Source organism: Crinia signifera, chromosome 3 (assembly GCF_055691185.1).
Source record: "Crinia signifera chromosome 3, ASM5569118v1, whole genome shotgun sequence".
NCBI lineage: Eukaryota > Metazoa > Chordata > Amphibia > Anura > Myobatrachidae > Crinia > Crinia signifera.
Genome location: NC_139219.1, coordinates 293,368,541 through 293,656,898, shown reverse-complemented (window position 1 = coordinate 293,656,898; position 288,358 = coordinate 293,368,541). Strand labels below are relative to the sequence as shown.

The 288,358-nt window shown below is 44.1% G+C and overlaps 3 protein-coding genes across 5 annotated transcripts; 2 read left to right on the top strand and 1 right to left on the bottom strand.

The window, feature by feature from the left end:
* Window positions 1–63,236: 63,236 nt before the first annotated feature.
* ALKAL2 (ALK and LTK ligand 2) lies at window positions 63,237–107,684 on the top strand. Its single transcript, XM_083174796.1, has 6 exons — window positions 63,237–64,122; window positions 64,391–64,695; window positions 83,524–83,577; window positions 84,389–84,472; window positions 91,950–92,023; window positions 106,784–107,684. Exons 2-5 carry the CDS (start codon window positions 64,443–64,445, stop codon window positions 92,012–92,014), a joined length of 456 nt encoding a protein of 151 aa, XP_083030922.1. The 5' UTR covers window positions 63,237–64,122; window positions 64,391–64,442; the 3' UTR covers window positions 92,015–92,023; window positions 106,784–107,684.
* Window positions 107,685–119,471: 11,787 nt separating this feature from the next.
* On the bottom strand, window positions 119,472–156,701 carry ACP1 (acid phosphatase 1). Of its 2 annotated transcripts, none has more exons than XM_083178465.1 (6): window positions 156,430–156,701; window positions 138,209–138,282; window positions 135,049–135,162; window positions 129,326–129,387; window positions 125,403–125,508; window positions 119,472–119,786 (listed from the first exon to the last, which is right to left on the bottom strand). In XM_083178465.1, the coding sequence occupies exons 1-6, from the start codon at window positions 156,470–156,472 to the stop codon at window positions 119,709–119,711; spliced, it is 477 nt and encodes a 158-aa protein (XP_083034591.1). In that variant the 5' UTR covers window positions 156,473–156,701; the 3' UTR covers window positions 119,472–119,708. The 2 variants fall into 2 exon arrangements, with proteins under 2 accessions (XP_083034591.1, XP_083034590.1); XM_083178464.1 differs by lacking the exon at window positions 135,049–135,162 and adding an exon at window positions 134,877–134,990.
* SH3YL1 (SH3 and SYLF domain containing 1) lies at window positions 156,521–232,730 on the top strand. 2 transcript variants are annotated; one of them, XM_083178463.1, is made up of 10 exons: window positions 156,521–156,795; window positions 171,633–171,743; window positions 173,601–173,714; window positions 174,966–175,030; window positions 191,692–191,769; window positions 194,161–194,291; window positions 201,238–201,403; window positions 204,086–204,149; window positions 206,572–206,628; window positions 232,177–232,730. In XM_083178463.1, coding segments are annotated over exons 1-10 (981 nt in total). In that variant the 5' UTR covers window positions 156,521–156,794; the 3' UTR covers window positions 232,371–232,730. The 2 variants fall into 2 exon arrangements, with proteins under 2 accessions (XP_083034589.1, XP_083034588.1); XM_083178462.1 differs by having other exon boundaries at window positions 156,529–156,795; window positions 191,692–191,804; window positions 194,163–194,291; window positions 232,177–232,707.
* Window positions 232,731–288,358: the final 55,628 nt, after the last annotated feature.

Sequence of the window (288,358 nt, the reverse complement as noted above, 5' to 3'; positions counted from 1 at the left end):
AGCCTTCGCTGCTGCTGCAGGGAGAGATGGATAGCGGTGCAGCTGCTTCTATGGAGAGAGGAGCAGAGCGCAGCGCAGAGCATGCTCCCACTCCCCTCCTGGTGTCCCCTCTAGCCGAGAGGACATTTGAAATATTGTGCGCGCTGTTGTTGTGCATGACGTTGGGGGAGCACACCGGGGGCCAGCACCACATGATTAAAGGGGTGGCGGGCTGAGGTGAAAGTGGGGAGTAGAATTGGAGCGGAAGCTGCAGGGGTGACAGTCATTGACAGCTGGACAGAGCAGAGGGCTGCCCGGCTGTAGTCAGAGCACTGCAGGTCACGGCTGTTTGAAATAATACACCTTTCACAACAGAAAATGTAGGGATTTACCCAGGAATATGGTCCCAGGATCATGCAGGGACATTCCCAGGCTGACCCCTTATACACCAGCCTAGTCCCTGCATTTTCTAGTGTGAGTAGGAGAGGCAACCACTCCCCCTTTAACCAACCAGCTATATCTTCGGAACCAACTGACCCATTTACATGAGACCAGTATCATATTGAAGAACTTTTGATTTGGTTTCGAATGATTTTGGTCCTGTGAAACTGGGCTGTTTGGTTCCAGAGAAATCTGCCCTCAAAGAACATAAACAGTCATGAAATTACATTTAAGAAATGGAAAAAAAAAAAAAAAACGGTTTAACCTCAATATCCCTGGAACCAATTAACCCATATGGATCCAGCCTGTATCAGATTGAAGGCCCAGCGATTTTGGTTCGACTGAGATCCACCCCGAGCTTCAGTGATGCCGAAGGGGGATCTGGCAGCCGTTGAACTGGGTGGGGGTCGGAATTAGTGGGTCCCATGTTATCCTATAGGGAAAACTTTCCAGCTTTGCCTGGCAGTATCTCCGGTTCCCAGGGGGATAGAGACACAGGGCTGGGCTCGTTGGAAAGCCCCATCCCTCAGCTACCAGTGCACCCCTGGACCACCCCCTAGATTCGCCTATGGAGGGGGGTCACGGGGGTGTGCCGCGAATCGCGGGAGGGGGGTCACAGTGTGGGGTGCCGAGAATCGCGGGAGGGGGGGTCGCGGGGGGGTGTGTGTGCCGTGAATCGCGGGAGGGGGGTTGCGGGGGTGGGGGTGTGACACGAATCGCCACAAGAAAAAATCAACACAGAAAGGTCAACACATGTAAATGTTGACATAAGTTGAATATGAAAACATTCAAAAAATGAAAAATAAATCTTCAAAAACTCATGTCAACCTTTTTCATTGTCGACAAAAGCCATGTCAGTGTTTGCATGTGCCATTTAATCCTGGGGCTGCCGCGAATCGTGGGGGGGGTGCCGCGAATTGCGTGAGGGGGGGGTCGCGGGGGGTGGGTGCCGCGAATCGCGGGAGGGCGGGGTTCACGGGGGTTCCGGTGGGGGGTTGGCGCGAATTGTGGGAGGGGGGGTCGCGGGGCGGTGCCGGGAGGGGGGGTTGCATGGGGGTGTGACGCGAATCGCCACAGGAAAAAATCAACACAGAAAGGTCAACACATGTAAATGTTGACATAAGTGTGGCACTTCATTGGTGTCCATGTCGACACATGACAATGAATATGAAAACATTAAAAAAATGAAAAATAAATGGTACTTGTGTAGTTTCACGGTGCCAGCATGGCGCCGTGCTACTTCCGGTTTGTACGCTCGCAAACTATCTAAAATAAACTAACTTAATTCAATGCCAACATGGATAGTTCATACTCCCACTATCCATGTTGGCATGGAGTTGATTTTAGATAGCGTGGCGAGAGTAGCGAGCCACCGAGCCTGCAGCGTGGGCGAGCGAAGCGAGCCCCGCAAGGGGACTCAGACGCACGGTGCCATGCTGGCGCCGTGAAACCACACAAGTACCAAATAAATCTTCAAAAACTCATGTCAACCTTTTTCATTGTCGACCATAGCCATGTCAGTGTTTTGCATGTGCCATGTAATCCTGGGGCTGCTGTGAAGTGCGGGGGGTGCCGCGATTCGCGGGATGGGGGGTCGCGGGGGGTGCCACGAATCTCGCAAGGGGGGGGTTGCGGGAGGGTTCTTTTTGCCGCGAACCGCGGGGGGGGGGGGGCGGGGGGGGGGTTGTTTGCCGCGAATCGCGGAAGGGGGGTCACGGGGTTCTTTTTGCCGCGATTCGCGGGAGGGGGGTCTTGGGGGTGTTTTTGCCGCAAATCGTAGGAGGGGGGGGCACGGGGGGGGGGTTTTGCCGTGAATCACAGGAGGGGGGGTCGCGGGGGGGCGACGGGGGGCGCTCACCTGGTGGCTGTGGAGTAGCAGTGCTGGGCAACATGGGGAGGCAGAGGGTGTCTGGCACTGTCTGTGGGCTCACTGGGCTGGTTCTCTGTCATGTGAGTCAGTCATGTGAGTCAGAGGCTCCACCCAGCGTTATACACACACTCACACACTTTGAGTGACAGATGTAGCCAAATATATAAGAGATGAGGTTTCTTGTGGCCACTTATATGGAACCACATGTAAAGCACAATACATGAACAAGCCCTGACGTGTATCAACAAGTACAGTAAGTCTTGCTAACTTAGGGTTGCCTACTTTTAACCCTTCAGTGGTGTTTTTTTTTTTTTAGAGAGCGCTCCCCACTGTGCAAGTTTTTTCTGGGGAGCGCTCCCTAAAAAAAACACTGCTGTGTCCCCGGGTCTGGGCAGCGCTGCTGAACTGTGTATCAGCCGCTGCCCGGACCTGTGCCCCGACGCCCTGTCCATTAATGCGGCAGCCCGGCTTGTCATAAACCGGCGCCACAGGCTGTAATACAACAGCCGGGAGGGGGGGGGGGGGGGGGGCGGGGAGAGGAGGAGGTGCGGCGGAGAAGAGGGAGCCAGGCAGCGCTGAAGCCATCTGAGTTCAGCGATGAACTCAGCAGCGCTGCCCAGCGCTAATCACTGGCAATCCCGAGAGTTTTCCGGGCTTGCCAGTCTGGGCATTAAGGCACATTCTTGGGATTACCAGCGAAGGGGTTAAAGTCTCCTCTCCGGGATAAGCCCAGTGAGGAGACTGTCAGCAGCAATTGGGGGCGAGGCCTGACTCCATCAAGCCCCGCCCCCCCTAGTTGCAGGTCTTCAGGGCTAAATGATGCACTTTGCACCTTTAGCCCCACTCCCCGAAAAGACGCGAATGGCGGTAATTTACCGCTACGGCCAGGGAGATTCAAGGCAGGTAGGCAACCCTGTACTACTAACTGCTTTGGGGCTCATCTACATTTGGATGTAAGTCATTTTATAACACGCCTCTCACATGTGGTGTACACAGCTGCACTTCTAGGGGTCCCCTTCACAATCTCCCTGACATGCTTTTTCAAATGTTTTCCTTTCCATCTATACACTGAGAATGTCATTGTCAGGTGCATACAAATATCTACAAGTCTGATCACGTGCTGTACTGACCACAGGAAGGAAAAGAATGATATAAGATGTTATTTTGCAGAAATAAATACATTTTTTAGAGCTGGTTCAATAATGCTAAATTCTTGCCCTTTATTTAAACCTTGAATACTTTAGTATGTCATATGCCTGAGATAAAGAGAACAGAAATGTGCTTTTCTCTCACTTAGCTTCTTTGTGGTTTTGTCACATACCTGCCTGCTGAACACCAGAAACACAGAAAGTAAATATCTAAACACCACTAATCTCTGCTGCCTCTATGCTAAGCACACGAGGAGAAAGCTGGAGAAAGCAAACATACCACACTGGGCACTCACCTCTCTACTGTCAAATGTGCTCCGTCCTATTCTGCAAAGAGCAAACAAATCTAAACTAGTTTTATATTACGTGTCTTGGAATGGGCAACAGATTGGGTTTAGGTAATCTGCAGGTAATGCTCTCATTAGACTTATATTCATACTTGTATACCCTTCTGGAAAGGTAAGGAGGCTCCCGAAAATCATGTCCCCCACTTACCCCCCCCACCCCCAGAAGGCTAGGCAAGCGTCCCGCATGCCCCTGGACACACACACACAAACACCCCCCCCCCCCCCCCCCCCCCCCGGTATCCTTCTGTCCTGGCGGCTAAATACCTTTTTTGCGGGTGTACACGGAGGGGGCGAGGCCTAAAATATGCAAATCACATCATTTTAGCCCCCCCACGTACACCCACAAATCGCAGCATTTCTAATGGTGGGGGCAGGGCTTGATGATGTCAGGCACTGGCCCCGCCCCCGAGAAGCATTGTTGAAAGCGAAAAAAAAGTCTGGCAAGTATACTTATGTTACCTTATCCTAACCTTTACACCCAGCTGGTTATGGTTTTCAATGATGCCCAGGTCCACAGTCAATAGTTTGGAAACTATTAGTTGACAGGCAAAAGGTAGTCGACATAGTCGAAATTGCCAAATGATCGACACCAGCAATATGTCGGTCGACACACAAAAAGGTTGACTTAATTATTGATGATTTTATTCGGTACTCTTTACCTAGAACGGCGGTCATCGCATAGGGAACAATGTTAAATGGCCCAATTGACCCGATTTTACTTAGGGAACAATGTTAAGTGTGAAATGGCCCCCCCAATTGTTAACGCCACCCCACGATCAACGTCAACCCGAAGCGTGGCGAGCGCAGGAGTATGTGTCCTACGACCTTTTCATACCCCCACTATCCACGTCGGCGTGAAGTTGAGAATAGAAAGTGTGGCGAGCGCAGCGAGCCACCGAGCCCGAAGCGTGGCGAGCGGACGCGGATACCTGTGAAGCCTGCGAGGGGACGCGGATACATGTGAAGGTATCCGCATCCCCTCGCGGGGCTCGCTACGCTCGCCACGCTTCGGACTTGGTGGCTCGCTGCGCTCGCCACACTTTCTATTCTCAACTCCACGCCGACGTGGATAGTGGGGGTATGAAAAGGTCGTAGGACGTGTACCGCTGCCCCTCGCGGGCTCGCTGCGCTTGCCACGCTTCGGGTTGACGTTGATCATGGGGTTGCGTTAACAATTGGGGGGGCCATTTCACACTTCAGGGTGGCTATTTGGGGTCTGTGGGCCATTTAACATTGTTCCCTATGTAAAATCGCGGTAATCGCGCCGGTCTCATCTCATGCGATTTTTTGGCCGCATGCGATGCGACCGACGCGATTTTTTACCTTGCGATGCCTAAGATCAAAATCGTGGGCGCCGTTCTAGGTAAAGAGTACCTTTTATTCTTTGAGTTGACTACAACTGACAACGTAAAGTGTGCCGAGCAAAGCAGAGTGAGTCACCATGACCTTGTTCCTGTGTCGAGTTTTTCACTGTCTACCAATACTGGTCAACCCAATGGCTGTCAGATGTTGTCATCTCCAAGCACCTGGCTTGGAACCGTGTTCCAAATATCGGTCGGATCTAGGATTTTGGTGTAAAAGGGGTATAAGGGAATGTTAAAAAGCAGCTCTTTCCTATCTTTCCTGCACACCCGTTAGGCTACAGATAAGTGCCTAGAAATTGAAGTTGCAGTGGTCTTTTCCATTGATGTTTGTACACAGAGCCTGATTAAGGGGGTGCTCGTGGGCAGAGATTTCCTGGCCTCTGTGACTTGTTTTTTTGGGCATCACCATATGATCTGCAAGCTGCCCAATGGTGAGTTGGGTGATCCAATTGCACCATCCTATGCAGGTTGGATCACTATGGCAGCATTAAGCTGGCAATAGACGCTTCCTGCTGCACTACTGTACAGAGCTTCCAAGGAAGCAGCATCATAGAAACTCCAACCACACCTGAATGGACCCTTACTGTATACCTCAAAGCAGCTAAGGGTAAGTCCTGTTTCTCTTTAGCATTGAAGGAGGGCAAATAAATTAAACTTTTACCAACAAGTGCCCACCAACAACTGTCATTGGCTGTGTGAAGCTTGATGCTCTCCTTATGCTGGGGTGCAAACATGTCATTAATTATTTGCAATAATTCCACTGAAAAATATTAGTTTCCATCCAACTACTGGACATCCAAAATGAAATACCTGTAAGAAGAAGCATACGGAGGCAGGTGCCAATCGTATCATCATACTGTATTAGAAGAACAAGTGATTTGAAGAGGCAGTTGATAAAATCAATGAATACACAGGGATACATCGGATGAGTGAAACTCTGTAGTACCAGCAAACACTGCTCTGTCATCACTGACTTGCACAATTACTCACGTAGACCTGATACCTCTTTCACTATGTTTTCTGAAGCACAACACACAAGAATTGTCAGACTTTGTTCGTGGGAAATTCCTACCAGAAGTAGCGTGTACTTTACAGTTGATTAAATTATCTGAAGGAGCAGCTTCCCAAATGCTTGAGTTGTTTTATAAGCCTCATGCAGCCAATGTCTCTATTGCACCTACCATTAATTAAAATATTAAGTGAAAACAATAAACGGTACTTGTGTACTAGCACGGTGCCCATCGCATCGCAGGCCAATAAGGCATACGATGGTATGCGATGCGATGTTGCGCGATGGCAGGCGATGTTATACAATTTTAAATTGTATGGCATTGTATGCCATTGTATCGCATAAACAATGGTATGCGATTAAAAATTGTATAAGCACCCTAATGGGTTTTTCAATGTTAAAAGTGCCCCATATAAGATAATTAAACGTCATGGGTGCTAACTATGTTGAAAGCACCCCCAACGGCACCCCCACTATCAATGAAAACCCGAAGCGTGGAGAGCGAAGCGAGCCCGCGAGGGGCAGCGGTACGCGTCCTCTGACCTTTTCATTCCCCCACTATCCACGTCGGCGTGGAGTATATTCTATATAGTGGGGCGAGCACAGCGAGCCACCGAGCCCAAAGCGTGGCGAGCGGATGTGGAATTCATGTAAAGTAATACGCGTCCCCTCGCGGGGCTCACTGCGCTCGCCACACTATATAAAATCAACTCCACGCCGACGTGGATAGTGGGGGTTAGAAAAGGTCGGAGGACGCGTACAGCCGCCCCTTGCCACGCTTTGGGTTGCCGTTCATAGTGGGGGTGGCGTGGGGGTGCATTTAACATTATAAGCCCCCATTATTTATTATTTATTAACAGTTTCTTATATAGCGCATACATATTCCGCAGCGCTTTACAGAGAATAGTTATTAGCAAAAACACATAACGAATTACAGCACAAGACAGTTTAGGACAAGTACATGGTTAATATGGATAGTTGCATCAGTGGACAGGACACTGAAGCAGTTATCAGGGTGGCAGAGGTTTATATATTCTAAGAAAGGCACATGAGGAGAGAGGGCCCTACTCGTGAGAGCTTACATTCTAAAAAGGGAGGGTTAGACAGACAGGGGTGACACAGAAGGGAAAGAGGTGAGCATAAACAGGTTAGGATGAGAGATGGTTGGGTTTTATGCAGGAGGGTGGGACGATGACAGCTTAGTCCTTGATATTTTAAGTATTAGTGTGCTTATACAATTAAAAATCGTATAGGGGCTTATACAATTTAAAATCGCATAGCTGTGCATCGGGTGTATGGCATGCGATGCGATGTGATCATAAGTTGAACGACTTAATATCGTGGGCGCCGTGATAATACACAAGTACCTAATAAACTTAGGGGTTATACAGATAAAGCGTACTTCAGCTAGCCTTCTCTGGATAGCCATGATGAGCCATGGTTAATCAAGGCCTATTGTTCTCAGCTGCAATACAATACATAGAACAATACAGATTAAGTCCGACAGCTCTGGCTCACTTAATTTTATTAAAGGGCTGGATGAGGATGGCTCTATCTGTATATCAATTAAAGGGTTTTGGACCAGATGATTGTAATTTCTTATCACCGTTGACCACAGCAATAAAAAAAATTTATAATACAACTGCTGTGCAGGTGTCGTTTGCTGTTGGATACTGGGGAGGGATCCTATGGAACCCTTTTCAGGTAAATTGTAGCCCAGAGGCTAATTAAACTGGAAAGGTGGGCGGAAAGGTGGAAAATGCAGTTCAACGTTGATAAATGTAAAGTAATTTATTATGAGAACAAAAATGAACAAGCTAATTATAGGCTTAATGGAGCTATTATAGGGAACTCTGCTGTAGAGAAGGACTTGGAGGTCATCATAGATGATAAATTGGGTAATAGTGCACACTGTTCAAGTGCAGCAGCAAAAGCAAACCGGACACTGGAATGCATTAAAAGGGGAATGGATTCAAGGGATGACAATTTGATCGTGCCTATTTACAATTTCTATCAGAGAAGGGAGAGGGGGGACATGATAGAAACTTTCAAATATACCAAGGGGTTTAACACATAGTTGCCTACCCTCCTGCATTATGCAGGAGACTCCCTGAAATAACAGCAATCTCCCTCTCTCCCTCATTAGTCTAGCAATCTCCCTCATTTCACCTAGCCCACAATACACTGTTACATTTTTGGGGAAAAAAGGAATGAGAGATATATATATATATACATTTACATTGAATCATCAGCGCCATTTCCCAGCACTTTACCAAGTAGAGTATCTCTTACTAACTGCTCTGGGGCTCATCTACATTTGGATTTAAGTAATATCCAAATATGTAGCAGAACACACCCATGCTTCTAGGTGCCACGTTCACAATCACTTGTGAACGTGGACACGCCCTTGGGTGGAGCATGACACCCCCCCCCCCCCAATGGGGCACTTTGCAAAGTTCAATTACTAACTATAATCTCCCTCAAACTAGTTTTCAAAAGTAGACAAGTATGGTTTAACAAGGTACAGGTGGGAGACATTGTTCATAGGAAGAGGAGCAACAGAACACGAGGACATGCACTGACACTAGAGGGAGGAAGATTCAGGGGAAATGTGAGGAAGAATTTCTTCACAGAAAGGGTAGTAGATAAGTCGAATAGCCTACCATCAGAGGTGGTAGAGGCAAATACAGTAGAGCAATTTTAACTTGCTTGGGATAAGCATATTGATATCCTTACGGAGAAATAAGGATCAAATATGATTTGAGGTAACATGTTTAAAAAAGGGGCAGACTAGATGGGCCAAGTGGTTCTTATCTGCCGTCACATTCTAGGTTTCTATATTTACAGGGCATTGGTGAGACCACACTTGGAATACTGTGTTCAGTACAGGGCACCACACCTTAAAAAGGACATAAATGAATTGGAACAGATACAGAGAAGGGGTGACTAAGCCAGTAAAAGGTCTTGAATCACTAGAAAACAAAGATAAGTTAACCAGGCTGAGGGGGAGATTCTCCAAGAATCTGGGCCCCCCTTCGCCGCCCATCGCAATTATAATTATCGCATATGTTCTAACATATGCGATAATTATAGCAAAGGACAGCTCTTGCGTTAACCCCTTCCCGACATTTGACGTACATTTACGTCATGGCCGGGATGTACTTCCCGACACATGGCATAAATGTACGTCATGACTTTAAACTGTCACTGCGTCTCGAGACGCAGTGACAGAGGGACAATGTCTGCTGTCCCTGACAGCAGACATGTCCCTGCATGCCCAGGGGGGGCTGCGATGTCGCCCCCCCGTCGGCGATCTCTGTGATTGGCTGTTCAGTGTGAACAGCCAATTACAGCGTTTTCCTGTGTTACCAGCGAATCAGACGCTCGGTAACACAGGTGTCAATCACCGCCGGGCGTCAGGGGGCATGAGGGGGTCATCGGTGACGATGACACCTCACCCCACCCTCACCCCACCTGCCCCCAAGGCTGTGATTGGTCCGTGGGACCCACGGACCAATCACAGCCAAGGCGCGACATTTAAACTAACGGTGACTGCGCTGGAGACGCCATTCCGGTCTGGAATAGCGTGCAGAACGGTCACCGTGCCTGTCTGCCGTGAATACCGACCTGATCCTTGCTAATACTTACCTGATCCTTGCAAATACCTTACCTGATCACTTGATCACTGCTTGTAGCGTGCTGGACGCTTCCTGGATCTGACTTCCTGAGACTTCCTGCTGCTGCTGCAGTGTGATAGAGAGATAGAGAGATAGAGAGAGAGAGATAGAGAGAGATAGAGAGATAGTGACAGAGAGAGCTATATTTTGTGTCTGCTACCCCCCCTTTTTGGGGGTGCAGGGGTTTTTTATATATAAATAACTGTCGCTGCTGCTGCAGTGTCATAGTGATAGATAGTGATAGATAGTGAGAGATAGTGATAGATAGTGAGAGATAGAGAGATTTGTGTCTGCTACCCCCCCTTTTTGGGGGTGCAGGTTTTTTTTTTATATATATAACTGTCAGTGCTGCTGCTGCAGTGTCATAGTGATAGATAGTGATAGATAGTGAGAGATAGAGAGATAGAGAGAGATAGTGACAGAGAGTGATAGAGAGTGTATATTTTGTGTCTGCTACCCCCCCTTTTTGGGGGTGCAGGTTTTTTTTTATACATATAACTGTCAGTGCTGCTGCTGCAGTGTGATAGATAGTGATAGATAGTGATAGATAGTGAGAGATAGAGAGAGATAGTGACAGAGAGTGATAGAGAGTGTATATTTTGTGTCTGCTACCCCCGCCTTTTGTGCTGATCACCATATCTGAGGTGATCAGCAACTTTTTGGGGGCGCAGAGGTTTTTTTTTTTATATATACCTGTCAGTTGCTGCCAGTTGCACCAAAGGTTGTGCACCTGCTGCCCCTCACTGGTAATCAGTGTCGCATCACTGATCACCTTTTTTTTTTTTTTGTGGGTGCTGTGTGGTCTTTTTTTAATTTTTTTTTTACACACACTGTGATTTTGTGGGTGTCCTGTGGCCACTGTGCGCTGATCAGTGACGTACATCACTGATCAGCTTTTTCGGCACAGGGTTGATCTATTTTTTTTTTTTTTTTGATCAAATTCCTGTTGCCTTTGAGCGCTGTTCAGTGACAGACGTTACTGACCAACATCTGTGCTCAATTTTTGGCGCAGGACCTTTTTTTTTTTTAACCCCTTCAATTTTTTTTTTTAACCCCTTCAATTTTTTTTTTTTTAACCCCTTCAATTTTTTTTTTTGGTATAAAGTATTTTTTTTTTCTGCACTACATACACATTACACACTACATTCCCCCCAGGTTGAAATAAAGTTTGTACCCCCCCCTACACTATACACGTGTTGAAACATTTCACTACCAGTAACACAAAAATAAAAATGGCATCCCAAATGTCCTCCCAAATGTCCTCCCAAATGTCCTCCCAGTCATCCAGGAGAATGTATTCAGTGGAGGAGGCATATGCCATGCTTGCCTCTGACTCTGACACAGCCAGTGATGCAAGCGGGGAATTTGAAGGATTCGTCTTAAGCTCCTCTTCCTCCTCTGGTGATGAGGGACCCCCTCAAAGACGCCCCCGTAGAGCAGCTGAGACCCCCCCCCAACAATTGATCTCGTATGGACCCCACCACCAGACAATTTTGAGCCCCAGGTTCCTGAGTTTTTGGCCATGCCAGGAATCCAATTTGATTCCACAGGTCTCAGAGAAATTGACTTTTTCAAATTATTTTTCTCTGATGATTTTATAAATTTAATGGTGGACCAAACTAATTTATATGCCCAGCAGTTTATTGCTCAAAACCCCACGTCATCATTTGCTAGGTGGACCCCTGTAGATGCAGTAGAGATGATGACGTTTTGGGGTCTGGTGTTTCATATGGGCATAGTAAAAAAGCCAGAAATTAGGCAATATTGGAGTACAGATGTTCTGTACAGTACTCCATTTTACCGTATGGCCATGACCCTGACTCGATTTGAGACAATTCTTAAATTTATACATTACACCGATAATGCACAGTGCCCACCCAGAGATGATCCCACCTTTGACCGGCTATTCAAAGTCAGGCCGGTCATTGATCATTTCAGTGCCAAATTTGAAGAGGTGTACATCCCTGAAAAATTTATTTGTATCGACGAGTCCCTTATACATTTTAAAGGAAGGGTTAAATTCCGCCAGTACCTTCCCAGTAAGAGGGCAAGGTATGGCATAAAAATGTATAAACTGTGTGAAAGCACCTCAGGGTACACCCACAGGTTTAGGGTTTATGAAGGGAAGGATTCAAGAATTGAACCGCCAGAATGCCCCCCCTCCCTCGTAGGTGTTAGTGGGAAAATTGTCTGGGATTTAGTGCACCCCTTCCTGGATAAAGGTTATCACCTCTATGTGGATAACTTTTACACTAGCATCCCCCTGTTTAAGGCCCTTGGTTCAAGAGGTACAGCAGCTTGCGGTACTGTGCGCAAGAACCAAAGAGGCCTCCCAAAAACGCACATTGCCCAAGTAATGAGAAGGGGTGAAAGCAGGGGAATATGCAACGAAAATATGTTGTTGGTCAAATATAAGGACAAGAGGGATGTCCTTATACTGACAACAATTCACGGAGACAGTACCACCTCCGTCCCTGTACGAGGTACCAGTACCCACACCTCAAAACCTAATTGTATCCTGGATTACAATAGGTACATGGGCGGAGTGGATCTTTCAGATCAGGTACTGAAGCCGTACAGTGCCCTGCGGAAAACAAAAATCTGGTACAAGAAGGTGGCCGTGTATATCATCCAGATGGCACTGTATAACGCTTACGTGCTATTCCGTTCTACCGGCCAGAGGGGGACATTTATGCACTTTCAAGAGGAAGTCATAAAGGGCCTAATATTTGGGAACCAGCAGGCAGAGGGCCCCAGTACTTCTAGTACTGGCCCCCGTATTGTACCAGGGCAGCATTTTCCTGATGAAATCCCCTCCACTGGAAAAAAGGGCAGGACACAAAAAAGGTGCAAAGTTTGCTATAAAAAGGGAATAAGAAAGCAAACTATTTTCCAGTGTGACACTTGCCCCGACAAACCCGGCCTATGTATAAAGGAGTGTTTTAAAATATACCACACATCTATGGAATATTAGGTTCATAATTTCACCGTGCTTCGGGGGTCTTGCTAATGCCACATAGCACCCACCATTCATTCCACCAGAATCTGAGCCGCAAAATCCAAAAATCACTCCTTACCTTCTGAGTCCTGCCATGCACCCAACTGGTATTTTTTGGTCACATGTGAGGCATTGCCGTACTTGGGAGATATTGGGGCACAGATTTTGGGGTGCTTTTTCTCCTTCATTCCTTGTGAAAATGAAAAATTTTGAGCCAGAACTGCATTTTTGTGTAAAAAAATGTAATTTTTCATGTTCACTGCCCAGTTTTATCAAAATTGGTGAAACCCCTGGGGGTTTGAAATGTACACTATACCCCTAGATGAATTCCCTGAGGGGTGTAGTTTGCAAAATGGGGTCACTTGTGGGGGGGTTCCACTGTATTGGTGCTTTGGGGGTCTTGCTAATGCGACATAGCACCCACCATCATTCCACCAGAATTTGTGCTGCAAACTCCAAATATCACTCCTTCCCTTCTGAGTCCTGCCACTTTTTGGTCACACATGAGGCATTGCCGTACTCGGGAGAAATTGGGGCACAGATTTTGGGGTGCTTTGTCTCCTTCATTCCTTCTGAAAATGAAAAATTTTGAGCCAGAACTGCATTTTTGTGTAAAAAAATGTAATTTTTCATTTTCACTGCCCACTTGTATCAAAATTGGTGAAACCCCTGGGGGTTTGAAATGTACACTATACCCCTAGATGAATTCCCTGAGGGGTGTACTTCGCAAAATGGGGTGACTTGTGGGGGGGTTCCACTGTATTGGTGCAACATAGCACCCACCATTCATTCCACCAAAATCTGTGCTGCAAAATCCAAAAATCACTCCTTCCCTTCTGAGTCCTGCCATGCACCCAACTGGTATTTTTTGTTCACATGTGAGGCATTGCCGTACTCTGTAGAAATTGGGGCACAGATTTTGGGGTGCTTTTTCTCCTTCATACCTTCTGAAAATGAAAAATTTTGAGCCAGAACTGCATTTTTGTGTAAAAAAATGTAATTTTTCATGTTCACTGCCCACTTGTATCAAAATTGGTGAAACCCCTGGGGGTTTGAAATGTACACTATACCCCTAGATGAATTCCCTGAGGGGTGTAGTTTGCAAAATGGGGTCACTTGTGGGGGGGTTCCACTGTATTGGTGCAACATAGCACCCACCATTCATTCCACCAAAATCTGTGCTGCAAAATCCAAAAATCACTCCTTCCCTTCTGAGTCCTGCCATGCACCCAACTGGTATTTTTTGTTCACATGTGAGGCATTGCCGTACTCGGGAGAAATTGGGGCACAGATTTTGGGGTGCTTTTTCTCCTTCATACCTTCTGAAAATGAAAAATTTTGAGCCAGAACTGCATTTTTGTGTAAAAAAATTTAATTTTTCATGTTCACTGCCCACTTGTATCAAAATTGGTGAAACCCCTGGGGGTTTGAAATGTACACTATACCCCTAGATGAATTCCCTGAGGGGTGTAGTTTGCAAAATGGGGTCACTTGTGGGGGGGTTCCACTGTATTGGTGCTTTGGGGGTCTTGCTAATGCGACATAGCACCCACCAAAATTCCACCAGAATCTGAGCTGCAAAATCCAAAAATCACTCCTTCCCTTCTGAGTCCTGCCATGCACCCAACTGGTATTTTTTGGTCACATGTGAGGCATTGCCGTACTCGGGAGAAATTGGGGCACAGATTTTGGGGTGCTTTTTCTCCTTCATACCTTCTGAAAATGAAAAATTTTGAGCCAGAACTGCATTTTTGTGTAAAAAAATGTAATTTTTCATGTTCACTGCCCACTTGTATCAAAATTGGTGAAACCCCTGGGGGTTTGAAATGTACACTATACCCCTAGATGAATTCCCTGAGGGGTGTAGTTTGCAAAATGGGGTCACTTGTGGGGGGGTTCCACTGTATTGGTGCTTTGGGGGTCTTGCTAATGCGACATAGCACCCACCAAAATTCCACCAGAATCTGAGCTGCAAAATCCAAAAATCACTCCTTCCCTTCTGAGTCCTGCCATGCACCCAACTGGTATTTTTTGGTCACATGTGAGGCATTGCCGTACTCGGGAGAAATTGGGGCACAGATTTTGGGGTGCTTTTTCTCCTTCATACCTTCTGAAAATGAAAAATTTTGAGCCAGAACTGCATTTTTGTGTAAAAAAATGTAATTTTTCATGTTCACTGCCCACTTGTATCAAAATTGGTGAAACCCCTGGGGGTTTGAAATGTACACTATACCCCTAGATGAATTCCCTGAGGGGTGTAGTTTGCAAAATGGGGTCACTTGTGGGGGGGTTCCACTGTATTGGTGCTTTGGGGGTCTTGCTAATGCGACATAGCACCCACCAAAATTCCACCAGAATCTGAGCTGCAAAATCCAAAAATCACTCCTTCCCTTCTGAGTCCTGCCATGCACCCAACTGGTATTTTTTGGTCACATGTGAGGCATTGCCGTACTCGGGAGAAATTGGGGCACAGATTTTGGGGTGCTTTTTCTCCTTCATACCTTCTGAAAATGAAAAATTTTGAGCCAGAACTGCATTTTTGTGTAAAAAAATGTAATTTTTCATTTTCACTGCCCACTTGTATCAAAATTGGTGAAACCCCTGGGGGTTTGAAATGTACACTATACCCCTAGATGAATTCCCTGAGGGGTGTACTTTGCAAAATGGGGTGACTTGTGGGGGGGTTCCACTGTATTGGTGCAACATAGCACCCACCATTCATTCCACCAGAATTTGTGCTGCAAACTCCAAATATCACTCCTTCCCTTCTGAGTCCTGCCACTTTTTGGTCACACATGAGGCATTGCCGTACTCGGGAGAAATTGGGGCACAGATTTTGGGGTGCTTTGTCTCCTTCATTCCTTCTGAAAATGAAAAATTTTGAGCCAGAACTGCATTTTTGTGTAAAAAAATGTAATTTTTCATGTTCACTGCCCACTTGTATCAAAATTGGTGAAACCCCTGGGGGTTTGAAATGTACACTATACCCCTAGATGAATTCCCTGAGGGGTGTAGTTTGCAAAATGGGGTCACTTGTGGGGGGGTTCCACTGTATTGGTGCTTTGGGGGTCTTGCTAATGCGACATAGCACCCACCAAAATTCCACCAGAATCTGAGCTGCAAAATCCAAAAATCACTCCTTCCCTTCTGAGTCCTGCCATGCACCCAACTGGTATTTTTTGGTCACATGTGAGGCATTGCCGTACTCGGGAGAAATTGGAGCACAGATTTTGGGGTGCTTTTTCTCCTTCATACCTTCTGAAAATGAAAAATTTTGAGCCAGAACTGCATTTTTGTGTAAAAAAATGTAATTTTTCATTTTCACTGCCCACTTGTATCAAAATTGGTAAAACCCCTGGGGGTTTGAAATGTACACTATACCCCTAGATGAATTCCCTGAGGGGTGTACTTTGCAAAATGGGGTGACTTGTGGGGGGGTTCCACTGTATTGGTGCAACATAGCACCCACCATTCATTCCACCAAAATCTGTGCTGCAAAATCCAAAAATCACTCCTTCCCTTCTGAGTCCTGCCATGCACCCAACTGGTATTGTTTGTTCACATGTGAGGCATTGCCGTACTCGGGAGAAATTGGGGCACAGATTTTGGGGTGCTTTTTCTCCTTCATACCTTCTGAAAATGAAAAATTTTGAGCCAGAACTGCATTTTTGTGTAAAAAAATGTAATTTTTCATTTTCACTGCCCACTTGTATCAAAATTGGTGAAACCCCTGGGGGTTTGAAATGTACACTATACCCCTAGATGAATTCCCTGAGGGGTGTAGTTTGCAAAATGGGGTCACTTGTGGGGGGGTTCCACTGTATTGGTGCTTGGGGGGTCTTGCTAATGCGACATAGCACCCACCAAAATTCCACCAGAATCTGAGCTGCAAAATCCAAAAATCACTCCTTCCCTTCTGAGTCCTGCCATGCACCCAACTGGTATTTTTTGGTCACATGTGAGGCATTGCGGTACTCGGGAGAAATTGGGGCACAGATTTTGGGGTGCTTTGTCTCCTTCATTCCTTGTGAAAATGAAAAATTTTGAGCCAGAACTGCATTTTTGTGTAAAAAAATGTAATTTTTCATGTTCACTGCCCACTTGTATCAAAATTGGTGAAACCCCTGGGGGTTTGAAATGTACACTATACCCCTAGATGAATTCCCTGAGGGGTGTACTTTGCAAAATGGGGTGACTTGTGGGGGGGTTCCACTGTATTGGTGCAACATAGCACCCACCATTCATTCCACCAAAATCTGTGCTGCAAAATCCAAAAATCACTCCTTCCCTTCTGAGTCCTGCCATGCACCCAACTGGTATTGTTTGTTCACATGTGAGGCATTGCCGTACTCGGGAGAAATTGGGGCACAGATTTTGGGGTGCTTTTTCTCCTTCATACCTTCTGAAAATGAAAAATTTTGAGCCAGAACTGCATTTTTGTGTAAAAAAATGTAATTTTTAATTTTCACTGCCCACTTGTATCAAAATTGGTGAAACCCCTGGGGGTTTGAAATGTACACTATACCCCTAGATGAATTCCCTGAGGGGTGTAGTTTGCAAAATGGGGTCACTTGTGGGGGGGTTCCACTGTATTGGTGCTTGGGGGGTCTTGCTAATGCGACATAGCACCCACCAAAATTCCACCAGAATCTGAGCTGCAAAATCCAAAAATCACTCCTTCCCTTCTGAGTCCTGCCATGCACCCAACTGGTATTTTTTGGTCACATGTGAGGCATTGCGGTACTCGGGAGAAATTGGGGCACAGATTTTGGGGTGCTTTGTCTCCTTCATTCCTTGTGAAAATGAAAAATTTTGAGCCAGAACTGCATTTTTGTGTAAAAAATGTAATTTTTCATTTTCACTGCCCAGTTGTACCACAATTGGTGAAACCCCTGGGGGTTTGAAATGTACACTATACCCCTAGATGAATTCCCTGAGGGGTGTAGTTTGCAAAATGGGGTAACTTGTGGGGGGGTTCCTAAATTTTAGCATCTTATGGTGCCTAGAAACCTACATGGTGCCTAAAAAATAATCTCATAAAAAGGAGGCTCCAAAATCAAGTAGGTGCTCCTTCTATTATGAAGCCTGTGGTTTGGTCAACGTGCACACTAGGGCCACATATAGGATATTTTTGAAAACAAAAGAATTGGGGGAATCAATTTTTAGTCACATTTCTCTAGTAAAATGTACTGTGTTCCTTAGAAAAATGTATTAAAATTGCAAATCTGCAAAAAAAATGAAATTTTGAAATTTCACCTACACTTTGTTTTAATTCCTGTGAAACACCTAAAGGGTTAACAAACTTCCAAAATGCTGTTTTGAATACTGTGAGGGGTGCAGTTTTTGAAATGGCATCATTTATGGGGGTGTCTCACATACAAGTCCCTCAAAGTCACATCAGAACTGAACTGGTCCCTAAAAAAATCAGTGTTTGAAATTTTCTTGAAAATTTGAGAATTTGCTATTCATATTGTAAGCCTCCTAGTGTCCAAAAAAATTAAAAGGAAATTGAAATAAGGTACTTGTTTCCTATCTGGGCGCCCAGGTTTTCTACGTACGGCACCGTACTGAAATCGGATCGCATCGCATCGTACACATACACGATATTGAACGATGCGATGCGATGCGATCCGATTTCCCATAGGAAACAATGTGAAATGGCTCAATTTAGCCAAATTATCATAGGAACAATAGTAAATGGGCCAAAAACACCCCTGAACATTGAAATGTCCCCCCAAAAGTAGTTGACGCCACCCCGCCATCAACGTGAACCCGAAGCGTGGCGAGCGCAGCGAGCCCGCGAGGGGCGGCGGTACGCGTCCTCCGACCTTTTCATGCCCTACTATCCACTAGGGCGTGGAGTGAGAATAGAATAGTGTGGCGAGCGCAGCGAGCCACCGAGCCCGAAGCGTGGCGAGGGGACGCGGATACCTTCACAGTTATACGCGTCCCCTCGCGGGCTTCCCAGGTGTCCATGGCGACGCGGACACCTGGGAAGCCCGCAAAGGGACGCGTTTACCTGTGAAGGTATCCGCGTCCCCTCGCGGGGCTCGCTGCGCTCGCCACGCTTCGGGCTCGGTGGCTCGCTGCGCTCGCCACACTATTCTATTCTCACTCCACGCCCTAGTGGATAGTAGGGCATGAAAAGGTCGGAGGACGCGTACCGCCGCCCCTCGCGGGCTCGCTGCGCTCGCCACGCTTCGGGTTCACGTTGATGGCGGGGTGGCGTCAACTACTTTTGGGGGGACATTTCAATGTTCAGGGGTGTTTTTGGCCCATTTACTATTGTTCCTATGATAATTTGGCTAAATTGAGCCATTTAACATTGTTTTCTATGGGAAATCGAATCGGATCGCATCGCATCGCATCGTTCAATATCGTGTATGTGTACGATGCGATGCGATCAGATTTCACTACGGAGAATAGCATGGTGCGCAATTAACTTAGTGGGCGCCCAGATAGGAAACAAGTACCTGAAATAATGATGGCAACATAAAGTAGACATATGGTCTATGTTAGTTATTAACTATTTTGAGTGGTATGATTATTTGTCTCACAAGCAGAAAATTTAACATTTTGCAAATCGCTAAATTTTCCATTTTTTCACGACATTTTGGTATTTTTCACAAAAAAACACAGACTGTATCGACCCAAATTTACCACTAATTTGAAGTACAATGTGTCACGAAAAAACAATCTCAAAATCACTGGGATAAGTAAAAGCAAAAAAAAGTTATCCCCACTTAAGTGAGACATGTCAGATTTGAAAAAAATGGCTCTGTCAGGAACGCAAAAACTAGCTCTGTCAGGAAGGGGTTAAGAGCTGTCCTTTGCGGTGAGGGTCCCGGCGGCTCCCTCCTCCCTCTCACACCTGGCGCTGCTGCTGCTGCCCCGGGCTCTCCTCCTCCCTGCACCCGGAAGAGGATCAGTGCAGGGAGGAGGTCACAGGTCCGGGCAGCACAGCTCTGTGCTGCCCGGACACAGGTGAGGGGGCGATGCGGGGTGGCTGGAGTCTGTGCGGGGCGACGGGGGGTCGTTGCGGGGCGGCGGTGGTATGCGGTAGAAGCCAATAGGCTTCTATGGGGCATCGCCAGATTTTTCTGCCGATGCCCCCGCCGTGGTAACCCGGCGGGGGATACTTACAGCATCCCAAAATGCGGTAAAAACCCAGATAACTGGGGTTTTACTGCATTTTTAGCTTAGAGAATCTCCCCCTGAATATGTTGTCACTGGAGAAACGGAGGCTGAGAGGTAATATGATTAGTATGTTCAAATCCAGGATTGGGAATCATATGGAACTGGGAGATGATTTGTTCACTAACAGGCCTATACTTAGGACACACGGGCATGTACTGAGGCTCGAGGAAAAGAAATTCCGTACTGAATTAAGAAGAGGATTCTTCACCATTAGAGAGGTAACCTTCTGGAACTCATTGCCGATGGGGGTGATTACAGCGACTACTGTTAATTAATTTAAATAAAAACTGGTCACTAAGGAAATCTTATAGATTTGACTTTACTCAATTGAGTAGTTACAAGTTAAGGACCATACATTATATTATACGATTATGCCCAGCTTGTATGGACAGCGATGTTAGTTTTCATCGCTAGGGGGAAAGCGGTTCAGTGTATACAAAGCCGTTTATCTGCTGGTATTACCAGCAGATGAACGGCTTTGCCGGCAATGATGCTGGAGAGCGCAGCAGCGCTCACCACTCATTGCTCATCGCCGGCACTAAACACTGGGCGGCTTTGAGCTGAAAGTCACCCATTGTGTATGGGCCTTAAGGTAGGTTGAACTCGATGAACTAATGTCTTTTTTCAGCCTTAATTACTGTTACTATGTATATAAATATGGAATAAGCTGTCAAACACAAGCTCTGGAATGCTTAGCATTCTGAGGTTCCATAAATCTGACAACCTCACAGACTCCAAAGAAATTTTTAATAGTATACCTGTACTGTTTACACTTTAGGAAGACTCTGGGTGGAGAATGGTATTTCAGATTTACCCACTGCTACAATAATAGCACACAAAGGGGTTTATTCTGCTTGGTATGGTGGGACCATATATGGGCGGATCGGGCTTTTTTTTCATCTGCGCATGCGTAGCTTTCCCAATGCGCATGTGTGGCGACCGCACACCACTCACGGACGGGTCGAAAAAACCTGTCCGCAAGAACACGGTCATTGTGGGCGGCATGGGGGCGTATTTAGGGGAGCGGCCGGAATAATGAGGAAAACTGGGCATAAACATGGGCGTACACGGGGGTGTGCACACAAAATGTACGGTGCTGCAACAGCTTCGATCGGCGAACGCACCCTGCATTTTGGCCCAAAAACAGGCGGACGCCAAAGATAAAACTGCCCCAAGCATTAGTTGTGCTCTTTCCTAGAAGTCTACCAGCATGTTCTGTAGTATAATTACTACTATTGGGTTTATACATGTTTGGAGTGAATCCCGGAATACACTGACAATGAAACAATGGCTGGCTAGCTGGACTAATTATCTGTAACTACCATCAACCTTTGATGTATTTATTATAAACTGCTTTTCAAATGATCTTATAGCATTGATGTAGAATAGAAAGCTCAACGCCAAGCTGCAGTATGTTTGGGATTCAGCTGCTCCCTAAATCCCCATTCGCACTAGATAATCAGCAGCACTGCCGATATCAATAACGATATTGTGTGGACAATATAGTGCGTACACACTGAACAATATTCTTAAAGATATAGGGGCCAATTCATACCTGAATTTGACCGTTACGGCGATAATGGGGGTCAGCGCACGAGCACTGCCACCAATGCGCACGTGGAGGCCTCGGCTGTGAGCACCTTCTGCAACTTTTCTCACCGCCAAGCTGCTTCCAACCTGGGTGACAGGCAGGGGTGTTCTAGGGTGGGCCCCCGGCGTTTCTTGGGCATGTCCACAAAAACGGCGGGTAAGCCCAAGCGAGCACAGCTTTCCCCTGCCAACGTCACCATGCCCATATATGCAGCCGCCAAGGAGGTCCTAGTTCACCTGCGGCTGCGAGCACTGGCCACAGGAAAATAAATTATTTTATGGTAAGTAACCATTGTATGATATTTCCTCTGTATGGCTGCGTGCGATTGGATGTGTATGTGTACACATCCGTTCGCATCCCTGCACAGGTCTTTGTGTGACTGGGGGGGGGGGGTCAGCGAATCGGGCCCATAGTACAGAGATGTCACCGGGACTCCGCTGACCATGCATGCAGGTTTGAATCTGGCCCATAGTACAGAGATGTCACGGGACCTCGCTTACTATGCCTGCTTGTTCAGATGACGAGGAAAGGGGGGCGTCAAAAACCTCATTTTTTTTAACCAGACTCTACCATGTCAGTTAGAAGCTGATTGGTTGAACCTTTATCTCTGTCCACTTTATCTATCTTCAAGGCTTAGTGCATAGACCCCCTAAAGTCTCTGAGATCATCAATACCTGAGCCTCGAGAATACTAAATGCTATTTGGATTCTGTTGCAGCATCTGCCCTTTGAGGAATAGGGAGCTGGCAGAGTATAATACCTGGACACTTGTTTAATGTGTTCGGCTCTAGAACCGTGTTCCCTTGACTAGACTTGGTAAAAAAATAACCATGTGTCCCTGAATCTAGCCACAAGCATCTCAGTTTCTGGGCCCATGGCTTCTCTTGGTGGCCCTGGTTGTAACGTGCGTTGGACTGAAGTGTCCTTACAATACATAAGTTTAGATCACATTTCAAGGGAAACCCATGTTACAATGTATGCTGGAAAAATGGACAAGATCCGTCCGTACACGGTGGCGTACGCTCTGATGTGTGCCAGGTATCGGTATCTAAGAGGGAGATCCGTCCGTGCACGGTGGCGTACACTCAAGTGTACGCCACTCCCCATTGTCAGTGTTTTGTGACCGTCCGTGTGCGGATGTTCTGTAGGAGGACTTACGCTCACCGCGAGCGTACGGGAAACGTACGGTGAAATGGACCGTACGTACTTTTCACAGACCTAACCAGAATAAGGCCCAAAAAGTAATAGTACTAGAGAGCTGCCTGTCCCGCTGTTCATCCTGGGTATTCTTTAGGATATAAATACTTTGGTCATTTAACCTGTAATTCAGGGGGTATATCAATCTGTTAAATATGTGGGACTCTAGGAATACTGTCTGAATTAAATGTTAAAAATTAGTTACAATAAAATTACGTTTTTCAAACTATCTGCCCAAGAAGATACGGGCCTTTGTTATACAAAAATGAGCAGATCCGGCCCTTATGTTAAATGTATTACCATATGTCGTGCTATAGTCATAATGTATAGTAAGATTATATACTGTATGAATAGTTTAAGCTTAGGGCCCTTTATTCTGTATTAGTGTTATGACATAATCAAGGCACTAATGGGGTGATTCAAGTTTACTCGTAAGGGGCCGAATCGTCCCCATTCCGATGGGGGCTGAGCATGCATGTACTTGGCCAAGTGCAGACCCCGTGAGCAGACGGCTTTGGCAAGATTCCCACTTACTGAGTTGTTCACTCCAGAGGGGGGCAGGCGGGGGCGGGCACCGGGCCGGAGCAGGGGAAAGCCCAGGGTTTTATGGGCATCCCCAGGAAAATGCTGGGCATTCCCGCAGGAGCGCAGATAGGTTGACGCCTGCTTGGGGCAGGCGAGTAATGTGACATGACATCAGCCTCTGCTCCCTTTTTGGCCATCTACAGCCCAGATAAAAGTCAACGGGCCCGGTCGGACCTGAGTTCATTGTGATCCTGGGTCCAATGTGAAATTGGCATAATAAATTCTAAACTGCCTTTGTGTAAACAATCTGATTGGTGTAACCTTTAATTCTCCCCTCACGCCCCACCCCCATGGAGTGACCCGGTGGCACATCACCCCCTCCCCCCAGCGGGTGAGTGGCAGTAGGGCACCCCCTCTCCGTCTGGGGCGCCGCAATGACTAGCACCGACCCTGCCTATCATCTCTTCCCCCACTGCCAGTCCCCCTGCAAGGAGGGAGGGGGGAGCGGGACCCGGGCCCGGGTAAAAATGTCCTGCCCCTTCTCCTCTCTACACCAATGTCCCTGCCACATGTATCCACATACAGGGCTGCCGAGGGGAGGGGAGCGGGTACTCATTTCCCAGGCTTGCTGGAGGGTCTTGGCGTGGGCCTGGTCTGACCCCCCCCCCTTCCCCCGCAGCAGCAGCACACACCTACAGCATGGGCATCTCACTGACAACATGAACGCTTATGGTGAACCTGCTGTCTGCACGCTATAGGTGTGTGTTGCTGCTGCTGAGGGGGATGGGACAATACCCCCTCCCCCCCCCTTGATTTTTTTTCACCCCCTCTAAACATTTTGGGGGCGTGACCTAATCGCGGGAGGTGACCACGTCTCCCGTGATTAGGCCACTCCCCTCGAAATTTTACCCAGGCCCGGCATACCTCTCGGCGGCCCTGCCCACATTTACCCACTAGGATTAATTCATGTCTGGTGCCATTTAACCTACCATTTAATTTATGGATTGTGTGAATATATGGGAGAACCCAGAGCAGAGCCACACAAGTATGGGGAAAATATACAAACATCTTCCCCAAACACTATAACCCAGTGTTTTTCAATCACGTGTGCCCCCAGATCTAGAGATGCCCAAACCAGTTTACAGCCACCACCAGTTTAACTGTTATTTACTGGTCTCTTCTTTTCATGTAAATGGCTAATCTATTTTATTTTTGTTACCTGTGGGGACCAGTGTGATTGTTTTTTTATATGGAGGCCAATATATTTGTTTGTTTTTTCAAGTGGGGGCCAATGTGTTTTGCCCTGTGGGGATCTTATGGTGTGCCTAGGCAATTTAAAATGTCATTTAGCGTCCCGCAAGGTAAAGAAAATGTTGAAAATCACTTCTATAACCAAAACAAGCTACGTACTGTAAATCCGCTTCATATGTATTACTTTATTTTTTATTGCCACTATAGTTTCCATCAAGAGTACAATTAATACGATTACTTTCCTCCATCACTCGTTTTCTTTTTTCTTGAACACAACTGGGTTTACTGTAATTACTTGGATGTCATTATGAAAGCTTCGTACTGAGAGAGCAGGAAGTTTTCAGCAGAAAGAGATATGATTGGAAATTAGTTTTCTCCTGGTAAAGGTAATTTAAAAGTTAATTATTGAATGTGCTGTCATTTGCGGGAGATTGTGCAGAGGATGCATTAGGAATGCTGTTATTATTAACTGTAAATAAAGCCTGTTACACTTTGCACACTTATATATGTATATTACTATATATTACTATGTGATCAATTATTAACCACAGAAAAACATGACCACGTTACCCAGGAAAACAATATCTTCCAGTTATACCGGCTTGGTATGCTGTTATGCTACGATGTGCCAATCTAGGTCGACCGACACCAAATTATCACACACACAAGGTTGACATTCACGAAAGTCAATCTGGAAAAAGGCCAACATAGATAGAAGGTCGACCGGAGCAAAAAGGTTGAAAAGAAAAAGGTTGGCAAAAGTCGACATGAGACCGCCAATTAGTGTAGCGCATATGCTTGCCATGCTTCGGCAGCATACGGTTGTTAGATCGACACATATAATGTCGACATGCTTTGGGTCGACCACTGAATGTCGACATGGTTTAGGTCGACACATGACGTTGGTCAACATGCCTAAAGTCAACATGGTTGGAAGGTCAACATAAGCATTGGGCTGACAATGGCTAGGTCGACAGTCAAAAAGGTCGACACGGGTGTTTACATTTTTTTCTTTTTGAGCCCGCAGTCCTTTATGTCCTACCATCCACTAGGGTGTGGAGGGAGAATAGAATAGTGTGCCGAGTATAGTGGTACACTTAGACGGTGTCCATGTTGACCATGTCGACGTTCGTGAAAACCCATGTCGACCTTTTGACTGTTGACTTCCAACCATGCCGACCTTAGGCATGTTGACCTTCATTGGTTACCCAATTCATGTCAACCTAATATTGGTCTACCCAATGATCCATACCTTTGGCATGGTGCCTTGCTCTCCTACCACTGTGATTGGCATACTTTATCATTCCCAATCATAATCCACGTGAAACGAAACGCAGGAAAAGCCCCCAAAAAAGAAAAAAAAATCAGAAAAAAACATGTTGAACTTTTCATGTGTCAATTGTTTACAAGGAATCATTTTGCTTTTGTCATCATTTTCTCTGCGGTGTTGACCTATTGACTGTTAACCTAAACAAGGTTGAGCTAACATTTTTATCTCCTGTGTGGCATAATGTGTATAAGAGACATTATTGTGTGGTTTATTGTGAATAAGGGAAACCACTATATGGTTTATTATGAGTGCTGGGCACTACTGTGTGGTGCAATTTTAATTGAGGTACTAAAAATGCACAAGAGAAGGCCACTATCAAATCTGTCATGACTTGATGTAGTGTCAGGTGACCTATCTAGGAGGATCCCCAGCACATGACCAGGAGCAGTCAACATGAAGGAGATGCTGATGACCAAGACAGCTAAAATGCAGGGGAACGTTGTGGAGGGTGGGTGCAAAGGGGACACAACTTTCTGTAACAAACTTTTCATGTTATTAGTTGGTAACAATAAAAATACAGTATCTGTGTGTAAATCTGGCTCTTATACTAGTCTTTGCCTCCCCAGCCACTCTGAAATACAAACCGCTCTGGACAGCTCCCCCCGAGCCCGCCATGAGCCGCGCTCGCGAGTTTCTGGCTTTGCTCAGAAACCTCTGCAGTGGGAGTGGTTTGTTGTTTTGTAAAGACCTACTACGTACTACTACTTGTGCAAAGTTGAGCAGGGGGTTACTTTTGCTGGGGGTTACTTTGTGCAGGGGGGTTGTGGCATGCAGGGGGGTTGTGGCATGCAGGGGGTTTGTGAAGGAGAGTTGGTTTGTGCATGGGGTTTGTGCAGAGGGTTACTTTGTGCAGGGGGTTTGTGGTGGGCAGGGGGTTTGTGCGGGGGTTTGGTTTGTGCACGTGGTTTGTGCAGGGGGTTTGTGGCGTGCAGGAAGTTTGGTAACTGTTTTGTGCATGGGATTTTGTGCAGGGGTTTGCTGCTTTGTGCAGGGAGTTTGTGCAGGCAATTTCAGTGTACTGGTCGTGTTAAGCAGGCTGTGTCAGTCAGTGCACAGAGGGAAGTGGCTGTCAGTCAGTGTAGTGAGGTACAGTACACAGGCAGGCTGTCAGTCAGCTTTTAATTTTTTCTTTACATTATGGTGTGTGTGGTGTGCTGCACTGCACCCCAATACACCATACTTATACTGTCAGAAGTTATGTGTGTGATTGCTCTGCCTCCACGCAGTCTTTAACAAGCTGCGCATAAAAAAAAATATATTTTTCTCTTCTTTATTGTTTGTGTGTACTGCACCCCAATGCACCATACTGATACTGTCAGAACTGGAAGTTACGTGTGTGATTGTTCTGACCATCTGCCTCCACGCAGTTTTGGACAAGCACTGTCCTCAAAAACAAGAAATTCTATTTTGCTCTTGTTTACATTTAATTTAAAAATGAATAACAAACAGTTTAAAGGACCAAATACTTAAGCACCAGCTGGTGCCATAATTCATGGTGACAATTTAATATCTACTAACACCCTCGCTGAGGCTCAAACTGGGCAAGGAGAGTTACCCAAAAAAGTGTTTAAAGAAAATACCAGAAATGCCAGAATGCCATTCACAACACGCAGTGGCAAGTAAAGACTCCGGCCTTGCCCTCTATTTCTGAGTCACATTTGGGACTCTGCAACTGTCAGTGAGGTATCTCATGTGTCTCCTGAGTCGGACAATAAAACACCTTGTCATTCTGCTTTCCTAAGTGAGAAAACACGCCAAACTACTAAGTCTGCAAAACGAACTGTGCGTCTAGGAACAGAAATGTCACAAAGCACAGAGGGGAGTCCAAGTGTGTCCTTGAGGGGCATTATGGAGGGCACCGGGCAAGGACAAGGGATGCTCCATCTGTATGTAGGAATGAGTAGCATTAGTATTGCTGGTAATATAGGCATTGAAGATGCTCCTGTTGAGTTACAGCAAAAGGGATGAGGGGGTGACTTGTGTAGCAGACAATGGCACTACTGAGGAATCGGATATTGAGGATGAAGATGTTGTGTGTAGAAGTGAGGCACAAGTGGAAGCATCTGTTGGGCATGGTAAGACTGCCATTGTCATTCCTGGTCATAGGACCAACAAATGCACATCTTGTGGAGTTAGTTTCATACTAATTCTGAAAACCTTTGCCAAGCCATCTGTAGCCTTTGTGGAAACAAAATAAGTCAAGGTAAGGACATTAAGCATCTCGGAACATCCACCCTATTACATCATCTGCAGCAAGCTCATGGGAAGAATAGGGAGGGTTCCAAAATTGGTGCTCAAAAATTAACATCAAGAAGCAGTCCAGCATCAAATGTGTCACTTCTCTTTAGTGGACCCCACCACTTGCGATCTCCACCACCGGCACCAACACCCTCACCCTCAACCTCAGTATCTTCAGTAATGACCAGGGATGGTTCTTCTGACACTATTGTTGTGCTAGAAGAATCCTCCCCTTTTCAGGATTCTGCAGAAGAATCCTTGACCACAAAGACTTCTGTTACTGCTGCTGCTGCTGGGGATAGTTCTTCAACCCAGAAGTGTCCCAAGAAAACCCATTATACTACTTTGAAAAAACAACTGACTTACTATTCAGCAGAACTTGGCGAGGAAAAACAAGTATATCAGTTCTCACCCAGTGGCACAGCGGATCACTGAAGCCATGACTGCCATGATAGTATTGGATGTGCGTCCATTATCTGCCATCAATTCTGTGGGTTTCACACAATGGAGGCTTCGTGTCCCCAGTACCAGATTCCATCTCAGTTCTGTTTCAGCCGAAAAGCCATTCCTGAGCTATACCACGACATCAAGTCTAAAGTAATCCATGGCCTGAAAAGTGGGATTGTAGCCAGTGTCCACAAAAATGATGTGTACCATTAAGGCTTTTGTCAGCAAGTACACATTCTGCCGTAATAAGCAATGGCTGCACTAATGCGCAAAGCACCATATTGCGCAAAAATGAATACGCACGCACCCTGCTAACAAATGCCATAATGACATTAAGGGGGAAATTTACTAAAGGAAATTTGTAAAAAAAATAGGTGTATTTGTATCCAGAAATACTGTACACTTATTTTTGACATTTACTATCCCGAAAATACGGCAATTCGTATTCGTATTGATGTGCTATCAATACGAATACGAATTGCCGTATTTTCGGGATAGTAAATGTCAAAAATAAGTGTACAGTATTTCTGGATACAAATACACCTATTTTTTACAAATTTCCTTTAGTCAATTTCCCCCTAAATACAGAGATATAATTTTAACTTTGACACCACAATCTACAGGGCTTGGTGGTTCTCTGAGCTGAGCCTGCCCTAGGTGACAGGAGGACTACCCTCACCCCTGAATAAAGTGTAGTTTAAAAATATTCCAAATTATTGTTTAATGAATTTAAAAATAGAACAGTGCATTGTATGTTTAAACTGTAGTACAGTATCAGGGGTCCAATGGAATCCTAGAAGGCAAGCTAAACTTCTTAAGGTGGCCATACACTACTGCGATGTATTGCATCTCATGCGACCCCTGTTTGCCGCCGTCGGGAGAGGGGTCCGAGTCAGAGGTCGGACCTGCATGCAAGTACAACCTCCGACTCAGGTCTGATGCACAAGGGACCGTGCATCAGATCCGATTGGACAACAAAGGCATCCGATTTGGCGAATTTTTCGTCTCGATCTGTTAGGAATGGGTGAAATCGCTGTAGTGTATGGGGGGCCTTTAGACTGAGGATGCAAAGACTGTAACAGCAAAAAAAAAGAGAGAGAAAAGCAAATCAGTTTATCATGACGCACTCCTCATTCATAGCATCCAAAAGGACTGAAATTTGTGCAGTTCCTTTAATGAGTGTAAATACTTTGTATATTTTATTTTTATTATTAATATCACTTACAGGCCATCATGCATTACAGTAATAATCTTTAATTTTCATTAATCATGCTTGACCCGATAATCTGTTTCCCTGTATCAGGGATTACAGTGGCGAAAATATTAAAATAAAGAAGATATGAGATATAGAAAGAAAGAAGTTATAATAGATTCAAAATGACTCTCTGTTAACCGTTGTTGTAGATTGTTGCTCAATTTAATTGATAGATCCCGCTTATTATGCAGGTAAGTTTAGTATATATAGTCTTAGTACAAATGTATATATTAAATGGTTTTATTCCCAATCTCAAGTCAAATGTCCACTCTTGGTGTGTGTTTTATTTTGGTTAATTGCGTAATCTCCTCTTATATGGGGAGTTTATTTTTGCTGCTATCCACATTTAGAGTGTCCCTTCGCAACAATTCAATGTATGTTGTTCCTTGCAAGATACATAGTAGTGTTACCACATAGATATCTTGCAATATTTCTGCTGTCTGTGTCGTGTGTTCAAGCACGCTGTGCACAGATCCTTGTTCAATGCCTCAGTTGTGATCCGAGAACAAGTTAATCATACAGTGTTACACTTCTGTTAAACATGATGGTGTATAAATAACATATAGGTAGTGGCCCTGCCGTATGGCCCGGTGAACTGCCTATTGGTACAATATATTGGATGTCACTTTACATACACATTAGTATTATTTATTATTATTTATTTACAGTTTCTTATATAGCGCAGCAGATTCCGTTGCGCTTTACAATAGTAGACAGTGATAAGACAAACTGGGTACAAATAGTACAAATTGGCACAATAATGTCCTGGTGTGTATGCATGTGGGTGCACTAGGTTGTTTATCGAACGTGTCGCTTAGATATGCTGAATTACAGGATTAACAACTTTAGTCGTGCTGAGTGTAACTGAATTGATTAACCTTTATGCAGATCTACATTACATAGCGTTCCCAATCTTGTATTGGCTGATGCTGTATATATTCCACTATTTGCGCTTAATAGCACTACTGTATGTGGTAAGCACCAGTCTGTCTATTAGATACATGCGCTAGTAAGTATTCATAGCGCTATTGAAGCTGGGTCCTTGGGCACAGTGCTAATACTGCGGTCTATTCCGCCCACAATGCCAGCCGTAATACAAGAACACGTCTGTCGTGCACACGCACCGGAGCGTGTGGGGAATATGTCCCGGCTCGCTGCACCCGCTGTGGGGGATCAGGTATCTACACTTGTTTCTGCGTGTCAGCGCTTAAGGTACACGCTGAGGTGCTGCACTGGGTGATCTCAGTGAGCCAGTATTACGCTATGCAACCAGGACATAACATGACATTAACATGGAGACGCATAGCTCAGCCAATCAGGGCTCAGCTATGCGTCTCCATGGAGACGCATCGCCCAATCAGGCTCTCAGCCTGTGTCGCGCTGGGACAGCGTGACAGAAGCTGTTAGCTCCATCGAAGAAAAACGGTTCAGCCTGCTGACAATGCGGGCTGACCGGCTATGCTGCAGAGAGACCAGCGCTGAATCCTGGATCGGTAAGTATGTGGGTGTAAAAGTGAGGTGTGTGGATGTGTATGTAATAAAGTTATACTTCTCTGTGTGTGTGTGTTTTCTTTTAACATTCTTTTTACAGGTGGACTATAAGTCCCAACGGGCCCATTAATGCCCCGCATGCTGGGACTTGTGGTTCTCCAAGTCCCAGCCTGCGGGGGGAGGTCTGCTGGTACTTGTAGTTCTCCTGTATAAAGCAATGTTAGGATTGAAAGATTTAACCCTATCAGGCCGGCGTCCACTGGCCAGGGATGCCGGTGACAGCCCCGGGCTTCAGCCCTGGACGGAAGCCTGGGGGGGAACCCTTTATTGTGGGGGTCCCCACTCCTCCAGGTACCCCGTCCAAGGCTGACCAGTCACGGTGCTCATGGTACGGCCGGGGGACCTTATGTAAAAAGTGTCCCCCGGCTGTGGCATGACACTGCGGGCTGTTGGAGCCCGGTGCTGGTTTCAAAATACGGGGGGACCCCCAGTTTTTTTGTCCCCCGTATTTTTGGAACCAGGACCGGTCCAAGAGTCCGGGGCTGGTTTCAGAAATACGGGGGACACCCTATGCTTTTTGTCCCCCGTATTTTTGGAACCAGGTCCGGCTCAATGAGCCCGGGGCTGGTTATGTACAGGAGGGGGGACCTCACGCCATTTTTTTTATTTTTTAAAAACTTTTACACATATTTTACCAAAGAACCATATACAGATCGCAATGATCTGTGCATGGTTCTGTCAAATTCACCAGTCAGGATCAGGTCTATTTTTTTTTGTGATGTTTAGACCTTTTTTTTGGCGATTTCCAAATTCGCATCTTTTTAAATATGCGATTTGTATATTTTTCAATGGGAAAACATCTGGATGCGAGTTCCGGAGATAAAAAAAAATTCGCACTTTCAGAAAGTGCGAGTTCGCGGCAAATACCGCATTTTTTGCCGATTTTCGCATTTTATTAATTATGCGAATTCGGGGAAAATTGCAAAAACCCAACATCGATCTCTAATAAATGTCACCCAATATCTCCTGTAACAACTACACATTGTTATGATGACTGTAAGCATGCTGTCCCAACACTGTCATTATGCTATTTTTATGCGGTTTGCTGTTTATTTTGTGTTAATGAAGTTTGCATGTATGTCTTAGTATGTGTTTAGAAGAACACACTAGCACTCGCACAAAGGGTCCGATTCAGTCCTGATTGCATAACTGCACATTTGAACAGCGGCTGATTATTGATCAACTGCACATGCGTACTGTTCATAGTACCCATGCGCAAGGTCATCCTGTGACCAAGTCCTGCAACTCTTTCTATAGGCACGCCATTTATAAGGTGATTGACAGGAAGTAGGCGTCTTCCACTCTATGGTAGTGTTGACAAAAGTGCAGTCCTGCCTAGGAGAATGCTGGGAGTCAGGGCTGCCATCAGGAATTTTGGGGCCCGGGACTCATTTCCAGTTCGCCCCCCTCCTCACTTGACTTACCGTAACCCGGCTCCGCTGAGCTGCAGCCCGGAGGTCCCAGAACACAGAGCCTGTTACAATGGGTTTTGGACATATTCGGGAATGGATGTGTAGCTGTACGGATTCATTCACACAGTGTGCAAATTGATTTGCAAGGTGGGATTTCACTCTAAAAGGGCGGTGGCTGAACTGAGCGCTGGCTGTTTGAACTTGCAGCCATGCGATTAGGAATGAATCGGCCCATACTTTACTGTACATATGTCTGCACATAGACAACCCAAGCCACACGTGCACACAAGATAATAATATAATAGTTGTTAAATTATGCAAAAAATATAGATGTTATAAACTAACTGTTATGGTGTGTACACACGGGGCGATTCAGCAGAGTGCCGGCATTGGCTGGCAGGTAGGGAGGGATGGCGCCGGGGGGGAGGGGGGGCATGCTGCATTGAGCAGAATGGCCACAGCAGAAACAGATTGTGCTGAAAAGTCTAGTTTTGCTTTTGATTCTGATGCCGCAGGGTCACGCATCAGGATTCAATTGGGATCGGATGCGGCAAGACACAATGCGATTTGCACTACCTTGCTATCAGTTTTGAATATATAGTCAAGATCGATGGCCCAAATCGCACCGTGTGTACACAGGTCTAGAATAAGCAGAATTTGAACAAATTGTGTTGGCCCCTTTACTGTACCATGGAAAGGTGACCTCTTTCAGATGAGCACTTAACTAACAATTTACTTTTAGCATCTTAATGTTTGATAGGAGACGTACCATACTTTGGGGGAATTCAAGTGGGTGGGATGTTTAGCTTCGTTAAAAAACCTTGCCCACTTCACTTCCAACTTTGGGTTACCACGGGCTTGTTCCTGATTGCTGCAGTAACCAATTTAATAAAAATGGTTGCAGGTATTATTCAGCACTGAAACCCCCACCTCGCAAGTTAGAAATAACTTACCCCTCCGGTGCACTTCCTTTCATTTTCCACTAGGGAGGGGGCTCCTTGGTGTCTTGAGGTCTGCTGGTAGACTTCAGGGGTGCTCTGAGGCACAAGGGCTACTAAGAGATGTAGTTTCCCCAGGCAGCACTGCTTCTGGGGAGGGGTGGAAAGACTACACATGTGGTGGTGGAGGAAGGGGGGTCACACACTCATGTACATAAACACACTCATGCACACTTACACACACTCATAAACACTGGCAAACACACACACACACTGCATTCTCACCGCTGCTGCGGTTCCCGATGCAGGATGTAGAAGACACTGCTTCAGAAACCAAGTGATTACAGACTAATTAATCTAAATGTAAAATTCCAATTGTTTAGTATGGACCTGATTCTGATCGCAGCTTACTGAGCACCAGAGAGGGTGCCCCCCCCCCCCCCGCCGTTTCTGCTCGCAACCATGCAAGGGGATGTGTAACAATGCCACCGCTGCAGGTGAAATCATTCTCCTGCCCGCTATCTGCCGATTTTGGGGGCAGGTGCTGACGTCATTGGATGTCAGCCGCCCACCCTGAGCAAGCATCGCCACGCTTGCGTTCCCGTGCTACCGCCCCTAGGCCCCCTTCCCAGAATAAATGGCCCGGCGAATGTGAAACTCGCCAAAGCCATTTGCTCCCAGGGTTTGCGCATAGGCAAACCCCAAATATCGGGGATGAGGGCGAGTTCAGCCCATAATGAATGGGTCTGCATCGACCTCTTAAGACAAAGAAGAAAATACGTCACCATGACCAATACACTAATAATGGTTTTAGATTTTGTGCTGCAAACAGGTTATGTTTTCTGAATTTCTCCATCCCACCTGTTTCCACAGAAAGAAATACTCAAGATATGACCTGTTGGGGAAACGTAGGAGTTGAGGTTGAGAACCACTGTAAACAGCATGTGTCAGTTTTTCTATTTGTGTTAGTTCTGCCGTTTGCTTCTTGACATATGCTTATACTTATTTTTTCCTTTACATTCCTGCGGCAATCACTTGTGTACATATATCGCACGCACAGGTCAACAGAGTTGCTTCTGATGCACACACACCTGGGTAATGAGGTTACTCCTTACTTGGACCAAAGCTGTTCTGTTTTATAGTTTAGAGTGTTCTAGACTCAACCATATAATTCTGCTAATGCAAAAACATATACAAATTGCAATTCGTTCTAATTTTGCCTTTTTTTTAGATCAGCATCTGCAATGTATCATGACTTTATGTCAGTCTACTTTCTGGAATACGTAACTCCTGGCCCCATAATAATGCTCCATAAGGCCATCTTCTAATATCCAGTGATGCACGGTTCTTCAAAATCTGAACCCACTCAGATTTTGCGTATCAGAATCAAGTCCTGGTTCAGATCTCTTGAAAGATCCAATCTAAACCAAGTCCTGGCTCTTGTTATCCTGTGGTTCAGAACTCAGATTTTAATTCTGAATTTTGGGTTTCAAAAATCCCAGGGTTTTTAGCTGTGTTTATCCATTTCAAGATATCTAAAACCCAAGATTCATATTTTAAATCCAAATTATGAACCAAAACACGAAAGTAATTTTACAAAACCAAATCCAACACATGATGATGAAATTAGACCCAACACCCAAATGAAAATACAAAACTCCATGCACATTTCTGCTAATATCTATTTATCATTACATATGTATCTGTCTTATTACTGTTGTTCGTATTATGACAAATCCTTTTAAAAAACTAGCACAACAGACAATAGGGGATATTCAATCCCTGACACTATTTTCGACGGGGGAAATAGCGGCGGGAGCATATTCAATGCTGTCTTTCCCGACAGCATTGAAGAGTCAGATCGACAGAAAAGCAGCCAGGCCCGTTTTGTCGAGAACGGACGTGGAATGTTGCGATCAAGGCCCTACAGTATCTCGACAATACACTGCCGTTTATGTGGACACACCCCCTTTTTGCAGATCGGCAGACGGGACATTGAATCCTGCCTGTCGTTATGCAGGTAGGCAAAACAAAAATGGGCCAGGGTCACGGCTGTCGGGATGTACCGACAGTCATGACCCGGGATTAAATACCCCCGGGTATGTGTAATGCGTGTAGGTAATTATTTGTCCTGCAGGATCTGGCCAACTTGCATTTGACTTGCCAACACAGGCAGTATATTGGAAAGGGCCAGTGCTGACAGCCCATCTTTCTAATTCTAAGCATATTGACCTGTATATTCTGGCCCCAAAGCTGACACACTCACTGTAACGGCTGTACAGTAGATTCACCGCCGAGTGCCAAGGTCACTAACTACACTTAAGGCCCATACACACTGGCCGATTTTGAGCTCAAAGCAGTTTTGCCGTTTGAGCTGCTTTCAGCACCAAAGCCGCTCAGTGTATACAGGGCATTTCCCGCATCATCCCCAGCCACTGCTGCTCATCTGCTGGTATTACCAGCATATGAGCGACAAGGGTGGAAAGCATACCATAGCGTCCTGCTTTGGAAAGCGGCTCACCACTGGGAAAATCGCTTAGTGGATTTTCCTCATCATTGTCTTCCATACACGCGGGACAAACCGTCCAATGTGCATGGACCTTTAGACTGTCAGTAAAATGTTCTTCATAGTTCCCTACCCTCCTGCATTCTGCAGGAGACTCCCTGAAATAAGAGCAATCTCCCTCTATCCCTCATTAGTCTAGCAATCTCCCTCATTTCACCTAGCCCACATTACACTGTTACATTTTGGTAATAAAAAAGGAATGAGAGATACATTTACATTACAGTATAGTAGCTCTTACTAACTGCTCTAGGGCTCAACTACATTTGGATATAAGTAATTTTAAAAGATTACTCTCAGATGTAGCAGTACACACCCACGCTTCTAGGTGCCACGTTCACAATCTCTTTTCACAATCTCTCCATATATGGAACTAGACACGCCCCTTGGGTGGAGCATGACACGCCCCCTCAATAGGGTGCTTTGCAAAATTCTATTACCAGCTTTAATCTCCCTGCAACTATTTTTCAAAGTAGGCAAGTATGATGTTCTTTCCAGGAAGCTTTAAGACATCTTAACCTTAGTTATAGTTAAGGTATAAAAAGAAATGTATTTATTTGCGTTTAAGTGATGTCATTGTGAAATTCCACAAACATATGGAAACGCTATAATAAATCTTTTTAGTATAATTAAGGAACCAGATTTTCAGAACAGACACGAAAAAAGTTTCAGCATAAACATACTTTCCAAAGATTGTCTCTGTGACATTTAGCAGTCTGTTTTTATTTCTCACAAAAGTTACTGTTTGTCTCAAATAAAGACCCTTGCCTGTGATCCTTTGTCTATATTCTCATCAGAATGACATTACCGCTGCTGTGTTCCCGGGACTTCTTTTAGTAAATGTCAGAGGATTGCGCTCATTCATCTAGCACACAGTTCCTTATCATATTTATAACTCCAAGTATAGCTATTTTTTATGCATTGTCCTTGAATATAGTGGTTCTTACTCTTTTGGTTATTAAAAAACACACAAAAAAATGTGGGTTACTGAATCCCTCTGAAAGAAGTGGGGACATTTAATAGAGAGATTCAGAAAGTGAGAGATTTGGTAAGAAATCTCCAGTTTTTTAAAGCGGCAATCATTTACACTGCAAAATTAAACTGGTTTTGCAGTGTAAATGATTGTCGTTTTAAAGAAACTGGAGATTTCTTACCAAATCTCTCACTTTCTGAATTTCTCATCCTATTAAATTTCCCCCATGTCCAGTGAGATGATTTGTAGACATGTTGGTTATGATGCTGCCAGTGGCGTAAGTTCATCCCAGTTGCCCAGAGGCAAAATAAATAATGGTGCCCCCCAAGAGCGTGCACACACACACACACACACACACACCACCTTAAATAAATATACGTATGCATCTATGTCTGTATGTATGTATGTATGTATGTATGTATGTATGTATGTATGTTATGGAAATAATATTTAAAATAAATAGTGTGACATCTCTGGTCCTGCTAGGAGGGGGAGTCAGCCACAGAAGCGAAATTAATGGCTTTCAATTAACTGATACAAACTTGCAGGGAGAAGAGGTGCCCCCTTGGGAGCAGGAGCCCGGTGGCAGATGACTCCATTGCCTCCCAGAGTTACGCCTCTGAATGTACACCGATCTGCATAGGAAGTATGATTCATAATTGTAAGTAAATTAAAGAATCAGCAACTGGGCTAAACCTCGTCCATGGCAGGTGGCAGTGACGTACATTGGTCCCAGTCGCCGGGAGGCAAGATAAATATTTGTGCCCCCCAAACACACACACACCACCTTGTATAAATATATGTATATATGTATGTATGTATGTATGTATTGGAAATTATGCTTAAAATAAAGAGAGTGTGACATCTCTGGTCCTGATAGGAGGGAGGAGTCAGACAAAAAAGCAATATTGATGGCTTTGAGTAGCTGATTCAATCTGGCAGGGAAGGAGAGGTGCCCCCTTGGGAGCAGGAGTCCGGCGGCAGATGACTCCATTGTCGCCCAGAGTTACGCTTCTGGCAGGTGGGGCAGATGTAAAGCCCTATACAGGGCAACGCTGCTCTGTGCTGAGTGATGTGCTTAAGCACAGATTGATCAGCGCACATCGCTGGCACACATGCGGTTCTCCAGCTATGTGTGCTGAGCGATCTGGGTGGAGCGGCGTTCTCTGGTGAGAACACTGGCGATATGACTAGATTGTGGCTACATGCAGTCAAAATCTAATTAGGCAATGGCGACAAGCGGGAGCGTGCATCACCCTCGCTATGGGGTGTAAAGACGTGGCGATGTGTGCTTACTTTCTAAGCGATCTAGTCAGATCGCTTAGAAATAGCACTGAATTTACCCCCTGTGTATGGGGCTTAACTTGTGCAGAGAGATCTAAATCATACTCGCCAAATTGTGTTTGCTCCTCTCCAAGAGAACCCCGGAGAGCAGATGCAAAGGCTGCATGTCTGGGAGGCGAGGACAAGACTGATGTCACCCCCCCCCACACACACATTTCATCCAAATGTCGCTATTAGCCTGTCCAATGATGCAAATTTGTTCCAGGAGGGTAGACAAGAATGATCTAAACAGCAGTGTGAAAATAAAACTGTCTACCATCTGTGGGATACATGCAGAAGCAGACAGTATTTACCATTCACAGAAACAATATACTGTAAATGTATTTACTTTCTTTGCATTACAACATGGTTTGTTCCAGACACAACGTTGCTTGCTTTTTTACTTTACTTACAAACATGAATCAGACTCAGTGGGGTTAATTTACTAAGAGTTCTATTTCACATTGATTGTTGCTATGGATAACCAATCAGATACTCTGGGTGAGAATTAATAGGATGAGAGAATCAGAAAATGAGAGATTTGGAAAGAAATTCCAGTTTTTTTAAAGCGGCAATCATTTACACTTTGAAATCAAACTGGTCTTGCAGTGTAAATGATTGCCGCTTTAAAAAACTGGAATTTCTTACGAAATCTCTCACTTTCTGAATCGCTCATCCTATTAAATCTCACCATATATATTATCTTTTAGAAGTTGCTAAATAAATAAGTAGTCTCTTACAGTATGTGAAATAGATCTCCCATCGTAAATTTTCCCCAGTGTCTGTAAATGTGAACCGCAGATGTATGTGTTGGTGCTGCCATTACATGCCATTAATGGTGCTACCACACATAACCCTAGTCAGTTGTCTCCAACATCAATGGTTAGGGCTTGTCTAAAGCCCAGATGGTGAAATTCACTGACATTGCCGATTATGGCTGATCCGTGCACGAACGGGTATGACCGGAATCAAAAATACAAACTGAAAATACGGCTAATTTACTAAGCTGCTGTATTCTAAGGATTCGTATTTTTCAATAGTGAAGTGATTCGTATTTGGCCGCTGAGTTTCCCTGGCAGCCAAATACGAACAAGCATGAAGCATTGATTGATGCTTCTCTGAGTAAAAATAAATAAATAATTTTACATCTAATATTACCCATACACTTATGCGATTCGATGCAACATCAAAGTGTGATGTCCATCAAACCCGATCGCATCTTACAGCACCCGATGCTGCATGCCATCTTGAGATAGCACCTCGGGTGCTGGAAGAGGGTGGCAGAGGGCGGTATTGTAATGTAGCGCAAGAAGTAGCGCTAGCGGGCGGCAGAAGTCAGCAGTGGTGGCAGAAGTGTTTAAAACACTGGGCAGCCCTCTGATTGGCTGAGCTGTCTCAGCCAATCAGAGGGCTGCCCAGTGTTTTAAACACTTCTGCCGCCACCGCTGAGTGACTCCCGCCACCCGCTAGCACTACAGTTACAATGATGCCCTCTGCCCTCCCTCTCCCACGCTGCCTGTGCTCCCTCTGGCCCCCTCTCCCCATCCCCACGCCTCTAAAAAAGCATTCCCTCTGCCCCCCACCAGCATTCTATTCGAACATTGCATGTGGTTAAAAACCACATGCGGTTGCTCCTGTAATTCGATAAATATTATGAGCATAAAACCCGACCATCTCTCATCCTAATCTGTTTATGCTCACTTCTTTCCCTTCTGTGTCACCCCAGTCTGTCTAACCCTCCCCTTTAGAATGTAAGCTCTCACGAGCAGGGCCCTCTCTCCTTATGTGCCTTTCTTAGAATATATAAACCTCTGCCACCCTGATGATTGCTTCAGTGTCCTGTCCACTGATGCATCTATCCATATTTACCATCTACTTGTCCTAAACTGTCTTGTACTGTTATTTGTTATGTGTTTTTGCTCATAACTATGCTCTGTAAAGCGCTGCGGAATATATGTGCGCTATATAAGAAACTGTTAATAAATAAATAAATGTGCAGCACATAAGACCGTGACACCCGACATTTGACCAGCATGGCCGCGCATTGCGTCAAACTGTACACATTTTGTGCATACAATTATTCGATTCTAAGAGATCCCTGTCACCTGTCCACATCAGGACCAAGTCATTGATGTATCTCATATAGAAGGCAACATACTTGAGAACAGTGAATTTGACATGATACTGTTCTCGTAATTGTACAAAAACAGGTTGGCCTATGATGGGGCCATATTAGACCCCATTGCAGGACCCAAAAGTTGCAGATAGACGGCATTATTGAGCAGGAAATATTTTTGTGGTGTCTCTGGTAAAATAGAGAAAAAATTTATGAAAACTGGTTGTAGATAAAAGTCTACAAGTTGGAAGAGGGGTTGGCTCATACGATGTATTGTATGTGATCCTGCTGCCCAGGAGCCTGGCGACTCCCTGACAGGCAGTTGGTGGGATATCACATGTGAGGGAAGGGATGTGATACCCTCACACAAATGTATAGGTGCCTGTAATCTTTAGGGATTGTTGGGGTGGAGTCACTTCCCACTCTCTCACAGCATTGGCTGTGGTAGGTGGCAAGGTTACCTGTTTTAGGGTGCATATAGATGTTTTTTGATTGGTTCCTAGTTGTTGGTGCACACTCCTTCATTCACTGTTTGTATCTGCTGGACCATCATAACAGTGGCTGCATCATCACCCAAATGAGTGGGTAGCCAAGGTAGAAGTTTCAGTGGAGAGTGATAGCTTTGTGTGTTTAGCTTGTTACGTTTATGGTTAGGATGACATTGTTAGTTTTTGTGGGTTTTGGAAGTAGTTTATCCGTTATTTCTTTGCCACCCATCTCCTAATTATTTTTCCTTTCAGCTCATTCAAATAAATAAGATAACATTTTCTGCAAAATCTAAGCTGGTATACACCTAAAGATTTATCTGTGCAACTTGTCTGGTGGGAACAAAACTCAGCTAATGTATTGGACAAAATTACAATCAATCATTAGCTGATTGCGGGCCGTAGCAAATTGGCAGCGGCACAATCAGGTCTGAATCGGGCCCACTGTGAACTAACTTTTCTTCTTCCTATTTGGACAATACTGTTTAGTGAAAATAAAAGTACATATGGCACGGCGTGTAGCCAATCATAGGTTAAGACAGAAAACCAGGAGCTATTTGTACCTGATGGAAGGGTCTGAATTTCACTAGGCTACAGGAAGGTGATATTCTCCTCCAAGAGTCTCTGGGTCTTTCCAAAAATTCTGAAGTATTCCAGACAATCCAAATAGGCAAGTATGATTAAGTAAGTAGACAGAAAAGTACATTCATTTGTTAATATGAACGATGTATGGAATGGGGATATTTATCATAATCCGCAATGGGATGTGATAAATCCTCATTGATACGCACTGTAACAACTGAATACATTCAATTGTAGTATGCAGGGACAAAGCTTGCTAAAAAGCTCTGTCCCTACAAATCCACTTACTGTCAGATACTCCTAGCAACCCCACATCCCACCCTCTCCGACTACACCTACCTGCAGACAGGACTCATGATCGGAAAGCAGACGGTCGTTGGATTCAGTTATCTGCTGTGGCCTTCAGAGCTTTAACGTGAGCTGCTCGTTTGCACAATAACTTTACTACACCAGCGGTCATGTTATGTTTTACTTATTTAATAAACAATATAAGATAATATGCTTCGGACGCAAACTGCGTCTATTAGCATAGCATTCCTTTGGTGTGGTTATGCACACCTTAATACCTTTGAAAAGGAGTGTACAATACTATTGTATTATGATCTAACGCACAAAACAGATTTACTCAGCAAAGAGAAGATATAACAGCAAATATAGATAATTACAGTAAGGTATGGATATTTACAGCAAACACATCTTAATAGAAATCTAGATGGAGTTACAGCATTGATATATCCTAACAGCCTAGAGAGCTACAGTTTAGATCTAAGATAGATGAGAACTACAATCAACATACAGATGGGGCAGGTCCCATCTTTGCAGGGGATGGCGACGCCAGCCGCCATCCCCCGCCAGCGCCATCTGTATAGCGAGAAGGGGACGCGCGCGCACGAGAGGCGCGCGCATCCCCTTCCGACGGCGCTTCCAGCGCTTCCCCTGGGTCACTGCCGGCTGCCCGCAGCCCCCCCCCCCCCCTAACCCTGTCCGTCTCCCTGAAGCGGAGACGGACAGGGATCCCGTCGCCCCGCCGATGGAGATTAAGACGCACGCGCGTCTCAGTCAGATGGTGAGCCAGGCTGCTGGCGGATCGCCAGCGGTGACGTTCTGGCGATTCGCCAGCAAAGAAGAGGCCTGCCCCATCTGTATATACATATGTACGCAAGCGCCCCTCCCCCCCCCTGGATCCAGGATTATCCGTCATCAGGCATCATGTAAGTGTTCAAATATACAGAAGAAAAAGAAGACTCATGTGTGGGGGGACATGAGTCTTCTTTTTCTTCTGTATATTTGCATGTGTTTCTGACTCTGCGGAGCACCGCCAGCCTTGTAAATAGAAATTTGAGGCTCTCTCAAATCAAAATTACTATAGGATCTGGTGACCATCTAATTATCCACTCCACTTTTCAAAATTGACATAAAATTTACAAATGTCTTAGTGGAGACGCCAGTGCGGGTTTCAACAAAAAACTTTCTGATCATGTAAGTGTTACCAGATAACTCTGGGTGCCAGATATTTATGCACTGTATACAAAGGCACACAGTATACTGATAAAGTCTCCTCTCATTGGTCTAAGAGAGACACACACCCTCCGAGTCATCAATGCCCCATAGGCTGGCTTACATGAGGATGAGGACTTTGTTTAATATGCAGCTTCAGGCTCCCGCCTTGCAACTCATCTTTATCATTACCTATCTTTGTACATACATAGCTACTTATACTTATAACTTGCGAATGCTGAAAAATACTAATTATTATGAGACCAAACATGCGAACATGTTTCTGGTTTACTCGCAGTGAAATGAAATCGTCCCCTACCCCGATGGTCGAGGTTTGCACATTGTGTGCATGTGCAATCCGAACTGTGAGTGGCCTTGGCGATTTACATTGTCGCTGGGCCATTCGCAGCGAGGAGGGAGGGGGTTGGGATGAGGGGGGAGGTGGCAATGCTGGGACATGGGAACGCCCACCGTTTCATGGGTGTTTGCCTGAAAACGGTGGGCGTTCCCATGCGAATGCAAGCGGGACAAAGTGTGTCCCAGGGGTGGGCGGCTGATATCACCTTTCGTCGGCTGACCGCCCCGTCTTTGTCCCGGTTCCCGCATATATATCAGTGGAGACTGACTTATATTTGCGAGCCCAGGAGAAATCATTTGATGGTCGGCAACCATCGAATGATTCCTCCGGCTGTGGGCACATGCGTGTTTTCATAACACATCCCCGTGCATGGTTGCGAGGGTATACGGCGGTGGGGGGGTTTCGCCGGGTAGCGTAGTGGGCACTCTGGTACTCGGTAAGCTGTGATCTTCGCTGCTTATCGAGTCTATCAGAATCAGGCCCCATGTGTGAAAGCCAAGATAATGCTATCTCAAGATAGCGTTATTATCACAGATCCCATCCAGCATTTTTTTTCTTTAATCGATTTGGGCAAACCATATTTCCCAATACAAGATTATTGCCAACTCTCTTTCACCTGTAATGTACAGTAATAATGCTATGAACATAATGCGTTTCAACTGTAATGTAATAAGGGTATGAACACACTCTTATTTTCACAATATTTTAGTAAAAATAATATTCAGAAATCTTCCCATAAATACTTTTTTTACATTCTAAATAATGAAAAACCAAGAAGCGGCCTCATATTTAACTAGTGGCTCTGACACATCGCAGCAATTTCTGGATTCCAGTCTAGGATAAGATGAAGAGATGACTCATTACACTAATGTGTTCTGTAAACCCAGCCACTCCTCCTAAAACGGTGTCAGCCGAGGTTGATTTATGCTATATTTTACACTACATATATATATTGCAATAAGATTTTCAGGAATCAGCAGACGCAATATGACATCAATCTCATACACTGTCACCGGGGATTAAAAACACAACACAGTTGATATAATCAAGAGATTATCATGCAGTCATTTATTACTGTGTTTGGTCTATATGTTCATTTAGTATATTCTGCTTTGCATGTAAATGTAAACTAACTCTCAGTAATAATTTGTATTTTCTATGTCTCCCTATTGCTTTGGATTACCAGAATATTGTGCTTATTTGGTTTGGACTCTCAAGATTGAAAAAATATGATGTCTTTTAAGATGAATTGTTTCTAGGGAGATTGAATAAATTGTTAAAGTACTTTATGTAGATATCAAGGGAATAATCCAGTTCCCTTCAAAAGATGCAAGTTGACGTTGCGGCAGTATTTACACGCCGGCAATTATACTCCATCCACCCAACCAAATGCCAGATTATGGGGCAGTGTATGGAACACTCTATGGGGCAGTGTATGGGACATTCTGTGGGGCAGTGTATAAGACACTCTATGGGCAGTGTATGGGACATTGTGTGGGGCAGTGTATGGGGCACTTTCTGGGGCAATGTATAGGACACTATATTGCAGTGTACGGGACACTATGGGGCAGTGTATTGGGCACTCTACACTCTATGGGGCAGTGTTTTGTGGACACTACATTCAATGTGGCAGTGTATAGGACACTCTATGTGGCAGTGTATGGGACACTCTATGGGGCAGTGTATGAGGCACTTTCTGGGGCAGTGTATAGGACACTCTATGGGGCAGTGTATGGGACACTCTATGGGGCAGTGTATGGGACACTCTATGGGGCAGTGTATGGGAAACTATAGGCCATTGTATTGGGCACACTACACTGTGGGGCAGTGTATAGGACACTCTATGGGGCATTGTATAGGACACTCTATGGGGCAGTGTATTGGACACTCTATTGGGCAGTGTATGGGACACTCTATGGGGCAGTGTATAGGACACTCTATGGGGCAGTGTATAAGACACTCTATGTGGCAGTGTATGGGACACTCTATGTGGCAGTGTATGGGACACTCTATGTGGCAGTGTATAGGACACTCTATGTGGCAGTGTATGGGACACTCTATGTGGCAGTGTATGGGACACTCTATGTGGCAGTGTATGGGACACTCTATGTGGCAGTGTATGGGACACTCTATGGGGCAGTGTATAGGACACTCTATGGGGCAGTGTATGGGACATTCCGTGGGGCAGTGTATAGGACACTCTATGTGGCAGTGTATGGGACACTCTATGGGGCAGTGTATAGGACACTCTATGGGGCAGTGTATGGGACACTCTATGGGGCAGTGTATAGGACACTCTATGGGGCAGTGTATAGGACACTCTATGGGGCAGTGTATAAGACACTCTATGTGGCAGTGTATGGGACACTCTATGTGGCAGTGTATGGGACACTCTATGTGGCAGTGTATAGGACACTCTATGTGGCAGTGTATGGGACACTCTATGTGGCAGTGTATGGGACACTCTATGTGGCAGTGTATGGGACACTCTATGTGGCAGTGTATGGGACACTCTATGGGGCAGTGTATAGGACACTCTATAGGGCAGTGTATGGGACATTCCGTGGGGCAGTGTATAGGACACTCTATGTGGCAGTGTATGGGACACTCTATGGGGCAGTGTATAGGACACTCTATGGGGCAGTGTATGGGACACTCTATGGGGCAGTGTATAGGACACTCTATGGGGCAGTGTATAGGACACTCTATGGGGCAGTGTATAGGACACTTTATGGGGCAGTGTATAGGACACTCTATGGGGCAGTGTATAGGACACTCTATGGAGCAGTGTATAGGACACTCTATGGGGCAGTGTATTGGACACTCTATGGGGCAGTGTATGATACAATATGGGGCAGTGTATGATACACTATGGGGCACTGTATAGGACACTATGGGGAGGCATATAGGACACTCTATGGGGTAGCGTATGGGACACTCTATTTGGGCAGCGAATGGGTCACCCTAGGGGCAGTATTTGGGGCACTCTATGGGGCATTCTATGGTGAAGTGAACAGTTTTGTGTGAGATCGGACTCCCGGCTATTGCCATGGTGATTCTGCAGGACAAAAGGGATTCACTGGAAAGTGAATTCCCCCTGAAACCATTCTTATTAAACACACAGATTGACAAAATATTAATATACTTTATTCCTCACATAAGAAATTAATGCTTTATAGAAGACCCCTGAAGCAACCTGCTCTCTCAGAAAAAAACTACCATACCTCATACAAAAAAAACAGCCCATCAACCATTGGTGTTACAATTAGGGATGGCCATCGTTGCCATGGATAGTGGATAGTAGCACGATGGATAGTGCTAAACTATGCAATGGCTGACCATCAATATTTTTACATATCGATGGTCATCCACTGTGTTTGATTGATTGGCATGTGGGCCAATCAACACACGGGGGCGGGACTTCACGGGTGTCGGGGGCGGAGCTATGCTATCGGCCATGAACCATCGATGATTTCGGTCGATGGCCACCCCTAGTTACAATCGGTGTACGGTGTGTGCAGGATGCACCCAGGTCAGGTGTCACCCGCTCAGACACTAAATTTCCAGCTCTTGCTCAGTGACAGGAGCTGGGTGCTGCACTGTAACATTGCGTGCAGCACACAGCTCCTGTCAGCGTGCAGGACCCAGCACTTGAAGCCACAGCATTTCCCGGGGGCAGCCCGCAACTCTAGGACCCCTGGACTGCCGTAACAGGGGTTGGGCTGAAAGGCCGCGCCCCCACACCCATAGAGGCAACGCTCCTCAAAGCCACACCCCTTTTCTCAGTGAGCACATTGGGCTCCCAGGAGTCTGAGACGAGGCTAGTGATACCTCTGCCACTAACTATGAGCAGTACATGCAAATTCACCATAGCCCAGATTCCACTACAAGAGAGTCACATTAGTTCTGGTTGCTGGCTAAGGTGGTTACTCTCTCATACAGTATGCACCTGCTTTATTATAAGTACTGTACATCATTTTTATATGGATTTTGGGACCCGTTTATCATTGATCATATTTGCAATGCAAGTTGGGTGCGATATTAGCGCACAGGATTACATTGCAGAATGTGATCACATCGGCAGGATGTATCGTCTGGCACTGGCAGGAATTGGGGTTATCAAAGAAGCCAATCCCTGTGATATGCAGAGTGTAGCGCTGGGGCTTTGCGCTGCCGACATATAAAAATTGCCCACTTCAGAGGAGAGTCCCAGGGAAACCTGGGTCACTTCATCCGGATGACTGCAGCAGAGACATGCGAGGAGGTGTGTCTTCACTACACATCCCCTCGCATGTTAACGTGGGGATTCAGCGGTGGGGGGGCGGGGATTCGGCTGAGCAGTGTTACAAGTGCTCGGTAAACTGCGAGCTTCGCAGATTACCTAGTAAAACAAGATCACAACCATGGTGCGATTTTGGCTACTGATGATTTTGACTATGTGATTTCCTTTAAACTCCCCAGTAGGGATGGCCATCATTGCCATTGCCATGGCAATTCTGCAACTGGCCATCGATAGTGCTTAACTATGCAAAGGATGACCATCGATATTTTTACATATTGATGGTCATCCATTGTGTTTGATTGATTGGCCTGTGGGCCAATCAAAACGCAGGGGGCAGGGCTTCGCGAGTGTTGGGGCGGAGCGATGCTCCGTGTCCCGGCACTTTGAAAAAATTAAAAAAGCAAAACATCGTTTTGCTATTCCATCGATGGAGGGAAACCATCTGGTTCTCCCCCATCGATGGCAAAAGTATTCGACATCGGCCATGAACCATCAATGATTTCGAATCATCGATGGTCGATGGCCATCTCTTCTCCCCAGAGCCTAAAAACCATACAATCTGTGACAAAGAAAACAAGAAAAAGTCTAGCGCTCTATAGCAGATAAAATTGATCAATCAAAATTTGACCAGAATTTTTATAAAAAATCTACTTCTATAACCAACTGCTGCTGTTTGTGGGAGTTGCTCAGGCTCCTCAGAGAGAAAAACAGAACATAAACAATACAATTCGAAACTACGCAGAGGTCAAAGTGATGTTTAAGCAATAAAATTTAATTTTTGTGAAAAAAATAAATAAAGATAATTTTACAAAATAAAACATAATTTCATAATTGGCCTTATTAATTAACTTTTAGGTTTGTCAACAATCTGATGGAAACATTACCGATGTTAGGCCCGATATATCCCCTAATAACAAAGTTAGTAATGCACTTGTGCAGTGTGTAACCAGGCAGTGTTAGTTCTGTGTTATGATCCACAAGCACATAATTGGTGAAAACAGTGCACTGCAAGTTTTGGTTAATGCAGAAGTTAGCGGGGTTAATAGTTCCAACAGAGAAAGATTAGTACAAGGCAGTCCTTTTATGTCTGGCCAGACATTTAATGTTTGATACCTTACTGTAGGTCAGTGGTTCCCAAACTGTGCGCCTAGGCTCCCTGGGGTGCCTCGGGACACTTGCAGGGGTGCCTCGGGTTGGTCGTCCAGGACCAATTCAAATTATTTATGATCAATTATTTCTGGACAAAACCAGTGCTGGTGGCTGCCAATCATAAACTTTGTACAATCAGAACGAAAACCTGCCCTGCACATAACTGAACCTAAGAAGCACATATACACACAATCTACTTAATTTGATATATATTTTTTGGGGCCTAGGGTGCCTTGGAAAAATTCTGAGACTCTGGGGTGCCGTGATTAGAAAAAGATTGGGAACCCTTCCTTAGGTGTTGACACGTATTGTATGGCACTCGTCTCCCACCTGCTGGTGCTGAATCACCTGGATCATGCAGCTTTATCCGGAGTTTTGAGGATGTATACCATGTCCACTTCAGGCTCTGCTGGCACTTGTAGTGATGTCCGAAAGGTAGGAGGATTCTCATATTTCATTGTTACTGACGCGTTTCCCCACCTGCTGTGCGCTCTCAGCGGATTCCTCAAGGAAATCAGATGCCAGGGACAGCCCTGGACCGGTGAAGCCTGGGGGGACCCCTTTATTGAGGAGGTCCCCACTTTCCTTGATATTAAAGATATTTCATCCTATTAAATGTCACCCAACAGTACAAATAGTGAAAAAAAAAACACAGACACACTCATACACATTACATATGGGTCCACCAATGGCCTGTCCTCTTCTTCATGTAGAATCCATTTGGGTTCCTGTGGAAAGAACTCATACTCACGCTGTCTTCTGTGCTTCTCTTGTTTCACAGGATTACTGTACATACACTGCAATCTTCTGTTTAAATCTGTGGCTCTGCCCACAGAGTGGGAGTTAGGCCTGCCCACCAGCCAATAATGATCAGAGAAATACCAATTCCTGATCATGATTGGCTGATGGGCGGGCTTAGTTCCCGGTCTGTAAACAGAAGTTTGTGGGGAGCCGGAGAAGCACAGAAGACAGCGGGTAAGTATGATTTTTTTTCCACAGGAAACCAAATGGATTCTACATGGAGAAGACGGCAGGCCATTGGTGGACCCATAGGTAATGTCAAGGTTGCTCCCAAAAATCGGGTCCCCCTCCCGGCCCCCCGGATTCTGGGGGACCACCGCTCCACTCCCTGATCACGGGGCCCTCCCCCCTGACTGCAGCGTTTAAATATCGCAATCCGCAGGTCTCCAAGGAGGGGGCAAGGCTATACTGTCATAATCATGTCATTTTAGCCCCACCCCCTCCACGGTGATCGGCAGATCAGGTTATTTTACATCCTGGGGGCAGGGCTTAATAACATCACACTCAATTCCCGACCCTAAAGTGCTGCTGAGTCTCCTCTCCAGGCTTCTCCCGGAGAGGAGACTACAAAAGTCGGCAACCCTGGGTAATGTATGAGTGGATGATTGTAGTATAGAATATAGTTTTACTGTTCCTACTATGTGTCTTTGTTTTTTTCCACTATTTGTACTGTTGTGAAACGACAAATCCCAGCGGGACCTTTAATGTCCCGCATGATGGGACTTGTGGTTCTCCAAGTCCCTGCATGCGGTGCATGCTTGCTGGGACTCATAGTTCCACAACAATACACAATAGTTTGTTCTATTTTTTTTACACAAACTTCAGCCCGGTGCCCACCACACAGGGGCACAGGGGGGACAGCCCCGGGCTTCAGCCTGGGCAGGTAAATTCTGTAGGAGGAAACCCCTTCATTGGGGGGGTCCCCACTTCCCCAGGATCCATACCAAACTGATTGGTCAGGGGGTGAATGCTTTGGGCGGGGGCACTTGTATAAAAAGCCTTGTCAACCTATTCCAGGTGTTGATTTAAGCCCTGTAGACCTTCATTGAGTCAACCCTATGACCCATACCGACTCCAATTCACGTGCCAGCCTGGGAATCTTTAAAATACTTTTGAAAACTGAATATTTGGTATCTGATAAACTGTCTTATTATCACTTCTCTAATAGAAACCGGAAAATATGTCTATCTCCATTTGGCTATCTGCGTAAAATGCTGTTATGGACATTGAAACACTGTGTAAATTCACCAAGTTCAACAATTCCATGACTGCAGACGAATGTAACATGTATAATCTACACCTCATGATTACACAGTATACAACCAGGATGTATCCTTGTGAGGGTTAGTAAAACATCTGGTGTATCTCTCAGACACTCTGATCACGGGATTAGAAGACCGTTTCCACGTTAAATTGCAATGTTGTAAATATTAGCTTTTTGTTTTCTTCATAAAACTGTGACACGTTGAGTGTTCATTTAAAAGTAATTACATCTTCATTAGTAGGTTTATATTTTTAGCATGTTAAAAAAATGACATTGTAGCAAGAGCAGGAGTTACGCGTTTAATGGAAACTAACGTGTATTTCCCCGAAGAACAATATATCAGACATTTTATCATTAATCTGTCCTGGTGGAATCTGAGGGGTGGGGTTAGGTTGAAGTTTGAAGGTCTCTGCCAGGGACCCTGTTCAGGACAACAAAGTTTATTGTGTTGTAGTTCCCAAACCGATACAGGTTTATTCCGAACAGCAGCTAACTAAGGGTTGACTACCCTCCCGGAATGGCCGGGAGTCTTCTGAAAACCGGGACCCCCTCCCGACTTCGGGGGGGGGGGGGGGGGGGGATGGGACTAATGACGCAAATTGAATTATTTTAGCCCCACCATCGCCTCAAAGACCCGCGAATTGCGGGATTTGCAGTACTGGGGTGGGGCTTTATTATGTCTATATCAGGCCCCGCCCTTCAAAATGTTACTGATGGTCTCCTCTCTGGGCTTCTCCCGGAGATGAGACTTTAAAAGTAGGCAACCCTGACCTAACTTCTGGGTGTGATATAGAAGAGATAGGCAGTCAATAGGTCTGCACAATACTGAACACAAAAAATAGAAAGATATGTCACTGTGTGGTGCACCAGGAAGAATGGATATTAAAATGTAACCTTTATTATAATTGGTTAAAACATAGCGAAATAAAAGACACAAAACATAAGAGTACAACAAGACATGGGATTTAAAAAGGGTATGGAATTACCCTTACGACGTGGGACCCCTAACTCCTAATATGACTGTCCTTATATAGGATTTTATGAACTGTCAGGCATTAAACAATTACAACAGATAATCTGTGGCGGTAATGAGTGAGTTTTTGGGAGTTATATACCAGTGTTGTACCCCTTTAATATTGCGGGTGCTGGTATAACTCCTTAATAATTTATATAAACTCACTGATAGTGCGTTAGGATAACTTTGGTATGTACAAAAATTGGTGGAACAAGGCTGGTACTAGCATGGACCCAGATTTAATCTGAGATCACTGCGGTGAATCAAAGGAATTTTCCTTATGTTACACGAATGTTAGACCGGTGTTTCCTAAGTGACCGCTTACTGCCAAGTATCCTGGAGCACGGTTAGCCTCACCGGCGTACCGTCTCACAGTACTGGACACTGGTGTAGCGTTATCGCACTGACGTCAGTGCGATAACGCTACACCAGTGTCCAGTACTGTGAGACGGTACGCCGGTGAGGCTAACCGTGCTCCAGGATACTTGGCAGTAAGCGGTCACTTAGGAAACACCGGTCTAACATTCGTGTAACATAAGGAAAATTCCTTTGATTCACCGCAGTGATCTCAGATTAAATCTGGGTCCATGCTAGTACCAGCCTTGTTCCACCAATTTTTGTACATACCAAAGTTATCCTAACGCACTATCAGTGAGTTTATATAAATTATTAAGGAGTTATACCAGCACCCGCAATATTAAAGGGGTACAACACTGGTATATAACTCCCAAAAACTCACTCATTACCGCCACAGATTATCTGTTGTAATTGTTTAATGCCTGACAGTTCATAAAATCCTATATAAGGACAGTCATATTAGGAGTTAGGGGTCCCACGTCGTAAGGGTAATTCCATACCCTTTTTAAATCCCATGTCTTGTTGTACTCTTATGTTTTGTGTCTTTTATTTCGCTATGTTTTAACCAATTATAATAAAGGTTACATTTTAATATCCATTCTTCCTGGTGCACCACACAGTGACATATCTTTCTATTTTTTGTGTTCAGTAAAAACTGATGTCCTGTGGTAGCACACCCTCATTCTGATACGTGATTCACACACAATATATACTCCTGAGGGGTCACCTACTTATTAAACCTGATTTCCTGTGCGATTGCCTCTCCCCTTTCCCCCAATTCCCCTTTTTCTAGGTCTGCACAATATGCTCAACAGTGGTTAAGGTCAACAGAGTCACAAAACATGGCCGACACATGTTTTCTTGGCCACATCTTGTATATTTCATGTTCTGTGACCACCATCAGCACATACATAGATAGTTACTATAGTTCCGGTAAGGTGGTTACTATCGTAATTAGATCTTCATCGTTTAATTAGTATCAACCAACATGGGTTTGGGAAAAACCGTTCATGCCAAACAAAATTACTAGGCTTCTATGAGGATGTCAGCAAAAATCTTGATAATGGAAATGCTGTAGATGTGGTCTCCTTAGATTTTGCTAAGGTCTTTGATACAGTGCCACACAAGAGGTTGATAAACAAAATGGAGGAACTGGGACATGGGGTAAGAATTTGTAGGTGGGTAGGGAACTGGTTGTGTAATACAGAGTGGTTGTGAATGGCGCAGTATCAAATATGATACCAGTACTAAGTGGAGTGCCACAAGGGTCGGTATTAGGGCCCATTTTGTTTAACATATTTATTAACGATATTGGGGTGGGACTACTCAGCAAAGTTTCCATCTTTGCTGAGGATGCAAAATTGAGCAGAGTAATTAGATCAACCGAGGATGTCTTCGCGCTTCAAAATGATCTTGGACAAACAAGTGGAAAATGAGGCTCAATGTAGATAAATGCCAGGTTATGCACCTTGGGAGACATAACCAATGTGCTAGTTATAATCCAAGCGGGGAGGCATTGGGTAATTCAGAACTTGAAAAGGATCTAGGAGTCCAAATAGATAACAAATTGTGGTCCTGTGCTCAATGTCATATAGCAACCAACAACACAAATAGAATACTGGCATGTATAAAAAGGGCATGGAAACTAGGGAGTCAAAAGTAATTATGCCACTGTACAAAGCATTGGTTAGACCACATTTGGCATATGGATTACAGTTCTGGGCCCCGCACTATAAAAAGGACATCATAGCAGGGCTGAAACTTGGTTTTTTAGCGCCCGGGGCAAGGCACACACTTGTGCCCCCCCCCCAAAAAATCCAATGCATGATGCATGCCACACACCATAATTCCCATGACAAATGCCACATAAGGAGTGCCACTTACCCACATGCTCATCAGGGAAATTGTCAAGTCGGATGGCCCATGCAGAAAGAGACAGGGCTGGATCATCCAGGATCCAGCAGCACTGCAGCCGCCAGCCGCAGTACAGACTCCGGGATGGCGCCACCAGGCTGCAAGCCTCAGCACCAATGTGAATGTGACAGCTGGACAGAGAGAGGTGGGCTGCCCGGCTGTATGAAATGTCATGCCGGGTCGCCAACACAAGGAGCTTGCGGCACAGGAGCAAATCGGTGGTCCGCTCCTGATTGGCTGCCGGACCGGGAGGCCTCCTATTGGCTGGCAACCCGACATGAAATTTCAAACAGCGGTGGACTCGCTCTGAAGACATTTCTGTTCTGCCGGAATGCGCCGTCTTCTCCCTCAGTCAGTGTCCCACTGTAACATTGACTGTCTCAGCTCAATATGCGCCCCCCACATGCAGCGCCCGGTGCACATGACCCCCCAGCCCCCCCCTAGTTACGGCCCTGATCATAGAACTGGAAAGAATCCAAAGAAGATCAACAAAACTAATAAATGGAATGGCGAATTTAAGCTACGAGGACAGATTGAACAAATTAGGATTGTTTACGCTGGAGAAGAGACATTTAAGGGGGAACATGCTTAACATGTACAAATATATCAGGGGACAATATAAGGAACTGTCCAGCACACTTTTTAATACAAGGAAGAACTATAGGGCATGTGGGCTCGAGTTTAGATTAGAAGAGAAAATATTTTGTTCCCTTAGAACAGTGGTTCCCAACCCTGGTCCTCAAGCACCCCCAACAGTGCATGTTTTGCAGGTCTCCACAAAGAATCACAAGTGCTATAATTAGCTCCACCTGTGGATCTTTTCAAATGTGCCTGAATAATGAGTGCACCTGCCGGGTGACCTGGAAACGTGCACTGTTGGGGGTACTTGAGGACCAGGGTTGGGAACCACTGCCTTAGAAGGAAAAAAAACTCCACGGTCAGGGCAGCAAAACTATGGAACTCTCTTCCTGGTGAGGTGGTCTCGGCAGACACAATAAATACGTTTAAAATAAGGTTGGACAAAAATGTATTGGTTAAAAACATCATGGGGTACAAATAAGAAAAACAATCTTTAAAATAAAATATCAGCATTCACTACATAAAAACAAGGGTTAAGCTAATAAACCAAGGTTGAACTAGATGGACGCAAGTCTTTTTTCAGCCTTAACTACTATGTAACTATGTAATTCAAGCAAATGTTGGGAAAAGATGTGAAAAAATTGGTGTTGACCATCTGTGTGTCGACTGTTGCCATGTCAACCTTTTGTACCCATCAACCTAATACATGTCAGCCATATGGTGTTGACCTATTAACTGTCTACCTAGACAATGTACATCCATCATCTGGATACGTTGACTCCTTATATCTGAGTATATGTACTGCACTGGTAACATGTGCATTAGACACTATTATACAGAGCTGTGCCGTGTTAACAGCAGGAGACAAGAACTCATTGAGGTAAGTTCTCCCAAACTGTGGATGTTCCTGCCATGGAGCCCCCATAATTCCATTGGATATGGAGAGGAAGAATGTTCATTAAAAAGAAAGAAACAATGTAGAGGTCTATGTCCTACCGTGTTTCCCCGATAATAAGACCTACCCCGAAAATAAGCCCTACCCTTGATTTTGGACACTGGTCCTAAATAAGCCCTACCCTGAAAATAAGCCCTAGTAAAATTTCATTATCTGGCGTTCAGACAATAGATTCTACACCTGCTAAACCCCCCTGATCCCCCACTCACCACCCCTAACCCCCCTCACCTCCGTTGTGTAGGTAAAAGCACAGGCTTCTTCTGAAGCCGCTTCTATTCCCATGGATGCATTGCGGTGCGGTACGTCACCGCGCACATAACGCGGTTGCAGAACGGAGCTGTGTCACAGCAAAGAAGAGCTGGACATTATTGAGACTTAAAGGAGTACTGGGGTATGTTTACCTTTATCACGGAGGACTGGGGACATGTTTATTACTGTAAGGAGGACTGGGGGCATGTTTACCGGTATAATGGGGGACTGGGGGCATGTTTGCCGATATAATGGAGGACTGGGGGCATGTTTATTAAGGAGGACTGGGGGCATGTTTCTTGACATTTGCTGTCAATGTTCATTAAAATAAGCCCTACCCCTAAAATAAGCCCTATGGTGTTTTTTGTTCAAGAAAAAAAAATAAGACAGTGTCTTATTATCGGGGAAACACGGTATATCCCTGTGTTGTAAACCATTATGGATAGCCATGGGAAAAATCCCCTGATAATACTGCCAGCACGGAGTTAGGCAATGGACCTGATTCAACAGGGTGTGGTATATTTCCCCGACAGTCGGGATTCCGACAGTCATTAGTCAGACGTCGGAATCTCGACTGCACAGCGTGGGGAGCGCAATGAAGCTCCTTGCGGGCTCGCCTCGCTTGCCACGCTGCGAGCATGGTGGCGAGCTGCGCTCGCCACCTATTTTATTCTCCCTCTATGGGGGTCGTGGACCCCCACGAGGGAGCAGTCTGGATTCCGACATCGGGGAGCCGTCCAGCAACCCTGTAACAAGCCCTGTAGAAGTGTGAAAAGCGGTACCAGGTGATGCAAGCACTTCACTACAAAGCAAAGTGTTCACATTTTTTGCAATATGATTCAAATCTTTGCAATCGCATCATGTGTAGGACCCAGCATGCGTGGCTGTCTTGCCCTGTGCTAGATGGCCCCCTATTGTACATGCTACCAACAGGAGTTGTAGATTTGTGCAATACTATAACTAATGCTGAATCTGACCTTTTTTACTTTCTCACTATCTCCCTGACACTATTTTCTCTTTTCCTGACATTGTCTTTGTCCCTCCATGGCACTCTCTCTCTCTATCTCCCAGACATTATCCCCCTTTTTAACACTGTCTCTCCCTGACTCTTTCTATCTTCCTCTTTCTCCCCATTACTGTCTGACTCTCCCTGATCCTGTCTCTCCCTGACAGTCTCTCTCTCTGAATTTCTCTCTCTAAATATCTCTCTCTGACAGTCGTCTCTCTCTCTTTCTCTCTCCCTTTCTCTCTCCCTGACACTGTATCTTCTTCTCTCCTCCCTGACACTGTCTCTCTCACCTTGACACTTTCTTTCCCTGACACTATATCTATGTTTGTCTCTTCTTGGCATTTTCTCTCTCCCCCCCATCTGTCCTCCCTGACACTGACACTGTCTCTCTCTCCTTGGCACTTTCTCTTTCTCCCTCCCTGACACTGTCTCTCTCTCGCTGATGAAATCATCTCTCCCTCTAGTTACACACATGAATTTAAAAAACTGTGTGATTGCCATAAATTAGTACATCTGGTGTTCACACATTTTATCCAGGAAGTTAAACAATATTTACAAAGTGATGGGACTGTAACTACATAAATAAATGGGAGTCTGAATTCTCTACTCAGTCTGTTTAAGAGAACACCTACTGTATCTTGCCAATGATTGTGTACATTGAGGATTACTCAATATATACATGGATTATTTGCTTTGTAGTTTTTGCCTAAACAATTACTAATTTCCAACCATACCTTCAAGGTATATAAACCATCCTTCAAACCACTATTATGAATTAATTAAAAATAATTGGACGCAAATTAATTGCCTCAGCTCCTCCCCTTGGATGTTTCTGCCAGCATTATAATTAAAAGACAGTCATACAATGGAACAGGTTGGGTACAAAATCCCGGTAGTTGAAATCCTGACGGGCTGCAGCACTGACTGTGTAGTGTAGAGGGGGACCACTTAGTACATATAAACATACATCTGATCATGTATGTAATATATCTGCTGGATGGTTCCCCCGTGGGATACAGCAGGTTCTATGCAGCACCCCACCCAAGAATCAGCATAATGCTTCACACAATCCTAAGCCTGCTCCTGGACCCTCATTGGCTAGTTTCACAGGAGTCATGGGCATAGAAGTGTATTCAGCACTTCTGGAGAACCACCCAGCATATATTATAGATGTATATTACAGATGGAGCCGCCCTCATCAGCGTGTAAGACGTTCACCCGTCAATGTCCTGTCCCTTGTCGCCAGATGGCCATCAAACATAAACCCGCAGATTGCGGTCTGGCGGCATCTCTGAGCCTGGCCTCGTTTGTACATACAATATAAGATGTATGTTTATATGTTCTAAGCGGTCCCCTCCTGAACTACATGGATTGGTGCTGCAACCACTGCTGGTCTTGATGCCTACAGCAGCATCCCGATGGACTAGCTCTTACCCACCCATTCCGCAGCATAACCATAACCATCCACTCCACAGCCTAACCTGCCACAGCATATCCCTCTCCCTAGTGAATACCCTAACCTCAGTACTTACCGATTGGATCAGTGGGGATTCCGATGTTGGTTTGCAGCCAAACACGGTTGGATTTACCAAGATCTGGATGATTAGTTGACAGTGTCTAAGCCAACAGTCAATAGGACAACACAATATCTAATGTACAGAAGAAACAATAGTTGCTTTCCTCTGATCTATACCCAAATAATAAAGAATTGTGTAATTGATTTGTGTTCTTGATTTTCAACATTGTCGAATACAAATCACCCATAAAAACCATCTCAATGTCTGACTTCATAGAGCTGTTTTGTATGAGAGTGCCTAACTCTGCTCACATTGTATCCTGACCTGCAACTCCCCAGTTACTTACTATTCTCCTGTCATCCACTATCTCCCCAGTCACTTACTATCTCCCCAGTCACTTACTATTCTCCTGTAATCTACTATCTCCCCATCATCTACTATCTCCCCAGTCACTTACTATCTCCCTGTCATCTATTATCTCCTCAGTCACTTACTATCTCCCCAGTCACTTACTATTCTCCTGTCATCCTCTATCTCCCTGTCATCTACTATCTCCTCAGTCACTTACTATCTCCCTGTCATCCACTACCTCCTCAGTCACTTACTATCTCCCTGTCATCTACTATCTCCTCAGTCACTTACTATCTCCCTGTCATCCACTTCCTCCTCAGTCACTTACTATCTCCCTGTCATCCACTACCTTTACTATTCTCCTGTCATCCTCTATCTCCCCAGTCACTAACTATTCTCCTGTCATCCACTATCTTCCCAGTCACTAACTATTCTCCTGTCATCCACTATCTTCCCAGTCACTTACTATCTCCCTGTCATCCACTATCTCCCCAGTAATTTACTATCTCCCTGTCATCTACTATTTCCCCAGTAACTTACTATTCTCCTGTCATCCTCTATCTCCCCAGTCACTTACTATCTACCTGTCATTCACTATCTCCCCAGTTACTTACTATCTCTCTATCATCCTCTATCTCCCCAGTCACTTACTATGGGCCAGATTCTCTAAGCTTCAAAAGTGACATGGCAGGTAGGAGCTAATTGGCTGGCTGTTTATCACTCTCCATTTTATCACTTTTGAAGCTTAGAGAATCTAGCTCTATCTCTCTATCATCCTCTATTTCCCCAGTCACTTAGTATCTACCTGTCATCCACTATCTCCCCAGTTACTTACTATCTCTCTGTCATCTGCTATCTCCCCAGTCACTTACTATCTACCTATCATCCTCTATTTCCCCAGTCACTTAGTATCTACCTGTCATCCACTATCTCCCCAGTTACTTACTATCTCTCTATCCTCCTCTATCTCCCCAGTCACTTACTATCTCCCTGTAATCCTCTATCTCCCCAGTCACTTACTATCTCCCTGTCATCTGCTATCTCCCCAGTCACTTACTATCTACCTACCTATCATCCACAGTCTCCCCAGTCACTTACTATCTCCCTGTAATCCTCTATCTCCCCAGTCACTTACTATCTCCCTGTCATCTGCTATCTCCCCAGTCACTTACTATCTACCTACCTATCATCCACAGTCTCCCCAGTCACTTACTATCTCCCTGTCATCCACTATCTCCCCAGTCACTTAATCTCTCCCGAGTCACTTACTCTCTCCCTTTGATCCACTAGATAGTAGCCGATGTTGAATACTTATACCATTTATGGGGAGAACCATATGGTTTCCCTCCATCCATGCCGCAATTTTTACAGTTTTTTTCACAAGGTGCCGGTCCCTGAGCGTAGCTCCGCCCATAACAATCCTTAAGCATCACATTCTCATTGGCCCCTATGCCAAATCCCCTCGGTACCACACCAGGGGATGTACGCAAACTCATCCCCTCTAATGCGGCCGAAGAGGAGAGAAATCATTCGATGGTCACAGAGCACCGAAAAATTTCTCACCCCTTTGGAAATAAAAGTAATTCAAACCTAACTTTTATTTCCTCTAGAGTACGCTGAACATCATGTGTTGTCAGCCGCCCGCCCCGAGCATGGAATGCCACGCCTGCGTTCCCAGGGGAACGTTCAGCATTTTCATGGGGTCACCCATAAAACTTTGGGTGTTCCCCTGACACCGCTCCCTCCATCCCCTACCCGTGCGATTGTGGGGTGCCGGACGGCTCCCCGACAATTGGGATTCCGACAGTCATTCCTCCGACGTCGGAATCCCGACTGCTCCCTTGTGGGGGTCCACGACCCCCATAGAGGGAGAGTAAAATAGGTGGCGAGCGCCCCGCAAGGGACTTCATTGCGCTCCCCATGCTGTGCAGTCGGGATTCCGATGTCTGACTAATGACTGTCGGAATCCCCACTGTCGGGCTACTATACCACACCCGCCATTGTGATGGGTCTCTGACAGATAAGCTTGTTGCCTGCAAAGTTTTTTTGCATATTAAAATAATTATTTTAAATTTAATAATCTGTGCATTTTACATTTTAAGGAGATATGTCCCCATATGGATATAAGGAACTATTCCCAGGGAAAAACCAAGGGAAAAGAATCAGGCGCTTGACAGGATGTGTTTTTCAGGGTGTTAGCTGCTGCTCAATGGGGGGATAGTCAGTCCCCACCGAAAAGAAAACACAAAAACCAGTCACGCCGAGGCGTGTGAGCAGCGCTAAGAAAGGGTGACACACACTGAAGGTACAATATAATTTTAACTCATTAAAAAATGAACATATAATATAGCACAATACAATTAGCAATATAAAAACAATAAGGGTACCATATAAACAGGTTCTTCACATCACAAGCAAGGGTGGGCGTGATGGTCCAGTTTGGACAGTGGATAAAAATGATGAAGTGGATTTGGAGAGGGGAAAAAGGCAAATAATCACAGGTAAGTGCACTTTACCAATTGATGAAGGGTCTGGATGTCCAATGATGACCACAGGTGATAGTTGGAATCCTCACCGTGGTATATAGTTGGTGAAAGGATACTGTCAGTCAGCGTTCCGCTTGAGGAGATGCCCCTTGTAAATACTGATGGTAACTGAAGGGGAGGGGGTGAATTACCCCGATGATTTCCGATGAGCGGTGTCCGCCAAACACGACTGGGACGAATTGAAGAGGTGGCATCAGTTTGTTTGACAGTGTCCTCCTTGGTTGGCAAGCTGGAATTATGCCGCTGAGTGATTTAAGAGGAACCGTGGCCACCAAACACAATGGAAAGGATGGGGTGGTGGGGAGGATGGGTGAATCGGGTTAATCCGTAGGTGATAATACACCAGCAAATGGGTCCAATCTGGATGAAGGATCCCACACTTGGAGCACTTGGAGTGAAGAACCAGAAGTCCACCTGACGCGTTTCACTGCCAACTGCAGCTTTATCAGTTTTATTGATAAAGCTGCAGTTGGCAGTGAAACGCGTCAGGTGGACTTCTGGTTCTTCACTCCAAGTGCTCCAAGTGTGGGATCCTTCATCCAGATTGGACCCATTTGCTGGTGTATTATCACCTACGGATTTACCCGATTCACCCATCCTCCCCACCACCCCATCCTTTCCATTGTGTTTGGTGGCCACGGTTCCTCCTAAATCACTCAGCGGCATAATTCCAGCTTGCCAACCAAGGAGGACACTGTCAAACAAACCGATACCACCTCTTCAATTCGTCCCAGTCGTGTTTGGCAAACACCGCTCATCGGAAATCATCGGGGTAATTCACCCCCTCCCCTTCAGTTACCATCAGTATTTACAAGGGGCATCTCCTCAAGCGGAAGCCGACTGACAGTATCCTTTCACCAACTATATACCACGGTGAGGATTCCAACTATCACCTGTGGTCATCATTGGACATCCAGACCCTTCATCAATTGGTAAAGTGCACTTACCTGTGATTATTTGCCTTTTCCCCTCTCCAAATCCACTTCATCATTTTTATCCACTGTCCAAACTGGACTCATACCATCACGCCCACCCTTGCTTGTGATGTGAAGAACCTGTTTATATGGTACCCTTATTGTTTTTATATTGCTAATTGTGTTGTGCTATATTATATGTTCATTTTTTAATGAGTAAAAATTATATTGTACCTTCAGTGTGTGTCACCCTTTCTTAGCGCTGCTCACACGCCTTGGCGTGACTGTTTTTTGTGTCCCATATGGATATAGCCTATAAGGGTCAGTGGGGTACAAAGTGCTATACTGTATATTGTCAGATATTTTTTTTAAAGAAATATGTGCAATGGTATTTTTTACTATTTTTTTCTCCTGAGTTACACCATTCATTATGGGCCCAGTAACGGTCTAAAGAAAAGAAAGCAAGTTAAGCCATCCCTTTATTTCTATTATCCCTATTGGAACCCCAGTCGCAGTCTGACACTTTATTGTATATTTTTACACACGTTTTGAAATAATTGCATGAAATTGTGGCTGTGCTTGCAATTCCGATGGTCACCACTGCGTGTCGTCAGAGTGCAATCATCAGTAACTGCAGTGCAGCCAGTGTCTCCCAGATTACATTGTACCTGACTTCTATTGATCACTTCTGAGTTCCCTATCAGTTTTACACTTATTTCTTCTCTTCTTTTTTTCAGTTCCTTTTTTATTCAGCTCCTGACAAACCGCGATCCAGCGTTATATTTACTCTTTGCTGGGAGTGGTAAACACACACACACACAGAGGTTAAAGCAAACAGGAAAGTTGAAGCAGATCAGATTTCTTCATCCACCACCTTCCATTACTACAGGGGGGTAACTGGGAGTCTCTGTGCCCCTGGCACCCTGCGATGTGGCCAGCTCCATGTGCACCCTGCTGCTGCTGCATTACATTGCACTCACTGATCCAGCAATCACAGCAGCACTAAGCTAATGCTTCTGCTACAACTGAGGATATTAGTATTATGGCTCGGGAGATGTGAGAATCAGGATGCCCCCCTGTAATGGGTTCCAGTAATAATTCTTCTTGTGATCATTAGAAAGTTGCTGCTGCTGGTAATGCTGTAAGATGATAACTCTGGGGTTGCCTGGACTTCCCTCTGCGAGAGGTGTGATGGTCGGGAATCCAGCTATGGATTTTCCTGGGGACTGCTAATGAAGACTAGTGCATGCAATGAGCCACCAGGGACACCTACGTCTGCTGCAGCAGCACATAAGAAGGGAGTGAGCTGGCTGCCCAGCTGGAGAACCCTCTCACTCTTCCACACTCACAAGTTGACTTTTAATGTTTCCTCCCACATCCAATTCGATATTATCAGATGCAGGCTCTGCATGGGCAACCTAAACTCCATATAAGAGTCATCTGGGGGACTGGCACTGTGCATACAGCCTGACAGTGTTGCTGGGTACCTGCAAACTTTCCTACCAGGAGGCTGACACATTACCTGCAGCCAGAAGCAGAAGGGATCAGCTACAAACCAGGTAACATTGCTGATAGGGTTCTGCTTTGCAGGTGCTTTCCAGGAGGTCACTTCTGCTGGGGTGGGATGTATTGCAGCATGGGTATGTTGTTTCCATGCCTGTTGAGTCTCATTGCTGTGTGTACTCTGGTTGTACCTGAGACATGCAGGAGGGTGCTGTTTGTGAGGTATGGAGATAAAGTGGCAAGAGGGTGCATCCTGGCTTGTAGAGAAGCAATGACTTTATTCTCATACTGATACATGTAACTTTTGTGCTTATTCCCCTGCAGCCAGCAATTACACAGGGACCTGGGGAGATAGACTTCAGGTGTTGGATGCAATATGAGGGATGTCATGTACTCTGCCATGCTGGCTATCCTGCTTTTATTGCTCTCATCTGGATATTGCAAAGATAGGACTGACTCCAGCAACCTCACTGACAAGAACCTGCTGAGCTTCATCATGAAGATCATAAAAAACTTTAAGAAGTATAACATGGAAGAGGAGGATGGAGTGCAGTATACCTCTAAACAAGACTATTACCCTGAGGAGAAGGGGGACATTGAGTATGGTTCTTACCAGGAACAGAGAGTAGGTAAGAGCCATCATTTAGACATTTTTATTTCCAGAGATTAAGAAGTTAGTATATTGGTTTTAATGCCACAAGTCACCTGCTTAAGGTAGTGCCCTATACAGGGCTCTGGTTTTCACTTTATTCCCTGAAACACCCAGAGAAGGAGTGTTGGTAAGTGTTTAAGGAAACTAAATTCAACATAGTAACATCATTGCCAATGTCTGGAGGAAATGTTATCCTGATTATTCTATAATATCCAATAGCAAAATGTAATTTGTATTTCAAGGGTTAATAAACTAATAGCTAAGCTAGTACTTATTAACACAATGTAAGGCAGCGTTGTGGGTTGTGATGTTGCTCAGTTACAGTTTGATAGACATGCAATACTGCTGGCTCTAGGTTTGATGGTGCAGGTAATGCAGTGACTATTGTGAAGCAAGCAGACAATCACAGGTATGTGGGGAAAGGGAGGGTTAGGAGCTGGGAGACCATAATGCTTAGGTGCATTCATAGTATTCTCTTACTGGGAACAAAAGCTTATTGTGAGGATAGATAGATAGATAGATAGATAGATAGATAGATAGATAGTGTAAATTTACTGAACCTCTCAGATAACTGTGTGTGTGCATGGTAGAGGATACGCTGATGACTAAAAACTTTTGAAACGTGGGCAACTGTCTGCATGTTTTTGGCTTTTTATTGACCCGAGTGCAGCCGATTTGGAAGTATATTTGTGAACCTCGGAAGTAGGGACTACGGAGGGCAAAATGTAACATTGCTACTACTATATGCCAGTGTCTGCCTGTGAGGACTGACACACACACACACACACACACACACACATATATATATATATATATATATATATATATACCTCCAAATCAGCCGGCACTTTGACACAAAAGGACAACTGGTTCCGGTGCCCAGAGGAAAAAAAACAATACAAACTCCAGCAATAATGGCACTCCAGAACCAAATAAAGTGAAACACAGACAAATTGTATTACATGTTGGTCAAGCTTTCGGGGTGTAACCCCCTTCGTCAGGACACAATTCCTACAGAGTGCCATTATTGCTGGAGTTTGTATACACACACACACACACATTATACCTAGTAATACGCACTACTACTCTTACAAAGGCATTGTCTAGTATTTGTGCACTGGGAATCATCCTGTGGAGTAGCCTTGGAGTGCATTACTCTGTACTGCCATCAGCGGAGGTTAGATCATTTGAGAATCACATTTATGAAAGGAATAGTGAGTTTGGATTGTTTCGTAGTAAAATGGGATAGTATACAGGAACCCTGACTCAGAACTGTATGTATACAGGAACCCTGACTCAGAACTGTATGTATACAGGAACCCTGACTCAGAACTGTATGTATACAGGAACCCTGACTCAGAACTGTATGTATACAGGAACCCTGACTCAGAACTGTATGTATACAGGAACCCTGACTCAGAACTGTATGTATACAGGAACCCTGTCTCAGGACCATATGTATACAAGGAACTCTGACTCAGAACCGTATGTATACAGGAACCCTGTCTCAGTACTGTATGTATACAGGAACCCTGACTCAGAACTGTATGAATACAGGAACCCTGACTCAGATCTGTATTTATACAGGAACCCTGACTCAGAACTGTATGTATACAGGAACCCTGTCTCAGTACTGTATACAGGAACCCTGACTCAGAACTGAATGTATATAGGAACCCTGACATAGAACTGTATGTATACAGGAACCCTGACTCAGAACTGTATGTATACAGGAACCCTGTCTCAGGACCGTATGTATACAAGGAACTCTGACTCAGAACCATATGTATACAGGAACCCTGACTCAGTACTGTATGTATACAGGAACGCTGTCTCAAACTGTATGTATACAGGAACGCTGTCTCAGAACTGTATGTATACAGGAACCCTGACTCAGTACTGTATGTATACAGGAACCCTGACTCAGTACTGTATGTCTACAGGAACCCTGACTCAAAACTGTATGTATACAGGAACCCTGTCTCAGAACCATATGTATACAAGGAACTCTGACTCAGAACCGTATGTATACAGGAACCCTGTCTCATTACTGTATGTATACAGGAACGCTGTCTCAGAACTGTATGTATACAGGAACCCTGTCTCAGAACCATATGTATACAAGGAACTCTGACTCAGAACCGTATGTATACAGGAACCCTGTTTCAGTACTGTATGTATACAGGAACCCTGTCTCAGAACCATACGTATACAAGGAACTCTGACTCAGAACCGTATGTATACAGGAACCCTGTCTCATTACTGTATGTATACAGAAACGCTGTCTCAGAACTGTATGTATACAGGAACCCTGTCTCAGAACCATATGTATACAAGGAACTCTGACTCAGAACCGTATGTATACAGGAACCCTGTTTCAGTACTGTATGTATACAGGAACCCTGTCTCAGAACCATACATATACAAGGAACTCTGACTCAGAACCGTATGTATACAGGAACCCTGTGTCAGTACTATATTTATACATGAACCCTGACTCAGAACCGTATATATAGAGGAACCCTGTCTCAGGACCATATGTATACAAGGAACTCTGACTCAGAACCGTATATATACAGGAACCCTGTCTCAATACTGTATTTATACAGGAACCTTGTCTCTGAGCTGTATGTATACAGGAACCCTGTCTCAGAACCGTATATATAGAGGAACCCTGTCTCAGAACCGTATATATATAGAGGAACCCTGTCTCAGAACCGTATGTATACAGTAACCCTGTCTCAGAACTGTATGTATACATGGACCCTGTCTTAGAACTGTATGTATACATGGACCCTGTCTTAGAACTGTATGTATACAAGGAACTCTGACTCAGAACCGTATGTATACAGGAAACCTATCGCAGTACTGTATGTATACAGAAACACTGTCTCAGAACTGTATGTATACAGGAACCCTGTCTCAGAATCGTATGTATACAGGAACCCTGTCTTAGAACTGTATGTATACAGGATCCCTGTCTCAGAACTGTGGGGTAGATTTATTAAGCTTGGTGAAGTGATAAAGTGTCTGGTTTTTATCACCGGCCAATCAGCTCCTACCTGTGAAGTTGTGGTTTGAAAAATGACAGACAGGAGCTGATTGGCTGGTGATAAAAAACAGACAATTTATCACTTCACCGAGCTTAATAAATCTACCCTCAATGTGTACAGGAACCCTGTCTCAGCTATGTAGGCTACATTAAAGTGGAACATAGATTATATTCCATATAGGTCATAGGTATTGATGCAGTTTGAAGCAGTCGGTTTGGCATTGCCCTGGTGTTGTGTAAGCGGGTGCTGGGGGCTGTATATTTCAGGATGGTGAAAGCACATGCTTCAGCTTGTATATTGTCTCTTGTGTGTGTCTTATATCTTTTATGCAGCCAGGTATGAAGCAAGCATACTGTATATGACAGAGTAGTTAGCATTGATCATTATATAACCTACAGAACAGACCTGCTTTACAATGCAACCTATACTGTGTCATGTAATAGTAAATTGTATTCAGTACTTGTTCCCAAATATTTTGTGTTAAGTTTTAACTTGTTTCAGAAAACATTCTGTAATCTAGAAAATGTTAATCAACCATCTGATTGGTTGTTTATTTATGTATTTTGTGTTTCAGATCCAGAGAAATCATTTATGTATTTTGTGCTTTAGTAATATTTAGTAATATTATTCCTAGAAACAAATCTGACCACATATTCCACTGATAAATATGATCCATGTGATGGTCTTACTTATACTGAAGCAGCTATCATAGTCTCAGTAACAAGGGGTATCCTCTGTGTATATGTCTAGTGTCCGTGAGTCTCCGAAACACTGCCATCTGTTGGCAGCAAGTGAAAATACAGTACATTTACTAGCTTTCGAAGCTTTTGCTTCAAGCGGGCTTACTAATATATCTGTGTGTTTCCCAAAACCCTGCACTGAATTAATTATAGATATGTAAATTATAATTTTGCAGATCATATCATAATCCTCACTTGCAGCAACTCCGTAAGGACCACTTGCCAGGATGTCAAAAAAAATATATATATAGATTGTGCCAGTGGGAAAGAATATAGAAAGTTTTTAAGTAATTGATATGTCATATATTTTTTCAGCGAGATGAATAGTCCAATCCCGGCATTTCGGGATTGTGCAGCCTATTGCCGGGCTGCCCAGCTGTTCCCGACCCGGGGTACGGCCGCGAGAGGTCAGGTGGCGAGTGGATTCTGGCCTCTTAGCGGGATGTACTAACATCTCTCACTCTGTCGGATGGCCTCACTGGGCAGTGAGCAGGTTCCTGTAACTTGGAGAGGTCGGACGGCAAGTGGATTTCATAGCTGGAGGTGCAGCGCTGTGGCCTGCGCAGCATGACCTATGGGTCACGTTGCGCAGGCCACAGCGCTGCACCTCCAGCGCCAGAACACGCTCACGGCGCCCGACCTCTCCTGGCCGCACATAGCAATCCCCTCTGTCCGCTACCGCCTGCCCCGCTCCACTAAAGTAAGGGGGATGGGCGGTTTTCTTTTATTGGGATCCCAGGAATCACGGGATTGTGCATTTTTCATTCCCGATTCCCGGGATTGAAAAAATGCCCCAGGATTGGCATCCCTACAACAGATGTGTCCCGCTACAACATTGCTGTGTATAGTTGGACTGCGATAGGTAGGCATCACTGCCAGGCACCCACAGGAATGAATGGCATGCTGCCGCTGAATCCCATTATAAAGTAGGCGGAGGAGGAGTGTGCGTATTCATTTATAGGTGTTACTGCTCTTTTACAACAGACTTGGGCCACCTGTGGCTCTTCCGTTGTTGTAAAAACACACGCCTCCCGCTGTAGCTTGTAGTAGCTTAAACCTTTGAGTGTTAATATGTTCATCATTTCCGCCACTCACATTTGCTATATAAATTCAAATAAAAAAATGTGTCAAAAAAATATATATTTCCTGTAGAAGGTAGACATTACGGGTCATTGTGATGAATAAAAATGTTTGCCTGGCAATTATCACCCCTATTTTGACAAATGTACTTGGCACTCAAAGGGTTAAGAACCTCAAGTTATCTTTTAATACTGGGATTTGTAGTTCAGTAACAAGCAAAGACCCACAAATAAACAACCTCTGCTTAAAAATTTGGAAGCATTGCTAGTATATATACAGTATATGCCAAGCACATTTACGATTGCATATTTGTAGATCATTTCCCCAAAACACACGTTTTCGGGGGTTAGCCACAAATATTAAGCATCCCCCGAATGTATGTTGGAGGGACCGCAGCAAGAATCATGGAAACCTGTTGCAATTCCTCCTGCTGGGCTTGCGGACGCATCCCCGATAGTTTTCTATGGAGGATGCATTGCTGCCCGACGCATCAACATCGGACAGCTTTGCATTGGGTCACGGGGCTACCGCCATTTTTGCCAACAGTACTTTGCAGTCCACAATTTTTTTTGCAATTCAGTCTGGTTTAAATGAATTGTAATTTATTTATTTTTTTATTCAAAAATGGTCTACATTGAATTTTGAAGGATGATAACTAGACGTTGGACCTCAAAGGGTTAAATAGGTTTACGCAATTTATAATAATCTACAAATCAGATTCTGTCATTGTTCAAGTGTGAGTTCACCAGACCAAACACTAGAGGGCGTGCATGGGATATCAACTTGGATCATCTGTGCTGTAGTGTACAGTATACTGGGAAACATCAAAATCTGATTGCAGGGTAATTATTTCTAGGTACAGTGCTAGGTTTTACAGATTTGACCCTGGAAATGTGTTTCTTTGTATATATACTATAATATTCTTTTTATGCATAGAAGCAATTCTTGCATTTAATCTCTGTACTTTAAATAACATTATATATTAACTCTTAGAGGATTCAGTACTTGTCACCCAACGTACAGTGTATCTGCACTTGCAGTTTAAGAAACCATGGGCCTTATTCTGGTTCATTCGCAGGGGCTTCGATGGTGGGCATATGCACATGTGCAGGGTTATTTTTGCGCATGTACATATGCCGGGTACGTGCTGCCAGGGCTGCCATTAGGAATTTTGGGGCCCGGGACTGATTTCCAGTCTGGGCCCCTCCCGGGCCCCCTCCCTCCTTTCACTTACCACTTGACTCCTCCCACAGGTCCCGAAGCACAGGCTTCTTCAATGTAGGATGCCGGCGGCCAATTAAAATGCAGCACCGGCTGGTGAGCCAATCAGAGCTTGTGTACTGGCAGCCGCTCAGATTGGCTAATGGTACACAAGCTCTGATTGGCTCAAAAGCCGGTGCAGCATTTTAATTGGCCACCGGCGTCCTGCATTGAAGAAGCAGGCAGCAAAATTAGCTGCCCGGGCCCTTCCAGATGCCGGGGCCCAGTACAGCTGTACCCACAGCACCCCCCTGTCGGCGGCACTGCGTGTGGCCACGGTGTTCACCAGGCGTACACACCCAAGTGGGCGGGGGGTGGGCCAGGCCATTTGCATATAGGGAACACACAGCATTTCATTGGCGTTCCTATGAGAACTCTTGGCCCCGATGATGCGGGTTGGGGGGCGGCGGCCAGCTGACATCACCGAATGTCAGCTGCCCGCCTGGTTCCTCCCGAGTGAGGCAGGGTTTGGTGGACTCACAAGGATGCAAATCAACCAAAATAACCCCCTATGTGTAAGTGCAGACTCACTCATGGGATGTTGCTATGGGCAACAAATCAGAATCTACTTCTAATTTATTTAGCACCTTCTAGAAAATAGTATCTGATCGGTTGTCAATAGCAACACCCCATCTTCAATAGAACTCCCATCACAGTACATTTCCCTTGCTGTATCTAAATCTCTCAATCAAGTTTGTTTTACCAAACTGTGACATATAATAATGACATCTAATTAGGAACAGAAAGTCAAAGAAAACATCAAAGCCTTTTCTATCTGGCATATTACACTGTATTTGCCCCAGGCACATGATAAATTGCTTCAATCCCTGGAATGATGATTTTATAATCAGAGTGGTCAAGATAAAGGGGTTCCTACCACCCTTCGGCATTTCTCAACAGGGTCCCGTTAATATTCACTTTAGATGTAATTGAACTTGTTGCAGTTTTGTAGCAGAAGTAATGTGATCTCAGGATGACATGATACTTTACGTACATGCCGGTGTACGCCGTTCTCTGGAGAAGTGCCGCACATGCACTAATGTTTTCCGCTCGCACATGTAATGAACAGATAAGAGTTTGCTGGGCATGTGCAATCATATCAGCTGATACATGCCCAGTATAAGATAACGGCACAGGTTTACCGGGCATGTGCTGGATCTCCGGCCGGAGTAATACGATTTTAGAATTCCGCTAACACAAATCTTTTCAATGTTAGCAATCCGCCAGAGGGACAAAACGTAGTATGGCACATGGCAAACAATTGATAAAATATTCTGTTTACTGCAAATAAAATGGACCATTTTGCAAACTCACCAATTCCTTGCGATGGCCGTCTCCAAAAATAGGCCTCAATACGTCCAGGACCAGTGGCAAAATTCAGTATCTTGAGGAGGCCAGCCTCTCTCAAGATGTTTAACAGTATTTTAGGTTAAACGTTTCTCGCCATAGTTACTTGGAATGCAGTAGTGATGTTAACAGTCAATGACTTGGAAAACAAAGCCTCCCACAGTAGGCAATTCTTTCAGACTTCACAGCTGATGCGTTTCCTCATAAAGGAGACTTCCTCAGAGGTTTATAACAGAGTGTAAAACATTACCTATGTTTAAACTGTCAAGTTCTATTGAAGTAATAGACATCCAGCTATTCAATTGCTAGCTGAACTTTTGTTATACTAAAAAATGAGATACTGTACAACAGTTTTGAAATGATACTAATAACTGGATCACATATAAAGAGAGCATCTTGGCAGTGTTAAGTCTTCTAATTACTACATATATTTAAACCTATTTCCTTGCCAGATTTAAACAAATTATTAGTAATAGCTCCAAAGTCACTCTCTTCCCATCGTGTATTGTGATCACAGTGATCTGTATATTTAGGAATAAATGTCATTTACTTATTGAAGCCAGTTCCATAGTTGCCGCATATTAATTCTGCTTGAATCATTTTGTTTATTTATCCTTGAGACTGAAATCTACTTCTAGCGCTGTTTGCGTTAGTTTATTAATTGTTGGCGTTTTATGGCCGTTTAAGCTGCATCCTCTCTATTGTCCCATTCAGATCTCTGCAAGACATCTGATTCGGTTACGGTTGACAGTCTCTAGGTTGACCACTAATGGTGAGTAAGTCGACACCAAAATATACCTTAGGTCGACACTGCCAAAAGTTCAACACAAGCTTATGGTCGACATAGGCAAGGTCGGCAGTCATGAGTCGATATGAGTTTTTCATGATTTTTTGGTGTCTGTAATCATACGTCGGCATATATGTACCGCGTCCCCTCACATGGCTTGCTTTGGGCACAATGTCTTGCTGCGCTCAGCATTATATTCCCAGTCTTTGCCCGCTTGGATAGTAAAGTATGAAAAAAACACCTTATTTTATAAAAAAAAAAGTCATGAAATACTCACACCGACCTTTTCACTGTCGACCTTTTGGCAGTGTCAACCTAAGGTGTTGACCCAGTCACTGCCGACCATTAATGCAGTCAGTCAGTGGATAGACAGTGACTGCATAGCACCTGAATCTGGGCATGCACATTGGGGATCTCTCTGTCATCAGTCACCCCACGCTCAGGTTATGTAATCTTCCTCCACGCAGACAGCTGTTTAAAAATGTTCATTACTATTTTTGAAAGGGGTGATGTTTCAAACCTTCTAAAGAGGAAAGTTATGGAAGTTGCCGGTAGCAACCAACAAATCTGACTATTGCTGTTGTTTTAGCAAATGTTCCTTTTTGGGAACCTTATCATGGTGCCGTTTCCCTGATCTCATCTCATTCCCCTGCACTCAGTGATAATGCCCATCCTCAGTGTCACTGCTTAGCCACATCGACAGAGTCACAGCGTGTTTCCGGTGCCTGCCCTCCTGGGACATAATTGGTATAAAAATACAGTTTACAAAAAGGCACAATGGGAAAAAAGTTGCTCCTTGAGTGATGTTGGGGCTATTATTATTATTATTATTATTATTATTATTATTATTTATAATATTAGAATATTTTTTAGCATTCCCTCTGGGTACCATACTCCAATAATCTGTGCAATGCATTTAATATTCCCCGTCTAACCGATACCCCAAAGATCTGTGCAATGGCTTCCTTGATGCAGTGAGGTTTGCACAGTGGAGATGGGAATGGCTACAGTATCTGCCAGAAGTCAGTGTTTTCGAGTCAGGACATGGCTATGGAAGGGTCACGTCACCTTGTAAGCACGTCACTTCCACAGTTACATCACTTATATCCCCATCTTATGTAGGACACTCCATCCACATTTCCCACCACCTCTCTCTGTGTGCTGCTGTTATAGTTTTTTTTTACACAAGGACATTTCTCTAACTCATTTTTCATCCTTCGACATCCCTACCGCCATCTTCTGTCATTTTAAAGTGACACTCTGCATCCAAAGTATCCTCTGTAGACTCCTTTTCGCTTTTTCAAGTGGAATAATTTTTTCCATTCCAGACAACACCTTGATTTTATTTTCTTCTGATGTTTGTTTGGTTTCTGATCATTTTCTCCTCCCCATTGCAATAATCGGCAAACTACTCCCAACCCCCCCCCCCCCTCTCCTTCCCCCCATTATCCTCTATAACGAGCCCTCACAGAAAACTGGACTCTTGCTTTTCATCAACTTATCACCTTTCTGCAACAAACTTCTCTTCCTAATGTCTTTTGTCCTGATCTGGCAGAACAACATCTTAGCCAAATCCCAGTTACCACCCTTGGTCGAGTCGCTCCAACTAATTCCTGCCTCTCATCTTCCAGCATAATCCTACCCATGGAACAGTAAAGAAGCAGGCTGCTCTCATGCAAAGAAAAATAATGTGGCACATTCTTACTCTGTATCAAATCAATGTGCCCATTTATCAACAAGTGTTAGCTATTTAACACTCGTTGAATATTATAAATGGCGCTCCAGCATATAAGCCACTAACTGCCATGTGTTTAAAAAATGACAGGAGCTGATTGGCTGCAGCACCATTTATCGTACACGGGTTTTAAATAGCTAAAACTCATTGATAAATGGTATCCTGCTTTCTTTCACTCCTGCCAAATAGCTTTTGCCAAATAACTCTTACCATTCATCTCCGCGCAAGCTAGTAACCCCAGATGCCTGCATAATACATTTATTCAGGAGCGACAAGATCCAACAGGAACGCCCTTTCCCAGAGCAACAACCTGCACAGTACCTTTCCTGCACCTTCTATGTATTTTATCCCACAAGTGAAGAGAAAGTACCAGTATCTTCTCCTTCTGCCGCGTCCATTTGACCTTGTGTTTCTTATATAAGTAAATTGTGGTCCCGTTTGCTAACACGAGCCTTACATAACATCTGTAATCTTTCTGAGCGAATAGTATTCCCACCAGTAAACAGAAGATACCAACTTGAAATCTTTATGAGGCAGATGTAGTAAGCATTGGAGAGTGATAAAGTGGAGAGAGAGAAACTACCACTACTCTGCCCCTAACTGTAATTTTTTTATACAGCCTGTAACCAGGCAGATAGTAGCTGACTGGCTGCTTTCTTGCTCTCCAAGGCATAGTACATCTCCCAAGGGAAAAAGATTAAGAGCAGCGCTAAAAATTAGTCTGGCAAATTGATCAAATATAGCAATTTTTAATTGGCGCAGTAGGGTGTTAAAACCAATTAAGAACATAATTAATATCAATGATAAATTGAAAGGGGATTAGACCTCATGTAATGGTATAACCTGCACTGGACCAGGTATAAGTCCCTTGTTGGAAATCCTTGGAAGAACCAATTGTTTGGAAGCCGCTGGAGGTGTTATCCTGAAGGAATTGGGGCAAGGTGTACCCAAGTCCAGAAAACTTCAACGATTTATGCGGTATAGGTCCAAAAGAGATGGTGTAAAGTCATCCAAGGTGATGGGGCTCTGATCCAGATAAATAAGCAGGTGGGTCCTAATCCACAAAGTAAAAAGGGGAGAGTCCAATGACACCAACGCATTTCACTGACCGCCTGTCAGCTTTACCAAGGCCTTGATAAAGCTGACAGGCGTTCAGCGAAACGCGTTGGTGCCATTGGATTCTCCCCTTTTTACTTTGGGGATGAAGTACTGCCATTGACCACTAGAGGCCAATAGATGGACCAAATTACTCCTTAACAGAAAGTGAAAGCAAAATTATGTCTCAAACTTATTGGATATGGAGAGAGGGAGGTGTGAAGTAGGGATGGCCATCGTTGCTATTGCCATCGATGATTGCCATTGATGGTAATAATGCAACAGACCATCGATGGTGTTACAATATGCTATGGATGACCATCGATATTTTTACCTATTGATGGTCATCCATTTTGGTTGACTGACTGGCCTGTGGGGCGGGGCTTCATGGGTGCCAGGGGGCGGAGCTATGCTGTGCCATCGATGGAGGGAAACATTGGGTTCTCCCACTCTGATGGCAAAAGTATTCGACATCAGCCATAATTGATTTCAAATCATCGATGGTCGATGGCCTAGTGTGAAGACAGAGATTGGAGGTAGGAGCATAGCTGTAATTTTGTTGGGCTTTTAACTAGTTGAAAAATAAACTTGTCTTCAAACAATTCTTTGTCCTGCACATTCATTCTTAACTGCACATACAGTATACTTGCCTACTCTCCAGGAATGGCCGTGAGGCTCTCAAAAATGTTGGTGGCCGCCCAGAAAGTGGGCAAGTCACCTCCATTGCCTGCACCCCCAACCACTACCCCTATTCCACAACCTCTGGGGGATCAACATAGCCCCGCCCCTCACTTTACAATGAAAGTAATCAGGATGGGCCACAATGAGGGATCTATGGCAGTTGCAGTTTGTGTAGCATAAAATACATAAAATTACTTATCCCCTACATGAAAACTGGATGCACCCATGCAGATTTGACTAATACTGGAGCTTTCAACCAATCAGAGAGCAATGTTTTCTATCTTCCAGCCTATTGCCAGACAGTGAAAGACTCAGCGTACTGATTGGTGGATGGCTGGAACTGTCCACCAATCAGAGTGCTGACAGTCATTCAATGTATGGAAACATGAGGAACGATGGAGTGGGACCACAGGAAAGTCTTAGATTATGAGGTAATATGTTATCTAAAAACAGAAACATTTTTTCCTGTTCTCAAAAGGGAAAATAACTAATTTAAAATATGCTGATATATGTGTATACATAATGTACATTAATATATTTTCTCTAACGTCCAATGGGATACTGAGCTTCACTACTATGGGGATTGAGACCTCCGCAGGAGAGACAGGCACATCAAAGAACTTTCAGTGTGGGTGCACTGGCTCCTCCCCTCAATCTCCCTCCACTAGTTTTGAAAAATGTGCCTCAGGAGAGGCAGTGCTTCTGGATGCTCCAGAGTTTTTCTACATTTATTTTCAAAGTTTGTTATTTTGGGGCGCTGTGGTGACCACACAGCTGTCCTGCTTCGTGGGTGTCAGGGGAAGGGTCAGTCCCCGACCTCTTCAGGTGCAGAGCTGACCCTGCTACAGGACAATTCGGTCCTGTGTGGGGCTTGTCACCGCACAGCATTGCGCTGTGGCGAGCAAGTCCCCTAGCCGCCGCACACCCCTGACAGGTCTGAAGACTTCAGTGTTGAGTACAGGCTGGGGGTCCCACAAGGGGACCCCGCAGCCATTTCTGGTGCGGCAAGACGACGGCTAGTAATGGCGGCTCTCCAGCAGGGACCGCGTGAACCCCGCGTCTGGTAACTGACATAGGGGTGCTGCCGCTGGACCACCAGGGACACCCCTCAGGTTATAGGTATATAATATTGCACCTTTATTATATATTACACCTTATTATATGTCAGTATAAATATAGGGAAGCGCCAGCTCCGTGCACAGGGGGGCGGGGCTTCACTCAGAGCGGGACCAAGCTCTGCTGGGCGCGCGCTGTCACTTCCTGCTTCTTCACACGCTGCCAGACTCCATTACAGAGGGCTCCTCACTGGCGTGGTGGATCCGGGTACTTGCAGCACGGCAGAGACAGCAGGTTTTATAGCAATTTAGCGCTGCTGCGCTATCTGGCTTATTTAGACACTGTGTTGTTTATGTCACTGTGTTTAGCGTTACCAGCTCACCCAGATCTGTGAGCTCAGGTTAAGGGTGCACTTGGTTCCCCAATTGCTCTGTTTTTCCCCCACTGATTAGTTACAGAACACACATAAAACAAGCACATAGTCTGCTTCACATCCAGAGGTGTGGTGTGTGCACGTGTGTGACTGCGTGGGGGTTGTGTTGTACTGCTGTACACTGTAGTACTGTTTCAGCATGGTGAAAAAGTTCACTTGTATGGTGTGTAGCACCAAGTTTGTGCCTAAGTCACAGTCCCAGGTTACTTGTGAGGCTTGTATGTCACCACAACCCAGTAGTGCTGACACTCAGATCAGTGGGGTGCCCCCACAGCTTGTGGGGCCGTCTCAGGCAGAAGAGCAGGAGCCTGTTTGGGCCTCCAACATAAAGACTTTGTTGGATTCTGTGGCTTCACAGCTTTCCACTAACACTCAGCAAACGCAGAGGGTTCAGAGGGAATTGTCCATGTTAGCTGCCAGGGTGGATATTCTTCATACCCTTAATGTACCTCCTCCTCCTGCAGGAGGCTGGAAGCTACCCTCAAGTCCATATATACGGCTAGTGGGGCATCCCAGCGCCCAGTTTTAGCCAGCTGCTGGATGGCTAAGGCTATTCATACCTGGTCAACCCAGATTCAGGAAGGGTTGTTGGGTGACATGACTGTGGCCCAGATAGGTGACAGCCTGCGTCACATTCAGGATACCGCTAAGATCCTGTGCGAGGCGCAAAAGGGATTGGGCGCAATAAACGCGCGCAATTCAGCCATGGCGGTTTCAGCCAGACGGGCCTTGTGGCTACGTCAGTGGTCTGCAGATGTAGATTCAAAGAAGAGTGTGGAGGGTATTCCCTTTACAGGAGAATGGCTTTTTGGGAGTGAATTAGACGGTTGGATTTCCAAAGCCACGGCAGGAAAATCTACCTTCCTTCCATCAGCTCCCACAGTTGCAAAGCGTACCTTCACAGGTGCTTCCCAGCAGTCCTTTCGTGGGAACAGGTTTCGCCCCAAAGCTAGGGGCGCCTCCAATGCCAGCAGGGGCACGAGAGGCAAGTTTAGGAAGCCTAACACCTCCAACACCCAGGACCGTCCAAATGCCGCGGCTTCCTCTAAGCCTGCAGCATGACGGGGTTTTCCCGCCACGAGACTCTCTCGCGGTGGGAGCGCGATTGTTGCATTTCAGCCATGTGTGGGACGCCTCGGGTCAGGATTCCTGGGCCAGGGGTCTCATTTCTCTAGGTTACAGGCTGGAATTCGACAAACCCCCTCCCAGAAGATACTTCAGGTCGGCACTTCCAGCATCCCAGGAGGATCAGGTTCTCCTTCAGGGGGCCATTACCAGGCTGCTTCAGTCTCAGGTAATTGTACCGGTGCCAGACACGGAGCAGGGGCAGGGATATTATTCCAACTTATTCCTGGTACCGAAGCCAGACGGCTCAGTGAGACCCATCCTGAATCTAAAGTCACTGAACCCCTTCCTGCGTGTGTTCAAGTTCAGGATGGAGTCCTTGCGCTCTGTGATCGCCAGTCTAGAGAGAGGGGAGTTCTTGGCCTCTATAGACGTCAAAGACGCCTATCTACACATCCCTATCTGGCCCCCACACCAAATCTATCTCAGGTTTGCCTTGGGGAACGACCATTACCAATTCCGGGCGTTGCCTTTCGGCCTGTCAACAGCCCCGCGGGTTTTCACAAAGGTAATGGCGGAAATGATGTCACTACTCAGGCTTCGAAGGGTGAATGTAGTGCCATACCTGGACGACCTGCTTATAAAGGCAGGGTCGGCAGAGGCTTTAAGCAGTGCTCTCAATCTGTCCATACAGGTACTAAGAGACCACGGGTGGATCCTGAACATGCCCAAATCATCGCTGGTTCCGACCCAGAGGATGGTTTTCTTGGGCATGATCCTGGATACATCGGAACAAAAAGTCTTTCTGCCGATGGAAAAGGTCACTGCAATACAACAGCTGGTCAGGGAGGTCCTACAGTCCCCTCTGGTACAGATCCATCTTTGCCTCCGGCTTCTAGGCAAGATGGTGGCTTCATTCGAAGCAATACAATTTGGCCGCTTCCATTCCAGGGTCTTTCAATTGGATATTCTGACAAAATGGTCCGGCTCCCCCCTGCAGATGCGCAGAAGGATTGGCCTTGCAACAAGAACCAGGATCTCGCTACAGTGGTGGCTAGATTCATCCAATCTGTTGGCAGGCAGACGGTTCCAGATCCAGGACTGGATTCTGGTAACCACGGACGCCAGCCTGAGGGGCTGGGGAGCTGTGACACAGGGAGTCCGCCTACAGGGTCGATGGTCTCCACTGGAGTCGGGCCTTCATATCAACAAGCTGGAGTTGAGGGCGGTCTACTACTATGCCCTGTTACAGGCAGCTCCATTGTTACAGGGCAAGGCGATCCAGGTCCAGTCGGACAATGCCACCACTGTGGCCTACATAAATCGGCAGGGTGGTACCAAGAGCATGCCTTGCTTGAGAGAAGCGTCAAAGATCCTGCTTGGGCGGAACAGAATGTCCAGGCCCTGTCTGCCATTTTTATCCCAGGGGTCGACAACTGGGAGGCGGACTTCCTGAGTCGTCACGATCTTCACCCGGGAGAGTGGGGCCTTCACACTCAAGTGTTCGATGCCATAGTGGATCTGTGGGGGCTCCCTCAGATCGACCTGATGGCTTCACGATTGAACCACAAGGTAGCAATGTACTGTGCACGGACCAGAGACCAGGGGCGATAGCGGTGGACGCTCTCACCTGGACCTGGGATTTCCAATTGGTGTACCTGTTCCCACCTCTCCCATTGTTGGCTCGGGTGCTAAAGCAGCTCCGGCATCAGGGGACGGAGGCCATACTGGTGGCACCAGATTGGCCAAGAAGGGCCTGGTACGGGGACATTCAGGCCATGCTAGTGGAAGACCCGTGGCGTCTGCCCCTAAGAAAAGACCTGCTCCTCCAGGGCCCGTTCGTCTTCCAGGACTTACAGCGGCTACGTTTAACGGCCTGGAGGTTGAGCGGCAGATCTTAGTCCACAAGGGTCTCCATCCCTCTGTCGTCACTACAATGATAAAAGCCAGGAAGCCGGTGACGGCTTCTCATTATCATGTAATATGGCGAAGATATATTGCCTGGTGCGAGAAGAATGACTTGCCTCCGGCCAGTTTTCGATTAAACAGCCTGCTACGTTTCCTTCAGGCTGGATTGGATAAGGGACTCAGATTGGGTTCCTTAAAGGTCCAAATCTCCGCACTGTCTGTGTTTTTCCAGAAAAAGATTGCGGCCTTGCTGGAAGTGCAAACCTTCTTACAGGGGGTTCTGAGGATTCAGCCCTCCTTTGTGCCTCCCACTGCACCATGGGATTTGGAAGTGGTTCTTACTTTCTTAAAATCAGCCCGGTTTGTTCCACTGGAGGAGTCTGAGCTGCGACACCTCACTTGGAAGACAGTTGTTCTGCTGGCTCTAGCTTCGGCCAGGAGGGTGTCCGAGCTTGGGGCCTTATCTTGTCGGAGCCCTTACCTTGTGTTCCACAACGATAGGGCGGAACTCAGGACTAGACCACAATTCCTTCCAAAGGTGGTGTCAGGGTTCCACCTAAACCAACCTATTGTGGTTCCTTCTAGCGCGGCACACCCGGATATAGCAGATACCTTGGATGTGGTCCTCACCCTTAAGGGGTATGTCAAGCGGACAGCTAGGATCCGTAAGATGGACAGCCTGTTTGTGCTTTATGATTCGCAGAAGAAGGGTTTACCTGCTTCAACGCGTACCATTGCCAGGTGGATAAGATGTACTATCCAACAGGCTTATGCATCAGCTGGTTTATCGCTTCCTTTTTCAGTAAAGGCTCTTTCAACCAGGTCTGTAGGTACCTCTTGGGCGGCTGCTCGAGGGGTGTCGGCTATGCAGCTTTGCAGGGCTGCAACTTGGTCAGGGCAACACACATTTGTGAAGTTCTACAAGTTTGACACCCTGGCCAGGGAGGATTCCCAGTTCGGGAATGCGGTTCTACAGCAGACTCCGCACGTTCCCACCCGTTCTGGTAGCTTTGGAACCTCCCCATAGTAGTGAAGCCCAGTATCCCATTGGACGTTAGAGAAAATAGGATTTTGGGTACCTACCGGTAAATCCTTTTCTCGTAGTCCATATGGGATACTGGGAGCCCGCCTCAGTGCGGCTTTTCTGCTGTCTGATCCTACTTCATTGTTAGGCTTATTGCCTTGTTCTCTATAGAATGGATATGTCTATAGACTTGTTTTCTAGTTACAGGTGTCCTCTGAAGTTGTTAGGATTCACCTTTTATATGTTGTTTTGTTCGTTTGGGTGTGCTGGATGAATCTCACCACAATACATTATCACATACTCCTCACATGCTCTCCTTCGGCACAGTTTTTGCATTAACTGACTAGTGGAGGGAGATTGAGGGGAGGAGCCAGTGCACCCACACTGAAAGTTCTTTGATGTGCCTGTCTCTCCTGCGGAGGTCTCAATCCCCATAGTAGTGAAGCCCAGTATCCCATATGGACTACGAGAAAAGGATTTACCGGTAGGTACCCAAAATCCTATTATTTATATGCAAAAGTATGTTCCCTGCCTATTAGGTAAAGCAGAAGAGGATTCATAAGAATATAACTGTAGCAATGTGGCAAATGTGGTCATAGTTTGGACATTTCCGGAGTAGGGACATTTCCCTTCTCATTGCTTTGCTCTGCAGAGCAGCACTAAAAAGATCAGACCTACCAGCTGACCAAGCGATGGGGCAAAGAGCCCTACGTATGGAACTGTTGCATCTAGATCAGAGGAGTCTGGAAGTAGAAGCAGATCTATAAGAAAAACACAAAAACATACAAAGTGTTTCTCCTGCTTTTAGTAAAAAGAAAATGGAGCAAATATCTCTGTATGGCAGATATTAAGGGGGAAATTTACTAAAGGAAATTTGTAAAAAATAGGTGTATTTCTATCCAGAAATACACGTATTTTTGACATTTACTATCCCTAAAATACGTCAATTTGTATTCGTATTGATATGCTATCAATTTGAATACGAATGCCGTATTTTCGGGATAGTAAATGTCAAAAATCAGTGTATTTCTGGATACAAATACACCTATTTTTTTACAAATTTCCTTTAGTAAATTTCCCCCTAAGAGTCTGTTCACCCCGTAACATTGGCAGTTTTTGGATTCTGTTATTGCACGTAGGTATACTTCATGCATTTCCCACATAGTCGGCGCAACCTTAGGTGGTTTTACTGTTTTTGGTTTTATGACCTGGTTATGTTGTTTTTATGAGGCACAGCGCCATCCCTGTTTATATCACTAGGCCTAACCCTTTCATCATGCCGATGTGCCGGGAGCAGTAATGAGAGAGTGTAGCATAGGCTTTGTGAAAGGATTGTCTTTAAATGGATCACCATAATACAGGATCAACTTACTAGCTTGAAATCCTGGATTTCCCTGTCTTATGTACCTTGGCAGATCCATCCATCCTCACTGTGATATGTCAATCAAAAGATCACGTCTTCACATGTACTGTACGTTCCAGTCTCTCATGAACAATTGTGCCTGATATATTTAATGTCTGTCTCTCTTTTCTCCATACAGAAATAGTTCCCAGGGACCTTCGGATGAAAGAGAAGTTTTTAAAACATTTAACAGGTAATGTTGCTTGGCTCTAAATGAGTGTATTGTTTGAAGGAACCAGTGGGAACACCTCATTTGCTCACAGATAAATAACTTTATAATTAAGAGATGCCATGTTTTTCGAGGCCAAATCGCCTTTGGGTGTGATTCAGAGATATATATCTCCAATGGTTACAGCTTTTTGCAAGTACAGATTAGTGTCTGCGATGACAGTCATTGTCCCATAGGTCATTTGGGGTAGGGTGGTGGCACCTATCTGTGCGGTGCTGAGGTCCAGGAGAGAGGGGGGCATAACTCCTTCAAGCCCAGAAAGGCAGGGCACGCATGCGCGGTGCATGTGTGCACGTGTGCATGTGTGCGCATGCATGTGCATGCCCGGCATGTACACGTGCGTGACAAAGGTCGCGCATGTGCACAACAAATGCCAGGATCGATTTGGCGGCCCAGTACGTCGCTGGATGCCGGGGTCTTTTAATGCTGGGGTCTACTTCTCTGGTGCGTGATTAGCTTGTACATCCTGAGTAACTCTTTGTGCATCATCTATAGCAGGCATGTACAACCTGTGGTCCTCCAGCTGTTGTGAAACTACACATCCCAGCATGCCTTGCCATAGTTTTAGCATTCCCTAATAGCAAAACTAGGGTAAGGCATGCGGATGTGTAGTTTCACAACAGCTGGAGGTCCGACGTTTGTACATGCCTGATCTAGAGTAAGACCAACTAATCGCTTCCCGCACACATAGACACACTAGCACTCACTCACTATTATTGCACTCATTTTAAGAAATCCCCTTTGTTTATAGTGAACAACTTGTCTTTTTCTTCAGGTCGACTTTCCTTCACGAGTCCAAACTGCAATAAACACTTTCGAAGGCTCTATAACAGCACAAGAGATTGCACAATTCCAGCACGTAAGTAGAGCTGGGACCAGATCATATTGAGTTAAATGCAAACAGGCCTTTTTTGAGTAGGGGACTACTGTTATCCATGCCAGAGAGAGCAAGCCCTGGCCAGTTGGGATCTGGCACTTGCACAATGCATCTGGCAGGCCCCAGGACTGTTCATGCGCACAATCGGCGGCTTGACGGTTCTGCCCTGAACCCCCAGCTTCTATGGACTGCCAATAGAAGTTGGATTGGGTTGACTATCAGGCAGGGAGTAGCTTTCTTCAGTCCCACAGGGAGGAAACACCTCCCTGTGGGACTGCTTGCGGGTGCAGATTTTACCTGGGGTGGGGGGGATCTGCAGTCCTGCTGACCATATGTTAAATCTTATTAGTGTAATGAGAGCACTAATTAGGGTTAGGGTTAAGAGAGAAAGAAGAAAGGGTAGCAGAAAAATGAAGAGGAAAAATCAATGAACATGAAAATAGGATAAGAATAAATACAAATAACAAAAATAAAGCAAAATAAAAAATAACCATTTTCTACCCTTACACAGTACATAGTTACATAGTAGTTAAGGCTGAATAAAGACTTGCGTCCATCTAGTTCAACCTTGGTTTATTAGCTTAACCCTTGTTTTATGTAGAGAATACTGATATTTTAAAGACAGATTGTTATTCTTATTTGTACCCCTGGATGTTTTTAACCAATAAATGTTTGTCCAACCTTATTTTTAACATTTTTATTGTGTCGCTGGACAGTTCCATATATTGCCCCCTGATATATTTGTACTTGTTAAGCATGTCCTCCCCTTAATCGTCTCTTATGTAGCATAAACAATCCCAATTTGTTCAATCTGTCCTCTTATCTTAAATTCTCCATTCCCTTTATTAGCTTTGTTGCTCCTCTTTGGATTCTTTCCAGTTCTATGTTGTCCTTTTTATAGTGCGGGGCCTAGAACTGGACTCCATATTCCAGATGTGGTCTAACCAATGCTTTGTACAGAGGCATAATTACTTTTGAGTCCCTAGTTTCCATGCCCCTTTTTATACATGCAAGTATTCTATTTGCCTTGTTTGTTACTATATGACATTGAGCACAGGACCACAATTTGTTATCTATTTGGACTCCTAGATCCTTTTCGAGTACTGAATTACCCAATGCCTCCCCGCTTAGATTATAACTAGCACATTGGTTTTGTCTCCCAAGGTGCATAACCTGGCATTTATCCACATTGAACCCAATTTTCCGCTTTTTTTGCCCATTCATCTAGTTTATTAAGATCGTTCTGAAGCGCAGAGACGTCCTCAGTTGATCTAATTACTCTGCTCAATTTTGTGTCTTCAGCAAAGATGGAAACTTTGCTGAGTATTCCCACCCCAATATCGTTAATTAATATGTTAAACAAAATGGGCCCCAGTACCGACCCTTGTGGCACTCCACTTAGTACTGGTATCATATTTGATACTGCGCCATTCACAACCACTCTCTGCTCTCTATTACACAGCCAGTTCCCTACCCATCTACAAATTCTTACCCCTAGTCCCAGTTCCTCCATTTTGTTTATCAAACTCTTGTGTGGCACTGTATCAAAGGCCTTAGCAAAATGCAAGAAGACCATGTCTACAGCATTTCCATTATCAAGGTTTTTGCTGACATCCTCATAGAAGATTAGTAAATTTGTTTGGCATGAACAATTTTTCACAAACCCATGGTGATTGATGCTAAGTAAACTATGAAGATCTAAATATTCCTGGATCCCATCCCTTAAAAATCCCTCAAATAATTGACCCACTATTGATGTTAGGCTCACAGGTCTGTAATTAGCTGGGTCATCCCTTTTTTGAATACCTCAGCTAATCTCCAGTCTTTTGGTGCTTTACCTGATGTACAGTAAGTGAGTTATCAAAAATGTAATACAGAGGGGTTGCTAATTCCTCCCTTAGCTCCATTAGTACCCTAGGATGAATCCCGTCTGGGCCTGGTGATTTGTTTGTTTTGATTTTGCTAAGCCGCAATTTTATCTCGTCTGTCGTGAAAGCAATATTAAGATCTGGCTTGCTCGTTTCATTTGTGGTACTTGTAAGTTCCACTGTCTGTTCTCCCCTGGTAAACACTGATGAGAAAAATTTGTTTAACAGTTCTGCTTTTCCCTTATCCTCTGTAAAGCTTTCACCATCAATTTATTTATTTATTATTTATTAACAGTTTCTTATATAGCGCAGCATATTCCGTTGCGCTTTACAAAGGAGACAGTGATACAACAAACAGGGTATTTACAGACAGTCAAAATGTAGTAGGGCCCTGCTAGCTAGCAAGCTAACAATCTATAGGGAAATAGGCATTGATACATAAGGATAGATACTGTATTCTTTATTGCATCGATTCCACCAGAATGCAAAGTTCTATGACTGGTTCTGGAATTTGATAAGCTTGCCTGAAGAGATGAGTTTTTAGGGAACGCTTATAGGTTTGGAGACTGGAGGAGAGTCTTACTGTGCTTGTGAGGGCATTCCACAGAGTGGGTGCAGCCCGAAGAAAGTCCTGCAGTCGGGAATGGGAGGGAGTAATGAGTGTGGATGAGAGAGGCAGACCTTTAGAGGAGCGTAGAGGTCTTGTTGGATGATATTTTGAGATAAGAGAAGAGATGTATGTTGGTGTAGTTTGGTTTATGGCTTTGTGTGTAAGTAAAATAAATTTGTATTGAATACGGTAGACTACAGGTAACCAGTGAAGTGACTGACAGAGTAGCTTTGCAGATAATGAACGTCTGGCTAGGAAGATTAGCCTCGCAGCTGCATTCATGATGGACTGTAGTGGTGAGAGTCTGTATTGGGGAAGGCCAATAAGGAGACTATTGCAATAATCAATGCGTGAGATGATGAGAGCATGTATTAGAGTTTTTGCAGTGTCTTGTGTAAGGTAAGGGTTAACCGATCAATATCGGTTAATGGGCCTATGTTCTCTAATTATTCGTTTACTGTTGATGTGTGTGTGTATATATCTATGAATGCCGATAATACAACTGGAGAGAATAAGAATAATAAAAAAAAAACATGGGTAAGAATAGGTTCTAAAGACTCCTACAAATTAATGAAAGAGCTGTACACAGTTGTGCCTATTTAATTTTATTTTTGTTATTTTAATTTATTTTATTTATTTATTCTTATTTTTTTTTCTGTTCATTATGTTTTCTTTTCATTTTTCCGCTACCCTTTCTTCTTGCTATCTTTCCAGTTAGCGCTCTCATTACACTAATAACATTCTATGCAATTATTTAGAGAGCAGATATTTCTGCATATATAGGAGCACGGATGACCTATCATTGTAATTCATATGTGAATCTCTGAATGTAAATCATATGCATATACTTTATAAAAAGCTATAGATCTATGTTACCGTTATCAGTAGTGTCCAACACATTACTGTATATAATACTGTACACAATTAATAGTTTCCTGTTAACGCATACGTGCTGACTTTTCAAATAGCCTCTCCGGGAGAAGCCTGGAGAGAACAGCCGGATCTCCGGGTCGAGGGGCAGGGACGGGGCTGATGACTGAAAACCCGCCCCCAATCCATGCAAACGCCACAAATCTCGGGTCCGCAAGTAGGGAGCGGGGCTAAAATGACGCGAGATTGCACCATTTGCGCCATTTTTGTCCTGCCCCTTGCCGCGGACCCGCGAAACCCCGGTAATTAGTGCAGCACGAAAGAGGGGTGCGGGAGCTGCCTGGCAATTGCGGGAGGATTGCCGACCTTCCAGGGGGCCCGAGAGGGGTACCCGATTTTCGGGAGCCTCCCGGCAATTCCGGGAAGGTAGGCACGCATGTGTTAACGTTAAAACTGGTAACATTCATTAGAATAACCACATGGGTTTTAATGTAAGTGGAACCTGAGATCTGTTTTTGGATGTTAAGTAAGCAACATCTAATGATAGGATGTTATCAATTACCATGTACACATTTAAATATCAACTATGCAGCAGAAAATTGCATCCAAGTCTATTAATAAGTGACAGATGAATACAGTATATCCGGGATCAGTTTACCTTATCCCGAATAGAGGGAATCTTTTTTTTTTTTTACTTGCCTAAAACATACCTTTGCATCAAACACAACTATGTTTGTTTTATCAAGAGACTGGAAAACTTCCAAGAGTGTTTAGGATAAACTTTATTGAAGTGTCGGAACGGATTTCATTAATACGAAGTTGAAGCTTTGTGAGTCAATACTTTGACAAACCGAAGCAAATACACTATCTGATTAAAGAGCATGCAAATGCATAGTCGTTCTAGATAAATAATATAGCACAGCCCTATAGATGTTGAAAAATTCTAAACATGTTTTGCGGTTTCTCTAATTGAGTAGAACAAAAGGCCTCTGAGCTACTATTTAGTGCGTGGGAACTGAAGGTGGCTTCAAAGAGTTGGACGTATTTATTTTTTACTTTTGCTGTTGTATCTAGTAGAATACATACTTCCTAAATGGATTACATACAGTACTGTATGTCTACTTTCTAGAAAGTGCACGTTTCCCACATCTAGTGGTGCACACAATGGGGACATTTCAAGGCCCCTTTTTTTTTAATTGAAATGAAAAAAATAATAGAAGTTAAGAAACTTCACTTCATCTACTGCTGAAGCAGGTTAATTGGCTATGGGAGAAGGGTTACTACGCCTTGGAGAGTGTTTGAGTGGAAATAAAGTACCGGCCAATCAGCTTTTAAATGCCCTGTTTTAGTTAGGAACTGATTGGGTGGCAGTTTATCTCTCTACACTTTATCACTATTTACTGCTTAGTAGATTTGCTCAAAAAAGTGAATGGCAAGTAAATGCATTTATGCTGGGGGGAAAAGGCTGTAGGGTGCCAGGACCTGGGGGACGGGGACGGGGGGACTACGCCTTTCTGGTGACACCTGAGGAATAAAATTAACGCCTAATTTATTTCATGCTTGTCAGCTATCACCAGTCCCGGTGTACTGTGGGGGGTAAAGTTCTTAAGGTGACTGCCGGATAGCTGCGCCAATGTAACTTACTGATGGAACCATTACTGTATGTACATTGTGCTACAGCGCCAGCTGGGCAGCCTAAATCCAAAGCCTCCTTCACACGACACAAGCATTAGATCCTACATGTTATATAACCTTCCTTACATGCACATGGGCAGTATGACTGCTTGGCGAGTTCCTGAGCGCCCATACATATGTGTTTAGCAGCATTACAAGAGGAGCTGCATTTGTATTCGCCCCAGGCACCCTTTAATCAGGCCCTGCTTGTACTGTAGCATCTCTGTATTAATGCCCACATTGTCTTTGATGGCCTGTTGCTTACCAATCATGACATTCAAGTTATTAAACTAACCCATAACCAACCAGACATTAGAACATTCACATTGCTTTACTACCGGTAGCCAACCAGATCAGTAGAACTGACACATTTCTAGACTAACCTATAGCCAATCAGAGCATTAGAAAATTCACACATCTTGATCAATCCACAGCCAATTGGAGAAGTAGAATGATCACATCGCTAGACTACTCATAGCCAGTTGGAGCATTAAAACACTCACATTGCTGGACTAACCCTCACTGGGAGCAATAGAATGTTCACATTACTAGTTTACCCATAAACAATCAGAATATTAGAACAATCACATTATACTAATCTGTAGCCCCATAGCCAATCAGAGCATGGCTTACATCCATGTGACTGGAACCATCCTCGCATAAAAAGCATTCATTAGTCTAGACCACCCTGAAGTGCAATCAAACCATTCAGACGTTCACAAGACAGAAGTAATCAAATGCAGTTAACTAATGTAGTAAACACAGCAGCAACAACATACACACCTCTGTATGTAATGTAATGTTTACACATCCAACTTGTTTAAACAGGAAAATGTGGCTCCCCGTGTAACCCTTTGGATGCCAAATGCAATAAGAGATAAAATACTTATATCTTCCGTACACCTGTCTTGTAAATTGCAATAGAATTGGACTTCGACTTTTGAGGAAAAAAGTTTTGGAGTTCTTGTAGACTGAAGAATGGAGGTGCGGAAATACACTTCCTACAATGATGGGAATCCTGGTGTATCCGAGCCCCCCCTGTTGGAAGAACAACATACTGTATTCCTTTCATTGAAATACATTGTAACAAGAATATTTAACATTCGCATAACTTAACTTGATACAACAAACCCTGTCAAACTAATTATTGGCTGTTTCTCTGACGGCATTAATACTCCCTAATTAATTTTAAAACATCATTAACCTGAACTTGGCCCAGGTCTCCAGGCATATACTTATCACCTCCAACACTAGGTATAAAGATTGTTTTTGGCTTAGATCTTGTGGGTTATCTCCACATCTTGCTAATAAGGGTATGATGCATTCGGTAAAACAAAGAACCCTGTTCATTGGTTTTCTACGTATGTGCGTGTCTGACCAAGGCTGTGACTCGGTAGACAAGTCCTGGCTGTTCTTCGAATTCTTGCCCTACTTTATTTATTTATTTTTAATTATTATTACATTCTTTTTTGGGAGTATGAAGGTTTACGTATTATTATTTTTATTATTGTTTATTATTATAATAACAATTATATCGGACACGGATTATTTGTGCGGTGTAAAATACATAGGTGTTGCGATATCTTTTACTATATTGCCTGGTGTGTATGGGACTTTGGGGGGTATTCATCCCGGGTCACGACAATCTGTCCCGACAGCCGTGACCCTGGCCCATTTTTGTTTTGCTCGACAGCATATCGCCAGGTGGGATTCAATGTCCTGCTTCGCGATCAGCAAAAAGGGGGCGTGTCCATGTAAATGGACGTGGATTCTTGAGATTCACCTGTGATTGCGACAATTCACGGTCATAATCGACAAAATGGGCCCGACAGCTTTCAAAGTCTGGCCCATTTTGTCGATCTGCCTCTTCAATGCTGTCAAACAAGTGGCAGGATTGAAAACCCCCCCAAACCTGAAACTTTGTTTAATAATGTGATATGTCTAGTAAGTGGTCATTGATTGCAATTACTGTATCACAACAAAAAGGGGGGTATTCAATCTCAGGTCACGAGAGTCGATATGGCCAGACAGCCGTGACCCTGGCCTGTTTTCGTTTTGTTCGACCGCAGATCGCCAGGTGCGATTCAATGTCCCACTTTTTGATTGGTTAAAAGGGGGCGCGTCTGCGTAAACGGCCGTGGATTGTCGATATTTGGCCGCGATCGCGACAATTCACGGTCGAAAACGACAAAACGGGCCCGAATAGGCGTTCACCACTATTTCCCCCGTCGTAAATAGTGGCCCAGATTGAATACCCCCAAAATGAAGATTAATAATATAGTAACAATAAATCAGCACACTTTTGCTCTAAATACAGGAACATTTGTATTCTATTGTAAAAATGCACATGTATTGTAATTTAACTGATTTACATACATCTACTGACAAAACTTTATTGTCATTAACAATTAACAGTGGCCTTTATTTTTCACAACAGATTACAAGAGATGTGCTAGACTTCTGACCAGGCTGGCAGTCAGCCCCATGTGTATGGATAAATAATCTGATTTGGTAAGTCTCTCCTATAAACTTTATTTTAGATGCGGTGCTAGCAATCAGTAGTGACCATCCATTCGGCACCCTAAGCTCCTGCCTAGGGCCAAATGGACACTCATACATTCAGAGTTACCTGTTTTTATGTGTATGTATTTTGACAAATTAAGGTGGGGCAGGCTCGTCACATGCAATCATCAATATCATTTTATGGAGTACTTTTGGAGCATTTTGTTTCTTTTTGGACTTCTTAATGCATTCTGTAGCTTAAGGTATAATTTTCTGGTTATCATCCAAACGGCTGGCATTCCGATTGTAAGTAAGTAAGACACTAAGGGCGAGATGTATCAAATGGAAAATGCGGTAAAACCCCGGTTTTACCGCATTTTCCCATGTATCAAAAATGATACCGCAGTGAAGGGTATCGCCACCTTTGGGTGGCGATACCCTATAGAAGCCTATGGGCTTCTTTTCGCCACCGACGCAAACCCGCTGCCTCGCCGACCCCCCCTCTGGCTTACCTTCCTGAAGGGTCCTCCTGGACCCTGGAAGGTAAACCTCTCCTCCCCCTATCGACGCAGCCGGACGTCCTTCCGGCTGCAGGGGGGAAGGAGGAGGCGCCGGGGACAGCTTGCTTAGCAGTCCCCGGCGTGACGCCGCGTGAGCGATGCAGGAGCTGGCTGGGAGGTGAAGGAGACCCCCCGCACACCACATTCCAGGTATCGCACGGGGCCCCCGTCACCGCACCGCAATGCCAGCCCCATATGTTAGTACAGATGCGGCGGCATCGTGGCGGAGGCGGCGCGAAGGGCGGCGATGTATTTTAATACATCCCGCTCTAAGAAGGGGGGTTAGGGTAAGCTACAGGGAGGGATACTTAGGATTTGATTGGGGGGAGAGCAGTGAGAAGGTAAGAATACTTACCAAACCCCTGCCAGGTGTCTCTCCATCAGGATGCTGCTGTTGGTCTTCTGACCGCCTGCATCCCATCCGCTACTTATCCGTGACTGTGTTTGCCATGATATTCACCTGAAACTGTCTGGAAGTCTAAATCATTTATACTGTACACAAGCCTGAAAATAAAACAAGGAGAAATGATAGAGTTAAAAAGCTTCTATTCATAGCCTGTTCCAATAATCTCCATATACCTCATTTTTCAAGCAGTTGCTGCTTTAAAAGAGGTGTCCACTCTAATAGTTAACGGCCTTGGCAAGAAGTTTATTTTGCTGTGAATGGGATAGGGAGGAGTATCTGATGGGTGCTTTACAACTTGACAGTTTTATTACCAGGAAACCCGGCAATTTTAAAACCATTATCCAATCAGTCAACATAACAGCAGTCTAGTTCTCACGCCGGTATTATTCCACGGTGCGGCATTTTGGCTTCAGGACTGCTACTGTGTGCTAGAAAGACGGAGTCTCTTTCAGTATGAGATCAACTTCCAAGTCAGGGTTGAACTCGACCACAGAAGAAACACCTCCTTGAATCTGCATACAATGTGCTGTGATGCACCAGCCGGGATACCGTCATTAGGTTGCCTTATTGTGACCACTGAAGGTCAATATGGCTTAGATTAACACATTACATAGGTCGACACAAGCATTAAGTCAGGCTGACCGATCACAGGGTTAATACTTTGGCTGGGGGAGCTAATATAAAAAATTTCCACCGGCTGTGGCGTTACCCTGCTGGCTGGTTGGGCCCCATGCTGGTTCTCAAAATATGGGGGATCCTTACTCATTTTGTTTCCCCCCTATTTTGAGAGTCAGGACCAGCCCTTGAGCCTGGTACTGGTATTAGAAATACAAGGGAACCCCAACATTTTCAGCCCCTACATTTCTAAAACCAGACTTGCTCTTTGAGCCTAGGGCTGGTGATAGCCGTTGGGGGGACCCCATACGATGGTGGGGGTTTTGCGCATGTGCATGCACGAATAAGCGCATGTGAAAACCCCCAGAGCGAATGCCTTCGGCAAGTTATACATTCGCCGGAGCTTTCGCGACATGATGGTCAGGCAGGGGACGGATGCAGAGGACCACCCAATGATTTATGGGCGTGCCCACAAAAACGTTTGGTGAATCCATAGAAATGCTCATGCATCCTCGGGGCGAGCATCTGATGTCACATGATGTCAGTGCCCACCCCTCGATTCGGCGGAAGGCGTACACATCCGCTCGAATGGTAGTACTGGGATTCGGGTGGTGGAGAGTGTGCGTTTGGCCGGGCAGCATTTACCTGAATCAGGCCCAAAGTCCTAGCATAGATAAAGAACACCTACGCTCTCTTAGCATTGCATGGCTTGTACAGCAGCACGTAGCATTATCTGATTCCCAGACCGATGGTAAATCTATACACTGTATGCTGCAGAGTGATGAGTTGTGAGCATGTCAGTAGCTGAGCTTTTGTCAATGCAGCCTTCCCATGAGGATAATGAGGTTCCACCTGTAGTGCAATTAAAGAATTGTCTATAGACACCCAGAAGAGTTATGGACTGACACGGGGAAACCCCTCTCCAGATTTCAGAGTGTTTGCAGATAAAAAGGCCTCTCTGCAGCACTTTATCTTTCTGGGCTTATGTTGTTAATTACATGAATATTCCCCACTTAGCAGAACATTGGAGTTGAAGTGTTACTTATTGGTTTTGCTCATTTTGGAACCAGCACAGAGTCTTTGCTTGGCACACACAATCTTCCCATAGGCTACCAATGAATTTTGCAAGGGTGTAGCTGGAACCACCGATTGCACATAGAAGGTGCATTTGTGTCTGATTGGTGCATTCGTCAATACTGCTCTTTCCCAAGACAAAGGAGTCTATGTACTAAGTCTTGCAGAGAGATAAAGTACCAGCATACAGTATTAGCATCTAACTGCCATGTGACAAACAGAGAAAGGACTCTTAGCGCTGGAGGTTTGATTGGAACCAGTTTAATTATATCCAGTCTTTCACGTGCTGCAGCTAAAAACAAATAAGCCTATTTGTTAAGAAAGCAAGGTGAATATAGAAAAAAATAGCCGTGCATGTGTTTGAATTGGTACTGGGTCTATCACAAGAATAAGAATGAGCAATCAGTACAGGTTGAGTATCCTTTATCCTAAATGCTCAGGACCACAAGCATTTTGGATAAGGGATTTTTCTGTTTTTTTAGGGGAAAAATTCTATACTTACCGGTCCCCTGGTGGTCCCCCAACGTCCACAGTGTCTCCTGGCATCCACGGCGGCTTTCGGGATCTTCTTCAATGCGCCCCTGGAACCGGAGATGCCTCTGAAGAGGATCCTGGAGGCCACTGTGGACATCGGGAGATGAAGTAAGTATGAAAAAAAGCGGTGGGGGGGGGGGGGGACAAATAAAAAAAACTAAAATATTCTGAAAAACCACAGTTTTTCCTGATCTGTATCTAGTAAAATCTAACTTTATTTATTCAATAATATTGCATATAAACTCATAAAAACAAAATGGACATAATATGAGTTGATATCTACAGTTACTTTAACCCAACCACTAACCATGAATGAACAAAAAGTTTGTGAGTTATCATTCATATTCTCTGACAAATGGCCAGAAAATCACAAATTCTGCTAGGGTATGTAAACTTATGAGCACAACTATAGATATGTTCTTTTTGGCAGTCTATGTGATTTTAGAGCTGTATTCCAATTACAAGTTTGACACCTATTTTCCTGCACCTGATGGTCCGGAACCTCCTTTAATTTGGACACATCAGATGACGGGGAATATTGTTAGGTTGTTAGATATAGAAGGGGCTTTGGGAGCGATTAGAAGTACCTAGGTGTAGGGATGGCCATCGACCGATGCAGAATAGTTTTACCATCGATTGGGGAACCCCCAAAAAAATTTCTCCCAAATGTTCAGGGACATGGGACAGAGCTCCGCCCCTGGCACTCATGAAGTCACACCCCCAGGTTCCAATTGGCCTATGGGCCAGTCAATCAAAGAAAATAGTTGACCATCAATAGTCAAAAACATTGATGGCCATCCATTACATGTTATGCTGCCATCGATGACTGTTTGTACTATATCCATCGATGTTAACCATATATAGCGATAGCACCGATACCCATTTCTACCTAGGAGGGCAGTGGGAGGATTTAGAGAGGCAGTGGGAGGGTGTCAGGGCATCAGGTTGCGGAGGGGGTCGCACTGCGGGGACTGAGATGCGCTGAGGGAGCTTGGATGCCCTACGAGCAGGAAACAAGCTGTGGCGGGTGGCAGAGGAGCGACTCGTGGGCACGCTGTGGGGGGGCAGGGCTCCCTGCTTTAATGGCAAAATATACTTTTTTCCAATCTCATTTGGAAATTATGTCATAAAAAAATGTTCATGCCTCCTTTTCGCTGGTTCATGAAATCACTTGCTAATAAAAACAAGTACAGCTATAATACATGCTTTTATGTGATCATTTATCTTTCTTCTTAATTAACTGGCAGGCAGCTTTCATCCTTTTCGGGTTTTTTTTTTTTTGCCGTTCACAGATGTTGTGATGTGGAAGAACCTTATTAGCTATTTAATAGAATTCCTCTGCCGTTGCCAGACAACACCACACCTTCTGCTAATCTGTACTGAACGTTGATAAAATATTCATATCAATTACTTGCGATAATAAATCTCCTTAGATGCCTTAGGGGACTGCATCACATTGTTCCCCACAACTTTCTGCTTCTTAGCTTAAATAATTTTCCAATTTAGCTAAATTATTTAATGGCGCTAAATAATTGAAATCCTAGACATTACATATGTGCATTATTATTTTTAAATAATATTGAACACATTTGTTTAATGAAACAAGTTAACGGGAAATAACTGGAGGGTATGGAGGAATGAGGGTACGACGGGGTGTCAGCTTTTTTTTTAATTGGTTTATTGAGTATATACGCTTATATCAAAGTGGGATTGTCTGCTAAAATGCCAATTTTAATAGTAAGACAATATTAAAATTCAAATAACAACAACATCCACAATTTGCGCAACAAATATACGGTAACGAGTAAGCCCACTTAAAACAAATGCTCTGAAAGCTAGTCTGCTACCTTGTGATTGCCTCTGTGTTTGTGCAGGTGTGAGAGAGAACGAGATGTATTTTCAGTGGCTGCCAGTAGGTGGCAGTGTTTCGGAGATGCACAATCAGACACTTGTTCCTATTAGCACATCTGAGCAGTAACAGTTCATCTGTTCTTCTCGACCTACCGTGTCCAAGCTGAGAACGTTCCTGCAATACCATTGATCTATACTGGATATTCAAATGATTCCTCCATCGGAGGCGGTTGACGTAATTATACTGTGCATCAACAGTGATTATATATAAATAAGAGGTGTGCTTTCTCCTCTGTCCCGGGTATGAGTCATTGGGTCAACATTATGAAGAGCGACATACACTAGGCAGACCGCTAAAGGTCAACAGAGCTTAGGTACACAAATGAAATAGATTGACTCGGCTAAGGTCAACCGAGTCGGAAGTTCCACAATGGGAAAGTCGACAGTCAAAAGGGCAACATGAGTTATTTTTTTGTCCCGGATTTTGGTGTAAGTCAACATGGACACCGTATCTGTCACATGGCTCACTGTGCTCGGCACACTATTATGTTCACCCTCCATGCACTAGCACAGTGGTTCTCAAACTTGGTCCCCACACAGGTCACGTTTTCCAGGTAACCGGACAGGTGCACTCACTGACTGACATTTTAAAAGATCCAAAGGTGGAGCTAATTATTTCACTTGTGATTCTGTGAGGAGACCTGGAAAACGCACTGTGTGGGGTCCTGAGGACCGAGTTTGTGCACTAGTGGATGGTAGGGTATAAAATACCACCTGTCAGCACAAGTTTGCTCAAAAAGAAACGCAAAAAAAACTTTTGACTGGTGACCTTCCCAATGTCGATCTAAGGATTGTGTCGACCTTCCGGCCATTTTGACCTATAAAATGATAGCTAAAAGGTTATTGGTTGCCATGGTTAACTTCTCTACCTGTCCTCCTTGGAAGGTTTGATACATCTCTTCCCAAAGTGGAAGATGACTAGGTTTTCTTCTGTATTCCATGGTTAGCCACCATTACATTTCAGTTCTCCTTAGATCCATTCTCTGATTTCCTACCACATGGTCATGTGTTGTTTTCCACCCAAATGAAGCTGCCCCTACATGTTTCATGCCATGCTAATGGTGTGGTTAAGGGGTATTGGGCTGTTAGTGACCCTGTTATTTATCAGGTATTAATTATGATTTAATGCATACTTACCTACTTTAACGTTTTCCTCACCGAAAGATTACTGGAGAGAAGTAGGTGGGACGCAATAGGGCGAGGCCAGGCTAATCACCGTAGTAAGCCCCACCCCTATGTGGGGAAAATACTGTGACTGGACAGATTTTGCATAGAGGTGGGGCTAAAATGGCGCAATTGTCATAGAATCTCGTCATTAGGCCCTGCCCCCTCCGCCAGATGGCAGACAAGCTCCTCTTCCTGCCCACTTCACAAGGAATTGGCAGAAAGTGGGAGGGGTGCCGACTCTTTTGGGAGTGCGAGGGACTACCCCAAAAATTGTGTGCCCCCTGCGGGATCCAGGAGAGAAGGTAAGTATGAGTTGATTCCTCTATAAACCCTAACCATAGAGTTTGCTTTGTGTGTGTTATGTGCTAGAGATAATGCAGACATACTGTACTGTATAGATGAGAGGTGGGTGGTGTTCAGAAGACAGTGTAAGTCAGGGTCAGACGGAGGACGTGTTGTAATGGATGCAATGTGCCAAAACTAAGGTTGGAAAATAATGATTTATGTTGAACGTTAGATAGAATCCCTTTATTCGTCTCACAATGGAGAAATTTCAGTTGCAGCTATGTAACCTCAGGATATGTCATTTCTCAACTCCACTGTGTAGTGCTGTCACCTAGGTGTTATTATTCACAGCTTAGAACATTGGCAGGTGTGCAACAGTGTTATATTATGAGATCAGATGCCGCCATAGCCGAGGCCTGCGGTTGCATTGTAATATTGGCCGTAGTAGACCGGTATGCCATGTCTGTTACGCTCTGTCCCGCTGGCTACTGGGCACTGCTTCCATGTGTAACTTCATAGAGTGGCTGGCCATTGTTGTCTGATAGTGAAACTAGACATCCCAGAATGCTTTGCCATAGTTTTAGCCTTCCCTAATAGCAAAACTGTGGCAAGGCATGATGGGACTAGACAATATTTATAATACTGGGTTTGCACTAGACCAGTGGTAGCCAACCCTAGCCCTCGAGAGCTACCAACAGTTCACATTTTCCAGACAACCTAGCTGCTGCACAGCTGCACTCATTAATCACTGACACATTTTAAAAGATCCCCAGATGGAGCTTATTAGGTCACTTGTGATTCTGGGCCTTATTCGAGTTCACTCTTTCAGACAAAATCCTTCTTAGATGGACAAAACCATGTGCACTGCAGGGGGGCAGAAGTAAAATGTGCAGAGAGAGTTAGATTTGGGTGTTTTATTGTTTCTGTGCAGGGTAAATACTGGCTGCTTTATTTTAACACTGCAATATAGATCTCACTTTGAAGTAAAACCCCACCCAAATCTAATTAGATCTGCACAAGTTACATTTGCCCCCCTGCAGTGCACATGGTTTTGTCCATCTAAGAAGGATTTTGTCAGAAAGAGTGAACTCGAATAAGGCCCTTTGTGAGGAGACCTGCAAAACATGCACTGTTGGTAGCTCTCGAGGACTAGGGTTGGCTACCCCAGCACTAGACAATATATATATATAATACTCGGTACACACTAGACAATATATATAATACTGGGTACACACTAGACAATATATATACTACTGGGTACTCACTAGACAATATATATATATATATAATATAATATAATGTAGATATATAAAATACTGGGTACAAACTAGACGATATATATAATACTGGGTACACACTAGACCAGTGGTAGCCAACTCCAGTCCTCAAGAGCTACCAACTTTCCAGACAACCTAGCTGCTGCACAGGTGCACTCATTACTCACTAACACATTTAAATGATCCACAGGTGGAGATAATTACTTCACTTTTGATTCTGTGAGGAGATCTGGAAAACATTAACTGTTGGTAGCTCTCGAGGACTGGAGTTGGCTACCTCAGTACTAGATGATATATAAAATACTGGGTACGAAGTAGACAATATATAGTATATAATACTGGGTACACACTAGACAATATATATAATACTGGGTACACACTCAGGGACCCCCAACGGTGCACATTTTCCAAGTCACCTCACAGATACACAGGTGCACTAATTACTCACTGACACATTTTAAAAGATCACAGATGGAGCAAATTATTTCACCTGTGATTCGGTGTGGAGACCTGGAAAACCTGCATTGTTGGGGGTCCCTGAGGACCGAGGTTGAGAACCACTGAATTAGACGATAAATATAAATATAATACTGGGTACGCACTAGATAAAATGGACGATATGATATGGGGGCTGTTGCTAGCGATTCCGCAGTATGTCTCATGCCCCACTTCACCCTTGTTGGATCCAGCAAGGGCAAGTGTGTAAAAAACCCACTGCATGCCAGGTACCCTTGCCAGCAATATTGGGCTTGGTACACATCATCTAATGTGCACCCAGCTTAAGCTCATGCAGATAATATTCACTGTAATTGTTAGCCTTCCCTATGTCCTGCATTATTTCAGTGCGTCCCCTCTATGTTATGCTGTTCTTTATGCAATATATAAGATATGAGGCTAAAATAAACAGTATGTCTGTAAAACCACTTTACCCACTAAGGATTATTCACTGTGTGCCGATATTTCCGACAGTCGGAATTATCAACAATCATCTATATAATATGGCCATTTCCGACCACATCGAAGGCATGTAGATTTAATTTTTTCTAAAGTCGAACCTGCATTGTCGAAAACGGGCGCTGGATTGTCAAATCTGTGGATGTTTTCAACAATCTACAGCTGTTTTAGACAATGCACGGCGGTTTCAACAATCGAACGTTTCCGACAGTTGGAAGATTGAATTCCGGCAGTTGGAGGAAGCCGCTTGGTGGTGCTGGAGACTGGGAAACGATCAGGGAAGCCTGGGACCCCCATATTGTTAACATCTGCGCTGTAGTCTGCATCTTTGTGTGTGGACCACACAATTTGGTGAGAGTCCACCTTGCTGCATCTCTTTTATGTCTATGTTTTTAAGATAAAATAAAAAACTGTATTGCACTATTCAGTTTTTTTCTTTCCACATGGGCAAAATACGGATTTGACGTATCGTGACGTGGCCGCTCCCTTCTGAAACGGGAAACGCTATTGTATACACAATAGTAGACAAATTGTTAGGGTACGGGTCATATATATTTTAAATATCACCATGTTTTAAGATATCTTGGAAGTATACATTGAAACTGTATTACGCTATTGTGCCTTTTTTTCTTTCTTTTTGGGTAACCAATTAAGAGAAAAAGGATAAGATCTCAATCAGCGCTAAGGGGATACACTGGTAAACTCTCCTTGTATGGAAGATTGAATTCTGACTGTTGAATAGAAGTCAGAAACGGACGATATTCCGACTGCTGGAAATGTTTTGACAGTCGGAATCATGATTCTATAGTAGGAGCTGCATGCGAAAACAAACTGTATATAATTCCTGGCTATATACTTTTTTGGGGACTGAGGGTTAGGCTTAAAGTGTAGGGTTAGCTTTAGTTATAGACTCACCTAGAAATTACATTGTCTCACCATGTCATCAGTCATCCATGTCAACCTGTTCACTGTCAACATCATGAACATGTCAACAATTCTATGTCAACATTTAGACATTATGAATGTTAACATCATATTAACATCATGAATGACAAACTAATAAACCATTAATGAACCCCCAGATGGGAGTTGTATTCTGTCGATGGGTCGAACAGCTCGACATGTGAGGGGACGTGGTAAACTCATTTTGGTACCATACCATGAAATCTATAAATTGATACCGAAAAAACTGAAAAACTCATGTCAAACACTGCAGGTGTCTGCTATTCCCACGTCGACGTATAGCCTGTTTCGACCTTTTGTCTATGTCGACCTAAATGATGTCGACCATTTATGACATAACCAGATGGTGTGGCTTCTGTATCTTAGAAAATGATGACCTCCTGGTATTTTCGAATACAACAGTCTCTAGGGTTTACAGAGAATGGGCAGACATTATATATATATATATATATATATATATATATATATATACACACACACAATACATATAATCTACACACACACACACTGTATATAGCATTTTGTAATTCTAAACATTTTCTGGAGGGCATGTGTACAAGGTATACAAGTCTATTAATTATTGTCATCTGTATAAGACCCAACAACTTGGTACATTAAGAAGATTCATCTGTTAAATGAAAAACATATGCCCACAACAGAAGCCGTCCCTTTATGTATGGTGCAGAATTATTTATAGTTGAAATAAATCTGAAATGAAACAAGACACACAGCCTTCTGTAACAGGCAGATAGTTTTTTTGATGATAACACATTTCAATGACGGACTGATTTTTGTTCCATACATCTTTGAGATTATCTAACACGTGAGATTCATAAAAGTCTTCACACGATTATTACAGGACAGGGGGCGAGATGTATCAAACCTTGAAGATGTCAGAGGTTGGGTTCTCAGTGGATCCAGAAGAGATGTTTCTGTTTGAGCAGAGTTCGTATTCGTAACTTGGAATAAAAGCAGGTTTTATATAGTGTTAAACTGAGAAATGGTTGGATGATCCTGTTAGACGGTTGACAGGACTCAGTCCAGGGATGCACAGTCTAACATGTTTGAAAGTATTCACCAGGAATCCCCGGAAGGAGGTATGGACTTGGCTGCACCCTGCATGCAGGTTGCAGACCCCTGCTTGGGTTGTCCAACATGACACTCAAGAAGCTGTAGACTGTAAATCGGAGCAGACTCGTTGACAACCTAAGAATGACCAGGCAAACTGGACTGGACTTGCTAGGCGATAAAGAAGAATAACCGAACCAGAGAATGACTTTACTGGACATTCTAGAAGATATGGACTTTGTAGAAGATACAGAAGAATATCAGAACCAGAGAATGACCAGATGGACTGGAATGGCTTGTTTGGAAAATTTAGAGGCGCACAGGGAACTTGCTCACAGCGTGGCTTTGAAATTTTTTAGCACTGGGCTGGCAACTTGCCAAACGGGGAACTTCAGCTTTATCCCCTGCAGATCGCTGTCGTTGGTGGTTAGGGAGAAGACTGTAACAGGGATCCCCGCTAGCGTCCTGATGATCATCAGAACAGGCAAACCTGTTTTGGTCAGCTTCTGTAATTTTTTCAACACGTCCTGCAAAGCTCCAGTTAAAGACTGATTGGTAGGTTTTTTATGTGCCTCCAGTTTATCTTGCTTCAAGGTCTAATACATCTCCCCCAGAGAAATGTAGTTTCTTCTCAGTTATCTAAAGCATGATATATTATACTGACCGGTGGCCATTACTTAGTGATAAGAGTAGGGGTTATCTATTGCCTTGTCTTAGTTTCTATAGTGCAATCGTACTTACACTAATCCTTAGCACATATTAGAGAGCACGTACAGCTAACGTGCTTCATGGCCAATCGGGTCCTGGTCTGGTAGTGGCGTGACCATGATGTGTTGTACCCGTCCCCGCTCTCGGCTTCCCTGGTTATAATATAAATTACAGTTGAGAGTTTCTGTGCTACAGTTGCGTCTAAATATTTATTTTTCTCAACCCTATAGGGATGTTTTACGGTTGCTATAGTAATTGATTGATACACATTCCCTGGCAGCAGATATGTGCTTTTATTTTGCTACATCAAAAGATTTATTCTGTACATATTGTGATGACTGTATCTGATTACCGATTTTACAAAAATGTTATTTGGAGGCCAGTAATCCAGAGGAGAAAAATGTAATTAAAGTGTCAGTGATTATTTAATTGGCACCAAGCATGTTGTCTTTGTAAAGCCTTAAAACAATATTATATGAAATAAGTTAAAAGCAGTTGGAAGTCTATTTATCAAGCAGTAATAACTCACTTTTCAGGCATTTTTGGCTGCGGAAGTGGCTATCTATGCTTCAGGCACTTACAGATTTTTCCTGCGGTCCCTATAACATTTTCCTAGTACAGTATTTCATTCGCATAGTCCCACCAGAGCCACCAAGAGCAGCCATGGGCCCAGGTACTGAGGGGTTTGTGGCCAGATTCAGGGAGACATTTTTTTATTGGGGTTACCCAGGCCTCTCCAACAATTCCAGGCCCAGATAATTAGTACCGGCCCCCTCCTCCTTTTTAATATTGCAATAAACTCTGATAATCATAGATTTTGATAAAAACATAATGCCATAGTACAAGTCTAGCCAATGGAACATGGTTCTAGAGCCGAACGAATTGAACACGACAGATCCCTATACCTCAAAGGGCCAACGATGCTGCAACAGAATCCAAATAATAGCATTCACTATTCTCGAGGCTCAGGTATTGATGATCTCAGAGACTTTAGGAGGTCTATGCACTAAGCCTTGGAGATAGATAAAGTTGACAGAGATAAAGTACCAACCAATTAGCTCCTAACTGCCATGTTAGAGCCTGGTTAAAAAAAATTAGACTGATGACCCCCCCCCCCCCTTCCCGTTATCTGGGTCCCGGTGACATCACTGTACTATGGGCCTTATTCAAACCTGCTCACTAGACTGCTTGTTTTCACTGCAGGATAATGCCCCCCCCCCCCCCAGTGGTACAAAGCCCTGTGCAGGGATGCAAACGGATGTGTACACGCACACATCCATTCGCATGAGGCCACGCAGAGCAGATACCATTCAGTGGTTACTTACCATCAAATTATTTCTTCTCCGTGACCCAGGAGTTACTCAGGTGCTGCACATATGGGCGTGATGACATCGGCGCCTGCTCGGAACACGCAGGGGAATGCTGTGCTCGCTGGGGCCTTCCCACCGTTTTTTTGTGGCCATGCCCATAAAATGCCGGGGCAATTGGCCCCTATATCTTTAACAATATTGCTCAGTGTGTATGCACTATATCGTCCACAAGATATCATTATTGATATCGGCAGTGCTGCAGGTCATCTAGTGCATACGGGGATTTAGGGAGCAGCTGAATCCCAAACATACTGCAGACGCACAGTTTGCTTTCTATTCAACATCAATGCTTTAAGATAATTTGAAAAGCAGTTTCTAATTACTACATTAAAGGTTGATGTTAGATACAGATAATTAGCCAGCCATTGTTTCATTGTCGGAGTATTCCAGGATTCACTCCAAACATGTATAAACCCAATAGTGGTAATTATACTACAGAACATGCTGGTAGACTTCTAGGAAACAGCACAACTAATGCTTGCGGCAGTTTTACGATGATGGCCCTGTGTCTCTTGGCAGTTGCCCATCCGCCACTACAAAGCGCTTCCTTCATGTACATCTGTTTGTCCAAATGTGCAGGAACTGAGATGCCCACTTTCAGCATCTGTATATGCAGTTTCTCCATCTGAGTATGGCCTCCAATATGAGCACAGCCGCTTTCAGCAACGTACCAACGGTGGCGGTCAAAACACCATGGGTTGCAAAGCATAAAAGACTATACACTTAAAGTGGTCCTGGAGAGGTGGGGGAACTCTTTTACCTCTGCCACTTATTTAAGCACCCCCCCCTCCAACAGGGCCAAGGTGGAGGTTGAACTAGTTCCACCTCAATTTTACAGGTGGTATTCCACCCCATCCCCCACACACACTTTACCCCTGACCATACTTACAGTATCATGACAATGCAACAGTTTTACATCCTACCAGGAATGCGCCAGATTACGCCCTTATGTGTTTCCTCATCCAGACTTCAACATAGAGCTGGATAACAAACCGCATATGGACATGGCCTGGCGCTGGTCAGATGGTCTGAAGAAGACCGCTGCATTGTCCATGAAATGTATGGTGTTCTATGCTGTGGAATCCACCGTTGGAACACAAGCCTTCAACTTTTCTTCATGACTACACTATGAGGCACCCCCTTGTTCTCCCAATGTTTCAGAAACACTGCTGCTTGACACGTGGATTCAGGATATTGGGTGGGGTGTACCAAGCAACTCCTGAAACACATCGCAAAGATACTTATCACATATGTACTAACATACGCAATTAGTATCGCAAAGAACAACCCTTGTAATAAGAGCTGTCCTTTTTGATGCTGCCGGTGGGGATGGGCGCTGGACCCCATGGCTCTTCCCCCATCTCCGGTGCCCGACAACCTCCTGCTTAGATGGCTGCAGGGACTGCCGGGCTCCTCCTCCTTATCCCTGCACCCGGAAGGGGGATGTTCCAGTGCTAGGGAGGACAAGGTCACTGGTTGGGGCAGCACAGCAGGAGGCTGCCCGGACATCAGGTGAGGGGGGTGGTGCGGGCAGTGCCGGGCGGCGGGGGTTGGTGTGGGGCGGCGGGGCTCACAAGAAGCCCATCAGCCCATTTGGAGTTATGCCAGCTAGAGTTGACGTAAACCTCCCACAGAGGAGCCCCGTGGGGCTTTGGTGCATCTGAAAATTTGGTAAAAACCCATTTAACAGCATTTTAACAGCATTTCCAGTTAAGTACATCTGACCCAACGTGTGGAGAATGCCAGCTCATTTTAAAGGGGCTTAATTGGGCATGTAGACCAGCTGTGGCAATGTTTACACTTGATTTTTTAAATAAAAACTGCCTGCCACTTCATTCCAACGCACGTTACAACTGTTCATTTCTTCCTCTCAACAGATAAAATAAGAAGACCTGAAAAAAGAACTAAAGAAAAAAAAAAAGTGCCTTGGAAACCAACAGGGAAAAGTTTCAAATGTTTCTAGCATATTCCATTGTGAACAAATACATTTATTTTTGCATATTGACAGAATACTGTACTTCCATTTTTAACATACATTTTCTATGTTGTCCACTCTGTAGGCAGATGGATGTTGTGTACAATTACTGTAAGTAACCGCCACTAGTACCAATGATAGACAGCACGTCAGTCGCACCTGTCATGCTCACAGCGGAGGCAGCCATTTTGTTTACTGAACCAATGCCAAAATGTCACCTAGTCAATCACAAGGAGCTAGTCACATCACTTAGGCAAGTTTTACATAGCAGGTTTACCTCACAAAATGGCTGTGTCCACTGTTTGTAGACAACAGGACAACTGTCTGCTCCTATGTGTTATGCTGCCAAAAATACTTTTTTTGTGACATTCTTTGGAAAACTAATGTTAATATTGCATAGGTTTTGTTGGTGTTCATGTGTGTATCCAAAGCCTGTAACAGTTCTGCTTTGCAACACTGGTACAACGATGTATGTAATGCTTATGCAATGGACAGCAATGTTTGGTTCAAATATAAATATTTTTTTAACCCAAAATGTACTATTTATGGTCACTAAGCGTTTAGATTTTATTTAATAATTGCATGGCAAAAGCCTTCTCCATTGTCTGTGCGAGACAGTGGATTTTTATGCAGAGACCATTATACAAAAACAGGAGCTGCATACCATTCACTTTATGTAAAATACTGTGGAGACGTTTGTGAGTAAATAAACGGGGGGATGCAGATTTGTACATACCCAGGCTGACGCCATTAGTTTTATGTACATTACATGTATAAAACATTCCAAGTGACATGTGCAATATGTAAATAGATGTAAATATTACAAACCTAATAAAGTGTTTGCTATATATATATACAGCAAGTTGTGTGTGGTATCTTCTATGATGAAGGTGTACAGCTGGTGCCGTCATGGCCAGATTAAGAATTGGGCAGATGGAGCTACAGCTCCAGGCCTCTACATAAAATAGGCCCATAATCATGGCATGGCATCATGGTGAACATTAGCCACACATAAGTCATTCATTTTTTTCTATTCTAGTTTTCTTACAAAATTATGCAACTTTTAGATGTATGTAGGGAGACAGTAGGGCTGAACACTCCCACATGGCTCTGGCCACACCCACACAGTACCGGTCACAGCTCCTCCCCTTATCAGTATAAGTCCTTGAACATTCTAAGCACATCGGGCAGTGGTTCCCTAACTGTGTGCCGTGGCACCCTGGGGTGCCTTGAGACCCTTGCAGGGGTGCCTTGGGTTGGTTGTTCATGAGCAATGCAAATTATTTATAGTCAATAGGCAAAACCAGTGCTGGTGACTGTCAATCATAAACTATGTGAACAATCATAAGTGATTTCATTCCCTCTCCACATATTTAAACCTAAGGATGATATATAAACACAATTTCTGTTTATATTATTTAAAAAAAATCATAATAAATGCTTTTTTATCCTGGAGGTGCGGTTAATTTTTTTTTGATACTCCGGGGTGCTGTGATTCAAAAAGTTTGGGAACCACTGACATAGGGGGTTATTTTGGTTCACTCCTTCTGGCAAATAACTTCTTAGATGGACAATGATGGGTAGATGTTACTTGTGCAGAGAGAATTAGAATTGGGTGAGGTTTTACTTCAAAGTGAGATCTATATTGCAGTGTAAAAATAAAGCAGTCTGTATTTTCTTTGCACAGAAACAAAATAACTCACTCAAATCTAATTCTCTCTGCACATGTTACATCTGCCCCACCTCCAGTGCACATGGTTTTGTCCATCTAAGAAGGAATTTGCCAGAAGAAATTAACCAAAATAACCCCCCTAATCTGGTCCTGGGTGTCCCCTTCATGACACGTAGCCCTTCAATACCTTATTTTACAAGATGTCTATAACATATATTAAAGGGATACTATCTATAAAGATGTTATATAATATCAGTGTTTTCCTAGCACATCGCTGTTGTGCTATTTTGCAGCAGTAGGCATATACAACTATGGGCCTGATTCAGTAGCCCCGCGGAATAGGGAAAATGACCATTTAGTGATTTATTCTATTCTGTGAATACACGCATGCCATGATGTACATGCAAGATCCCTTAAACTGCGGTAGAATTCTGGAAAATGCGAACACAGTCTGAGGGCCAGCGGGGGGGGGCAGCGACATGGTCTGGAAATGCAAAATTGGTAAATTTTGTACATTTTGCAGTCATATCACGGGGAGGGACTTAGCATGCAGGGCAGCCTTTCCCTGTACCCACATGCTAGCATCTGGAGTTTTAGTTTTGCGATTCTGTATTCTGTATACTGTATTTTACGATTTGCTGTATTCTCTTCTTCTGCCATTAATAAGGTTTATAAACAATTTACACTTGTACTTTCCCATTTTGCCATTGATTGCACACCGTTAAGGAGATGTTTTATCATTACAAAATGAGTATTAAGATACTGGGCAGGATAAGCCCAAATTTTCCGGTGCACCCCTGCAATTGCATATGCAATTATTAATGCAAAAGGATAGCTCTTCCGATAAGAAAAAAGGGCCCCTGTCACTGGACTTCTGGGTTACATGCTTGTTGCCAGGGGAATCGGGGGTGTTACATGCTTGTTCTCAGGGGGTGTTACATGCTCTTTGTCAGTGGACTGCGGGCGCACAGCGCAGCAATACTACCAAAATCTGCACTTCCGGTTGTATTAAGCGCTATGTGCTCCCCCTGACAAACGGTAAAGGTGCAGGAGGACCTCTAGCACTTGTCTCCTGTAAGGTGGCCATCTTTGAAGGACTGCAGGGTCTCAGTATGCTGACAGAGACTCTGTGCCCTGCGGCACCGCTCTCCCCCTGCTTGCAGCTCCCGACTCCTTTGACGGTCATTTTGCAATGCAGCTATTTGAGGAAGACAAGCACATTGTGTGACTTTGGGAGGAGAAGCTTCACTTTCTATTACAGGAAACTGGGACAAACCTCCACCTGGACCTAGCTAGACCCCACCAAATGCCCTGTAGTGCCCATGCAAGAGTCAAAGGGCTCCCCCACTTTCACTGCCCATATGTCAGAGGTGAATTTTCCACAAGGCAATGTAGGCACCTGTCTCGGACTCAACAGGTCCCAAGGAGCCCCATAAAGATATCCTGGCTGTCCAAAACGTTTCCAGAGCATTGCACGTCTACCATGTGCCGTTATGACATCCCATGGACCGCTCCACACTACCAAAGTCCCTTAGATGTTCTTTTATAGGAAAATAAATATTTGTAAATACAAAATGGTCTCATCCACTGTGTGTGGACAGTCAGTTTACTTGAGACACAGGTATTAAGCTGTGGGAAGGAAAAGACCAGCACTTGTCTCTCAGCAGGCTGGGGTAAATTGCCCCCAGTGTTAGCTCTGCGGACTGGCAGCACATCTGTGTACACTTAGGAGTGGTTAAAAACTAGTGTCATCAGCCATTTAGCAATAAGTCAAGGAAATTCCATCATACGGTACAATTCTAGCATGTGATGCAATGTCCTCTGCCTGTTGGGGAAATACTGTACAGATAACAGATGGGACACGCATTGTCCTACTTTGATATATACCATAATGTTGACCACATGCACTGTCATCGAGCAGCTGGGGTTGGCCGGAAGCCACGTCCCACCATGTGCGACACAAAAAGCCCAATAAGATTTATTGAACAATTAGAAGGGAATGTTAATAAATGCAGTTGGAAGAGGCATTTGTGACAGGCCACAGGGGCTGAATATTGAATACTTATTCAGTTGCTCATTGGTACAACTAAATCTTATCAACATTTGCCGACCTTATGGCTAAAATACAGCACTTGCAAACGTGGTTTTCAATAAAAACTATTGGTACTACAAAATCTTACCAAGTGAATTTACCCCCAAAAAAGACAATTGGGACTTTCACAATTTCCTGTTCCCCCAAATGTCTTCTAACACAGTGGTTCTCAATCTCGGTCCCCAAGTACCCCCAACAGCACATGTTTTCCATATCTCTTAAAATCCTTCCTAATGGGTAACCATAGGTACTGGATTTACTCATAGCCCCAACAGTCATCCAAAACAGTGTGCGAGGTCTGCAATTTATTTGTCAGGCTAAACCTCGTGCCCAATGGAATTCTCCTATTATGTTTTTATTTCCACCACCTGAATGCTGTGGAAGTGTGTGTGGAACACATTCGTGCTGTGTATTACACTGATTGTTGTTTCTGGAGTGTACAGTAGAGGACACTGCAGGAGAACCAGATTGTACAGTGTTCTTGTTGTTCACTCACTTTAATCTTATTAACCGTGAATGGATAGTTGGTGGGTGCACTATGCTTAAACAAAATTATATGTGCAAGTACAGCAAACCCCCCCCCCCCCCCCTAAAAAAAAAAAAAAAAATGCAACTGGACCAAACCATGTTGTGCTGCAGGTGGGGCAGATGTAATATGAGCAGAGAGATTAGATTCAGGTGGAGTGTGTCCAAACTGAAACCTAAATTGCCATGTAAAAAATAAAGCCATCTATCATTTGTGGGCTACATGCAAAAGCAGCCAGTATTTACCATGCACACAAATATAAATGTATTTGCTCCTCTAATATGGCAATGTGGTTTGTTCCGGACACAAAGGGGCAGATGTATTAAGCCTTAACAAGAGATAAGTTCTAGGGTGATAAAGAGAGATAAATGTCCAGCCAATCACCTCCTTAATGACTTTTTTCAAACACAGCCTGTAACATGGCAATTAGCAGGTTATTGGCTGGTTGTTTATCTCTCCTTATCACCCTTGGATTTATCTCTTGGTAAAGCTTAATACATCTGCTCCACTGTTACTTGCTTACAAACATGAACCAGGCCCATATTTCAGGATACATAATACACATCATTAGCAGCATCTGTGCCCAGTTTGCTATAAGTCATCCCTATAGGACTGCCATGCTAATTCACCCCACCAGTAAGTTTAAAGACTGAACAAAGCTTTCAAGTTGTATGTTTTAGTCCTGACCGCAGCATACAGAGTTATATCTAACAAGTGGACATACTGTCAGTAAGATTGCGAAAAATGTCCTGAGAACCACAGTGAGCGATGAAGGACTAGACAGCCTGATGATAAGTGTGACAGAGACACAGGGGAGATCATACAATCAGATGATATTATTACCACGTGGGCCCTTCTTTGAAGAAGAAAAGAAGAATTATAATTAAGTGAAGAAGAGACTTGGGACCTTATTCTGGTTGACCCGCAAGGCTGCGAATTTCGTAGTCTTGCAAGACCACCAAAGCCACCCGCATGATCGGCAAGCATGCGCAAAACATCGGTCCCTGTGTGAATGCACAGGGGACCGAATCAACTACAATAACCCCCTAGTCGTAACCTACTCCTGTGTTTTCAGTACATTTTGCTCACATTGACTTTCATTTAATAAACTTAAAACAAAACACAACTGAAATCCGTTCCGTGTACCACACAGCGCTCACTATTATAGGGACAGTTCAGAATGAGTCCAAATGATGTCTTATTGCTGTCACGGAGATGGATGGGGCTCACTTCTTCTTTCATCCACATAGGTTGTATTATTGCATGTAAAAAAGAAGAAAAATGCAGAATATAGGGTGATTCAGGTTGGCTCGCAAGGCAGCGGTCGTTCGGTGCCTAGAGAGCCCCTTAATACCACCTGCTGCCCGGCCGAGTGCCATACCGCCCCCCCCCCCCCCAAAAGAAAAACCTAACCCCCATAGTACCATATGAGGGGAATATAAGGGAACACATATAAGGGGAATATAAGGGAATACCCATGAAGCCTCCCAGCCTTACCCGTGCGAACACTTTGGCAACTTTGATAGTTGCACTGCACTGCACATGCGTATACGGGACCATACTCATGCACAGCCGCACTATTGGTCCCTGCAGCGAATTCCCTGAGTATTAGTCAATCCGGCCCATAGTGCGGTATGTCTTCATTCGAAAGAGAAACTAGTATACAGTTAGGTCTATGTAGTGGTAGCAAGATGCTCTATATAGATGGCGTACTGAACTCACACTAAAATGGAGTGCCTTGCTCATATAAGGGTATCTTTGAAGAGGTGTCAAAATATATAAGTAGTCAGTGGCGTACCGTGCTCACGCCGCTACGGAGTGATATCCTCACATAACAGTTTTCTTTCCAAAAGATGCCCGTATCCACCAATAGAACACCCAATAGTGAGAGGTTTTAAAAGAAGGGGCGGACCCAACTCACAGCTTTAATGTCTGTATAACACCAGTAGCGGTTTATTGGTGGGTTTCTAAACCCTTAAATTCTCAGATTCTTTCACAAGAACTTATAAACCAGAAGAAAGGGAGGAATAAAGGGTTGCTTAAATCATTTTTATTGCAATTGTTTCAATATTTCCTGCATTGGTAACATATGTATTTGAAGAAGATTTATGCAGCAGACACGTGCACGAATCTTCCCCAAATACATATGTTACCAATGCAGGAAATATCCAGAGATTGAAACAGTCTCTCATCAGTAAATGTGTCTACAACTGCGATAGAAACAATGTTCAGAATATAGCAGAAAGCTGTAGTCCCTCAAATACTAACTGGGAGCCTGGTGATGATCTGATTATGCCTGAAAGTAGCGACAGCTTCAAGGGTGTTGTCAGTGCGGACTCTGACCCTTGAAAAGTTAAGTGCTGTTTTTGCCATCCTTTTTTGGCATATATTGATACCTTATCTAGTATCCCTGTATATGTATATATATATATATATTACTTTTTGTATGTGTTTTTTTTTATCCCTATGTGGGATAATAAAAAATTACCTTTTAAGCAACCCTTTATTCCTCCCTTTCTTCTGGTTTATGTTCTACTGAAAGAACCGAGAATTTAAGGGTTTAGAAACTGCTACAGGAGTTATAGAGAGAGTAAAGCTGTAAGTTGGGTCCACCCCTTCTTTTAAAATCTCTCCCTATTGGGTGTTATATTGGCGGAGACGGGCATCTTTTGTAAAATAAACCGTTATGTGAGGATATCACTCCACAGATGCTTCGGGCAGGGGCCAGGAGGTGGAGCCGGGTGGGTGGGCGAGCCAGGCCAATGGAGCCCCGGGCTGGTCGCCTGGTGTGTGTGCTGCTCCGCTGGTGGGTGAGCGGACTGGTCCACTGCTGGGCGGGTAGATGGCCTGGTGTGGTCCACTGCTGGGCGGGTGTTCTGGCCGGTCACAGGACAGAGGCAGGCAGCCTGTGCGGCCTGCGGAGCGTGAACTCCGATGTCATCTCGCTGCGCAGAGCCGCACTACACGGGATGGGAGAAGCCTACTCCCGAAATCCCAGTGTTTTGGGGCCAAATCCCAGGATCCCGTCGATCCCGTCGATCCCGGGATTGGCCAGCCTAGATTTGACCAGAAATAGTCTGAAACAATTTGTGATATTCATAAATCCAATCTCTTTAGTAACTAATTCATACAAGGTAACAAGGGGCGAAGGGGCTCCCGCATCATCGCTGGGAAAGCCGTTCAACTGAAAACGGTCGGTTTTCCATAGCGCTGCGCTATGCAAAGCCATCCTCTCCCTGCTGACGGCGCCGGGCAGGGGGAAAGCGGCTCAGTGTGTATGCACGGAGCGGCTTTCCTCCAGCAATGATAGCTATCATCACTGTCCATACACGCTGGGCATAATAGCCCAGTGTGTATGGACCTTAAAGCTAACAGACAGTGAAAAAATGTTTGATTATTGGCTTAACTTAGAAAAGATCATAAACAATTGGATTATTGTGATGTGACATCCAATGTATGTCATACATCCTATGGAGAAAAGTAGTTCCTCTGTTTGGTTTTGGGGCGTGGCCTAATTGTGGGAGACGTGGCCACCTCCCGCGATTAGGCCATGCCCCAAAAACATTTAGGGGGTGAAAACACACTTTAAAGTTGAGGGGGGAGTGTTTTTGTGGTCCCCTCAGCAGCAGCACATACTTACCTCACGCGGTCAGTGAGATGCTCATGCTGGGCCTGCTGTCAGCACAGCACATGCTGCATGTGTGTGCTGCTGTTGCTGACCGGGAGAGACGGAGGGGGAAGGGGGTCGGACCAGGCCCCCACAGCAAACCTGGGCCTGGGTAATTAGTACCCACTCCCCCACCCTCTCGGCAGCCCTGATCAAATCATCAGCACCACGCTGAACCAGCAAAGCAAATTATAGAGTTGTCTGAGGAGATCAGCAAGAGAATGATAGACAAGCATGTAGAAGGTGAAGCCGATATTTACCCCTGGGAGCTACTGTAATATTATTAAAAAGTGTAAAATGCATGGGACTGTAGCCAACCTCTCTGGACCCAGCGACAAGATGAAAACCAACCCCATTATAAAATAGGAGGATCGTGAGAAAAAAGAGCCAACGAAAACTTGCAAAAAGATACAAGCTAAACTCCAAGGTCAAGATATACTAGTGTCTATTCACACCATGTGAGTGACAGTGGGCTCCATGGAAGAGGACCCAGGAGGAAGCCACTTTCAAAAAATAACATAGAAAAAAACAAACTGAAATTTTCTAAAATGCATATTGACAGAATACTTCTGGGAGAACGTTCTATGGAAACATGAGTCAGAACTGGAGCTTTTTGGCAAGTCTTGTTAGTTTTATGTTCACAGAGGAAAAAAAAATAAATGAAGCTGTAAAAGACAAGAACACCATACCTACTGTGAAACATCGAAAAAGAACAGGAAAATGACCCAGAACACACTCCAGAATGGAGAACAGACCATCGGACTGTTCTGAAGTGGCCTTGTATGAGCCCTGATCTTAATGCTATTGAACATCTATGGAAAGAGTCTGCAGTCTGGAGAAGGCACCATCACACCTGAGATAGGTGGAGCTGGTGCCAAGGAACAGTGATCGTTGTAGAAGTCTCATTGAGAGCTATGGATGGTAGCCTCCAAAGATTGACAAAGAAAAGATTAGGCTTAGGCTTCCATTATTTCTGCCAATGCAATTGAAAATATTCTGTTGAATCAAAAACCTATTGCAGTCTGATTTCTATTAAATATGGAATAAACAATGGTAGGTGGCAATTCCTTTTGTCACTTTCAAGTTATTTCAGTGAAAAAACTTTTTTTTTTTTTAATTTAAGCGTACCAACAAATTTTTCCACCCGCCATATTTGAAAACCCATGCAGTTCCTCTTCCCTCACAAAAAGCAACAAAAACCGGGCGCTGGTTAGGGTGCGTATGCGAAGTAGCTACTAAAAGGGGTGTGATCCCTTAGAAAGAAAGGATGAAAAGAAAAAGAAAAGTAGCGCTAGTACACCATTGAACATTCACAATATTTAATATCATATAAAAACATGTAAAACACTTGAAGTAGGAGGAAGCCCTGGACATTGCCCCCAGCACTTTTATTTCCCTTTGGATCCGGACCAGCCACCTCCAGCGTTATTCATCACGCACTCCATTCATCCAATACCACTGGACTTTGGTACCGTTACCCATCTTGGAGAGACACTGCTGTTATGCATTCCAAATGGAACAATTCCTCCTGGTGATTCAATTGTGGTAATTATCAAAATCTACCCACTCGTATCACACCACCAACTGGTACCTACCATGTGGGTTTGATTCTTCTTTGGACATTATACGTTAGCATTGGTGGCATACATAGGAACGGATCCTTTGTCCTACTTCAAGTGTTTTACATGTTTTTATATGATATTAAATATTGTGAATGTTCATTGGTGTACTAGCGCTACTTTTCTTTTTCTTTAGTTCCTCTTCCCTGCCTGGGGTGTCGCTGTCTGCTGTGGTGTTTCTAGCACAGGTCTGGTTTGCATATCAGTGCCGATATACAGACCACACTGTGCTAGAACCTCTACAGCAGACAGCGACACCCTAGGCAGAGAAGAGGAACTGCATGGGTTTTTAAATATAGCGGGTGCTAGAATGAACACTATATACAATACAACGTTGTATTCTGTATTTATTTCTGGGTGTAATCACCATCCTGCATGATATTGTGGTAAAATAATCAATATCAAGTGTTAGGATTACTTCTAAAGAAGAATACACACGGGGGTATAATAATCCGTCTTGTTCGCTTAAAAATTAGATCTAGTCAAATCACCAGTATTCTAACTAGAGAACACTGGTAAGCACAAATCACCCATATACACATCGCTACATGTGTATGGGCGATCTAGCCACGGGAAGCTAAAGGACGAATTCCCTGGCCTACATCGCCCGGCATGTAAGCTAGGCAAAATCGCACCAGGGTACAAGTTAGGGTCCTTGACAGGAACGTCATCAAGACCACAGTGTTCACCTGCTGTGCTAAGGGAGACATTACCATTTGCTACAATACCCACTGTAATGCCAGGTACACACTGGGGTGATGTGTAGAACCATGCATCGGTAAGTGCATACTCACAAATGCAGAGGGAATATGAGAAGGCCATGCCATTCGGCACCATGACATTTCCAGCTAGGTCTTCTGATGGACCCTACTGCAAAGTCAACCAGAAGACATCACTAATGAGAGCGGGGCACACAGATCAGATGTAAACATTAGATAATATAGTAAATAGATCATCCTTGTCCACTTCAGTTATATATTGTCTACACTTTATGTGTATGCATGTAGCAACTTCACTTTACACCTGTTCAGGGGGCTCAGGTAAGTTAGGATGATGCTTATATAAACCCATTTGTTAAATAGTGCCACAAAGTCTTCAAATAAAAACCGTCACTTGACTGCAACATTATAGAATATTCATATACTTACAATGCGTGTTTGGCATTGGTGTTTGGAACCATGCTTCAGTCTTCTATAGAAAACGTAAGCAAGTTATTCTGCAGAATTTCCCAGTGGTTAACTGTCACAACCAGCCCCACAACACATAGGGGGAAATTTACTAAAGGAAATTTGTAAAAAATAGGTGTATTTGTATCCAGAAATACCGTTATTTTTGACATTTACTATCCCGAAAATACGGCTATTCGTATTGATAGCACATCAATACGAATTGCCGTATTTTCGGGATAGTAAATGTCAAAAATAAGTGTATTTCTGGATACAAAAACACCTATTTTTTTTTTACAAATTTCCTTTAGTAAATTTCCCCCATAGTATCAATATCCTGCACTCTGGCAAGTTGAGCGCTTTTTGGATTTGCTGGACCTAACTGGATTGAACAATGTAGGAGTTTTCAAATGATTCATTTTAAGTAATTCAGGCATGGCCAAACGGTGGCCCTCCAGTGCCTTGCTATAGTTTTAGCATTCCCTAATAGCAAAACTGTGCAAGACATGATGGGACTTGTAGTTTCACAACAGCTGGAGGGCCATAGTTTGCCCAAGGCTGGAGTAATGCCTTCACTTTTGCCACGGTGTCACTGAAGAAAATAAGATATCTTCATATAGATGGTGGTCCTTTACTACATGGCAACTGAACGGCTTCACTCAGTCAATGTGACTGCTGCATTTCTCACAAGTCTCCTTGTTGTGAAAACTTTACTTGACAGTATTTGGGTGGGTTGAACAGGGCCAACTACATCATTCAAGTGCTGAGCTATTGCTTTCTACCCATTTGGATTACATAATATTCAGCTTTGTGGTGTTTTCTTCAGTCATCCTTAACATTCAAAACCTGAATATATAATCCCTCAACTACAGTGTGACGTTTCTATCCAGATATTAGTTCAGATGTACTAAACTTCAAAAGTGATAAAATGGAGCGTGATAAACAACCAGCCAATCAGCTCCTGCCTGACATTTTTCAAACAGTCGGTGACATGACAGGTAGGAGCTGATTGATAAACAGCCAGCCAATCAGCTCCTACCTGTCATGTCACAGACTGTGTTTGAAAAATGCCAGGTAGGAGCTGATTGGTTGGTTGTTTATCAATCCATTTTATCACTTTTGAAGCTTAGTACATCTGGCCCATTGTACCAGTTATTTTAAAAGATTTACAGATGGTGGCCAATTGCACGATGCGGCTGTCCTACTTTCCTAATGGCTTTTCAATAGAATAAACTTAAGGGGTCTACACACTGAGATTTTGGCAGGAGATTTGGCGTAGTCAAAATCTCCTAGATGGTTAGACAAAATCTCCCAGTTTTTCTCCTGCTTAGTCAATATTGTTTAGCAAAGATTGCTTAGCATAGATTGCCTGTGCAGGCAAGGCAATTTTGACTAGATCATAGCCTATCATTACTAGACAAAATTGCTAAGTCAAAATCGCCAGTTAATCTAGCCAAAATTGGCCATTAGCCAATATCTCACAGCGTGTATGCGGCTTAGAGCATACAAGATAAAGGGATTACATATGCAAATTTATGTTTTTTTTTTTTATTTTCACAAAATGTTTTTGAAAACATTTGACATAAAAATAAAAAAATAGCCTCTCCATGTTTAAAATATGAGAACTACATTGTATTGAAGAATGTTATTCAATAAACTTACAAAACGCATTGTTGGAAAATTCCTTGTAACAGTAGGATTTCCGTGAATGGCTGATTGACATTACATTCATTTCAGAGCAAAAACACATGGACATGGTGAAGAAAAGTTGGCACATTTAAACATGTACTAAGGATCTAACTAATAAGTACACATTAATGATCATAGAAAAAGCACACAATATACAGGCAAGCTTCAGCTAAAATTTATTGGATTTATTGTCTATTTTTAGTATTAAACTAATGCCTGATTAAAACGAGTATTGTGGATTGGACACTCTAAAAAAGGTCGTAGTATGACAGGAAATACTTTAACATCATTGTATAAATTATAGATAAGGCCTTTTTCCATGGCAATATACAAGACTAAAAGATTAATGTACTGTCATAACACAACGGATACAGCTGATGTGACTTCTGTAGGGTACTAAGAGCACTTTTCCAGAAAGGATTTACAGCATCTAATACACTGCTGGTAGACGGTCTCAAAATCTTCATCGCTGCCCTGTAATTCAAATAAAAAGTCATATTACAACTTATTTACTAAAAAAACAAAGCTAAACACGTGTATTGGAGTTATTTGAGGAAGTAACCCTCAGTTTTGAGTGTTCAGTCAATAGATAGTAACTGGCAGCACCAGTTTATTGAGTAGTAGAAAAAAATAAATAAAAAAAAAAGATTGTGGAAAGGCGATTTGGAATGAGTGTGCTTAGGCTAAAGATCAGTAAATAAAAAGATGATGTCAGGCCAGCCAAGTCACGTTGTCAGGGTAACCAGCCGTCCCTGGCAGGCAGTCATACGGAGAAACATACACAAATATACACTAAAAAAAACAAACCCAAAGTGAATAAAGGAGGTATTGTCAACAATAAATGAAATAACAGTTCAACACTGAAAGTGGCAAATTAGATTTGTAAGGAAGGTAGTATAAAAATCTGTCAAGGGAATATGCCCATAACTCCAGCTATATCAGGAACCACAAATATTTGGGAGCAAAAAAGTCTGTGGAGGAAAAATTAGATTTACTAAAATATGCGGTTAAGGTCACAGGACCGGAGTCGCGAACTGTATAAAAGTATGATCAATCGTTGTGTTTAACAAAAAATACAATTAAACATCCAGGGAGTCATCCACATGATATTAAAATGTACTCTGGATGAGACCTAAGTTGTCAATTATAAGAGACATTCTAGTATGCAAGCAGATACTGTATGTCTCGCGCAAGTATAGGGAGTGAAGGTATTTAAGGTATTCCTTTAGGGAAATACAATAGTGTCTATATGAGGAATCTAATTCAAACCAGGATTCCATGGGAATAAAAAAATAAAAAAACGTGCAACTGAAATAGAAGCCAAGTTATCTGCTCACTAATAAACAATTACTTTCATAATATGATGTAAGATAAAAAAAAACATTCCATGTGATTTCCTCATTTAAGCCCGCCAGGCTCACGGTGCTAAGAATGGAATCCCGTTCGATATTTGAATTTAACAGTCCAGTGTCCCCGTCACCTCCTCTGAAATCTGCTGGTAAGTGATCAGTGATGGTAGGCCACAAATTTTTTAATTCATGTTTTTTTTCTCTGCAAAATGTCTGGCTACTGGTTGATCAAATGTTCCTTTCAAAATTGCTGACCTGTGAAGCACCATCCTAGAATGACCTTATGGTTTTTCCTACGCAGTCAAACTGCAGGGACGTATAATAATTTAATGATATAATAAATGTTGACGTACACGTAAGAACATGTTTAATTCTGTATGTTTTATTGTTACGAAGGTTGTTGAACCTCTTATGTGGTTACAGGTCAAGCAATGTAGACATTTATAGCAGCCCAGGGGTCTTAATAGAAAGGTGTGCTTGCTACTTTCATGGTTGTATGGTTTGTCAAAACCTGTGATGTCCGTGTGGACAACTAGGTCTTCCATGTTTTTCCATCTTGAGTAACTAACCATTTCTTTTTTTCCCATCTTGAGTAACTAACCATTTCTTTTTTTCCATGTTAAAGCTATTGGCCATAACACCCTAGCAGCTCAAGGTAATATTGGGCTTGCTGTAGAAAATGGATTGGTCCATGGAATGACGTTCTGTTTGTGATCTTTAGGGGAAAGTAGTGCTTGTCTGTCCATAATCAACTCCTAATTTTTAAATTTGTGCAAACTGGACATCACTTTATCTAGTTCTTCTTCAACCGCATCCCTTTCATTGGTGATCCTTGCTACACAGATCATCTTTTGGAAAAAAATATTTTTTACCGCTATCGGGTGATGACTATTGGCTTTCAGTAAAGTGTCCATGTAGTGGTTTGTCCTTTTATTTCTTTTAGTGGTAACCCATACAAAATGTTCAGTCATCAGCTGATTAAAACTGTGGCTACCACCTGTGGACCACAGGATGAAGAGGTTGACTGTAGATCTGGCATATGCCAGAATGTGTAGGATGCTTGAATGGCATATCCTGTTCATCCTGAAACATGGAAATATTTGCAAAGGGGAGACGTTGCTCCTCATTGTACACCCATATTTTTGATGATAAAAACAGCCATGATTTCTTGTTAATGTCCTCTCCAATAGATTAGGGAATAACTATGTCCACTGAAATTAATTGTTAATTAGAAACGTCTTCATGGCCTCCAATCTCTGCTGATGGGCAATGCTGGTGTATAAAATAGCAAATATCAACAGTACAAAGTAACGTCCCATTCAGTATATAATCAATTTTTTGAATTAAACGTACAGATAGAGCCATCCTCATGCAGCCCTTTAATAGGATTCAGTGAGCCAGAGCGGTCAGACTTAATCCTATGCTAACCCCCTCCTGTATTGTTCTATGTATTGTATTGCAGCTGAGAACAATAGGCCTTGGTGAGCCATGGCTCACCATGAATATCCAGAAGAGAAGGCTTTGTTATAACTACTTACATCTTACATCATGGCTTAAATTATTTTTTTTTGTAGAAATAAACAAAATGATTGGTCACCGCATTGTGTAGAGTTGTATCCAATTCTTGCTTAGTGCTCATAGGTATTGGTATCAGCTAATTGTTTGAGAACTTTGTCCCTATAATTTGTTAGATTCAAGAATATAATTTGTCCATAGGGCGGATAATTATAGTTTTGTATTTCCCAAATGCGTTGAGTGCTAGTCTCCTTCGCACGACATATTATGATGTTTAAAATCGGGCTTGCGCCAGTGTATTTAAGTACAGATTCATCCATTAATCTGATAAAGGTTTTGATGGAAGCATTGATTGACAACCATGAAAGTAGCAAGGACACATTTCTATCAAGTCCCCTGGGCTGCTAAAAAAGGTCTACATTGCTTGACATGTAAGCACATGATAACAGGCAGCACGTTCAACAACCCTCATAACAATAAAATATACAGAATTAAACATGTTCTTACGTGTACGTTAACATTTATTATCTACCCGATTATATGTCCCTACGGGTTGACTTGCGTAGGAGAAACCATAAGGTCACTCAGAACCAGGATGGTGCTTCACAGGTCAGCAATTTTGAAAGGAACATTAAATCAACCGGTAGCCAGACATTTTGCCAAGAATTTTTTTTTAAAGACTTGAGGCATATAATCATTGATCAATTACCAGCAAATGGAGGCGACAGGGACATTGACCTGTTAAGAATGGAATCCCGTTGGAAATTTGAAACCGATGGGCTTCAATGAATATCAAGTAATATTTATCAAAAAAAAGCTATCATCTGTCATATTTTGACAGTAATTCTTTATTACTGAGCAGATAACTTTGCTTTAATTTGCGTTATATGTTTTTTTCCTTTTAGGTCTTAAAAACCCTGGTTTGGATTAGTTCCCTCATGTAGACATTATTGTATTTCCCTTAAGGAAATACCTTCACAAGACATATCTGCTTACATACTAGAATGTCTCTTATAATTTACAACACACTGTAGGTGTCATCCAGAGTACATTTTAATATCACCGTGGATAATACAACAATTTAATACAACAAATATCATATTTTAAACAGTTTCGGACAGTTCTGCGCCTGTAACCTCCACATAGTACCTCATAGTATCTCAGTACATCTAATTTTTCCTTCTCAGCCTATCAGTTTGACCCTAAATATTTGCGGATTCCCGATATAGCTAGGGTTATGTGCATATTCGCCATACAGATTTTTTTTACTACCTTCCTTACAAATCTAAATTTGACGCTTTATATGTTGAAACTGTTATTGATTTATTGTTGCCAATAGTTCCTTATTCACTTTGGGTGATTTTACGAGTGTATATTTATATATTTTTCTCCGTAGATGGGACTGCCGGGGTCGTGTTGCGGCTGGCCTGACGTCATTAGAATTGGCTGGGACCACGACCTCTGCCTGCCTTTCATGCCGAACAAACAAGGTGATGGGAGTTCTTTATCTTGTATTCACCATAAATAGGTAAAATTTATTTTGCTCTTAACAATACTCACCTTGAAACTTTGATGTATTGATGTTTTATTATACATACAATTCTTTCAAAACCTCTGAGTGCTACTGGTAACTACGTAGGATTTTACAAGAATTCCAAAGGGCGTCTGAGGCAGCGGCATTATTTGTGGGCGATCCGTGGGATACCGAATCCAGTTGACTGTACTTCAAAACGTTGACCATTTTTGGCTGCATGTTAACGGTTTATTTGAAATCCCACCTCGTCGTGGATGGTTTGTTGGGTTCCTTGCCATATAGTGTTGTTTCAATTTAGATAGTGTGTGTGTGTGTGTGTGTGTGGTGGTGGCAGCATTTCTTTATAGAACAGATTTTTTTTTCCATGTAATAAGCAAAAAGGGCCACAAAGTTGGGAAAACATTTCCAACTTTAAGGGGTGTCTTCAATGCTGCTGGTGAGCTGTGACAGCGAGCAGCACTGCCTGTTAACAGTCACAGCTCGCAGGGTCAGTATTCAACTGACCCCCCTAATACGCCAATTCCCCATCGGTCCGTTTTTGGAGCGAGGGGGAAATCGGTGTAGACTCGCAGCTAAATGTAGCCGTGATCCTCGCTGTCCTCTGACAACGAGGATTTCCCTGCCATGTTGAATAAGGTGAGCGGCCGGCGCGGGGTTAAACAACGAGGATTACTTGTTTACTGCCATACCCACCATTTAACCCCCTTGCTGGCTGGAAAGAATATGGGCCTAAGTGTTTGACCTCATGCTTTATTTATGGTCACAGAAAACCAAACTTATCGGGAACTGGACTTGTTTAAAATTAAATGGTAAATTTGAGGGAATCGTCTGGATTCTGATTATTAAAACAGTTTCTCCAGTTTCACAGCCAGTAAGAATATTACGGTTTACCAGACACTGGTACGTGTGGCTGTGGTATGCTGCCTCCTCCTGGGTGTATAACAGTGAGGATCTGTGTGCAGGTGTGCTATTGTGTGCGTGGGGCATCTGGTTCTCTGTGTGGTGCCCATAATGCTCTCACTGTTGCCCCTGTGCAACGGGCGATCGGTAGAGCACTCGCTGCTCTGGTCATCACTGCGGCTTTGTGTTTGTTGCCTCTTGCTGTCATGGCCGCCGAGAGGCGGGACGGGTACTAATTACTAGGGCCCAGAACTGATCCTGACCTGCCGCACCAGCTCCCTCTACCCCCACAGGCAGCTGCATCCGAGATTCTTGACTCCCCCTGCTCCAAAACGGTTTTAACCTCCCGTTATTAGACCACACACCTAAATGTTACCAGGGCCCAGCCAGCCTCTCAGCAGCACTGCTTGTTGTGTAAATGGATGCAGCCCAGCTGTGATGTTCCCAGTCAGGCAATTTGCATAGAGCATGCTGATTGGTTGATTACGATAAACTGATTTCGCCCGGCTCCCATACAGCATAGGGAGATGATGAATATATGCAAACCTTCTGGGAGAACTGCATATCTAATAGTGAAACCGCACCAGAATTTGTAGAGCGGTTATTGAGATTTTGGTGTTCAGATAGACAGACGTGCTTCGGGGACTTTGGTTTTGCGTATGTATAAATTTATATATAATCACCTTATATAGTATAAAGCAAACACATACAGCTTTATATTGTGAGTTAAGTAAAATAAGCGATTGCTCCAGCCCTAAGTACTGCCAGTTAGCACAGGACACCACAACTTACATAATACGGGTCTTCGATGATAAGCCGCTTCTGAGGATCATAGCTTCCGAGAAGTTCGATCTTAGCTTTGCAGTTCTGCACTTGGTTACATTTATGTTTTAAATCTCTGCAAGACATAACGTGGTCAGGTACAACTTTATTTCCCCGGTTATTGTAAAATTGTGGTCATATAACCTATAAACAAAGGGAAAATGAAAGGAATTCGCCAACAGCATACGCCAGTGGTTCCCAAACTGTGCGCTTAGGCTCCCTGGGGTGCCTCGGAGCACTTGCAGGGGTGCCTCGGTTTGGTGGTCCAGAACAGATTCAAATTATTTATGGTCAATGTAATAGGCAAAACCAGAGCTTGTGGCTTCCAGTTTTAAAATATGTGGATAAACAGAAGTCCCTCATCACATAACTGGACCTACGGATGAAATATAAGCACAACGTCTTTCATTTAATATTGTTTTCTGAAATTCTTGGTAGCAAACTTTGCAACTAGGGGTGCCGTGACAAATATTCTGATAATCTAGGGTGCCGTGATGCAAAAAAAGTTTGGGAACCACTGGCATACGCCCTTCTTCTAGTAAGGGGGAAAAGTACCAACTACTTAACAGAACGGTTGGGGGAGAGGACATCATTGTGTTTGGCCAGTTAGAACCGATACACTCCAGGAAATGTAAACATTCCAATAAAGGTTTTCGGACTTCCCTAAAAGCAATCAAAACATTAGCGGCAGTTTCAATGGTCCCATCGGACCTATTTCCATGGGTACTTGCAACAAATAAATGCAGCACTAAAACGCCCTTTCTTGATCTATGCTAACAACAGGTTGTCAAGTAGAACAAATAACCTGTAAAGTGAATTCCTTAAAAAATAGTGTACACAAAAACATGAAAGTGACTTTCTAGTCGCGTATACAATGGCATAGAGAAAATACAGAGGGTGCAGCGTTACTACATGTGGCATTGCACTATTCTGTTCAAAGCTAAAAACACATTTCACAGGAAACCTATAAATAACAAATACTTGTCAGTGGACATTTCAAAGCCTACTTTATAAACTCAGCATAGTTCTCATTCACAATCTACAGGGGCCCCTATGTACACACAAAGAAAATAAGGTCCCAGCCACGCCACATGCTTCCATACAGTGAATGGCTGTCAGAACTCGGATTGGTGGATAGCTCCACCAATCAGCTTGTTGACAGCCATTCACTGTTTGGCTGTAGGCAGGTACCTATTTCTGACTCGCCACTCTGTGTGATGACCACCACCCACCCCTGCTCAAAAGGCCCTAGAATTGTGGGGCCCAGGGCTGTGCCTATGCTTTAAGATGACTCTGGTTACTGTGCTCAATCTAGTTCAGAAGATAAATGGTGGTTAAACGTGAAAAGTGAAGACGGGTCCTTGCTGAAAATGGTGAGAACAAGAACAAGGAACCTTTCGGTAACCTCTGCTCTTATATTATAGAACTGGGTTCTACATCCTAGGATTTCCAGCCAGTGCTAGTGGCTCAAAGTATTTACTTGATTAATTCTGTAAAGGAATATTCTGTAGCACCATATAAATACTTATTAAAGGTGTAGCTATACGTTGAATATAAACATGACCTGTCCATGTTTTGTGTTGCAGTAGAAATATCAATTCATAAAAGTAAACATACAGCAACAAATCCCTATACACAAACAATGCTCCAGGACGAGACTTGTTACTTCCTGTTTTTTTTATAAAAAAAAAAAAAAGGTAAATAATTTTGAAACCAATGTGGCAAAGCCTTCCTTATATTACTGCACCATATAGGGGTATATTCAACTGATGTTGAAACTGCCGTCTTGCCAAAAAGATGGCAGTTTGACATGAATAGGTCGGAAGGGGTAAGACTTTTTGAATCATGGCACCCTAAAGTATCAGAATATTTTTCACGGCACCCCTAGGCCAAAAGTTGGTTACTAATTTCAGGAAAAATATTAAATTAGATGTGATTTTAATGTTTTCCATAGGTCCACTTATGTGGTGAGAAACATGATTCACTTCTGTTTACCCACATATTCTTAATTGGAAGCCACAAGCACTGATTGTGCCTATTTCATTGCCCATAAATAACTTGAATTGGTTCTGGACCACCAACCTGAGGCACCCCTGCAAGTGCTCCAAGGCACCCCAGGGAGCCTAGGCGCACAGTTTGTGAACCACTGGGTTAAGATCTTTTCAATGCTAGCTGTTTTTTTGGGCAGATTGGAATGTTAGAATGTTCCAACCTGCCGAAATCCAAGTGGATTGATGGAATAGCCACTAATCCACCTGCTTTTGATGGAAAAACAGCCATAAATTGAAAGGTTTTGGCTATGTTTCCGGCAATCTCAATCAGACATGAAAAGATGTCGGATTGAGGCAGGGAGGACGGCGCCGGGTGAGCAGCAGCAGCTTGCACTACACCGCCCGGGTGAGCATCAATGAGCGGCCAAATCCAACATCCGGATTTGGCTGCTGCATTGAATAATGGATGACTGATCCATTCCATCAAAATAATTTTTGAATGGATCCAGCATCCATTAAATATACCCCATAGTCTGCACAGTCCATATGGCGAGTCCCTCAAGAATAAATTAGGGAAAGTGTTTGCAGAGTGAGAACGCTCCTGCATGTTGTACTTTGATGTCGCCATGATGATCACTGTTCTTACTGAAGACCTCAAATAAAAATAAAAATGAGTTGCACTGGGTCCTCAGGAGACAATGTCACCAAGAGGTTGTATAAAGAAAGGTTTCCAAAAGTAGACAAATATTAAAATTACAAATGTTTAATTCTAAGAATCAGTGCAATTTATAGAGAAGTTTCATGCTTTTCACATTTTCAAGCCAGATTTTTTTTATTTTGCTATGATTGCTGTTGCAGGGTCAGAGCAGCCACCATTTGTGGGAACTTTGCCTAGGACCAAGCGTTCACTTTCTAGCAATGAAAGTAAGACAGTGCCACCTAGTGGACAGCATTAGCATACATGGACAATTGCTGCTTGAAAAGATTTCCCTCCAAAGCTTTTTAGCGGCCCCAGACTCCCTCAGAGGGTTTCAAAGGTGCCACTATTACACTGTAACATTGTACTATTGTAATATGCTGTAGCACCTCTACGCTGAGGTTCCCGGAAGGAGGTTGCTTGTGCTCACTCACATACGATAAACCCAAGTATCCACGGAGGTTCACCAGGCACCTCCTTGAAGGGTTACACAATCTAGTACAGTAATTTTTTATTATTACACTAAAAAGAACCAGTATTTCCGATGAACCAGAAGTTGGCAAAGAGTATATGTCACAATTGACTGACTAGTAGAACCTACGGTATCCGGCTAATCGTTCTGCACTAGTTAGACAGCCAGTAGGGCAACACCATAGGGTTGACACTTATTTGGGATTTACTACACACCTGGGCAAGTCATGGGAATATGGCGAGCACAGTAGAAGCTGAGCGAGCCACCTTGCCCAAAGCGTGGTTAGGTCCGATTGGGAACTGCATTCTGCTTGAAATCACATAAACATCCTGGAAATAATGCGTGCCTCTAATTCCAACTGTCAGATATAAAGGGCCGTTTTCGGACGCATTTTCCCCCAGAGGTTCGACTGTTAAAAGTCAAATCTGTATTGTCGAAAGGGGCCGGTAAATTGTGGAATCTGTGACAGGGATTTAACATAAAACTCGTGCATCTACGAGTTTTTCGCTGATCTACAGATTTCCCGACTGTTGGAACATTTCTGACAGTCAGAGATTCAATAGGTCTTGTAAAAATTTACTGATGTTTCCGTCTGTCAGAAATAACTGCACACACTGAATAAACCCACTAAATGTATCTCGGTGTGACCTAAAGCCAGCTGTTGTCTATGCTTACTATGGCATCAATAAAACACACTGCATAAAGATAGACCACAAAAAAACTAAGTACCCACCTTAGATTACTTTCATCCATGCACAGAATATAGTCATAGTTGAGGAAATCCTCTTTTGTGATCTGCATGTAAAACAATACTAGATTAGTGTTGTGCTTGTAGTAGTACGTTTATTTATAAGGCGCCGCAAAGTGTCCGCAGCGCCGTACATAGCAAACAAAAAACAAATTACAAGGTAACGTACAGGGTGTGTTGAAAAATACAGTATGAATAGGGGTATAGCTGGTAGAACTAAAATCAGCATCAGTTCAGAAGTAGGTGTCAAAATTGTCGAGGAGACTGAAGATGAAGTAGAGGAAGGGAAGAACAGGACAGGAGCACAGGTGAGGTAAAGAGGTAGGGTGAGTACGTGAGGAAGGAGGACCCTACTCATAAGAGTTAACATACTAAAAATAGGTGGGTGGACGAACGAAAAACAATAGGATAAGTAGGAACGGAGGCAGGATAGAAGGATCAAAAAAGAGGTTAGGAGGAGGGATAGGAAAGTCGAAAAAAGTGTGTTTTGAGGGAGCGCTTGAAGGAGGTAAGGGAATCAGAAAGCCTGATGGGTGGCGGGAGGTTGTTCCAGTGCAGGGGGGCAGCGCGAGAGAAGTCTTGGACACGGGAGTGGGAGGAGGTGATTAGGTGAGAGGTCAGTCGGCGGTCAGCGATGGAGCGAAGAGGACGGGAGGGAGTGTGGATAGAGATCAGTGAAGAGAGGTAAGGAAGCGGTGGAGGAGGAGAGAGCCTTGTAGGTGGTGGTGAGGAGTTTAAAGAGAACTCGGAAAGGAATGGGGAGCCAGTAAAGAGATAGACAGAGGGGGGAGGCGGAGGTAGAGCGGCGGGAGAGGAAGATGAGCCTAGCAGCAGCGTTAAGAATGGATTGGAGAGGTGCGAGGCGGGTGAGAGGTAGCCCAGAGAGAAGGATGTTGCAGTAGTCAAGGCGGGAGATGACAAGAGAGTGAATGAGAATTTTGGTCGCGTCAGTGGAGAGGAATGGTCTGATGCGTGAGATGTTGCGTAGGTGAAAGCGGTTGCGTAGGTGAAAGCGGCAAGACTGAGAGAGCACGAATGTGGGGGGTGAAAGAGAGGGAGGAGTCAATGATGACACCGAGGCAGTGCGTTTGGTCGGTGGAGGTGATCTCGGTTTCACCAATACTGATGGAGATAATGGGAGAAGAGGGGATGTTCGGGGGATGGAAGATTAGTTCAGTTTTAGCCATGTTTAGTTTCAGGAAGCGTTGGGTCATCCAGGCTGAGATGGCCGTGAGACATTCGGAGACCTTGGACAGGAGTGATGGGGATAAGTCGGGGGAGGAGAGATAGATTAGGGTATCATCAGCATAAAGGTGGTAATGAAAACCATAGGAGCTGATGAGGGTGCCCAGAGAGGTGGTGTAGAGGGAGAAGAGGGCCAAGGACTGACCCTTGGGGAACACAGACTGGCTGCGGGGTAGTAGGAGAGGAGGAGCTCGGAGTGGAGACGGAGCGATTGGAGAGGTATGAGGTGAACCAGGAGAAGACCGTGCCAGTGATGCCAAAGGAGCGGAGGGTGTTGAGCAGGAGAGGGTGGTCAACAGTGTCAAAGGCAGCCGACAGATCAAGCTGGATGAGGATAGAGAAGAGGCCTTTGGATTTAGCCGATAGTAGATCGTTAGTGACTTTGGTCAGGGCAGTTTCAGTGGAATGTACAGATGGGGCCGGGCTCATCTTTGCAGGGGATGGCGATGCCATCGCCATTCCCTGCTCCCGCGCCATCTGTGTGTCGGAAGGGGACGCGCGCGCACGAGGTGCGCGCGCGTCCCCTTCCGACGGTGCTGCCGTCCCCTTCCGACGGTCGCCCGGTGCCCACACCGGGCGCCCGCACCCCCCCACAGCCTCCTCGGGTCCCCCCAGCCCCCCTCGAGCGGGAGGCGGACAGTATTGCGTCCGCCTCGCCGGCCGGCCGCCCGGATACTGAGACGCGCGTGCGTGGGGGACGCACGCGCGTCTCAGTCAGATGGCGCGCCGTGTTGCTGGCGGATCGCCAGCAGCATGCTGCTGGCGATTCGCCAGCAAGCATAAGGCCGGCGCCGTCTGTAAAGGGTGGAACCCGGATTGGAGGGGGTCTAGAATGGAGTTAGCAGTAAGGAGGCTTAGGAGACGATTATAGGTCAGACGTTCTAGGAGCTTGGAGGCAAAAGGGAGGAGGGAGATGGACCTGTAGTTGGATGGAGAGTTGGGGTCCAGATTTGTTTTTTTTTATATTTTGTATACCACACACACACACACACACACACACACAAAAATCATATCCTGCTTAGTCTCCCATTATCACACGGATAACCCTTTCAGACCTAAAAATGCAGGGTCGCACTGGGACTTGGAAACTGTTCAGTCCCGGTGCGACCCTGCATTTTAGTCTGTTAGGTTACTTCAGCGAACCGGCAATATTGCCGGTTCGCAGATGTCATGCAAGGGCGCATCAGATTGTCATTGGGAGGTGGGAGAGGAGACTGCACTGCTCCAAGAACTGCCTCCTCCATTGGTGTGAATGGGAAATTAACCCATTCACACCACAACGCAACACGAACCAGTAAGAACCCTTCTTTTTTTACTGGTTCGTATTACTACCAGTTTGTGGGACCCGGTAACCCCTTTCACACCAATTACAGGGTCTAACCGGCAACAAACCGCCATGAACCCAGTAATTAGGTGCGATGTGAAAGGGGTATGAAAGTGCGTCCTACATTACTGATAATCTGTATTAGGCCTATGGAGACACATTTCCAGTTACTTTGGTTAGACACATTGTTGGTTATGGAAGTCCCTGCTAAAGTGCATGGCATAAAGGGGCACTCCATCATTAGATAAAGCTCATCAAGTTTGTTTTATTCTAGTAGATAATAGTGGAAACATCAGGACAGTCTGGGGCATTGTGTGTGCAGATAGAGATGTATTATTATTGCTATTATAAAGGTTACTCCACTGAAGTACCACTGAAAGGACAACAAACGGCAGCAAAAATCTGGAATAAAAAAAAAAAAGTCCCTTTGTAGGGTAGATATAGTGGGTCTCGGCAACCCTACCCCACAACAAGGAATGCCCCTAAAAATGCACCCTCTACAACCATGCCACCAGCATAGTGCTAGAGAGTGGAACTACGGGCAACATCGCAAGGTCCATTTTGAGCATGCACTGAATGGACTTTGAGCAGCAGCAGATTTCTGACAATCAAGAAACTGCCTGCTGCCACACTACTGCCATACGCTGAATCAGGCCCTGTGGTACCAGGCCTTCTTTGATGGTTACTCATAAGTAAGAACAGCCCACACAGCGTCAAGCCCCTTACACATGGGGTGACCCGTCCACCGCGCTGAGCTGCAGGCTTATAAACGATTCCTTAGCACACATTGTGGTACACCAGGGATGCACCCAGCAATGCTGTGTGCGGAGTGATCGTGCAGAGTGTGGCTTTGCCAATTGTTTATAGGTAAAGCCCAGCGATCTAGCAGGAAAGCCAGTGCAAGCACTGGCTCTGCCTATGGGCGATAGCAACACGCGATACCGCGCATCGCTTTGGGGCATACACATGGAGCGATCGGGTGATCAGTGCTCCATTTCTATGCAATCTAGTCAGATCGCTTAGAACTGGGGCTGAAACCGCCCTTTAAGAAAGGGCACATTACGGGATAGGTCTTCTACTCATGCAGTATAAATCTGGTGGGCACTTTCCTCAATGACTCTAAACACATATCTGGTCCATGGCTTCAAGCTACCACTGTAACTTAAGAGTATTAGCAAACCCCAATTACAGCGAGAGAGACTTTTAGTCCACCACGATCAACCTATATATGATCTCCTGCTGTGTAATGACCCGGATGAGGTTACTGCCTGTTATATACCAGAATCCCTGACGACCCAAAATGGCCGTCCAATTTATTACAGATCACTATAGCACATTATGATTAAAGGTTATAACCCTGTATACTTTTCTCAACTAACAATTTGTTTAGTGATGTGTACACCCGGTACAACTTGTCATTCTATTTTGACTATATAGTAAAATAATCGAATCGGGATCGCATACACATCGAATGGCGATTTAACATTTTTAACCTTTCGATCCCCATTCTATGCCGATGCGCGTTCCCGGTCAGCTGAAATCGAATAGCCAAATAGTGCAGATCTGTACTTCATAGTAAAAATTTAACGCATACGTTCTGGCTTGCCGTGTATTTCCATCCAGATCGAATAGCAAGTCTATCGCACCCTGTGTACACACATAACCCTTATTTAACTGTATCAATTGAGTCTGCCATCACAGCCTTCTCTGGCAGAGTATTCCATATCTTAACTGCCCTTACTGTATAGAACCTTTCCTTTGCTGGGCAAGATACTTACCCCCCGTGTACAGTTCTCATGGTAAACAGATCACCTGATAGTTCTGCGTGCGCGTGTGTGTGTGTGTGTGTGTTATCTCCCCTCTTCGACACCTCTTTTCTAATGTAAACCTACCTAACCTAACTTGGCTAGCCTTTCCTCATAACCCAATGACTCTAAACCTGGCATGTCCAAGCTGTTATGAAATTACACATCCCAGCATGCATTGCCACAGTTTTAGCATTCCCTAATAGCAAAACTGTAGCAAGGCATGATGGGACTTGTAGTTTTACAACAGCTGGAGGGCCATAGTTTAGACTTGCCTGCTCTAAAACCTTTAATTCAATTTTGTTGCTCTTCACTGAACATTTTCAAGTTCCAAGACGTTCTGTAAGCACACTTATTAACAACCATAGAAGCATGGAAAAATCCCATAACAATATTTAAGATGACCATTGGGTCTAATACAGTGACAAAACTTACCCGGAAACCCACAAGACCTTAATATGTATAGTTTACAGCAGAGAAGGGAAAGGGGGGACATGATAGAAACTTTCAAATATATCAAGGGCTTGAACAATGTACAGGTGGGAGACATTCTTCACAGGAAGAGGAGCAACAGAACACGAGGACATGCACTGACACTAGAGGGAGGAAGATTCAGGGGAAATTTAAGGAAAAATTACTTCACAGAAAGAGTAGTAGATAAGTGGAATAGCCTCCCATCAGAGGTGGTAGAGGCAAATACAGTAGAGCAATGCTTGGGATAGGCATATTGATATCCTTACAAAGAAATAAAGATCAAATATGGTTTGAGGTAACAGGTTTAAAAAAGGGGCAGACTAGATGGGCCAAGTGGTTCTTATCTGCCGTCACATTCTAGGTTCCTAAAATATATAAAATTCCCTTTAACATTTTCCCAGGTTAATCCTGCAATGCTGCGCACCAGGTGCACGACACAGTGGGAACAGAGATTACAGCCTCAGTTTTTGTATTTGGCCTCCAAGCTACTAGAGGACCCTGCACCGCAGCAATGAGGGGTGTAAGTTTACTCCAAAGACCACAGTCATCAATTTAATTCAATAGAGGGCGATACCCATAGAATGAAATCCCTATTTCTAAAAATAACAATCCAAAAAAAACCCGTTCCCTCCCCACGTTGTGAATGGTGTAACGTTGAAGACTCAGAATACAACGATCTGTCCTATACCTGTCGAGCTTTATGCGATGTTTCGGTATCATGGACTTTTAAGCACTGTATGGCCCTTGAATCTGGGGAGCAACCCACGTTCCAGTCAGAGGTAGCAGCACTGTCTATGGACCACTGTAACACAAAACACAACGGATAGGATTCAATAAAGGGGGAAACGGAGGCACGTTACCTGCTGGGCGGTGTGGCTCATGGAAATGCCATGCTTCCTCATACAGCTCTGGCCACGGTAATCAGGCGGGTTTCCTATCTCATAGGAAGATGTAGCTGCACTGTCTATGCTCCACTAGAAGGGAAATACAGAAATCCTATTTAACTGCAACACACTCACTTAACTACATGCGGCTTTGTCACAGAGGAGGACAGAAGCAAAGAGGGGTAAATGTATCACTGCTGGGAGAAGTGGTATCTAACCCCATAAAGGCCGTTCTGTGCAAGGTGATAATACTCCAGCCAATCAGCTCCAATATGTAAATTAACAGTTAGGAGCTGATTGGTTGGTGCATTATCACCTTGCGAGCTTCATACATTTACCCCTCTGTACCTGTTCCACACACACAGACAAGGCAGCATCAGAACTGGAAACAGGAGCAACGCTGGCGCTGTCAAGGGCACTTCACACATCAGAACTTCAATGTCACACTTTTTCTCTGTAAACCTAGTTCAATAAATAGGGAGCCAATACAGGACTTTTAATGTCCGTACTTAAGATATAAGTGGTCATCCCCCATCTCGCCCAAATACTAAACCTGAGCTGCAATTGGCAAAAAGAAAGGACGACCCAACAAAAATGTATAATAAATAATCAAATGATATAAATGAACGGCATAATAAAACTCAAAATGTTAGGGATAAATATTAAATACAAAATTTTGAGGTATTACGTTCTCGGAAGATCTGTCCTGGTCCACACATACCGCAATGGCAGTTGGAAAGGCTCAGCAACGCCTTTTTTTTCTGCAAAGATTACGGGCAGCCGGCCTATCTAGGCCTATGCTTATGAACTTTTACTGCTGCGTAATCGAGAGTCTGTTGACTTATGCCATTGCGGTATGGTATGGGAATTCAAAGTGCTCTGATCGTAGATAGGGCTTCTGAAAAGGTCATTGGCCAACCGTTGCCTAGGATGGCAGACATTTTTTTAAGAAGGGGGAAAGCGAAGGCTAAAAAAATCATTTTAAACCCTAGTCATCCCTGCTATTCTCTTTTCTCCCTGTTGCCCTCTGGGAAGCATTACAGGTGCTTGAGTTGCCGCACTAGCAGGTTGCGGAACAGTTTTTTCCCATCTGTTATTTTGTGTTTGAATTGTGATATATGAATGTTGAATATGAGTATTTCCTTCTCTTCTTCCTCGTGAATTTCACTGTACATTTTTTAATGTTGTAGTGACAATAAATTCTTATTCTATTCTATAAACAAAAATTAAAATCAGTGTGGAATAAATTTTTTTTTTATTAAACTCAATTTTTCATTGATTTTTTGAAGACATGCGAACACAATAAATAAATCAACAAAAAAACATACAACAGGACATAGTCGGAGGACAATGTAACTTCAGAATATAGTCAACAAAAGGTAAATGAAGTACTGTAGATCATGAGAATTGTTACAGCCAACACATGACATGGTTGTAAATATTTGACTTGTAAAAGAGGCGAACAGAGATCTCGTTTTTTTAAACTGTATTGTTGATCCTTTACTATCCCAGTGGGCATAGAAAACAGGACAGGGGAGAAGCCTATATAAGCAGTTATGGGTTTGATTCAATAGAATGCTGATTTTCCATGATGATGGGGGGGGGTCTATTCTATTATTTACATAGGTCTCGCTTCCTCAGTCCTAGAGGTGCCCATACACGGTATTTGCTTGTATAGGTTGCACTTCATAACCGGCATCTAGACTTTGATTCAGAATGTTCTGATCCATCTGAAACTGGTCTCCCATCTGTGACCTCATACTGAACGAGAACTAAAGTTGGCCGGCATGACACTATCGCATAGCTGCACCGTCACAGCCATAAACCCTCACTTTAGATTAGGCTCCATCCACTTGGGATGTGACTTGCATGGAGATACAATTCTCAATGCATTGCGAGGGGTGTCAGTTTCTGCAAATGCATTTTACTTAACTGTCTATGGAGGCTGCAGTTGTATTTCAAAGAGCAAATAAATACTGTACATCTGGTTTTACACCCTACGTAGAAAGAGCAAAAAACGGAATTTCCACAGTACGTTAATTGTAAGTTGCTGGGCTGCACCCAGCCTCCGTGCACCCCTCCCTGGTCCCCATCCGCGAGGTAAATGGATGCCGCACACAGGCATCCATTCACCTCCTTCCTGCCTCCGCTGTTGTCTGCACAGTACATACTGACCGCATGATGCTGCGGTCCGAAGGTTGGGCTATCCCATTGCTAGAAATGGGAGCTGGGTCGGATGACCTTGCATACCCGTTTACACTGCACCCAGATTCTCCCCGTGTTCCACCCTGGTCAGGACCAGGGTAGGATTCACAGGGAAATGGACCCCGGATTTTTGCCTCATTGTAAAAGGGGTATTACTGGGGTTGCGGCTATGCATCAAAGCAGTGTATGGCCATCCAAAACCCTGCGTGCCACATGCATTCCTTTCACATGTGATGTATCGAATGCGGCCCCTGTTCCCCACCGCAGGTAGAGGGGTCAGAGGACGGACCTGCATGCAGTTCCGACCGACCAACTCAGGCCTAATGCGCACGGAACCACAAATCTTATCCGACATGAAATGCATTTGATTTGGCCTGATCAGTCTGGTACAGGTGAAATCAGCCCAAATTGCAGTAATGTATGGGGGCCTTTAGAAGCATGGTTGTATCTGACAAGTAGCATGTACAGCAACTCTTGGTATTTTCTAATCTTACATGCTGCATGAAAGAGCAGAAGATTTAGCAAAAGACCAATAGGAACGCACCTGGGATCTAAAGATAAAAGATGTGCGCTTGCCTGAAATCTTTTATCCATGAAGGACAAAAGATTTTAAGGCTAATTTATGAACAGATCTTTCTAGTGTGTGGGCAAACTAAGAAATAAGCCTTAACTATAACATAAGCAAACCGTGAAAACAATACACCTCAGATCAGAGTATAGACGCTGCAAATGACTAAACGCTCTGGGCAACAAGCAGCTCCCATGTGAGCTAACAGACTACTCACCACAGCTGTAACAGCAGGATAGGGGAATACAGATTTTACTATTGGGTAGATGGAAGAATTGTATTATGAGTGGAGACTCCACACCAGTCATAAATTGCACGATTTTCATATAACCAGCTTCATATAACAAAGATGTAAGCTCTTACCTGATTTAATACACCCTCATCCGTTACCAGTTTTCTAAATACAGCCTCAGCTATTGGAGAACGACATATGTTACCTACAGAAGACAAAATATAGTATAAATCAAGGCTAGTTCTATGGCCAGCATTTCACTAAAGGCAATCCCTAATTCTCTATATAGATGGAAACAAGGCCGGAGTGGGGAGGGGATGGGATTCCCCGGTGCAGCCTGCCTGCAGCACCCGATTGATACCACAGATGGCCAGAAGAGCGGGCTACAACAGGTAGATAACTGCCGGTCTAGCCGCAGATACAGCCGTCACCAGCATAAGGAGGTTAGAGACGCCTTCATTTTTCTCACAGGTATCCTCAGAAGACTGCCCCACTAGGTCCTGGCGCAATTTTAACAATCCATCGGTCACCTAATTTCCCTTGAATTCCAGAATACTCCTGGCAACACACATAATGATTGTGGAAGCAATCAGAGGTTGTTTAACGACTAAAAATCATTAACGCATCATTGGCACATGGTTCGCCATGACTACACACAGAACAATGTGGGGCAAATCCTGCAAGACGGGTCCTTATCTTTCAGCATGCAGAAGGGATCAGCAAGCAAGATGAACGAGCAGAAGGTACGCGGATTGCACTGTTATCATGCCCTCACACAGACAGTTCATAAACCATAGGTCGTTCCAATTAGGTCCAAAATGACCATATGATCATCTATACATCTATCCGTTTGTGCGCACCTTTAGGCAGCGGTAATAACATCTGCTTAATTTAAAGAGCCAGCCCTTGATGGAAAGGGCCATGGTCACTAGGTCGGCAAAAGCATTAGGTGGACAATGGGAAGGTCGACAGTCACAAGATCGACATGAGTTTTTCAAGGTTTTTTTTAGCCAACACTGTGCCTAAAGTGTAGTGAGACATGCGAGGGGACGCGGCGCACTAAGACGTGTCCATGTCGACATCTGGGACAAAAAAAGTGAAATCCACTCATGTCGACCTTCCCATTGTCGACCTAATGCTTGTATCAACCTTCCAATCCCCTCAACTTTAGCAATGTCAACCTATTTTAGGTGTCGACCCAATGCAGGTCAACCTAAATTGGGTGGACCCAATGACCCATGCTCGCTGATAACGCATCCATGCCCATCCAAATGAAAAATGTTAATAACTGTTTGAGTGAATATTGTTCTGTTCTGTGTATAACAGAAGGAAGGAACGTTCCTTGACATGGTTGTTGAGATGTATCATTTCCTGACACTAGACTGGACATCTAGTCTAGTATAAAGGGGTGAACACACACTTTGATTTGTACAGGTTTTTCATTAGATTTTGCTTAGAAAAGCAAAATTGAATTAAAGATCTAACGGTTTTTAAGATGCTTTCAACCCATATTGGATTCGATGCGCACTCCGATTTTTCTCTATAAATCGAAAAGAAAAATAGACTCTGCAGGCAAGGAAATTCGATCCACTCCATCAAATGGGTACATTGTGTCTTAAATGCACATCAAAATCAATATTGCATGCAAAAGTGCAAATCTAATATGGAACTTGTGTAATATCTGGGCGCCCGATTATTTGATTGTATGCCTTAACTTAAGGCATACAATCAGATGCAATGCGATTTTGCGGTAAAATCGCGTTGATCGCATTGCGACCAAATCGCATGCGATGGACGCGATTTTCCATAGGATTCAATGTTAAAATGGTCCTGTTCATTTCCCCACTATCCAAGTGGGCATAGAGTTGACTTTATATAGCGTGGCGAGCGCAGCGAGCTGGAAGCGTGGCGAGCCCCGCGAGGGGACGGGGATTACTTAAAATGTATTCCGCGTCCGCTAGCCAAGCTTTGGGTTCGGTGGCTCACTGCGCTCGCCACGCTATATAAAATCAACTCTATGCCCACTTGGATAGTGGGGAAATGAACAGGATCATTTTAACATTGAATCCTATGGAAAATTGCATCCATCGCATCGCATGCGATGCGATTTTTTTCCGACCCGATCTCAAAATCGGGCGCCCAGTTATTACACAAGTACCTCTAATTTAAAATCGAAAGGAAAGCAAAGGCCAAAATCGAAAGGGGGTGGAATTGGGGAAAACGAAAGACAATCGATGCGTGCGTACACACCTTCAGTCTAGTGCTGGCCGGGTAGAGAAGCTCTTACAGAAGCACAGGTAACACAAATATATTAATAAGCCACACAACAACAACAATACATATTCACACATTTCAAAATGACAAAGCTATGTATTGAAGGCTGCCGGGAAATGTATTACAATATACTGTATACCAGTGGTAGCCAACCCTAGCCCTTGAGAGCTACCAACAGTTCACATTTTCCAGACAACCTAGCTGCTGCACGGCTGCACTCAATCACGGACACATTTTAAAAGATACACAGATGGAGCTAATTAGCTCACTTGTGATTCTGTGAAGAGACCTGCAAAACATGCACTGTTGGTAGCTCTCGAGGACTAGGGTTGGCTACCCCAGCTGTATACACTGCCAGCAAACACAACTTAAAGCATGATGCCATGATAAGGCTGCAAACTTTGCCATTAAAAGGGCAGGTCAGTTTCATTCTAGTCCTAGAACTTTCTTTTTATGCTTTTTTTCTTGGACAAAAACAGTGGATGATATAAATATGAAAAGAAATAAAAACAAACAAACATGCAGAATAAATATTGAAAACACTACAGCACAGTAAATATAATACAAAAACAAACAAAACTTATACAGGATCAAAACAAAAAGGCAGCAATGTGTAACTTCTTCTCCCATCAACTGAAAAAACAGGGAACACACGGCACAATTTCAGGGCATTTTCTAAGCGATCTCACTAGGGGTCAGATGCACTAAGCTTTGAAAGTGATAAAATGGAGAGTGATAAACAGCCAGCCATTCAGCTTCTACCTGCCATGTCACAGACTGTGTTTAAAAACTGTCAGGTACTAGCTTATTGGCTGGCTGTTTACCACTATCCATTTTATCACTTTTGAAGCTTAGTGCATCTGGCCCTAGATCTCTTAAAAAAATGCCCCTACATATCTCCATGTGTAGGGGCATAGCCGTGTGTTGCTATTGCCCGGCAATAAATATCCAGCATGCTGGATAAATCAAGTTAATCACCTGTCAAGACCAGTGTTCTCACCATAAGCAAAGCTAAAAATCCTTCACAATTGCAGGACTTTCTCCGGGCAGCACCCACTCTTTGGAATGCCCTTTCATGCACAATAAGACTCGCCTCTAGCTTCCAATCTTTTAAGCGTTCCCTGAAAACTCACCTCTTCAGGCAAGCTTATCATATTCCACAACCCCCATGTAACCTCCAGTAGCATTCATATCTATTTGCATACTATCAGGACAGTCTTGTAATCTGGTGGGGCTGCCATGCTATGGAGTTCTACCATTATGTATCCCTCCTATTATCCCTATAGTTTGTAAGCTTGCAACAGGGCCCTGCTACCTCTATGTCGGACTGTTACTACACAGTTTGTTTTATCACTGTTTCCAATAGTAAAAGGGCAAAATAATTTGATGCGCTATATAACAAACTGTAAATAAAAATAAAATAAATCAGTAAGCTATGCTGTATGCCATGCTATTTCCCTATAGTGAGCATTAGACTGCATGGAGAATACAAATAAGTCCTTAAATATCAATATGGAACTGGTGATGCTCAAATTCAAATGTGGATTCTGAAGGTCTTTGATCCACAAATTGGGCTTTCAGCTAAAATACATCCTGGAATCCAACCAAAAGTCTCTAGTGTGAATGTTCGCATTTGTACATCTGATAGGCACAGGGCCTGCGCCAACACTAGGCAGCTGTAGGCATTTGCCTAGGGTGCCGGCCACTGGAGGGCGGCAGTTGGTAGCAGCCCCCCCACCCCCCGGGATGGAGGTGAGTGGCGCCAGGGCCGCCACATCAAACACCCCCCCCCAGGGAGTGACTCGTGGCCCTTGCCTCATCACCCGGCACCCTTCACCGAGGCAGGGACTGATGACAATGGGCAAATATCCTCTGTAAAGTGCTGCGGAATATGGTAAAAAATTTATAAAAAAAAGTCTATACAGGTAAATCTACTGATTCTACTCTCATAAAACAGATCAGTGTCACAAATTTGGTATGGGTCAAAGAGCAACTAACTTTAATATTCAAATCAGACAATGGGGGTTATTCAATCCCTGCCGCTATTTCCGTCTGGCGAAATAGTGGTGGGCGTCTAATCAATGATGTCCTTCCCAACAGCATTGAAGAGGCAGCTCTTCAGAAGGGACCTGACTTTATAAGCAGCCAGGCCCATTATGCCGAAAACGGCCATGGATTGTCGAGATCGCCGTCGTTTTTGCAGACACGACCACTTTCGACGATCACCAGACGGGCCATTGAACCCTGCCTGCTGATAAACTGGCAAGTGGGCCATAAACTGGCTAGGGTCCCGACTGTTGCAGCGTACCAACAGTCGGGACCCCGGACTGAATACCCCCCCCCCCCCCAATATAGGCAAATTTGCTCTCATTCTACAGATCAGATGGAGAAGGTGGTGCTATGTATAAGTTGTGGGGGGGTTCATCCGTATACCTCTGACAGTATATCTGCTTATAGAGACATGGTCTGGTTTGAATATTGAAATGGGTGATTTTAGGGGATATCCTGCAATTATTACTGGCATCCTTAAATATTTATTTGACTTGGTACAATGCGACTACTTTCCCATGGGAACAATGTGTATGATACTGTAATTTTCTGTTTTCTAGCTCAGCTTTAGGATTCTGCCTATCTTCCTTTACTTTGTCTATCTTTACACATACAGCTAGCATGCAAACCAAAGCAAGAGACTATAGTCATCGGGATGTGGTCATTTGGTCTACAGCATTAGGTTGACATGGAAAAAGGTTGTCAGGTCATTAGTTTGACATTGTCTAGGTCGACAGTCAAAAGGTCGACATGGAGTTTTCCACTGTTTTTTGACCCGACATGTGCTGGCAGGTGGTATTTCATGCCCTACCATCTACTAGGGCAGTGGTTCCCAACCCTGGTCCTCAAGTACCCCCAACAGTGCATTTTTTCCAGGTCACCTGGCAGGTGCACTCATTCAGACACATTTGAAAAGATCCACAGGTGGAGCTAATTATAGCACTTGTGATTCTGTGTGGAGACCTGCAAAACATGCACTGTTGGGGGGGTACTTGAGGACCAGGGTTGGGAACCACTGTACTAGGGCATGGTGGGAGAATAAAATAGTGTGCCTGACGCATAGCGAGCGATGCAAGGGGATGCGGTGCACTTTAAACTGTTTCCATGTTGACATTCATGTAAAAAAAAAGTGAAAAACCCCATGTCGACCTTTTGACTGTCGATCTAGACATTGTCAAACTAACGACCTTTCGGCCTATAACCATGTTGACCTTTTCCCATGTCGACATAATGACTGTCGACCAAATGATCCCAACCCTAATCATCATGTCAACCTTTTGGTCATGTCGAAAATTTGACCATCTAAACACTGTACATCTATCACAAGGATACCCTTGAAGGATCATTAGGTCAACAGTATCTATGTCGACAAACAGTATGTCGACACAGAAAAAGATCGACATGAGTTTTTTATGATTCTTATTTTGAAACAGACTTGTTCATACTTTACCATCCCAGTGGGCACAGAGAGAGAGAATATAAAGTGTCGAAACATCTGGTAATATATAGGAGCATATGACAAACAATTGCTCCCAAACACTGGAAAACAGACAGTAGTCATTCAGACAAATAGGTTAAACCCATTTAATTTAACAAATTTGTCCGAACCACCAGTTTTGGCCATTTTCCAGTGTTTGTGAACAAATGGTTTATTCTCATACGCTTCCATACATAACCAGATTTTTGTTCCCACCTGAGAGATTGGACTAATAAATCTTTAGGTGTGTATTCAGTTTATGATTAGGTAAAACTTACTCTCTGTAAAATGTCAAGGACAGCGCTGTTCCTGCTGTGGATATAGGGCATAACCACCCCGCAGCTGTCAAAATCTATAGCAGCAGATGATGGTTGTTTTAGATAGCTGCATTGATAGAGACAGGGACGCATAGTGCCCCCGTCATTTAACAAATACAGGACCCTTAATGTGCGCGGATTCCACTTCCACTCATATCGACAGTTCATACATACTGCAACATATAAAGCTAACAGGATTCAGTTTTTCCAACCCTGCTTAGTGGGAGATATATATATATAGCAATGTAGTAGGGGCGGCACTCCAAGCAGATGGTTTAAAACGAAACAGTTCAGCAATGATGTGGTGCCCTCCAGTATGTGACAGTGTTGCTGACACCGATGTATGGTTGTGGGGGACGGGGGCACTCGCAAAATGAAGACACAGAAGACCACTTTCTCACAACGTTTCGGGGCTGTGTTGCCCCTTTATCAAGTGCAAAAATCTCCAATGTTGCGGGGACTAGCCCCTTTGTTCCTGCACCTTGACAAAGGGGCGAGTCCCTGAAACGTTGGAGATTTATTTAATACAGTTTTTGAAAACCCACTGAGTGCCGCTGTTTGAATCTAATCTGTCACTGAAAGCTGGAGTGCCAAGCCCGCAATACAGAAATATATATATATATATATATAGGTTTAGGAAGTGAATCCAATGAGGGCACTCACCATATTCTTATAATGAAAGAGATTTAATTAAAGTACATCACCATTTAGTAGTCAGTCTACGTTTCGGCCAGCAAGTGGCCTTTCTCAAGACAGGGCATCAATTGACGTCTTAACAGCTCAGGCATCAGGATACACTGACCCTGTCTCCATTCACCTCTTAAATAGCACTCCCAGCTGATTAGATTGTAGACAGCTGTTGTAGTAGCTGTACGGATGCCTGGGCAGTACTTTGAATGCGCCCCATGTGATCAAACAATACTCTCTGATTGGTCCTAGCCGCCTGTTACTCGGCCAGGCAATATGGCCGTGCGTTCCAGCACGATCCATATGCGTTCCAGCGAGGTAATACAAGCTTAGAACGGCTCGTATAGAAGTTAAACAAATCTCAACTGCTTAGTGCAGATCACGCCACTATGCCATATGTGTCAGCGGTCTGGGGTGTCACTCATTCATACTGGAACAGCTTATTAGAAATCGCCATAAGCATTTCCAATATGGCCGTGCGTTCCAGGGGACGCCACTGCGTTCCAGCTATTCAATATTATCTCTGGATATTATCATTACTCGTGGTACTATACAGCAGGGGCTTATAAGAGGGGCACTTTAGTATTCAGCGAGTGTCTAATCAGATAAGAGGCAAATGGAACCAATAATCAGTTTACAAACTTTAAACATGAATATCATTGTTATATATTATACCATCATAGATATCTTGTCATTATTGGTTATATTAAAATTCAAAAGCTCTATGCAGATAATATCGTGCATTCTGTGGGGCTGGTTATCATATCATGGTACTATTCATATTCTTGTCATCACTCAATGCAAAATATATTGCAATCACCATAAACATTAATTAATAAATAAACATGTTGATGAGCATCATATATCCAGGTCTGTTATAGACAGGGGATGTGCCCAAATCAGTTAATATTATTGTTGCCCACACCTGCAGACCATATTTTCTGCCAGAAACATATATCACACAAACACACAGACATAAATATTTATATAGTCCTTATATTTTTAGCTTCTTTACTACTGTATAGCTGGAGAGATTTACTGGGTTAGTGCATTCGAACTTACACTCCACACCATCAGGCACCAAGACCTGCCCCACAGACGGAGTCATAGAAAACAGTTTAGCGGATTGTTCTCGTTCAGCCCTCGTGGGGCTACAGTGTCCAAGTTATAAATCCACTCTGCTTCACGCTGCTTAAGCGCCTTGACCCGATCCCCTCCTCTCGTAGGCAGCACTATGTGGTCAATCAACATCGATTTGATGGAAGCTACCTGATGTCCAAGTTCCATACAATGTTTCGCCACGGGTTTATCTGTTTTGCCCGTCTCGAGTGCGAGCCGTATGGTATAGCGATGGTTCGCCATTCTCTCCCGGAATGGTCTACTGGTCATGCCTACATAATAGTATCCACAAGGGCATACTAAAATGTATATTACAAATGCGGATGTGCATGTTAGTCGATGTTTGATTTTTATGCGTTTCCCACTATGTGGGTGTGCTACAGTGTCACCAGTGAGCATGGCGTTGCACGTTGTGCAGCCTTTACAACGGACACATCCAGGTCTACCTGACCGGAGCCATTGTGCGCTCTTCTGGCTAGGTCGCAATGTTGGGCGCATGAGCATTTGTTGCAGACTCGGATTTTTTCGATATGCCATCATAGGTGGTGATGTATTCTGCAATTTCAAAGCCGGGTCACTCTGTATTATTGGCCAATACTGTTTATAGATCCTCTTGGTGTTATGAGCTGTGTGGTCATAAGTGTTCACATGTACCATCCGGTTATCACTTGAGACACCTTGTGCCCTGGACCTTGGGGTGTGATAGCGTATTTTCGCCTTGGTAAGGCATCTCTCTATTACCTGTGGTGAGTACCCTCGTTCGAGGAAACGTATTTTCATCTCCGTTAATTGTACAGCTGTCCGCTCTTCTGTAGAATTCGTCCGTAGTACCCTTAGAAACTGTGAGATGGGTAGGCTCTCTTTAAGTTGTACAGGGTGTTGGCTTGTTGCCTGTAACAAGGTGTTTCTGTCTGTTGACTTTCTAAACATTGTAAAGCCCAGTCCTGTCCCATCTCTAAAAACCAATACATCCAAAAATGTGATCTCTTGGTGGCTGATGGTGTGTGTAAATCGAATTGGCTCAGGCACTGCATTGAGACCCTGAATCATCTCCAAAAAAGAATCTCTTGTTCCAGCCCAAATCAAAAAAATATCATCAATAAAACGAAAATAGCATAATAGTTTATCACTAAAGAGTGAAACAATGTATTTTCTTTCGTAGCAAGCCATGTATAAGTTGGCATAAGCCGGTGCCAGATTCGACCCCATGGCGGTGCCGTTAACCTGTAAAAAGTAATCGGCACCGTACATGAAGTAATTTTTTGTGAGCACTAGCTCAGTCAGTGACATAATAAATTCAATCGGGGGTCGATGATGTTGAGCCTCAATCAAATGTTCACGAATTGCTTTCATACCATCACTATGCGGTATTACCGTATACAATGACTGGACATCCATTGTGGCCAGCCATATCTCTGTCTCTGGGAGTCTGATTTGCTTTATCTTTGTAAGGAAATCAGATGTATCCTTAATATAGCTCGGTGTTGTACATACCAGTGGTTGCAAAAATCGATCGATATACATTGCCAACGGCTGTAGCAGTGACCCCCTGGCCGATATAATTGGTCGACCAGGGGGGTTGTCCAGCCTTTTATGCACCTTTGGCAATGTATAAATAATGGGGGTCACGGGGTGGTCCACACTTAGGTACTTCGCAGTGTTGGTGTCAATCCAACCCGATGTGACTCCCATACCGATAGTCATATCGATCAGGGACTTCAAGGCGACCATAGGATTAATGTCCAGTCTATGGTAGGTGTCAGTGTCATTAAGCTGTCGCTTAATTTCTTTATCATAGTCGCCCCAGTCTTGGACAACAACCGCCCCGCCTTTATCTGCGGGACGGATCACTATCTCCGCATTTTTCTTAAGAGCAGATAGGGCCTGTCTCTGATCATAGTTCAGATTATGGTATTTAGGTTTGGTCACCATGTCATGTGTCATATCACGTTCGGTCATACGTACAAAGGTACTGATACTAGGGTTGGTCGATGTGGGGTCAAAGGTACTTGGTCTTAGCCCCTTGGGTTGCATCAGTGTCTCCTTGCTGGGCACCGAGTCAGCAAAGTGTTCCCTTAATCTTAGCTTTCTCCCCAACCGGTAATTGTCAACAACCCAATTGAAATGATTATGGGCAGATGTCGGTACAAAAGATAGACCTAGGGAAAGTACCGAAGATTCTGCGGTACTTGTTTCCTAGAACGGCCACAATCGTGAGTGATCGTGGCTCTTAATTAAGGGACACGATCCTCACGATGTGGCCGATTTTTTACAATTTTTTCCCTTTGATTGACAGAAATCGGGTCAATCGGTCGGTCGCGACCAATTAAAATCGGCCGCGATGCGACCGACCGATTGACCCGATTTTTCCATAGACTTCAATGTTAAAAAATCTTTTAACATTGAAATCGGTCGGTCTTGTGCCATTATAATGGCACAAGATGAGATGGACTTGATTAAGTCCATCTCACATAGGGAAAAATGATACAAAAGGTGAAATGGGCCAATATGACCCATTTCACATTTTTTATGTGCCCGCCATGACCCCACGATAGACGTCAACCCGAAGCGTGGCGAGCGCAGCGAGCCCGCGAGGGGCGGCGGTGCGCGTCCTCCGACCTTTTCATTCCCCTACTATCCACTAGGGCGTGGAGTGAGAATAGAATAGTGTGGCGAGCGCAGCGAGCCACCGAGCCCGAAGCGTGGCGAGCGCAGCGAGCCCCGCGAGGGGACGCGTATACCTGTGAAGTTATACGCGTCCCCTCGCTGCGCTCGCCACGCTTCGGGCTCGGTGGCTCGCTGCGCTCGCCACACTATTCTATTCTCACTCCACGCCCTAGTGGATAGTAGGGGAATGAAAAGGTCGGAGGACGCGCACCGCTGCGCTCGCCACGCTTCGGGTTGACGTCTATCGTGGGGTCTAGCCCACTTAGTAACATTTGGGGGGGCAATTGAAAATAATAATGTGAAAAAAAAAAAAAAAATCGGGTGAAAAATCGGTCGGTCGGATCGGTCGCATCGCATGCGACCAAATCGCATGCGATGCGATCGATCCGATTTTTTATCTTACGACCACAACGATCTAAATCGTTGTGGCCGTGCTAGGAAACAAGTACCGATTCTGCCTCAGTCAGTTGGTGCGCTGATAAGTTAAACACCAAATCTATGTTCGGGTCTTTCGGTCGTTTTTGCCTCCACCCGCCGCGCCTCTGATGGGACCTCCTGCGCCCCTGCCTGCGCGGTTGCGTGGGCGTAAGGTTGGATCTAAAAAAACACCTCGTTCAGTTTTGTTGTCACTGGAATCTGTAAATTCCCCTTCTGAAGAGGATTTTGTGGAGTAATTACTAGGGTTACTACGCTGTTTACGATACCTTGGAGGTCTACGTCCTGTGGGTCTCTGTCCTTCCCCTACCAGCCACCTATAGACCGTATGTGTTTTGTAGTCTGTGTTAACAGTTTCTAACTTCTTTCTCTTAAACTGCAATAGTTCCTGATGATAAGTGTCTATTTGCGTTTTAATCTTGTCCAACCAAGGTTCCGATTTGTCGCTAGTCAATTTCTTCAAGTATGAGCTCTTAAAGCTCTCTATTTCACTTCGTACTTTAGACAGTTCACACCCCACTTCTCCAACCACAAGTAACAACAAATCAGCAGAACATTTATTGAGCACACCACACCACCTTGAGCAGAAGCTCGGATTGTTCCTGCCCAAGGTTGGTACGTTGGCAATCCGAAAGCCACGCGGTATCTTCTTGGTACGATGGTATTCACTAAGAAACTGACCATGCAATAAAAGGTCAGTCTCTCGTCTTCTAAGCTTTAACAGTCTATGGTACAAATCGGTAGAAGTTTCTGCTGGTAGTTCAGCAAAATCTATCTGATCAAAATATATTTTGTCAGCGTCATCATCGGTTAATGAGATGAACGCATTCTGTGCTGCTGCTAGCAAATCATCATCCAAGAAGACACCAGCATTTTGTGACATAATAACCTCAATCCAACAAAATTACACAGATTTGCTAATGTTTGGGCCTGGAACAAGCAGATTTCAGATATTTCAAGTTTGGAGCCAAAAAATCAAAAACTATCAATCATAAAAACTATAAAAAAATACAAATGTCAAACTTAAACAAAAACAAACAAAAAAGAATGAGATTTGTTTAACTTCTATACGAGCCGTTCTAAGCTTGTATTACCTCGCTGGAACGCATATGGATCGTGCTGGAACGCACGGCCATATTGCCTGGCCGAGTAACAGGCGGCTAGGACCAATCAGAGAGTATTGTTTGATCACATGGGGCGCATTCAAAGTACTGCCCAGGCATCCGTACAGCTACTACAACAGCTGTCTACAATCTAATCAGCTGGGAGTGCTATTTAAGAGGTGAATGGAGACAGGGTCAGTGTATCCTGATGCCTGAGCTGTTAAGACGTCAATTGATGCCCTGTCTTGAGAAAGGCCACTTGCTGGCCGAAACGTAGACTGACTACTAAATGGTGATGTACTTTAATTAAATCTCTTTCATTATAAGAATATGGTGAGTGCCCTCATTGGATTCACTTCCTAAACCTGTATATAATTGGGACAGATACTTGTCACCCTAGTGGTGCACCCCAGCGAACTCTATAAAGGTGGTCGTGAGTGCGGAATTACTGGAAACTGTATTGTGTTAACCTGGACTAAAAACCCTGCGTTTAAACTTATTCTGCACCCGCAAATTAAGGACTATTGTATAAACCTGTACTGTTGGGAACAACAGCTGACCGTTCAGGAGAACTGTCCTCAATCAGTGCAAGCGGATAATGTGGATGTCATTTTTTTGAGTTGACATTCTTTTTTGTTTGTTTTTGTTTAAGTTTGACATTTGTATTTTTTTATAGTTTTTATGATTGATAGTTTTTGATTTTTTGGCTCCAAACTTGAAATATCTGAAATCTGCTTGTTCCAGGCCCAAACATTAGCAAATCTGTGTAATTTTGTTGGATTGAGGTTATTATGTCACAAAATGCTGGTGTCTTCTTGGATGATGATTTGCTAGCAGCAGCACAGAATGCGTTCATCTCATTAACCGATGATGACGCTGACAAAATATATTTTGATCAGATAGATTTTGCTGAACTACCAGCAGAAACTTCTACCGATTTGTACCATAGACTGTTAAAGCTTAGAAGACGAGAGACTGACCTTTTATTGCATGGTCAGTTTCTTAGTGAATACCATCGTACCAAGAAGATACCGCGTGGCTTTCGGATTGCCAACGTACCAACCTTGGGCAGGAACAATCCGAGCTTCTGCTCAAGGTGGTGTGGTGTGCTCAATAAATGTTCTGCTGATTTGTTGTTACTTGTGGTTGGAGAAGTGGGGTGTGAACTGTCTAAAGTACGAAGTGAAATAGAGAGCTTTAAGAGCTCATACTTGAAGAAATTGACTAGCGACAAATCGGAACCTTGGTTGGACAAGATTAAAACGCAAATAGACACTTATCATCAGGAACTATTGCAGTTTAAGAGAAAGAAGTTAGAAACTGTTAACACAGACTACAAAACACATACGGTCTATAGGTGGCTGGTAGGGGAAGGACAGAGACCCACAGGACGTAGACCTCCAAGGTATCGTAAACAGCGTAGTAACCCTAGTAATTACTCCACAAAATCCTCTTCAGAAGGGGAATTTACAGATTCCAGTGACAACAAAACTGAACGAGGTGTTTTTTTAGATCCAACCTTACGCCCACGCAACCGCGCAGGCAGGGGCGCAGGAGGTCCCATCAGAGGCGCGGCGGGTGGAGGCAAAAACGACCGAAAGACCCGAACATAGATTTGGTGTTTAACTTATCAGCGCACCAACTGACTGAGGCAGAATCTTCGGTACTTTCCCTAGGTCTATCTTTTGTACCGACATCTGCCCATAATCATTTCAATTGGGTTGTTGACAATTACCGGTTGGGGAGAAAGCTAAGATTAAGGGAACACTTTGCTGACTCGGTGCCCAGCAAGGAGACACCGATGCAACCCAAGGGGCTAAGACCAAGTACCTTTGACCCCACATCGACCAACCCTAGTATCAGTACCTTTGTACGTATGACCGAACGTGATATGACACATGACATGGTGACCAAACCTAAATACCATAATCTGAACTATGATCAGAGACAGGCCCTATCTGCTCTTAAGAAAAATGCGGAGATAGTGATCCGTCCCGCAGATAAAGGCGGGGCGGTTGTTGTCCAAGACTGGGGCGACTATGATAAAGAAATTAAGCGACAGCTTAATGACACTGACACCTACCATAGACTGGACATTAATCCTATGGTCGCCTTGAAGTCCCTGATCGATATGACTATCGGTATGGGAGTCACATCGGGTTGGATTGACACCAACACTGCGAAGTACCTAAGTGTGGACCACCCCGTGACCCCCATTATTTATACATTGCCAAAGGTGCATAAAAGGCTGGACAACCCCCCTGGTCGACCAATTATATCGGACAGGGGGTCACTGCTACAGCCGTTGGCAATGTATATCGATCGATTTTTGCAACCACTGGTATGTACAACACCGAGCTATATTAAGGATACATCTGATTTCCTTACAAAGATAAAGCAAATCAGACTCCCAGAGACAGAGATATGGCTGGCCACAATGGATGTCCAGTCATTGTATACGGTAATACCGCATAGTGATGGTATGAAAGCAATTCGTGAACATTTGATTGAGGCTCAACATCATCGACCCCCGATTGAATTTATTATGTCACTGACTGAGCTAGTGCTCACAAAAAATTACTTCATGTACGGTGCCGATTACTTTTTACAGGTTAACGGCACCGCCATGGGGTCGAATCTGGCACCGGCTTATGCCAACTTATACATGGCTTGCTACGAAAGAAAATACATTGTTTCACTCTTTAGTGATAAACTATTATGCTATTTTCGTTTTATTGATGATATTTTTTTGATTTGGGCTGGAACAAGAGATTCTTTTTTGGAGATGATTCAGGGTCTCAATGCAGTGCCTGAGCCAATTCGATTTACACACACCATCAGCCACCAAGAGATCACATTTTTGGATGTATTGGTTTTTAGAGATGGGACAGGACTGGGCTTTACAATGTTTAGAAAGTCAACAGACAGAAACACCTTGTTACAGGCAACAAGCCAACACCCTGTACAACTTAAAGAGAGCCTACCCATCTCACAGTTTCTAAGGGTACTACGGACAAATTCTACAGAAGAGCGGACAGCTGTACAATTAACGGAGATGAAAATACGTTTCCTCGAACGAGGGTACTCACCACAGGTAATAGAGAGATGCCTTACCAAGGCGAAAATACGCTATCACACCCCAAGGTCCAGGGCACAAGGTGTCTCAAGTGATAACCGGATGGTACATGTGAACACTTATGACCACACAGCTCATAACACCAAGAGGATCTATAAACAGTATTGGCCAATAATACAGAGTGACCCGGCTTTGAAATTGCAGAATACATCACCACCTATGATGGCATATCGAAAAAATCCGAGTCAGCAACAAATGCTCATGCGCCCAACATTGCGACCTAGCCAGAAGAGCGCACAATGGCTCCGGTCAGGTAGACCTGGATGTGTCCGATGTAAAGGCTGCACAACGTGCAACGCCATGCTCACTGGTGACACTGTAGCACACCCACATAGTGGGAAACGCATAAAAATCAAACATCGACTAACATGCACATCCGCATTTGTAATATACATTTTAGTATGCCCTTGTGGATACTATTATGTAGGCATGACCAGTAGACCATTCCGGGAGAGAATGGCGAACCATCGCTATACCATACGGCTCGCACTCGAGACGGGCAAAACAGATAAACCCGTGGCGAAACATTGTATGGAACTTGGACATCAGGTAGCTTCCATCAAATCGATGTTGATTGACCACATAGTGCTGCCTACGAGAGGAGGGGATCGGGTCAAGGCGCTTAAGCAGCGTGAAGCAGAGTGGATTTATAACTTGGACACTGTAGCCCCACGAGGGCTGAACGAGAACAATCCGCTAAACTGTTTTCTATGACTCCGTCTGTGGGGCAGGTCTTGGTGCCTGATGGTGTGGAGTGTAAGTTCGAATGCACTAACCCAGTAAATCTCTCCAGCTATACAGTAGTAAAGAAGCTAAAAATATAAGGACTATATAAATATTTATGTCTGTGTGTTTGTGTGATATATGTTTCTGGCAGAAAATATGGTCTGCAGGTGTGGGCAACAATAATATTAACTGATTTGGGCACATCCCCTGTCTATAACAGACCTGGATATGATGCTCATCAACATGTTTATTTATTAATTAATGTTTATGGTGATTGCAATATATTTTGCATTGAGTGATGACAAGAATATGAATAGTACCATGATATGATAACCAGCCCCACAGAATGCACGATATTATCTGCATAGAGCTTTTGAATTTTAATATAACCAATAATGACAAGATATCTATGATGGTATAATATATAACAATGATATTCATGTTTAAAGTTTGTAAACTGATTATTGGTTCCATTTGCCTCTTATCTGATTAGACACTCGCTGAATACTAAAGTGCCCCTCTTATAAGCCCCTGCTGTATAGTACCACGAGTAATGATAATATCCAGAGATAATATTGAATAGCTGGAACGCAGTGGCGTCCCCTGGAACGCACGGCCATATTGGAAATGCTTATGGCGATTTCTAATAAGCTGTTCCAGTATGAATGAGTGACACCCCAGACCGCTGACACATATGGCATAGTGGCGTGATCTGCACTAAGCAGTTGAGATTTGTTTAACTTCTATACGAGCCGTTCTAAGCTTGTATTACCTCGCTGGAACGCATATGGATCGTGCTGGAACGCACGGCCATATTGCCTGGCCGAGTAACAGGCGGCTAGGACCAATCAGAGAGTATTGTTTGATCACATGGGGCGCATTCAAAGTACTGCCCAGGCATCCGTACAGCTACTACAACAGCTGTCTACAATCTAATCAGCTGGGAGTGCTATTTAAGAGGTGAATGGAGACAGGGTCAGTGTATCCTGATGCCTGAGCTGTTAAGACGTCAATTGATGCCCTGTCTTGAGAAAGGCCACTTGCTGGCCGAAACGTAGACTGACTACTAAATGGTGATGTACTTTAATTAAATCTCTTTCATTATAAGAATATGGTGAGTGCCCTCATTGGATTCACTTCCTAAACCTGTATATAATTGGGACAGATACTTGTCACCCTAGTGGTGCACCCCAGCGAACTCTATAAAGGTGGTCGTGAGTGCGGAATTACTGGAAACTATATATATATATATATATATATATATATATATATATATATATATATATATATATATATATATATATATATATATATATATATATATATATATTTATTTTGTGGAGATCCGGCACTCCGTTAAACAAGTCACTGAACCTGAGTGCCTTTACCCAAATAAACAATCTTCAGGTGTGGAGGGGTTAAAGAGACTCCAGCGCACGGCACCTCAGGAAATTTTCAAAGTAGTGAAATTTAATGATATGTTTCGGGTAGATCACCCCGAAACGTTGTAACATTAAATTTCACTACTTTGAAAATTTCCTGAAGTGCCGTGCGCTGGAGTCTCTTTAACCCCTTCACACTGCAGAGAATATATATATATATATATATATATATATTTTTATTTTTTTTATTTACAGTTTCTTATATAGCGCAGCAGATTCCGTTGCACTTTACAATAGTAGACAGTGATAAGACAAACTGGGTAACAGACTTGGAGGTAGGAGGGCCCTGCTGCAAGCTTACAATCTATATTATCTCATGTTACTTTAAAAATAAAGGGCAGATGTAGTAAGCATTGGCAACTGATAAAATGAAGAGTGAAAAACTAACAGCCAACCAGCTCCTAGCTGCCATTTTTTCCCAAACATGGCCTGTAACATGCTACTTGATCTCTCTCCAAGGCTGCCTTAGATCAGACACCCGGCTAAAGGTGTGAGCATGTGAGCCCTGGGCTATTAGTTTCATTACTGTAGTCTATAGAATGGCAATAGTAACCTGTGTACACTTCTTAATGGTCTAAACAAGTTGATGAGGTTTTGGAGCAGTTTGTTTATATTAATGCAGGGGGTCCCATGTCCTGAGCTTGACCCCCACAGCTGCAGCACTGCAAAGACAGGAGTCATGACAAGAGGAGGCTGCTTATGTGGGCACACAGCACAGTGCTGGGAGAGGGAACAGAGCAGCAGGCACTGGGCACACCGTACTGCCCCCATATAACACCGGCCCCTGCATGCAGGGGGTCTCACTCTCTGCTCTATCCTGGTCGGGTGGGCACAGTTCTCGCTACAGCAGGTAAAACTACCAGTCCCAGCACGCCACAGCCACCGACTAAGGCCCCCACACTCTGAACCGCGCCACTCACCGAGACAAACGAAGAGCACGGACTTGTTCCCGGAGGCCGCCATGTTCCGTACGGTCCTTACACGTCGGGCAGAAGCGGTGTCGCTGTACGGCACTTAGTCGTCCTCAGCACTGCCTGTCTGAGCTGTGTGCCGCTGCCACTGGGCGGCCCTGGGGTGCTAGACCCGCTACCACCCACCCCGCCCACAGCAGGGGGGCGCGTCACATTGTGTGAGATGACATAGAGTGGCGACAGAGTGCGGGTGAGAGGAGGGCGGCAGGTGCTGTAAGCCCCGCCCCCCACTCACCTGTGCACCGCACATCAGGCCGGGCCAGCAGGTGCACTGTGCCGCTGCTGCATGGAGAGGAGGCGAGACCGGCTCCACGAGTGAGTATCAGGAATCCCTGCCTGGGCTTACAGGAAGGTATAGGGAGAGCCATCCCCTTCTCCAGGGCTTCCATTCCTAGTCCTCCAGCCCAGTTACCCTAACACTCCAGGTGTTAAGGATATCCCGGCTTGAGCACGTCTGACTTAATTAGTACAGTACTTCAGTCAGTCTGGTTATACCGTTTTCTGCTCACGCACGTTACTGGGTTCAGGAAACCCTGCCCTGGTGATATCACTGACAGCCCAGGTGCCCATCTCTTTATGTTCCATGTAACTAAAATAGTGAGCTACAGAACACTGTCCTGGGTCCAACCAAAATACCATTTAGCATTTAAGTGGGACTATGTAAAAACCGGACCGGACTAGACTCCGGACCGCCGGACAGGACATCAAAATCTGCAGTCCGGAGCTTATAGGGTCCGGTCCGGGGGGGTGTCCTGTTGGGGGGTGTCTTGTCCGGGGGGGGGTCCCTGTGATAGCTATCATCAGGGACATGGGGAAGGGGAGATTACAGCCTCCCCCTGTGGTCCGGACTGTCCGGTTTTTGCTACATGGCCGGACCATACAGGGAGACTTTATTCTACCCCTCCTCCTCTCCCTGGTGACAGGTGTCACAGGCAGAACCCCCAGACAGGACACCCCCCGGACCGGACGCTACAAGCTCCAAAATGCAGAGTTTGATGTCTGGTCCGGGGGTTTTGTCCTGATCCGGTATTTACCCATACCCCATTTAAGTCAGCGTTGTCTACCTGACCCTCTCATTCAGGGAGAAAATGTTCTGTTCCTGGACATCCCTGGTAATGTATGAGTCCCATCACCTGTGGTGAAACACCTTTCTTATCAATTACCTAGCTCACCATAGATAATGGCAATCATACATTACCAGGGAAGGCCAGGAACAGAGCATTTTCTCCCTAAGGGCGGGGTGTATTAAAATACATCGCCGCCTGCCCGCCGCAATGCCAGCACATATGTACTAACATATGTGGCTGACATTGCGGTGCGGTGACAGAGACCCCCCGCGATACCTGTTCTGTGATGTGCCTCCGTCATATCCCTGCTGCCTGCCTCTCCCCTCACGCCGGGGACAGCTAAGCAGGCTGTCCCCGGCGCCGCCTCCTCCCCCCCTGCAGCCGGAAGGACGTCCGGCTGCGTCACTAGGGGGAGGAAGGGCTTACCTTCCGGGTCCAGGAGGACCTGGACTAAGGTAAGCCAGAGGGGGGTCGGCTGAGGCGTCAGGCGGTGAAAAGAAGCCCATAGGCTCCTATAGGGTATCACCACCCAAAGGTGGCGATACCCTACACTGCGGTAACGCGGCGGCAAGGTTTTAATACATAGGAAAATGTGGTAAATCGGGGGTTCCCTTAGCCCTGAAGGAGAGGGTCAGGTAGGCAACCCTAGTTTAAGTGATGATGGCCAGTGTGTACCAGTGATATGTCTGTGATTGGCAGTGCTCAGAAATATCACATCATCGCATTGTGTGTATGGGTATCACAACATGTGGGACACTGTGTAGGGAGAACACTCTTCTGGATCAGTCCAGCAATATACGGTATCTGCAGATCAGTTGATCAGCAGATATATCTGCCAGTGTGTACCCAGCTTAAGTAGTCCCCATTTTTGGAATCTATTCCTTTCTTTGGGTAATTTCCTTATTACTTTTTTCAAAGCCGACATGGAAATAGGTGGTCCATTTATTATTCAATATTTCAACATTCAACAGGTGTTTTGGGGGTTTGTCCAAATATTAAGTATCTCCCGAATGTAGGTAAAAGGGACCGCACCAGTTATCTCAGAATGAGATTGTAGTTTATGGGCTACTGTTGGCACTGCCAGCCTCCACTTACTGCCCTAGTAGTGCTGGCAACTGCGGAGTGGTATCAATCACAGCCTTGGTGGTGGAGCCAGCAGTTACTCACACAGTATCTCCACCTCCCAGCGTCCCTGCCTCGGTGACTCCGCTCCATTCATATTGCCACTTACCGTCCTAGCATTGTTGGCAATGGCAGCAAATGCATCATTCACAGCCTTGGTGATGCTGGCAATCCCAGCAGGCACCACTGCTCCCAGAGTTCCTGGGGATATCTCACGAGACCTTGCTCGCCAGCTCCAGCAGCACCAGGAAGTGCTTTCATCCGAGAGCAATCTATTTTGATGGCTGAAAGTTAGATTGTTTAGAAGAAAGGACCGTCACTTTGATTGTTGTTTCTTGAGGCCTGGATACTACCTGTATGTTCGAGCGTATTGGGAACTAAAAGGACATCCTTTACTGCTCACATTTATTCTGTGTACTGAATGCCAAAATTAGTAGCTTCATAACTGGTCAGACTTGACAGACCTGCTTTTCCTTTCTTTACCCTCCTATAGATGTCTCTTGCAATTTTCAGGAGTGATTTGCAGCACAATCTAAATAATATTAAAGTACATAAGTTATAACCTCATAGCCGCACGCCGGTGCTACACTGATCAATTTAGAACTTAGTTTTTTATGGGACTAATTTGTAACTAGGCAAACAAGAGGCGCAGAAATGTATGTAACATATTATAGTGCGTGATCACAATTACAGGCATATGTTAAGTTATACAATACGGCGGATTCAGAGGTGGGCGCTATTCACACAGACGCTGTGCCTTTGTAAGAAGAAGCGGTGCAAGATTATGCAAAAGCCGGCAAGTAAATAAGTAAAATGACACCCACTGCTGGCTCCTGTGATCCGCTGATGCATCTGATCATCTGCAGGAACATCAGACATCTGAGGTTGCTCAGGATATCCTGTGTAGTCACGCTGCCGGGCCACTTAAGTTGGGTATGAGGACCCCATTCCATTGGCTTTTGGCTCCATATGTAAAGGGCATACACACAGGGCAATTTCAGCCCCATTTCTAAGCAATATGACTAGATTGCTTAGAAATGGAGCACTGATCACTCCGTGCGCAAGAACTGCAGCAATGGCTATCACCCATAGGGAAGACAGTGCTCAGCACACAGCATCGTGGGGTGCATCACTGGTGCCGTGAGATGTGCTAAGCGATCGTGTTTAAGCCCGTCGCTCAGCACGAGACAGCAGTCGCCCCCACCTGCACTATACACGGTATTACCAATTTTGAAAACAAATTTGCCCTGCGATCAAGTTTGAATTCGGAGGATTGTGCAAATGGAAACGCCCATTATTGTAAGTAATGTGAATAGACGGCCATGACTTCTTTTTAATACAAATTCAATTCTGATGTTATCCGATTGGAGGGTTCCATATACAAGCCACCAATCAGAAGTGGGTAGATAGTGCTACGCAGGGCTATTTTTCAGCAGGCTACAGCAGTAACTGAGGCCCTTATTCTAGTTCACTCTTTCTGACAAAATCCTTCTTAGATGGACAAAACCATGTGCACTGCAGGTGAGGCAGGTGTTACTTGTGCAGAGATAATTAGATTTGGGTGGTGTTTTACTTCAAAGTGAGATCTATATTGCAGTGTAAAAATAAAGCAGCCAGTATTTACCCTGCACAGAAACAAAATGACTCCCCCCAAATCTAATTCTCTCTGCACATTTTAAATCTCCCTCCCTGCAGTGCACATGGTTTTGTCCATCTAAGAAGGATTTTCTCAGAAAGAGTGAACTAGAATAAGGCCCAAATACACTATAAAGTTTACAAGGGCCTACATAAGAACAGGGAGAGGAGTGGAAAGCCTGGTCAGTCCTCTTTGGAGAAGGAACCACTGTGCAAGCAAAATCAGTGGGAAGAAATCTGCAACACTTCACCTGGTTACAGTCTAACAATATATTGGCCGATAGGTTATACCCATTACGTGGTGCCATGAATAGGCTGGAAACTGATTCCTGAGGGACAAATTTGCCTAGTGCTAAAACAGAAAGAAGCGGGAGACTCCGTTTGCAATAATTAGGATACTTTTCTTCCCTCCCAGGGCACACTGCCTTAGTAGAGCATGTGGGAAATTCCCCCGAAAGGAGCGGTTGTAAAGCAGGTTCCGTATAGCATCCGTGAGGCACAGTGGCAGGCAGTCCAGAAAAAGGTGAAAGAGAAGCTCCAAATTGGAGCCATAGAGGAATTTTTGCAGTGACTTTAAGCAATTTAATCAGGTTTGATGCATATGCACTACCACAGGTGGATGAATTATTTATTTATTTACTTTATTTACAGTTTTTTATAGAGAGCAGCGTATTCCGTTGCGTTTTACAATAGGAAACAGTGATGAACCAAACTGTGTAGTAACAAACAGACATAGAGGTAGGAGGGCCCTGCTCGCAAGCTTACAATCTATAGGGATAATAGATGGGATTCCATAGCATGGCAGTCCCACCAGATTGCCAGACAGTCATGATGGGACTGCTAATGGATATGGGGGTTCTGGAATATGTTAAGCTTGCCATAGTGGTGAGTTTTTAGGGAATGCTAGAAGAGAGTCTGAATGTGCGTGGAAGGGCATTCCATAAGGTGAGTGCTGTCCGAGGAACGTCCTGCAGTTGTAAATGGGAATGACATACGTAGATCTTGTGTAGAACATAGAGATCTGGTGGGGATATATTTTGACATAAGTGAAGAGATATATGTTGGTGTAGTCAGGTTAATGGCCTTAGTGCAGAGATAGACATAAGCGCTCAAGTTTGTCAGGATGTTATGAGAGGGAGCTGCTGAGCATTGGGTGTGTCCAAAACACCCAGTAAAATTGCTTGTGTTTTAGGTATAATACCAAGCGCTCACCTTAAAGGTGGGACGCCGCTTGCTGCACGACTTTTTCATACGTTGCAAATATCCCTGTCAGTATGTGAACTTCAACACACAACAGGAACTATACTATCTTCATCTCCAATCACCCACCATTGACTTCTTCTGGAAGCTACCATACTCCCGGTTGCCCCAGAAACCAATACAACCCACTCCTGCATCAAGTGCAGAGTTCAGTTCTCCACTGCAATCCCTGGCCAAATTGAGACCGCTGCAGTCACCTGTGATTGGACATAGGTTCCACGTTAGGGACCTATGGTTTAAAGGGGTCCCCATAAAGGAAACCCTTAAGCCCCGCACTAAGGCCACACAGAGTGATACCTCGCTGGCCTATTCCTGCGAGTTAACCAGGACCTTTATTTCATTTTATATATATTTTTTTTTTAATTATATATTTTTGCATTTTTATTTTCTTCATTAGCATAATTGTATAAATTTTGCATGTACGTTTTCAGCATTAATAAATCACATCATTATTCTTTTATCCACGACTGACTCTTCTTCTTTATTCTTTCTACATAAACTACACCTCGCATTTAAGGTGAGTGCTTGGTATTATACCTAAAACACAGGTTAATGGCCTTGAATGTGAGTAGAAGTATTTTATATTGAATGTGGTAATATACAGGCAACCAATGGAGGGACTGACAGAGCGGATCAGCAGACTTTGAATGTCTAGCTTTGAAAATCAGCCTCACAGCTGCATTCAAAATGGATTGTAGTGGTGAGTGTCTTTTCTTAGGGGGACCAGTAATGAGGCAATAATCAATGCGGGATATAATGAGTGCATGGATTACAGTTTTTGCCGTGTCTTGTGTAAGATATGGATTAATTTTGGATATGTTTATTAGTTGCATGTAACATGATTTAGAGACAGATTGAATGTGAGGAATAAAGAACAGTTCAGAGTCGAGGATGACCCCTAGGCAGCGAGCTAGTGGAGTAGGATTGATTGTTGTGTTCTCAACAGTGATAGAGATATGAGGTTGGTAACTACTTTTGGCTGGTGGGAATATAATTAATTCTGTTTTGGAAATGTTGAGTTTGAGGTGGCGAGGTGAGATCCAAGATGAAATGGCAGAAAAACACGGAGCAATACTAATGGCGTATATTCAGGGAAGGATAGATAGATTTGAGTATCATCCGTGTGCAGATGATATCGAAAACTGAAATAGCTGATTAGTTTGCCACGAGAGGAGGTATAGATTGAGAAAAGCAGAGGACCTAAAGCTGCCCATAGACGGTCCGTTCCCGTACCATCCGCTCTGTACTACTACGTTCATCGTACGGTACAAAAAGTATGTGCTACACATACTTTTTGTACTAGCTGTTCATCGCATTGCATGCACAAGGCATGCGATGCGTACTATTTAAGTCCCAAACGGATCCGTTAAACGGACCGTGTAGGGGCACCTTAAGACTGAGCCCTGGTGTACTCCAACTGACAGGTAGTGAAGAGGAGGTAGAATCAGTAGAAAATGTTTCAATTAGTATCTTACAACCCTGGACTTCACAAAGGGATATTGGGAAATTTTCCCTAAGTGAGACTGCCAAGGACTAGACTTTTTGACGCCTGATGGCCAGTATCATTATAAAGTGCCCCCTGTTGGCCTACATGGGGCACCAGTAAAATTTTACAGTGCCATGGATGGCCACATCGGGTATGTTATTGCCTATCTAGATGACCTTGTTATCTATACAAACATTTGGGAAGAACACTTGATCAAAGTCCAAAAAGTGCTAAGCAGCTTAAGACAGAATGGGTTTGCAGCTAACCCAGCCAAGTGTACCTTTGGGCTTTCAGATGCCAATTATTTAGGGTATGTGGTTATCAATGGAAAAGTGAAAACCCAAGTGAGTAAAGTGTATGCAATTCAATCCTGGCCAAGACCTTTCACCAAGCAGCAGATGAGAACTTTCCTTGGGTTGGTAGGCCACTACCTGCGATTCATTTAAAATTTTGTATCCAGCGTGTTAGCCCTGTTGAAGGCCATTGAGAAGCTCAACCGAAAAAAAAAAATCATCTGGACCAAAACAATTGACACACCCTGGGAAGATATGAGGATGGCTCTGTGTACCAAACCGGTTTTACAAGCACCTGATTTCCAAAATTCTTGTCCTGCAGTCCGCCTCCTCCACAACAGGTTTGGGTGATGTTTATTAATACTCCATTATGGGGGAAGGAAAGCTGATTATCTACTTAAGTAAGAAACTGGCGCCACATGTAAAAAGGTATGCAAGAGCGTTTGGCATTAAAGTGGGCAGTCAAATCCCCGATGTATTATCTTCTGGGAAGGATGTTTATTTTAGACACAGATCACAAACCCTTGAGGTTAATGTACCTTAACAAAGAGGTCAAACAATTGGTACGCGTTGGTTCTTGACCCTCCAACACAAGCTTGTCGTACAGCATCATCCTTGAGGCTCCGCATAAAAATGCCACTTTCCGAAAGGTTTCAAAACCTTTTTATATATCTTGGCAGTGCACTACTGGCAAGCTAGATGTTTATATACCATGTTCTACCTGTGTTAATGAATTGGAATCTACTTTTAATCTGACTTGTAGGACCAGGCTGAATTATTGGTGTGCCAATAAATTATGTACTGTAATTTCTCCTGTAGGATCAAACACAAATGCCATATGAGAATTAGATTTATTCGTAAAGTTTGCATAACCATCCCTAGTCCGTTTTATATCTGACAAAGCCATCACAGCTTCCTGCCCAATGTCTATATTGAGAGTAAATGCTTCCTTTCTTTCCTCACATTATTTGGAGTTCCCGTCTAAGATGCATGTCTCCATGTGCTGCTCTGGTATCATGCAGGAAATTCAGCCGATTAGCCATAGATCACAAGCTGACAGCATGTTAAATTAAGATCATAGCTGGCCTCGTGATTGTTCTTTGGCAACTCTCCTAGCAATGATTGTCACAGTCAATGTAAAACATGTACCTGTTAGAACAGGGGTGGGGAACCTCAGGCCCGGGGCCGTATGCGGCCCCCGTAGCCGGTCTGAGTGGCCCGCCCACCCACCTGGCAGATTTGCCGCGAGTTAAGTACAGGGGAATTCTCGTGAGAGGTCGGTAGTTCTCGCAAGATTCCTCATAATCAACAGCAGCCGGAGCCTGTCAGTCCTATTCAGCGGCAGCCGCCTGAGCGTGGAATGGCTGCAGCAGGACAATTTGTAAGAGAAATTTTTGGTACTTGTGGAGTATCACGCCTCCCACGACCTTCATCGTATGCTGATCGTATGCTAAAAAATCGCATCGCATACGATCAAATCGCATGCGATGCGATCGTACCCGATTTTGCACTGAAATGCATTGAAACGTGTATTAAACTTGTGAAATGCCCCCAAATGCCCTTTTTCATAGTGCACCACCCCCACTATCAACGTTAACCCGAAGCGTGGTGAGCGCAGCGGTACGCGTCCTACGACCTTTTCATACCTCCACTATCCACGTCGGCGTGGAGTTGAGAATAGAAAGTGTGGCGAGCCATACGATGGGAGCCGTGATACTCCACAAGTACCAAATTTTTGCATATGGTCCTCAAAGGTTTTTTTCCCCATAAAAAATGGCCCTTGGCACAAAAAAGGTTCCCCACCCCTGTGTTAGAACATAGGTTGCTTCCCCCATGGAGGTCTGTACACACACGTCCTATGTGCAGTTTGTCACGGGTTGGGAGATCACCTAAATGAGATTCCGTCCTGTTGACGGCTCAGTGTATATTCCTACAGCTGTCTTCTGCACAAAGCCTCATCTATGTATAGTCTGCTACATGGTTATTGTTTTTAGCAAACTAAACTATTGCTGCGCACTGATCAATCCCCAATAAATACATTAGGGAGGGGTGTAGAGGGACACACGGGGGGTGGTTAATTTGGTTCACTCCTTCTGGCAAATTCCTTCTTAGATGGACAAAACCATGTGCACTGCAGGGGGGCAGATGTAAAATCTGCAGAGAGAGTTAGATTTGGGTGAGTTATTTTGTTTCTGTGCAGGGAAAATACTGACTGCTTTCTTTTTACACTGCAACAGAGATCTCACTTTGAAGTAAAACCCCACCCAAATCTTATTCTCTGTGCACAAGTAACCTCTACCCCACCTGCAGTGCACATGGTTTTGTCCATCCAAGAAGGAATTTGCCAGGAGTGAACCAAAATAACCCCCATAGTGTGTTGAATTAAGTGGCTCAATTCATGTCCTGTAAGTAAAGTAAAAAGATCAAGTAACTTTGTCTGGTACAAATTATGTTGCCATTCAAGGTGAGCAAATACATTTAGATTTTTTTCTGTTCAGGGTAAATACTGGCTGCCTTTGCATGTAGCCCACATGCGATCAAAATCTTTGTTTTTATGCTGCAATTTAGATTTCAGTTTGGACACACCCCGCCCTAAACTAAGTCTTTCTGCACGTTACATCTGCCCCACCTGCAGCGCAACCTGGTTTTGCCCAGTTTCTGACTTTATAAATATGAATATGGCTCGCTATTTGTCCCCTTTCAATTGTGACCTTTCAGTCTTTAACATAGCCCTACTCCTTCCCAGAGCCGTCTCTTGTTTTTAGTTATGCCCAGTGTTAGGAGGAGCGGCCTGGTTCTGATGTATGCAAATGCATTTATGCTTATGAATTTGCATTCTGAAACTGTGGAAAATATCTCACGCAGAATTCTTTATTTTAAAATAAATATAATTACATAAACCCTACAAAACAATTATCATTCTTTCTTCTCTCTTTTTGGAATTTGGAGCAGAGATCCTAAGTTTTCCCTCCGCAACCCACTTTCCTTACAGACAAAATTACTTGTAAATTAAATATTTGAACAAACTTGTACTCTTTCATACTTAAAGTGTGACAATCTCAAGTTTCCACAATCTCTATTGAGAAGAGCTTTCCTGTAAGGGGTTTTGAAACACTCTTGCTATCCCCAAGGGACAGCGTGAGGTTTTTATTTGTAAGGAATTGACAGAGAAATTTTCCATATTTGCGACCTTCGTTTGTGAAGAGTAGTCCATGCTTCGATATCAACCAACTGACTGCATCCTATAGGAGAATGCTACTCTTATACAAAAATAGTTGGTTGCACTATATAGTGTCAATCGAATTAGCTGCGTGTTGGGTCCTATGCAGCAACAGCTCCTACAAACTGTGAGGATGCTGCTGCTGGCAGGAGCCAATGAGACTGCTTGGGTTGCCTGGGTCCTGCCACCTGTGCAATGGATCTAACTGGGACCGGCATGTGCACAAGCTGCAGTGGAACTGCACCTGCACAAAACACTAGCTTCTGTGGACTGCATCGGCTGCAGCCCATAGAAGCCTGGTTAGGCTGCAGGAAAGGTAAGTAGTAGTTTTTTTTTTTTTTTTTGGAAGCAAACTCTATGCCAGGGATTGCCAAACCGGTCCACATCTTCCAAATCTCCTATCTGGTGCACAGCTGCAGTCTTTACTAACTCACATTTTCATACCTGCTGCATTCATTCCTACTATAGATGCACAGGTTGCCTGAAAAACATAAACTGTTGGTAAATCTTGAGGACCGGTTTGGCCACCCCTTTTCTATGCTAATTGCAGCACAGTCTGGCGATCTCAGAGGGAGAAAAGACCTCCCCCTGTGTGTGTGTGTGTGTGTGTGTGCGCGCATGAGACAGGTAGAACTTCCAATGGGAAATCACTGCCAGTCCAAGTGTAGTTGGTGCACGCCAAACACATACTGCATATTACATTAAATTTGCAATTCAATTCCAATCTCATTGATCTTCTAGATCAGGCATGTCCAAACTGTGGCCCTCCAGCTGTTGTGAAACTACACAACCCCTTGCCATAGTTTTAGCATTCCCTAATAGCAAAACTGTGGCAAAGAATGATGGTACTTGTAGCTTCACAACAGCCGGAGGGTCATAGTTTGGACATGCCTGTTCTAGATGGAATTCTGTTTAGTGTATGCCGCCCCTTGAGCAGGTGACAAGGTAGGACATTTTTTTTTTAGTATAAGTTAAAAATGTTGGGCCACAGTGAAGAGCCTTTTCTACACCCCTCTCGTACTTCTTCCTGGGTTAAAATGCCAGGTTACTTGGCCCGGGAAATGGTGCACACAATATGAATGGTCAGAAACACATTGTGGCCGCCTGCTGAAAAATAATCCTCCGACAGACGCCGAACAGTTACTGTAAGTGGTTAAGGTGGATCTGTTGCAGAAGTGTTGTTGGCTTAGCCAATGATAAGGGTATCAGAAGGCACAAAGCGCCAGTGTAAACAGTTTTTAGCTAATTGCTAGGTTGCTTTCTCATGAATATTGATTCACCTACGGTACATATAGCTGCCTGCATGGTGTATAGGCAACTGTCCGACTGTGTGCAGCCTCCTCCGATGAGGGCCTCTGTTGATCGTTGCATGCCCATTAAGTGAGCACTTAATGGGAATGTGTGGGGCCATTTTTTCGTCAATTTCTGCAGCGCTGCTGCCATTGTTTTTGCGGGACTCTTTTTTTTTTTTATTTTTATATTTTATTATTATTATTATTATTTTATTTATAAGGCACCACAAGGGTTTCGCAGCGCCGTACAAAGGAACAGTACAGGGAGACAAAACAGTATTACATTGAATATATAACAAAAAATAGAGTACAAATAATGAGCGCCACAGTTCAATACACATTACAGCTTAAATATAAGTAGTGAGGACTCAATCAACATACAACTAGAGGCTAGAAGCCAATGATGGAGATGGGTATGCAGACGAAGATGGTCACTGACTGAGTATAGGAGAGCTGTGAGTGAAATGTGAAGAGAAGAGGGCTTTGACAACAGGAGGGAAGAGGGCCCTGCTCGGAGGAGTTTATAATCTAGTAGGAAGGGGAGACAGACAGATTACAAGAGGTTCTTTAGGGGTAAGTATTGTGCCGATGGGCAGTACTTCATGTCCTACCATCCACTAGGATGTGGAGGGAGAATAGGATAGTGCCCGAAGCATGGCGAGCCAAGCGAGGGGACATGGTACACTTTGACGGTGTCCATGTCAACTATGTCGACACATGGGACAAAAAAAAGTGAAACCTTTTGACTGTCGACCTTTCAACCCTGTTGACCTTAGCCATTTTGATCTTCGGTGGTTGACCCAATGCCTGTCTACTTCATATGGGTCAACTAATGACCCATACCCATTTGCTGATTGTGTTAGGTATGTCGTTACCTTAACAGAAATCAAACCTCTGTTTGCACAGAATAATGGAACTAATAACCTCCTACACCTGTATCCGTTCCGTACGGGAAGACCCCGTAAGTCATTATAGCTGGTAGTGTTTCAGCTTGTGCTCTTGTTGTGTGGGCTTTTAATTTCCCAACCTACAAATTGGTTTCTAAAGTCTCAAACATCTAATAAGCTGTGACGTCTTCTCATTGTGCCGCTGGCAAGGTGCCGCGCTAAGTTCCACTCTAGGCAAGTCGCGCTCTTGTTAATTTGGCAAGCGATCTAATAGGCAGTATTATCTCAATTATGTATTTTTTTTTTTTTAAATCACCTGCGCTTGTAATAAGGAAATCTTACTTTTTGTACGTTTTTAATATCAGTGTATCATTATTAATATGTTATCTTGGAAAGCATATAGAAGCTTGGGAATAGGAAACCAATTAACGTTTTCGAAAGCAGGTTGCCTAAAATTCAGCCAAGAAGATGTATTTGTTAGTCATAATGCAAATGGCTTTGTGTTGACGCACTTGCCTTTATAAACGTACAGATTAAACAGTTAGTCAATCTCTCCGAGAGAGACTTCTTTGCTGACTCACCCATGCTCAATACCTTCCCTTCTCATCAGCCACCAGCGTTGTAAATGAAGCAGCTCCCAGCAGAGTTGCCACTAATCACCGCATTCGAAACCTATCAATTCAGCAAATCCTCTCGACAAAAATTATTTCTCTATTGCGTTCTACTTTTATCTCTTTCCTGAGCATCGCTTGAATACCTAATGCTCAATTATCAGCGTTCAGCGTACTTTATTTCTGCCCACAACAGATGTACCTTATTAGGGGAAGTCAGACCCGATACATTTAGACCTCCTCGTTGTGGAGTTTATGAGTTTAGGCACAAGCTTATTTATCAACCTTTCTATAGCTTGCTGCACTTTAGTCATGTACACAAAGTTCCTGCCATGTGGAACTTACGCGTTCATTCCCTAATAGTAATTTTGAGCCGGCATATGGCGAGTAACCAGTCTCCCTCCATCCCTCCCTCCCCTTTGTCTGGATAACCGACTAATGGTGGTCATACACTTAGCTGAGATATCGCATCCAGCCTCCCCGGCAGTGATAACCTGCAGACAAATCTTATGTAATTTACTTATGATTACGATCCATTGTGCAGACATAAGATTTGACACTTTTCACCTGATTTATCATCCAGATGCGTCAAAGTTGTGTAGTGCATCATACTAGTGTATGGCCATCTTAAGGCCCATACACACTGGGCGGCTTTGAGCTGAAAGTCACTCAAAACAGCAGGTTTGAGCGGCTTTCAGCTCAAAGCCGCCCAGTGTGTATGGCCCGGTGATGAGTGGTGAGCGCTGCTGCGTGCTCCCGCAACATCGCCGGAAAAGCCGCTCATCTGCTATGTATACCAGCAGATGAGCGGCTTTCAGGACGGCTTTGCATAGCGCTCCGCTTTCCCCGCAGCAATAACAGCGGTCATCGCTGTCCATACACGCTGGGCATAGTCGCCCAGTGTGTATGGACCTTAAGGGTCTCTTTTGTGTCCCTCACGTTGGGAGCTGTTGAGGCACATTCCTAGGTTTCCATTTTTGTGCGCATTGAGAAGACTGGGACAGACCTCCTAAAATGATATAGATCACATGTACACGGAAACACATTAGGATTACTTTGTGTCAGGAGCCTTTTTTTTTATTTTGCCGTTTTTCTTTTTTAAATTGTATTTATTGGAGTATAGGAAATCCACACAAGCATAGGGAAGCAGTCTGCAGTCTTTGGCTTGCTAGGAGGCAGTAATACTAACCACTATGCAGTAATGCTATTTTTAGTTTCCTGCACTTTACATGTTTAAATCCATTGGTTTTTGATGGACCTAGAACAAAGTGTAGCCAGTCAGCATTAGTAGTGTTAAATGCAAGATGATACTTACGTGTGCCTATTCCCTTGAGGGGTTATACTCAGCGCAATTTTTTGGCCAGCAGAATCTTGAGAACCTACTTTCCCACTTATTGGACCTTCCTTGCAGGATGCTTAATTAGTTCAGGATGCTTAGTGGCCCTTATTCTGGTTCACTCGCAAAGGCAAATTCCTTCTCAAATGGACAAAACCATGTGCACTGTAGGTGGGGCAGATGTAACCTGTGCGTGCAGAGAGATTTAGCTTTGGTGAGTTATTTTGTTTCTGTGCAGGGTAAATACTGACTGCTTTATATTTACACTGCAACATAGATCTCACTTCGAAGTCACCCAAATCTAATTCTCTCTGCACAAGTTACATCTGCCCCACCAGCAGTGCATATGGTTTTGTCCATTTGAGAAGGAATGTGCCTTTGCGAGTGAACCAGAATAAGGGCCAGTGAGTTATTTTTGTTACCAGTAGCATAGTGTTCATTCTAGCATACCTGCACCCCTTCAAACCATTGCTTTTCCGCTTTCCTGTCAGGGGCATCGCTCTCTGCTTTTGGTGTTTCTAGCCCACTCTGGTGTGTATGCCAGTGCTAAGATACAGACCAGAGTGTGCTAGAAGAATTAGAGCAGAGTGATGCCACAGGCCAGGAAGAGGAACTGCATCTGTTGTGACTGGTGCATGCTAGACTGAATTCGGAATTGTTTCTTTTAACTCCTTATTTAACTCCTAATTTATGTTCAGAAACAATGGGACAGATGTATTAAACCTGGAGAAGAGATAAAATTAAAGGTAATAAAGCACGGCCAATCCGCTCCTAGCTGCCAAGTTAGAGACAGGGTTTAAAAATGACAGTTAGGAGCTGATGGGCTGTTGCGTTATAACCTTCAATTTATTCTCCTCTCCAGGCTGAATACATCTGCCCCAGTGTTACCTAAAAAGCACTACAGAGTTTCACTGACACACCGTGCTTTCATTTTTTTCCACAGTGAATAATCCTATTCCTTCCAACTTGAAATCTGAAGCCAAAAAAGCTGCCAAAATATTAAGAGAATTTACTGAAATCAGTTCTAGAACTGGCCCAGATAAAATTATACCTGGTATGTATGATACATGAGTTTGTAAAGCTGATATTGCAAATGTTCAATTCACACCAAACTACACACAATAAGTTATCTCAAGTAGATCAGCTGTGATATTACATCACACGTTTCACATGCATTTAGCAAGGGCACTTTTTACCTGTGTCTGGAGCTCACTGATGACTAAAAAATGTTTTCCTTTTTTTTTTTTTTTTCAGCAGTCATGCTGTAGATCAGGGGTGGCCAAACCGGTCCTCAAGATCTACCAATGGTCAACATTTTCCAAATTCCCTAGCTGGTGCACCACTGTAGTCATTACTAACTGTCACATTTCCCAGTACACCTAGCTGGTGCACAGCTGTAGTCATTACTAACTGTCACATTTCCCAGTACACCTAGCTAGGGCACAGCTGTAGTCATTACTAACTGTCACATTTTCAAACCTGCTGCATTCATTCCTACTATAGATCCACAGGTTACCTGACAAACATGAACAGTTTGTAGATCTTGAGGACCGATTTGGCCGCCCCTGCTTTAGATAATGCACAATGCTTTCTAAATATCTATTGTTCTCTCATTCGTGTTCTTTTTATGCTTCTCTCTTCTTCCTTCTATTTTTTTTTTCCTGTCTCTGTTTTTGTGTTTGCTTCTCTTACCCTCCTATTTGCTCACTGTCGTACTCTCCCTCTGTCATTTCGTCTCTCGTTTTCTTGCTCTCCTTTCTGTCTTGCTCATTTTCGCTTTCTTTTTTGTCTCTTATTTCTTTTGGCTCATTCTTGGTTTTTCTTTTCCTTGTTTTCTCGTTCACCTTTTTTTACATGGTTTTTCTGCTTTTCTTACTTTTCTTACTCTCTTTTTGTATTCTCTTTTTTTTTTTTTTGCTCCTTTAACATTATAATATTTTCAGGGTACTCTTTACTTAGAAGGGCGCCCACGATTTTGATCGTGGGCATCGTTAGTAAAAAATCTCGGGCATTGAATGCACTAAAAAATCGGGTGCAATCAACCGACGAGATGCCCGAGATTTCCCATAGGGAACAATGTTAAATGTCTCAATTGACCCAATTTTCCTGTTCAATGCCTCAATTGACCCGATTTTTCCATAGGAAACAATGTTAAATGGGCCACAGAGGCCAAATAGGCACCCTGAAGTGTATAATGGCCACCCGAATTGTTAACGCCACCCCACGATCAACGTCAACCCGATGCGTGGCGAGCGCAGCGAGCCCGCGTCCTATGACCTTTTCATACCCCCACTATCCACGTCGGCGTGGAGTTGAGAATAGAAAGTGTGGCGAGCCACCGAGCCCGAAGCGTGGCGAGCGCACGCGGACAGCTGTGAAGCCCGCGAGGGGACGCGGATACCTGTGAAGGTATCCGCGTCCCCTCGCGGGGCTCGCTGCGGTCGCCACGCTTCGGACTCGGTGGCTCGCTGCGCTCGCCACACTTTCTATTCTCAACTCCACGCCGACGTGGATAGTGGGGGTATGAAAAGGTCGTAGGACGCGTACCGCCGCCCCTCGCGGGCTCGCTGCGCTCGCCACGCTTCGGGTTGACGTTGATCGTGGGGTGGCGTTAACAATTCGGGTGGCCATTATTCACTTCAGGGTGCCTATTTGGCCTCTGTGGCCCATTTAACATTGTTTCCTATGGAAAAATTGGGTCAATTGAGGCATTGAACAGGAAAATCGGGTCAATTGAGACATTTAACATTGTTCCCTATGGGAAATCTCGGGCATCTCGTCTGTCGCATCGCACCTGATTTTTTAGTGCATTCAATGCCCGAGATGGCCGAGATGGGCGCCCTTCTAAGTAAAGAGTACCATTTTCAGTATTCTCCCTATTATTAATGTTGTTACTTTTTCTTCCTCGCAGCTCACGTCATTGCCAAAGCACAAGGCCTTGCCATTTTATCTGTAATAAAAGCAGGCTTTCTGGTGACTGCTCGAGGAGGAAGTGGAATAGTATTAGCCCGTCTAGCAAATGGACGTAAGTAATTATCTTGTCGCAGACCATAGGATCTAGACCAGTGGTAGCCAACCCTAGCCTACGAGAGCTACCAACAGTTCAGATTTTCCAAACAACCTAGGGTCTTCAACCTGTGGCCCTCCAGATGTTGTGAAACTACATGTTCCAACATGCGTTGACACATTTTTTCCTATAAGAGCATGCCAAAAACCCTCAGGGCATGCTGGGATATGTAGTTCCACAACATCTGGAGGGCCACAGGTTGAAGACCTGTGATTCTAGACTTATCCCTACCTCCCTAGTACAAAAAGTGCTCTGAACAAATCTAACTGCCTAAAGAAAGTTCAGAGATGCATTGCAGTTCTGTGATTCTAGCACTTCATCATTTATTGGAACCTCATCATTCATCTCACAGATGTTGGCATTCATAGGGTTAAAAGATACGTACTGAGGCTGATCGTAATAGATAGCAAATGTGTGGAACTGTGCTTACTTTAGTTGGGTCCCCCCCTCATTTGTTAATGGCTAAAAATGATACTCTTATGGTTCCCATATATCTGGGGATGGCCGGGTCGAGAGATCGGGAATATTAAATATTTAAAAATCCAACTGCTGACTATTTTGGACACTTTTAACATGGTTAAGGTGCCCAAACACGCTGAGATTATCGCATGCGTTTTGTACTTTTAAAGTACAAAACACATCGCATGTGCGATAATCGCACCGTATACCTGCGGGGATGCGATGCGCGTCCCCGCAGGTACAATATTGTAAAGCACAAAAAGTATCTGCAGGTAGTAGTTTTTGTGCTTCACTGCATCGCATCAGTACAGGAGTACATGCAATGCAATACGATGTCCATTAGTACCTCTTCACTTTAAAAAAAAAAAAAAAGTGGCTAAAATCGCATCTCATCGCATCGCACCCGCAAAGTACAGTACATCGCATCGCATCCACTTCAAGTGCCAAAATCGCATGGCAGCTTAAAGTACAAAAAACACAGCACATGAATATCGGTGCGTGTATGGGCATCTTTAGATGTATGGGGTCTTTAGAGACGGGGGGTGAATTTTACAATAAATTATATTATTGTTATCACTCATTATAAATGCTTAATGGTGCTCCAGCCAATCATCCATAAAAGCTGGGGCACCATCTGACCATTCATACCGAGTAATAAGCAGAATGGTGGTGGTGGTGGTTACATCTCCCCCAGAGTATTTATTTTGCATTGTATTTTGAAAGAACACTAATGTGGCATATTTCCGTTAGGATGGTCTGCTCCTTCTGCCATTGGTATAGCCGGACTTGGCGGTGGATTTGAAATCGGTATTGAAGTAAGTGTCGACGTGTCTATAAATATAATGGGAGTGCGTAAGTTCAGTATGGAGACTTGTTTCTATAAGCTCTCAATTCAGCACAAGAAAATGATCTTCACATCAGAGAGACACACACACACACACACACACACACACACACACACACACACACACACACACACACACACACACACACACGCAGACTGTAGACTCTAGTTCTGTGCCAGGGTCTCTGGAAACTTGGCTCCCGTCCCTTTTTTCCAGTGAAAAATGAAAGTGAATTGCGCATGTGCAAATCACCAGGAACATGGACGCATCCAGCATCTAGTAGAATCGTGAATAACCTCATGATCCTAGAGATACCCACAATTTCAGAACCTGCACTAGAGTTATTTTCCAAGGCTGAAGGGAGCTTCAAGTTAATAAAATAAATAAATACCTGTGATTTTATAGACAACCCTTAGGGGGGTATTCAATCTGAGTGTCACGGCAGTCGAGCTTGCTCGACCGCCGTGACCCAGTCCCGTTCTCGGACAGTCCCGTTCTCGGTCAGCTCGACCGAGAACACGCAGGCGGGATTCAATGTCCCGCCTGCCAGGAAGCGAGATGGGGGCGGGGATGCGAGTTGCGGCCGGGAAGAGGCGAGCTGCAGCCGGCAGTTTGTCACTTCCCGGCTGTTCTCGGCAGAACGAGCCCGACAGTTTATACTGTCGGGCTCGTTCTGCTGAGAAACCCTGCTCAATGCTGTCGGGGAAGATGAATATCCCCCTTAACGTTTAAGACCCACACTCTTGGACAGTATGTAAGGCTAGATACACTTCATACAGTAATTGTAACTATTTGCCAATGATTGTTTTTGCTAGAATCTTGCATACAATCATTCACCCATTGATTATCCGATCAGTTGGCCGAAACAAAAGACCTCACATGTTTCTGTAACTACACCATCCTCACTGTGTGGGGTCGTATGCAAATTCAGGGGTGTGTGGCAATAAAAAAAATTCTAGGGACTTTTTCAGTTGGGTGCAAGGTTTTTACCACAAAAAAACAAACAAAAAAAACAACTTGCAGACCTTGCATCCAATTTTATTTATATCTATGGGTATGTGTGTTCCTGATACCCGCAGTATCCAATTAAACATAAGTCCCTGGGTTTTTCTGCAGACAGAATCTTGCGGGAAAGAAAATGCAGCCACAGGACACTGAGTACTTACCTGTGTGCAAGTCCCTGTCATTCTACTCTAGAGGAGGATGCTGAGAGATGTAGTTCTCCCTGCTGCTGGCAATGGACACACACTGATCACACACCCCCACACCGGGGGTCACGCATCTGGCAGTGGTTCACAGGAGTCTCTCACATACTCCCAGATACTTGCATACATCAGTTACTGTAAAAGACAGCTTGTCGGGATCAAGAGAAAGGAGACTGTGCTTCATAAGGAATAAAAATTGACAACTAATTCCAATTGCTTATAATTTAAAACATTAACGTTTCAGGTCATTACCTGTTTGCGTTTAGAATGTGCGTTCTACATGATTAGGTCTTTTGTCCTGAGTTTAGATTTTTTCTTATATAACCATTTCATGTTTCAAGTTGAATCCTCTCACTGATCCTTACATACACAAGGAAAAGCGCAAGGTGTCAGTCCACCTCATTATTTCACTATGATCCATCCCTCTGTCATGTAAAGAAGAAATATGCACACACAGCACTGCGCATCATGTTCTGAGGCTGAATGTACTCTGCAGCAATAGTCCTCGTCATCCTGCTGCTGGGGTAACTGTACTGAAGTGACAGGTTGCTTACTGCAGTTTTACCTAAAGTGTGTGTGGGGGGGGGGGGGGGGGGTGAGCGGCAGTGAGTCACACATCTCCAAGGATCCCCCCACTGGTCTGACTAGTTAAGGCCCATACACACTAGAAGATTATCTTTCCAGTCTGGCTGTTGGAATGAAAATCTGGGAACAAATAACAATTAACAGTGGACAAAAGCAGTAATCTGCATACATTGATTTATCCAATTTGTCTGTAGGACCGGTTTTTGTCTGTTTTTATTGTTTAGTAGCAAATGGTCAATTGTCATTTGCGCCCCATAATTTTCCGATTTTCCTTCCAACCAGCCAGATTGGAAAGATAATTTTCTAGTGTGTATGGGCCTATAGGGTGGAAAAATGCTTTGGCCATGGGACCCCATCAAGTAAGTCCCCTGGCTGCCCATTATTTAAATCCCCATGTGACTAGGAAAATGACAATCCAATTGAAGTGATGTAAGGGCATTTTCAATATATGAAGCTGCAATCTTATGATGAGAAAAGTCTGCCGATCAGTGAAAGAAATCCGTAATGTATGGGCAAGTCAGATAGCTGGCGTAAAAACAAAAACAAACAAACATTAATTGTGATTGCTGATATACAGTAGTATGGGCACCTTTACCCTAATGTCCGCATTCGGCAGGATTTCGGCATTTCAGATGTTGACATTTCAACAGTGTCAACATCATAACTGTGGTCATTCTATGGATGCATTTGGAGCAAAGTAGCAAATACTCAGTGGTGATCCGCAACGCCTTCCCCGAGTCATTTGAAAATGAAGTGGAACTGACGAGCCTTCTCGGATCGGACATTCACATGCAGCCTGTGTGACAAAGCTGATTGTTTCTGGGGCAAAGGCTCGTCTGGCTGCATTTTTTTATTAAATTGACTCTAACTATTGTATACAGTATGGAGACTGCATCGCACAGATGTGTCCACTCCTCATATTCTCATACACCTAGGCCCTCCATTCTAATTTGTTTGCACGGGGCAGTGAGGTTTTGGTTCTGCACATGCGCATACATTTTATACGCATGTGCAGGCTCCGTTTGCAAGTGGGCACATCGGGGTGTGGGGTGGCGCTCATCGGAACGCCCAGCTAGGCGTTCCCATGCTAATGAGGCCGTGGGGGGGGGGCAGCTGCCCGTCCTCTTCGCGTACAAGGGCACCGGCAGACCTAAGGTCAGCAGAGAATGACTTGGATCTGTGAGCGCTTGCAAAATCATTCAAAGGTCTGCGATCATCGAATGATTTCACCCTCGCATGTAAGGTTGCGAATGGATGGATCCATTCGCATGAGTGCAGGGAAATTGGCATGCGATGGGGGGGTGGAGAGTCGTGCGGGCAGCGTTTAGATGACTACAGCTTTGTGGGTCAATCAGAGTGACCTCCTATGCCTCAATACGCCATTCAGCATGATATCTCCTGGTGCGTCTTAACTGCATTGCTGAAAATGCGTCTCCATTGCAGCTCAAAAGAGACACCGGACGCTAGCAGAGTCTCCTGGGACCTGGCGTGCCAAAGGGGCTTTTTGGCATGGAGCAATGATGTATCTGTAACACAACAACATGATTCGGGTGTGTATATGGGATTTACTTTTCTGAGAGTGCACGACTGTTGGACACTCACTCTTTGGGCGGTATTCAATGTGAATACCGGCGAGGTGCAGCGAATCCTGTTTAGGATTCGCTGCACATTCGCCATGTTCCGGAGCCTCGCTGGCTCCGGTATTCAACGAGTTAGGGTCTCGCTGCCCCTGACCGGCGAATATAAGCTCCGGCGGCGAACGCCGCAGGGAGCCTGAGGACGGTGGCAGGCAGGGAGATGGGGGGGGGAGGTGGCCTCCCCGGGTGCCAGGCAGCACAGGCTGCCCCCCGGGGGTGCCAGCAGGGGACCGGGTATATTCACTACACCCGATCGTGCATATGTAACGATCGGGTGCAGTGAATATATGAATATCTCATTTTTTTTTTTTTATTAAATATGTATTCATGTGCTTACAGCACATCAATAAAAATAGCATGCCCCTCCTTAGAATAAAATTCCTGATTTTTTTACACCAAATGTAAAAAACAAAACACTTTATTTTAAAAGTTCACATTCCACTTCTCCATAAAAAGATAGCGATTGCTACTCGGTGAATCATTGCGAAAAAAACCTTCAAATGTATTCGCCATCTGGTCATTGAATAGGGTGATTCACCGTTTTAGTCAAAAATTCGCCAAACAGCACAAATTCGCCATAAAAACATGGCGAATCAGGCTCATTGAATACCGCCCTTTGGCTCAATACTGCTTTTATTATATTTTGAATAGTTACTTATATTTTTTGTTAAATATAGCAGGCCACACTTTCCCCCAGGGGTAAATATTTACTAAAAATGAGGGGGGGGGGTGTAATTATGTCCATATTTTTTTGGCTAGTCTGTTCAATACGGCCATTTTGGGATGGTTTTACTCCGATGCATTTTCGACTTTTCAATACAAAGTCCAGTCTGCATCAGCAAAAAAATAGTTGAAATCAGCCACATTGTCAACTAAAACCTGTGGATTGGCAAGTAAATCGTCAGTTAAATACCCTCCAGAATCTTATGCTTGTGTGTTCTTGTTCAAAATTTAAACCTGCAATGATTTTTTTTTTCTTTTTTAAAACATACATTTAGTTCATAGGGGTCGATCCTATTACACCCGAAGGATGCGAGGTGCCGAATTAAGCACCCGAATTAAGCCTAGCTGGCACCCTTCGCAGGGCGGAATCCGCTGAAGATTGCGTGCACGCAAATATGCCAAAATACCCGAACATGCCCATTCGCCCCATCTCCCAAATACCTGATCACCTTAGCGCCTGAACCCATCAAATGCACGAATGTGCCTAAGCTCCCCAACTCCCAAGCACCTAAACACGCGAGTGCCCCTGAACATCTGGGAGCACAAGCATCCCAGCTCCCAAAACCTGGACGCAACAGAGTCCCATGGATATTTAGCTGCATCTTCCGATTCTTTCCCTGTAGCAGGGAGTATCACAACACTATTCGTTACTTCTCATCTTTGCGGCCACCGCTACGCATGTTACGTTTGCCACTACTTAACCGATTTTCAGCAAGGAAGTACCCCACACTCCTGTGTCCACACCACCATCTATTACTTTTAGTAAAGCTGTGGCACCCGAATTGGATCGAGCCACCGAGCCTGAAGCGTGGTGAGCGAAGCGAACCCGTGGGGGAACAGTGGGGCTACGTACATTCTGTAGCGTAAGCGGTGGCCGCAAACATAAGGAATTACCGACCATTCAATTCTCCCTCCATGCCCTAGTGGATGGTAGGGCATGAACTACCGCCTGTTCTGGAACCACAGTGGTAAAAAAACACAAAACCTGTGTCGACCATCTGCATTGTCGACCCTCCGCTGGTCAACCTAAGGACCCTGTCGATCTTCTGCCTGTTGACCTTCCGGTGTCGACCTTTCTTGTGTCGTTTTAACGACCACATCCCTTACAGGAAAGGAAGTAACTTTTTCTTTTTATCCTTACTCTTAACTGTATGACAGATTTAAGCACATGCCACAACGATGAAAGCCTTGCGATCTTTCACTTAATCTGTTTGGGGGATCGACAGTACTCTTGACTAAGTGATCCCTAAGTTAATGAGCCTAAAGGTGGCCATACACACGGCAGATTTATATTCAGATCTGGCTGGTTGGAACAAAAACATGGTTATGGATGAGAGCAAATGAGTTGACCATTTGCTTGGAAATGCTGGAAAACTGACAAACTGTCACTCATCTATAACCATGTTTTTGTTCCAACCAGCCATATCTGAAGATAAATCTTACTAGTGTATGGGCACCTTTACAGTAAATTAATAGGTGTATTGGGGGCAATGAAGAACCAATGACAGGGTCTTCCATGAGGATCTTTCAATTTTTATGGAAAACACCTTCAATTTCTTTATGTAGATAATTAAATTGACTAGCAAATCATAATTCGTATCACTGTTTTTTATTTTTATTTTGTTCAACATCCTTATGTTTAAAAATATATCTATTTGATCAATATGGGATCTATCCGAAGATATTGAGTCACTAGAATAACCCTTTGAAGACAAACGTAATGTAGTTCCGTACAATTTATGTAAACTGCCCAAAAGGGATGGCATTTAGCCAGTTTACATTATGTTGGCTGATATATATCAATATCAATGTAGCTATTGGAATCTGTGGGCTTCCTATATGATTTTGTTTTTATAAGCCCTTGATCCACATGGATAACAAGGTCCAATAAACAAACCTCAATAGAGGTTTTATAGAATATTTGTTAAGAGTTGATAGAATATAAAGATAGGCTATCCAGGATGAATATGTATTCACTTGAAAAACGAAGACTGAGAGGTGATATGATTAGTATGTTCAAATACAGGATGGGAAATCATAAAGAGCTTGGAGATGACTTATTCAGTAACAGGGCTGTACTTGTACTGTAGGTCACGTGGACATGCACTAAGAATTAACGAGACAAAAATTCATACGGAATTAAGAAGAGGATTATTCACCATGAGAGTGGTTAAGTTCTGTAACTCTTTGCCAGAAAATGTGGTAACAGCAAACACAGTTAAGGAGTTTAAAAAAAAAAAAAAAAAAACTGGATGCACTTATGGACACAAAGGGAATGATATAGTTATTTGCTAGTCTGATAGATAATTGGATAGGTTGAACTCAATGGACTAATGTCTTTTTTCAACCTAAATTACAGTTACTATGTTACTTATTGTACTAGTTCAAAAACTTAATAGACAGTGAATTGATGTTTAATTGAGAACAAACACCAGATAAATCGTTCTCAGTACCCCTCCAAATGAAAAAAAAAAAAAAATCAATAAATCAAGCATGTTGTGATGCAAATGTAATATTTCTGTTTGTAATTTAGTGGTGCCAGGACCTGCTCTGTCCCTATTAAGAACCTGCAAGGTTCTGCCGAAGTGCAAACCTGCACCATTTAGATGTTCTAACACGTCGTCCACTAAATGAGACCCACTACACTTATTTACAGGTTCTAATACACCACAGACTATGACAAAAGAAAGATACAAAACACACCTGAGCAGGAGTACACGCTCTATAAATGTTTATACATGTTTGGGTACATACTACAGTATCTAACTTGTTCCATAAGCAAATTTACTATAAAATGTTCTAAACAAAAACTGCACCATATTAGTTGTACATTGACGGTACAAATGGAACATTTTAGAAGATCTTTATTCTATAACGATAACGCAGTATGAAATGTAGGTTCTGAAAGACAGATGTGTAAATGAGAATTAATGAAAATACGCCTGTAATTAAGTTAGTTGATCTTTTGATATCTATCTCACGAATCTCTAATCACATAATGGAAATCCAGGAGGGGTTGATTAGAGCAAATCTGTTTCACGGTACACCAGACAGACTTCCGGCTGAGTAACTCCTGGATACATCTGTTTCTCTCTCTCATACCAGACTTGAGTCTTTCCAATTTTACACAAGTAAAACAGCTCAATTCAATCGGAACCTTGTTCTCATGCTAGGAATCATCACGTAGTTCTATTCAGGAACAGTTTTTCTATCTTTATCTATTTACCAGTGATTAACCAATATTTGTATAAGTGGCACGCCACCGAGTACACCCACAGTCCTATCTATATTTATCTGTGACACTCTCTAACCCCCCCCCCCCCCCCCCCCCCCCCCCCTACTTGCTGCTGGTGCTGTCACATCACAGGAAAGATCTCTTCTTGTTTTTTAGTTTACAAAATTGGGTACTACAGTGCATCCGGAATGTATTCGCAGTGCTTTTGTTTTTCCACATTTTGCTTTGTTACAGCCTTATTCGAAAATGGATTAAATTAGTTTTTGATTTCTCTAAACACAAACTTAGACCTGCTTCACATCAGAACATTGTACAAAGCTCTTGATCCCAAAAATTAATATATGGACTGAAAATAAATACAATAGTATGAAAACCATTCCAGGGGTGAAACTTAATAGGATGAGAGATTAAGGGGATATTCAATCTTCCGCCGCCATTCCCGGTGGGGGAGAACGTGCCCAACTTCACCAGCAGTAGAGCACGTTCTGCCGAGAACGGCCGGGAATTGACGAGCTCCCGGCTGTAGCAACCCCAATTTCCAGCCGCTTTTCGCGGCCACGCTGCCTTCTCGGTGTGCAGGACTTTGAATCCCGCCTGCAAAATCTTCTGTTGAGCCGGTTGAGAATGGGACAGGGTCACGGCTGTCGGGCCAGCCCGACAGTTGTGACCCTACATTGAATACCCAACTTAGAAGTGAGAGATTTGGTAAGAAATCTCCAGTTTTATTAAAGTGGCAATCATTTACACTTTACTCGTCGACATGGATAAGTGTATTGTGTCTGCTCACCATGCTTAAGGCACACTATTATATCCCACCTCAATGTCCGCTGGTAAAGTATAAACAAGTCCTTTTTCAAAAAAACTAAGGGGGGTATGCAATCTGGGATCACGGCTGTCGATCCCCGCCGACAGCCGTGATCCTGGCCCGTTTGCGGTCTAATCGACTGCATAACGACAGACGGGATTCAATGTCCCGCCTGCCGCTTGGCACAAAGGGGGCGTGGCCATGGATTGTCGATCTGGGGCCGGGATTACGACAATCCACGGCCGTTATCGGCAGAACTGGCCCGACATCTTCTAAATTCTGGGCCCCTTCTGCCGCGATCCCGCATCAATGCTGTCATTAAAGACCGCATTGAATAGGAAGCCGCTGCTATTTCCCACGTTTGAAATAGCGGCGGCACATTGCATACCCCCCTAAAACTTGAAAAATCTTTGGCGGAGGTAGATTCGCCCGGTGTGTAGCGTTAAGCCGCTCGCTAAGTAATGACAGCCCCAATGTGCAGTGATTGTTCTTTACCTGTCACTTCCACAGCAAACTACATCTTTATTTAACGCAGCCTTACAAAGGGATACCACAGAGATTTTGGGGTTAATACAGTATATTAGAATGGTGCACTCTACCATTTTGTATTAAATGTGCTACATAGCAGAAATGATAATCTAAATAAATAAAAGACCGTTCAATCTAGTTATTGCTCTATAGAGAACATAACCTGAGTATCCTATATGAAATTCAAAACCAATGATTATCCAAAACTAACACTGAGAAATGTGGTGACTGTATTTAGTTAGGTGTGAAATGTTGATCTATAAATTATTTCAAGGAGTGTAATGTACAGAAGTTCACTGCAAATGTCAATTGCTCTCAAATCATTGAATCTTCCCTGTTGATTGACATGTGCTGGTGGTTGGGTGGTCTTCTTCATTCTGTTGTGCTTAGCAAGATTTTCATGCTGTCTGACCCACTACTGGTGTTACTGTTCTTTTACAGGGTACAAGTTTTGTGTCTATTATATGGGAATGCTTTGGTTTTCTCTAATTAGCCCAATGAACATTGTATAATAAATGACATTTAAAAATGCTATATACTCAAGTGTCGACACCAACATGCCAGCATGGATCGAATGTCGACATTGTGATAACCTTAACATTGGCTGTTAACACTCACGGGGATATTCAATCTCCCAACGGGGGAGACAGCTGTGGGGCCCTATTCAATGCTGTCTTCCCCGACAGCATTGAACAGGGGATCTAGGCAGAATGAGCCCGACTTCACAAGCAGTTGGGCTCGTTCTGCCGAGAACGGCTGGGAATTGACAAGCTCCGGGTTGCAGCTCGCCTATTCCTGGCCGCAGCTCACGGTCATGCCCCCTTCTTGTCCCGCGGCAGGCGGGACTTTTGAATCCCACCTGCAAATTCTCTGTCGAGCAGAGTGAGAACAGGACAGGGTCATGGCTGTCGGGCCAGCTTCACAGCCGTGACCCAACATTGATTACCCCCCACAATGTTGATGTACTGTCCATGCTGGCCAACTGTTCACATTCACATTATGTAAGTGTCAACATTGTAAATTTGAAATGTTTATATTCTATCAATGTCACCATTTTGGTTGGGGCCACACATTTTGGTTGAGGCCGCCCAGACATAAGTGGTGGTGGAACTGCAGCTGCTCGGTCCTACCGAAGGATTCAGTATTGAATCCCGGCGGTCGGGATCCCGGCGTTCAGAATCCCGACGCCGGATTCCCGACAGCCGAAATGCCGACAAGGGGGGGACGTGGATCGCCCCCCCCTTGCGGGCTCGCTGCGCTCGCCACGCAGCGGGCCCGGTGCCTCGCTACGCTCGGCACACTAATTTATTCTCCCTCCAGGGGTGTCGTGGACACCCACGGAGGGAGAATGTGTCGGTATTTCGGCGGTCGGGATTCCGGCGTCGGGATTCTGAACGCCGGGATCCCGACCGCCGGGATATTTAACTGCATCCCCATCCGAAGCATGCTGCAGTAGGACCAGATGACCCGATTTCTGAAAGAATGCGTACATTACAATGTATTTATTCACACAGTGTGGCTGTACTGCACTGTGTGTCCCTTGAAATCTGGTCAACAGTGGCCGGATCCTGTTCTGCAGGATCCGGCCACACCGCTATGTGTGGCCCCAGCCTTAGGATGTTCTTTTTATTTTATTTTTGTATCACAAAGCTAAAAATTACTTCTGATTCTATCTAGTGGCATCTGAAGTCTTTGCTGGCCAGGGTAGAGGTGTGTGTGTGTGTGTTTGTTCATGTGCAGAATCCTCTGCAACCCCCCGATGCCGGTTAGGGCTGCTGCGATATCATGGTAGTGGTTTCCCTTGAGGAGGAATCACATTCCTGCGGAGACTGCTTGTCCATCATGAGATTAGCAGGGAGCGCTTCCAGTGGAATTCCTAGGCAGTTTTTACTGGGGGGGTTTGGAGCCCGTAGGTAGTCTGCCATAAATTATATAATTGCTGTGCTGAGTATGTTATCAACTATATCACCTTTTACAGTTTTCATGGTTAACGGCACAACATGTAAACTGTGACCTCGTATTCCAGATGCAGGGAATTGGGCGTTGTGCCAATCTTCCAATCAGAATTTGGGACTCTTCTACAGTTGCATTTATTTATTACAAATGACTTTTATATAGTATACATTTTATGCATGTTGTACTGAGACTATTCTGTCACTATTCAGATTTACATCATCCCTCCCTCATTGCAATCCCCTATCCCAGAGATACATACGCAACTAGGGTCATTTTTGTCAGTAGCCAATTAACTTCCCAGTATGCCTTTGACTAATAAAGCCCACTAACTTATTGCTGTAAGGCAGCAAAGCCGACCATTGCGCAGCCATACTTGTGGAATAGTGCCTTTGTTATTTGCCAATTAGATTTCCCAAATGAATATTTTAGAACTACACTACCCAGCATGCTCTGCTACTGTTTTGCTGTTGGATGTGTAGTTCCACAGAACTACACATCCAACATCATAGAAGGCTTGCAGGATCTTTCATTTCTTCTTACAATGAATAGTTCTTTACATAAAGATCTAAAGAGATGCTTGACACTGTTCCCATTCACCGATGTTTGTTACGGTTCAGGTGAAGAGATCAGTTGGTCAGTAGACGATAATGGTTTTTGGATTGGCAAAGGCCACATACATGTACTCTTTTACTAGAGTCTTGAAAGCAAGCATGTCCCGCAGGTAATACACTGCATTGTCTATCCTTGGTCAGTTCAGAGGTGGAGACTCACCAAGACATCGCTCGCTCTCCTAGTAGATCAATTCTCAGTTTACATAAGTCTTTTCTGTCCCTGCCCACTCAGATTCAGTTGCTTGAGTTTCATATATAGTCTTTTGCTTTTCTTTCTTCATTTTCCCATTGAATGAAGAGAAATAGGACATTATTCTGGTCCGTTTGTTCGGACCCCTTTGTTTGCAAGGGGTCCGATGGTTTGCGTCACATGCGAAGGGTAATGTCTGCTCATGTGTAATTCAGCTAGTAGAAAGAATTTCTTTACGGTCAGAACAGTCAAACTCTGGAACTCTCTTCCCGGAGAGGTGGTAACGGCTGGCTCATTAAATGCGTTCAAGGCAAAGTTGGACAAACATTTACTGGAGAAAAACATCCATGGGTACAAATAAGAAATATAATTTGTCTGTAAAATACCAGAACCTACCAAATCAGCAATGGATATCTATACCAGGTTGAACTAGATGGACGCAAGTCTTTTTTCAGCCTTACCTACTATGTAACTATGTGTAGACTCTGGGTGTCCACGGCAGACAAACTGTTCACTGGGTGCACACACCCATCCTTATGGATGGAGGGTGTGGGGTGGCCCATTAGCATATGGGAATGTCAGCTGCCCACCCACTTCCCCCAGAGCGTCCACGCATATATGTGACTTCAGAGTCCCTTTTATATGCGTGCGCCTTAGCCATCATTCGATGGTTGTCGACATGGAATGATGTGTGCAAGGCTGCGAATAGATGTTACTATGCAACATCCATTCACAGACCCTGCGAGCGTTTAGTTGCTGTTCTCAATGCTGAACCCTCTTCCGTTCCATTGGCTTAAGCTCCTTCTGAATCCCTGCTTCCCCAGAAATACTGTTTTGCTTGTTGTAATGATGTTCACTGGAGGAACTAAAGAAATTGACCTGATCACTAAAACTGTACAGTTTGTAAGAAGAAATGGAAGAACCTGCAATCCTTCTATGACGCACAAAACTAGGGTTGGCAAGGTGCGGCAAACCGGATGCTGTGGAACTACACCTCTCAGCATGACCTTCCCCTTGCTGACACGGGTGGAGGAAGCGGCAGCATTAATCCTACAGGCGGTAGCGGGAACCCCGGAGACCGTACACAGCCAGCAGCCAGACACAGAGGGACCCAATTCCTGACCGCACACTACTCATTAATATAAGGACACGCATTCCACTCGCTTCCACTTCACTCATAAGTACTGTGGATATTTCAAATTGAGGGGAGGGGGTACTCTTAAATGAAAAGCCTAATCATGGGGTACGGTAGAGAAAGAAGGTTGCGAACCACTGTTCTAAAGCACTGACATGCCTATAGCCTTAGAAGCTAAAATGGTTATTTTTTCACTCCCAAAAGGCCCAGGCTGTGTTATTTATACAGGCCACACACTTTTGTCACACCATGCTGTTCTTTTCTGGGACAGGCACATCTGATCGGGGTAGAACAAAAATAATCATGCATACTATAGAAAATTCTGAATTAAGCATAACCTATCACTGCTTATAATTGGCAACCGAGCAGAATGAAAGATCCCTTTTTAAAGTTGTGTAGTGCTTCTGTATCTAAACCTCCTGTAAATTCACCAATTGCCATGTTCTTTGTTTTCCATCATAATCGGCATTGTTTATGTTGTGAAAATTATTAGGGGGAATTTGTCTGATGGCTACACAGCGATAGAACGCCTGGGTTTTTTCTGTTTATTTCATCATCGGTGTGCCATCATGTGATACGGTACGGGACTGCCCTCTTTTTTTTTTTTTTCTTTGTGAAATTATTTTTTTATTAGTTATACCGCACCATGAGAGGTTTCTGTTTTGTTACATATACCTCCATGATATGCTGATGAAAATCCAAATAAACAGCTATGTGCCTGCTAACTACCCAGTCCAAGTAAGATGGAGTGTGAGCATCACATATGAAGAAACCACATAAAGATACCTTTATGGGTGGTCGCACTTCAGTGTTTATGTAAGCACTTTACTTCATGGGAAGTGGTTATAACCATTTAAAAAGAGCACAAAGATCCCTTTATGATCTTTCCACATCACAGTGTTTATGTAAGCACATGTTAGCACTATACTGCATGGAGAATGCTATGGATGTCATATATTTATCAAAAGATACATATAGAAACATAGAATTTGACGGCAGATAAGAACCATTTGGCCCATCTAGTCTGCCCCATTTTTATCCTTCAGGTAATCTCAACCCTTTTTAATCCTTATTTCTTTGTAAGGATATTCATATGCCTATCCCAAGCATATTTTAATTGTTCTACTGTCTTAGCCTCTACCACATCTGATGGTAGGCTATTCTACTTATCTACTACTCTTTCTGTGAAGTAAATTTTCTAACATTTCCCCTGAACCTACCTCCCTCCAGCTTCAGTGCTTGTCCTCGTGTTCTATTACTTCTTTTCCTTTGAAAAAAATTTCCCTCCTGTACTATGTTAAAGCTCTTGATATATTTTAATATTTCTATCATGTCCCCCCTTTACCTTCTCTGCTCCAAACTATACAGATTAAGATATTTTAGTCTTTCCTGGTGCGTTTTGTGATGTAGGCCATGCACCATATTAGTTGCCCTTCTTTGTACACTCTCTAATGTATTTATATCTTTCTGAAGATATGGTCTCCATATATCCTATCTTTGTCTTTATGGATATTTTCCTGACACCTATACAGTATATGTTTTTTTTTTACATGAATATATATGCATGAGGGATATACATATTCATGAAAATACCATATGAAAAGTGTGGATCAAAATCTATTAATCTCATTCAACGTGGGACAACTGTTTGGCGCAATCCTTCCTGTACATTGTTGTTTTCTGAGACTGATGTTTCTCAGATATTTTTTCACTTGTTTAGTAAAACCTGTGTATTTTGGGGAGAAACAGTAACGGGGCTGTTTTTTATTTCTCCAATGTTTCACTGCTTGATACACCAAACCCTAAAGCTGGGTACACACTGGGCGTTTCCCGGCACCTCCGATATGGATAACTATATCCACGGTGCCACTGGAGAATCGCATACACACTGACCGATATCGGTCAGTGCCCTCACCGGGAACCCCACAGTCAGTGGCAATACTGTCAGATTCAGCTGCATATACAAAGGGAAGGGTCATTAACAATGCTCGTATGTGCGCATCGTCAATGATATTGAGCATACACCCACTGACTGATCACGATATATCATTAACTATATCAGTATCGCGCATATCATTAAGGGTGTATCGCCCCAAGTTTTTTTTTTTGTCTTTGCGCACTTTTATAGTAAAGATTTTTCAATATAAACAAAGACACAATCCTGGTGCAGGGCTGCATGTTTTATGGCTCAATGTGTAGCCAGCTTAAGATACGTGCACCTGCTCCTCCTCCACCCTCTTCCCATGAGTTCTTCTTTACAAGAGGCTGATTCATGCGTTAGCACATTTTGATGTGAAAAACATGTTTTGCTAGATTCAAATTTCTTGCGCTGCTGAATGGACGAACTGTAACCACAAAGAATATATATATAACGTAGTAAAATGCAATTGTGCTTAAAGTTCTGTATCACAGAGAAGATCTCCCTAATGTTTGTGTTGGATAGAGGCTGTTCAGTTAACTTAAATGGTGAGTTTTATTGTAGACATAATTTAGAAGCTGTAAATGTGCCATGTACATTTTGAAAAGCCAGATAGAACCCTGAAGTATCTGTCGGGTTCCTCCACTTACCGTAGGTACGGCATCATTCTTAGAACTAGCGCGGCCATTACATTTTTACTGTATTCGTTCTGGTATTGAGGTGACATTGCGGCAGTAGAGTATCTGTTGTGATGCCTGAGACCTAGGCTTTACCCTGAATACTCATGGGTGTAGCCTACCTATGAAAATGTACGATCAAGTGGGGCTTGCTGTACCTTACAATAATAGGGAGACGCGATAATGAGCCCTAAGGCTTCATTCAGAGATTGACCTAAATCTGATATATATACCCTAGTGATCTGAGCATTACAGGAGCTGCACTGCGCATATGCAGACCTGGTCCGTGACGTCCGTTGCAGGGCACCAGAAATGGCAACATGGTTGTGTGGGGAGTGTTCCAGAAAATTGGGGCTCCTCTACCCCATTTTTTGGGTATCCTGAGTGCATCAGGAAGCGTGATTTTTCCTCACATCCTGAGTAACTGTACCTGAGGGTTTCTCAGACTTCCGATGTCCATGCAGTGGATTTGATTCTACGCCTTTGAGGCATCAATAGGGAGTTCCGGATGCAGACTACGCCCAAATGTTATTTTTGGTAAGCCCAAAGTATACGGGAATGCTCTACACCCCAGTTTGCGGAAAATAGGGGTGTACCATGAAGCCACACCATCTCTTGGTTGTGCGTGCCTCAGGTGCTCCAGTAGCCGCTGACTCTTACACCACTGTTGGGCACAGCAGTGGGTCACAGAAACCTGTAGTGGGCATCTTTTCCCTCTGCTGCTTTAGCATATTGTAGCACTAGCTGACCCGCCCGGCGTTGCCCGGGAAAACCTTGGGGGTTTTACATTTCCAAAATTGCTGTAAAATTTCATCTTATGCTGTGCCAAAGGCCCAATATTGTAATTTTGTTAAAATCTCCACCATAATGTTACAATGTGTTTGCATTGATACTCAGGGCCTTATTCTAGTTCACTCTTTCTGACAAAATCCTTCTTAGATGGACAAAAACTCCTACTTCTGGTCCTGAAGAAGTCTCTTGTGCGTCTATGTGGCCATTCACTGGCTCAGAGATGTCATTCGCAGCGGACCTAAATGTGTATTAATTTCTGCTTGGCTTTGTGATATCTACTATGTGGCTACACTTGCTACAGTCCTATACCTGGGGCAAGAAATTCATCTCAAATCAGATGGCTTTCAACATATGCAAAGCTCAGCAAGGCCTGCAATTCTCCCTACACACTTAACGCCCCATTACAACACCCTGACACCCATTCACTCTGAAGTGCGATGCATATGAAGCAAAATAACCCTTAGATATGTGGCCACTGCACAAAACCGCTTTGTGTGTCTATCTCTGCGTGGTTTAGTACACAATATTTTGTATTGTTAAGGAGTCCTTAAAGCAAAAATTAAATTGTGTTAAAAGATTTTCTCTTTATCATGTGTCTATAAACCATATATTTTATTTTGCTTTATACAAACAGGTGTCTGATTTAGTCATTATCATGAACCACAAAAGAGCAGTTGAAGCTTTTGCCAAAGGGGGCAACCTAACACTTGGAGGGAATTTCACAGTGGCCATCGGACCATTAGGAAGGTAAGGATGCATAAATCATGCATAAATCAGGTTGTAAGAAACTACAGGTTGAGTATACCGTATCCGCATATCCATTATCCGAATTATTCCCAAAAAAGTTGTTTTTTTTTTGGAATAGTTCGAAAAAATATTTTTCCCCCATGACCCTTTTTTATACTTCCCTAGTCCTCCGGCGTCCACGGCAGGCCTTCAGCCTGATGAACTCTGGAATCTCCAGCGGTCCCAGGAGTGTATTGCGCGAGTTCCCAGGCGCGCCGGTGACGTCACCGGCACGCCTGGGAACTCGCGCAATACACTCCTGGGACCGCTGGAGATGCCGGAGATGAAGCTGAAGGCCTGCCGTGGATGCCGGAGGGACCATCGGGGACCCACCAGGGGACAGGTAAGTATGTAAAAAAAATTCCAAAAACCGGAAAAATCCCTCATCCGGAATGCTTGTGGTCCCAAACATTTCGCATAAGGGATACTTAACCTGTATACGTTTAACTTTGTCTGTATATATCAAGCATTGATTATTTTGTATAAGTAAATACAACTGTTGTTTTTTTTAAATATATAAATATTATACCGTATATAATATTTATTACTATAATTTTTGCCACACTTTGGGCCTAATTTTGGTTGGTGCTGAAATGCTGTACCTGATTTTGAGCTGAAAGTACTTAAAACGGTAAAAGTGAGTGTGGTGCACCCGCTATACCGTGTGCTGATCGGTCATACTGAGCAGTGCTCTGCCTATTTTTAATAGGCAAAGCCTCGCGGTCTAGGTAAAGCCAGTGCAAGCACTGGCTTTCCCTGCGGGTGATAGCGACAGGCGGACCATACATCGCTGCGGTGCATACACATGGAGCGATCAGTGCTCCATTTCTAAGCGATGTAGTGTGATCGCTTAGAAGAGGGGCTGATATCGACCAGTGTGTATGCCCCTTTAATGTCTGAAGTGTGCTACCTGCAGAGCATTAGTAACTGGTTCTACGTGTTACGTAAATTTATCATCTATCTAATCACATGTCCATGCGGCCTGAGTTATTTGGGCAAAATGGAAAGAACATTAAGGAAATGTATAGTGTTAAATCGTTGAGCCATTAACTGGCCATAGAGACTGGGTCTAGTGAATCAGTCTTAAGGCCCCCATACACCGAGACGATTTGGTCCAATTTCGGCCGTTTGCGACCAATCGGCCCGTTAAATCTGACCAAATCGCCTCTCCCTGACATGCCGTCGGGTCCGATGCGCGGTATCATGCGCATCGGACCTGACAAGGTGGTCGGACTGGCATGCCGTCCGATCACCCGTTCCTGCCGCCAGGAAGGTCCCGGCGGCTCGCAGGGTATCGGGTGTCCGTACACTGCTGCAAGACATCGCAGGCAGTGTATGGGCACCTTTACGGTATGATGTAACTTCTGCAGTGACTGTGTTGCTGCCCTTATGATCTGTCCTTCTAAAAATATCTGTAGTGGGTGTGTCATGCAATCTTTCAATTGTTCCAGCTACTGGGGTGATCTTCATGGATCTCCCAAGTATTGCCCCTTATTTGTATTCTAGTGCATTAATATTGAAAGGGTAACTCCCAGTTTTGTGACTGTAATGACCAGTAGTAATGTCTTGGTGTATATGTTCTTGGACAAGCACAGATGCTATTCTGTATTTGGTTATACCACAGGAACATTGAGAAGAAAACACACAATTCGGTACTTGTGTATTATAGCCGCGCCCATCGCATCGCATACCAATTTTAAAATTGTATGACATTGTATATGGCATACAATGCGATGCGATTAAAAATTGTATAAGCACCCAAATGGGTGCTTACAATGTTAAATGCACCCCCACTCCACCCCCCACCCCCACTATGACATGAACCCGGAGCGCTGCGAGGGGCGGCGGTACGCGTCCTACGACCTTTTCATACCCCCACTATCCACGTCGGCGTGGAGTTGAGAATATAAAGTGTGGCGAGCCACCGAAGCGTGGCGAGCGGACGCGGATACCTGTGAAGCCCGCGAGGGGACGCGGATACCTGTGAAGGTCGTAGGACGCGTACCGCCGCCCCTCGTGGGCTCGCTGCGCTCACCACGCTTCGGGTTCACGTTTATAGTGGGGGGGTGGCGTGGGGGTGCATTTAACATTGTAAGCACCCATTTTTCATTGTATAGGGGGCAAAATCGCGTTGCATCACATGCCATCGGGTGTATGGCATGCGATGCCATTCGATAAAAACATCATACGACCAACATCGGGGGCGCCGCTATAATGCACAAGTACCCACAATTCCAGTATTTTTATTTCCTACTGTCTACCCTGTATAAAAAAGCTGATGCATATTCCTCAGTGTTCACTGTGATCCTGATTCTGCAGAAACCTGGAGGGAGATGTGGCCATTCGCAGTTCAGCTGCTGTGTACACATACTGCAAGTCACGAGGGCTGTTTGCCGGTATATCATTGGAAGGCTCTGGTTTGATTGAAAGGAAAGAAACCAATCGCAAGTAAGTTTGGCTTTTCCTCTATTAGGAGGTGTAGTTTGGGTTCAGTGCACTGATGAAAGAAGCGCACAGCTTCATTTTAATTGGAAATCCGGTAACGGTGACTTTTCACAGACCATATCTGACCTGATTTACTTATTAAAGTATATACATTGCCTATTTAGAGAGGGGTCATCCATTGTGTCAGAAAAAAATGAATATTAACGAGAATTGAGCCTAGCAATTCACCCTGAGCCAGTGACATCATTAATTCCTGATGCACTTTGTCCTTTATGTCACAACCCTCGGTGGTGATACTAGTTCCTAATAGAGATATGCTTTTTGCCAAAACTGCCCACAGTATTTTGTTTTTGTTTTCTGGGTTTGGTAAAGCCACCATCGCATGTTTTGGATCTGGTTTATTTTTGCAGAAAATTGCTAAAATCAAATACGTTAACCCTGTTTTTTGTTACCATCCATAACTATAATTTCCAGCCATTTTTCATCAATTTTGGCCACTTCACAGCTTACATTATTGTTCAGCCAAAGGCTGCACAAATACACAGCAGTCATTTTTTGTTTCAAAATTTGTTGCACATTAGTAATGTATGGGAACAATAACCAATAAAAATGGTTGTGTATGCAGAAAAGACCATCACTAATGCTACTCAAAAATCCAACTCCTATTAAATAGGCACAAGGTGACATTGTCCTTGGTCCTTTCCAGACACCTTTTTATTTTGTATTTTGAAAAGGACATGCACAGTTTAACAATCTAAGCACTACAGTGACATGGATTGACACTCTTGTGGCTAAAGTGCTTGCTTTGTTTGGGCCCCCATAAGTTTATTTGGAAGGACAATCTTTGATCGTTAATGAAGAGGTTGATGATAAGGGTGTTGGCGTGGAGTTTGCACATGCTAACCCAATCTGCTGGTGGCTGATATTGGACTGCTTTTTTTTTTTTTATTGTGTAATTTTTATTGTAGATTTAAAGAGTTACACCCAAACATTAACCATTAAACAGGCATATAAATAATAAGGCAAACATGAGGAATAATACAGGAGGGCATGAGGAAACGGTGTATAGATGACCAAATAAAGACAACCCACCAAGCCAAGTATGTGCGAAATAGAGAAATAGCAGGATATATTAAAAACAATGACATACATCAGTGGTTCCCAAACTTATTTGAATCACGGCACCCTAGAGCATCAAAATATTTTCAAGGCACCCCTAGGCCAAATGCTTCTTATAAACATGGAGGTAGGAGGGCCCTGCTCCCAAACATTCTATAGGGATAATAGGAGGGATACATAAGGATAGAAATCCATAGCATGACAGTCTTGATGGGATGCAATTAGATATAAATGCTACTGGAGGTTGTGTAGGGTTCCTGAATATGATAGGCTTGCCTGGAGAGGTGAGTTTTCAGGGAATGCTTTAAAGTTTGGAGACTAGAGGAGTCTTAATGTGTGTGGAAGGGCATTCCATAAGGTGGGTGCTGCCCGACAAAAATCCTGCAAGTGTAAGTGGGAGCAAGTAATGTGTGTGGATGAGAGACGCAGATCTTGTGCAGAGCGGAGAGGTCGGGTGGGGATATATTTTGAGATAAGCGAAGAGATATGGTATGAATATGATGCACTCACAGCTCTCTCACCCGCTTATCATTCTGAAATACAAGCCCGTAGTTTCCCTAATGGGTCAGAATTGTTTAATACAATGTTTGATACAACCATTGCAGAGAATATGTATAAATTACTAATTCTGCTTTTAAAGGAGTTGAGCAATGTCTAATAACATAAACACAATACATTTTCCACTTGTTACAATAAAACAGGCTTTTTACGGTAGATACAGGCATAAGTTTGTCTTTCCTTCTGTTAGGTGTTCCTGGTGTTTTTACTGTACCACAGGAATGTGTCCACAATTAATCTGTTTCAAGTGTAAATACCAACAGCTCGTGATGCGGGCAGGCTGTGTCTACCCCGCTGTGTCTTCACACTCATTCTCAGGGCTGAGATACTTACAGCTGTCACAGTGCTCTGCTTGGGGCAGGAGGTTAAAGAAGCTCATCCCTCCTGCAGGCAGTCAGTCCATACCAGGGATATATAGATATATATGTGTGTGTATATGTATATGTATGTATGTATGTAGATTTAATAGAAAACAGAAGGGTCCATAAGTTCCAACAATAGCTGCACTTCTTCTATTTGTTTACTAAATAGACTTGCATGCATCTTGATGGATAATATATACGGACTTCGGTCCCGTACCTTTACAGTCCTGAGCTTTTAAATGGACAGTACTGTATACTGTGAGTGTTATTTTCATGTGCGGTGTAATAGAGAAATGTTCTCAAAGGGCAGTACGGATGGTGTAATGGTTAGCATTATTGCTTCACAGCGCTGAGGTCATGGGTTCGATTCCCACCATGGCTCTAACTGTGCGGAGTTTGTATATTCTCCCGTGCTTGCGTGGGTTTACTCCGGGTACTCCGGTTTCCTCCCACAATCCAAAAATATACTGGTAGGCTAATTGGTTCCCAACCAAATTAACCCTAGATTGTCTGTGTGCGTGTACATGTGGTGGGGAATATAGATTGTATGCGCTATATAGGAAACTGTTCATAAATAAATAAAGGTCCTAAAGTCCCTTTGAGGTTAGAGGTCATAATTTTGTACGGGTTTACAGATTGGTTGTCGATCATACATATAACATGGCCTTACCGAGGGCAGTGCGATTGGTTCTGATGTCCGGGGCATAAGGCATTTTTGCTATCCCAGTGACACCTTCTTCCAGCTTGTGGGATGCTTATATTGGCACCCTACTGCCTAGATAGGGACATAGCTTCCTACTCTCAGCTTCCTCTTCTGTGATGTAATGCTGACATGCATTCTGGGTGGAATAAATAGACTGCAGCTACAGTAGTTCCCCGCACAGATATGCCCTAGGATGTCCCTGGAACAAAGCTGTTTTCACCATGAAATCACAACAAGTGGCATATTGTTGTGCAGTATCCCATCACCCGGGTGGGAACCATTACCAACCCCCCTCCCAACCCCATCCCGCACAACCTAACCATAACCCGCCCACACAAGTTTAGTCTCCTTGTCCTAATTTCCACATTAAGGGGTTGGGCAGAGAGAACACATAGTGTAGTTAGACATTTTTTTGTTTGTGTTGAGCTTGATATTGCTGACTTCCCTTGGCTAATTTGCCACCCTATCCAGTGAGCATTACAGGTGAACTAGAGTGTTTGTTTTCATAAATGTTGGCTACCTACTCAATCTGCAGCAGACGTGGGGTGGCGATTGGGATAGAAGCGGGGAGTGTGCTAGTTAGGACCATATAGGTGACGGTATTATAAGCTTTAACAAGTAAATGCAATTTCAGAGTGCTTACTTTATTGGTTTGAAACCTGTAAGACAGTCTGATTTAGAAGGCTAGGATATTAGCGGGTAGCAGATGTGGCTAATGTTTTATAGTTTATCCACACCCATCATAAAGATGTTCCTTAGGGCTAGTGTGTACCGGGCGCCTTTATAGAAACATAGGAGCCCTACTTTGATTTTGTCCTGCCAAAATCTTATGTGAGACAGGGGTATTTATCACTCGCACAGGACTGTCCTCTGATATTAAGGGACACTTATAGGACCCCCCGTGAGTAACCAATGGAATACTATGTTCGTTACGCAGGATTGGGAGGTGTGCTACCACTGGACAGCAAGAATATATGGACACAACGTTTCCAAAGAAACAGGAAAAAGGTTGTCCTTGGTGTGGTGCACCTGTAGCAGAACTAATTAAACAATAAAATTTAGCTTTTATTCATTTATTTTAAAACTTGCGAAATATAAAACACACAAAAAACAAAGTAAGGGTGATGGACAAAGGTAGAATAAGTGTGTTAAAAAGACGGCGGCTGCCTGGCGACGCACTTTTATCTGTTCTGATTCAATTATAATGTATTATGTAGTATCACAGGTTGTAATATTGTGACCGCTCGAAGAGAGGATTGCAAGCGTCTAACTCTCTAAGAGATAGGTCAAACTGCCTTTGCACTATATGTCTCGTGTCTCCTACTTGTAGGGATAAATGCTGTGTTTGATATTTACACAGAAATAGTGTAAGTTGTCGCAGCCTCAAGACTGCAGGGGTTGGGGTCACCAGAATTGTGATTGATTGGGATATGTCACAGATATGGTGTATTGCAGATATGTTTTGAAGCAACCACCCAATATTATCAACACTGTGGCTATATGCTGGTGATCTGCCCACGTTATAAGATTGTATACACGCCCTCAATTTGTCCTTTTCATCAGTGTAATGCCAGGTTCATAGGATCGTTTATAGGCACTTGTACAGGATTCACTGTGTTTATAGGTGGTGATAATTCCACATTTAGGAAAAAAGTATTAAAGCACAGTCTGAGGCATTAATATAGATGGTGGTTATAATTCCACTTATAAGGAGAAAAGGGGGGATAGGGCACAGTCTGGGGGTAGGTCTACCTGTATAGACACTAGGTTGATTATGACTCAAAGTAACTGTTGGTTTCAGCACCGTGGCTGCATGTATTGAGTCTTGAGGACTGATGTTACAATGTTTGCCTATAATCGACACATTGTATTAATAAAAGTGTCAAACACAGGCTTATTACACGACACTGGTTCTATTGCATGTGCTACTTGTCACCTAACAATGCGTGTCAGAATCTGCTGCCTGGGTGGACCTAAAGATCTGTCCTACACAGGAATGTGTCAGCAGTTGACCACGCAGTGTCGGCACTAGATTGGTAGCAATTCTGAGTCACAGCCAATCTCAACACCGTGGCTGTGAGTCTCCCAACCTAGTGCTGTAGTATTACAGGTTTAATGAGGTGACTTAGTCTGAGCTACTATCCATCGGGAAGTGCATGTCAACTCTGCTGCCTGGGTAGACACGGGTGTCTGTCTTTAACCCAGGGTGTGCTGGCAGTTGACAGTGCAGCTTCCTGATTTCAAGTGTTAACGGCAGAACCCTGTAATCGGGTTTTTAACTGATAACCTGTGAAAAAAAGTACAGATCAAAATGCATTCCTACAGAGTTGCGTCGCCAAACAGTGCACCGCTAGCTGGCGCACGCTTCGCAATTAGCTTTTTCAAGGCCTTCAAAGCAGATTCTGACACGCATTGTTAGGTGACTAGTAGCACATGCAATAGAACCAGTGTCGTGTAATAAGCCTGTGTTTGACACTTTTATTAATACAATGTGTCGATTATAGGCAAACATTGTAACATCAGTCCTCAAGACTCAATACATGCAGCCACGGTGCTGAAACCAACAGTTACTTTGAGTCATAATCAACCTAGTGTCTATACAGGTAGACCTACCCCCAGACTGTGCCCTATCCCCCCTTTTCTCCTTATAAGTGGAATTATTGGTAGCAATTCTGAGTCATCTATATTAATGCCTCAGACTGTGCTTTAATACTTTTTTCCTAAATGTGGAATTATCACCACCTATAAACACAGTGAATCCTGTACAAGTGCCTATAAACGATCCTATGAACCTGGCATTACACTGATGAAAAGGACAAATTGAGGGCGTGTATACAATCTTATAACGTGGGCAGATCACCAGCATATAGCCACAGTGTTGATAATATTGGGTGGTTGCTTCAAAACATATCTGCAATACACCATATCTGTGACATATCCCAATCAATCACAATTCTGGTGACCCCAACCCCTGCAGTCTTGAGGCTGCGACAACTTACACTATTTCTGTGTAAATATCAAACACAGCATTTATCCCTACAAGTAGGAGACACGAGACATATAGTGCAAAGGCAGTTTGACCTATCTCTTAGAGAGTTAGACGCTTGCAATCCTCTCTTCGAGCGGTCACAATATTACAACCTGTGATACTACATAATACATTATAATTGAATCAGAACAGATAAAAGTGCGTCGCCAGGCAGCCGCCGTCTTTTTAACACACTTATTCTACCTTTGTCCATCACCCTTACTTTGTTTTTTGTGTGTTTTATATTTCGCAAGTTTTAAAATAAATGAATAAAAGCTAAATTTTATTGTTTAATTAGTTCTGCTACAGGTGCACCACACCAAGGACAACCTTTTTCCTGTTTCTTTGGAAACGTTGTGTCCAAAATCTTATGTGTGTGGGAGTCTCTACTGAATTCCACTGTAAAGTTGGTGTTATTTCTGCACTTGCCAACCGGAATGCAACAAATGTTAAGAAATATACTATCAATAATGGGGGGGGGGGGGGGGGGGGTGGTGTGGTGTGTGTGTGTGTGTGTGTGTGTGTGACTTCTGAATAAATATTTTTCAAGTATGGAAAAAGGTCTTTAATTCACCTTGGGGCAGATGTATTAAGCCAGGTGAAGTGATAAAGTAAAAGGTGGTAACACACCGGCCAATTGGCTCATAACTGTCAAGTTAGGCGGGGTTTGAAAATGATAGGAGCTTATTGGCTGGTGCGTGATCACCTTCTACTTTATCACTACACCAGGCTCAATACATCTGCCCCCTTGACCTCTACGCATGTCATGGCGATCTCAACACTCGCCACACTTGTTTTTTTCAAACACACTTGTTTTTTTCAATCCGTGTTGAAACCTACTGCAGTTCACGTGCCAAGCTAGTGTCACACCCCGTTAGTTTGTTAATCTATTATGGAATTCTGTACATAATGTATGGAAATGCTGGTTTAATGAATCCCAGGCAGCAACATACGGTACATCATTTAAATATTTTACTTTTTCTGGAATGTTTTTATCACCTGGAAATTGTAGGCATCACGCTGGGTTTTTCACATAAAAATACCACAAAATGTTAAATGTTGTACCAAAAAATGCAACCCTGCTTATCATTTCCTCAATTTCACAGCTATCAGATTGTTAAGGCATGACTTTTGGACATTTCTCTTCTGTAGCTGTGACGTTAACTGCCTGTCTTGCAGATTTTATTGTCAGGATGACATTCGGGCATTTGAGATTTTGTTCGGTGAGATTCCACGCCCAGCGCAAGCCGAAGAACTTTATGAGATTCTTGACTCTTTCACAGAAAAATATGAAAACGACGAACAAAATATTAACATGAGAAAAATGGCCAAGGAGCAAAGGAAGGTATGGCGTGAGTCGCTGCTTATAAAACTAGATGTGTTCTGTTGTTGAAATTCCGTACTTCACATTCCGGAACCAGTTCCAGTTATTCTATTGAATGGAGCTAATAATTGATTCAATCTGCCTCATGGTTAAAACATTACAGCGTTCTCACTCTTTGGTAAGAGGATATAGGTTGAAAGAAGAGGACTCCTTACCCCATCTGTTTCACTAAAACCTTAACAGGGGATCTCTGTCTTCTAATACAACTTAATTTTTTAAAGATTTCTTCTCACCGGTGACCAGTGTGGTTTGTATTCTGATAGTTCAGCATGATTGCTAACCTCCTGAAGAACTTTTAACGTTAGGAAAGCTTATCAAGAACGATTAAGATGCAATTGTTTTTATGATAAGAGTCTTTGATGTCACCGTGGGAACAAGCTTGCAACGCCTACTGGGGTGCGCAGATAAACCAGAACAAACAGCAAACGGCAGGCAGTGTTTTATACTGTGATGCACTTGAACATGATTATTAGAAGTCATATGAAACGAGGCTTACAATACAATCTGAGGTAATGTTAAACATGCCATTTATGCTATAATGATCCTGATAAGGAATTGTGTGAGATCAATATGGTAGTGCTAAACAGCGTAGAGTAGTATACATTAAACAATAACGTTGTTTTGTTTGTTTTGACTTTGTTTCCCTCATCATCGTGATCTTCCCGGACTAACCTGATAGGTGCTTGAGACAATTATTATATTGCACAGTTGATCTCGGTTTGTGGTGTCTTCCATGCTCCTAGATAGTCGCCAGCCCCCGGTCCTGGGACCTGTGCAATGGATCTGGCAATTGGAGAGACTGCCCACCCCCAGCATCTATGGACTGCAACCTATAGAATCCAAGTGGCACTGAGAGATAAAGCAGGGAGTGGCTTACTACAAGAAGTGTGCTTTCTACATATTGCAGTCTGAACTGGCAGTACCGATGGGAGGCGGAGCTCATCCAAGTGGCACTGCTTTATGTGTTTATGGCTGATGCGTAGGACTTCCAATAGGAAGTCACTGCCTGCCATTGAAGCCAGTGCAGCCAGAGACTGCACCTGGCTTTAGTGACTCTGAGCATGCTGGATTTTACCTGGGGGGGTACATTGTCCCCCACTATTTACAAGTTAAAATAAACAAGTACAGAAGAAGCTAGAGGTTGCAATTAAAGGATGTGTGAGCCACAGAGGACAGAGGTAAATGTATGAAGCTTAGAGAAGTGGTATCTATCCCTATAAAGAACGTTATATGCAAGGTGATAATGCACCAACCAATCAGCTCCAATAGGTAAATTAACAGTTAGGAGCCGATTGGCTGGAGAATTATTACCTTGCACATAACGTTCTTTATGGGGATAGATACCACTTCTCCAAGCTTCATACATTAACCCCTGAATGCCCTATGGAGTTAATTCACTCCTATTTCATGTGCATTTTATATTACTACTGCATGGTGCCTATGTTTCACAGAAAGTCGGAAGTATAGACACACACCTATTCAATGTGGCTGTTTTTGTCTGCATTGTTGCCTATGCAGAATCAACTTTTTTTAAATTTGAATCTGTATTGTTGAAAATGGCCACTGAATTTAGAAATCTGCGGCTGTTTTTGTAGATCCGCAGGTTTACCTACCATCGAAAAATTTCAGACAATTGGAACGATTGACTGGGTCAAACATAAATTTGACCTCCGCTTGTCGAAAAGTGATGATATTTCCAACTGCCGGAAATATTGGCACACAATTGATAAACCACAACAGTTGAGTGTGGTATTCTATGATTGTATCTAAAGGGAGAGATGGCTGTTTTTAGGCCCAAGTGAGCAATTGTTGGTCGGCTCCACATTGGTGCACGGAGTGGGGGGCCTTTATTTTATTTTACTTTATGGAAATCTATTGCTAAAATGTGTCTCTGCCTTGTGTAGATTTTAAAATATATATGTTGTAATTCTTTATATGCATGTTTTTTAATCTCATTTTATCATCCAATGACTTGTACACAGCCACATCCTCAACATTATAAATATTCACAAGTGTTCTAAATCTTCACAATGTTCTATCTGCAACTTGCGTGTCCCGGTTGGGCCATATTACTTCTGGGTGGCTATTGAAGTCTGGTTCACTCCGATAATGTCCCCTTCCTTTACAGTTCACCACTTCTGATACTCTTGTGGCACTGAACCAAATGTGCCCAGTTATTTTTGGAGGCATAGATGATCCCCTTTTGAGCTTTGTGCTCTTTTTGTCTTAGCCATAAGCTCCTTTTTTTTTACGTCTTCTATTTTGCCTGGAAATGAATTATGTACAGTTATGGGTTCATTTAATGTTGAAGTTTATTTGTGTTTAGAATGTCCCCTGGGATACTTGTTATATAGCCATGTGCTCTGTTCACATGGAAAGGGTCATTTTACCTTATTTAGTTGTTGGGGTTTGAATAGTGCACACACGTGCCTGTGTTTGCCCTTGAGGACGGTGAGCTGTAACATACTGTGAACCACAGTCAGAATGGGCCATGTAAACAAGTGTCTTTGACCATGTAGTGTGGGAATGTACTTTGCAATGTCTGTGTGTTTGACGTCAGCCTCCTCCTTACCTTTTACATATGCGACTTATTTCTGAGCAATCATGGATAACCTATTTTATAACATGCTTTTTGTTTTAAAGGCCAAAGAAATGGCATCAAAGACAAGTAGGCCGCGTTCTCACCAAGCTGGAAATGGTACAGAAGGTAAGTCACAGGTTTGGTTTATAGGAAATGGTTGACACCTACTGGAGGCACATACATTATATGCTACTCTACATGCCAAAAGCATGAGGGCACCTGGACATGAGACCCACATGGCTCTAACGAGGGGGCAAGTGGATTCCAAAACCATAAAGCATTAGCTTCAATACCACCTTACCTAACTGATACATACAAAGTATATTATTATTGCTCATTATACCTTACTAATGTTAATTTATTCACACTTGTGTATTGTTAATAATTGTGTCATTAGAAGTACATCACACTCATCAGGGCCAGGCCAAGCCTAATTTTTTGGGTAAACAAACATAGATTTTAGCACCCCCTCATTGTTTCTGGAGCGACAATGTGGATAGAGTATCAATTGATATGTAAAAATTGGGCACCGGAGCACCAGCAGCCAATCAGGAGCCACCACTGTCGCTCCTGATTGGCTGCTGGACTGCGAGCTCCAATTGGCTCACGATGCAGTGGGAGATACTCAAAATAGCCACGCACCTGCTCTGAGTCTCTGAATACAGCCGGGCGGCCCACCGCTCTCTGCCCGACTGTCACGGCTTTCAATTGTGTCGGCTGGCGGCTGTCCAGCGGCAGCTGAGTAAAGCACCTTAGTAATCGGGGTACTGGCAACAATAAAGAAGACCCTGTCAGTGCCCTAATTACTGTGGCGCCTTACTCAGCTGTGTACTCGGCATAAGAGTAGAGCCGGCTTTCGCACACACAGTGCGTGTAAAAAGAGGGATGATTCCATTTATCCTCTTGATATGATGTGTGCAGAATATCAGGTGGGGATCCATTGCTTTCATGTCATGTATCTTCTCATTTATAGAGATGGAGCATATTTCTTTTAGCCTGACAGTGCAGTCAGACATCTGTCCCACAGCAGAGGGGCTGAGCCATTTTTGTATATCCCTTCCCTGCACACACAGTGGAGAGGGCAGGATTAGTATGATTCCACTGAGTGGTTCCCCTTCTGTGCTCTTTATTTAACTAAAAGTGATCTATATTCTATTATGATTTATTAGCTGTATGCCTTAATTTCTGTATTTCTATAAGGGTGCTACTGTATTCATACTTATAGCTCAAGACCAGCATTAATTACAACTGTACTCTGTAGATATATATAAAAAAAAAACAACAGAAATTGGTAATTGAATGAAGGGGCACAGTACTATATTGTTATTCATATATACAGAAAGTAAAGACAACCACTGGCATACTGGACTTAGCAGTGGCACTGTGTAGTTTCTCCTACATAGCAACATATCCTGCGAACTACATTGTACAATGAAAATCTCTGTTCTCCACAAGTTCAGAGTAAAACCAAATAACGAGAACTACAGTACATATAGGGGGTTGTTCGGGTTGATTCGCACCCTTGCGAGTCCACCAAACCCCGCCTTAGGAATGGTTGGCTGCCGCCACGCATTCGCAAGGACGACTCACTCGCAGGGGCCTGCGAATGGATGTTAAACAGTAACATCTATTCGCAGGGCAGGGGGAACCTCCCACATCTTTCGATGGTCGCCTACCATCGAAAGATGTGGAAGGTGCACGCATATGTAAGGTAGCTCTGAGCAACCTTACATATGCGCGTGTGCTCGGGGGGAAGTGGGCAGGCAGCTGACATCCGGTGATGCTTATGGTGCTCAGCACAGGTGCTGTGACAAACCACTGCAAGAAATAAATGGGACCAAAATGTTTTTACTTGAAGTATCACTATATATAAAAGGATAAATCCTCCTCACCTTTTTGAGGTGAAGTACTGCCAGTGGCCACTAGAGGCCACTCAACCAGTCAAATAATTCCATAACAGAAAGTGAAACCAACATGATAGGTTTCAAACCACCTTGATGTGGACAGAGGGAGCTGTGAAGACAGAGATTGGAGGTGGGAGAAGATGCAGACTATTATAGGTAGTAGGTAGGGACTAAGCCATAGTTTTTACAGGCTTTTAACTAGTTTTCTATAATGTGTTTTCATTCTTGTAAGACCTTTTATGATCTTTTTTTGGGAGGTCAATACGATCAGTGGTGATGTGCCGCTGTACCGCTCTGCACATTATGGCAGCCACCTCTGTGTCTGCTCTGCATAGTCTCCAATGTAGAGATACGGCACACCGTACTTTAATTGACCCCTTCAACGACTTTATCACCACCAGGCTGGTAATTTTCTCCTGAAGCAATTCCCATTTCTTCTTTCCCAGCAAATATTACATTTGTCACTGTTCCAAGAATCCGAATAATTCTATAGAGTTCTGTAAACGCAATTATCTTAGGTGAGTAATAAAACATGTCATCCAGACATACAGACGCTACATTGTGTAATAAATGTGTTACCACCTATCCTTCCTATCAATCTATCTTAAAACAGAGGGGTATAATGTAACTGTATTGTTTTTCAGCTGTGAGACCTACACAGAGAAGTTACCCTGACCTCTCCAGCTACAATATGAATGAACGTGAGTATCAATGCCCTGAATCAAGCTGAGCTCGGCGCTTCAGCTGTCACACAATATTTGTCAATTACTGCCGGTATTCACCCTGTGATCTGTACTGTATGTTGATCAGATTCCGACTGATTGTCCTTGTGGGCTACCCCACCTATATATTGATGGTGGCACTGCCCTCTTATGTCTGCAGTGGTTGCACGTCTCCCCCCTCCAAGCTGCATATTGCTATTCTACCCCCCTATACTTATGCTTGGTTGGCCATTAGTCGTCATTATCTGTGCACACTTACCATAAACCTAGATGCAAAGAGGCGCCTCCGAACAGGTGCACTTACGCTTAGAACCAGGGCAGCATAGCATGCAGTAACGTCCCCATGCACCTACTAAAATTGGTCTACATATTATCACCCCTTTGCAGATGTTAAATCTTGTAGACGCAATTGAATTGATACAGATGTGATTTGAAATACATAAGAATGCACATACACTTACTCTCACATGCACACATATTAGCATTCACTCCTTCCTGGCGCATACACAATGACTTGCTCGATAGAATCCGCCAACAGACGGCCGTTCGGCCCTGCACCTTCTTAGAATCTCTTTCATGCTGATGAACAATGTGTTGCATTGTCGTGTTGTGATTCACAGCATTTTAAAGGTCCCTGGGTAAATTTACTAAAGCTTCTAAAAATGAATAGAGGTGATTTTGTTAGCGGATGTTTTGCACATCTCACAGAGATGTCGGTCACTCAAAGGGATAATTAACATGTAATTTTTAGAATCTTATTTTTTTTTTTTTTTTTTTTTAGTAAATTTACCCCATAAAGTTTTCTTAACTACTGTACGTTACCAACTTTTGTGTTACTGATGCTGTTTTCACACTTAACCGGAGTCGCCCATTATACACAGAGCGACTCTGGTTTAACCCTTCTTATAACCCGGGTCCAATTTCCGGGTTACTCAAACTGGGTTATTAGGTTTGGTGCTTTCACACCGCACCTTGACTCGGGCCGACCAGGCAGCAAACTAGCAATAGGTTTGAAATAATTCTGTGACTTCACACTTTAACCCCTTCCCGACATATGACGTACATTTACGTCATATGTCGGTTGCGGGGGAATCAAGCCAGCTCACGGAGTGAGCTGGCTTGAAAGAGAGCAGGTAATGGCTGTATATTACAGCCAGGTACCTGCTCTCACGGCCACGAGCGGCGAGTTCGCCGATCGTGGCCGTTTAACCCTTTAAGCACCGCGGGCAAAGCACCCGCAGCGATTAAATAGCTGATCGGAGGGGGGGTGCCCCCCTCCGGCGCCGATCGGGGCCCCCCGCGGTGAGATCGGAGGGTGCCGATCGGTTGCCATGGCAGCCAGGGGTCTAATGTAGACCCCTGTGCTGGCCGTGTCAGCATTCCTATTCCATCCTGCCTGAGGCAGGATGTAATAGGAAGTGCTGAAAATCACTATGTTTAGCCATAGAGCTCTATGGCTGAACCTAGTACAGGCGATCGCGCCCCCTAGTGGTCAAGTACACTAGGGGGCCTTGTAGTAAAAGTAAAAAAAAAAAAAAAATAAGTTTAAAAAAAAAAAAAAAAAAATATTAAAAGTTCAAATCACCCCCCTTTCCCCATTTCACAAATAAAAATAAATAAAAAATAAAAAAAATAAACATATTTGGTATCGCCGCGTTCCTAAAAGTCCGATCTATTAAAATATAACATTAGTTATCCCGCACGGTTAAAGGCGTAAACGGAAAATAATTCCCAACGCCAAAACTACGTTTTTTGGTCGCATCGCCTACCCAAAAAAAAATAACTAAAAGAGATCAGAAAGTCGCCCATATCCCATAATGGTATTAATTAAAAAGTACACTTCAGCCCGCAAAAAATGAGCCCTCACCCAGGTCCGTAGGTGGAAAAATAAAAAAGTTATAAGCCGCAGAACATGGCAACGCGACGCAAATTAGAAAAACCGTAAAAGTTTCTATTTTTTTTTTTTGTGGTAAAACATAACGAAAACTATATAAGTTTGGTATCACCGGAATCGTAACGACCCATAGAATAAAGATAACCCATCATTTTAAACGAACTATGAACTCCAAAAAAACCGTAACCAGCGCAAAATTGTGGAATTGCGTTTTTTTTCTTTTTTACCCCACATTGAATTATTTCCTGATTCCCCAGAATATTATACGGTATAGTAAATGGTACCATTAAAAAGTACAACTTGTCCCGCAAAAAAAAAGCCCTCATGTGTCTATATAGCCGGAAAATTAAAAAAGTTACGCTTATTTGAACGCGAGGAGGAAAAAAAAAAAAAATTAACAAAAAAGGCCTCGTCGGGAAGGGGTTAAAGAAAAGAAAAACATGAGTTAATTACGATCATGTAATTTTGTGTAGTAAGGCATGCCTGGAACTTTTAATATTCTTCAGTAAACCACCTGTGGAAATGACAAAACTGCGCAGGCAACAGTGACACGTGGATACACAACACTAGCTTTACAGGAGACCCTAAATTGAAGGATAATGTAAACCTATTTTTCATAAGCTGCAGCTACACGTTCAGCAGACGGCTAAATGGGATCCTCGTCGAGTACTTGTCATTCTGCTAATCCCTCTCCGTGTAGCCATCTAACGTGTATTTATAAATAAGACTGAAAAGCCAGAAGGGGACCACCGGAGGGATTACCGTATCGCTTACATCACCAGCTATAAATAAAAACAGAAAATGGACCAAAATTATCTCTCAGCCTGGTGTCTAAGAGGGAATTCTTTGCAGAGATTATCCCATACATAACATATTTGCAGTAGCCTCTATTTGTGAATGGTAATATTAGGCTGATGCCTTGAATAGATGAAAAAGCCAAATTCAGCAGGGCTTTTACACCGGCATTACGCTGGATGTGACCTACCGCTTATGCAAGTGTTAGTCTGGGAGAGGTTCAAGGGCTAAGCGTGCAATTTCTATGTCTTGTTCAGCTTCTATAGTAATTGGTTGCAATTGGTTGCAAGTGGCTCACAACCGATAACTAGCCACTTTCTTTGGCACTAAGATCCTGGTTGGCTTGTAACGAGCCAAATTCATTCTGAATAAACCCCCCTCCCCCCAGATTCCGGCACCCTAGGCAGCTGCCTAATGGTAGAGCTGGCCCTGCCTGTTCGGCCATCTCTGGCACAGGTTACAGTCAGTGCAGACTGAGGATTATCCAAGAGCTGGTCGAAAAATCCTTCGATGGCCGTGATCATCGAAGGACTTTTTGCCCGTACGGTCACTTCCAAATAGATATGTCAGCGAACACATCCATTGGCATGCCGCTGCGGCCATTCACTTGGCGCAAGGGGGAGCGGGTGTTCGCTCACCCGGCAGGTGGCATTCAAGTGCTCGTAAGCAGTGAATTTACGCTGCTTATCGAATCAACCCCAAAATGTACTATTCTATCTATGCGTAAATATACAAGTTTATTTCTGTGCTTGCTATATGGGAGCATCTTGGGCCTATTTGCGTTCAAATCTGCATCCGCTTTATACATTTCCATCTTTCATATGCGAAAACAATATAAACGTTACCATCAGGTCAACTAATGAGGCAGCCTGTAAATCTCAGGCAGATATGAAAGCAACCAAAGTCTGATGACAAGCAGGAGTCAGTACACAGATATCATCTCAAGGTGCGGGCGCACAGAACCTACAGATGTGTCCTTGTACACCTAGACTCATCATGGTGCAATTACACATGGATACATCATGCGGCACAAGATTCCTGGCACAAGTGAGACGTGCCGAGCGTTGTGGCACGTTAGTCATGTGAACGTGCATCTTAATCTCAGAGTGATGCAGTAATACTGCTACATGTGGCTGCACTGTTTACTGATTCTTTATACAACGCACAACCAAACTTGCTGTTAAAAAATCAGACTGCGGCAGATGCATCATGGCATTCCATATACAGAGTCAGACAGGGGGTTACGCAGTCTATCGGGAAATTATCGATGGACTGTAAAAGCGTACGGCCAACAGTCCTACAATAAAATCCTGCTACTTTTTTATATCTGCCCTTACTCAGGTTAATGGCCGAACGCCGTCGTTTGTGAGTTGTTGCCCAGGTGTTTTAGGAGAAGGCGTGTGACATCAACCCCGGCCCTGGTCCTATCATTTCTCTCACGGCCGCCAAGTCAGTGCTGGGCTACTGCAGACACTGGAAGCATCATTTGCTGGGGAGCGAATGGATTTGCAGCTAATCACCGATCTAGCTCCTTTTTGCCCTGCTACGCAATTTGCTGGCTTGCCAGGGGAATTTACTCTGGTGGGGCAGCGTATACCTGATCACAGGGCCCTGCAATGTAGCAGAGTGGCGATCAGATCTGAATGACCCCCTTAGTCGCACACAGATAAATGTCGCATTTGAAACTAGTCAGCGTTGTTTTGTGTTGCTGTTGTCACAGTGTAATTAAGATGCACGTCCGTGTGTAAGACACTCTGTGCCTGCCAAGTCGTACAGGACCCGGTGTGGCGAGACGGGATGTTAGCGCTACTACAGCAAGAGTCTGTGTGATGGGCAGGTCATGACTTTACAGCTACGTTTTCATTTGTGACCATATGTATTCGTTACACCAGCTGTGCGAGATGCTTTGTTTACTCATAGCAGTGGTGAGCCCCCTACGCACGTAAGTTTACAATTGATAAGTTAATGAATGCGAGACGAAAGTTGACAGACTCTGCATTAACATGTCTACGCACTTGGTAATATATCAACATGGGTGATAAATGTCAGTTGATCCGTGGGGGATCTGCTGTACTTACCAGTTAAGGCAAGGGGGTATAATAAGTAGATTTACTAGAGACAATTGAGCTATCCAGTAATGCTCAGCCCAAGTACACAGCTGGTTTCCGTTTTTCTATTTTTTTAATTAAATTTTATCCGCTCGAACAAGAATTTTATTTTTGGCCTTTTTCTTGTGAGTCTAGTTCTGTAGGAACCATTGATCTTAAACATGGGTACCACATCATTCACGTTGTTGTTATCCTTCATTTATATGGCGCCACAAGGGATCAGCAGCACCCACTGACAGTCTGTTTCAGACTTGATCCCTCGTCTGTGAATTTGCAGTTGACTGCTAGTGTTTAGCCGCCACCCAGAGAGCGGGAAACCCGCCTCGGAGAGTGAATTGCGAAAATATTGCAATCCTGTTGCAAATCGTTCACCATCCAATGATTTTCCCATTCTGTGCAAATGTAAGTATAACCCTCTCACAACTCTGCGACAGAGACAGGTTGATTGCGGTCAGCGCTGATGTCACACAACGCTTGCATTTTTTTTCGGAAACTCCCAGAAAAGGTTTCCACCCCAAATGCTGATTTCCTCTCCGTCAAATTGCGAGGGGATTGCGGATAGATATTTTTGCTATTTTGGCTTGTGCATGCGCACTACAATCTGCCACTCAGTCACTCAATAATCGAACCGATTGAGAATTCACACTGTAGTGATCAGGTCTGAATAACCCCTGGAGTACATAAACGAAAAAGCAAAACGGCAAACCATTGTATACAGTAGAGGACAAGCACAGGGCACATAAACATAGCTGCATCAGACAACACTGAAATATCTATCAGGGTGTCAGAAAACTGCAAGAGCAGGTGCCACTGAAGACGGTATACGTTCTGCGATTTATTCATCTTTCCATTTGTACAAAGATGGGCAGTGTTACTTGTGAAACTGCAAATGCACTGGGCCAGTGGCGTAAGTTTGTCCCAGTTGCCCAGAGGCAGGATAAATATTGTGCCCCCCAAATAGCTCAATCAGGAAGGTGTCAGTCACCAGTAAGACAGGTCATGGGTTCACTTCTAATACAGGGTGTGATGCTAGCAAAAATGATGTTAGGAGGGGGAGTCGGCCACAGAAGTGATATCAACAGCTTTCAATTAACTGATTCAAACTTGAAGGGAAGGAGAGGTGCCCCCTTGGCAGCCGGAGCCCGGCGGCAGATGACTCCATTGCCTCCCAGAGTTACACCTCTGCACTGGGCATATTTGTGATTGTGGCCAGTGCCGGATTACCAAATAGGCAGAGTAGGGCAATATGGGCCCTTTTTTAAGATGACAACGTATCAAAATATTAATTTTATATTGAGAGAATATTACAATCAAGCTGGATAGAGACAATTAATCAACTCAAACAAATGAAAACTTTGCATTAAAAACTATAGACTAAATATTAATAAATGAAAACTTTGCATTAAAAACTATAGACTAAATATTAATGCAATGTACCCATTAACCACTTAAAGTACACAAACCATATACATCAGATTCACTTTACAGTTTCTAGATTGTAGACTGTTGGTTGGTAAAATTTAAACGTATTTGGAGATCATTTTCAAAGGGGGCCGAGATTTCAACCGCCAGGGTTTTATCCTGATTGTGTCCATTTATACTTGAAGACTTTGTTCTTTCATAAACTATCTTCACTGTCACGGACTATAGATTGCTTTAACAGAAGCGAGAACACTGTAACCCACTTTAATGTTATGCTATATATGATGTTACCATTGTTAAAGGATTCTCTAATTGGTCTCTGTACTCCTCGTCTGGTCTTTTTTAAACCTGTTCGTACTGTAAAATGTCTGTTGGCCTGTTTAATATTCACATCTCTTTAAATCCGTGACTCACGGGGGAAGTAATCGTGCGGATTGGAATATTTAGGTTTAATTAGCCATCATTTAGATTTGCTATCTTTTTTGTATGACTGTTTTTTCATTTCTTATTTTATATAAGTACACCTTTTCCTATTGAAGAATTAATCTACATTTTTAATGGGATTGCTTCCAGCAGAAGTTTCCGTGGGATAAACTTTGTACGTTCAACTTTTTTATCCGCGCAAGACAGAAAAGGCAAAAGTTGGTTTCGGTTTGTTGTCAGGTGTTTGGGGAGAGAGGACTCTTGCAACTATTACTAGTGTGTGGTGTGACTAACTGGCTGGGGAAGGATTGAGAGGAGAAGGGAAACTGCCAGTGGCTCTGTGCCGCTGTATGGTATCTGTCTGCTCATCGTTATGAGCCCGGAGGACTGGCAACCAGTGGCCCCCTGGAGGACTGGCAACCAGTGGCCTCAGAAAAGGCACAGTAGCAGATTAAACCGCAGTGGTGGGAGCCTATGGCTGGAGCCAGTGCTGTCCACCAATATGATAAATCTTGGGGTTTGTATATGTATTTGTTTGGCACTAAAACAGATGGTTGAGATGTGCATTTGTTCTGAATCGTTGTACAATAAGACAATGAAAAGTAGCTATATAGTATAGTCCTGCTGATAGTTGTCATCTTCATCATTGTGTCAGTTTGCGCCAGCACGGATAAGAGGAATGCATCCTGAAAGGCAAATCTGAGCAAAGTAACAGCTGGGCCACCAGGAATGGCCATGTCGACAGTCTACCATGTTGAAATGTCATCCGTGTATACATAATGAATGTTGACGTGGTCACAGCCTATGTGCTGCTTTTCGACTTTTTGACCATGTAGACATTCTCATCTCATGTTTACATAAACTGTCTCCCTGAATTGCCACACCCATTTCTATAATATAGCATCTTTGACTAAGTAATAAATATTTTTTGAATATAAAATGGTAAAACAGTGTTGCATTGAAAAACAAATGCGTTTATGCTTGTGCATAGGCTTCCCCCTTTCCTGCCTACTGGTGCCTTTGTGGTTGGTTGGCTAGAAATCTTTGTGCTGCAATGTATATCCTCTTCTTTTAGTAGACCAGGCATATCCAAACTTTGGCCCTCCAGCTGTTGTGAAACTACACATCCCAGCAATGCTAGTTTTAGCATTCCCTAATAGCAAAACTCTGGCAAGGCATGATGGTACTTGTAGTTTCACAACAGCCAGAGGGCCATGCCTGTACATGCCTGTATTAGACTGTAACCTGCACGTGTGAATTACATTTGTATATATATATAATGCTGTTTCTGCCATCCCATTTTTTGCAGTTCTATATGCCTTTTTCTTCCAATTAATTTTTATACATTTTAATTAATAAGACCCTCTTACCATAAGTCGCCATGGTGATAAATTGGTTGCCCTTCATACCTGCATGCACTAGCCTCTTGCCGATGGCAACACCATTTGTATATAGGGCAAAAAACTAGTCCACTTTTCAAAATAAGAAACATCCTTTTAATTGGGAAAGAATTCTTTACCGTTGTTTAATATCTCTTAAAAGCCTGTCCATCAGGTATTTATGGTGGTCCATTTTAATTTACTTGAATTTTATAGGGGAAGTAGCTTTTCCCATGTGGACCTGGTTAATCAAAGTTCAGTGTCATATTTTTTTTCCCTTTAGCTTTAATCTAGTGTTGAGCTGGATTAATCACTATTTATACACAGATGGACAGATTGTTCGTTTCCTGTGACATCCTGGGAAAACCACTCCAAAATGCTAATCTGGATTATCTTTGGTCTTTGCACGGGGAAACCCCTTTAATGGCACTATGGTTGAAAGCATTTTGATTTAAATGTTAGGATCATTATCTGATAATGATGTATAATACATCATTCCGAAAAAGTATTCCGAAAAAAAGCACAATTTTAGTAGACGCTATTCATGTCACTATAAATATTAGACATTTAAACTCATATAAATGTTTTGATCTATTTGTCAGTTTGCTGCCATTTTTCCATTTGCATGTGTATTTTACCTTCTATATATTTTCTTTTGTACATGAATCCAAGACTGAGCCAAACATAGTCCGGGGTCCGGCCAGCTGGTGGTGGTGGGCAGCGGGATCCCTCAGAGCAGTGGCGGCAGCTGGGATCTTGTAGCCGCATTTTGCCTGGCGGCAGGATACGGCTGCTGAATATTTTGAAATGACTGGCCGGACGTTGATTGGCTGAGAGAATTCTCGCAGTCAATTAGCGGCCTCCCATCAGCAGCAGCATAATTAGAGCAGACTCATGAAGTTCCGCTACTGACATTTTTTTAATCAGTCTGTCCATTCTGGTTGTGCTTTCTTGGGGTTAATTGCTGTTGACCTGGTTCTGTACTCTGAAGGGGGCGATTTCCAAATATTTAATATTTGACACAATACTTGCTTGTCCACATCCCTGCATTAAGGTGCACGCACATGGTGCGATCTGCTGCATGCGTTCAGGAACTAGATGCAATGTGATCTAGTTCAAAAGTACGTCCTGCGCATACTTTTTGTAGTTTGTGATGTGTGCGGGAGTGAGCATAGCGTCGCAAGACCAAAATGCAAGGGCACCATGAGTACATGTATGACGGACCAATATTTCCAAACACTTTTTTTGGTACTTGTTTCCTAGCACGGCGCCCATCGCATACCGTATATAGTGGTATGCGATGCGATATTCACGTAAATTAACAGGAATGTACAATTAATTGATTTTAGATAGTGTGACGAACGCACGCGGAATACATGTAAAGTAATCTGCATCCCCTCGCGGGGCTCACCGCGCTTCGGGCTCAGTGGCTCGCTGTGCTCACCACACTATCTAGAATCAACTCTACGACGACGTGGATAGTGGGGGCATGAAAAGTTCGGAGGAATCGTACCGCCGCGGGCTCGCTTCCCTCGCCACGCTTCGGGTTGATGTTGATAGTGGGGGTGGCATTGACAATGGGGTTGCATTTAACATTGTAAGCACCCATCAGGGTGCTTGTACAATTAAAAATTGCATGCCGCTATATTTTAATGTTTGAAGCAGTCTGCTCTGTTTCGAAGCAGGAAGGTGATTCTGTAAAACATGATGTATACAATTGATACCAATGGAGCTTGCCCTATAATTCAGGATTGACTTGTTTGTCCTTCTTTCAGAAGCCGTGAACGTGTCAGTAATGCAGACGTGTCTAACCAAACATCCTCTACTAATCGTTTAATCTTCCAAAATACCTAATTTTTTAGGTGTTTTTCAAAATTCTATTTTGAAAGCTAAAAATGTCTTAATATTTCAAGTACTTTCCACTTTTAACTCTGTTACAGATACTTCAATACTACTATTTTAAGACCAATTCTATCGTGGGATGTTTTGAAATTTTAAATACACTGGTTCAGCTTGAAAGAATAATGATTCTGAAGCTGCCTTTTGTTACCACTTTTATCTTCTATTCTTTCGAGTTTTAAATTCCAGTCGCGCTGAAATGATCATCGTTCTGTTGCAGGATCTATTGTACGCAATATAAACCTCTATAACAGGGAAAGGTTTACAGCAAGGATATTAACCACACAGCCCATTGTAACCCAATCCCCAATTACCTTCTCAAGTCTGCAGTGTGGATGTCTTTTTACTGAGCACTGGGATTAGGAGCTGGTTATGTTCCTAAATAAAGACAAATCTGCATTGGACAAGCTATAAAAGCCCAGCACGTATTCCATAGCACTAAAAAGGATTTAAAACTTGCTGTTTCTTTAAAAACTAACATGCAATTATGGCAGGCGTGTATAGTTTTTATTTGTGTTACACCACTGTGTACAGAACATAAAGTGCAGTATATTTTAAAGAATAAGTATTAATGAAATAACTACATATCTTCACCCTGTTCTCCTCCTTCGCTTCATTTATTCAGCAGGCACAGGGTGACCGTTAGAGACACGGAGCGATTTTGTGCTCTTTTCTAAGCAATCTGACTAGATTGCTTAGAAAGTAAGCATGGACCTGCTAAAAGGGGCAAACACACGTAGAGATTTGTGCTAAGCAATTTTGCTGGTGTCAAGATCTCCCATGGGGAGCACATACACACGCAGAGATTTGTGCTAAGCAATGTTGCTAAGCAATTTTGCTTAAGCAAAAAAAGGCCGGGTAGTGGATCAGAATGAGAGATTGCGATCAGTATCTCTCATTCTGTACACACAGAGAGATTTGCAGTCACTTGCTAAGCAATCTGACTAGATTCTGACTGCATTCACTGATTTAGTTAAAAATAGATATTTAATCTCTTGGAGCATATACGGAGACAGCTGGGCTTACTTTCTAAGCAATCTAGTCAGATTGCTTAGAAAATAGCACAAATTAGCTCAGTGTGTATGCCTTTTAAGTCCGTGTATGCAGTCAAAATCTAGTCAAATTGCTTAGCAAGTGACTGGAAATTTCTCTGTACAGAATGAGAGTTACTGATCGAGAGCTCAGGGTGTACACACGGAGCAAATTTGTGCTATTTTCTAAGCAATCTGACTAGATTGCTTAGAAAGTAAGCACAGATCTCTCTGTGTGTATGCTCTGAGAGATTAAATATCTCTTGCTAACTAAGTCAGTGCATGCAGTCCCAATCTAGTCAGATTGCTTAGCACATGACTGCAAATCTCTCTGTGTCTACAGAATGAGAAATACTGATCGCAATCTCTCATTCTGAACAACTACCCAGCCTTTTTTTGCTTAAGCAAAATTGCTTAGCAAAATTGCTTAGCACAGATCTTTACGTGTGTATGCCCCTTTATTCTGAACCACTACCCAACCTTTTTTTGCTTAAGCAAAATTGCTTAGATAAATCGCGTACCACAAATCTCTGCGTGTGTATGTGCTCCCCATGCGAGATCTGGACACCAGGAGATGCCCTACCCTAAATAGCTTAGCAAAGTTGCTTAACACATCTCTGTGTGTGTGTGCCCCTTAATGCACGCATGGACTCGCTGGCAGGGCTATAATTACAGTAGCTCAAATGAATGTAGCTTTGAAACCAATATTAACCCTTTGAGTGCCAACATCTCAGTGAGAGGTGTTCAAAATATCTGCTAAAAATGCCGGCATCGCTCACATTTGTTATATAAATTCAAATAAAACAATGTGTAAAAACAGATTATATTTCCTATATCAGGTAAACATTACAGGTTGTCATGATGAATAAGAATGTTTGCTTGTCGATTTATTACACCTATTTTGACAAATTCACTTGGCACTCAAAGGGTTAAGAATGACCTGCATATGATGCAGATCGTATGATTTATTTATTTACAGTTTCTTATATAGCGCAGCAGATTCCGTTGCGCTTTACAATAGTAGACAGTGATAAAACAAACTGGGTAACAGACAGACTTGGAGGTAGGAGGGCCCTGCTGCAAGCTTACATTCTATAGGGACATAGGAGGGAAACACAAGGACAGGCACCAGTAATAGCATAGCAGTCCCACCAAGTTACAAGTCCAGAAGGGGAGCTATATAATACATAAGTGCCTCAGAGGGTTATGCGAGTAGAACTTAAATATGATAGGCTTGTCTGAAGAGGGGAGTTTTCAGGGAACGCTTGAAAGTTTGGAGACTAGTGGAGAGTCTTATTGTGTGTGGAAGGGCATTCCATAGGATGGGAGCAGCACAATGAAAGTCCTGTAATAGTGAATGGGAGCTAGTGATCCGTACAGAAGAGAGACGCAAATCTTGTTTTATTATTTTGTGATAAGTAAGGAGATATATGCTGATGTATATGCTATGTATGATCGGTCGAACAATCAATCATATGTGCTTAAAACGCATACGATCTGCTTAAGACCGCAAGCCATCCTGATTGATCATATGTGCAGCACATATGATCAGTGACGCGACCTCTTGACCCACGGGGACCGCGCATAGTCATTGCACTGAAATACCTCACAATGTGCATAAAACTGACCAAGCAATCCGTCGTGCATTCGTGCCTAGAATCGTTCTGATGTATGGCCAGCTTTAGATCAATTCAAGACACGGTCTGGATCTGATTCGGAGTTGAGTGACTGTGCACCTTGGCACTGCAGGTGGGGTACATGCAAAATGTGCATATTTGAAAGGAGCTTATCTAAACTCAAATCTTAAGTATAAATTAAAAGTATAGAATTAAGATGTTCAGCATTTGTGGGCTATTTACAATACCCTCAGTATTTATTCAGCATGCAGATATAAATGTATTTGCACCCCTTGCATTGCAACATGATTTATTCCATGGGCAGAGTCGCTTGCTTTTATTATTTTAATCCCAATGTAGCGCCAGCCCCACAGTCCCAAAGATGTGACATCTATGATTTGCTGTCTACCAATGTGGGGAGATATTAATCTGTACTGGCAGACTCCCCTATTGGCCAGAGTTTTAAGGGACACTCCCACCTACAGTGTCCGGTGTGGGTGAGTTTGTTGTTGAGTTGCACTACACAGTGGCAGAGAGGCTGGGGTGCACAGGGAACGCCATCCGAGTATTGGTAATGGGAAGTGGAGGCGGGGGGGGGGGGCTTTGCCACAATACCTGTGACCATGTCCACTTTTCGTGCACTGGCCTGTGCCAGGGGCTTTGGAATCCACGTCTTTTTCTGTGATAAAACCGCAGCTAATTCGCAAATGTAGTGGCTGTACCAGCTAAAACCGATTTGGCTTTTTAAAGAGCCGGATCTGCTGACGGGAATCTTGGCTGTTTCCTTTGCGAAAAACTTCCGGGATTGAATACTCTGATCCCGAAAGATTGAATACTCCCCATAATTGTTAAACAGCGTGCTTATAAATAAAATTGGGTGTTCTATGTCTTTATTAGCTGATCTGGATATTAACAGTGATGCTGATGACGGAAAAAGGATAGACCGAGTGGAATCTCTGAGTTCGGATTGTGTGGCTCTATAGCTCCATCTTGTGTGAGATGATGATCTTGTCACCTACTTTATAGGTACTGTATGTATATGTACAGCTTATGTCATGTAACATGACTGCTATACAACAAAATTAATAAAAATATATATTCTGTAAGATTATATCAACAGAATTGGTTCTTACTTGTTAGGTCTTCAAAACTGAAATGATCCCATGAGGATATTTTATTGATATTTTCTTGGAATATTTAAAAGTTCTATTCTTATTATAATTTGGTGGTCCCCATTTTCACCATGTTTCTGTGAGTCTTCATTGGGCCACATTGAGGAGGTTGCGACTGCTTATTGGTTTTCCCACTCCTATTCCTCTTCTGCCGCTTTAGAGCTGTAAATTATATAAATTTGGTAGGTTCCTGCAAATAAATATTTAACGTTATATATGTTTATATTCTGAGCAGTCGATTGCAATTTTATGGTGTGTACACAAGGTTCGATGTGCCTTAAGATGCGATCCACGATCCGATCGGATCGCAAGGCACATCCGATTTGCATACAACCTTGACTATATAGTGCAGATCTGCACTGTATAGTCAAGGCAGCCAAGACTTTCTGGCTTGCGATACGTGAACACGCATCGGGATCACAAGGGTTAAAACCCTTGCGATCTGCATCCGATTCTGATCCGATGTTGACTATATCGTCAACATCGGAAAGGAAATCGGACCGTGTGTACACACTATTAGTCTGATTTTGAGTTGCATGGGCCTCTTTTCACAGAGGCAAACCGTGCATTATTACATATGTGTGACCTATTTGGACACTGTGTTCTCATGATATAAAGCATTTGCAGTAGGGGAAGTGGGTGGTGGCAAAGCTATCGCATGTTACCACCCTGATTTGTGTGTGTGTGTGTGTGTGTGTGTGTGTATCAAAAGCTCTGTGTGATTCTTGAGTATAGGGGGGGATGCGGTTAGTATCTTGACAGGCTGTATCCGAAATAACAGGCAGGAGACCTGCGCCGGAATGCCCTCAGGCATTGGTGGTGAACTTCGGGTTTGGCTGGGCGGGGGGGGGGGGGGGGTGGTAGACTGCACGGAGTGAGGGTTAGGCACCTAGATAAGGGGGGATTAGGTTCAGGCAGTGGGGTTAGGCACTAGCATATTAGGCTGTCAGGGGGAGGAGGATTGTTTAGGGTTAGGCTCTTGGAAGAGGGGGTTGGGGGGCAGGACATGGAGTTGGTAAGTATACTTCCCTCAATCTGGATGCATCATCATTGCAGGCCATCCATTTGTGTTCTTGTACTTCACATGCGGCAACTGGGGTAAAACCAATGGGTGGCACTGGTTGATGCACACTATGCCCTGCGTTGAATGGATAAACATAATGTAGTAAAACAGGCTAGCGATGCTCAACGGAGAGGTACTGCAGGTCTTTTCTACCTGCTGCAATCAGAATGTACAACTGTCATGGTCTGTAGAGACATGATTCTAGATTTATATTGTTTGGACTTCTTATCTTATTTGCTATTTTCACCCTTATCTGTACTTGAACCTTGCTGTAACAATTGTAAATTTCTCCATTGTGAGACGAATAAAGGAATTCTATCTATAACGTTTATGTAATTCTGGATTGTTCCTATAAATACGCTGCCTAATGCCAAGCACATGTGCAGATTTTCCGTTGCTCCTACAGAATAATTTTTTCCCAAAATAAGACCAAAAAAATATTTATAATGTAAACTTGTAACAGGAATAGAACTGTAACGTTCTGTATTTCTGCATTCTGGGAGTGGGATATTGTAGTCTATGCTGTCTTGTGTTGCAGCTTTAGCTATTGCTTAATGAATTACAGTACTCCAAAGGGAGTAAGTCCAAACTTATTTTGATCTCTTGAATTTGGAAGCCCATCGTACTATTAGGGTTCTGACCCAGCATTCCAGACATACTGTACTGTGATGATAAATTACATTTTCTAAGTTTATTTATCTCATGTTAGAGTAATGAAATAAGGCACAAACTACATATATATAAGCCAAGTTACACTTGCCAAAACAAACAACCATGTTTGAGGTTTTAAATTTGAAAATAGATACGCTTAGCATTTAAAGCCTACTTGCAGGGCCATCTTTTCGCCTGGGCCCTGTCCGTTAGTAAACACACACACTTATTGTGTAACATCCATTTGCAGGGCCTGCATGCGAATCACGCTTGCGAATGGGTGGCGCCAGCCACCCATTCGCAAGGCAGGGTTTGGTGGACTCGCAAGGCTGCGACTTGTGAATCAACCAAAATAACCCCCATTATGTGTAGGTGTGGCTATGCCCCCTTTCATGGCACACCGCATGTTCAGAGGATACGTGTTTGGAAATGGGGTACGGCCTCTCGCCGAATCACCTGGTCACAAAACTGCATTGACTCTAGTGCAATTGATGTATTATTTTCTTTTCATTTGATGTCACTGCAGTAAAAGCCACATGGACTGCATAGTCTGCAGCCCCTATGAGTGCATAATGGACAGGGATTTACTCGGCATGGACTTCCTGCTGGGACCTATACAACTAAAAGCAACATGGACTGGTGGTGTCAGTCCGTGTGTGTGTGTGTGTGAAGGGCAGGCAGAGCTTTCAATAGGACACCTGCTCCTCCTCATGTGGGGCAGGTCTACACAGGGAATGGTACGGTCTCCCGCTCCCTGCTGTGCCAGCCCTGTTACTGTAAATGTCTGGTTTGGGGGGGGGGGCATGGGTCTTCAGCCCTTAGGTACAATTCACCCCTGGATGCCTAAAATGCACATACTTGAAAATATTCCTGTGAGTCGGGCAGGGCCAAATTATTATAGAGGTGATTGGGGCTAGAACTCCAGGCCCCCACATACACTATCAATAGGCCAATCATCATGACCGCATGAGGAGGAGCAGAGACCCAGTAGGTCATATGATTGTATATAAATCTTAGTATTGAAATTGCATCTCTATACAAAAGTATGCAATTTGTATAGGGGCTTATAGCATAAGGAGTGTACATGTCCACATGGTCGTATACGCATAATACCACACAGTAATGCCCTTCACACATTATGTGCCACATTAGTAATGCTCTTATACACAATGCCACTCAGTAATGCCCCTTACTGTATGCGGGGGTGTGGTATATTTCACCGACAGTCGGGATTCCGACAGTCATTACTCAGACGTTGGAATCCGGACTGCACAGCGCGGGGAGTGCAATGAAGCCCCTTGCGGGCACAGTGGCGAGCGGCGCTCGCCACCTATTTTATTCTCCCTCTATGGGGGTTGTGGACCCCCACGAGGGAGCAGTCGGGATTCCAACGTCGGAGTAATGACTGTCGGGGAGCCGCCCGGCACCCGTATGCGGACCTTCATCCGATTATGTTTACAAAACCCTTCTTAAATGTAATTGCTTCTATTGATTGTATCTGTGTATTTACAATATATGTTGTCTTTGTATAGTAAGGCAGCCCCCTTTTTTTTTACGAGTCCTATAAATCCTAATTCAGAGTTAAATGAGCATATTAATGGAAGAAATACTGTAAAGTTACAATAAGGAGACAGGAGCCAAATGCCGTAACACCCCCCCCCCCCCCCCCCCCCTCACCACCACAAACTGTGATTTGTGGGGACATTCCATGGGTGTAAGACATGCGCCTCTGGTTCACCTTCCAAACTCCAAAGTTACGCACACACCAGATGTGCTCATGAGTAATAAACTAGCTCAGTGTGTGCAGGCACCAGTGTGTGCACGGACCCATAAACCTATAAGCAATTGCTCACACATCAATGTGTCACATTTGTTCCGCTCTTTTGCAAATGACTTAAGTTACTTCAACTATCGATTGTATTTTTGACTTTTACAGCTGTGAAGGGTGATTTGTAATTAGTTGTAAAGCGTTTGATATATTTAGAAAACTTCAGCTCATATAAGCTCTGCCAAACCTTTTTTGGCTCCTGTGAGTAGCTGGGAGAAGCTGTGTGTAAGTGTGAACGGGTGTGTGCAAGTGTAAAGTGATGTGTGATAGTAAGCGTAAGTGTCAATAGACAGGAGAACGGACGCATCAGTGTGTGTGGATACAGAACAGAGAGAGCACGCTGCAGTATATGCTGTCTGATTTATACTCCCTCTGCAGGCTGATATCATGTGTACAGCTGTGGCCTAATACACGGTGACCTCTGGGTGCACCTGGTCGTTTTTGGGGTTTTGGTTCTGGATTTTCTCCATGTTTTGAATCTGGGTTGATGTTGCTAAAACCACCCTTGTGGGTTTTGGATCTGTATTTCTTTTTGTTTTGTTGTTCCTGCAATAATATTAACCTTAATAACATCAATTTCCAGTCTATTCTGAACACCTCACAAAAATTGTTTTTAGGCCTAAAGGTTGCGCTGAGGTAGCCGGTTGACTAAGCCAAGCGACAGAAGTGTGCAGCACAAACACTGAACTAATACAGCACACTTAGCAGCACCCCATGACTGATAATGCATACTTAGTAGCACCTACGGACTGATATGGCATACATGGCTGCACCCCTGTACTGATATAGCAGAATTATTAGCACCCCTGGAATGATATGGCACACATGGCAGCACCCCTGGAATGATATGGCACACATGGCAGCACCCCTGGAATGATATGGCACACATGGCAGCACCCCTGGAATGATATGGCACACATGGCAGCACCCCTGGAATGATATGGCACACATGGCAGCACCCCTGGAATGATATGGCACACATGGCAGCACCCCTGGAATGATACGGCACACATGGCAGCACCCCTGGAATGATATGGCAGCACCCCTGGAATGATACGGCACACTTGGAAGCACCCCTGAGCTAATATGGCACACAGGGCAGCCCTGCAGTAAAACCGAACAAACTATATATTTTTTTATTTTAATATATATATTTTTTTAAATTAAGCCACTCTTAAGAATGCCCCCACAGCCATGTAGCGGGCGCCGGACGGTGTCCCGACAGTCATTAACCCGACGTCGGGATCCCCACTGTTAAAACACAGACTGCCGGGTTCCTGACGGCCATCGGCTATTTTCCCTCGTGGGGGTCCAGGACCCCCATAGAGGGAGAATAGGTGGCGAGCGTAGCTCCGCAGCGTGGCGAGCCCGCAAGGGGCTTTGTTGCGCTGGCTACGCTGTCTGAGACCAGGCAGTCGGGATCCCGACGTCGGGATAATGACTGTCGGGATCCCGACTGTCGGTGAATCATACCACACCCCATGTAGCAGTCCCCCATTCATGCTGTCTGAAATACACCGGTGGAATGAAGATGGCGCTGATCACCGGGACTTATATAGAGTTCAAGTTTTGTGAGAGTACAACAGCTGGATAATGACATTCGGCCTCGTACTGGATCCGGAAATTTGCAGGGAAGATCGAACCCTCGTTGAGCCAGCCTCGGATGAGGTAAGTTCAGGGGGGTTTATTTCTCCAGGAACCGAACCCGCTCATCTCTACTGTATCTTGTACTCAGGAAATGCCTGATTTCAGAGATGGATGGAAGTGCAGTTATATACAGGCAGCTTCGAATTTTCAGCCCAGAAAAGTGTAAATGCAGCTGGAGGTGACTGTATGAAATGGGAACCTCCTGCATTGCATTTGCAATTGGAGTGCAGAATCCCAGATGTGTTCTTGGGTCAGCATTGAAGGGACAAAAATACTGTGCTAATTTAGGCTAATCATTTTAATGATAGACCTTAGATCAGGCGTGGCCAAACTGGTCCTCGAGATCTAGCAACGGTCCACTTTTTCAAAAGACCTAGCAGGTGCACAGCTGTAGTCATTACTGTCACATTCCCCAGATCACCTAGCTGGTGCACCACTGTAATCATTACTAACTGACACATTTTCAAACATGCTGCATTCATTCCTACTATACTGTAGATCCACAGGTTACCTGACAAACATGAACTGTTGGTAGATGTTGAGGACCGGGTTGGCCACCCCTTCCTTAGAGTGTCTGTATCTGTGTTCAGATGATGGGGGATGATGGGGGATCTGTATAAGATGTGCCTTTTTTCTTATGCCCACTTTTATTGTTCTTCTTACAGAGGTGGGCAATAAGCGACCCTCAAGCTGTTGATGAACTACACATCCCAGCATGCCTTGCATCAGTCTAAGAATGGCCAAAAAGCAAAACAAAGGCAGGAATGCTGGGATGTGTAGTTCATCAACAGCCGGAGGGCCAGTTTTTGCCCACCCCTGTGTGTTTAAAATGAATTTCTGTGCAATTAGTCACAGCCCGGCATCTACAGTACAATGAGTGGCGTTTAGCTACACCTGAGATGCAAAATCTAAAGAACAAGGTGGTACGGTAGTAGTCGTTCTGGCTGTCTCGCACATCTGTTATTTTTCATTGGTCATTGGCGCTTACTGCCAGACAGTATGCTTGTTGGTGGTGTAAGTAACGACTTCAATATGTTCACGATTAGTAACTCATTTAAATGGGTTTTTTCGCTTTCCTCCCCTATGCGTGCCACCACTGCAGAGTCATTCTGTTTTGTTCTTATGTAAATTACATGTACAAACTCTGGTGAATAACCGCTGTAAAATCTAAGCAGCACAATGTATCTGACGAGATCCTGCTTCCAAATGATCTGCAGCTGCTGGCACGTGGGGGAGAATTCTGTCCATAGAAATAAGAATACTTGTCAGTCAGGCTGCTCTCTGGACAAGTACCAATTGCCATTACAAGGTTTTTACTAAAACAACATTGTAAAGATTACTCGTAAGAAGTTCTCATCAATTCCCATTTTTTCATTCATCCTATAGGGGACACTGAAGTATGTCATACATTTGGGGATAGAGTGGTGTCTGAGGAGTCGGCACTTTAAGAATATTGAAGTGAGGCGCCTCCCCCTCTATCCCCCTCCCAGACTCCAATCTTAGAAAAGACTCTCCGTGTCTAGACTTTCTAAAGACCGCTGTCTATTTCCGGAGCGGTTTGGTTAAAGGAATCTCCAGACCGGCGTTTAGAAAATACCTTAAATAATATTATTATATTATATTATATTAATATACTATATCAGACCTACCTTCTGCATCTCCGCCTCTTTCTTTTTGGTCCTTTCTAGGTTCCTCAATATAGAGGTAAATATTCTTTGGCCAGAGGTAGGGGTTCCTCTTTCTCATCCTCATCGGCCAACAATGCAGTTTCCCGTCATCTGGAGGCAAAGCCTACTGACAAGCCAGTGGCATGACAGGTTTCCAACCCACCCGCGGGACCCCAGGGAGCTTGTTTGCACATCTTTCAAGACAGATGGTTAGTCTCTTGCAAGGACAACGGGTAAAAGCAATTATATTGCATGCATACCAGCTAGAATTTGCTTTTTTTTCCCAGTTCTTAACAGGTCTACCTATCCTAGAATGAAAGCGAGAGATTCTTTTGGTGTCCATAGAAAACTATTCACAACAGGAGTTATAACCTGGGTTTCTTTGGAACAGCGCGGACTGGGTTTCTATTCCAATCTTTTCATAGTACCAAAGCTGGCCAGCTCGGTACAGCCCATATTAAAATAAAATCTCTAAACCTTTATCTTGCATACCACAGGTTCAAAATGGAATCCATGCAGTTGGTAACCATCGCAATTCCCTATTTCACTTGATATACAGGATGCATACCTACATGTGCCCATTTGGGAACCTCACTGGAGGATCCTAAAGTTTGTGATTTTAAAGTCGACAATATCAATTCAAAGCACTACCATTCGGCCTGTTGCCAGCCTCTCGGGTATTTACAAAGATAATATTCACCATGACTTCTTTTTTACGGAGCCAAGGGGTAACCATTCAATACCTGGACGATGTTCTCATGAAGGCCTCTTCCCAGGAACGTTTTTTACAGGATGCTCGGTGGACAATTTTTACTACAGCACGGGTGGATTTTGAATTTTATTCTAGATAAAAAAGAACTGAAGTTATTCTTGCCTGTGGAAAAGATTATTTCCTTGCAAGACCTGGTGATAAAAGTTCTATTACCTCGAATGGTATTGTACATATCTGTATCCGCCTCCTGGGGAAGATGGAGGCTCTCCTGTTTGGCCGTTTTCATTGTCACCTATTACAACTAGACCTCCTGGCACAGCGGTCGGGATCTCTTCTTCTTACTACTTACTCGTCTGTCCCTCCAGTGGTGGTGGAACACAGCAAACCTAATGTAAGGTCAGAGGTTTGGCATATGGAATTGGACAATAATAACAAAATATGCCAACCTCAGGGGCTGGGGGCAGTTGTTCTCAATCATCCAGTGTCGATGGTCTCGGACAATGCCACGGCTGTGGCATATGTGAGCAGAAAAGGGGCACGCACAGTGGATGTGCTATGCAGGAAGACCGACCAATATTACAATTGGCGGAACGTTATGCACAGGTCTGTCGGCAAGTTTTATACCAGGTATGGACAACTAGGAGGCAGAATACCTCAGCCATCAGGATCTTCATCCTGGAGAGTGGGCACTCCACCCGAGTGTATTTTATCAAATCACACAATGTTGGGGAACACCACAGATAGATCTGATGGATACCACATTGAATCGCAGAATTCCACTCTATTGTTCATGCACAAGGGATCCTGCTGCAGTTGAAGTGGATGACTTGTTAGTGCCATGGAATTACAGCCTAGTTTACCTGTTTCCTCCATTTCCACTAATACCACGGCTACTCAAATGGATGAAGAGGGAGTCCACATTTAATCATTCTAGTGGCTCCAGCTTGGCCACACAGGGTCTGGTACATGGACTTACAGCTGCTCCTCGCAGCTGACCCATGGAGACTCCCTCTGCAAGAGGATCTACTACAGCAAGGACCGTTCGTCTACTCAGACTTTCCGCATCTGCGTTAACGGTGTGGTTATTGAATCCTTGTTGTTTACTAAAGGGGGTATTATGGAATCCGTTATTCCAACTATGCTAAAAGCTCAGGAGGAGGTCACTTCAGCCAATAGTCACAGAATCTGGAAGGCCTATGTATCCTGGTTGCGAAAGGCAAAAACTCTGCTTCTTGCAAGCAGGATTTTTGTATTGTTGGACTCTGGACCCATAGACTCTTGGTATATTGGACACCCAGCAAGAAGGACTCTTGACAGATCTTGACTGGATTGCCCTGCTGCTGTGATCGTTCTGTTTCCTGCATTGCCCCGGGTTGAGGAGTCCCATGTGTTTTATAACCCCCCACATTGTAAGTGTACACCTTTATTAAAATAAATACGTGTCTACAATCTGCACTATCTTTCTCTTTTTATTTTTATGGTACCGTTTATGGAGGAGAATTACATTTGGAGGTGTCTATCTACCACCCTGGAAACAAATTAATGGTGGTATAACATTGTGACATTCCTCTAATCACTAACTGGTGATTCATCTTATGGGAACCACCTTTTTTCGTTTGAAGCAGGATTTTTAGCTGGTCTCAGAATAGGATCCTTAAAGGTGCAGGTATCGGCCTGTTCCATCTTTTTTAGCCGATGTTTAGCCCTGATTCCAAAGATTCAGACTTTTCTTAAAGCAGTCCTTCACATCCAAGCGCTTGTTAGGGCACCTGCCGAACCTGAGGATTTATCGTTGGTTTTAAAATGTCTCAAGTCTGACACGTTTGAACCACTGGACATACGGCTATTAACCTGGTTATTAATAGATGGTTATTATGCTAGCTTTGGCTTACGGATCTATGTGGAAAGGACATAATATTTTCAGAAGTCAGATGCCTTATTTGTACTTTTATGATGCTGTTAATAGAGGGTGGACTGCCTTGAAACAAACCTTTGCATTATGGATTTGTCTTACACAGCTTCATTTAAGATGCTTAGCCACATGTTTCAGCTCATTCCACTCGTTCAATGGGTCCATTCTAGGGGTCTCTTTTTCTCAGCTATGTTGAGCTACTACGTGGTCTATGCCCTACTGTACATGTTTATCAAATTCTACAAATTTGACACCTTTGCAATATGCATTTCTAAGTTTGGTCTGGCGGTATTACGGGATTTACATCACTCTCCAATCTGGGAGGATAGCTTTGGGACGTTCCCAAATGTATGACAGACTTCAGTGTCCCCTATAGGATGAAGGAGAAAACTGGAATTTGGTACTTACCATTGATTCCATTTCTCTAAATCCATAAGGGAATCCATAGGGGACACTGAACGCCCAGCCAGCACTGCTCAGGTCAGTTGGTGTGTATTGTTGACGGTGTTGTTGTTTTTCTGTTTCATCTTGTTGCTGTTTTTCTCATGCTTCTCTCTCTGGAGATTCCCTGGTCTCTCCCTGCTCGGGCACAGTTTTCTAAGACTGGAGTCTGGGAGGAGGATAGAGGAGGAGGAGGAGCCTGCCTCACTTTAATATTCTTAAAGTGCTTACTTCTCAGACACCACTCTAGCCCCAAATGTATGACAGACTTCAGTGTCCCCTATGGATCCAGAAAAATGGAATTATCGGTAAGTACCAAATTCCGGTTTTATCTCTCTTGTTTTAATGTGGTCATATAAGTGAAGCCATAATTGGGGAAATTAATAAAGGTTCTATGTATTAATATTTGCATTAGTGTCTTGCAGCAGACTTTTTTTTTAATTTTTGGTGTCCTTCCTATGTATTCCATGTCATTGGGAATAACATCCACTGGGGAATCTGACAATACACATGCGCACAGGGACCGCATTCTTGTCTGGTCGCAGTGGATAATATCACGCAATGTACTGATGGTCAGTACACTGTACAGGGCACGAGTGATGTGATCACTCCAAAGCCGCTGTAGACGTCAAGGGATTGGCAGGCTGCAGCAGTTTGGGGTGTTTAGGGGCAGTCAAAGTCTCCATTTCACATAATAGTGATGTGTTGCCTCCATTTTGTGTTAGTGTTGAGACCAGGGACTACATCTTCCGACTGAGATTTCTGACCTCAGTAACACAGCTGCAGTGGCCAGTCTGAGTAACCGCAGGGTTACTCAGCCGGCCAGTCTGAGTAACCGCAGGGTTACTCAGCCGGCCAATGGTGTCTCAAGTGATACAATACCGGATGCCTCCTACTACATTACCATATAGAAGTATCACTGCTTATGCTTAATATAAGTGCACCTGAATCAAGCCCAATGTCCAATCCAGGAGCCGGATGTAGGCTGCGTGAGAGGGATTAGGTAACGCAGTAGCAGACACAAAACCTCATGTTTGCTAACAGCCTCAAAAGAGATGTAACATAATATTTTGGCGGCTCTATATCTCTATGTGCTTGACATAATTAAGTGAATTCATTTTTGAGGTTCCAGTTCTGTAATGTAGTAAAGAAGAACAGACAGACCTGTATCCCCTACTCACTGACCTGGACACTGGTGTGTAAACCTATGTAGGATTATTTCTTTGAGTGTAAAGTTGGTGTTTTTATAATGAGTGGAATGTTTTAGGTCTTTTATGGCCTGCGGTAAGCGCTGGAATGTAGCTCTCTGGACTATCTCTGATGTCTCCGCTTTCTCTTGCAGCAGTTTTCGGGCTGTATTCAATGCGGCTGGCGAGGGGGTGAAATAGCGGGTGTCGCAGAGAACCAGCGATCCTCACTGTTTAACCCCTGCACTGGCCGCTCTCCCTATTCTAATTTCCGGGGGGGACAGCGAGGATTCCCCCAAAACAGCAAGGCTCGTGGCTAATGCAGGGAGCCCGCTGCATTAAGCCTCGATTCTCAATGTTCTGGTGGCTACACACGCCCTTTCCCCATCGCTACAAAAACCTAGCGGGGGGGGGGGTGGGAAACAGCATGTGCAGGGGGTCAGTTGAATATGACCCTGCGAGCTGTGACAGCGAGCAGTTCGAATTGCTCGCTTCCACAGCTCGCAAAAGAGCATTGAATACACCCCTTAGTTGGAGAGGTAACCACCAAATACAGCTATGCTTAATAGGCTCATATTAAGGATGGTTAAAATATGTGTAGAATCCTAACTACATTCCTTGAGCGACCAGAGGCATATAACTAGGCCAAATATTAACTTTAATCTTCCTCTGTTTCCCAGGAAGCACAAGAGGAGACTACATCACTGCCACAGCCATCTACCCATTTGAAGGCTTACAGCCAGGAGACCTAACATTCCAAGCCGGAGATAGGATCACCGTGACCACGAAGACTGATTCTCAATATGATTGGTGGGAGGGAAAAATAAAAGGGCAGTTGGGTATTTTTCCAGCCAATTATGTTATGTTAAATTAAAGGGGGGAGGAGTAAAGTCCTCCTGGCGCACACAATCAAAATACAGTTCTATCAAGAACCATAAGGAGTCACTATTTATAAATTGGATGTTATAATATATGATATATGTATATCGGTATCTCTCGCATATGGGAGCACATGTTTGGACACTACCTCAATTGAATTATGCTGTAAAATATGTAATGTTTTAAAGTGATATGGAAATTTTTGAGTATTTAATAAAGTGGGATTGGATTTAACAAGGTGCATGTGTGGTTTAGCACATTCACTTAGAGATAAGATGTGCTTGAAAAACGAATGAAAATCTACTGTAAGGGAATTGGAGTAGTTTTCTGACATGCAATGTTTTTCTAATGGATAATGGCATCCAAAATGCAAATTCTATCAAAAATAAAACAAAAAAATGGGGTAAGGAAATAATAATGCAGTCATCGGTTAATATTTAGGGGTGCATTTGCTCAGCACTAGAGTGATAAATTTGAGAAATATACTGTAAAGTTCCAGCCAGTTCACTTCTAACTGCCATGTTACAGGCTGTGGCGCAGATTTATTAATCCTGGTGAAGAGATAAACTGGGGATCACGTGGAAGATATAACCACCAGCAAGCTGTGTTTGAAATATGACAGTTGGGAGTTGATTGGCTGGTGGGTTATCTCCTTCCACTTTATCTCCAGTTTATCTCTTCGCCAGGCTTAATACATCTGAACCAATGTTTGAAAATTGAGAGTTAGGACCGAAATAGTTGGTACTCTCAACTTTACCTTTTAAACAAGGTTTAGTACATCTGCCCCTAAGGATTTAGATGCTAAAATAAATGGGAATGCGGTCATTAGATTTACATGCATTAGACATGAGTTTTTCATGTTTTTTTTTTTTTGTTAAAGGTGGTATTTAATACTTTACTTATCAAGTGTGCTTAGAGTGAGAATATAAGTGTGCCCGAAGCATGGCGAGCGAAGCGGTACACTTGTACAGTGTCCATATCAACTTAAGTGGACATATACTCATGTCGACCTAAGTTCTGGCGACCCTATGACACCCCCATACCCAAATAAATGTACTGTATTCTGACATTGTAAGTGGTTCCGCTAACTTTGAAACTTTTCCGATTTCCCAATAGATTTTCCCGGTCACATTTACATTAACCTCTAATTCGGCAACACCTCAGTTATAATAAAACTGACTACCGTACTGTTTAGTTTAATACATTTTTCTCATTTAGCAAGTCCGTTGTGTGCATGTTTTGGATTATTAGTCCGGCACAGGTGTTCATTATTTTAGGATTTCTTGGTTTAGCTCAGTTTGACTTGTCCTTTAATATTTCAGTGTTTCTGTTACTTTTTTTGAAACTTTACATATTCCTTCCACCCACCTACAGTAGAATACACAAAATAACACAAAATAAAATTTGACTACATTTTACTTAACCTTTTTTTTTATTATTTAATTTTAAAAACGAAGAATTTTTTTTTTTTTTTAAATCTCCCTAATAGTAATGTTCCTAAATAAGACTAAAGGCCCCCATGTACTATGCGACTTCTCCAAGGGGAGAAGTCACATCTAATTCCCCCGTGAGCCGCCCGGCAGCTTCCCAGGAGGCTCCCATGCGATTTGGCACTTAAGTAATACACAAGACATTAAGGACCTTCTGGTCCGTTCGGATGGCCGCGTGTGTTCGTATGTGGCTGATGTTTCTGGTTTGTGCGTGCGCATGAGCTTTTTTGCCAGGTGCACGCACTCAAGATAGCGGGCGCTGAGCCTTCTTATGCTAATGGATCGATGGTGCGGGAAAAGGGCAGCTGACTTTACCAGATGTCAGCTGCCCGCCCATTTCACCCAGAGCGTCCATGCATATATAAGTGACAGTCACTTTTATATGCGTGTGCCTTCGCCCTCATTTTAAGGTCGCTGACCATTGAATGATGTGGGCGAATCACACAAGGCTGCGAATGGATGTCACTGTGTAACATTCATTCGCAGTCACTGCGAGCGAATCGCCCTTGCGAATGGTGGGATGGCGTACCATCTTTCGCAAGACTGGGTTAGGTTTCTCTGCCTTGTCAATCAACCAGAATAATCCCCTAACTTTGAACAAACAGGCTCCAAATAGTACAAAAACTACATAAGAAATAATGGGGCAGACGTATTAAGCCTCAAATAGAGATAAACGCAAGGATGATGAATGAGTGATAAAAATTCAGCCAATTGGCTCATAACGGTCATCTTTCAAACATCCCACAACATGACAGTTGGGGGCTGATTAGCTGGACTTTTATCACTCTTTTATCACACTTGAGTTTATCTCTTTTCTAGGCTTAATACATCTGCCCCAATTACTTTTAGCCTATTCAGTATGTTATTGTGCTTAGAATTAAATGCCCCCTCTTTCCGCAAGTAAATAGATGGTGTTAAAATTCAGCCTTTTCTGTAATACCTTTTCCGTATTGCTCATAGACAATGTTGAGCTACATAAGGTCAAAATGGTGACACAATTAACCCGTCGGCACATGACTATAGCCGGCACATGAAAAGGTTGACATGAGTTCTTGAGGCGCTTATGTTTCCTTCTTTTTTATAATTTACCATCCATGTTCACTGATTGGTGCGATGCATGACAAGTGCAAGCGGAGTAAGGAACCTGGCCTGAAGCATGGAGATTGAAGCGGTACACTAAATAGTTGTCCGCGTGCTCAGCTGGCAACATGGACACTAAGGAAACCTGAAAAACACTATATTTTCATCTGTGGACTTTTTCCATATTGACCTTGTACATGACGACATTTTGGTGCCTACCTAGATCTTGTCAATCTAATATACCACACTCTTGTAACACACACAATAGTCATCCCGACACTCTAGCTTTCAGATGTGTGCAGGTCGAGGCTTTCAGAGGCTATGGGCAGTTACGTTGGGTCCCTGTAACATGCTGAATCTGTTTGGTTTCCCTGTGCAATAAATGAAGATTATTTTTATGCTGCTTCTGTATCTGCTAGGAAAATGACTTCATCTGGGGATTAGATATGGGGTTCCTGCCGCTGATTAAATCAGGCAGCTCCTAATTGGATTTTCTGCACAGCGTCCTCATTCTTGAAAGTGAGAATTACTAGTATGTGGTAAATATTATATGGGTTGTCACACCAACTTTGTAACAAAAAATGATATATTGAACACATACAGTCATATAAATATTACTTTCTGCTGTATTGTTACCGTGTGCGCAAATCTGATCCGTCCTGCATGTCTGTGTGAGAGTGAGTCTTAAGGTGGCCATACACACGCAGATTTATCTTCAGATCTGGCTGGTTGGAACAAAAACCTGGTTATGGATGAGATCAAATGATAGTTCACCATTTGCTTGGAAATGCTGGAAAACTGACAAACTGTCATCCATAACCATGTTTTTGTTCCAACCAGCCAGATCTGAAGATAAATCTTACTAGTGTATGGGCACCTTTACTTGGACTCTGTGCAGTTGATAGATGAACCATAATTGTATGATAGGACCAATAATGTTATTGGCTATTTGACGACTTCAAACCCTACTGTAACAGTTGGATTGGGAGGTTGCATTTTATGGGCTGCTTGAAAATTCCAATCCCACTGAAGAAAACAAAATAGCTCACTATTTACTGGATGCACACTGATTGGCTAATATCATACTGCTGGGTAGGAACATTTGTCTGAACTGCAATGCCAAGTCTTTCAAGGGGCATGACCAATACTAGACCGCTCTCCATTATTTATTCTCTTCATTGTCAATGGACATGAGCATTATTATTACCACTAAGCACAAATCCCAATCTAAATAGCTGTCTGAAATACCTGAATAAAGGCCATCTTATTCGCTGAATCTCTTAACTCGTGTGGATGAGAGGACAGTCTGGCATCCACAGTAGCAGGGAATGTACTGAGGGGTCGGCAATGATTGCTGTCCCCTAGGAGCGCTTGATTAGAGCTGTTTAATTAATTGAGAAAGAGCAGCTGCTAAGGTGGGAGGGTCAGGTCCCACAATAGATATAAAACAAAAAAACACACAAGATTTTAGCAGCGCTCAAATGGATGAGTGAATCAATGCCATAAAAAATTAACAATTTATTGTTTTAAAATACATATATATGGTACACTCGATTAATGACACTGGAATTATAACACATGTGTCATTGTGTACATTTTAAGAGTTTAAAAAATTAATCAATGGCTAGATGATCAGATGATCAGATCTCACGTGGATGGGTGAACCCCAATTGAAGGTGGAATTTTGTCCTGCACTGTCCACAAAGCGAAGGTCCAGATGAAAAGGGAGTCCTTGTAATATGGCAACAAGATCTCCTGTGTGCCCACCGAGGGAGTGGCTGTTGTTGGTTAATCGTACCAATGATAAAGTATTCAGTGTTTGCAGTAGGTCCAGGTTTTAAAGCAAAGCACACCGTTTTGATAAACTAAAGAGTTCCATCCACCCCAAACAGCCTTCTAAAATTTTAAATGCTTTCTTCCAGTACCAATAAAAATACATTTACAATATGGGAATTTATTAACATTAGTTCCAAGAACTATATATGCAGTACCTTAATGAATGCACATGCTGCCTTCAGTATACTGGCAAGACTTCAAGAACGTTACAAGAGAGATGGGTAAAACATTTGCGTAATAGTAAGAAAGAGTTTACAAATCATTCCCTGTCCTAACATTTAAAAAAAAAGATCTATGTTCCCATAACAATATTACATTTATCACAGGAATAAAAAAGGTGGAAAGAAATTGTCGAACAGAGGTTATAGAGAGTTTCCATCCCAAAGCTGAGAAGAGAATGGTATATGAATGAAACTTTGGAACCTGTGGCAGCTGATGGTTTTTTATAGCTTTTTTTGGGTGTGGATCATGAGATCGACCACTGGGTGACATGATCGGTGCCAACAAAATGTTAATTTTACGGGTTTACTGTGATACATTTATATATAAGGTATATAATTGGCAAGGTTAGAAATAATGATTTTTATTTGAAATAATAATTTTGACATTCAAACTTTGCTTTCATCAAAGAATGCTCCTTTGCCGCAATTACAGCATCGCAGACCTTTGGCATTCTAGCTGTTCATTTATTGAGGTAATCTAAAGAAATTTCATCCCTCGCTTCCTGAAGCACCTCCCACAAATTGGATTGGCTTGATGGGCACGTCTTGCTTACCCATAACAGCTCAGTGAGGTTGAGATCAGGTGACTGCACTGGCCACTGCATTACAGACAGAATACCAGCTGCCTGCTTCTTCCCTAAATAGTTCTTGCATAATTTGGAGGTGTGCTTTGGGTCATTGTCCTGTTGGAGGAGGAAATTGGCTCCCATCAAGCTCTGTCCACAGGGTATGGAATGGCGTTGCAAAATTCTTATTCAAAATCCCTTTTACTGTACCTTCTACAAATCTCCCACTTTACCAGCACCAAAACAGCCCCAGACCATCACATTACCTCCACCATGCTTGACAGATTGCGCCAGGCACTCTTCTAGCATCTTTTTTACTTGTTCTGCGTCTCACAAATGTTCTTCTGTATGATCCAAACAACTGAAAATTTGTTTTTTCTGTCCATAACACTTTTTTTCAATCTTTATTTGTCCAATGTCTGTGTTCTTTTGCCCATATTAAGATTTTCCTTTTATTGGACAGTCTCAGATATGGCTTTTTCTTTGCTACTCTGCCTAAAAGTCCAGCATCCTGGAGTTGCCTCTTTAATGTAGACTTTGACAATGACGTTTTGCAGGTACCATTTAATGAAGCTGAGAGTTGAGAACCTGTGAGGCGCCTATTTCTCAAACTAGAGATGTACAGTACTTGTTTCCTTGAACAGTTGTGTACTGGGGCCTCCCACTTCTCTTTCTACTCTGGTTAGTGCCTGTTTGTGTGTTCTCTGAAGGGATTAGTACACGCCATTGTGGGAAAAGTTCAGTTGCTTGGCAATTACTCGCATGGAATAGCCTTCATTTTCGAAGAACAAAAATAGACTGTCAAGTTTCACATAAAAGTTGTCTTTTTCTGGTCATTTTGAAAGTATAATCAAACCCACGCATGTGATGCTTCAGATACTCAACTAGCATAATGGAAGGTCAGTTTATTTAGCTTCTCTAACAAGCAAACTTGTTTTCAGCTGTACTAGCATAGTTGCACAAGGGCTTTCTATTCATCATTTAATATTCCAACGTGATTAGCAACACCATTTACCATTAGAACACTGGAGTGATGGTTGCTGGAAATGGGCTTCTATACACCTATGTAGATATTCCTTTAAAACCGGACATTTGCAACTAGTATAGTCATTTACCACATTAACAATGTATAGAGTGTATTTCTGATTAATTTCATGTTATCTTCATTGAAATAAACAGTGCTTTGCTTTATAAAATAAGGACATTTCTAAATGACCCTAAACTTTTTATTAAATTGTAGCTAATGTTATGACATTTTATTGATTTGTGGCCATTTGCACATGTGCAGTTGGAAGGAAATTCAGTGCGTTCCATTGGAATGGAATATAAGTGATAAATATATATCAGGTGCCGTATTGCTGCCGGAAGCACTATGCTTCCACTAGTATGGAATACATGAGAGACATTAAATAAAAGTGGGGTGCATAATTTCTGCTTGTGTCCTGGCAAATGGAACGCATAGCTACAATTAGGCGTTTGAATCTACTTGCAAAATACATTCTGGGTATACATTTTCTAATGTATTATGCCCCCTAGTGTGATATTAGACTCACACACACTTGTGTTAAACAAATAAAATGAGTTTATTTTGTAAAATCCTGCACCTGTGGGAGGGGTAATAGATGGCTTTATATATACCTGGGGCCAAATGTAATAGGGTGAAAGTTTCAGAAAGTGAGAGATTTTGGGAGAGTTTTCCCATGTTTTTTAAAGCAGCAATCAATTACATGGCAAAATAAACCTGGTATTGCAGTGTAATTGATTGCTGCTTTAAAAAAGGGGGAAAACTCTCCCAAAATCTCTCACTTTCTGAAACTCTCACCCTATTATATTTGGCCCCTGGTGTCTGAAGCACACAGATACACCTTGATAAATACTGAATAGTTGAAATGCCTTGGTGTTTATTGAATGAGAGCCAGCCCCAGACCATCACGTTACCTCCACCATGTTTGACAGATGAAAACACTGGTGCATGAGCTGCAACGATGTGGGGGGGAGGGTCACTGGTGCATGGGCTGCAGTGATGCTGCACTGCACCTTTTGCACCAATGGTAATTCCTCCTCTGGTTTGTTTTTGAAGTTGATTGGTTTGATTCCTCTCCACAAATGTGTGCTATAAACACAATAACAGAGACTGGGAATCACCCTGTGCCTTCTACCCAGCCAACAGGCATATTCACGCAGTGCACCCGCAGTCCTCATGGCAGAAAGCTGCAGATGAGCATGAGTTTTAATTTCTTTCTGCAAGTTGGGCTTGTTTTGCAACCAACTCTGCCTTAGCCTCTTTCAGTCCACAGGGCAACAATTACAGATAGGTCAGAAATCTTCAAAGTATAGGGGGGGAAAAAGCAACAACTTATTTGAAGAAGGTCAAAGATATGTAAAAGGTCAAAAACAGACAGATTTGGTCTTTCGAGTAAAAACAAAAAAAGAACAAATTTGATTACTTTAAGCTTATAGAATCTGCCAAATGTCAGTTACAAAAAAAAGTTAAAAAGTAAATAAAGTCCAATAAATAAATAAAATCTGCACTCTCACTGGCAAAGTCCAGGCTGGAATAGATTGCATCTGTGCTGCTTAGATTTATCCGTTCTAAGCGTTCTTCCTCCTCTACAGTAGAATATACTGTCATTGTTCCGTATTGTTATGAAACTTAAACATCTGTTAAAAAAAGTTGCACTAAAAGTATATATTCGGTGTGATTTCATAAATATATGAGCAGTTATAAACTTAACAATGGAGATTTATAACAGACAATGCGCCTGTCATATGTTATATGTAGGGATCACGCAACTGGGGAACTTCTATCTAGAATGCTCCTTAACCAAACCTCTTAAATATCTAGGGATGTAATTAGGTTTGTTGACTGCCATTGACAACAAGATTGTATTTCATAACGTGAAATTGTCCTAAACCATTTAAAGCCGTCTGAGGAAATTACATCTCAGTATGGTTTCTCAAATATGACTCACATGTTGGATCTTACCGCAAGCCAAGAAAAAAAGAAGATAGAGCAACATAGCTTATGGTCATGTGCTGAAATTATGGATATTTTACCTAAAAAGGGAAAGCCGTTACAGTGAGAACAATCTATTAATTATTTATATGTTTTCTACATGCAGATTCTTGAATGTGATAATCCTTACATCTTTTAGAGAGAATAAAAAGAAGTGTTCCAGAGCCACAGATGTAGGGAAATGTTTGCAGAATTCTGTTATGTTTTGTATTTTTTTGACAACTGCAGACAATTCTGTATGTTGTTGGCATTGTAGTAATACAGTAGGTGCCAATACCTACATTTGTTCTAAGCAGTATACACTTTAGCGGATGCATACAGTATCCTGGTGTTCAGGATACAAGAGAAAAAGACACACAACGCTAGCAATGGATCTGGTGATGTTCTACCATCAGGGCAGTACGGGTGGTGTAATGGTTAGCATTACTGCCTCACAGCGCTGATGTCATGGGTTTGATTCCTACCATGGCTCTAACTGTGTGGAGTTTGTATATTCTCCCCGTACTTGCGTGTGTTTCCTCCTGATACTCCGTTTTCCTCCCACAATCCCAAAATATACTCGTAGGCTAGTTGGCTCCCAACAAATTAACCCTAGAATGTCTGTGTGTGTGTACATGTGTTAGGGAAAATAGATTGTAAGCTCCACTGGGGCAGGGACTGATGTGATGTTCAAATATTCTCTGTAAAGAGCTGCGGTATATGTGTGCGCTATATAAGAAACTGTAAATAAACAAATAAATGTTTCCCTTTCATCCTGATGAATGGGAAACTCTCCCTGAATTGTTGATGATGATGTTTGCTTAAACACGAATAATTATTTACTGATACCAGTGTCCTCTGCTGATGCAGCTATGTATATGTTCCCTGTACTTGTCCTCTGTTGTATTCAGCTGTAAATCACCGTTTTATACTTGGGTGCTGCGGATCCCTTGTGGCGCCATATAAATAAAGGTGAACAGGGCTGCCGCTAGTAATGTTGGGGCCCGGGACTGACCTTCAGCCCGAGCCCCCAGCACCCCCCCCCTCGCGCACGCCAGCGGCAAACCTCCCCCCCCTTACGTGTGGCACCCCCCTCGCACACGCCGGCACCCAGCCAATAACTATTACTTACCTGCGGCAGCGCAGCATCTTCTCCCTCCAGGCGTCGGGACTCAGACTGAGCACTCACTGCACAGTGCAGCCTGCAGAGCGCCGAGCCCCTCTGTATCCAAGGCTCGGCGCTCTGCAGGCTGCACTGTGTATTGTGCGTGCCTGTCCGCCGGTGCCAGGTGTCGTGGTGCGGGAGGGGGGGAGGGGGTGCCGTGCCACTGTGGGCAGCTGCCCGGGCTTTCCCAGAGGTCGGGGCCCAGGACAGCTGTACCCCTGGCACCCCCCTGTTGGCGGCCCTGAAAGTGAATAATAATTATATAGTAGACAGAAGTTAATGGAAATGGTTACATGTTTGTAAAGGTATAAAACTTTTTAGATCAGATGAACGTGGAGAAAAAAACAACAGCATACATTAGAAAATGTTTAAAAATAAGAAAAGGGCTAATGCTTTTCAGCTCACCTTAGCAGTTTCCTTAGCACACTGCACCCAATAACATGGACTACCACCCCCTTTCCCATGTGTGGCTCTGACCCCCGGTAGTTAGTCAGTTAACTTGACAGCAAGATGCTATATTAACACCAGTATACTGTTATGGTGTTTCAGTCCTTATGGCCATATTTTGTTATACTATAGCACTGTCTTCCAGGAACATCCTTCAATACTCTCCCAATGTCTCCGGTGGCAGCTAGTTGTACTCCTGTGAGATTGTTGTTGTAGTATGTCGAATGAATGACTATCTAAAAAGGGGGAGAAACAGCGCTCTCTAGTGTTAAATCCTAGTAATGAATGGAAAAATAAAGTGATATGCGTACTGCAATGTTAAAGATAATATGCACATCACAGGGAATTTTTAAACCAACGGAATCGTCTCTGGATGCTATTGACCTTCCCCAATAAGTTGGATATTACGATCTAGTCCACTCCCGTCTCAATGGTTGTCAAATGTCATGAACCATATGGGTACGAAATGCATTCACTCCCATAGTGCAGTTATTTTCAGTTTTATTTGTACATAAACCACACACCTAATAAATAGCAATAAAATATGCTTACATTCAGCAGAACGGGCATTGAGAAAAGTGCAGTTACAGTGCCAGTGATCTCTCAACGCGTTTCGTCACTTGTGTCCACACCAGGTGGGACTGGTCTTTATCAGGTGGGTAAAGTCCAGTTTATAACATTTGTGGTTTATGTACAAATAAAGCTCCTGTGCGCAATTCATGGAAGACACAGGAACTGGGGTCATGTCGGCAGCTCACACCGCACTGGGCATGCCCCCATAGTGATAAAAATAGGGGGTTGCCCATGATTGCGGCATCATGTGAAGCCATGTTCCCTGTCCAGAAGTCATTGCCCTTTTTCGGGAGCACACGGAAGTCCAGCTTCAGCATTTTACAATGTTGCGTGGGTATGCTGTTAAGGGGTTCTTAAGGACTGCAGTTGGGAAGCAGTGTGCTATATGTACAGTACATTCTGATTTTTTGGAGGCTCCAAGAATAATTGCACCCCAAATAAGTGTTGGCTCTACCTTTAGGCAGCTGCCTAGGGTGCCGGGATCTGGGGGGGGGGGGGGGGGGGGCTCCACCAAGACTGATTATCAAAAAACCAAGGATGTCTTTGAGGATATTTGTATTAAGTTGGCGGGGTCCCTGCAGTGACTTGGAAACAACTAGCACTATCCGCCGGGCAGCGGCGCGGGAAGCGCTTCTGATTTTGAAAACACTGGCCTCAGCAAATTGGACCCCTCTGACCACGGTTTGCAGAGAGTGCCGTACGGACACTCCTGCCAGCTCCCTGGGGTTATGCATGCAGTAAATCGCATGCGATTTATTGCATGTATAATTTGGCACAGCAAGTGCCAAATAGTAAGCAGCCTCCAGGGGAGATGCCGGAGGTCTCTACAGGGCAATGTGGTCTGACTTGTCCTTAGGACAAGTCGGACTAGTGTATGGGCACCTCACCTCCATACTTTCCTTTGCATAATTCCCTACTTTGCTGCCCCCTCCTCCTTATACGCTGTTGTGGGTGGCAAAGGGAGACCTCCAGAGAAAGCAGTGTACTTGCCTACCTTCCTGGAGGGCTGGGAGGACCTCCTGATATTTGGGAGCCTCCCTGCTATTCTGGAATGTTAGGCATGTATGCCTTAAAGGCTTGGGAAGTAGTTATTGGTGGCAGCATTGAAGGGTAAGGGGGTGAGCAGTAGGTTGAAGTTTTGTCTAGAGAATGCTGAGAATCCTTACACCGGCCCTGACAGTACCATGCAAGATATACTACATTACTGTGTATGTGTGTAGGTATGGGGAGGAAAATGTGAGAAAGCAATATTCATCTCGGTGTGTCTTCCATCAGCAGCTGCCTCGAATCCGTATAGGAACCTCATAGAGAAGCCATTCTCTTTGCAGGAGTTACTGTCAAAGATCAGATAGTAATTTATATCCTGCATCTTATGCTAATAATGTTAGCGGTAGAGTGGCTGCACTTCTAAAGCATGTCACCAGATGTCATCCAATAAAAATTCAGCATACTGATTGTTTCCTTTAGACAACTTGCAAATTATTTCACACATAGTGATCCGAATTCTGCCCCTTACCCAATGGTTGGGGTTTGCGCTAGTGCATTTTTGCACGGGATGCGGTCAAAATCCCTGTGGTTGGAATCCCGATGGTCAAGATACCGATGCCGGAATCCCGACTGCCGCAATGCCGGAACCTTCTCCCTCTATGGGTGTCCACCCATAGAGGGAGAATAAAATAGTGTGCCGAGCGTAGCGACGATATTTTGATCGTCGGGATTCTGACCGCCGGGATTTCATACTGAATCCTTTTGCACATGTGCAAACCCCGACTGCGAATGGCTGCGGTGAGTTGCTCACTCGCCGAGCATGTTCGCAGAGGAGAGTGAGGAACGGGGGCAGTGGTGGCGCTGGGCCATGAGAACACCCAGCGTTTTATGGGTGTCCCTTTGAAAACGCTGGGCATTCCCATGGGTGCGTGTGCGGACCGATGCCTGCCTGGGGTGGGGCTGCTGACGTTACATGACGTTAACTGACCGCCCTGTCTTCGTCTCGGCTCGCACAAATAAAAGTCAGTTCAGACTGACTTTTATTTGTGAAGGCAGGAGAAACAATTAGAATGATTTCTCTTGCAACGGCGGCATGTGAGGGGATGTATCTTGGGTACACATCCCCTCGCAGGGCAGTGGGCCGGGCTCTCTGGCAAACAGTAAGCTGAGATCTTTGCAGTTTACCGAGTCAACCAGAATAGTGTTATTTTTTTTTCTCAACTCCATCAACTATTCATCTGTTATTCAAAAAATTTTCCCGTCATTATATACATTTATCAAACTTATTTTTATCAAACCAGTTAGCATATGGTCCCACTTACTACAGGTCAGATTGTAAATGTGCTAGCTGTTCTTCAAGAATTACACAGCTTCAACCCGAATTTATCGGAATTGTCTGCTTTTATTATTTACTTGTAATATGTTAACTAAACGGAAAAGTGAAAAAAATAAATTTGTGTAAACTAAGTACTAAGAATGTCCTGTCGGGGTTCAGAAAAAATGTTTAGTCTCAAACAAGCATAGCAAAGCATTCAAATGGTATGGTGATAAGTAGAGCTATGGTTACATTTTTCTAGAATAAAATATGTACAAAGAAATCTAAACAAATGTGAACGAAAAATAAAGAGAAAAACAAAACAAATGGAACTGAACATGCAGCCACCTCCAGGGATCTCAGTCACTTTGTAATGTCAAAAAGTGGACACAGAGCTGTAGACTTGGAACACAAATAACTTTACTAAAGACACAGTGAAAACAGAATATTAACCGATTGAGCCGCAATGTTTTTAAACATTTGACTGGTCTAAAGAGTCAACTTTTCCGTGCTATTGGAATTCTATCCTCGAAAAAGGTTTTTTGACTCACAATAATGCACAGGGATATCCGGGAGATAAGACATGCACAGCAGACCACAGAAAATGCCAGGATGCCTCATGAGCAAGGTAAGCTAAACCAGAGGAGCGGGTCATGACACTTGAGAAGTAAAGAAAATACATTAGCAAATGTTTGAAAAATTAGAAAAAGGGTACATGTTAGTTATTGTCCTTAGAAGCACGAACATGAAATAATCACACAATGATTCCCCTCTAAATAATTTGCCACCAACACTCCAGCCCGCTTATCTAATATATAAAAACAAAAATTTGTCTTTCTTTACAAAGCCAGTTTACAAGCAAAGATCATGAAATTTTACATATGAGCATATTAAAACACAGCCGAGGCAACTAAAAAAAAATTCAAAATCAAACTTAATTTCTGTTAATTTTTTAAACAATTGTTGCCATACACTCATTGTGGCAGTGATGTGAGGTGGTGAGAGGCACTGTCACAGCCACCCCCGCAAATCCCCCAACCCCCACCCCCACGTGGCCCTCGACCGAACCTCCGTCCGAAGAAAAAGGTAATACTCACCAGCGGTGCACCAGGGGAGCCGGAATGCGGGAACAGATGAGAGGGGAGCTGGGACACGGGGTTGGATGATAGGGGAGGGGAGAGTCAGATAAAAGCAGCACTTCTGGAAACTAATTGACGGGCTGCTGTGATTGGATAGCAGCTGGATCTGCTGTCCGAAAACAGGAACCCCTGTCAATGTAGCACTTCTAGAAGTGCTGCTTTTGACATTAATTGTAATGGCCTTTTCTATCCCATGGTTTAGGCCACTCCCCCCCCCCCCCCCCCCACACACACACACACACACACACACTTCATCCCTTTACACTTGTTAGTGGGAGGCACACTTTTTTTTTTTTTTTTTTTTTTAATAACATTTTATTGATTTTCAATTTTTACAGGGTGTTACATAATATGGTAATCACAAAGGTCAAGAACAGTGAACATGTATATGTTAACCTTGACAATATTAGGTCATAACAACAAGACAACAAGAACATTTACAAAACGTTAGGCCACATAAGTGTATGAAGCTCTCTAGCTATATCCATGCGATTTGTGGTGTGTCAATCATTTTAGCATTAAGGAGAGGGAAATAAGAGGGGGGGGAGGGGTAAAGGGAATATTTGAGGATGTACAAGAATAAGAAGATGGAGTACATAAGCAATAGACTTCCTAGCCAGGGCCGGTGCAAGGCGCCCCAGGCGAGGGGGGGTGGGGCGCCCCGGAGCCTACGGGGGGGGGGAGGGGGTACCTGCGGTACTGTGTGATCTGGCGGAGGGGTCCCTGCAGTGATGTGCACAATCCGGCAGCCAGGCGGCGGCGCGGGAAGCGCTGATGGGTTTGAAGACTCGCCGCACGCTGATTGGCTGAATCTCAGCCAATCAGCATGCGGAATGTTTTCAAACCCAGCAGCGCTTCCCGCGCCGCCGCCTGGCTGCAGGATAGCGCGCATCACTGCAGGGACCCCGCCGCCAGATCACACAGTGCCGCAGGTACCCGGCACGGACACCCCTGCAGCCTCCATGCGAGAGGCGAGGGGCAAAGTGCCGCCCTCCAGTGGCTGGCGCCCTAGGCAAATGCCTAGATTTGCCTAGTGGTGGCGCCGGCCCTGTTCCTAGCACATTCCAACATTAGACAGTTTATAAGTCTTGAATAGATGGGAAGTTGTAATCCCGAAGCACTTATGTGTCTAACTTAACCAATGTATACGCTATACATTTGCAGAAGAACAAGTCAGAGTAGACCAGTCACTGATGTCGAAAGAGGTAATGATCTTATCCTTGAGGTCCGCACTGAGTGTAGATATATATGGGTTCCATTTGAGGTCAAAGGTATGTGAAGCATTGATCGTCCTCAATAGCCAGGATTTCCGATCATAATACAGGTGCTGAAGCATCATATTATGTATAGGGTGGCCAATCCCGGGATCGGGATCGGCGGGATCCCGGGATTTGGCCCTAAAAACGCCGGGATTTGAATCCCGGGATTGGAAGTTCCAATCCCGGGATTGCGGGATTGGCCTGCGCATGCGCGAATCTAATGTCGGGCAGCGCTGAGACCAGCTCAGACGCTGCCCGGCTTCTCCCAAACCCCGGCGCGCTGCTCTGTGGCTGCGTGCAGCGTGACCTGATGTCAGAGGTCACGCTGCGCAGCGCGTCTGATGCTCCGTGCACGCTCACCGCTAGGTACCTGTGCATTCACTGCTGCCCGGGTACTGCGATGTCAGTCTCCCGCACATCTGCAGGCCTCCAGACCACCGCTGCCCGGCTACCGCACATCTGCCCGCCTCCAGACCACCCGCACGCGGCCCCCAATGAAAGCCGCCGGCCTCTGAACATCACTGCCCGGCTCCCGCAGCAATGGCCGGGTGAGTTAGACTGGGTTTGGGGGGGACTAAAGTTCGTCATTATATTGACGAACTCAATCCCGGGTATCCCGGGAATCCCGGGATTAGGCATTTTTCAATCCCGAATCCCGGGATTGAAAAATAGCCCCGGGATTGGCATCCCTAATTATGTAGCTGTAACATAGAGGGAGCAGTTTTCACCGTCCAGTGTTTTAAGATGTGCTTCTTGGCTATCGTGAATAACATTGTAAACATATAAAATAGCGGCTTCGTATTTGGGGAACTAAACCATTCAGAATAATCTAAACATAGGCTCGCAGTAGGGGATGGACTCAGAGTTAATGAGAAGTTGGTATTAATAAAAAGATATACCTTGTTCCAGAAACGCCTTATTTTTGGGCAGTCCCAGAAGCAGTGGAAGAAGTCAGCCCTCGATCTCCCACACCGGAGTCACGACGCGTCAATAGATGGATCAAAACGAGCACGGACAGATGGAGGCATGTACGCTCTATGTACAGTCTTAATGTGTACTTCTTGGAGATACGCCGAGCCCAAGACTTTTTGTATAGATGGGAATTTGTGTAGGAATGTGACTGTTGTCGTGATAGTAGGGATATCTGTTTTCCAAGATAATAATAAAGTGTTTAGGAATGATTTGGAAGGCGGGTTTATTAGTATGTCATATATATGTTTCAATTTACATGGTTTTGACACCCATTTCTGGCACAGTCCTTTCAATTGTGATGGAGGAGGGGCTGTGGATATTTGTAGATGAAGGGAGGAAACATAGTGTCGTGCCTGAAGAAACATGTAAAATTGTGTGTTGGGAAGGTCATACATTTCCTTTAAGTTACTGAATGTTAGTGATGTTCCACCCGGGTCAAACATTTGGTTTGCCGCACATAGTCCCTTAGATTTCCACTGGAGGAAAAAGGAGTTAGAGAGAGAAGGAGGGAAAGATGGGTTGCCCCATTCACGGGTTTTAGCAATATCATGTGTGGCAGCTCCTATCTGATTTTTCACCACATTTACTCTTTGAGACAGCATCTGGATCTGGGATGTGATGTCATCAACAGCTCTTGTTAAGAGTGGGGACATGGTAGCGTTGATTGCATCGACCACCTCACGATAAGTCACAGGGGTCTCCAGACCCTACTGTGCTAGTCCCCCCACAGAAATACCTTCGGCTGCAGATTTCTTATGTGCAGGGAGTGTAGGGGAATCGGCGTCTCCGGGCACCATATTGTCTGCCTGCGGCGCCTGTCTGTTCTCTGCTGCTGCAGCGTCTGTTGCGCAGGCTGGGACGCTGGAAAGCGGTCCATTTCAGGGTGTCAGCTCGTGCTCAGGGGGTGTTATTGGAGGTCCGTGTGTTGCTGGAGACTCCATGAGTCTTGTAACGGCGGCTGTAAGGGTTAGTGAGAGCGGAGCTCAGCACATGAGCTCCGTCGCCTTCAAACCCGGAAGCGGAAGTCTAGTGGGAGGCACACTTATCAGTGCCTCCCAAACTGATTTCAATTTCACAATTTGCAAAAATAATATACAGAAAATACTTTTGACACAGAATATGTGTCATAGGTATATTCTTTGTATTATTTTAAACCAAATTACAGGGGAAGCATTGCCTACCCTGACTGCACATACCTGCATTGTGGGGCCTAACGGCATATGGGTAGGGCCTCGGAGCGAGCATTTTGTGTTGTCATGTTTTGTCATGAACTTAATGTTATCAAAGACAGCTTGAGCAGGCTTTGTCAGCATTCTCACTCTCTGACTACACCAAATTACGCTTTGCGATCGGAGGTTGTATGTAAACAAACTTCATGTTGCCAATATTACTTCAGAAATGATTTTCACAATGTTATTTATACTGGGTGTTTAATATTTAAATTTATTTTTGAAATCAAACATTCTTAAAATCCCAGGCAACAACAGGTACTCCAGATAGTTACTAATAAATTGGACAGTGGGTCTTATTTTGGTTGATTCGCTCCACCGCGCAGTCGCACAGGGGAGCATTCATGCGCATCTGCATATGCTGAGTGCAACCTAGCAGTGCGAGCGGTAGGAGTGGCGGGTGGTGGCGGGGGGCTGCGCCAATCAGAACAACCAACATTTCATGGGTGTTCCCATAAAAACGCTGGGTGTTCCCATGGAAATTAGGCAGTGATGCGGGTGCCTGGGGTGGGTGCTCTCAACGCTTCCGACTCGTTTTCCGCAGTCGCTCGCTACGCTCGGTGGCTCACTGCGCTCGCCACACTTTATAAAATCAACTCCACTCCAACGTGGATAGTGGGGGTATGAAAAGGTCAGGAGGACGCGTACCACGTGCGCTCGCCATGCTTCGGGGTGACGTGGATAGTGGGGGTGTGCTAAATCGCATCGCAAGCGATCAAATCGTCACTGTTATATTTGTTTTCATGTAAGAGCCAATATATTTTATTTTTGTTCTCTGTGGGGACCACTGTAATTGTTTTTTTTTTGTTTCACATGGAGGCCAATTGTTTTTTTTTTTTTTTTGCTGCGAGTCTGATGGTGTGCTTTTGGCAATTTTAAAAACTTGTTTGGTGTTCCGCATGTTGAAATTCACTGGCCTACCATATATAGCAAGCGATTTATTAATCACTCCATTTGTTATGATGTGATATTATTGTTGGTCTATACGTAGGTCACCTTTGAAAGGTTTCTCATCTTATTAATGTTTATAAAAATAAAATGGACAGTGAATCCAAACTAATTAGAATTATGTAGCCAGCTCCAAATGTCTTTTGATCTCTTATCCATTCCAATTCTTGGACACCTGCAAGGCTCACAAAATACAATGTTCCAGAGTCAATAATAGGTACCAGAGCAGAGGTGAAGGGCATCATCTCCTTACTGCTGCCCGAAGGATTCATTCTTTTGTCTGCCGTAAGGATTTTGTTTTGAATTCAATTCCCAAAGCCACCTAGAGGTGCGGAGAGCTTGCTTTTCCCATCCAATATCACCTATTTAATAGAAAGCCCCACAAGCATCTCTGGTTTACCATATAAAAGAAGAATATTAGCAAGGAAAACTAAAATAGGTATTGGAGTTTATGAAGATGATGAGATTATGCAACTGGATTCCCAATATACATCCACTTCCCCTACTTCCCATTGTACAAGATAAACTTGGTCTCTGCCGCAAATCAAGAAATATATTTAACCCATGTAATGGCCATTGTCCCCATTTTCAGCAGGACAAGACTAAAATAAGGTTTCCATGATTGAAATCCAATATGCCACGAATATTTATGGTCATATTAGGAGAATTACATGCTAAATGATTGAAAGCAAATCCAGATGTTCCTTCAACTTTCATAACCTTTCGTTCAATATATTTTGTTCATTTGGCCATAAACTCCTAATTCCTTTAGATTTCCTCTTTTTTTCCCCTTAAAGTTTTATATATTTGACATCTGCTTCGTGTCCCAGGTGAATTCTAAGTATTTCTCAATAACAATATAAGTCTTTGTTCATAAACATACTTTTGGGTTGAAATACAGGAATAAATAAATGCGAATATCAGACAAATTATTGTGTAGTACATGGTTTCACGAAATGGTAGATGACATATCGGTGACGGGGTTCTTTATTGGCGTTCAGAGTTAGAAACTGTTTGGAGGTTTGAATGTTTTTGTGTCTTTATCCATAGAGTTGTTTTATACAGCTTGAGGAACGCTGACGTGGACCTGTGCTGTATGGTGGGATGGTGGAAACGCAGCTCAGATCTGCAGGAATTACAGATTGGCCATAACTTGTTGTCTATCTATCTATCGGTGCTATAAGAGATAAAGAGGACCACGTGTAGCCTCCTTTGTTTGGCTTCCCTCCTCTCTCCCGGCTGTAGCGTCACAATGCTCAATAGAGTCTGAACACTTGAGGGCTCAGACTCTATTGCGCATGCACAGACCTCGCGAACAAAATATCGGCCAGTGATATCAATATAGTTCTCCCGTGGGACCACTAGTTAACTTTATTGTTGGTTACAGGACTCATCTAGTGTGTTACTGCTGTGTGGGGAGTGTTACATTACGCATATGAACATATGGCATGACATGCATGGAGAGGAGCCATGACACCCCACTGAAAGAAGGGGAGCAGAAAGAGGAGCAGGCAGCAGGGTGAAGAGAAGGCAAGTCGCAGTGTGCAAGGAAATGGTCAGCATTAGTGCTGGAGTGAAGGGGGGGAGGGGGGGGGGGGTGATGCATGAGTTTGGATGACAGAGAACTGAGAAGAAGGCTGAATTGATAAAGGGCACGAGACTAAAGAGATAGAAGGCTGGTTATAATCATGGAACAAGAGGTCATAGAGATAGGGTTGGGGTAAAAGCATACCTCCCAACTTTTTTTATCATGAAGGAGGGACAGTAGCGTGCGCCCAAAATTTGGGGGCGTGGCTTCCTGACAAGGGTGTGTGACCTAAAACTGCGGCATTCCTGTGAGGCCACGCCCCACATTTTCACTGTTCTGGGGACCTGACCAGCTGTTCTGTAAGCTGCTGACCAGCCCCCAGCCTCTCTGCTTCGGGAATAGAAACTGTGCGCAGGGAGGACTCACCAAATTGCAGGGGGGACTCCCGTTGGACACTGCCGACTCTGGGAGGGAGGCGGGAATGCTCTCAAAAACCGGGACATTCCCACGGTATGCGGGACAGTTGGGAGGTATGTAAAAGGGGAGTCTGGAAATTCGAGAAAAAGTTAAATGGGAAACACAGGAGGCTAGCGTTGTTATGTCTATATGTGTATATGTTCTTGGGCAGTACTGACGGTGTAATGGTTAGCATTACTGCCACACAGCGTGAGGTCATGGGTTCAATTCCCACCATGGCCCTAACTGTGCAGAGTTTGTATATTCTCACCATACTTGCGTTGGTTTACTCCCACAATCTAAAAATATACTGGTAGGTTAATTGGCTCCCAACAAATTAACCCTAGAATGAATGTGTGTGCGTGTATATGTGGTAGGGTACATAGATTGTAAGCTCCACTGGGGCAGGGACTGATGTGAGTGTTCAAATATTCTCTGTAAAGCACTGCGGTATATGTGTGCGCTATATAAGAAACTGTTAATGTTCTTGTCTCACCACTAGGGGTCCTCAGACACCTTTGGACTTGCTGTTCTGACTATACTTTGGGGAGGGTGTGGTATATGGTCCTGACAGTCAGGATCCTGAAAGTCATTAGCCCGACGTTGGGATCCCGACTGCCCGGACTCAGACAGTGAGGCAAGCGCAACAAAGCCCCTTGTGTGCTCGCTGCGCTCACCACACTGCGGGCACGGTGGCTCGCTATGCTTGTCACCTATTCTATTCTCCCTCTATGGGGGTCGCGGACCCCCACGAGGTGGAATAGCCGGTGGCCATAGGGACCCCGAGTGTCGGGGTTTTGTCGCGTTAATGACTGTCGGGATACCGACTGTCGGGAAACTGTCCGGCACCCCTTTGGGGAATCAGGTGACTGGTGATTGAGGTAATTAGTTTACCTTGGACACCTGTAAGCTGCCTTTTTAGTCTGCATGATACCAGCACTCAGAGCTGGTCATTGTTTGTTTATTCCTGTTTTTGGAGGAAGCAATTCCAGCCTGTGTCTTGTAGTCCATTCAATGCCCTGCACTCTAGTTTATTCCCTGCACTTCAACCTATTCCCTGCACTTCAGCCTATTCCCTGCACTCCAGCCTATACCTTGCACTCAAGTCTATTCTCTGCACTCCAGCTTATGCCTTGCATTGCCCTTCCCAGTATGATGCTTGATGAGCTCTGATACCTGTTCCGGTTTTCACCTGTGTTTTCATCATTAAACATCCTGTATTCATCTGCAATCAGTTTGTCTTGTGGATTTCTGCTCATGCTCCAGGGGTTCATCGTAACAGACGTGACAGGGCATCTAGCAGGGATGACAGTAGGCTGGAAAGATGGGAAGGAGGCTTCAGAGACATGGGTCAGAAGGAGGGGACACAGGGCAGGATTTGGCAGTTTAGTTGAACCTCTGTTCAAGCATCTTCCGGACCATGTGATCACCTAGATTAGTAGTGGATACCGACTAAAGAAAGTGGGGGAATACTGGAAAAGAGGGACCCCTTTATTCAGGGGTGCCCAAATCCCCTGGGTCCCTGGTCAGGCTAGCCAGTCACAAGGTTAATGCTTTGGGCAGGGGAACTAATAAAAATAGTTCCCTCGGCTGAGGCATAACCCTGCCGGCTACTTGGGCCCGGTGCCAGTTCGCAAAATACGGGAGACCACTACTCATATTTGTCCCCCGTATTTTGGGAACCAGGGCCAACCCTTGAGCCTGGTGCTGGTTTTATAAAATCCGTGGGACCCCTACAAGTTTTGCTCCCTGATTTTTTAAAACCAGGACCAGCTCTTTGAGTTGGGGGGGACCCCACGGCATTTTTTACAATTATTTATTTATTTATTTATTTTTACTATTTTTTTTCCCTGAAGCCTGCACAGATCTGACTGATCCGCCTGAATAAATGAGTTGTATTTTCAGGCATATTTTCGTGGCAATTAGCGGCTGTATATTACAAAACAACTGCTCAGTAAATTAGTAATCACCATTCAGTCGAATTACTCATATTCTTCCAATGGCGTATGCATTCGTATTCGTAAATACGAATGTGCCATAAATACGAATAGTTATATTTTCAGCATAGTAAATGATGAAAATACCTGTTGGCAGTCGTATTTGCATAAGACTGCCTGCGAATATGCAAAATCCAGGTGTATGTTCTTTATTAAATTTCCCCCTTGTCTGCTCAGGATGGATCAATTCCTCAGAGGTTCTCCATCACTGAGAAACCACCATATATGTGAGGTGCATTTTAATTTAGCACACAAAAAACTGTAGCTTCTGTTCGTAGGAATTCTTAGGCAACTAGAAATATATCTAGCCATCTATGCCCTAGCTTGATACTGCTCCTAATGTTTATTTTTCTTTTCTTTCCATTTATTTCCATTTACTGGACAAACCTCCTCCCTGACACACTTGGGAAGGGGGGCACCTGTAGCCCAAGCAAGCTCCAGGTGCCATGGATACGGGATACACCTCTGTGTGCTTGTACCATTTACTGCGTTCTAAGCTACTTGCTGAATATAACAATGAGTTACTGTGTCTGCTTGTCACCTGCTCTGCAGGAACCGCTATGTTGACAGTAATTCCATATGATATATATGATGGTCTGTATTTAATAATATCATGTTGTTGAGGTTATTTACAGCTGTCAAAAATGTTATTCACATGGAAGGTACCACATGTACAGCGTCAGTCAATATAATTTAAGACATACTCTTGGGGAATACATAGGGATGACCGGCGGACGGAATTGGCGGTGGTCAGAATACTGATAGAGGGAATCCCGACAGGGGTCAGGAAAGTATACATGCCTCCTTTCCCCTGCTCCCCTCCTCACCCACAGCCTAGCTCTAACCCACCCCACTTGTGCCTAACCCTAACCTTCCTACCCCGCAGCTTAACCTCCCTTCTAAGTGCTAAACCATAACCCTTCCTCCCTGCAGCCTATCCTTAAACCACCCTGCAGCATAACCCTAAGTCCTCCACTAATACTGTACTTAAACTTAAATCGCCTAACTTGTCCAACATACTTTTTTTTTTTTTTTTTATATAATCTTTATTCAATTTTACACGATACAATACAATTCATGTCTTGAGGCTGGATAGGATTCTATATCATAGTGATGTTTAGTCATCAATCAGTAGCAAGAACATGAATAAATAATAAATACATACAAATACATACATGGAAATCAAGCAACCCCCCCCGCCCCACTCACCCGACCCCCCCCCCCCGCCTATCCCCCGCCTTAGAGTCAAACCCTAATTGTTTGAGTTATAACTATTTATGTCATTTTATTATTCCTTCCTTTGAAGTAACCGGGTGAGAGGTATTTTGTGAGTAAAACCGAAAGCCGCTAGTTACCTCCCTATTTCTCCTTCGAAAGTGAGAAGTATATTTTACCCTCCCATTCCCCCCTCGCCCCCCCCCTCCCCACCCCACCCCCCCGACCCCAAAATTATTAAAGTGTCTATATTTATGATTCTGTCGCTCTCCCTTTTTTTTTTTTTTCTTGATTTGATTTAATTTAAATGACTATATAGTGTTACATCGTGATGTTTCAAATTCTATAATATAATATAATCTTAATGCCGCCGTGACCTTGTAATAAAAATGTGGAACAATGTGTTAATGGATCCTTTCTTTTGTGCGTTTTTTAATTAATTTTTTCACACCTCTTTAGAGTTATCCCTGTGAACTAGTAGTTTAGTTTGCATATGTGTTTACCTAGCATTCTATTTCGGATCTAATATAAATATAAGTGAATTCTAACTAGAAATATCCTTTTAGGTGTTTCATCCAAAGACTGGTAAACCAATGGCTCCAAGAATCGAAAAAGTGACAATACGTGTATCCCTGCGACACCACATTATAAATTTTAGTAGTGCAGGGCATAGTAGTAGGGGGTTTTAACCCCTACTTTTTAACCCGAGACACATGGGAGGGGAAAGGGAAAGGAGCGGGGGGGGTGAGGGGAGAGGGGGGGGGGAGAAGAAAAAGGAAAAGAAGGAGAACTATGGGCAACTTCCGAAGTGTTCTAACCAGCGATGCCAGATTTTTTTATACTTATACAGAGCATTCCTGCTTATATAGAGCTGTTTTTCCTGCCTCGCCGTATAGTTCACTAGCTGCTTCCAGCATGTTGGATTAGGGCCTTTTTTCGCCAGCCAACTTTTGGCTATTATAACCTTTGCCAATGAGCATATATTCCTGACGTATTGTCGATCGCCAGTTTCTATTTGTCTGGTATCAAAGATATTAAGGAGACAGCTTCTGACGGTCAGCATTTCTCTCGGAATGCCAGTATCTACCAATGTTTGCATGATTGTCTCCCAGAAATCAGTCACTAGCTGACATTGCCAGAGGAGATGGAAGAAGGTGCCTTCATGGATGTTACATTTGGGGCATAGTGCAGTGGTACGACTCTTAAATCTGACCAGGCGGGGGGTGGATAAATACGCTCTATGTGTAATGAAGAACTGCACCTGTTGCACCCTATGGGAATTAGTGGAGGTCTTGATTGAGGTCAGCGCGTTGCGCCATTCCTCCTCATCTATGGGCCCTAGATCCTGTGCCCACTTCTTTCTCAGCAGATCCATTACTTCCATCCCTTTATCACGATTTAGTCGTTTATATAGTCGACTTGTCAGATTTTTTTTTCCTCCAGTCCTCATTACAGTTCTCAGCGGGGATTCCCGTATAACAGGCTGCCCCCCTGTGAACTGAGTGTCGAGGGCGGCCTTCAGCTGAAAATATCGAAAGAGGTAGGTATTAGGTAGACAAAATTCAGCTTTAAGTTCTGAGAATGTTTTGATGCGCCCCTTAGAATATATCTGCCCTATGGATGAAATAGAATATCTATTCCACACTTCCCTGACCTGTATTGCCCTGAGTTCCTTAAAGATCAGTGGATCTCCTATAGGATGCTGTGGATCAAGCCCCGGCGTACCTACCAATTTGTCCGCCTCCTGCCAAACTTTAATGGCCTGCTGTACTAAGGGAAGATCTTTGGGATAGATAGTGGTTTGCAGGATTCTACTAATTGGGAGGCAATGGGGTGTGGTCAGAACAACCACCGCTGAGGCCAAGTCATTATCCTCATCCTCCAGAATCCAGGGGCGTACTTGCGCTAATTGAGCAGCTAAGTAATAAAGACGAAAGTCCGGGAGCCCCAGGCCCCCTGCACTCTTGTCCATTATTAATTTATTGAGCTGTACTTTTGGCCGATTATTGTGCCAGATAAACGAAGATAACTTACTATTTTAATTCCGAAATAATATTTTGGGGATAAAGATGTGGGAGTGTTGGATTATATATAGTAGCTGCGGAAGTACCGTCATTTTAATTAAATTAATCCGGCCGGTGACTGTAAGAGGTAACCTACTCCAGGTTTTGAATTTATTTTCCAGTTTCACTAGTAAAGGTGCCAAGTTATGCATGATGAAATCCTCTGTGTTTCTAGTGATCTGAATTCCGAGGTATTTAAATTTTATAGACCAAACAAGGGGCATAGGTGAAGGAAGTAAATGAGTGGGTGTATTGCCCAAGCATAGAATGTGCGATTTGCTCCAGTTGATTTGGAGGCTTGAAAACCTACCAAAATTAGAGATTAGTTCTATAGTAGCAGGGAGTGCTGTCCGGTAGTCAAAAAGGTAGATAAACATGTCGTCGGCGTATAGTGAAATTACATCGGACTCCTGGGCCATACGCAGTCCTTTTATCGTACTATGCGCTCTAAATAGGCATGCGAGGGGCTCAATTGCCAGTGAGAACAGCAAGGGGGAAAGCGGACACCCCTGTCTAGTTCCCCTGGCTAAACTGAAAGCCGTGGAAGTCCACCCATTCAGGGAGACCCTGGCTGTGGGCCCGCTATATAATAGTTTTACCCACTTGATGTAATTAGCCCCGAAGCCATAGGCCTTCAAGACTGCCCAGAGATATGGCCACTCCACCATATCAAATGCTTTAGTGGCATCAAGGGACAAGATTGCTGGATGGCTGTCTGGCTCAGGGGGTAGTTGTAAATGGGTATGTAGCCTACGTATATTGGTCGAAGTGGATTTTCCTGGCATAAAGCCGGACTGGTTGGGATGTATTATTTGGGGGATGCATTTTTTTAACCTGTTTGCCAAGATTTTTGCCAAGATCTTGGCTTCATTTGACAACAAAGATATTGGACGATATGAGTCGAGGGCACTTGGCTCCTTTCCTGACTTAAGTATAAGCACCAATTTAGCCTCGACCATTGATCTAGGGTTCTCACCTTCCTCAAAGCAGTTAATCAGGGAAGTGTGGAATAGAGGGGCCAGGGTCTCTATATATTTTTTAAAGACCTCAACAGGGATGCCATCAAGACCGGGGGCCTTATTGCTTGGAAGATCCTTTATTGCCTGAACTACTTCTTCAAGCTCTATTGGTCTGTCAAGATGTTGACATTCCAATTGAGGGAGAAGGGGGAGGTTAATTTGGTTAACATAGGATCGAACTTCTTCAGGAGTATTTTTAAGTTCCGAAGTGTATAACTCTTTAAAATAATTGCAGAACATGTTCCCAATCTGCGGGGTGTCGTATATCAACTGGCCATGCGAATCTTTAATAGGGCCGATACAGGGGAGAGAAGTTTCGGCCTTTGCCAAAAAGGCAAGGAATCTCCCTGCTTTATCCGCAGTCTGGTATGCTTTATTGGCACGGTGGCTCAGCAGTTTCATATTTTCTTCCTGTATTGCCGTCAACCAGGTTCGCTGGGCCACCTGCCAATTATCTTGTGTTGCTGCCGATTTATCTTTAAGATATTTTAATTCCAGGGCCATACACTCAACTTCCATCTCCTGTAGCTTTTCCTTACTGGCCTTCTTTATTTCAGAGATTTGTTTTTTGAATGTACCACGCATAAAGGCTTTGAATGCATCCCATTCTATCGCAGCATTAGCCGAGCCCTGGTTGGCTACCCAGAACTCCTCCCAAAGTAGTTTAATATTTGTTTCTTGGACTGCATAGTTCAACCAGGATGGATTCAGCTTCCAGAACCCCTGGCCCCTCTCGGTCACGTCCGAAAGTTCCATCAGTAGGGGGGAGTGGTCAGATATCCCACGGGGTTTGTATTCCACCCCCCTCACTGAGGGCAAAAGGGAGCTCGACACAAACATCATGTCGATTCTGGAGAATGTCTGGTATGCCGGGGAGAAGCAGGAAAACTGCACTTCTTTCGGGTGCCTCACCCGCAAAACATCAACCCATCCCAGATTTTGCATGAAATTTGAAAAGGCGGTACCACCACATGCTGTGGCGGCCAGGCCGCCCCTCCATCTGTCCATTTCAGAATCAAGAATGTTGTTAAAATCCCCTAGGCATGTTACAGGTACCGTAGGATTCTGGGCAGAAAATGCAATGGCTTTAACCAAGATCTCATAAGCAAAAGGGGGAGGAATATATACTGCAAGAATTAAAATTGGTGAGGAGTCAACTATGCAGTCCAAGAAAACATATCTACCACCAGGGTCTATCTCAACACGATTATTTATAAAATTGACAGTTTTCTTAATTAATATTGACACCCCTCTAGAAAGGTTCGTGAACGAAGAGTGAAAGGCCCAGCCGACCCACCTTTGCTTTAGTGCCATTAGCTTCCCTCCCACCATATGCGTCTCAGTAAGACACGCAATATCTGCCCCATATGACCGGATTTGGTTCATCACCAATGAGCGCTTGATCTTGTTATTAAGACCTCTGGTGTTCCATGTCAATAGCTTAACCATTCCTTAGGCTAGTTATTTTTATCCCACATAATATCTCTACAACATATAAGCGGTTAATTAAGTAAAGGAAGATAATTCGTAGGTCGGAACCTACAACATAGTTACATAAACACTCTTTGTTATCATCATGGCACTGTTTTTTACTCTTCAGGCGGCTACCTCCCTCCCCCCACCCTGTATAACCTTTCCCCGTAGGTATACCTGTCCCCCCCCCCCATGAATATAACGGTACACAGAAGAAGAAAAGAGCACAAAAAGGTCACAAAAAATAAAAAAAAAAATAACAAGGAGGCTTAAAAAACATTGGGAAAAAAGAAAAAACATGTAGGGGCTAATAAAAATCAAGAGTCACCCCTGAGCAGGGGAGCTCCCCAGCATGATTACTCTCTCAAAAAGGGAGAGAAAAACAAAGAAACAAAAGTCAGTGTGTCTCCCATTTGGTGTATTTTTATGCTGGCGCCAGTTGTATAGGACCTGGGAATCTTGAATCTAGCCACTGGGCAGCGTCTTTAGGGTTTAAGAAAAAAAGTGTTTGACTGTTATCCGACACTCGCAGCTTAGACGGGAATATCATCGAGTAACTGATATTTTGATCTCGTAGTCTACTTTTAATTTCGCCATACTTGGCCCTTTCTCGTTGTACATCCAGGGCAAGATCAGGGAGTACGGAGATCTTGTTCCCATTGTACATTAGTGGACCCTTGGTGCGTAGTGAGCGCATGATCGTATCTCTATCGATGAAATTCAAGAATTTAACTATGAATGTTCGTGGAGGGGCCCCGGGAGGCGGTGGTTTGAAGGGTACTCTGTGAGCACGTTCTGCCACAAATTGTGAGGAAAAAGAGGTGTCGCCAAGCGAATCCTTTAACAGTTTTTCGATGAATTTTGGGGATCAGGTCCCTCTGCATGTTCTGGTAGGCCCACGAATCTGAGGTTGTTACGCCTCATTCTGCCCTCCATCTCTGTTAGTCTAGATTTTAACTCAGAGGTTTGCTGGGTATAGCTTTTCATTTTTTGAAGCCATTGGGCATTTGTGTCTTCAAGGAGCGATATTCGCTGCTCAGCCTCACTCATACGGGCATTCACTGCTTTAAGGTCATTTTTCATTGATATGATTTCGCCCTGAAGATCTTTGATCTGCCCTGATAATCGTATTTCTGAGCTGGAAATGGCGTCTAGTATCTGCTGCAGGGTAGGACCTGTTGCATGCTCGGGGCTCTTGTGCTTCGTAGGGGTAGACTGGGGGGTAGTAGTCGGAGTCGGGGGGATTGGTAGATTGTGCTCTTGCGAAACGTTCCAGATGGGCAGAGGTGGTGGCATTTCCCGTTTTCCCCATTTTAAGGCAAAGGAGGAGGTTAAGTGCGGACAGGTAGCAATGGGCTATACTTAGCCCTGTATAGATTTGCACAGCCGCCACCAGGCCCAGCAAATTGTTATCAAGCGAACAATGGGCCTATGTTCAGGAGGTCAATCCCTTCCACTATGCAGAGTACACAGGCAGATATGTAACAGTGGTAAAAAATAATGATAAAAAAAATAGAGAAAAAAAAAAAAAAATGCTTTTTATACTGCACCAGTTCCAGACTTCTTCACCACTCTGCGGTAGTTTTATGACCCTCCAGGTAACACAGTGGCTCGAGTTCGGTAAGGGAGGCGCTGCAGCAATCTCCCCGGAGATCAATCCGGCCCGTGGCCCCTACGGTAGCACTGACCACGTTGATTGTGGCACCAGCTGGTTCGGGGTAGGGGGCTGCTTGGGAGCTTCTGCGCTCTATGGGGGGGCACTCAGGACCCTCCGTCGGGAGACTTTTTTCCCCCAATTCGCGTGCTGGCGTTTGGAGCTGGAACTTGGACCTGCGGCAGCCTCTCACCTCTGCCCGGGCCGTTCGTGCTCAGACTCCGGTAAGGAGAGCGTCCTCTGTGGGGATAAGGGTCCGCCAGCTCCGTCAACGCCTGCGGGTTTACCGGCGTTTGGTGCCCAGCGTGTCCACTGCTAGTCGCGTTCAGCCGCCCGAGACCCTTACTTCCGGCTGCCTCGTACGTCACAGCCTCCCAGTGCCGCCGACGCTCTTGCCTGCTGCACACCGCTCTATGGCTCTGAATGCCGGCTTCAGCTGAGTTTGTACACGGTAGTGGGAGACGAAGTATTTTGCTACATGCTGGGGAGCTCAGGCACCACCTCACTCCTCACTCCTGCTCCGTCGTGACTCCACCCCCTTGTCCAACATACTTACTGTACATCTGGATTCCGTCAATGTCTGACAGCCGGGATGTTCAGCGCAACTTGTTCCTGTGGTCAGTGTCAGAGTTGCATGCAATTTGTTTACAGATGCAGCAACCCCCGGCGATAGTCTGTGTGTGTGTGTGCGGGTGGGGCAGCAGCACAGGGCAAATCCGCCCTGCACACCAGGTCCTGCTCAGCAATATGCTCGCAAAAATGTATGGGCACATAATTAAAGTGTGAGTGCTTCGTTCCACAAAGAAGCATTTGTACCTGACCAGCAGCCTTGTAACTGCACAGTCTAGCTACAAAACCATCCACCAATCAGCATGCTGACAGACATTCACTTTCTGGCTACAGGCTGGGAATCCCTAATAGAAACATAGAAACATAGAATGTGACGGCAGATAAGAACCACTTGGCCCATCTAGTCTGCCCCTTTTTTTAAACATGTTACCTCAAACCATATTTGATCCTTATTTTTATGTAAGGATATCAATATGCCTATCCCAAGCATGTTTAAATTGTACTACTGTATTTGCGTCTACCACCTCTGATGGGAGGCTATTCCACTTATCTACTACTCTTTCTGTGAAGTAATTCTTCCTCACATTTCCCCTGAATCTTCCTCCCTCTAGTTTCAGTGCATGTCCTCGTGTTCTGCTGCTCCTCTTCCTGTGAAGAATGTCTCCCACCTGTACCTTGTTAAAGCCCTTGATATATTTGAAAGTTTCTAATACCACCCAAGAAGCTCAGGAGACAGGTGCTCGCAGCCCAATCTGCCCTGCTTGAAGGTTCCTAGAGTTGGAGGGCCCTTGGGCAGCTGTCCCTAGGGTTCATAAATTAAGATAGCCCTGTGCAAGAGGAAAGGCATCCTCAGTGCCTGGGCCCAGGCAGAAAGGGGGCCCAGGACTGGAGTCTATCAAGTATAATTTGTCATAAACAAAGTTCACATTTCCCATGAAGCAAGTGTGGCCAGTGCTGTGGACACCGGAGGTCTCACCAGGCATTTTGGGGTTTAAGAATTGTGTGGGGCCCTGCCTGATTTTTCAGTCCCAGGCCTTAGTATTTCTGATGGCAGTTCTGCTCCCTGCAATGTGCTTGAAGTGAAGAGATTTAGCAGTCTTTTCACTCTTGTGTCGGGACTTCTGCACATGTCCAGTGTGCTGACCATGCAGGCATGGTGGTCATTGCTAGCCTCTAGTGAAATTTGTGAAGTAAAGCCCAGAGGCTACTGTTATGATTAGCCCCTGTTCTATAAGGATAGAACAGGGAACTAGAGCAATAAAGAACCTGGAGCAGTTGCAGGATAATCAGAAATAACAAATGAGTAAAACTAAACAGAATATAGGACTCAGGACTGACACGATTAACTGACATTAGCATAGAGATGAGAATGCAGATCACATGAAAGGGGTATTGATGTAGAATGGAATATAGGCATAACAAAAACCAATATGTGACCAATGTAAGGAAAAGGTCACAGCACCATACTCTAACAGCTACTGTAACTCTATTGTTTCCCCTAGAAACCATTGGATACCTGTGGTGCTAAGGTGTCACCTTTAACAGCCACATTTGAAGGGGTGAATTAGGTCTGCCCCAACTCGGGTGCCACCAGGTCTTACAGGGAAACAAGGCACCAGCGGAATCTAAGTGAAGTCAAGAGGAAAACTAACTAAATAAAACTAGACGGCTACCTAAAAAACTAAAGAAAAGTGAACAATAACAATGCACACAAAAACCTGAATAGCGCTCTCGTCACGGATAAGAACCAGAGGCGACCTCACCGCTAATAAACGAGTACCGGAACCGACTTGAGCAAATATAAAATAAACAACCCAGACACAAAATATACATAGAAAAACTCTATATACAAACAAAAGACCTAGCCACAAGACTCACAACACCCACAGTAAGTGACTCATGGACCAGAGGTAGAGATGACCCGGAACACCAGGAGATGCAGCTTGTTGTAGTGGATACCAATTGCAGGTGTAGAAACTCCAGGTTGGGAACTCAGACAGTGAATGCAGGCTGAGGTATGCTGGAAACAGGAGGCTGGGCCACAGACACACAGCTTGGAGCTCAATCTGGGAAAGGGCACCAAAGAGCTGCACCTTGTGCAGCTAATGCTGAACACTCACCAAGAGCTCAACAGGAAGTATCACCGGTGGAGAGGAGCTGATCAGCATCCCTAATGAATGGTAACCAGCTAATGAGATATCCAGTGCAGGTGGACTGCTGCACAAGGAACCCAGTCCATGTTGCTGAGCAACAGTTTAATAACAAAACCAGCAGCAGCTCACCTGACAGCTACAGCAACACAATGCCATCTCCAAATAGTATTAGCTGTTTGAACCAAACTAGATTGATAAATCTGACAGCATTGTATCCTCCATATAAACCTATATGGGCTGTGACTCAATTGAGGAACCACAGCAGATAGTGGAAATATACATTGGGCTGATACTCAATTTTTGTGGATATCCACCAAAAATGGATGTTTTCAGGGGCCATGTGTCATGAGCCGTTTATTATGGCTCATGTCTGTCATGTCAGTTCTGTGGTCTGTTTCTGGTATTGGATTCTCTGGTGGCCTCCGATGGTGAGTCTGTGCCATTGCATTTATGCACAAGCCTGGGAGGTAATGACCTTGTTATCCCAGCTTGGAAGCTGGGCTAGGATCTTTCACAGGTGTTTGATCACCTGAGCCCTTCTTAAGGCATTCTCCCCAGCACTGCCCTTCTGGTGATAGTTTCCTGTTCCTTTTGCAGGTAGCTGCAAGTTCCTGTTTCCTGTTGGCCACCTGTCAGGTTATTTCTCAGTTCCATCTGCTGGTCTCTTGTTTTTTTCACCCTGTTCTAGCCCAGTGCAACCTTTCCTGGCTTTGTGCTGGTTCAGCCTGCTTCAACTCTGTTCCAGAATCCTGTCCATCTGCTCCAGTCTGCCCAGCCTGCTCTTTACCATCCTGAGCTGTTGGAGGTCTCATGGTCCTGCTGTGCCTGCTACAGGTCACGTAAGTGCTCCAGTAGAGCCTGGTTCTGTTATTTCTTTATTTATAAAGTTTTGGCAAGTTGATTTATTCCTTTGTTGTTCCCTGTATTCAGAGGTACTTTGGTTCAGTTCTCTCAAGTGTGGAGAGACTCACCTTATCGTTTGGGTTCTTGTTTTGGGGTACCGTTGGTTACTGTTGAAACAGTTTAGTTTGCGTTGTTTAGTTGGAGGCATCCCGATCCATCTGTATATTGTGTCTGCGACTGGGTCACACTCCCCATCCTTGGCTTGGTGCCGTTAGGCAGGGTGTTCCTCCAAGATAGCGCCATTTAGTTAGACATTCTCTTGACTCTACCTCAGACCATCGCCGTGATCTTGTCACCTCTTAAGACGTGGTTGCATCAGGGTTGGAGCGGGCTTAACTCGCTCCTTCAAATGCGGCGACTAAAGTTGAAGCCTAGCTACCAGCAGATTACGGTAATTCGAGAGTTACTGTAGGGTGCGCCGTGGCCGTTCTAAACAGCGGTCCCGGCTGTGGGTTCACACCCAAATCCATAACACCATGATGTAAATATTTCATGATTAATAGGCCCCTTAGTGTTGTTAAATGAACATTATCTAGCCCAGCTCTCAAAATCATTTATTAATTCCATGTACACTTGATGAGGATGCCTTTTATGTAGACTTATGACATACTTGCCTACTTTTGATAAAAAGTATGTCAGGGAGATTATGACAGCAACACCTACAAGCAAGGTGGTAAATGGACAAGTACTGCTTAAGCCTGAGACATGCCATAATACATTTCCATGTATTATACACGCTGCCTAAAGGCCGCCATACACTATGCGATTTGGCCCCGATTTCACCCGATCCAGATGGATCGGGCAGTGAAATCGGACCAAATCGCAGGTTTTGACACCTGGTCCGACCCGATGCGCGGTCCCGTGCGCATCGGGTCAGAGTCGGGACGTCGGACCGGCTGCACATAAGATAAATCTTATGTGCAGCCGTGGGGACTCTGAGGACGCTGGCGAGGGAGGGGGGCGGGAGACGCCGGCGAGGGAGGGGGGCGGCAGGGGGAGCCGGAGCAGGGAGCTGTCATGCTCCGTCCGGGTGGGGGGGGGGGGGGGACACGCCGCTAGTAGTGCGGACGCACAGGCGGCAGTGACATAGAGCCGGGCGGGGGGAGCCGGGAGCTGTCAGCACTGAAAAAAAAAAAGCCCATACAATGAATGGGCAGCCTGTGATTGGCTGAGCGCTCTCTCAGCCTGTCAGCAATTGGCTGAGAGAGCGCTCAGCCAATCACAGGCTGCCCATTCATTGTATGGGCTTTTTTTTTTTTCAGTACTGACAGCTCCCGGCTCCCCCCGCCCGGCTCTATGTTACTGCCGCCTGTGTCCCCCGCAGCGTCCGCGCTACTAGCAGCGTGCGTCCGTCCCCCCAGCCGCCTTGCAGCATTCCCCGCCCGCCACCTCGATGTCCCTGGCCCCCCTGCTCGCTCCACATTGCAGCTCCCCGGGAGTTGCAAATGATACATCGCATGCGATGTTTCATTTGCAAAACTTGGCACATCAAGTGCCAAATGGTGTGTCCCCCTCCCGGGGAGCTGCAGGGGGAAATCAGGTCCGACTTGTCCTTAGGACAAGTCGGACTAATGTATGGGGGCCTTTAGATACATAAAAACCCAATGTGTCCCCCAGGCTACCCCATTATCTTGGCCCGAGAATCTCTTCTCTACACTGTATCACAATATACAGATAAGCAACAGACTGTGCGCGCTAAGTGCCGGGAGTGTGAATTCAGACGCTAAAAGCGCCTAAAAGCGCCTAAAATGTTAGCGTCTACATTGGGGACACCCCCTTTGATAGCGGTGTGCCGGGGTGTGTAGTTTAGAAGCCCTGTTTGTGTCCTGTTTACACGCTACATTTCATTACATTACAACTAGAGTGGCACACGCAGCGCTACGTTACATTACATTATAGCTAGAGTGGCACGCGAGCCTCTGGTTTCAGAGACAGAGTGTGCGCGCGGCGGCGCCATGAAACTACACAAGTACCCAATGTATGCATACAAACAAAAAGGTGAATGCTTGTGTGACCCATTTTTGGCCTTACAGCCATTTAAGTTTAAGGTGAGGCATCATCAGGGGAATCGGCACCTCAATGCTGATCAGGGACGTGCGGTGAGGTAAATGGCTATGGAGTCCCTGGCAAGTACCAGAGCCAGATTTTCACACAATATTTGAGCCATGGGGTACATGCCTGCATTATACACATGTGCAGCCGTATATACTGTACTGCTGGAGATTCGATGAGTTTTCATAAGAGATGTGCTAAAAAGATAGCCAAATGAGGCACTGCCTCACCTGCCACAGACTTTTTACTCCAGAGTTTTGACTATAAAAATTATTAGAATAATAAAGATAAGAATTTTTTTATATTTTATTTGCATTTTTGACTTATTTTAAATATTCAAAACTCTGGTATATACGTTAGTATGACAGGAAAGGCTGTGCCTCACTTGCCTCACCCCACCGCACGCCACTGATGCCGATGCCCTTTCCAGGAGGTTTTATTTGAGAGTGAATGGGGTTCCTACAGCACAAGCCGCTAGAATGTATGGTGAAAGGGACCAAGAGGGAACACCTGCCCTCTAGAAGTGAAAATAGGAAAGAAAAAGAAGGCCCTTCACCAATCACACAGCGCTAAAGTGGATATTACTTTCCTGAATAGTTTCCAAAGATGACAGGTCTGATCCTTTTTATAGTATACTAGTGGTGTGAATGCAAGCGTGTCTCAAGTTCTTTTCCGCTCTCCGAATGGATTTTCTTAAAACAATATAGATTTCCATGTGGGAAATTTCATTTGCAGAAACTTTAGTACAGTGGTCAGGGAACTCAGTCCTCATTACCCCACAAAGTGCAAGTTTTGCTGGTAACCCAGCAGCTGCACAGGTTCTGATCCTCTAAGCAACCCTATGGTGAAGCTAGGGGCGGAGGAGGAAGGCAAGGTAGGCGTCCCCTGGAAAGAGATGGAGGGCTGTGTATCCAGGCGGATGGCACAAGTAGAGGTGGGTGAGGCAGACAGCTTGTCCTAAAATTTTGTAGCTTTACTAGGATGGTTGAAGCTAAGGGGGAGGAGTGTGGCAGAGACAGCATCTCTCCAGATGAGAGTAATGTGGAAAATCCAGACCAGGTTTTGGAGCAGTAGCAGGTACCAGGGCAAAGGGTAAATGCTCTTGATGGTGGATTAGCTGCCCAAGCGATTGGCCGGGGTGTGGGCTATGGTAGGGACCACTGGAGTATTTGTAAGAGTCTGTCTGTAGCTGCCTGTATTGATCTGGTATGCTGTGACCTGCTTTACAAAATAAAGATCAAAGACTTCATTTGATTCCCTATGTATGTGATCATTTTACAGTATGTGTGTGTGTGTGTGTGTGTGTGTGTGTGTGTGTGTATATATATATATATATATATATATATATATATATATATATATATATATATGGAAACTTGTGGGGATAGCACTAATTAATACTTGGAATTTGGACGGGTGCAGATCCTTTTGAAAATAATTTTTATGGAAACATTACATCCAGAGGACATAGATGAGGCAGCACTCCTTTAGAAAATACAATAGAACTTTTAATTCATGTGGCAAAAGTTCATAGCCAGAGGGGACTGGGATGCAACTGATAGCATTACAAAGGCATGATAATCAGTGGATATAATCACCAAAGCGTAGCATAATCAGGCAGCAGTCAACGGAGCCGTTTCGGCTTATACAGCCTTCATCCTGGACTGACCCACAATCAATGAGTGCACCAGTCCAGTATATAAGGCTTCCACAGAATTGAATAAACTAGAAACACCAGTGTGAATTAAGGGTATTAGATGGTCATTGGGTCTGATGCTGACAGGGGACGCCCACCGGATCTCCATATATGGGATTTCCGGAGTGTAAACCAATCAAAGGGAACATATGACAACACACCCCTCCGGGCGCGTCATCAGCAGTAAGATGATGAAGCCAGCTGGCGCCTGGCTTCACTGTTAACAGGCACACACAACCCGTGTTAACTGACGGCTGAGCGCACTGGCATCTGACGTCACAGCGTCAATAGGCGTCCAGCGTTACCTAGTAACCCGGCGCCGCAGCTGAAGGCCGTCGTGTGTCATGCCCGCACATGCGCACCAGCTCTAGGGATCCTGTTGATGTCCATAGTCAGCGGAGGTCCACCCCCAGAGTGACGTGGCCACATGCATAGCCCGGTAACCCCGCAGCTCCAGAGCTCAGCACACTCCTGCACTGACAATGGAGGCGGGTCTCATCGGGATCTCAATGTGCAAACAGGGCATAATCAGCCACCTCATAGGGGTTATAAGGACACATCATGACCAAGTCATATGCCATTCGGATCCACCATATATACCCTGGTGCCCTGCAGCATCTGTCAGTTGTCACAGTAGTGACAGTGGCAGTGCCAGGTCTCATCGGGGCATGAAGGTGGGTGTGGTGTGGCAAAATTTTAGACAGGGTCAGTCAAAATCGGACACAAGAGCTGTGTCATAGACAGTAATCAGAGAGGAATATGAAAATAAAACGGATGTTTACAGTACGGGCTACCCTGATGTCAGCCTGACCCTGGACCATCCATAACCCTAGACAATAGTATATGTAAAAAATATACCGAAAACAGATACATAGAAAAATACATGAAAAAATCTAGGAAATAATGAAGAGTACATATCTAATAAAGAATAAAAAAAAAGAGAATCAGAAAACGCTCATTCATCATGGGAGTAAAGCCATGTATATAGGGTATAATCATACTCATAATCATAGGTAGACTGAAAGGGAGAATTCTTCATTCAAGCCCAGTGGTGACAGTGTGTTGAGTTTACGTATCCACTGGCATTCTCTCTGTAGCAATAACCTATGTCGATCACCACCTCTCCTCAGTGGTGGTATATGATCGACCGGCATGAAGGTGAAGTCTCGCACGGAATGTCCAGCAGAATAAAAATGTCGAGCCACTGGGGGTGTAGCAGGGTCTATACTGACAAGGGCCTTTTTAATTGAGGATCTATGCATTGAGATGCGCTCTTTCACCATTCTAATGGTTTTCCCCACATACAATTTTCCACAGGGGCAAGCGATAACATAGATGATGAACTTTGATTCACAGTTAAGGCGATGAAATATTTTATGCTGCATCTTGGTAATTGGGTGAAGGAAATATGTCCCTGTAGTCAAAAATGGGCAATTCACACATCCCGTGCATTTGTATGCACCCGGCGATCTATTTAGCCACATCCTGCTGGTGTTAGGAGATGGGCTGATGTCCGAATAGGTGATGCGTTGTTTGACGTTTGGACTACGTTTATAGCTGAACAAAGGTAACTGTTGACAATCAGGTCCAAGCACGGGATCTGTGCTGATAATATGCCAATTCTTAGTGATGGCTGATTTCATAATTCCAGACAAGGTAGAATATGTTGTTGGAAAGACTACCCTGCTCAATTTGTCGGACTTGGATCTTGAGGTAGAGGTTAGGAGTGTCTCTCGATCAATGTCCATACACTTATTGACTGCCATCTCTACCTCTGATTTCTCATACCCTCGATCCAGGAATTTTTTTGCCATCAGTTGCAAATCCCTAAGTAAGTCATTGGGTTCAGAGGTGATCCGAGTCACCCTGATCAACTGGGAAAAAGGAAGACCACGTTTAAGTGGGGCGGGGTGAAAGCTGGAGTCAGGGCCGGTGCAAGGCACCGGAGCGCCCCAGGCGAGTCGGGGTGGGGGCGCCCCGGTGCCGGGCGGGGGGGGGGGGGGGGGGGTCTTGGTTGGTACCTGCGTAAAAAAAACTTCTGTCCCCGGCGTCCCTGCTGAGTGCTGGTGTAGGGGTGTCCGTGCCGCCGGGGGAGCCTGCGGCGCTGTTATCGTGTATACGCTTGTCGCGCCCGGCGGGGTCCCTACAGTGCATAGAAAATAACTAGCGCTATGCGCGCGGCGTTATTTTCTATGCTCTGTAGGGACCCCGCCGGGCGCGACAAGCGTATACACGATAACAGCGCCGCAGGCTCCCCCGGCGGCACGGACACCCCTACACCAGCACTCAGCAGGGACGCCGGGGACAGAAGTTTTTTTTACGCAGGTACCACAGTGCAGGGGGTGAGGGGCGAACTGCCGCCCTCCAGGTGCCGGCGCCCTAGGCAAATGCCTAGAGCTGCCTAGTGGTGGCGCCGGCCCTGGCTGGAGTGTGCCAATAAAGTATTTTTGTCGTTTTTTTTCACAAAGACCTTGGTTGCATATTTGTCTTGTAGTGCTGTTACCGTCACATCCAGGAAGTCCATGGTGTTCTCATGATAATTGTAGGTAAAGCGAATGCGACCAGGTAGTTGGTTTAAATGAGTGACAAATAATTCCAGTTGAGTTTTGCTACCCGTCCAAACCAAAAATAGATCATCTATAAATCTGCTGTAAAAGGTGATGTATTTGGAGAAGGTGGGATTAGACATAATGTTTGACCTTTCATAACTGTACATGAATAAATTTGCATACGATGGGGCCATGTTTGACCCCATCGCTGTGCCAGATAACTGTAAATAAAAAGCATTATTAAACAGAAAATAGTTTTTATGTAGTATGATATTCATTAACAGAATGAGATAGTCAACCGGTGGACCATTGTAATGGGGGCTTTCAGTCAGGATCTCACGTACAGCAGCTGTACCTTCCTCGTTGGATATATTGGTGTACAGACTGCTGACGTCTAGTGTCACCAGTAGACTATCGGGGGGTGGTTTGCCCAGGCTACGGAGTTTTAAGAGGAAATCCGTGGTGTCTTTAGTAAAATAAGGGGTATTCACCACCACCGGCTGCAAATGATAATCCACAAACTGCGAAAGAGTTTGGCCTAGTGACCCCCTGGCTGAGATTATAGGTCTGCCAGGAGGGGCCACTAGGCTCTTGTGGATCTTTGGAAGTATATAAAGCAGTGGAATTTTGGGGAACTCCTGAGTCAAAAATTCAGCAGTGTTTTCATCGATCCACCGATTGGATACCCCAACAGATATTGCCGCATCTACCTCTTTTTTATAGGTAGACGTGGGGTCAAAGGTCAGGCGTTTATAACACACAGGGTCGTTCAATTGTCTCATGACCTCAGTAATATATTCATTCTTATTTAATATTACAATACCCCCGCCTTTGTCGGCGGGGCGAATCACGATACTGGTATTGTCATGGAGTGACCGTATTGCTTGTGTTTCAGATACCGAAAGATTGGATCTTGGTGATTTCATGTTTTTTTGTCCAATCTCAATCTGATTCCTGACCAATCTAAAAAATGTATCAATCGAAGGATTGATCGTCGGCGGATCAAACAGACTAGCCCCTTTAAACGGGCCCCTATCTACTGGTGTTGATGCATGCTTTTTAAAGAAGTCCATAATGTTCAATTTTCTCTGAAATTTATATAATTCCACATCTATGTCAATGGGTTTGGGCTTAAAGGTTTGAACAAATGTAAGACCTTTTGATAACACAGCCATCTCAGCTACTGTGGGCTTGTAATCAGATAAATTGAATACAACTAGTTCCGAGGTTTGGGATTTACCTCTTTGCCTCTTGTGTCTCCTCCCTCCCCGTCTAGTTGGGCGTCTCCTTTCCGATTTCGGCTGCGTGTGTGTACACGCTCCCGAAAAAAAGGACGTCGCCTGCCCCTGGATGGTTGGTCTGAATCACTCTGTGATGTATGGGACTCCACGTCGGTGAAGTCCCGCCCACCTCCACGTTTTTTTTGACCCTCTGCAGATCTCCACGGGCGTCTATTATTTTGTTGATTCAACCAGGGATATACCCTAAGTTCTTTGTAATCTTCTCTGACCCTTTTGTATTTGGATTTTTTAAACGCCAAAAGCTCAGTTCTAAATTTTTCCACTCCCTCAGTAATTTTGTTTAACCAAGAATTGCCTTCATCAGCCCTAAGTGTCTCTAGTCCACTTTTCTCACAATCAGATATATCAGATTTTATGACATCAATCTCAGTGTTTCACCCCGCCCCACTTAAACGTGGTCTTCCTTTTTCCCAGTTGATCAGGGTGACTCGGATCACCTCTGAACCCAATGACTTACTTAGGGATTTGCAACTGATGGCAAAAAAATTCCTGGATCGAGGGTATTAGAAATCAGAGGTAGAGATGGCAGTCAATAAGTGTATGGACATTGATCGAGAGACACTCCTAACCTCTACCTCAAGATCCAAGTCCGACAAATTGAGCAGGGTAGTCTTTCCAACAACATATTCTACCTTGTCTGGAATTATGAAATCAGCCATCACTAAGAATTGGCATATTATCAGCACAGATCCCGTGCTTGGACCTGATTGTCAACAGTTACCTTTGTTCAGCTATAAATGTAGTCCAAACGTCAAACAACGCATCACCTATTCGGACATCAGCCCATCTCCTAACACCAGCAGGATGTGGCTAAATAGATCGCCGGGTGCATACAAATGCACGGGATGTGTGAATTGCCCATTTTTTACTACAGGGACATATTTCCTTCACCCAATTACCAAGATGCAGCATATAATATTTCATCGCCTTAACTGTGAATCAAAGTTCATCATCTATGTTATCGCTTGCCCCTGTGGAAAATTGTATGTGGGGAAAACCATTAGAATGGTGAAAGAGCGCATCTCAATGCATAGATCCTCAATTAAAAAGGCCCTTGTCAGTATAGACCCTGCTACACCCCCAGTGGCTCGACATTTTTATTCTGCTGGACATTCCGTGCGAGACTTCACCTTCATGCCGGTCGATCATATACCACCACTGAGGAGAGGTGGTGATCGACATAGGTTATTGCTACAGAGAGAATGCCAGTGGATACGTAAATTCAACACACTGTCACCACTGGGCTTGAATGAAGAATTTTCCCTTTTAGTCTACCTATGATTATGAGTATGATTATACCCTATATACATGGCTTTACTCCCATGATGAATGAGCGTTTTCTGATTCTCTTTTTTTTTATTCTTTATTAGATATGTACTCTTCATTATTTCCTAGATTTTTTCATGTATTTTTCTATGTATCTGTTTTCGGTATATTTTTTACATATACTATTGTCTAGGGTTATGGATGGTCCAGGGTCAGGCTGACATCAGAGTAGCCCGTACTGTAAACATCCGTTTTATTTTCATATTCCTCTCTGATTACTGTCTATGACACAGCTCTTGTGTCCGATTTTGACTGACCCTGTCTAAAATTTTGCTACACCACACCCACCTTCATGCCCCGATGAGACCTGGCACTGCCACTGTCACTACTGTGACAACTGACAGATGCTGCAGGGCACCAGGGTATATATGGTGGATCCGAATGGCATATGACTTGGTCATGATGTGTCCTTATAACCCCTATGAGGTGGCTGATTATGCCCTGTTTGCACATTGAGATCCCGATGAGACCCGCCTCCATTGTCAGTGCAGGAGTGTGCTGAGCTCTGGAGCTGCGGGGTTACCGGGCGATGCATGTGGCCACGTCACTCTGGGGGTGGACCTCCGCTGACTATGGACATCAACAGGATCCCTAGAGCTGGTGCGCATGTGCGGGCATGACACACGACGGCCTTCAGCTGCGGCGCCGGGTTACTAGGTAACGCTGGACGCCTATTGACGCTGTGACGTCAGACCCCAGTGCGCTCAGCCGTCAGTTAACACGGGTTGTGTGTGCCTGTTAACAGTGAAGCCAGGCGCCAGCTGGCTTCATCATCTTACTGCTGATGACGCGCCCGGAGGGGTGTGTTGTCATATGTTCCCTTTGATTGGTTTACACTCCGGAAATCCCATATATGGAGATCCGGTGGGCGTCCCCTGTCAGCATCAGACCCAATGACCATCTAATACCCTTAATTCACACTGGTGTTTCTAGTTTATTCAATTCTGTGGAAGCCTTATATACTGGACTGGTGCACTCATTGATTGTGGGTCAGTCCAGGATGAAGGCTGTATAAGCCGAAACGGCTCCGTTGACTGCTGCCTGATTATGCTACGCTTTGGTGATTATATCCACTGATTATCATGCCTTTGTAATGCTATCAGTTGCATCCCAGTCCCCTCTGGCTATGAACTTTTGCCACATGAATTAAAAGTTCTATTGTATTTTCTAAAGGAGTGCTGCCTCATCTATGTCCTCTGGATGTAATGTTTCCATATATATATATATATATATATATATATATATATATATATATATAAAAGCAGCGTAGAGGCGGCACACGGTAACTGTAAATAACTCACACGGACCCCTAAGTCAGGTCAACGTTTCGAAGCTTTATTCTGCTTCTTCCTCAGGGCCAAAAAATGCAAAGAACACAGTGCAAACAAGGACAATAAATACATACATACATACCAGAAACGCCCTCTGTCGCCCGGCATCAAACACGCCCGCCATGGAGTGACGTAATCAACCCGGCCCGGTCAGTCACGTCTGTGCCAGCCAGCGTCACGATGTTGCCCTTCCCCCGGATAACACGCACCCCACCTCCAGGCGTCCCGGCGTCGTCTGGTTGCCATAGCAACAAAAGCTGCGTCTAAACAAAGCACACAGAACCACCAATGAAAAAATAAACAAAACAGTAATGTGACGTTAAAAACATATCTAAACCAATCATAGATGTTAAAGACGCATACATGGCTATAAGAATAGCACATAATAGTGCTGTATCATAAGAGAACTGTCTCTTCATAAGAAAAATCAAGAAAGCTAAACAGATACAATGTAAACAAATACAGTAATATAATGCACGTCCAAATATAAGCAAAGGATCACACAGATATCAAATAAAACAGTGAAGACCAGTGAAGACCAGCAGATTCATTTAACCCTCTCGGCGCCAGTGTTCCCAATCTATGAATCCACTGGGCCTCACACCTGAGAAGCTTTTGTCACGACACCCAGTCTGTGGCCTTTCTTGATGTCTTGGTTATGCTTAGGGAAGGAGTTCTCAGTACTACATTGTTCAGAAAATCTACCGACCGCAATACGGTACTGCATGCCAGCAGTTTTCATCCGAGCAATGTTGCACTACTAAAGGCATCTGGCAGTGAACAATTTTTGTCTCATAATCCGGGGTGTTATCGCTGCCTCGGTTGCACAACGTGTCGGTCCCTTACCAGGGCCGATTCTTTTTGTCACCCCTTCAGTGGCAAGCGTTACAACATCCGACATAGGGTGACCTGCATGACACGGTTCATTGTTTATATGATCACGTGTCCATGTGGGTTAAACTATGTCGGGAAGACGGAACGGACTCTGCGTGAGAGGATGGCCGGCCACAGGTCCTCTATTAAGGCCGCTCTTAGTAAAGGGCAGAGTGATCAGCCTGTGGCAAGGCATTTTTTCACTGCTAAGCATACGATTCCCATGCTGAGATATATTATCATAGATCATGTGCCAGCCACCATTAGAGGAGGTGACAGGTCATTGAAGCTTCTCAGGTGTGAGGCCCAGTGGATTCATAGATTGGGAACACTGGCGCCGAGAGGGTTAAATGAATCTGCTGGTCTTCACTGTTTTATTTGATATCTGTGTGATCCTTTGCTTATATTTGGACGTGCATTATATTATATTATTTTCTTATGAAGAGACAGTTCTCTTATGATACAGCACTATTATGTGCTATTCTTATAGCCATGTATGCGTCTTTAACATCTATGATTGGTTTAGATATGTTTTTAACGTCACATTACTGTTTTGTTTATTTTTTCATTGGTGGTTCTGTGTGCTTTGTTTAGACGCAGCTTTTGTTGCTATGGCAACCAGACGACGCCGGGACGCCTGGAGGTGAGGTGCGTGTTATCCGGGGGAAGGGCAACGTTGTGACGCTGGCTGGCGCAGACGTGACTGACCGGGCCGGGTTGATGACGTCACTCCATGGCGGGCGTGTTTGATGCCGGGCGACAGAGGGCGTTTCTGGTATGTATGTATGTATTTATTGTCCTTGTTTGCACTGTGTTCTTTGCATTTTTTGGTCCTGAGGAAGAAGCAGAATAAAGCTTCGAAACGTTGACCTGACTTAGGGGTCCGTGTGAGTTATTTACAGTTATCGTGTGCCGCCTCTACGCTGCTTTTATATTTACCTGCTGGATGCAGGTTGTGGCGTGCACCGGATTTTGAATTCTGAGAGGAGTGCTACTCCAGATTGGAGACTTATATATATATATATATATATATATATATATATATATATATATATATATATATATATATATATATATATATATACAGGTTGAGTATCCCGTATCCAAAATGCTCGGGACCAGGAGAATTTTGGATAACGGATTATTCCGTATTTCGGAATATTTTAATATTTCAATTATGTATTTTGAAGTATCTTGCATGTATGCTGTATAAACACATAAAATACACACAAATATATTTTATTACCACATAAAATACACACAAATATATTTTATTTGTTCAAAAAACAAGGTTTCAAAACATGAAACAAAATTTGTGTACTATCTCAGATATTGAATTTGAATGCCAAGCAATCATTTTCTTGCACATATATAGTGCCAGTTACATATCATGTCACCAGTAGTGCTGTTACAAATGTCCCCGGTGAGTTTTTAGCAAAAAAAATATTTTTTTTTCACTGTCTGGAATGTATGGTTTTCGGAATAATTCGGATAACGGATACTCGGATACGGGATACTCAACCTGTATATATATATATATATATATATATATATATATATATATATATATATATAGATATATATATATAGATATATATAGATATATCGATATATATATATCAAGACCCAAAATCTCTATAATTGCGCTCACAATGATCCAACTGGTCACTTATAACACTTAATCCCCTACTAGTGGGATTTTCTAAACAAATACCACCCCAATAGCATTATTTTAGTGCCCTTGTGTAGGTATTAATTAGGTATTTTCCTTTCTTTCAACTCCTTAAGAAATCAAACATTTTTGACATATATCAAAAACATTTATTAAAAATTAATATTCAACTTATGAAAGCATTTTTTCTCATCAGTTCTTGATTAACTGGTGTTCCTTTAATTTTGAAGCAAGTACCCGACGCGTTTCGTCTCAGCGAGACTTCATCAGGGGTATAATTATATAAATCTACAGGAACAGAATGTATTAATGAATATTTGAATTCTTTAAGAACATTACATAAGAAAACATCAATTTAACATAAGGAGGAAAAAATACAATGATATCATTCAAGGTCCCTTATTGGACTTGGACAGATGGATATAAGATGGGTACAGAAGATTTTTACAGAAGATTTTGCACTCATTGTGATTTACAGATTTTTCAAAAACAATGAAATTCATGCATATTGGACATTTTCTCAAATATACAGAATGAAACGCCCCTCCTGCTAGTGACGGGCAAAAAGAGTAATCTAGTCAAACAAGATATTAGAGGGTGCAAATGTGAACTGATTTATGACACTCGGATTAACAAAATAATGTTGTTTAGGACAATAACTATTAGACAAGGTTCTTGGATACCTCTGTTTTGGGCAGCAAACACTAACAAGTGCTGGAAGGGAGTGGCACGAATCATTCTTCTCCAAAGTACAATAACAGCTAAACATTTCAAGCAGTGTTTCCCAGCTCCATTTCCCATAGACCCCTAACAGTGCACGTTTCCAGGTCTCCTAACTGGCATTCATTACTGGCTGATGCGTTTGAAAACATTCACAGGTGACAATGTAATATAGAGTATACTCTGTTGGGGGCTTCTGAAGACTGCGGTGGGAAACATTGGCCCTAGCCTTATTCAATAGTGGGCTATAACACCAGGACCCTTTAAGGCAGTTGTTACCATCTGCTATGAAATACATCCATTATTCAATTATAGCTATTTCCCAGGATAGACAATGCTATATTTATTACCTCTTGCACTAATTATCTTGTACCTTTTAACGTGTCTGAAAGCCTCTTAAGGCCTCAGGCCCAGGCTGGCTGCGGTCTCTACCAACAATAATTGGTTTTCCAGTTTCCTGATAGCCTGATTGCGCTTTTCTTCTTCACTCGTCTCATCACTTGGCTCTTCCTGTTGCGACCCAACCAATGACAATATAAGTAAAAATATATACTATCATCTCTCAGGAATATTACACCACGGAGACACTTAGAATAGCACACCCTTATAATGATGTGATTTATAGAGGCCTTGTTGCAGTATAATGTACTGCAGCCACCCCCCCCTCCCCGACACACACACACACACACACACAGTAATCACGCCACCCTGCCGTGCCTTATACCATTTTTACACCAGAATCCGGGGTAGGACCTGGGAATTTGAACACAGGAAATTGCAAGGGCGTGCCCTGCCTCAGACCCTGTTAACACTGCACTTCAATCCGGGTTATTCCCTCGTAATGCCCTTTTACACTGAAAACAGATCAGACGTTGCTGCTGTCATTACAAATGGCCCTTTTGGGCTGTTTATGATGAGGTCACAAGACAGGGAACAGGAAAATCTTCAAGTTTTTTTTGCTTTATTATGCCGAAAAGATCAGGTTTGGGGTCTGCCAAACAGTGTGAAGATGAGGGTGATGCTTTGGGACACACTGCATGACAGCCAGCATGTGTTACTGTGCAGATGAGGCTGTAAACTCACTGTGGAGAGTGCTTGCAGCACAGGTTGTTGCAGTAGTGTAGGGTAGTGTAGGGTATAAATAGCCTTGTATCGCTGCTTCTGCTGCTCCATGCAGGTCTCAGGCAAATGACATCATCTGCCAGAGCCACAGAAGCGCCAATCAGCTTCTCGTGACGTTCTCCGGGTCAAATAACCCAGGAAAGTACCATTTACACAGCCCCTAACCCCGGATAAACCCCGTGTCCGACCCTGAGCATTTCCCGTGTCAGATTGCATGGTAACAGGACCCGCATTATTTTTTTTAACCCATTTACACCAAGGCCAGCCCCGGACTGGAGCGGCAATAACCCGGGTCAAGGCTCTGGTGTAAAAGGGGTACTAGTGAAGCCAGATATAGTCCGTGAGACTGCACTGGCTTCACTGTGACTGGCAGCGTCATTCTGTTGGATGTTCTACCTGACAGTCACCTGCAGTAAAGCAGTCCCATTGGGAGGTGTTCCCTCCCTCCGGGTATAGGCATTTCTATATTCAATGCAGTGTGCTTGGTGCACATGGATCCCTGGGTCTTGCGCATGTATACTGCATAAGTCCCCAGGGACAAGGTACGGGTGCCATGTTCCCAGAGACCTGCACATGCGCTAGTGGTTCCTCTCCTCTCTTAAAATATCCCTACATCTGGGACTGCAAGTTTGGGCAGCAACAGGCAGAGTGCTGCTCCCTGCCTCACCATACAGCTCTAGTCGGCTTGTATGGCGACTAGGGCAAATGCAAATACCAAGGTCTTGTAATTATGATAACACCTGTTGTTCCAATTCAAATAGAGCGTTCTCCGCTATGTTTGTGTCATTGGCCACGACTTGTCGGTCAGTGGAGACAAATTGTGCTTTAACTCCTCTAACAGCCCCAGCAAATTGAGTAGCCTATAGTTTCATGAGTAGAGCCATAAACCCCAATGTAGGTAAGTACCAAAGTCTAGTGTCTGGCCAGTGGTGGGGACTGGGAGTATAGGTCAGGGTGCGCTAGTTGGTTCAGAGGCCAACCACCATACGGATGCAGCATTTAGGGGGACAGCAGGTGGTAAATGGAGGCAGGATCGGTTGTTGTAACTAGATGGTAGCTGGTATTCATGACCATCCAGAGAGGAACTCCGTGGCGTTGCTGCCATACCTGCTAGACATCCCTGTCCCAAACGGGTTTGTCTTTAATAAATCCTTCTATTTTTGCTTTCTGACAGGTGAGGTGGAATTTCAGCACTCTCGCCCCTCAGTGACGCTCACACTATAATTCTTGGTGAGGACCTAAATACAGTGGCTACCCCTAATTTAGACACCCCCCTTCCCCCCCAGCAACTAGATCATATTCTCGTATCTGCAACCAAATAGAATCCTGTAGAACGCTCACCAGTTCAGCAATCCATATTCTCTTCATGGTACAGAGTGTACATGTGTCACACAGCTCGTGTCTGCAAAAGCAAAAATTGGTGCCCTGGTTATAAAGTGGCCATAAATTATTATATGATGTAACATGGGCGCCTGTGGCGCCTTTGTAACAAGTCTTCAAAACAAACCTCCAAAGAAAATGGGCAGAAGACCCAGAATGATTGACAGCTGTTCCGATCCATGTGAACTGGAATGATAGTGTGCCAAGCTCGTTTTCTTGTGTTGACCTTGTGCATGTCGACCTAGACCAGTGGTGTAACTACAAATTTTGCAGCTCGCTGCCAGAAATCTTTCAGGTGCCTCCCTCACCCATAGTACCTGCTCATTGTCAGTAGTTCTGCTCATTGTGAGAGGATCCCCCATCCTGGCTGCCGCTGCCCTAAGTGTGCGGTCCCAGCGGGGGCCACTGTTCATGCCCCATTCATACTATTGAAAATGTTCCTCCCATATTTGGAGGGTCATCTCTCACACAATGCCGCTCCTCAGGCTGGCAGCTCCTCTCTGTTGCACTGACAGTGGCCACAAGTCACCCATCCACAAGTCACAGTCTGTGAGGACTGTTGCTAAGCCACTGGCCTAGACAATTTAAACATAATATATTACACCCATCCTGTGCACACATTGGACGATCTTGATGATTTGACATTTTAACAGAGAACAAATCGAGAAAGTTGTTCAATGTGTGAGAAGTTACATGAATATATTGCCTGGTCCGCACAGACTGAGAATACAGGGAACATTTACACTAACTTGTTGGTATTAGTACTTGGTGCTCTATGAACGGCCTGCTCCATGCTGACGGCAAATTTTCTCTTCATACCTACAATGGTAACCGCATAGTGTAATTAGAGTGATGTATGGATTAAATGATCACAGTAACTCTTTAAAGATACCCATATCATATCACTCAATAAAAAAAGAAATTCCAATCTGTACAGTAATACGCTACAATAAAAAAAACGTATTCTTGATGGGACAAATAAATACATATTCGAAGATGTAAGTTCAAATCCATTTACTTGGAATGATGGGATAAAGTTCCTGAATGATGCCCCTATATCCTCTTGAGCTGATAGCCTGCATTATCATTGTCATCTCTATAGCTCCTAGTGAGCTGATAGCCTGCATTATCAGTGACATCTTTATGGCTCCTAGTGAGCTGATAGCCTGCATTATCAGTGACATCCCTTTGGCTTCTAGTGAGCCGATAGCCTGCATTATCAGTGACATCTCTATGGCTCCTAGTGAGCTGATAGCCTGCATTATCAGTGACATCTCTATGGCTCCTAGTGAGCTGATAGCCTGCATAATCAGTGACATCCCTATGGCTCCTAGTGAGCTGATAGCCTGCATTATCAGTGACATCTCTATGGCTCCTAGTGAGCTGATAGCCTGCATAATCAGTGACATCCCTATGGCTCCTAATGAGCTGATAGCCTGCATAATCAGTGACATCCCTATGGCTCCTAGTGAGCCGGTAGCCTGCATTATCAGTGACATCTATGGCTCCTAGTGAGCTGATAGCCTGTATTATTAGTGACAATCCCTATGGCTCCTAGTGAGCTGATAGCCTGCATTATTAGTGACATCCCTTTGGCTTCTAGTGAGCTGATAGCCTGCATTATCAGTGACATCCCTTTGGCTTCTAGTGAGCTGATGGCCTGTATTATTAGTGACAATCCCTATGGCTCCCAGTGAGCTGATAGCCTGCATTATTAGTGACATCCCTATGGCTCCTAGTGAGCTGATAGCCTGCATTATCAGTGACCATCCCTATGGCTCCTAGTGAGCCGATAGCCTGCATAATCAGTGACATCCCTATGGCTCCTAGTGAGCCGATAGCCTGCATTATCAGTGACATCTCTATGGCTCCTTGGGCCTGATTCTGATCGGTGCGGATTTTACCGCATGCGGACGGGCCGCCGATGTTGATCGTCTGCGCATGTGCAGAGGTCACTCTGCGCATGTGCAGGCGATTTCGCCGCACGTATTCTTTATACGCCGCACAGGGGGCGTAGAGGGGCGTGAGGGGCTACTTAGCCTCATTACCCTATGCATACGCCCCGCGTTTCATGGGCGTTCCCATGCAAACGCGGGGCGTATGCATGGTAATGAAGCCGTGACGCGTGTGTAGGGGGCTGGCATCTGACATCGCCGGATGTCAGCTGCCCGCCCCCATACATGATTTCACACGGACAAGTGTCCGTGTGGTCTTGGGTTGCGGGACCTGGTGGAGCGTGCGGCCCTGCATTCGATGTTCGGCGACCATCGAATGCAGGGGCTGCTCCCAACATGGAGGAGGCGTATCCCCGTCCACTTTCATGCGGACCGCCACATATCCGCATACGGAGGTGGTGATCCGTATGGAAGGCGGGGATTCGCCTGCACGGACATGACCGCATATTTCTGATCGGGCCGCACCGATCAGAATAAGGCCCCTAGTGAGCTGATAGCCTGCATTATCAGTGACATCTCTATGGCTCCTAGTGAGCTGATAGCCTGCATTATCAGTGACATCCCTATGGCTCCTAGTGAGCTGATGGCCTGTATTATTAGTGACAATCCCTATGGCTCCCAGTAAGCCGATAGCCTGCATTATCAGTGACATCCCTATGGCTCCTAGTGAGCCGATAGCCTGCATAATCAGTGACATCCCTATGGCTCCTAGTGAGCCGATAGCCTGCATTATCAGTGACATCCCTATGGCTCCCAGTAAGCCTTGTCCCGGCGAATCTATCTCCCTGTTCTCCCCCTGTGCTTATCACAAATATCATCTTTAAGATGTTTACTCCGCATGGCTGTGCTGCCCATAGAAAGTTAACTGGCAGCCCAGTGGCGTAACTACTAAGTCCCCCCCCCCGCAACAAAAATTTGGGCAGCGAACCCCCCCCCCCCCCCCCAACACCCCCCAACCCTGCCTTAACCCCCTTATCCACATGCCACGTCCTCCGCCAGTCTTGTCTGTGGTCCTGGTGCTCCTCGAACTCCTGCTAATGAAAACTGACGCTCACAAAATGGCTGCCCCTAATAGCAAGACCCTTGCCTCAGGACTGAGGGTGGCACGCGCCAATTTTAGGAAATGCTGCACAGCTCTGCTCACCCAAAACACCTGCCAATCAGCCCATCTCAGTGAATCAGGCCCTGAGACCATAGTTGGTTTTATCAGTCCTGTGATCAGTACTTATTACATGGGGGTTTAGCTAATGTTACCTGGTTTCACGACCACTATTTCCTTTAATTTGCTGTCTGCCTTACACGTTGCCTTACATTTGCGCCTAAAAGTGCAAAAATAATGAAAAGTGCTCAATAGCCGAACATATATAGTAACCATAATTTGTAGGATGTATGATAGGGCACAGTATATGGTATTACAGTACAGCAGAGCAGGGGTGCTTTGGCTAGAGACGGATTACGTTTGGCTTGTCCTGCCCTCAGTGGCTACCTGACATCCCCCCATACAGGGCTGGCTGCTGCGATTGGAGTTCACAGGCGATCACAGTTTTAGTGCCAGTGAGGTGAAGCAACCGGGCATTGCTCTGCGTTTGCTGGAGTGGTCTGGACAATGCAGATGTGTCCGTATCGCTCGGAGGAGGGCCATGGTTGCTGCGTGACATCCCACCAGGGTTGCTTCCCCTCCCAGAATGGCCGTGAGGCTCCCAAAAATTGGGTCCCCCTCCTGCCCCCCCCCCCCCCCCAGGAAATGTGGGCAACCCTACCGGATATCACCGAACCCCCCCGCATTTCCCTGACGGCAGCAATAAATTAGAGTGATTCGCAGCTGTTTGGGGATGGGCAGGGCTAAATATGCAAATCGTGTAATTTTAGATTTACAGTACTGGGGTGGAGCTTGATGACATCTAAAACATGCACCGCCCACAGAAGTTCTTCTGACAGGCTGCTCTCCAGTTTTCTCCCGGACTTTAGAAGTAGGCAGGTATGCATCACTCACAGCGCACAGCGTCTATTCCCGCAGGCAAAGAGGCTAAGGGCATGGCTAGAAGCTCACAGAGCCTCTGGTTATGTCCACACAGAAGAAAATGGGGGGTGGCCATGCAGGAGTGACGGAATTTGGAGGCTACGCCCCCTTACCACTAGTCCATGCCCATGAATTTCGATTGTTTTCGTATGCTCAAAACCCCCTCCATATAACATTTACCAATTATATAACATACAGATCACATAGATCACAATGGATATATAGCGCAATAATATAGTAATAATACTTTTTTAGCTGGGTAATATAGTCTAACATGATCAGTAGATGATGTAATTTACCAGATGTAAATAGCGATGGCCAGTAGTGCAGCAATGAGAAGTACACAGGCGGACATGATGTCAGCAATACCAAATATTCCCAGGATCTGAAGATTAGATACCGCTGTAAGAGATAGATACAGCTTAGGTGTATAAATGTCATGTCATTTACAGCCACGTTACCAAACAGTCACATTTTTCTGCCTGGACTGGGCCATATAGACTGTCCCTGGCCCAGAGTGAACAGAGGGTGAGGCATACTTACCTACCTTCCTGGGGTGGCCGGGAGGCTCAAGAAAAATTTGTACCCCCTCCTAGCTCCCCAAAAGGATTGGCAAGCCTCCCACATTTACCTGGACCCCTGCACCAGCCCCCCTCAACCCCCTCCTCTGCTGGTCAAATAGCCGCATACGCGGCTCTTTGGGGAGGGATTAAATGATGAAACTTGCAACATTTTAGTCCCACCCCCTCCCGGAATCGCGCCATTTACTTTAATGAAGATGGGGCTTAATGATTCTCAATGCTCGTATAGCATAACTAATATATATGCTACACGTACTAGTGCACACAGGGACTTAGGGCCAACATGACTCTTATAAAATCGTGCCGTGGGGGTGGGGCCTAATAATGTTAAGTGCCGCTGCCAACCCTGCAGTGCCCAGACCTAAAGCATGACCTCCTGAGTACAGCGTCAACATCTTTCCTCAGGGCTAGATATGTGTGTGTGGGTTACAATTTTATATTTATTATTTTCCACATACAACCACATTACATGAATGAAAACCATGTTCTGTAATGCATATTATGTACCAAATTACAGCTTCTCTCATCATAGATCTCACAGTGTGTAAAAAAAAAGCCAAACTCTCTCCTATCAACAGTGCTGCTTAGTGGATTCCCACTTGGGCTTGCCTCATAGAGCACAGTGAATATTGTGTGATTCTGCTCCAGCTGAGAGATGACTTGTATACAGAGAAACTGCCAAAACATTTCAGACTGAAAATTAAATTGAAGCAGATGTAAACAGTAACCTGGATTCTCTCATAGGGTCTGAAGGTCAGAAAGCATATTATATAAAAAGGGTGCATGGACAGATGTCAGATGCTATTGTGTCAGTGCTAATACTGTACCTATTTGTCTTCATGTTTGCGTGGATCCAAATCATACAGTAACAGAACATTTATCCAAATACAATATTAATGCACATTGCAACATGCAAATCATCATACAGCAGATGATTGGAAAGACATTTTATAGAACTGAAGAATGTTATGAGGGAAAGCTAGGACAAATAAATAATGCTTATAAAGTATTAATTCAGCTATATTTATGTTGATATAATCCGCTTTATTCTAGATGTAGTAGCATTGTAGTGTCAGTCATGACCTTATATAACAACACATCAACAACTACGGACTTCTACTGGGGACAACAGGGCATGGCCATATAATAATTGTATTTCATTTTTACTTCGGACCCAGATAGGATCTATCTAACACTAAAAGTGCCAATACACTGGTGTAAAAAAATGGCACATCAAATGTAATCACTCCCAGGGAGCTTTTGGGGGAGTTCAAGGGAAATTGGGTCCTACTTGTGACTCAGACAAGTCGGACCAGTGTATGGGCACCTTATCACTGTCAGATTACATGTAAATTAACTTTTAAGGTTCAATAGTAAAGGTATGAAGAAGAGGTCTACTGTACTAGCCCCTGGCCACCATTTAGTGGTACTCACAAAAATGTAAAAATATATTTATATTTTTATTAGAGTGTGTGTGTGTTAAGATTTTTCTTAACACACACACACACACACACACACACACACACACACACACACACACACACACACACACACACACACACACACACACACACACACACATACACACTAGGCCACTAGGCATTAGAATAAAGTACAGTTTGTAATAGAAAGTGCCAACTGTCCTTCCCCAGACTTACCATTGGCAAATCCGTAATGGCTGCAGGGACTGTGTCACATTGGCCACTGAGTCTGGGGATGCTTATGTCCACAGCTTAAGTCCACAGCTTATACTATGTACCAAAGATAATGCCACATCGTAATATTCTCCGCTTGTACCAGTGCCATTTTTTTAGGGTGAAGGGTCCTGTGGATGCCTGCATATATAGGCCGCCTCCAGTCTTAAAACGCAATTCACCTGCACTCCAACATTTTCCTTCCCAACTCCACCTCTACAGCAGTTTGCATCCACGTTAGGGCCACGGATCCAGTGTTATTTGATTTGCATTAAAGTGCCAATGGGATTTGAATGTGACTATCTCTGACTGTGTACTCGGTACTTTGTACACATGAAATGAAACGTTAATTATCACACAATGTTCTATGAAAAAGGAAGCACTATTAGTTACACAAGGAGCGCTACAAATCACTAGTGTATAGCAAGAAATGAAGGGCCCGATTCAGTCCTGATCGC

What these genes read in the sequence shown, in the direction of transcription:
- SH3YL1 (XM_083178462.1), top strand. An exon ending in TGGCCAAGGAGCAAAGGAAG is followed by an intron (nt 201,404 to 204,085) that starts GTATGGCGTGAG and finishes TTTGTTTTAAAG; the next exon opens with GCCAAAGAAATGGCATCAAA. An exon ending in CAGCTACAATATGAATGAAC is followed by an intron (nt 206,629 to 232,176) that starts GTGAGTATCAAT and finishes TCTGTTTCCCAG; the next exon opens with GAAGCACAAGAGGAGACTAC.
- ACP1 (XM_083178465.1), bottom strand. Translation starts at nt 156,472, where the DNA reads ATGGCGGCCTCCGGGAACAAGTCCGTGCTCTTCGTTTGTCTCG. An exon ending in CGTGCTCTTCGTTTGTCTCG is followed by an intron (nt 138,283 to 156,429) that starts GTGAGTGGCGCG and finishes TGTCTTCTGTAG; the next exon opens with GTAACATATGTCGTTCTCCA. An exon ending in TGAGCCACACCGCCCAGCAG is followed by an intron (nt 129,388 to 135,048) that starts GTAACGTGCCTC and finishes TTTTACATGCAG; the next exon opens with ATCACAAAAGAGGATTTCCT.
- ALKAL2 (XM_083174796.1), top strand. Translation starts at nt 64,443, where the DNA reads ATGAGGGATGTCATGTACTCTGCCATGCTGGCTATCCTGCTTTTATTG. An exon ending in TTACCAGGAACAGAGAGTAG is followed by an intron (nt 64,696 to 83,523) that starts GTAAGAGCCATC and finishes TTCTCCATACAG; the next exon opens with AAATAGTTCCCAGGGACCTT. An exon ending in AGATTGCACAATTCCAGCAC is followed by an intron (nt 84,473 to 91,949) that starts GTAAGTAGAGCT and finishes TTTTCACAACAG; the next exon opens with ATTACAAGAGATGTGCTAGA.